This window comes from Channa argus, chromosome 15, assembly GCF_033026475.1.
Source record: "Channa argus isolate prfri chromosome 15, Channa argus male v1.0, whole genome shotgun sequence".
Lineage (NCBI taxonomy): Eukaryota > Metazoa > Chordata > Actinopteri > Anabantiformes > Channidae > Channa > Channa argus.
The window spans coordinates 16,105,109-16,393,466 of record NC_090211.1 but is presented as its reverse complement, the minus strand read 5'-3'; the positions used below and the strand labels follow the sequence as shown (position 1 = coordinate 16,393,466).

At 39.9% G+C, this 288,358-nt stretch overlaps 8 protein-coding genes across 19 annotated transcripts; 5 read left to right on the top strand and 3 right to left on the bottom strand.

Annotated features, from left to right (window-relative positions):
* Nucleotides 1–34,586: 34,586 nt before the first annotated feature.
* Nucleotides 34,587–45,747, top strand: sgsm3 (small G protein signaling modulator 3). 2 transcript variants are annotated; one of them, XM_067477391.1, is made up of 21 exons: nucleotides 34,587–34,692; nucleotides 37,804–37,889; nucleotides 38,021–38,106; nucleotides 38,321–38,381; nucleotides 38,717–38,928; nucleotides 39,073–39,180; nucleotides 39,406–39,549; nucleotides 39,704–39,899; nucleotides 39,996–40,141; nucleotides 40,438–40,671; nucleotides 41,558–41,740; nucleotides 41,823–41,978; nucleotides 42,087–42,141; nucleotides 42,241–42,290; nucleotides 42,440–42,592; nucleotides 42,677–42,747; nucleotides 43,055–43,103; nucleotides 43,448–43,533; nucleotides 43,610–43,732; nucleotides 43,836–43,896; nucleotides 44,686–45,747. In XM_067477391.1, exons 2-21 carry the CDS (start codon nucleotides 37,883–37,885, stop codon nucleotides 44,767–44,769), a joined length of 2,265 nt encoding a protein of 754 aa, XP_067333492.1. In that variant the 5' UTR covers nucleotides 34,587–34,692; nucleotides 37,804–37,882; the 3' UTR covers nucleotides 44,770–45,747. The 2 variants fall into 2 exon arrangements, with proteins under 2 accessions (XP_067333492.1, XP_067333491.1); XM_067477390.1 differs by having other exon boundaries at nucleotides 34,618–34,805.
* Nucleotides 45,748–45,883: 136 nt separating this feature from the next.
* gtpbp1 (GTP binding protein 1) lies at nucleotides 45,884–54,314 on the bottom strand. 2 transcript variants are annotated; one of them, XM_067477392.1, is made up of 14 exons: nucleotides 53,851–54,314; nucleotides 52,186–52,297; nucleotides 51,778–51,958; nucleotides 51,165–51,348; nucleotides 50,459–50,623; nucleotides 50,086–50,209; nucleotides 49,783–49,897; nucleotides 49,317–49,461; nucleotides 49,040–49,222; nucleotides 48,696–48,831; nucleotides 47,852–48,030; nucleotides 47,416–47,577; nucleotides 47,085–47,135; nucleotides 45,884–46,873 (listed from the first exon to the last, which is right to left on the bottom strand). In XM_067477392.1, exons 1-14 carry the CDS (start codon nucleotides 54,043–54,045, stop codon nucleotides 46,757–46,759), a joined length of 2,049 nt encoding a protein of 682 aa, XP_067333493.1. In that variant the 5' UTR covers nucleotides 54,046–54,314; the 3' UTR covers nucleotides 45,884–46,756. The 2 variants fall into 2 exon arrangements, with proteins under 2 accessions (XP_067333493.1, XP_067333494.1); XM_067477393.1 differs by lacking the exon at nucleotides 47,085–47,135.
* A 3,202-nt stretch (nucleotides 54,315–57,516) lies between these two features.
* On the top strand, nucleotides 57,517–61,405 carry lgals2a (lectin, galactoside-binding, soluble, 2a). The gene is made up of 4 exons (XM_067478264.1): nucleotides 57,517–57,674; nucleotides 59,746–59,825; nucleotides 60,135–60,306; nucleotides 60,791–61,405. The coding sequence occupies exons 1-4, from the start codon at nucleotides 57,666–57,668 to the stop codon at nucleotides 60,935–60,937; spliced, it is 408 nt and encodes a 135-aa protein (XP_067334365.1). The 5' UTR covers nucleotides 57,517–57,665; the 3' UTR covers nucleotides 60,938–61,405.
* Nucleotides 61,406–73,503: 12,098 nt separating this feature from the next.
* LOC137099670 (voltage-dependent T-type calcium channel subunit alpha-1I-like) lies at nucleotides 73,504–203,924 on the top strand. 7 transcript variants are annotated; one of them, XM_067476802.1, is made up of 38 exons: nucleotides 73,504–74,436; nucleotides 110,337–110,601; nucleotides 139,379–139,490; nucleotides 143,439–143,572; nucleotides 147,849–147,946; nucleotides 152,723–152,882; nucleotides 158,275–158,623; nucleotides 158,852–158,944; nucleotides 162,526–162,850; nucleotides 163,456–163,838; nucleotides 165,315–165,347; nucleotides 167,406–167,557; nucleotides 168,054–168,239; nucleotides 169,527–169,644; nucleotides 169,810–169,965; nucleotides 170,918–171,008; nucleotides 172,332–172,489; nucleotides 172,910–173,650; nucleotides 174,233–174,333; nucleotides 175,300–175,423; nucleotides 175,628–175,696; nucleotides 177,559–177,737; nucleotides 178,110–178,236; nucleotides 178,437–178,562; nucleotides 178,698–178,787; nucleotides 178,946–179,138; nucleotides 179,717–179,868; nucleotides 180,718–180,827; nucleotides 183,278–183,411; nucleotides 183,734–183,804; nucleotides 187,775–187,853; nucleotides 188,611–188,732; nucleotides 190,402–190,857; nucleotides 194,529–194,678; nucleotides 198,728–198,862; nucleotides 200,282–200,483; nucleotides 201,152–201,279; nucleotides 201,454–203,924. In XM_067476802.1, the coding sequence occupies exons 2-38, from the start codon at nucleotides 110,354–110,356 to the stop codon at nucleotides 202,180–202,182; spliced, it is 7,014 nt and encodes a 2,337-aa protein (XP_067332903.1). In that variant the 5' UTR covers nucleotides 73,504–74,436; nucleotides 110,337–110,353; the 3' UTR covers nucleotides 202,183–203,924. The 7 variants fall into 7 exon arrangements, with proteins under 7 accessions (XP_067332903.1, XP_067332902.1, XP_067332908.1 ...); XM_067476801.1 differs by having other exon boundaries at nucleotides 198,725–198,862; XM_067476807.1 differs by lacking the exon at nucleotides 165,315–165,347.
* Nucleotides 203,925–223,471: 19,547 nt separating this feature from the next.
* Nucleotides 223,472–229,774, bottom strand: luc7l3 (LUC7-like 3 pre-mRNA splicing factor). 2 transcript variants are annotated; one of them, XM_067476825.1, is made up of 11 exons: nucleotides 229,530–229,774; nucleotides 228,900–228,966; nucleotides 228,767–228,806; nucleotides 228,544–228,688; nucleotides 228,310–228,387; nucleotides 228,001–228,105; nucleotides 227,540–227,701; nucleotides 226,514–226,875; nucleotides 225,728–225,918; nucleotides 225,143–225,363; nucleotides 223,472–223,627 (listed from the first exon to the last, which is right to left on the bottom strand). In XM_067476825.1, exons 1-10 carry the CDS (start codon nucleotides 229,626–229,628, stop codon nucleotides 225,176–225,178), a joined length of 1,437 nt encoding a protein of 478 aa, XP_067332926.1. In that variant the 5' UTR covers nucleotides 229,629–229,774; the 3' UTR covers nucleotides 223,472–223,627; nucleotides 225,143–225,175. The 2 variants fall into 2 exon arrangements, with proteins under 2 accessions (XP_067332926.1, XP_067332925.1); XM_067476824.1 differs by having other exon boundaries at nucleotides 223,472–225,363.
* A 1,125-nt stretch (nucleotides 229,775–230,899) lies between these two features.
* On the top strand, nucleotides 230,900–238,604 carry ankrd40 (ankyrin repeat domain 40). 3 transcript variants are annotated; one of them, XM_067476828.1, is made up of 5 exons: nucleotides 230,900–231,449; nucleotides 232,163–232,311; nucleotides 232,560–233,204; nucleotides 234,052–234,299; nucleotides 236,061–236,200. In XM_067476828.1, exons 1-4 carry the CDS (start codon nucleotides 231,316–231,318, stop codon nucleotides 234,258–234,260), a joined length of 1,137 nt encoding a protein of 378 aa, XP_067332929.1. In that variant the 5' UTR covers nucleotides 230,900–231,315; the 3' UTR covers nucleotides 234,261–234,299; nucleotides 236,061–236,200. The 3 variants fall into 3 exon arrangements, with proteins under 3 accessions (XP_067332929.1, XP_067332928.1, XP_067332927.1); XM_067476827.1 differs by having other exon boundaries at nucleotides 234,052–234,304; XM_067476826.1 differs by having other exon boundaries at nucleotides 230,901–231,449; nucleotides 234,052–234,233; nucleotides 236,061–238,604.
* Nucleotides 238,605–242,712: 4,108 nt separating this feature from the next.
* Nucleotides 242,713–246,380, top strand: wfikkn2a (info WAP, follistatin/kazal, immunoglobulin, kunitz and netrin domain containing 2a). The gene is made up of 3 exons (XM_067476823.1): nucleotides 242,713–243,372; nucleotides 243,740–244,056; nucleotides 244,202–246,380. Exons 1-3 carry the CDS (start codon nucleotides 243,160–243,162, stop codon nucleotides 245,400–245,402), a joined length of 1,731 nt encoding a protein of 576 aa, XP_067332924.1. The 5' UTR covers nucleotides 242,713–243,159; the 3' UTR covers nucleotides 245,403–246,380.
* A 29,054-nt stretch (nucleotides 246,381–275,434) lies between these two features.
* Nucleotides 275,435–279,239, bottom strand: tob1a (transducer of ERBB2, 1a). Its single transcript, XM_067477446.1, has 2 exons — nucleotides 278,969–279,239; nucleotides 275,435–277,628 (listed from the first exon to the last, which is right to left on the bottom strand). Exon 2 carries the CDS (start codon nucleotides 277,404–277,406, stop codon nucleotides 276,387–276,389), a length of 1,020 nt encoding a protein of 339 aa, XP_067333547.1. The 5' UTR covers nucleotides 277,407–277,628; nucleotides 278,969–279,239; the 3' UTR covers nucleotides 275,435–276,386.
* Between the last annotated feature and the right edge of the window lie 9,119 nt (nucleotides 279,240–288,358).

Below are 288,358 nucleotides of genomic sequence, written 5' to 3'. Positions count from 1 at the left end.
CCAAAAGGGAAAGACGAAACAAAGATGATGGCAACAAATCTTGGCTTTTTGATTTCTTTAATTATTTGCTCCTGATACATTGACATTTTGTTTCCCTTTGCAATTTCTGTACAAAAGATCTCTTTCTATATTTGCAATAAATTTGTAATTAAAAATGAATAACAAGGTGTCTTTGATGAACTGGAATAGATGAGGCTAACATTGTACAAACTTTATTGTCTGCTAATGTCCAGTGTTAAAACACAGTATTCTTTAAACTGTCCTGTTATTCAATTTTCTATGCATTATGGTCTATAAAGCAGCCGGACTGTCTGTTCAAGAGATTAGTGGGATTTCAAATACCGACATACACACACACACCACTGGCAACTTGTACTCGGCATTAAAGCCTCTCAGACACAGAGGGAAAAAAATAAAATCTAAACTTGACGATTCAAAAAAACCAAAAAGTGGAACCATGGTTCCATAAAGGCAGAGTTTTAAGTCTAGTGTGCTCAAATGTTTCGCTGAACATAAAAATTTAATTAGGAGGATGACAAAGAACGGCAAGGGGAGTTTTCTGAACCTGAAGGCCTAGAGGAATCTGGGAATCTGGGCTTTGGCAATCAAAGTGCTGGTTGGACATGTTTAGAGAACACCTATCACTACCAGCTATTTGTGCAGAAATACGTGTATAAAGCCTACAGAGACAATAAAACGAATAACAATAGGAAATAGAAAAGGGACATCATGCCCGAAATCTAAACTATCATGTAAAATTCTAAAAATACATGTTAGGATTACAAATAGAAAGTGAAAAGGACACCCATCATGCTCAATTATACATTAAGCTAATTTTAGCATCAACTACACAAAATCATATTTTCCTAAATCCAGAAAAGCATAAAATCACAACATAATGAAGGGAAAAAAAATATCTACCCGGGGTTACCACTTTGCTCCAGGTGATGGCTTCTGGTGCACAGGCACAATGAATTAGATTATTCTGAATGCACAAACTCGCTCAGGCCTTTGAAAATAAGCCATCACCCCGGTCCTTGTTAAACTGCTGTCATGGCAAACGTTGCATCTCTCAACTAATTAGATAAGCACACACCTTTTTGTGTCTGATGTATTGTGTTTAATCTAAAATATGTGCCCGGGTATTATTTGTTGATTATGCCCCCGTCTGCCTTCTGCTTACCAAAATGACCTGTGGGAAATGGTGGACTATTCTGCAATGACCTGTTGTAACACGATCAATATTCTCCCATCCACGTTGCAGATTGTGGCATCAGCTCCACCAACATCACAGCACAAAATGGAAAAAGCATAATTACAAGGTGGTTGGGAGTGGAAGTTTGCTCTTAGGGGACCTGTTCCATAAGGACTAAACTGCTGAGTCGTGAGAGGCACTGTGTTCAGCAGACTTTGCCCTGTTCAAAGTGAATCCAGTGTGAAAAACAGCAGTAGGATGCTGAAACTCTGTAGTTCTATAATTAGAGCGAAAACTTTTCATATGCACTGCTACTGTATTCCATTAAGGCCAGTGACAAGGGCATTGGTAGAGATAAGCTAACTTGGATTAAGAGGACATCGACCAGTAGATAAATCGTCAATATCTGATTGGCACTGTGACCTCATCATATTTTTCCATTAGATTTGTTTTAACAATGCTACGATGATGATATATATTAATGTGATTGAACACAGTATTGAAAAACACAAACATTTTAGAAAAAGAAACAGCTTTTTAAGGCAGAGGTAACAAGTACTTTGTATTTAGTGTGACCTCCATTTGCACTTTTCATGTCTACTGTCTACTGTCTCTGGGCCAAAAAATAGGAATGGTAGATCAAAAAAACAGTCAAAAATGTGATGAGATGGTTCTCAGAGTTTCTTCCTTGAGATACAAAGAGAAGTCCAGCAAAGATGTCTCTCAGCATTTGGCAGCTTCATCTGGATGCCAAGTTGATCCCTTCACAGTTTAAAGAAGCTGGATCAAGATTGGCCTTTGTGGAAGGATGCCAGCCAAAAATCACTTTTTTCAGAAGGGAAAAAGGCTGAGAAGGTCATGAAGAGTGAAGATTAGTATTATACAGTGATGGATCAAAGTTTGACAGTTTCTGGTCCAATTGTTGACAATATTTGAGAAAGAGAGTTGGAGAGAGGTGGAAGGATGAGTGCCTGCAGCCTTCGGTTAAACATGGAGGAGGGATGTCATAGTTTGGAACAGGATTTCTTCCAATGGTGTGGATCGTAAATGCTGAAAAGTACAGACAGGTTTTAATTCTGATATGAATAACGTGTAAGGCCAAGGGAATTACCTGGACAGAGACACAAAAAGAGGAACATAAAAGACCTAAATCTAAAGAAGAACTCTGGGACGTTTTGTCTGATACACTAAAAATGAAAGTCAGGAAGAGTCACAGACTTTTTTCACTCTAAAGTAATTTTTTAAACAGTTCACACAAAGGCTGAATTAGAAGCTCACTGCCCGAACATTTTGTTTGCAAATTGTTCTCTCACAGAAAATTTAAACCATAGAACAAAAGCAAATTTTTCCCTTGAACAACACAACTTGTGATCAAACTAATCCTAGTCAGTCAATTTTAATCACCACACACCACAAAAAAAATAAATAAATAAATAAATACAACTATTAATGTCCAGGGGTGATTTCAGAGAGATAACAGACCTTGCTGCACTTAAAATGTGGTAATTACTTACTAAAAAAAATTGATTTCTTAGGTCATTCCTGTGTCCAGCTCTTTCTACAGAGAGTGGTGTCTGTATTTGACACGTAAGAAATACATTGAGCATCTAGACCAGTGCAATTCGAACACTCAAGCATTTGAACTGTATTTTTTAAAATGAAAAACAAGAAAAAAATCACATTAAATCAGAAACTATTTTTACTGTACTGCATCAGATTTCCTTCTTTTTCCATATTATTACAACACAATAAATCTAAACACTGTAAACACTACTGTGAAAATACAGAAAAATAGAAAGAAAGCACATGAAACCCATGGGTACAAATAAAGAGAAATTAAAGACTTCCACTTAGGCTTTTTCATTTCGATATGTTATGGATCACCCATTTGCCCTCACAATCACACACTCACACACCGATGGGGGGAGCTGCTATGCAGCTGGCCAACGCTCACTGGGAGAAACTAAATTGGGGCTCAGTGTCTTGCTCAAGGACAGTTCGACATGTGACCGGAGGAGCCGGGGATCGAAACCAATTGGTGGGCAACTGCTCTTCCTCCTGTGCCTCAGTCACCACCACAAGACTTTTGCTGTGCTAAGAAGGAGATGATGAAGATCAAGTGGATTCTAGTTTCATTAAACGCATCATAGCAATTCAAAATAACCCTAAGATATACAGTATGTGCCATTTTCATCTTTGACTTGATAAAAGTGGTAAGATGCTTTCAATAATGTTCTATACTGGATGTGCCCTTATGTGCTTATGTCAGCGCATTCTGCAAAAATGGCGCCGCTATACAGTATATTTTCTTGGGCATCTCTGAGTCGGTCTTTCCAAAGGCCTCTCGGAGCAGAAGGCTGCTTGCCCTACTTTTGCAACCTGACAGAGGTGAAATGATTAAAAATGAATAAACCACCATGGAAGCTGAATTTCTATCTAAGATTTCTGCTACTACATATGAAATTTTAAGTGACCAAAAAAGATCGACAGAAGTGTTCAGAATAAATTGCTGTTTGGAAATCACAGAAAACCAGCGGACACTGTTTAAGGCAGAGCTGTGTGTATGGTGATACAGTAAAAACAAGAGAACCATACTACATTCATAACTATGATACATTTGGGATGATTGATGATACTGACACTGCACAGAATACAAAAATCTTTTTGTCCAATCTGTTAATTGTGTCTGGCCACTGTGGTTACCAAACCGTCTTTGTTCCAAACTGAGAGTTGTCTTCCTTCTCTCTCATTCTTTCTTCTATTGTTTTGCTTTCTCCCTCTATCCTTTTCATCCTTAGCATGTCTTTTCATCATTCTCTCTTACCCTTGCTCTCCTGTTCTCCTCTCCCTCAGCAAACCCCAGTCTTTTTCACTGTTTATTGTTGTTTTAACCTCCCTGCTGAGTTGCGAAAGCCAAACTCAGCAGCTACAGAAATCTTTGATATTTCTATACATACATAACTCCAAACACTGTTAAGCTCCTTATCACCGGGGGGGTGGTGGAATAACCCTTGACTAAACATTCTCCATTTCATAAGTTGATCTTTCAGCAGTATGCATATGTGTTTGTTTCACACTCATCTCTCTTATTGTCTTTTCATCGTGCGTGTGCGCATTTAGGTAAACATGACACTGACATACAGAAATAAAAGATGTCACAAAGCAGATAGTCAAAGTAAATGCCGACAAAAAAGACAACAAAGATGACCTTAAAAAGTTTTATGGGAACTCCAAAGCTTTTATTGACCATAAAATGTGAGACTTACTATGATCTCCCTTTGAACTCTCTCTCTCTCTATCTATCTATCTATCTATATATATATCTCATACACACACACACAAAACACACTGCTGGGAGAAAGTGAAAGTAGCCTCTAAGTGCTATGTGTATCAGTGCAGCGTGAGTGTATTTATCAGAATGCTGTTACATTGTTATTATTACATTACATATTTGTGCACATGCTCCAGTTCCCCCTGCAGCTGTGAAATGTTCAAAGCTGTAGCATGTTAGATTTTACTGTTGAACCCAAAGGTAGAGCTTTCTCCAGCGGTTATTTGGGTCAGAGTTAGGTATCCAGGGTCACGCAATAAAAAGGATCCAACATGGAATGACAAAATTATGACTACAGTAAGAGCCCAAACCGCATTAGTACTCACTCAAAACCCTCTGCAAATACCTGCTTACTTCTGAAAGTTTTATGCATTACATGTGTAAACAAGGCATGAGGTGCAGTATGCACACACACACAAGAAAAATCAGCCAGCAGGAGAAACAAACATTTTTCAAAAAGAGACCCATTAATAATACACTTTCTCATTCCCTTGAAACCTTTTTTGTTTTTTAAGCCTTAAATTGTTACCTATGTTTGAAAAGAAAAATTGCAACTTGGCAACATTAATATTTTGCTCTCAATGCACTAAAGTGAAAGGAGAATATTAAATGAAAAGCGAGAAAAACAATCACCCTTTCTTTTGGCCAAAGTTGAATTTGTTGAGTAATTTGCAACACTCCTGCCCCTCAAAGGAAGCAGGCAAAATGCTGCATTGAAATGCTGATGTTTTCAGTGCAGAGCCTGAAACTTGATAACAGTAATAATGCTGACGTGCATGGAAAATAAATCTTGAGTGCAATTTAAAAAAAGGTGCAACAAATGTATGAATTAAATATTTCCTTGTAATTGATGATAGGAGATAAAATGTTTTTGCTATGTTTTGCCCTTGCAACTTTTAGTTTGAGAAAGCTGCCTAAGTTCTGAGGTGACAGCTGAGAGAGGAACATGTGTGAGGTCCTTGCTGCCAAGTTTACTACCTATGCCAGCAGTTTAAAACTGATAGGAAGTGTTCTCACTAAACTAAAACACTCACTGAAGATCCAGAGTGCTACTAAAGCTTTTTACTACTGCTCAAACATCCATCAAATGTCAGACACAGTACATGCAAACCAAGCTCCTTCAGAAGCCACTGAGAGTAAGGACACATTGACCTAGATGTGGCTGCAAACCTTAATGACTTATGCAAGAGCTTTGAGCATGTTTTCGAATGCAAAACTACAGGGTAGACCATCCATCAATGCATCCATTTGCAATACGGACTTATCCTTACAGTAGGCCAATGGGCAGTGAACTCAGTCCCAGCTGACATTGGGCAGGAGGTGCTGTAGACCCTAGATGGGTCATGAATAATGAGGCTACCATTAGCATAATCGTTGACACATGATGATTTAAATTATACATTTTCCCAGCGACATGCAGACCTGTGTGAAACTGTGTCCATTTAAGAATGAAAACTACAGTTTTATCCAAAATAAGCTGAAACTGACAGAGTGGTTGGGAGCCTTTTATGCTTTACTCCATGTTTAAGAATAGATATGCTGCTTTGAATTTTCACTGACCACAGACCTTTATGGTCTGTTTCACTTTCCATCTAATTCTTTGGTCCGCTATTTCTGAGCAAACTGCTCCAGTTCTCCCAGCTTCACATTTCAGCTCTGTCCATAGATGTTTAGGTGGATTGAGATCAGGACTCACAGCCGGCTACTGGCTACAGAATGGTTCAGTGTTTTCTTCTTTGCAGCTTTAGGATCTATGCTCTGTGTCATTGTTCTGTTGGAGGAGCCATGACCTGCAACTCTAACATTGGGCAGCATGTTTCACTCCAGAATGCCTTGATAACCTTCTGATTATATTGCACCCTGTGCAGATTCAAAGCACTCTGAGGAAAGAAACCACAAAACGTGACTGAGCCTCCTCCATTTTTCAAGATGGCCGTGGTGATGTTTCCTTTGACAGCTTCCTTTTTTTCTCATTGAACACATTGTGAAGTGACTTATAAATAAGCCTTTTTTTTTATCTCTGCCATGGCCCACAACTTGTAGTTCGTCAACATGTATTCCAACATACTCCGGTCAAGTTATTTTATTAGTTTGTCTTTTCTGAGCCCTCTTCTTTTTTTTTTTTTCATTTAGAAAGCAACCGGTGGTGCAACAAATTCAAAGAACACAAACACAGCATTGAAAGTGTTACTCAAAGTATTTCCCACCATATTCAGGAAATGTTTACTGTGGCAGAATGCAGCTTGTTGCACACAAGTGAGGTGAACGATGATGATATAAACTTCACCTGGGAAAAAAACCACATGCCGTGTTTTGAAGAAACAGTTTCACATTACATCACATTTGTGTGCAATTCTAAAATTCTACACAGTATTAATAATTTTTGGTTTTAAAAACCAGAAATCATACAGTATGTCTGTAAATGTTCTTCACTGATATTTTAACAACAAATAATGCACCTTTACATAAACACATCTGTTGAAATCTAAGATGAACAGTAGCTCGCTGTGATGTTCTTTCCATTTAACAAACAAGTACAGCAAAGTCAGCTATTGCTGGTAAGGATTTAAAAGCCTCCCCCTGCGCCATGTAATTACTGTGAATAGAATGTGTCATCCAAGCTCCCGCATTAAAAGCATGTCAGAAATCACCCTGCGTAGTTATAAAACTATTAACACTCATTCGAACGTCTCTTCATCCCTCCTTGTCACCTTCTTTCACTTTTTTAAACCTCCCCCATCCCTTAATCCGTTCTTATCTTTCTTTAGTTCATCACTCTTTGCATGGGTTTTTCTCATACATTCTACTGTTGAGTAAAGGGCTTGTGGCTAATACAATCCATTCGAAACTTCCCGGGTTTCCTTCTGTTTTTTAAACGTACAGAGCTCTATCAATGACTTTCAGGAATTAACTTGTTTCCTAAGATTTTTTTTGGTGTCCTTTTGTGAACGGTATCCAGAATCCAGTGTGACATGGTGGCAGCGTCGATCTATCTATCTATCTATCTACGAGGATCAGGAGTCAAACCACTGACCCCGTGGATTGTGGACAAATGCTGTATTTTAATTCCAAGAAAACAATCATTATACAGACCTTGCAGGAAACCACGATATTGCAATGTTAATCAAACCCTGTGAATTCTGCATGACTTTCAAATATTTTTCCAATCATGGAGACTTTTCTGTACGTTGACTTCAATTCTGCACCATCCCTGAACACCGCTCCAGAGATGCTGATGTGAGCTAGCATACTCACCTTTCCTAAACTAAAACATACTTACAAAGGCAAGTAGAAGTTTCACTTTTAACAGCAGGAGTGGAAATATCCCATTTCCAGGATATTGTACTTTTTACTGTTTATTTATTTGCGACCGTTGGGAGGTTGCTATGCAGGGAGGTTGGATGTCTGCAAAAGATTACTGCAAAAGACTATACAGGCAATTCCCTGATGTTCTGCAAGGAAGCAGGGGTAAAAAAAACATTGTGGTGGAAAGTCATCAATTGACAAACTGTTTCACCATTAAAACACACTTGGCTGAAGAATGGAGAATGGCTGAAACACAGGAGTAACAGTCGAGACAAATTACTGTGACAAAACATATTTTCAGATCTATTAGAAGTGCATAAGCATGATTAGTGGGGACAATAGTGTAGAATAAATCAATAAGTGAAGCCTGCTTGCCTGTCTGCAAAATTAAGTGTGTGTATATCACCGAGAACACTCAGAGCAGAGAGTAGAAAGAGAAGAAAGTGCATTTAAATTTGCAGGTTTTACTTGCTGGTGCAATTCCATCGTAAAGAAACTAACAACCATGCAACATGCATTGCAATTTTCTAAAAGAGCTTATTTGAAATTAGGCATTTAAGGGCTCAACAATCCCCTTTCAAAAATGTCAGCAAACTACTGAGGGGACTGAATATACTGTATATGAAATCTGAAAATGTTTGGTACACAGATAAAAATTGTACATGTTGTTTTTCTGTAGCAGTGGTTCTCAGTCCTGCCCCTCAAGACCCCTCCTCTGCTTGTGTTTCCACTATCAGTCATTTAAGAAGCTGGAAGACACCAATTTACTTTTTTTTTCTCACTATTATTATTATTTCAAATGCACACAGTCTAATATAGAAATAAAAATACATTTAAAGCGAAGTGTTCCACTAAAAATACCTGGGTAACAACCGCTGCTTCACATAATGGCAGCTTTCAAATTAAACCAGGAGCTTTAATTATACAGCTCTACATCACCTTGAAAATAATTGTCATGTTATTTTTATTGTAATTACCTGTTGTAAACATAGCGGAATTTTGCTGCTGCTGCTCATTGTAGTGCAACAGAGATCTAAACTGTGCAGTGTTCAAACACAAATATGTGAGGATATGGAGCTGACGTGTCGTAACAACATGAGAGAAATGAGCAACACTCATTCACATAACACCTACAGTAACCAATCAGGCTTATTAGTACCCTGCTGGAAGGGTCTTCTGCATTTTTAATGTGGAGTTAGCATTCAGGATTATGCCAGATGTTTTATTCAATGTGCTTAAATATAAATTACATCTGATAAATGTTAAATGTGTTTTTACCCCCCCCCCCTCCCCCCCCCCCCCCCTTGATTATGCAAGAGCAATGTGTCTGTGTTGTTTTTACTCCATTTGATTCAATTCAATGTGTATGCAAGTGTGCTCGGGATGATGTTTGTGTACGAAAGGATCAGAGATGGTTGAAACCGAATGTGTTAAGGCAAGGACAAGTTTACATGCTGTTTGTGACAGATTTCCACTACTACTGCCATAGTGTTAGCATTACAAGCCTGCATTAGTGGTCTCAGTCTTTCAGCAGTCTTCATTGTTAATAAGTGTCAGTGTAAATAATTAATAAAAAATTAAGAAATTATTACTGAGAAATTATTTAACAGCTTTCTTATTGTTAACCCCAAGTAGAAGAGATCACTAAGTCTCTTCACTGCCTTCCAATAGTATTTGGGAATCTGTCCACCACCTGCATTTATGTTAGCAATCAGGAGCAGACTAACACTCTACAGCAGCTTAATTCTCCAACTGGAGGAGCAACCCAGCATCCTGCTACATATGTCCGTGTTGCACACACCTTATAAACAGTTTTGTAATACTGCTGTTAGAGGCCAATGCACAAAATAACCTTCTACACGATTCGTGTTTGTGCGTGTTTGATTAGGTGTGTGAGTCAGGATGTGGAACACAAAGCAGATGAATGAAAAAAGGGGAACTACAGTATGATTCAGCATCCCCTGTGTGGGTGTTGAGTGTATGTGGCTGGAGACCTGTTCACCACTGGCTTCTGTGACATTATTGTCCTTCAGTGATTCATTGGAATCTGAGGCCAAATAACTGCAGTCACACTCTGTCAATGTCAACACACTCAGTTTATTATAGCCACAGAATATCAGCAAGCATATAAAAAACACTCAAACACAAACATATATCAGGGACTCAGGGCTGCTAAGTCAAGCATGGCGATGCCAGACCCCAGCTCAGCCTCTAAACAACCCAGACTTATAAACACCCAGCCCTAAGTAATCACCAACAGGCATTCACATACTGTACCCAGGAGCTTTGCTTGAAACCTTGTGTATGTTTAGCCAGTAGCAGCTGTTCTTGTCACAGCTCTGCACACAAAGGCCATTAGCAGAGACAGGCACGTACAGTAATTGTACCTGTGAGATTCTGAGCAAACAATGCAATCTCAGTGTTGATTCTCCGAACCAAGAAAACACTAGACTGATGCTACATACAGTAGCTTTACACCCTGATGCACAGAAAAAGCCCCTTGAACACTGGTCACAGCTGGTGTTATGCAGATATCTTAAATGACTGTCATATCAATCCCTTGGGCAAATTGTCATGCCATAATAGCATAAGACACATTACACATTACTTATTCCAAGCATGAGCAGGAAGCATTGATTCAAGGATTAGTCACTTTGCCATCAGGGAGCTGCGAGCAGTTACATAGCATATGAAAAGCAACCTTGGATTACAGATGGTGGTTAACCTAACTTTATATTTATAATGGTTTTGGGATCACTACAACATCACATCTTATGTTCTCCAAACTAGTAATATGTGGTATCAGTTATATCCTCCAAGGTGGTCCTTTGTTTCTCACGTAGACCTAGAAATAGTTAGGCTAACAACTGGTGAGATGATCATAGGGATATAATGATCATAACACTGTTAATCCCCCTTGTATAGAATAGTTAGGCATCCCTGGTGGTCTTGATCTTCTTCGGGATGGATGAAAGGGCAGCATAGAAAATGAGAGATAGATTGTGTTTGAGGCCTCCTCCTCTGTTGAAGGATTCCACATGGAGAATCATGTAGAATAAAGGGTATGGCAAGTATTGGATGAAAGTAGCCATCACTGAGCATATTAGCATTGCTCAATCTCCATGAGTCTATTTTTAAAAGTGTGTAGACTGTACGATGAGACACCCATATCATTTCTCAAAATTACAGCAACAGTCTTGTTTAAGCCACCTTGGTTGGATTATAATGCATCTCATGTTAGTTCATCTGCAAAAAACCTCAGCTGCTTTTAATCCTTTAAGATGCACCAAAATAACGGCCGAGTCTCTATCAACTATCTGCCAGCTCTAGAAATAATGTTCAGTCTTTAGTCAGTGACTTTTAACTCTGAGTGCCTTTGCCCACTAGTTGCTATTTCAAAATTATTGAAAAACACAGCACCTTTGACTTTACAGTTACAAGCAAACACTAAACTTTAAAGGAGAAAGAAGCAGCACTTCTGGGACGTAGATGTATGTGTAAATGTCCATCTGATTTCTCTTTAAAGCCTTTTTTTTTTTTTCGAGTGTGTTCACTTGTGGGCTCAACAAGCTTTACCAGAAATGGAAAACAATTTAAATTGAGAAACGAGTTGATTTGTCCTGTCGCAAAAAATAAAATTTGAAATGGAAATTTCGAATTTGCTTTGAGATCTATTCTCATATACTTCCTTTTGTTTTTCCTTCCTTAAAACACTGTCCATAACTTTTCATTTAGTCTTTTTTGGCTTTCTTTTTTACTTTGTTTTCATAATATCTTATATGCATTTTTTATATGTGCAATAAAGTAAACTAATACAGTCCCACCACACTAATACTGCACCATCCTCTGAGCTCATTTGGTGCTGTTCTGGGTTATTGTTCAGGGGACCATCCTCAATCTTAAAGGCTTCAGTTCATTAGTTTTATTATCCATGTGTGTTTTACAGTTGGTTTCGTTTTCTTTGTAGCTGCTTCAATCTATGCAATACATGTATCTTAATACACGGATGTACATGTAGATATGTAAGTCACCTGAGCTGTACTTCATATTTGATGCAATGTAATGAACACATGTAAACACCTACAGTATGTGGTGGATGTGCTTAAAAAAAAATATATTTTATCACATGCTATAAATCAAAGGTGTCATTTTTTGCAGTCAATGTGGGGTTTGAGTCTTTTGTTCAGCCAAATTCTCAATATGTGTCAAAATAACATATTGTACTTGGTTGGCAGAGATGTGCCGCTATAACAGGCTACTGTATGTTCACATTAACACAGATAAATTTAAAAAACAATAACTTCTCTCTCCATCTGTCTTTAGCTCCACCCACACTGTGCTGGAATTTTTCCCATCCTGCTCTACATAGAACATAGGTTGTGGCATTATTGAAAAACATTTTTTAAAAACCGTGTTGTGTTCAGGAACACATATACACAGAAATAGGAGCAGCAACTGTTGTGACTGTTGTTAAAAACATGGAATAAATACTGCAGTTGGAAAAAAAGAAATACTTCAAGACCCCAGATTTGTAACTGTGTTCATCATAAATATGTTTTTTCCTTAACTTAATATAAAAAAATAGCTTTATGAGAAAATATATACCTATTTTGTGTTAATCAAATTTATAATACCAATAGAAAAATAATTGAGGAACATATTCATTAATAAATTGTACATTATCCAGAGCGACAGATTTATAAAAAAAAAATGTTCTGCATTATTTTTTTTTTGCGACAATATATCCTGGAGAGTACATACATCCACATAAAGTTTCAAATACTAAAGTTACTTAAATTTCATATCCTACGTTTATATTCGGCATTTGTTTACATCATATGAGCTGACTAAATCACTCTTCCTCCTGTTGCATCGTGACTAACCTTTACCTCTCCCCCCCTGCCTAGAGAACTGACCTTCCCAGAAGGCTGTGCACCATCAGCCCACTGCCAGGGCTGTCATGCTCCACTTGGAGCTCATCACGCTACGGACCCCAGCTGACAAGCTGTCATGGCTGCAGACCTTGTTGTCCTTTTAATGGGACATGAAGGTGTTCACTAAACAGACATGTTTTCTGTCATGCAGAATCACACATAAAGTATCACAAGCTGCAGATTCATCCAGTGTTTGTGCCAGCTATGTCTGAGTATTTCTTTTTGCAAGTTCATTCTTTTGACACAGTTTTACCTTGAATAGAAAATATTAATCAAAAAAGAACAAGCTAAAAAAGAGTTTCTTTCATATAACTTGTTTTGAATTAAAACTACATTTGCAACAAATCCCATTTATTTGTCATTTATAACATGTTCCTTTTTCTTATTAGATTTCAAAAATATAACAAGCCACTGTTTCATGTAGCGTCTTGCAGTATTCTTCAGTCTCCAGCCTTGGTGGGTCATGTTAATACCCTGCCACTGGGAGTACACTTTGGATGGCTCAGTGGAGAACATCCTGTTCATTTTCCTGGTTTTAACTCCTCTGGTGTACCTCTTCAGGGCTGCGTGCCAATGCTTGGCAGTCTCCAAGGCCTCGGGTATGGACAGTTTGTTGTACTTCTTAGGTAGGTTGTACTTTTTCCTCATGTCTTTCTGCAATTCTGATAGTTGGCTTGCATCTGTTGCCTTCATCTTAACCTCCAACCTCCATTTCCATGGAGGACACTGCAATATATGGCTTATGTTAATCTTATAGCCCAGCATCTCAAGTATCTTAAGGATCACGGTTGCCTCGGTACATATCAGCTTGTTGGTGTCAGTGATGGTAGCTGGGATTGTTTGTAATGCTGCGATCACATCCTCTAGTAGACTTTCAGAAGGTACTTCACTTACTCTTGGTAACCGGCCAGAGAGGTTCTCTCTTACCCACAGTCTTCAATCTCAGGTTGCATTAAGTTCGTCCGTTGTTACTGGGGCTTGAAACTCATCATTCCCTGATTGTGGGGACGATGATGTAAACACAGCGGTACACTACATGGGTCTACCATACTAGGCACACACACACATATATGGGTTTCTATCAGGGAAGAGACATAAAATTTTCAAGGAGGAATAACCTCTCAGAGTGCCGACATAAATATTTAATGTGCTCTATTTCTCCATGCAAGGCCTCCAGTGTGTGTGCGCATGTGTGTGTACAGACTGTAATTACCTCGCTGTTGCAAGAACGCCAATAGAGGAAGAGTGGGAAGGGGAGTGAGCAAGAGGATGAAAGAGAGGGCAGAGTGAAGGGAAGAAAAAGTCAGACTACTCAGAAAAAAAACATGATTATGATAATTTACACTGTTGAAGGGGCATTGTAAAGGTTTCAACTCCCTTGCACTGTAATTAGGCAGAAGCACGTGCACCCGTGGGTGTACGTGCACACACTTCCACGCACACACTTGCACCCACACAACAACATAAAGCTGTCACATTTTCTAGCTGTCTACATATTTCACACAGCCTAGATGAAAATATGCGGATTATGAGCAGGCAAATGACAAACGATGGCCAACATGTAAAAAGCTGGTCAGTTTGAGTGCAGGGAGCATATTATCATGTTGAGCAGCAAGTGATTCCAGCCAAGAAAACATCTAAATGATCTTAGACACAATATACGTAGAGGTTTGGGGATTTTCAGGCAGTAGAGTATTAACCTGTTACAGTAATATGATTGAGTTTTTATTTCCTTTTGGTTCAGACACAATGTCAAACTGCTGACTGATGCTTGATTGTACCTTATTTCATCAGTATGACTTTCAAAATTGCATAAAAAATGCTTGTCAAATTAGTCCAACCGCAACTGATATATTACTTATCAGTAAAAATGCTGCTTGTCATATAGAAGAGAAGCTACAATAAAAGCAGTATTTTTCATGTTACATGTACCACAGCATTATTATTATATGTCGAAGCTGTTAGGTCAACATGTCAAAGTGAAAAGACAGAAACGTTGAATCATTCTGGATTATAATTTCACAACTGTCATAACCTGACAAAGATAATTCTCACTAGCAGTGGACTAAATCTGCTGACATGCACAGCTTAGTTTAAATCACTTACAGTAATAATCACATTACTCACCTTCCCCCTGTAAAATTGAGAGAATGTTTAGTGTTATTTTTATTTTATTTTTTCTGTTCTCAACATGCACTGCCTCTCTGAGTCCATCTGCTTGGATCAATAAGACAGTTAAAGTAGAAGGAATAGAAAATCAAGATGAATAGGAATAAGAAGAATAGCAATAACAAAGGACTTGAGAGAATGGACAAGATGTGGATGTTACATAACTCAATATTAACTCCTCTGTGTAATTCCTTCCACCCTCTTATCTCTCTCACTCTTTTACTTATCTTAAAATAGTATAAAAATATCTCGATGGACAATTCATCTCTAAAGTGGTCTCTCTACATGTATAAAAAGATGTTGGGGATATTGAAAAATGATATATAATATAAACACTGGTTTGTTCTTTTTTCCCCATGGTCACCAATGTATAGTTGAAATCTACAAATGTTAAAATGGGGTTTCGGCAGTGGTTATTTGCAACAGTTAATTCATACAGAGCAAATGTCAGGCTTCGCCTAAAGCAGCTGTTTAGTCACTGCTTTGCTAACTGATGCAAACTCACAGAGGAGAAGTCATCCAATGGTTTTTAAAGTTTGGAAGGGCCTGAGTGTTTGGGTTTGGCTGGAGAGCAAAAATCAGGCAGTGACATGGGAATAGCATACAGTTTCACTGCTACCATCTTGAAGCTACAAGATGCCAACAAAGTCAGGACCGATTTTCATATTAATAAACCGCAGTATTCCCGACTGCTCGACCACACCAGATGGTTGTTACTACTGTTATATTACATATGACAGGAGGAGTTGACAACTGGATCCTGGGAGCCAAACTGTCCCCAGTGTGACAGATACAAGCTAGAACAGAATGGAAATAAGAGTGGCATATATGAAACCCATTTTTTTCTAACTACACAGTCACATCACTGCAATTTTGCAGTAAGCGATAGCAAGCATGTAAACAACCTTCAAGGATGAGACACACAGTCATTGCACATCAGTTCATCCAAATGTCACGAATGAGGCAACCATATAAAGCACTGTGAGTTAAATTACCTGTTTCAAATGTTACCACGCCCTTCAATGCTGTTATCAGTTACCATCATTCCTGTACTGTGAATATGCTTCTGAAGAGGCAAACTGCTCCCATTAGGCCAGAGGGTGAATAGCATCAACACTGTCAAAGGAAGTGGCTATATCAAATACATGAACAATTCAGAATGTAGAACAATGACATCCTAACCTACTTCCTCTAAAGCTGAATTTAGTCTGGTGTAACTGTAACCAAACAATGGATATAAGTCAATTAATGCCTTGCAGCAAGTGATGCATTACTTTATAGGTGCCATATTCAGAGTACAGGGTCCTTCATGAAGAAAATTTTGCAAGTATTTATCCAAGCATTTAGCAACTCAGACAAACGAGAATGACAAAATAGCCAAACACAATGGCAGATGAGTAAGATGAACACTAATCCAACAAATGCATACATAGTCATCACTGTGTCACTTTAGCACTACTTTGTAAGATGTACCAGTTTGTAAGGTCATTGGTCAGTAGACAGCAGTGGTCAACAAGAACCAAATATAAGAACAAAATAAGAAGAACTTGAAATGGGAGCAGATTGAGGGCAGTAAATGAATGGAACCATGAAAAGAGGCAGAGAAGCTCTGTGTATTGGGCCAATTTTAGTCTGACCTCTGTTTCTTGATCGACGGCAAATGCTGAGAGGTATGTGAAGGCTGATGGTGTGAGGAGTGCATGGTGAGCACAGACCCCCTGGGTCTTCAGATATGATATATTAAGTCAAATGGATGTTACATCATGTCATACAAAAATGCGTGTGTTTTCAAAATTGCAACGCTTAGAATTTATAAACCCGTATATTACTGCAAATGCCCTAATATCCTATCAAGATTACACACACACACACACGTTATCAATTAAATGACCAGTACCAAAGCACCAATGGACTATGTGTATGGACAGATGATGAGCATTTAACATATTGCAGCTCTGCAAATTGCAAGCAAAACAAAAGTGTCCAAAGGCGCACAATCATGATGAGTGTTTGTCATGTGCCTACTGGGTCAAGATAGTTGACATCAACAAGGAGCTCTTATTTATAGTCCACGGTTTTACACGTGCAATATATAATACACACACACACACACACACACACACACACACACACACACATACAAACCGTGCAATGCAGGGCAGAAGGATCAGTCATGGACTCCCCAGAGCATGTCTGTGTTGTAGCGAATGCATTGCGACAGGGAACCTGACTCACCACAGCACCCGAGGGAGCTCAGACTCAGCGCGAGCCTATGCGGCCAACCGCCGGCAGCACCAAACCTCCCTTGGAAAAGGAAACAGCACCCAACACACAGTCATCCTACGACTGTCAGCGTCAATTACGGAGACTTTTTCAAATAATCTTTATGCTTGGATTCATCTTGCTGAACTGGAGCTGAATTGTCATCATCAGTTATGGTCTCAAGAGCCTGAGTGAAAGTGCTCCACAATCAGGCATAATTCCATGTTTAAGTGATGACACCAAATAAATGTTAGAATGTAGAATAAACAAAGATACTGTATACATTCGTAAACCACTCACCTTGGGATATACATCACATGGCCAAATATAAGTGCTTGTTTGGCCTGATGTAATAAGATCGGTGTTGCATATTAGGGGATATATGTTCTGTAGGCTTTTCAACTCTGTCCTGCGGCAGCCTAAGAAGGGATATTGACTAGGGTTAGGCCGAGCTCGCTGAGATGAATATTAACTTAGTGTTAGCTGCAGCTGAATATGTAGATGTTTCTGCGGAGCTGAGTCAGCACCAGAGCGGAAACCTTGGTGTATCTAGTTGCAGGTATAGTTCGATTCAACCTAATTTTAAAATGTGGGGCAGTTAACACAAGTATGTGTTATTGTAGCCTGTAATTAAATCATTTAACCCTTCAATCTCAATCTATGTTGTACATTGTTTAGAAAATAGAAACGATTCTCCTAATCCCCGTGGAAAGATAAAAGCGAAAAATTCTCAAACTGAAAAAGGGCATCTCGATTATTGGTAGTACATGAAAGGCCTTTTTCAGTTTTGTTAAACGACATATTGTATATTGTCCGCTTCCTGACGCTGAAACTACTAACAAACAAACGTACTTTATAAATTAGGAGATTCAAAGAGTTTGCTTGTCCATCTCTCTCAGCTTTTCAACAAGGGGTGTCATCAAGCAAAAAATGCTGAATGTCAAAAAAATCGAGCTTTTATACAATCAATCGATTTGTGGTACAAAATTCACTTTCACGGTGGACTGTTCAGTTGACAGCCTCCACTGATGTACAGTATAAAGGCACAATACAAGAGATCCTCTGACAAAGTAACAAAAGACACGGTAACAATTCTATACAGAATGGATCAATCCAGACAGAACAGTGCAGCAGAAAACTCTTATTCTGTTTAGCTCTTGTTCTCTCTTCCCGTCATCGTTCAGATCTCACACCTCTTAGGCTTTTTGTAAATCAGTGCTTTTCTTTTTTGAAAGCTATTTCATGTTCCTACCGTTACCCACTTTAGTTAGTATCTTCCTTCAATCGACTGGCCTCACTCAATCTTCCTACTTTTTTACTGTTTACATTTTTTTTATGTCACTTAGGGGATTTCTGTGCTTTGTGTTCTATCCCTTCTCATTGTATCTTCTCTTGCACATCTCTCCTTTTGTCTCTGTCAAGTTCTAGCAGTCAACAGCGAACAGGATTCAGGCCCCTAATTACACCCCAGAGGAGACGCCTCTTCTTTTATCCTCATCCTCTTGTCCCTGCCCTCCTTCTTCCATCTCTCTTCCATCATTTGCTCTTTTGCCTCACAGTGTCCATCTCCTGGCAGTTAACCCTGCATTTCTACAATTAGACCTCTCTTTTTCATGATCCATGTCATGATCCTATGCACATTCACTGTCCGTCCTTCCTTCTCTGTAAGTCATTAAGAATATAGTATCAAAATATGTATAGAAACATGTTCACTATCCAACTAACAAGTTCTCCAGACTAAACATACATTGGTTTCCTTAGTTAGTGCCCCTACGGTACTAGCACTGAGTCATTATAGATAATCAATTTTGATGTTGTCAAAGCATTTCACATAAACCCTCACTATAACAATAAAGGAAAAATTTAAGGCATCACCATAGTCAAAGGCTTTATCCTCCTCAGTGTTATTATAAAAATACGGCACCAATCCATCCAGATGTTTGGACATTTTACATGTTGTGAGAACAGTTTGACCTGCAGGGGATGCCACAAGAAAAGCCTGTGGATGACCAAACTTGAAAGGATTTATGCACCAGAGGTACAAGAATGTGTGTACAAATTTACATGTCAACATATTACAGTCATAAGATATTTCAATTTGGAACAAAGCAACAAGCCCTACTGACAGAAGCACGCTGCCTCACCCAGAGCTGTGTAACTAGCACGGAACGTAGATTCACAAAAATGATAGGACGAACCTTTAAGTATGTGCAATCTCAGGCTTGCTATTGCATTTCTTTGCTCTTGTTGAATTGTTGCCTGGTAATATTTTTGATCGCCGTAGATCAAAATTTTCTTTACTGATCTCTTTACTGATTAGGTCAAAGTTCACAGTCAACTCATTAACACTGATCCAAATCAGGATGCTGTTTGCTGTCATGAAGTGGCTGGGCAGCAGGAAGCCTGCCCTTGCAGATCACCATCCAACCAAAGGCAAAGGCTGATTATGATTCACTCAACAGGACCTATATTATGATCGGAACTAAACTACGTGGTTATTAAAACGGCCCCAAGCAAGCTCAGCAGCTCAAACTGTGATTGCTCCCAATGGACACAAGAGTTTGTGTCATCCTTTGACTAACTGAATTTGGAGGTCTCTTAATTGGCCTTTGATTTTGGTATAAATTATATATAAATATATACATTATATATTTATTAAATATGTATTGTACATATTAGATTATGTACAATACATAGTATATATTATCATATTGTACATTATTGTACAACACATGTAATTCCTCATTGTCAAAGCAAAGGTGAGTGTTAATTAATTAAGATGAAGATTCAAATTGTCAGTCATTCACGCCGCAAGTACACACATGAATGAGATTTTGATGCATTTGTTCGCGAGGTAAAGGAAGAGGGCATAAAATAAAAATGTCCCAAATAAGTACTGTACGTGTGCTATGAATAATCACAAAAACAGATTAAATGAAATAATTACTATACAAGATGAACATTAAATACATACATATATATATATATATATATATATATATATATATATATAGTAGTGAGCAGGAGATGAGCCCCAATATTCCACCTTCAACATTGTTATTGTACAGATAGTTAGTTACCTAATATAGATCCCTGATTTACTTTAATGGTCACTGTAGTCATCAAAGTTTTTAAGCAGTAGTTACAAGACAGTAATATTTTGTTAGGTCAGGTCAACACAATATATTTTAACATAAATATGATCAAAACTTTTAACCACTGTCAGATAAATCATTCCTGTAACTTATAGGACACACCATTAACAGCCTGGGATACTGTGAAGAAGAGGGTCGTGTTCTGTAAATGAAATACCCGAAATTAAACTACTATTTTTTTTTTTTCGATCTTTCTCTAAATCATACTGCTTCCGTGTTACATAACTCTGGCCTGTGGACCTAAAAAACAGTTGCAAGTCATTGGTACTTCTGCACAGCTAATCATTTGTGGGTTTATTTATTTTTATTTTTTTTTGTCTTTCTCCCTGTGGCAACTTCTTTTAGCATTTTGCTCTGTATTTAGCCTTACAGTAGCTGTTTAGGTGGCACCAGGCTTTGTTCGCCCCACGTAGAGTGTCAGCATCCCAGAAGTGGAACTGTACCACCAGCAGAGAAATATATATTGACTTTATTGTTTTCCGTCACAGTGTTTAGCTTTTCAAGAAGCCCTCTACTAATTCACTACTACTAATTACCTCAAGTTGAGCTTCTCACTTCTAATGTATTTTTATTGTTTCTTATATATTTTGGTAGATTATTTGTTAAAGACTTTCCAAAACTACTTTTTGAAAAAAAAAAATTCATTATATTTTTTGTTATATTTCAGATATTTTATTAGTTCTCAGTGTGGTTGCTTCAAGCATAATCATTTTGAGAAATAAAGTTTTTGTCACAACATCCATTAAGTAAACTTTTCCACAATATTATAATATAGAATATTAATGAGGATTAAATAAAAAGATTTTGCACTTCCTCTTGCTTCTACCACACACCAACCTCACCCAAACACTACCCAAACACCCAACCTCTCTTCGTATCCTAATAAAATATATATTTCCAACTTTATTACAGCACCACAACAGCAACAAGGCAGACTTGATCTGTGCAAAACATTTCAAAGGGATCTAGAGCTGGCAAGCCAGAAAAATGAATGTTGTGCACATGAATTATGGCATTATTCATATCCATGTCTTGCTGCTTCAGCACTCTTTTTGAAAGTGAAGCTAGCTAGTGACAGACAGCTTTAAATTTCATTACTTTGTAGCGAGTGCCAGCCTCTCACCAGGTCGATGACTCATGGTTAAAATGGATAAATCTAATATTTTCCAGTAGTATATGTGTGTATGTGTGTATGAAGCATATGGTTGTTTGAAATGCATGCATGAACATGAACATGTTTTAAGTATCTGTGTGTCTGTGCAGAGTGTGTGTGTGTGTGTGTGTGTGTGTGTGTGTGTGTTTGTGCCCCATGTTTCACTCTGTACACCATTCTCATTCTTTCTGTGCAGCAGGGAAGGGAGCCAGCGAAGCGTAGCACTGGAGAAGATGAGGACAGAAAGTGGGCAGATGGGGCCGGTGTGCGGGGGGAAAGGAGGTGAATGGAGGGATGAGCAGAGATTGAGAAAAATGCAGGAGAAGAGCACGGATGACTAGACAGACAGAAAGAGAAAGGATAGAGTGCAGCAGGCACGGACAAATGACTGGGAGAGAGAAGAAGGGCGACAGAGTGACACTTGTCTGCTTTCAGCAGACAAGACAGACTGTGACAGGATCAGCGCTGATGAAGATGGAGGCAAATGTGAGGATGACGAGTGGGATACGAAACCATTAGATGACTTATAGGATATGGTGGTGTCGGGAAGAACTGAGAGAAAAATTAACCAGTACACACAGAATCACACCATGCAATGTTCATGGTGTCTCACCAAAACTACCTTTCACAGTAACTGCTAACAATGTCAAAAGATTTTCAGGGAGGTCTCATGTAGAAGACAAGTTATTCAAAATGTCCAACGGCCCTGAACTGGAGAAGGCAAAAGGTTGAGCTGCCAGAAAGCAGATTGCAGTTCATATCATAAATGTGTTTATGCTTCACTGCAAAACGGAACATTTGTCCACTTCCCACTGTCCTTTATTAAAAATCAGTCAGAAACCGTCATCTTCTAATGTATATCAGTGCCCATCCTGCCGCTGCATGTGTGATTTCACAAACAAACATGCATTTCAGCATTTCAGCATAAATTGAGGAGAAGAAGAAGAGTGTCAGATGTTTTGCCACTGAGGTTTTCTAACCCCTGCAGGCTCCGTGCTCTAAAGTGCTCAGAAGGCGATGGACAACTGGGCAACACGCAGAGCCACAAATGTTTGTGGAATTTCACAAGCTGACATGATCTTCAAAAACCTTTTTTTGGTCAAGATGTGACCAAGGACTAAGATGTCAACTTAAAACAAACGATTGCAAAAGCCTTATGCCTTTAGTCTGCGAGTATTCGAGACGGCGTTTGATACTTTTCTATATACTTCAGTGTAAATGTATTTTTGCACGTGTGGTTGCACATTTGTACGCAAATGTCTTCATGTGTCATTTCATGTGTGTGCAGCATGTCAAAGTTATTTATTAAAATACAGGCTTTGAATATTTGATTTCTTGTCCCGGAGCTTCAAGCATGAGTGACGCGGAATGAGCATCTTAAATATTTGATCAGGCCCAGGTAGCACCTACTGATCACGCTCTGCCTCTGGCTGCAAAACAGGAACATGTGGCACTGGCAAGTTAGTCAAAACATATTGTGCTTGCGTCTAACTGTAATGAAATTAAGGTATTTTCTTCTTTATGCATAACAAAGCCTTTATTTAGATTGGTGGCTTATTCTACTGTCAAGAGTACATTAAATATAATCATTTCATAATTAAATTATATAATTATAATTATAATGTTATAAAGCACTTTATATTTGTGGGCAAATCTCAAAGTGCCACTCAAGCAGATTAAAAGCAGAATAAAACATAAAAAAACATATAAACCATAAATAAAAAAGTGAACAAAAGAAAGTAGCACTTGCATTAATAAGTCTTTAACTGTTTTTTGAAACAGTCAAAAGAGCCCTCAAGTTTTCAGGCAGGACGTACCAAAGCTGTGGAACGGCTGCTGGGAAACCTCAATCCCCCGTGGTGAGGAGTTTGGTCCTGGAGGAGCAGAAAGGGGAAGTATTTGTGTAGTGAAGGAGTCTTGTTGTAGATTGTGATGTGAGGAGTTCTTTAAGATATTGTGGGGCGTTTCCATGAAGGCACTGGTGGGTTAGCAGACAGAATTTGTATTCGATATGGGGGTGGATGGGGAGCCAGTGAAGTCTCCAGAGGACAGGAGTAATACTGATCATATTTCCGCAGCCTCATAAGGATCCTGGCAGCACTGTTTTGAATGTGTTGGGGTTTTTGAAGGCTCCTGCCAGAGATCCCAGTGACGAGTCTATTGCAATAGTCCAGTCTGGTGGAGATGTTTCTGAGATGGAAGAATGCAGTTTTACAGAGGCAGGTGGGGGTCAAATTATGAATACGGATTGACAGCAGTGACACAACTGTCAAAAAACGTCACGGAGTCACAGGAATTATGTGTCGAGCAGAAGATCGATCGCTTCCACACACTCAAAGTCCGTTCAATACAGGGGCACCAAGATGGTAGAGGAAGAGGCTTCGACTGACTATGTTACAGAAATTGAACGAAACCAGGTAAATAGTTTATATACATCACATTGTTGTATTATAAGTTTTTTATAGCACATGTTTTTTGGTGACAAGTCCACAGCAACAGGACTTGATAAAGTTATGATAAAGTTTAGACAGGTGTTAGGAATCACGGATAAGTGAATTTCAAGGTTGGCCACATTTGGATTGGGACTAGTTCCAATATGTTGTAAGTCAGGAGGTGTTTATTATTATCTGCATCCCCTGCTCTACCTGACCTGCAGAAAGATGGGTCCACTTCATGTTCTTCCAGTGCACATTAAGAGCTGCAAGAAGGAGAATGTAGACCACATCAGGTACACCTGCACAATCTAATGCAATTCACCTTCTGTAAAGGTCTGAAGTGCATCTGTCAGCCGAGGGAGAAACGCACAAAACATACACAGCGTCAGACAAATCCAGCAATAAAATCTTCCTCTAAGTTTTGATACACCTCCTAATTTTCCCTTTTCTCTAATCCATAAAAGCAAACATTTAGCATGATAATCTCCTCTATAGAAGCCTTTCTTCTTATAGTGACCTGATAAAACTCATGATCACGTAAACCTAGACAGGCTGAGTCTCTGTGTCCAACATGATGATGTCTGTAATCTCATTTAGCCACTTGTAGTCTCATTTAGAGCTGTCCATGGTGTACTCTGCCTTTTGTCCACTGACAGCCGGGATTGATTCAAACGTCCCCCGACAGTTACTGTAAGGTGAAGGATGATTTCATAACCAGACAACAGACATGTGCACCACAGCGAGCCTTTAATCGTGATCGTCATGACACTTCCGGAAAAAGTGAAAAATAAAACCTTTTTCCATCATTAGTTAGCATGCAGCATACACAGATCCATAATGGCTTGCTTTTCACTTTGAGAGAAAAGTGCTGCTCGAAAAGACACCAGTTACTTTTCAGGCATTCTCATTATTTGAGGGGGTGAAATGAAATAACATAAAAAGGGGACTTAACTCCAGCTCAGTATTGTCGCTAGACTCCAGTGGTTTAATTTCCCACTTTCCAGCCATGATGTAGAGTTGTATTCTATGTTACACTGTGGCATCACTGTTAGGTGTTGTTGCTGATGTAATGTCAAATGGCAACAGTGAAACTCTTTCGACTCTGTGTTAAATTCCTCTTGAACTTGAACTCTATAAACAATACAAGGGCTTCAAGTTCGTGTTTGTTTTACTAAGTAGAATATTCCTTTCAATGCAAATCACTAATGCTGTTCAGACAGTTTCTATGCCACCAATGATGGCATTGCGCTCATCAGTGGTATCACATAAACATGCCCATGTACTAACACAGATATACCATTGAATATGAATGTTCATGGTTTTCAAATCGCTATGGGTCTAGTTAGGGGGGTACATGCCTGCCCTGTCCTGATTATTTTCTCCAGATGACATCACCAGGAGGATTTTGTCAATTCAGATGATGTTAACTTGTTGCTTATATTACACAGACTGTAGTCTTGGTCAAGCTGCTCCTTTAGAACTTCTCAATATCTGAACTACTGATGATAAACGTTCTTCAGATGATGTCATCAGGAGCCGCTTTCAACTAGAAACAGAGAGATATTTTAATATTGAGAACACAGGGGCAAAGTTTAAAAGCATTAGTCTAAATTGTATGTAGACCGTAAAGTAAAACCATAGGGAGCGAGTCAAAAATTGTTGAAGTTGACCTTGAAGACACTTACTGTACTGTACCTTGTTTTCTGGTTGTCTTGAGCTTGTGCTAATATTTGAGTTTAGACCCACTCAGCCAGACAGTCGTGGAAAGCTGCAACACTTATAAGGCGATTTCATGACAATAAATTGTTTTTGGCTTCCTCACACACTTGCTACCCCCTAAATTGGTAAAGACTTCTCGCGTTAAAGGAATTTTAATTTTTTTTAAAGGCTCAAGAGGAATGAAGAAGAACGTTTTGTAGCATGCTACAAAGTTGAAAAGTTATTCATGTTAGTCTTTATGGTTTTAGTCATTGCATGACATCATAAATACATACTAACTAAAGAATAAGGGGCACTTTCCTTTCTCACATACTTCCATCTCCTTCTCTTTCCACTGCTTCTTCTTCTCCTATCTGTGAATATGATTTCTATCAATCTACCCCATCACTTTAATCAATAGACCAGACCTACATAAATAATAAATTGCAAAACCAACGTGGCAGACAACTAACACGACAAACAAATGTGCTAAAACAAAGTATAGTGAGGAAGTGGCAATATTACTTTTTCAATAAATTGCAAGCTGGAGTGTTCTTATTTATTTAAAAATGTCCAAGGAGATAAAGTCTCAAGTCAGAATTAACTTGACACCTAATCTCCAATGCTCTTACATCAAGATATTCAATTTCCACAGAGATGAATTTTTAATATTTTTATACTAAAAGAACTTGATGTATTCTGAAAATTGCCTATGTGGATGATAAAAAAGTGTGTGTGCATGCATTCAGATGGATTTATGGTGCAGTGCACATATTCACAATGCCCTAGAACAGATGTTGGTTCCCCAGGTTTGTGCTGAACCTGAATCTGCATATTAAACCGTAAGCTTACCTGTGCTTTTGTACATGATTGAGTGTTTTATACTTACAGCTGGAGTTATTGATGGCTCGGAGGCATTAACATTACTCCTCTGCATACCCACTGGGAAGTGTTTACTCGCAACAGGATTTAATGAATGTCTCACTGGTAACATTTCAGGGGGTAGTTGCATCCAAATTGCAGCCAACATTTTCGCTTAATGTTAACTATCATGATGTGAGAGTTTTTATGTTTCTTTTTGATGATGCTAGTGTTGTTATTCTTTATGCTGTTAGTGTTTAATTTCCATCAAGCGTAGCTGTGATCTCTGAGCTGTTGCTTGTGCTTTGTAGTAAAGGACAGTCAGGCAGGAGTTTTTTGTGTGATCTTTTACCCCCAAACAAGTGCCCAGCATCCCTTTTTTCTGAAGGTTGTGAACGTAGCTTTGCACCTGCAATCGATATGACACATATACAGTATATGACCATAACATCAGTGTAGGCCTATGATGTTTCTAACTTACATACTCCTCACTTCCTGACACACACACTCCATGTACATGTCTCGACAAAACACTTACTTTTTTTTATATTCATGCACAGACACAGAGACTCACCAGCATTTATCAGCAGCCAGAGTGTTGACAGAAAGTAAACAGCACTGTCTCTATCAGCCGAAGTGTATCGGTGCTACAGGGACTCTGCTCATTCCTATTATCAGTGATTACCACCACTGAGGCCTCGTAGCGACTCTTGACTTTTAACTGCACTAGCACCTCAAAATTACATTATGGTAATTACTGCTAAAGGTATTAACATTATATTTTCATTATGTATTGCTGTGTATTTAAAGTTCCACTCTTTAAGATTTACATGCCTCCACTAGAATAAATATAATACAGAATTCATATTAATTTTTAACATCCAAAGATACGAAGTGTTGCATTTCCTTTATGTTACAATGACCTTTTATATTAATTGAGGAGCAAGTTTTAGCTTAAAATGCTCTTTTTATGCTGGTGTCTGTAAACTGTTAATTATTCTAAGTAAATGTAATACACACTGGTCTCTTTTCAATAGTCTATGTAAATAAATGTTTTTTATGTTTTGTTTAATGGACAAGTTAAATGACAGGAATATTCATTATGTATCTAATCAACCAAGAGGGAGCATTTAGTGTCTTGTTTGCTATGATGCGATACACACTGCTTTTTGCTTATTCCAAAACTTATGTGAAGGAAACAGGTTTAACGAAACTTATATCTTAAAGAAGCCATAACTGATCTCTTATTTTAAAGTACCAGGTCATATTACCATACTTTGTCAGTGAAAGCCAAGGTTGGTTATTACCCAGATGACATACATTTTTAAGGGGTTAGAAAAGAACAGGGTTAGCTTGTGGGTTCTGCACAGTTTAACATTCTGCTGGTAACAGAAAGGTTGATGTAACTCTACAAGTCTGCTGCTTATATACTCACAGAGGACACAAACCAGTAAACCGGTGGTGGAAAGTTACAAAGTGCATTGTAATTGTACTGTATCTGTCTCTCTACTTTGACTTTTACTCCACTACATCTAAGAGCAAATACTGTATCTTCTCATTCCCATACATTGCTGATCAAAGTGGTATTACACGTTACTGTAGCTTAAGACATTTAATAATTCTTCATGTATTGCTTTAGTAAACCAATCAGCCAAGCCGGCAGACATTCTCCATTCCTGAGCAAGAGCAGGGCACCTGCATAATTGGTGCTAACACACCCAGGATGAACCCTAGAGAGGTCACAGAAAGACGCTGCTTCATAAACTCCAAAATGATATTTTCTGAACCACTAATCTCGCTCTCTGGCCTCCAAAGTACTCATAAAACGCTCCTAGTTTAGAGCCGACCTCTCTAATTTAGGAAAGACTCAAACTGCTGTTCCAAAATAGTTTTTAACATTTGCGTGCTTTAATTTGTACTCGCAAATGAGTGAAAAGCTTGTGCTGTGGAGCCCTGTATCTAGTGAAGCTCTGGCAAAAACAACATTTTAGAAGTAATATAGTCTAGTTTAACTCTGTTTTAGCATCCAGGCCTGCTTCAGATCATATGTTTAATTGCATTAAATTGATGCAGAATGTTCTGTTTTTTAAGAACACAGTAATTTGAAGGGATGACTTTATAGTTTATTATATAAAATAGTAATGCTTTGTCAGTGTCACTGCTATGTTTAAAACAGAAAAAAAACATGTGTTTAACTGTAAAGTGGTTCCTAATCCACCACTAGTACAACACCAGTTCTTTAATCATGAATATAGATGCATAAAAAAGTCACTTCACTTATGTTTACAGTATAGTGTTCACCTTTTGTTACCTGTTAATATAAATATCCTGTTGGCACTCTGTCACATTAAAAGCATTTACATTTAGTGATTTGGCATGTTTGCAGGATGATTGTGCTGACTAAAAGTAAAGGATGGCAGACAGGATAGACTTTTAGTTAATGATTAAATACCTGATACCTAATGAAGTTTCAAGAGACAGGAATATTGTGATAAATATTATAGTCTAGACGAGACACTGTGTGGGAGGTTTTTTCCGTTGATGTTCTCTTCCATTTATTCTGTTGCAGAAACTGCTTTTTGAGTTAACGTTACTCAAATCCAAATATTCTGAAAGATGACATTCATGGTTTTTGTGCATAAAAGTTTTTGTGCTTGTCAAGTCGGTTCATTTCTTTATTGCCTGATGTTGTCACAACATCAGACAGCATCAATGTGATAAAGAGACAAATATTCATAAGCGCCACCAACCAAAAAAGGGTGTAAATTATTTTAGTTGAGTCATCAGAAGCAGACAAAAATGGTAGATTTGTCTTTTATAGCTGCCTTATCACACACACCAAGACATGCATTGAGTAAGTTGAAGGGCGACTTCATCCATTCTTAACTTGCTCTCTATGGCTTTAGTTTAGGGTGTAAATATACATTTATGCTTTTAAAGTTCTCTCTGAATTCACTATAATAAAATACTCCTCTGCTTATAGGTTAAAAACTCCTCCAGATGACATCACCTGGAGGGGTTTTTCATCATTAGGAGTTCAGATGATGTCATCTGGGGGAGCTTTGGAAAAGGAGTTTGACCATAATTAGAAAGAATATAGTGTGAGCAACAAGATGACATAATCTGAACTGAAGCGTACTTTCAAGTGATGTCATCTGGAGGCATTTTTCAGCTAGAAGTAGAGTGTAATGGCGTTTATGTACATGTACTTTGAGTTCAAAATCAGTGAAGGCGTCCTTTAACTTACAACAACTTTATTGACAGATAATGTTTTGCTTGCATTTTCATAATCGCTCTGCTTTCTGCCTATTAGGACTTTATATCAAGCTCTCAGTACAAAATAAATGTGTGATTACTGCCATTATTGTCAATGCAGAAGAGTGTGTCCCTAAACCCATTATTATAATAATCCTGATATAAGTCAGCATACAGATCAAGGACACACATTTATCCTCTAGCCTGCACTTAGTGACAGTTATAAACCATCTACATGTTCACACACACACTCTCTCTCACACACACACACGCACACACACAGACACACACACATGCAATCACCATTCCAGGACCAAACCTGTTTGACATTGCTTGCTGTATAGTGTTTGACCCTGTCACTTTACTCCAGCATAAACCAAAGTCAGCACAAAGATCACATTGAAGGGGGTCGAAGGTTGAAGTGATGATAACAAAATCTATCTCAGACCACCTGCTGTTAAGGCCCAAACACACAGCTGTGCAGCTGATAGTTGAACTTAAGCACAACTTGCAGATATGAACTGAAATGGACATTATTTTCTAATGAAATGTTATGATGTCAAACAGCAGTTTAGCAGCAGTACATGGATGTTAGCTGAATGGTGGCAATAATAGTGGCTGAGCAGCAGCAGTGTGAAGCATAGAGCATACGCTCAGCGGTTTATGTGATTTACAATAGTAAAATGTGCTGTCTCATAAACCTGCTGCTTTGAATTGAAATGTACCTCTAATGCTTAGCTGAATGTGAAGTGTGCAGAGACAGTGAAAATGTAACAACTTCTCCACTAAGACACGTGACACCCTGTGTTTCCCATGATAGTTCAGGCAATGAATGATGTGAACCGGCTGTGTGATCAATCTCTAGTGCCAATGTACAAAAATGTGCAAGAAACCCTTGTCCAAACGCAGCAATACCCAAACATGAGACCGTCTCAATATTACAGTGTTATTTCACCACTAATCAGCAGCATGAAGGCATCATAATGCAACTGCCAAACAACAGCAGAAGAAAATAATCTGAACTGTGGCAAGAAGCAGTTTTACAATAATAACTGATTCTAATGGTGACAGTAAGGGGCTTTATTGAACCTCATTTTGCCTACTGTTTTGTGATATTACCAACTTTGTACAACCTTGAATGCTTTCATTTACCCAGCACTGCTGCAGGCCTCTCCTGAGAACTATAACTGGAGGATTGATACCACAGAATCACACACATGAGAAGAGTGTGTACAGTTACCTGCTCGTTTACAATGAATTTGATCCACTACGTGTTTACACATTTCTGGCAACTGTGGTTTCATCTGAACAGGCTCAAACAAATATGAACCGACTGTAAAAAAGTCAACAAGCGGCCTGTGGGTTATAAGCATTGTACTCTTGGTCATAAATACAAGAAGGGAGGGAAATTGTTTACATTTCTCCGAAGCTACAGCCTCCATTCATCTCATCTATCACTAGGATAATTAATGATTGGCCTCCCACCCAACAAATGGCCATAGCAGATGGACAAAACGAGGTGACATAATTGTTGAACAAACAGCATATTAATATCATGGCCTCTGACAAGAAATTAAGGAAATATTTCATTGTAGCCTATTTCCATTATTATATGCATGTTATAAAAAGTGCAAAGGACATTTACTATGGTTTGCAATGCAATGTCTACACTGCTACATAACTTTGAAGTATTACAATCGAGTGTTTGCTGTAATACAGCAGATGCTGCATAGCAGTTCAGCTTTATATTGCCAATTTTGTTTTCATGGCAATAACCTGCTGGCTGAGGAGTCTTGTAGCACTTTGTTAATGTAGAAATAAAAAGGTTTTATTGCAGTGATACATTAATGCAAGTCGTTTATATGCTACTGTGAAAATAACATCTACGATTTCTGCTGCGGCTTTATGATTAGAATCTGTCCCTCTTTAGCTCTCTAGTTTATGTCTCACATTGTAAATCCAGCTCCTGTGTACTTCCCATCATGCGGACCCTGTTGACCGTTGCATCCATCATCACACTCACCTCCTTTACATGACATCCTTTCCCAAAGGGTTGTGGATGGGTTTGTATGTGCGTTTTTGTGGCAGCTTGGCGCATTATTTCCCAAATGACTTGACCTCTATAAATGCGAGACAAGCGTAGACAGAGAAAAGGGAAAATGTAAGGTTTGCAATGAAATGCAAACATACAAACAGGACTGTCATTATTTATTCCTTTTATTTCTCATTGGATAATTGCCACTCCTTTTCTTTGCCCCACATGCTCCAATCCACACGGCGTATAGATTTAGAAAGACAGAGTCATAAATACAAAGAGCAGTCGGTCCCATCACAGCACCCAAGAGAAATGACTTGTTGTCGTAATGCGGGCACTCAGACCCCCTACCCTTTACCTTCAATTCTCCTTATCACAGGAAACACCCTCAGAGACAAGAGGGGAAGAGCTGCGTGAAAGCAACATGATCAAAGAAACCCAGCCTGGTTTAGCCTATTCAAGCCTTACATGGATATTGATTTAAATTACCCTAAAGGCAAAGGCGTTATCATGCAGGGTACATGAATCTGCAAGTGCTCTACATTGCTTAAAGGTTGCAATAGAGAGTATAGACATGAATGTATACGCATAATGAAAAAAAAAAAGTAACAAACATGTTTTCATATGCATCAGTGCATGTGTGCAAGTATGCGCACATGTGGGCATAGTACATTTACATTTACAATCTAATCTCCTCAAACGTGCCCCATATACGTGGTTACTTGTATACAGCCTGATATAATGCAACAGTGCCATCTTCTGTCCTGACGTAAAACTGCAAGACTGCAGCAAATTGATCTTGTGTGAATGAGTGCTTCTCTGTGTTTCTTGTCTTTTTTTTATCTATCTGGTGTTATAACCTGCTGATTCATCTGAATCAATGAAGTCTCTCATGCCTCCAATGAATGTGTCAATAATGTTTGTGTGTGCATGCAAGGTTTAAAAATGACTGAAAGCCACCCACACATTAAAGACAAACAATATATCCGAAAAATGCCTCTTTCAGCCCACATATTATCTCTTCCATCTACTTTCTCATTTTTGCTCCACTTCATTTTTGCTCCATTCCCTTTTGAGCTTCAGCACCACATGCACACTTTCTTTAAATCTTTTGCTCATTCTATATTTTTTTTCACTTACATTTCCCTTATCACAGCATCTTTTCCATGTCTCTTCAATGTACACTCCCACCCCTCTCTGTCTCTGTCTGTCTCCTCATTTCTCCCCAACACCCCCCCTCCGCTTCTCTCTGCCTCTGCCTGACGTCATAGCAACTGCAGTGTAGGACCTAGAGCTTCCTTGACAGTGCACATCATTCAATCAAAAATGACTAAGACAGCCAGACAGATGAGCAGAGGAGATTGAGTAAAACAGGGAAAAGAGATGCTAAAAAGGGACCTAACCACACCCACATTGCTGTGACATACAGGGTGGCTATCTGGCCACAAAGCTGTGGGCAAGCTTGACTTTAGGCTGCACCATTTTTAATGTTGTGAGTCACACTGGCATAGTGCAGCAAACTGAGCATGTAAGCAATGCAAGAGGGTTAAAAACACAGTGGCGTCATACTGATGTGTCAGAGGGAAGATGCAGAAGGGAAGGCGGAAAGATGAAGAAAGAGACTGAGGGAATGATACATAAAGTGAAAAAGTATTTAGAGAAAATTCATGCAAACCTTTTACTGAATGAGTTTCAGTGGCAAAGACAAAAAAGAACATGGGGAAGAACAGTGCAAGTGTAATAGGAAAAGACAAAGTCTGGAGGCTACAAAACTTATACTTTCATGTACGTGCACATATATACAGAATCTCATTTTTGAGAACAAGACATTAAAATCCAATCTCTCACTGTGCAAAATTTCAGCTCCAACTTCAAAGCACCAGCCTCTGTCACGCATGAATCTTCTAAGAGATAGGAGAATAGCTGATCATTTGGTTCTAATGTCCATTTTAGCCTGACTTACACTAAGTAACATGAGATAACGCAGGGTACTATCCCTGAAGGCCAGTTGCTAGTATATGAGCACACACACACGCAAATACAGAATCTTAGGTGGATAAATGTGGGCTGGTGGATGTGCAGAGATTGAGCATTGTGGGGGCTGCAATAATGAAAATGTAATGTAATTGTAATGTTAAGCTTCACTGCACTGAAGACACCTTGTGGTGGAGCAGTGTAAAAGCATTATAATAATAATAAAAAGAAACAATTTTGCACAAAGTCCATGGTCTGTCTCATAATAATTACATGACAATTTGTTTGCCGCACTTGGAAAAAAGTTTGCAGCTATATCTATTAGTATGGGTTAGATAATTTAATAATATAATCTTTATTTGGTTAAATTCACCCATATTAAGCAGAAAAGCAAATATTCCAATAAGCTATTTCTATGTGTGCTAACACAACAACCAACCAACACTGGAATTTAAGATAATAATAATAACAATAATAACTTTTCAGGCAGAACCTCTGAAAGAAAGTTTAAAGACCATAAAATAAAAGTCATCACCATAAACCTGTGTGCAAAGACTTTGTGGTAGTTTGTTAGGGTTATATATTCTTACAAAGATATAACTTGTAAACTTCAAAATTTCAATTACATTGGACTACGGCACAAACACAAGAAACTATCGTTAGCACAGACTCATATTCCAGTGACCAGTGTGGTGAAAAGGCGTGTGAGTCGTGACTGCCTGCAATGAATGAGGCAAAGCAAGAGAAAATTAATGAATGGAACAAATACACGTTGTGTGCCTACGTCATTTAGCTCCCTGCGGAAGGATATTTTCACTGAGACGTGTGGTTCCGGGATCTGGAACTACTCCTCAGGTTGGTTCATAGTCACTGAACGTAGGCACGGCGTAAGGATATATGAGAGCGACAATCGCTAGCAGGTGCACAAGGTAGGGAAATCGCAAATACTAGACGAATGATGCCATAGCAGTTGTGTTTTCAGCGACAGAAAGCACATCCTCTACAAACCATAACCGTGTGCCTTCATTACGATAATGTCACGGTAAGTTATGCGGGCAGGATGTCGCACACCCTTGTACGTGATTGTTAGCTAAACGCTAAGCGCACCGTAGCCCATATGGCTAACAGCTGATAACTCAGAGTGAATACATTACCCTACTCTCTACGACGGATGTTATGGGTTTTATAAATGTGTGGGGCTCTTTATCCATAGGGCACGTTTTATTCTGCAACGTTTATTAATTACTGTAAAAATGCATTTTGCAAACCTCTGGTGATTGAAAAAAAAAAGGTATCGCTAATTTATAGTGGTTTTCGTGCACTTGACGTCAGCTGGGGTTTGACGTAACCGTTTATTGACATTATGAATGCACATACACTTGGCTCACAAGTAACCTGAATACTTGAATAACTCATCAGTTGATATATCTTGGATACACTGACTAGATCAGTGGTGCAGTGTATATAAAATGACTGTGTTAGATCCTAAAACGTAACGTTTTCTAACCAGTGATACTAAATCCTGTTAAGTCACTTGTTGCTCTATGTAATCTGATGTCTTACAGGTTGCTGCAAATACAGCTGTGGCATAGTAGTAGCTCATCTTTAATCCAGAATTATCAAGAGCTGTTTTTTTTTTTAGCAGAAGTGCAAGTTGCTAAAAAGGCTCATTTCCCCTACTAACTATCTCTAAATCTCCTGAGAGGCAGTGAATTTGGCAGCGTTTTCAGAGTCTTTAAATGTCCCTGCTTTTGAGAAGTGACATACCAGTTCTCCACAGTGGCAGTTGCCTCTGTGTGTAACTGAGAATGTGTGTGACTGTGTGTGTGAAAGGGAGAGACGAAAATGCAGTCTGCCAAAAAAAAATGGACTGTCATTATTTAGCTAATACCAACTTGGCAGAGCACAAGAAAGTAATTCTGACATGCGTATGGGTGTATTCATGAAAAGGGAATTCTAGTCCCCATTGTTGTGGTTATGTGGTTACTATCAGGAACAACAGAGGTTGGTACAAGGGATGGGGGGGTTGGGCAGACTGACATGGCAACAAAAATAATTTATTAATAAAGTAATAAAGAGTGTTAATGTGGCACATGTGCTCACACACGTACTTGTCTGTAGAACAGGGTGTTGGTCTTTGTTGTTCTTGCAGCAGGGTGTTGGCCTTTTGTGCAAACACAGGTGAGTGCAACTGCAACTGCACCTGAACAGTGGAAAAGATCTTCTTGTGTTTGTAGGGAGATGGAAAGACTCCAGCCAGATAGTCTAATAAGTCATTAGAATTTGTTGGTTTTTCTCGTGGTGTTTCTGGGTGATTTATCCTGGGAAGTAAATAATTGTTAAAAGATTACAGTATCAGAAGTACTCGAATCCAAAAGGCATTAGGAACTGTTTTCCAGTAGGTTTTTATGAGTTAATAGGTATTTCTGTGCCATTTTAAGTACCTGACTTTTTTCTGTAAAAATTATACTTCATCATACCAGAATCCCCACACTCCAAAAAAGCAACATGCCCACATGTATGACAAACTGGAACCAGCGGTGTTTGGCTTTCTTCGTACTTAATTGATTTGTTGACTTCTCTCTTTCAGTGCCTCCTTTAGTGCATATTTTTGCAGTTTAGTTGACAATATTTGCCAGAGTTTACAGGAGGGGTTCTGTCATGTTGGGTTTTCTTGGCAGCTGATTAAACTGTTAGTGCTATTGTGAAGGAGTAGCTCCAAAATCCCAGTACTCCCCTGAGCTAAACATAGTGTTAGCCTGAAAGTACTTGGCCATCCTCCAAACCTCAAATTGATTTCTCATCTCTCATAAGTCCTAAATCCCTCTTCAGATGCCACAAGCCTACAGCTGGAATGAATCATTTTGGCAGGGTGTTTGCATGCTGGTGAGACTGTGTGTGGTTTATCAGTGCTTACCTTCTAAATACTGTCTCTACTCACTACTAAACACAGCATTTTCTCCTTTTTCTTTAATGATCTTTTTATTGTTTGAGTTTGAGGAAGTGAAAGAAATGGCATGGGTGTGCTCAGATGTTATTGTCAGGGACCCAGTACTGTAGAGGTGTCTCTTAATATGAAAATGAAGGCAAGATGGCACAGTGCTGTAGGTTTAAAGTATAATAAAAAAAAATCTCTTTAGATAGATATGAGAGCATTAAAAAAAATAATAATCATACTGGCACAAATTCACATGCATGGATGAGAAAGAAGCAAACTCCGAAGATGAAATGTCCAACAACACTAGCATATTGTCTAACAACTTTATTATGTAACTTTAATAGTCCCTGTTAAAGTCCACGAGGGCATTTAAAAAATATATATATAAAAATTGAAGACCATATCAGACAGTCAGAAACATTTACATGGGTATGCTGGTATATGGTCATAGGTTTTGCTCATCTTCTCAAGTTGGCAAAGAGGCAGGGGTGTGTCTAATAACTGACACAGGTGAGAATAGATTTTCCACTTTTATATTTTAAAGTTATTATTTTGGTTTAAATAAATGTGGGTGACTTTCTTTCTTATACCTAAATTCTATTCCAATCTCATTTACTATGTACTTTTAACAGACCCCAATGAGGGCCACAAGCCGAACCACATTGGTCTAATCATAAAGCTGCCGATCTGCAAATGTTGCTGAAGGTTTTATCTTTTCAACCTTCTGTACAGTAAAAGAAATTTCCAACAAAACTATTATATTTCCATATTTGTTATGGTTTTCTAGTTCAGTCCTAAAAGTACTTTCACAGAATATTTCTTAATTTTGCTTCAGGATGTGTACCTCATAAAAATAGAACACACACACACACACACACACACACATTATATGTGAGGTGCTTAGCCTCTGGTAAATACAGCAGTCATATTGCAATGAAAAGAGACGATGCACCTCTTTCTGTCGTCCTCTTCTTTCTCACTGACTTTAATGATTAATAAGTTCTGAATCTTGCTTAGAAGGGGCATTGCCTTGTTACAGATTGTCCACATTCTATGAATCGAACCACCAACCTTAAATCTCCTCGGCTTTTCCTTTCTACAGACTGGCCGCTATCTGACCTACTTTCCCTGGGTGACAGCAGCGTCTGCTTATAGAAGCCATTCATTCAACTACTCACAAAATGTCAGGTAAAGATTTGTATGAAATATTTTATTTTCATTAAATGCAAGTGCTAAGTTTGTAATAAAAAAAAAAAAATAATACATTTTAGATTTTCTGTTTTCCATTTTTTTAATATATTAATTTGCCACTGGATTAGGTACCTACACACCAGCCCCTGGTGGGCCGTTTTCTGCTCTCACCCCAAGCATGTGGCCCCAGGATATTTTGGCCAAGTACCATCAAGTAAGGATGTGACTTCTTTTGAAGTTAGTTTTGATTACAAGGAACAGACAATAGATATTTTTGAGCGAGAAAAAATTCTCTTGTAAACCTCGAAATGCCAAAGACAGCACAAGATAAGATTACAAGCATCACGTAAAGGCAAATAAACACCACAGGGGTTTTTCCTAATGTGACAATGTGGGATCTGCTTGAATGGAATTTGTTTGTCTTGCAGAAAGACTCTTCAGAACAGCCTCAACATTATGATGAGTTTGGTTTCAGAGTAGACACTGAAGGTAATGTCTTCATTCATATGAACACATGCAAACACTTCCCTCTTTTTTCTGTCTTAATATTTTGCCGTTCTGATAAAATCCCATGCTAACAATATAAAATGGAAATCTTTAAATCTTTATTCATTCAGAAACTTTTCGCCCTCATTCAACCCCTGGCTTCCTTTCATTTGCCTTCACTTTGAAAAATGTCTTCCTCTTCTTTAAAACCTGGTTATATTACTATTGTACTGTGCCACATCTTGCAATTTCCTAGTCAAGGAGGTTACATGATGCTTGCCTGTTTTAAATTTGCAAAGACAAGCAATACCCTGATAAATTACTATTCCTCCACCCAGATAATGGAGAATCTATGTCCTGGTTGGGCATAGAAGGCTCACCCCAGCGTGAAGACCCTCAGCAGCGACTGCGCTGGCAAGCCCACCTAGAATTCACCCACAACCACACGGTGGGTGACTTGACGTGGGAACTCATTGATCCTGTTCTTCCACGTTCTGACCGCCTCCGTGCTCTGGTCCTAGGCGGCATACCTCACAGCATGAGACCACAGGTAAGTAAACAGCCAAAGCAAATTAACTGGAATTGGACACATTGGGCTACTGGCAGACCATTTACCTTTAAAAGAGAGAAGTCAAATTAAATTCCAAAGTCACACAACAAGCCATAGTGTTTTTAATGATGTTATGTGTGTTAGATATGGATGCGTCTGTCTGGAGCACTGCAGAAGAAGAGGACCTCTGAGATATCCTACAAAGAAATCATCAAGAACAGCTCCAATGATGACACAGCCACAGCTAAACAGGTAAATTCCCCAGCTACTGTAGATTTTCATTTGGTAACAAACACAATCTCATTGCAGCTGCTTAAAGTAAAATAAAGAATTATTGACATAATATAGTAATAAAAAAACGTAAATTAAACACATTACTCATTTGCTGTACGTTTTTCTCTTCATCCCCTTTTCTTACCTTTTGTGAACGTTCATTGTAATGATGATGATGATGATGATGTTCTTTGTAAACCTCAGATAGAGAAGGACCTGTTACGGACAATGCCAACCAATGCATGTTTCAGCAGTCTCACCAGTGTGGGAGTCCCGAGGCTGAGACGAATACTGAAAGGCCTGGCCTGGCTCTATCCAGACATTGGGTACTGTCAGGGCACTGGCATGGTAAGATCACATGCATACAAAGTCAACGCGCTGTGTTTTTGCTGTAGAACTCCCCCTTTTGAACCGTTCTTGCAGTTTGCACTTTTTTCTCTCTTTGCCCACCTTTGTTTTTTTTATGATTTCTTCCCCACACATTTCTTAATTCTCCCCCCAGGTGGTCTCGTGTCTGCTGCTTTTTCTTGAGGAAGAGGATGTGTTATGGATGATGTGTGCCCTGATTGAAGACCTCCTTCCTCCATCCTACTTCTCCTCTACTCTTCTGGGAGTCCAAACAGACCAAAGGGTTCTCCGCCAGCTTATTGTTCAGTACCTCCCAGCCCTTGACCGTCTTCTGCAGGAGCATGATATAGGTTAAAAAAAACAAAACAAAACAAAAAAACTAGTAAACTGTGTACAAGCTGTCTATAGGATCTACCATGTAACCCTGTCCTCCTTTTTCCATTTAGAGTTATCATTGATCACCCTGCATTGGTTCCTGACATCATTTGCCAGTGTGGTGGACATCCGTTTGCTCCTTAGGATCTGGGACCTTCTCTTCTACCAAGGCTCATTGGTGCTCTTCCAGATTACACTGGGCATGCTCAAAATCAAGGTGTTTGCATTGCGTTACATTTTTCCAGAGTAGTGACACAATTTAGTTTGAGATGAGGCGCTTTCCAAAATGAAATAAATTGTTTCTGTCACTCAGTGTTTGCAGTCACCAATTAGATCAGAATTTCTATTTGTCAATGTTATATTGCAGCAATTTATGCTGACAGACAATGTAGACTATGGCTGCTAGAAACCAACTTACCACAAACTATACAACAGCTACTTTGTTGACATGAACTATATATGTTCATAAAACATATAACAATTATTCTTGTGAAATTTTCTCCCTGACTTAAGGAGGAGGAACTTGTATCATCCGAGAACTCTGCATCCATTTTTAATACTCTGTCAGACTTGCCATGCCAGCTAAGAGATGGGCCCGCTCTTCTTGGGGAGGCCATGAGGCTGGCAGGGACGCTGTCCCAGGAAACCTTGGAAGCCTGCCGACACAAGCACTTAGCCTACATCCTAAACGAACAGGCGCAGTTCAACAATGGAAACAACACAACACTCAACAGCAATCTAAACAAGGTCAGTCATTATAAAACATCAGCGTGCAAAGCAGGTTTTTCCCTGTATGGAAAATTACATGGCAGCTTCCTCTTTCAAATTTAGTGTATACAGAGCATTTATTTTGAGTTTTCTGACCACGTTTGACAGATATTCCTTTGCCGATGTTCAATATGATCTTATTTTTAGATTATTGCTGCAGATTACGATCATTGACGCTCGCTTTTCAACTTACCTGTCTTGTTTTAATTTAAATTATTCAATTCAGTTATTTAGGTGTGATGTAGTGTGTACAGTGTCTTCCATGAGTTGTTGTTTGTGTTTCTTTCATTTACTATTATACTGGGATGTACAAGTTTAATGAGACTTGAACTGAGAACTGCATTAAGTGGATCTTCTCCACAATTAAAGCTGTAATGCTGTGTCTTTTTAAAAAGTCGTAAAGTAATAAAGTGAATCTGATCTGCAAGTACTGAATCTGATGTGATTTACATAAGTTTTCCTTCTCTACTAAAACTTCTCTGACCCCTCCTGCTTGTTTTCCAACTAACTTAACACTACCTACTACTGATCACCTGAATAAGGGGTTTGAAGATAACCATTCCCTTCCAGTAATGCCCCAGTGCACTCATCTAAGATGGTATGTTACACCTTCTGATTGACTGAACAGTCAGCAATGGGTTGTGCATGGTTAGTTGGAAAACAAGCAGAGCAGGGGTCCTTGAGGACCAGGATTGAGAACCACTTTCCAAAAATATGTTTGTAAAAACAACTGGATAAATCTACATTTACAGTATAAGGGACACTACATGATTAAGTTGGTACCAACTCTGCCTCTTTGTAATCTACACATGATGTGTACCAAAAAATAAATAAACAAAATTTTTCCATGTTTCTCTATGTTCAGGTGGTGAGGAGACAGTCCCTGCGCAGGAAGTCGACCCTAAGCTCCCTGCTGTTTGGGGAGGATGAAGCAGAGGCCTTGAAGTCCAAGAACATTAAGCAGACAGAGCTGGTGGCTGCCTTGCGAGAGGCCATTGCCCGCATTGCAGATCACTTCCAGTGTTTGGACCCACGACACTCCAGCACTGTGAGTTAACACACTGTAGTGGGCTCAATCAACCGAAATACTAAACAGACTACATGGTTTAACTTCTCATTTTCATCTATAGGACCTGACTCCTGACTACTCTATGGAGAGCCACCAGCGAGATCATGAAAACTTCCTTGTTGTTTCCCGAAACCGGAGGAGACGGGCAAAGGCCTTGCTAGACTTTGAGCGACATGACGATGATGAACTGGGCTTCAGAAAAAATGACATCATCACTGTGAGTCACGATTTAAACAGAGACGCGCTCGAGCAAAACAGTACTTGTTGTTTTCCAGTACCTGTACCCTTTCTAATTCCTGTTGCACTGTATGTTTGTCTTACTCAGATCATCTCACAGAAAGATGAACATTGTTGGGTTGGGGAGCTCAATGGCCTCAGAGGTTTGAGCTTTTCTTTTGTATCAGTACCCACTGACACCTTCTGGATAAATGATTGGTGTCTGATCTCTCACAACTGTCTTTGTTGATACTTTGTAACAGGTTGGTTTCCAGCAAAGTTTGTGGAGATCTTAGATGAAAGAAGCAAAGAGGTAGATGTTATCTGTTTTTTGTTTTTTTTTATCTTAACCGGTCATTGTCCTTCCAGTATGCTGAATATTAATTTGTTTTATTTTTTTTGTTTGTTTTTATTTTTTTAAAAGCTTGACCCTAACCCTTCTGCTAATGTGTTTGTCCCCAGTACTCATTGGCAGGTGATGACGCTGTGACAGAGGCCGTGACAGAGCTGGCCAGGGGCAAACTGTGTCCAGCCCTGAAGGCCATTTTTCAACATGGCCTCAAGAAACAATCTATACTGGGAGGGCCCTGTCATCCTTGGTTATTTATAGAGGAGGTAAGGGAGCTTTATTTTAGCACACAGTTTTAAATCCAATTCAGCACAGGACTTTATCTATTCTGTTCTCTGGTTGTTTTTCAGGCGGCCAGTAGGGAGGTAGAAAGGGACTTCAACTCTGTCTACTCCAGACTCGTGTTGTGTAAAACATACAGGTAACACACACACATACACACTATCAGCATCGTCCCTTTTGCACTGCTAAACTCTGTTTTTATCCAAACATTTTATATGGAAGCGCTTTGCTCTCATTTTCAGTAAATAGGAACTGAAAATGAGAGCTGTTTACCTTCAGTTAAGAATACGCACAGGAAACTGAACCTTGTCTGCTTCACAAACTCTGTTGTGTTTTGGCAGAGAATGAGGAAGTCCACTTCTGATGTACACATCCGTTTTTTTCTTTAATGTTTTCAAGAGTTTTGCATTTTTAGGAAATGATTCATGGCTTTTGTATTTTTCCAGGCTAGATGAAGATGGGAAAGTACTAACACCAGAGGAGCTGCTATACAGAGTGAGTACAAAGATTATGGTGTATTGGCAAGTTGCGAATACATCACATGCAAGTTGTTAGTTTATCCAGCTTGATGTAAAAAAAAAACATAAGTTGAATGGCTACATTTTTTTACTGACAAAAGTAACTTTTGTTTAGTGACCTTTTTATTTCTGTGTTGCGTTAAAAGTAATTAAAGTTTAAATTGACAAAATGACATCATTCTGATGCCCTTTTTGGCCAGTTAGGAGTGATTTCCTACTCTGAGATGCTCAGTAAATGTGGGCTCTGGCCAAGTCTAAGTTTAGCCTGTGAAACACTGCTTAATAGGAAGTGCTTGAGCAACCCCTGTCTGCTGTTCACAGGCGGTGCAGTCAGTCAACATGAGCCACGACTCGGCACACACCCAGATGGATGTTAAGTTTCGTTCTCTTGTCTGCGTTGGCCTCAAGTAAGTTTTTCTTTCACACGCGCACACACAGGCCCACACACACATGCTGGCTCCTAATGTGTTTTTATCACTTTAGTGAACAGGTGCTGCACCTATGGTTGGAGGTGCTGTGTTCCAGCATGGCTGCTGTAGAGAAATGGTATCATCCGTGGTCATTCCTTCGCAGTCCTGGATGGGTACAAATCAAGTGTGAGCTCAGGTAGGAAACGGAGTGAATTAAACGGACCAGAAAAGTTAATTAACAGGGAAGTTCTGTTTTTATATTAACGTGATGAATAAACTGTTGTTTGTTGTTTTTTCAGGGTCCTTTCAAAATTTGCCTTCAGTCTCTCCCAAGATTGTGAGCTACCTGACAAGAAAGAGGTAGGCAAAACCCATCATCACAACATCCTCATAGTGTTAGTAATAAGTGCTCAACAAAATGGGAAAGTTATCGTGTTGCCTATGTTTTTATTTTTTTCCCACAAGCCCCTTTATTCCAAATGTCCATTAAGGTTCCAGTTGACTTGCCCTTCTCTCATGCCAATAGTGCCAAGTTATCCAAAATGCATATAACCTCCAAGCTTCTTTAAATGTAGTGTCTTTACAAGAAAAAAAATCTTATTGCAGCTTTTGTGTTTTGAAAATTGCATTGTTACATTTTGGTATATGGATTTGAAAAAGATTTAGTAGTTCAGCCTTTGTAGTCGGCAAGTCCCTCTATACAAGGACAACTTGTTATTCAGGGAAGAACAACTTTATTTTATATTGTTTCAGAATTCCACTATTCTGAAAGCTGAAGTTGTGGATGTGCTGGTTCAGCATCACCTCTTTAGTTGGGATCTCTAGGTAACATGTATAAGACTGTAGATTGAATAGTGTCATTAGTTACACTAGTTTACACTTTCTGCTGACTTGATGCATCCTATCAAAAATTGCCTGTCATAACTTTCTATCATTCAATGATGGTATTTCTCATTTACTTCTGACATTTAGCAATGCAGTAGATATGTTAGTGTCAATAGTCACAATAGGGAAAAAATCAGACACCAAGTAATGGATGCGATTTTCAAAGGGTCTGGGCTTCCCACCAAACCCAATCTCATTGTGTTGCCAGTGTCGTGTTCATTTTGTCATCCGGTAAAAGCTTTCCGTATGTCCTTTCTTTTCTAGGAGAACGAGCAGAGACCACTCAAGGAGGGAGTGCAGGACATGTTGGTGAAACACCACCTCTTCAGCTGGGACATTGATGGCTAGTCACTCAGGAAAAGTGGCAAAACCTACCCTGTCCTGTGCATCTGTGTATATTTAATGTCACTTCACCTTTTTCTTACAGACTGTCGATCACTTCTGTAGGTAGTGACTACTTCAAAGATTCTTTCGCATCACATTTCAGCATTCAACAGTGGTACCACGGTAATAATCACTCTGAAACCCTCACATTGTCATAAAGGTTTGACTGATTAGTATGAGCTCATGCATGTGTGCATTAAGGTGCATACTTTTTTTTTTTTTTTTTTTTTCCAAATCAAAACCCAGTATAGGAGATTTGACTTTGAAATACTCCTCTAGTACAGGATAGTCTGTACATATGGAAGGAGTGCGTTTTGTGCAGGAGTAAGATGCACAGTCCATTCTCTTGCATTGAATACAGTAAAAGCATCACCAGGTGATCACAACACAGGTTTTTTTTTGTCTTTTTTTTTTTTTTTTTAAACATAATCCTAAATTTCACAATACACAATTCCCAAATATTAAGACCAAAAAAGAACATTCCTAAAAGCGGAGCTGTAAATGTACAAATTATTTTTCAGAGGAATGCTTCTTACCTTAACATAATGAATTCCACAAATTATTTCTTGAAATAGTAACGTTGCACATGCCAAGCAAAGCCTTTTCAGATTGTGATACCTTAATAGTGGTAGTGACCAGTCTACATTTGTATGACATAATGTAAATGAAGCAGATAAACTGTTATAATCTACAGTAAATAAATGTTACATAAACATGTACAGTATTATCTTTCATGTCTAAATGTATCTATTGAGTTATAGGACTTCAGTGTTTTTGCTTCTCAATTTCCAATTGAAACAGGACTTTTATATTTATTCAGCTTGTACAGACCATCGCTTATTATGAGAGGTAAAATGAACAAAACCAGATTTATTAATATTTTAGAAAACACCAGAAACTAAACTTTTTAATTGCGTTAGCTGTACCTTTTGCCATGTGCAACCTAAATTAACTTTGTTTCTGGTTTACATTAGGAAACCTTAAACTGAATAGCCAAGAAAATCCAGCAAGCAGCTCCCAGTTTCCTTTTGCAACATGTGGACTTGATAAGACGGATTAGAAATACAGCACAAATGGAAATGTTCAGTAAAACCTGTTTATTAATGGTCAGTTGTTTTTAGCTGCAAAAAGTAAAATGCCACAACATGTTGACAGCAACAGGCCAAAAACGCATGGGGTACTAGAGTTACAAGTAGCACTACAAGTACTGCATGTATTGTAATCATGAGCAACTGTTCAGAGTGACAGGATTATATGATATTTGTTTGTACTACCACTATTTGGATGAGGTTTGTACATTACTGAAAGTGAAAGCATGATAGATACTAGTGAGTCTAAAAGCGCAGGTGAATGTGGGTGTCAAGATCTAAGACCATCCAAAAGTCTACGTTCTGCATGTGTGCTAAATAAATGACATAAAATCTAGCAGCTTATATTTTTCATATCCAGAATGTTTAATAGGTGCCCTCTGCTACATTCATTTGTGATTTGCATTCCAATTGGAGCAAAACTAACAGCTAATTTACATATGCAGTATAAATAGTACATGGGGAGACGTACTTATAGCTGCTCGTATTGGTGCCGGACGACTGTGACAGAGGGCTGAATTGTACATTTTATAGACACACATTAAATAAAATTAAATAAATAATCAATCCTGAGTGAGGCCAACCTCAAAAAATAAAATACAACCCCATTGTTTCCATTACTCAAATCATTCAAATTAGTAAAGGCATCTGACAGGAAAATGCATTAGGGTGTATGCCTTCTGGTTTAGGGATGTACCCCTTTTGTGTTCCCTTTTAAAAATAAAACTCTATTGGACCTGGTGTAAAAAGGCATGGAGTAATAAGAGTGTCTTCCTCCAAACAATGGTATTCTTGATGGTTCATGGAATGAAGACACTTGGTGGAGTGATAGCAGAGAGGAAGGTTTGCAAAGAACTAGAGGTTCAGCAGCCTCCTAGGCCTGATGAGGAGGGAGCTGCAGTGGAGTTGGTGCAGCTGTTCTGGCCTTTTCCTTTGTGCCTCTGGCCGCCCCTTCTTCTTCCACCACCGGCAGACTTTGGCTACAGAGGAGAGGTAATGGAAACACTTGAAGGTCAAACTTGGACATACTTTTAAAATTTTAAACAAATGCTTCAAATTCTATATTTGATAAATGTACCGAAAAGGGGGAAAAAAAACGATTACCAGGCTTTGAACTCAACCATCTTGCTTTGTAAAACATAATATTTACCATTAAGGTTTTCCACTAGGTTCTGAATTAACCCGTTTTACCTTGTTCTCTTTGTTGCCCTCCTTTATCTGAGGGTCTTCCTCTCCCTCTCCCTTAGGAAGCCGGTCAAGCAAGTAAGCAAAGCAGAGGGAAGAGTGTGAAGCAGTAACGTAGCATGGTAAAGTTAGTTTGAGATGAAATGAAGAAATCAAAGCAAGGTAAAAGTGGACAAGTAGTTACATGGGCCAAAAAAAAAGCAAGGGAAGAGAAAAGTTGGAAGAGAACAGGTATTTAGTGAACTGCGGGAAATCAAGAGGGACCAGAATACCACCAAAAAAAAAAGTCACCCAATACTACAGTAATTTACAATATTTGTGTTGACTTGACACTCACTGGTTGTGTCGCGTTTGGACCTGCTGTCTGTGCTATTGTTGCTGCGTCGTCGCTAGCTGCCATGGTTCCATCCTCTTTCCGGGGCGGTGCCTTTTTTGAAGACTGCATTTTAATTTGTGGAGGTTTGGAATTTGACGGCAAATTGTTGGTGGACTGCAACAGCTGCAAAGAATGCGAGTCAGTATGTGGGCAGGTACATGTTTCATTACAGCAGATGTTTTCCCCTGTACTTTCACTTACTTATAAATACCAATATAGAAGTAATGGCAAATATAAACTTTCCTGAGAAAAAAAAGCCTCCCCTTTCATAGGTTGTAAAATTTCCTTTAAGTATTACAGATATTTTCTTAAATCTTACAATATGATTCCATCTAATCAGGAGCCTGTTAGATTATGTGACATATTCATTTCTTCATCTTCCAAAAGTCTTTGCTACCTTAGTGATGGTCCCCACAGCTTTTGTGCGTCCCTCTCTGAACACCAGCCTTTGGTCACAGTGCAGATACTCGGGGGTCTTGATGAAGCGGAAGTGGACTGAGGCCTTGTCCCCTGTCCTTAAGCAGTCTCTGTTCATGGACAAGATGGTGGCTGTCTGCCTTATGCTTCCACAGTGAACTGAGTTGTGGTTAAAAAGAGGCAAAGACACCAAAAAGGAAATTAGCATATAAAAGCCTTTTCTAACATCTGATGTCTTTTCATATTGATTGAAAAGGAGGCTTTGCAGGTGTGTGTCCCCAACAGGGTGAGACAGATCAAACAGAAGCCCAGCTACACAACAGGGTAACGCCTCCACGAGCTTTGCAACAGGAAAGGTACTAAAAGCACATATCAGTACATAATACAGCATATATGCAGATTAAAAACTGCCTGGTTAGAGCTGACAATCTAAATAACATGCTCAAAACAGCAGAACCCAGACCTCCACAGTTGCCAGGGGTGAGTTTAAGCCAACAACTTTATAGTCCTGTAGGTACATGCATGTACTTAATGTCCATTATATGTTGGAGAAAGTGTCTACTAATGAGACCTTTTACCCACTGGTATTTTAAATTTAACTGCATACCTTGTGTACAACACTCGAGGAAATTCATTTATGCAAATGACCAAACTCTCCATTATTTGAGGAACATCTTTTAAGCCAGTTAACACAGAATTGTCATTAATTTAAAAAAAAAATGGCAGAAAGACACTCAAATATCCAATCATTAACATAAAGACACACACACACTCTTTCCCCAAATCATCCAAATATACAGTATGTGTGTGTTATTGTGACTCACCCATGGCCTGGTATCTCGGAGATATCGTGGTGGGATGATGTAGTACCAGAATCTCAGCTTCAAACTCCCAAGTTGCCTGTGGGCTCAGCCTTGGGGAGACCATCACCATGCCTTTCCTTATGGATGAACGCTTTATCTATAAAGAGTCACACCATGAGAAGATGACAGGAATATGTACATGAAAAAAAAAAGGCTAGATGTGACCATGCTTTTGACACAGAACCTTGGTCCCATATAAGGTTTTTGTTCAGAAAGCAGCAAGGACAAGAACTGACAAACAAAATAAACTATGATATACCGAACATTTCTAAATAGATACTGCAAAGAAAGACTTTCCTCTTCACCTTTTTAAGTGCAAATGAGGCAGTCTGGCCACCTCTAACCTCCTTCACAGGCATTCTCTTGCGGTGAATTGATTTGACAGCAATGGGGATAAAACTGCCCAGGGGGTCAGGCCCCAAAAGCATGGTATCATTCAGGCGTATGAGTCCACGTAAAGTAGTTCCTGATACCACTGTTCCCACTCCCTAAGATATAAAAAAAAAAACTGATGATTAAAGAGCATGATATCTCATGTTAAATGAATTTAGTGAGAAGAAAATATCAGCCGAGTGTATTTACCGGTACAGAGTAGGTGTCATCTATCTGAAACTCAGCAGGCTGGTCGTCTCGATAGGACGTCCTGGAGGAAAGCAGATTGAGAAACATCTTCAGCAGGTCCATGTTCTCTCCAGTCACATTGGAGATCTGAAAGATGGGACACATCCTGGGGGCAAACAACACACACAGGTAACAAAGCATGTTTAAACTACTCTAAATCTGGCCGGGACAAACTTCCACTTAAATGCCAAGCTGTGCAAGAGTAAGCAGTTTTTGTTTGGTTTTTTCATAAACATAATATAATGTACACTTAGTTAGTGCAAATTCTCTTTCATCAGCAGAAGAAACAAAATATTATTTAAAGACCAGATACTGGATTTTTACATATTAAACTTAATTACCTTAAGTCTTTATCAAGAGGGATTCTTTGTTTTACTGTTTTTGTCATATCCATTTAAGGGGATGCAAACTTTATCACTTGTAATACCTCTCAGAACTGAAGTTTGAAGCTGTGACAATGACATCATCCTTGTTTTGTACCAAGACAGGAATCTTCCTACAGCCAGGGGATTTGAGTAACCTCTGGAGCAGCTTCAGTGTCTCTGTTATAACCAAAGTAACACCACAACACACACATTCTCTTAATGAGCATAGCATCTTGATTTTTTTTTGGTAAAGTTTTGTGCGAAAAACGAACCTGAACAGCAAGCGTTAGACAAACATTCCACACATGTGGTATTGTATGATATGCAGAAAAGATAAATACAATGAAAGGAGTAAGAGAACTGACCTTGCAAGATATTTGCTGGGCACATGTCTATTTTGGTTACTACTACAAACACGGGGACGTTCAGCGCTAATGCCAGGCCCAGGTGCTCTTTGGTCATCCCAACAATACCTGCATTACTGCCCACCTGGAGGGGAAAGTTAGGAATATCATATCTGTACTGAATAATGGGGTCGTTTGTTTTGCTTGCTACAAAAAAAAAAAAACATCAAGTGTCCTATAGACTCCATCTGCAAAACGAGAAAATGGTATTTTCAACACTGCAGACATTTTATAATCAGGTAAGTATCACCCAAAGGTTTTGTCCAAAATTTAAATATTTTACCTCATAAAAAACATTTGAACCTGCAGCTGAAGAGATACACGTCCTTCTTACCATAAGCATACAGAAGTCAGGCAGATGTCCAGTCATCCCAAACACTGTGGTCTTGAGGTATTTCTCATGACCGGCCAGGTCAATGAAGGTAATCACCTTGGTGGACTTCTCACAGATTTTGGTCCAATCCAGGCTTCCTCCATGACTATCTGGTTTGTTAACCACCTAGTGACAGACAGTAAAGAGCGAAGTTATATCATCTACAACATTCATACTTTTCGCCCCTGTGTGTTGCTTACCAATAAGCAACAATTGTATCTTAACTGCTAAATGTTAAATTATGTTTGCAAAATTAAGCAAGTTGTCAATACCCAAATCTTCCAAAAACTGGTTTTAGTCAGTTTCTAGTAGAGGCTATAGGTACTATAGATTGTCGTACTCAAACCCAATGCTTGTGAAAAGGCCCTGCATAAAAGCAGCTGATGCCCAATTTATAAATCTGCTCCACATCGTTCAATAACAACTAAAATGTTGTCTATTAGACACTTAATATATTAGTTATTGTATTAATAGCACTAGTCTGTCACATCTTGAAGCACCATACAAACTCTTGACTTTTACAGGATACCACGTATAGATTTCCATTTCTTCTGCTCCTTCACCTCGAGGCCTCTCCACTTAATGTGAGAGAGCCACTATTTTAATTGTTTAACAATTACAACTGTTTCCAGAGTCAAGGCAGCATGTAGACCTCTCCACCCCTCACCTGTCCCTCCTGGTCAAACCCAAGGATATCGTTGCCAACACTGCTGGTCCTGCCACTCTCCATTTCATGCTTGTGTCTAAACAGCTTCTGACGGGCAAAGCCCCTGCCATTGTCCAGCTCGCCATGTGTTAACACTCCCAGAAGGGTACTCTTACCAGCATCCACATTACCCACAACTGCAACCCTATAAGATACAGGAGTAACAAAATATAATTTCATCTGTACTAGCACGTATATTTGATGTGTCATGAATAAAAAGGTAATTAATGTAGTTGAAACAGAAAGCTTTGCTCTTGATGGCCCAAAACAAGCAGGTTAAACTGTAAGGGGGTCATCGTTCTATAGGTAATATACTGGTGGCAATTCATCACCAAAAAATGCTGACTGTTGTTGTTCTTTAAATATCACCAACAACAGAAGTTACTCAAACTGTATTTATGTAATCATGATTCTATAATCATGACATCAAGACATTTTAGGTGCACAGCTGAAAATACGTCTTAAGAAAAACACATTACCTAACGTAAAACCATCACATTAGCTGTGGTTATTATAAGTAGAATCTATTACTTGACTGTAACTGTAAAACCAATTCTGATCTCTGACACCTCACCTGACCTCCAGGAAGTCCAGCTCACCCACACGCCGGCGGATCAGATAGTCATGTACAAAACCGGCAGCCTCGTTGCGCTCTCGTAGTAGAATAAGGTCGGTGTCCAGCTGCTCACACATAGATCGCACCGTGGCCACGGAGGCCTCCATATCTTTTTCATCCAGACCCCAGTCACCACCATCTACAACAGAGACATGGCAGAGGGAGGGGAACAAGAGATAAGAACATCCTTTAAAAAGAGAGTGCTATGACTCGTTATTATATGCCCTGGCACTGACTGACTGTAAAAACAGTTAAAGGGAAGACGAAACAGATTTCACACAGACAAACTTTGTAATTACTTAAAAAGGCTATAGAATGATGGGTTTGAGTTTTTCATTTTTCATGTGAATTTTGTGTGCGTCTCACCCGAGCCCATCCCAACCACGTAGATCGTTTCTCCACATCCCTCCTCCATTCTGTCCCGTAGCTGGCGTAGTAAGGAGTCATACTGCTCTCCGTTTGGACTAACAAGTGCCAGCTATTCAGTCCCAGGAAAGGGAGAGAGAGAATTTAAAAAGTGAAAATCGACTACAGTTTGCATCTACAGTCCAAGAAAATCTACCCTATGAGTTGCCATCATTAACGGCCACTATCGTTTCAAAAGTCTATGGTGATTACACAAGGTATCAGCGTTGATGAGTTTGCCCGGATTTTAGGATGAGAATCACTCGCAACATTTTTCCTTCAGTGCAGATGACCTAAATAAATAAGCCATTGCAGAAAGTAAACTCAGAGGGAATAGCAAGTTCAAAAGGTGTTCTCCAAATACAAACACAGCTGCCTCTCTTCCCATGAACCCATGAAACACCTCAAGGTTACATTTTCATATAATAGTATGATCCCTGCTATTTGCATCAGACTTAAAAAGCTTGATTATTCCCATTAGTACACAGCACGGTAAGACTGCTTCAGGGTGCTTATTAAGATGAAACTGGTATGACAAGAAAAAAAAATTATGTTAGTGTAATTTGTATCTAATTTTGTAGCACAACATGAAAAGTAGTTTTGGCAATATGCCCTTCAAATGGAACAAATTACTTGTTCTTCCTGTTTACTTAAAGGTTTTAAAAAGGTGGACCATTACATTAGGTCTACAATAATGGCCACAATATTCATGCAAATGGTATAGATGTACTCTTTGACATTTTAGATGTACCACGAGGAACAGCAAAGGGTAATCCCGTGGGTACTAAGAAATAAATTGATCGAGCAACAGCAGCATGTTGTGAAAAAATGTGCACAGTAATCACAGTGAATGCCATCGAATATTATATGTAGAATATGTTATAGTATTGATTTATTGATACACAGATACTGACACAAATTGACTGAACTAAGAGGACGTCCTCCCTGATGCAACTCAGTGCAATTGTAACTATTGTAATGTGTAATTTGAACCCTGAAACAGGTTTCAGACCTGATCTTCCTTTTGATCATAGCTGAGCTGTTGCTCATTGGTTCAGCAGGAACCCCCCCCCCCCCCCCCCCAAACAAACACATGATCTAGTTGCATTGTATTTCATCAGACTGTGTGTTTTAATGTTTAGGTTAAATCACCATGTTAAGTCAGTGTTTTGGTCTGTCTGACAACAGAGTCGTCTGTACTGCCTTGCCGTGGACAGTGACAGCATATTCAGATAATTATTAATTAGCTAGAGACAGGCTGTGGAGATATTTAGGGAAACCCAGTGTTATTTGCTTTGTTTACTAGGTTACTATAGCTAGTTTTAGCTTTAGGGTAATTTAAACGCGCTCATTAGCTCGGGTTACCGTTAGCCACAATTAGCATTTTTCGTTAACGTCAGCAAAAGCTAACGTTGAGCTGTCCCCCGAGACCACGGAGCTGGCCGCGCATACTGATGTTAAGTTATTCAGTAACTTTACTACGGGGCAGCATACGTTGTCAGGTTATCACATTACTAATTTAATTAATTACATTGTTTGTTTCATTCATGCATTCATTCATTACTAAGAGCTGCTAGCTAGGATTAGCTTCGCAGCGCTACTACATCCAGGGCCTGTTAGCAATACCTTGCTAGTAAAGTCAACGCCACGGTCCTCGGGCTCCCCATTGATCACGTCCCCGTCCTCGAAGCACTCTTCCCCGACGTCGTCCCCGCATCCTCCCTGGTCTGGAGCGAATATACTCGCGGGGATTAACGCATCAGCCAGCGGTATGGAGCCGGGGGCTATTCCTGGCTCATGCGAGGCTGCTATTGATGCCATTTCTCTGCCAGTTTTGCAGGAACAAATTTCAAGCTGCCACAATTGTTGTGATCACGACTGGCAACCAAACACGCAAGACACACTGGCAACTGTCTCCAGCCAGTAGCAAGCTCCACGCGAATACGTAAATTAGCCAATTACTAGTTAATTCATCCAGTACAAGTTACCTTAGCATGCAGTCATATGGTGGGAGATTTCGGTGGTGTTTGTTTACATGTAAGCCGTTTTAAACCAAATTGACACCTCATTCATAATAATAAGGAAGGTGTAAATAAACGGATGCACACGCCTACTTCCGCTCTGTTCACCAATAGTTACTGTGACGTTTTTAGCAACGGACCAATACCAGTGAGGGGGTGGTTCATATGATTACAAGGAGGACCGGTCCCTCACAGGTCAGCACAGCTGGCAGAATAGCAGGGAAAAAATGTTTGTGTAACGGCGTAATCGCAATGTAATACTCCTGTGCTGATGTAATGTTTGGAAAATGTACGTGTATTAGAAGTACAAGTATAACTTCAAACTATTTGCTCATGTTGAAGTAAAATAGTACATGCTCTAAAATTTACTGAAAGTACAAAAGTACAAGTACTCCATGGTGTGAAAAGCAGAAATGTTTGGTGCTTTTCCAAATATATTTCACAAATTCTCAGATAAAAAAATTTGCAAAGAAAAGTTATTGTAAATAATAAATAAAGCCTAAATTCGTTCCCAACAAAGTTCCTAAGCAAAGTTCAAGCTAAGCAAAATGTAAGCTATTATCATAGGACATTTGAAGAAATAATTTAATCTAAAAGATCAGGCCTTGTAAAAGAACAGAACCTCCCTATTCAAAGTGAGACCTGAAGTGGGCAGCATCCTACTACCCTTACAGCCCGAACAGTATTCAGGGCAGTTATGTCTTTAAAATTGATTTTTAGATCAGTTCAGTTCTCTATACATTAATGATGGGGATAAGGTTCAGGGTTTGTTCAGAATACATGGTCTGTACTGATTTAAAAAAATAACAACTGATTTATTTATTTAAAGAGGTCAGTTCTCATGTTCTGCAATGTTGCAGTTTTTACCTTGACCACTGGGGGATGTAAACACACATACAGTATGTTTCTGGTCTACAGTGAACTCCCTCCAGTTTGAGATTCAACTCTCAAACAGCAGATGTGCTAATAATTCCAGTCAAAATTCTTAAGACAAATAAGTCAAAAGAGACAGTGTTTCTCCTATTATGTCCACTGCAAAGGGTGTAAATGTGGACATTCACAAAGATACTTTTGTTGCCACAGTTGCCAAAACAGCATGAATATAATTACACAATGGCATCTATATAATAATTATCTGTATAAATATCTGTGTTATTGCCACCTAAACATGTGTTGTGGTAAGTGTGTGCGCATGTTGTTCCTTTATTTATTTGAGAGGTTTATGTTTTTTAGATCTGCTGACTGTCTTGAGACTAGCTCTTGGGCAGGAGGACAACAAACATTTCATAACTCTGTGGCCCACTGACATTCTGATGCAAGAACTTTCCCATGACAGGCCATGTTCTGTTGATGTATCTTCACAGATATATGACTTGTAGAGGAACCAACCTTTACTTGATACAATAAGGAATACACATCTCTGCCGAGGAGAAGGAGGAGGTGGGCATAGTTTAAGCTGCTGCCTGGAACATTAGAACATGCCAACTGTGTGAGGGAAGAACAAACCACATTCATTCAGAAGGAGCAGCTGAACCTATTGCCACTGCTGTGCAGTAGAAAACTAGTTGCATGTAAGTTATGTATTGCTAGTATCTAGGAAACACTTACATGTAATTATAAACACTTCCTTTACTCAGACACCTCCCACACTTCAGTGTTTTTTTTATAGATAACACAAACAAAACTGTTTCACCAAACAGAAAATTATTATCAACCTCAAATGTGCATATTTTCTTTGCATGGTCTTGTATTGCTATGTTTGTTAAACTATTTCATTTATAAACCATGACCACATTTCTTCCTTGTGAAGACATTTAGTCTGATCCTTATAAAGGTAAAGTCGAAAATACACAAATAATAACACATTCCATTAAATTGTTGAGTCTTTTGTCTGGCCCCAAATATTTTATCCATGCCATTTTATTTAGATCATTTTGAGTTACAGATCAGGCCAGTGACTTTGATACAGAAGGTGCTATGTGAGCATTTTGACCATCAGCTTAAGCAGCTGAAACACTGTCCCACAGGAAATCGAGGCATTGCACTACACACAGTCATCCATAAACCTGTAAGAGCTCAGTCAGTTTCTTGATCTGGTCAGAATCAACCACAGCCTCCCAGACACTGTTCAGAGAGCTGTACTGTTTACCTTCACTGTAAATTTCCTGCTTAAGAAGGGCCCAAAAGTTCTCAATAGGGTTTAAGTCAGGTGAAGAAGGGGACCATGTCATTAGTTTTTCATCTTTAAGGACTTTACTGGCCACAAAAACCTTTGAAAAATCTGTCTTCAGATATTTCTTGGCCCATTCTTGACATTTCAACCTATGTGTCCTGTTCAGAGGTGGTCGGGTTTCAGCCTTTCTTACCTTGGCCATGTCTCTGAGAACTGAACACCTTGTACTTCTTGACACTCCAGGTAGGTTGCAGTTGTGGAATATGGCAGAACTGGAGGATAATGGGTGTATATATATATATATATATATATATATATATATATATATATATATATATATATATATAAATATATATAGCTCATGTTTGTTAGTTTGATGCCGTCATGTCTGCATCAGTAATAATGAACAATTAAAAGCAACATAGTAAAATCATTGAGACATTCATCAGAACAGATAAATTATGAGTAATGGTCCTGGATAATAACAGATTTGCACTCAGAGTTAAGTAAAGCATAACAAGGGCAATTAATAACACTGGATATTTGTTAGCCAGATAATAATATGCTCTTTCTAGTGCTACACCGCAAGAGACGTCTAACGCAGCAATTACCTCAACACATTATCATTCCAATACACAAATGAAGAAAAAGTTTATAAAATTGCTGGCAGTGAGTCTGAGATTCCTACCATTCTTAACATTCAACTCACTTTCAACATTTCACTTTGGTCTATTTCCCTCCAATCTAAAGTTTATTTAAATCTGTAGTCAGGGTGATCACAAATGTTGCCATTTGACCTTACTGTAAATTATAAGCCATGCTCAGTTGTCAGCAGACTGCAGTTCTGCTAGCTGTGCTAAATATTTGGCAGTCGCCGTGGCAACACATGGCATTTCTATTTTTGTCTGACATGCTGACTTGTGCCCCTTCTCACAGTCAGACTCAACACCACCAGGTTACAATGTAGTAGTCTGATGTCAAGAAATAATCCACTGCTAATTATCTTCACTTCACCGAGGTTTGCAGTCACTTGGTAAACATTATATTAGTTATTTATGGTCTATAACTTCACTATAAATGTATTGGTCAAACTTCAGTAAGGGTCCGATTGTATTCGCTGTTTGAAGTGTCACTCCGGCTGAAGGACCCTCCCACACTGTATTTATTCTTCAAGCTGCAGAGAGGCAGGCCCTGTCTGCAGCGCTCACATTTCTTCTCAGCTCTACTCCTTGACCACATCTGCAAAAATGATGAAAGTAAGTATCGTTTCGACAGCAATATTACTGTCCTCATCTGTATTTTATGACTAAGGCAGATAAGAAGTGTTAGGTCACATTTTAAAAGTCACAGCTGGTTGACATCTGCCATCTGCAGTGCATATAACTGTAATTCAGGGTTTGAGTCTTCTGCCCTTGTGTATTAATCTTATTGCCTTTTATGGTTAAACGTTTCCTCACAGAGCACATTACATCGCACTTTAGTCATCTTTTAATGCAATTATTATTTTTCTCAATTGTGGAAAATGCATGAGTGAGTCAGCATTTGACTGCAACAATTTAGCTCCCCTTTAACAGGAATGTTCTTCCATGTCAGTGTAACAATGCCTTCTGTGTATCTCAATATCTAGACCTCAAGGAATTGTGGTTTTTCTGGACTCATAAACCTAGTTGATTATATACTAGCCCTGTATTATTCTGCGTTTTTTGCTTGGTCACGGGGGTAAACATGTATTAGTAAAGAGAGCAGGAGAGTGGGGGCAGAGGGCTTAAATGATATTAGAGAGCAAAATCAAATAAAGTCATCCAGTGGAGGCCAAAATAGATGCTACTGTGATTGTATGAAGTCAGCAGTGGTAGATTGTGGAGAATGTTCTTCGCATGTCAGAGTCAGCGCTTTGAGAAATTATTAGTTATTATTGTTATTAGAACATATTTCATCACTGTCAATGAGAAGTGTAATCAGTTGTTGGTGTAATATTGTAATTAGTGTAATAAATTATGTTTTGCACAATTTAGTTAGTGGTTTCCTTTAGACAGCGGTGAAATGCGGGATGTCGGTCAGCTCCAACCTCAGCCCATCCCTGCAAAGTTCAAGCCCCAGTGTGTTATAAACATGCAATTGAACAGTTGAACTCTGACATGTTAAAGAATTTTGCTCCCATGACTCTGTTATCTTCATTTGGTTTATAAAATACAGTTTCTTTTTTTTTTTTTGTTTAATTCTGCCATAATCATGGAACCACAAACAACGTGATATTATTTCTGTCTGTTACAATCTGAGGACTACAGTAGTTTACAGTACAGTATTCAGGAGAACGATAACAACAGAAACTGTCCCATTTTGCTCCAGTCACTGTGCAAATTGTCTGCTTGTGGTAATTATTCCAATCTTGAAGTACTAAACTAAAGTAAAATTCCTCTAATTGTTTATTTTTGTGTAATTTTTTTTTCATTCTGGTGGAAACTTTTAGTCTCTGGCTGACTTTATCTAACATTGTTAACATTAGGAAAAAAAATTTCCAGCAGCTGCAGCGATTTTTGCGCCTCGAGAGCTGCGATAAAATGCATTTGCTACCAAGTAGTCGTTACATTTGCAAAAGGGTTACGCTTTTTCATGAAAGGAATCTCTCCTCAACAAGATATTCATACATGACATTAAAACATATTGTATATGTCTGAACAAAAGATATATGACTGCAAAGTCCATGTGACTTTTTCTACCATGTCTGACTTAGATTTTCCAATGTCAACCTACTTCTCAGCAAAAATATGTTATAATTCCCAACGCACCGAACAGTAACCAAGTGTCTGGACCAAGTGAAAAATTGTTGGTCACAGTTGGTGATCTGTGTTTCACAACCAAAAAATAAATTGCTCAAGTCTAATTTCCTAATTGTGACACAGCCCAGGATTTCCCTGCCACATGTACAGTTACAACTGAGCAGTGGATTTCTGCTGTGCTTTGGCCTTTTTTTTTTTTTTTTGACTCTGTACTTGGCATCCACTTTTGCACTTAGGAAAAAACTGTTTAGTTTAACGGTCGTCCCCCATCATTTCTAACCTCAGCCGAATTAGGAACACAGAAAAGGGGCCACGGTACCGTAGGGCAGAAAAGAGTGGGGATTTGTGGACAAGCCATCAGTAGGAGTGTAATTGAAAACACATGTTTGGTAATTCCTGAGGATGAAAGCAGCACTGGAGAGTTGGCCGAGGCTACAGCTGGTGGAGGTTTCTGCCAGTGGCTGCAATAATAGTTGGATATAGCAAAATCCATTAGTAATACTACACAATAACCCACTGTATCACTGTCCTCTCTTTTTCTTCACAGGGTATGATCATAAAGCACATGTCCCTCAAGGTTGGGCAGACCCTGACCATCGTTGGAGTTGCCAAACCTGATGCTACAGAGTAAGTATTCATATTTGAAACCCCTCCTTGGTTTATTGTCTTGTTTAGGTGACACTAACATTATGACTTTATGTTTAGGATGATTGAGTACAACTATTGAAACTTGTACTTTTTTTCTATTTTTATTCATTTTCCTTTTTCTCTATGTCTCAGCTTGTTCGTTTACCCTGTAAAAAAAACGCGAGGTCCATTCTTTTACATAACCCTTGTTAACTTGTTTCAGTAATACTGCCGCTGAGTGTTTTGTCCACACGGTGTCACCTTGACCATTTCACGTGTAACAAAAGTCTTTGTTTCGTTGTGCTGCAGGTTTGCATTGAATATTGGCCCCGATGAGCAAGAGATTGCAATTCATATCAATGCTCGTTTTTCTGCCCATGGGGATGAGAATACAGTGGTTTGTAACTCCTACCAGGGAGGCAACTGGTGTGAGGAGTACCGTGAGGGTGGCTTTCCTTTCCAACAAGGAGAGGAGTTCAAGGTGAGAGGACGTCTGTGTTGGGTTTGTGTGTCTACATATTGTAGCCAAACATGTGTATCTGCTGTACTGCCATCTATCCTGTGTGCCTGCATTTCTTGTAGTGACCTCTGTTGGACAATGTGCATCACTGTACCTCTTGGTATATTGACCCTATTTATTGGAGCACCAGTTTAGTAATTTGCAGAGATTTGTGGGACCTTTATTATTTATTTTTTTGGGTGCTGAATTCAAAATGGTGGATGTAAGAAACATAATTTCTTTTTTACGTGTCACATAAAAATGACAAATAAAGAATCAAACATAAAACACCTTTATTAAGAGATAAGCTTTTTTTTTTCATATATTTAATATCTTTTTAATAATAAGTGTTGAGTTACATCCAGTCAAGGAGTGAGGTAAAACCGAATTTATTAACATATTTTGTCTCTCTCTCTCTCTCTCTCTCTCTCTCTCTCACTCTCTCTCTCTCTTTCCAACTGTACAGATCATCGTTGAATTAAGCCCTTCAGAATTCCTGGTGACTTTATCAGATGGCTCTAACATTCACTTCCCCAACCGCATAGGTTCGGAAAAGTACTCGTTCATCAACGTTGATGGGGATGCCCGCATCACAAGCATTAGCATTAAGTAAACCTCACAGGAATCAGTGCATTAAAAAACCCTTTTGTACTTCTCATTTTGTTCTGGCATCAGGTCACACGTTGCTCCATGCTTTCAATTTTCTGAATATATGTGGTAGAAGCTTGACATACTGGCCACTTATTATCATATTATGCAAGAATGAAACTTGTTGACATGTGTAGATGCAAAAAACCCTAGACAGAAAGCTGGATTGTTAAGACCATGTTATCTGGCTCTTACTGTAGTCTGCAGTGCTTCTCCTAAAAAGTGCCTAGTAAAATGTGATGCTCTTCAATGGTGCCTTAAAATGCTTCATTCCTTTGCTGTTCTCCCTCCCAGTCATTCCACATATGTAACTGCTGCCTGTCTGTAACATTTATTAAAGCTTGATCTTTAATGAAAAACTTACATGTACACTGGTTATGCATTAGGTCGCTAATGCAGACTGTTTGCAGTATTAAATTATTCTGATATGCTATGCCAGAAAATCTATTTATGTTTTGGCCATTTACATTCCTGTCACAATGACTCATTCAGTGGCTTATCCTTGAAGTATATACAGTAGTACAAATGTGTCCTTGTTTAGTTACACAAGCATACTGTTCTGGCTAAAAAAAAAAGCCCCTTCCATACCCAATAAAAACAATGTACACAGTCCAACATATTAAAACACTGGCTACTGATTTGAGACAATTAAGTAATAATAATAATTAATAATAATAATTAAGTAATAATTAATCAGCATAGCTAGTGACAAATTTGAAGTTAAATGTCCCACCTTTTTACAAATACTCAACTTTAGCTTGTGCAGGAGAAATATTTTGCTACAGAAGGAATGAGCTGATGGTGACTTGTACTAAACAATGTGTGACATTCAAAACAATTGTCTAGAAAACCTCAATTCAACTCCCGTTTTTTTTTTTCTGTAATTGTAATTGTAATTTGTAATTGTAACTATTTTTATTCAAACAAATTGGAAGTGCATTGTTATCCATGTTAACCAGTAGATGTCCCTGTTGCTACATTAATATAATATAAGAGAAGCTTAGGGGCAAAGAGTTGGGATCACAGGCTCATGGATGGATTACTGAATGGACCAGCTGAGCACAGGCCCAGGGGTCCAAGTGGTCAGGTGGCTCATAGGCCAGTTAGTGTTCATATTTCCTGTGGAAAGGTGCTCAGTTAGAAGACACAGATTACCACAAAAGATTCCTGAAAGAGGTGCAGACCAGCGACAACAGCAAAAAGCACAGAATGGCAAAAAATTGACCCAAGATGGCAAAAATCATACTCAAAATGACCAAACATTGTAAAAAATAATAACCAAAAATAAAACTAACAAACAACAAAACAACAACATCAACACAAACACATGTGCAATGAACAAAACTTGACAAGTTGATCCAAAGTAAAGGCTGAGGGGCCTTTCTCCTGCATGCACCCATAATGTCTGTGCACACACACTTACTTATTTTAACTTTAAATGAGCTGCACTTGATCACACAGCCCATAGTTGAATTGTGAAGTTACATCTTGAAAAAAAATGATCCAAATCTGCCAGCTGCATTGATCTTGTGCAGACCCATCAAATGTGTTTTACATGCTCACAGTGATACAGCGATGAGAACGTGTGTGTCTGATAGACTCGTGAGTATATTAACAGCCTAATCTGATGTAACAGAAGGCAACGCGTGTGAGGCTGATTTGAGAAGAGATGAACGGAATAGTAAAGCGGGGACACGTCTTTGTGTGCGAACAGTCTCCCATGGCTTGATCCTACTAAACAAACACGAATGGAATCGTGTTAGATGACCTTTCCTTTCTTTTATTTGTGATGACTTTATTAACAGCTGGGCAGCATGAGTTTGCTGAGGTGTGGTCAGCTTGACATTGTTTCTCTTGACATGCAGGTCCATACACTGCATGTGTGTATATGTGTGGAAAGCCAAGTAGCGGAGACGAAGGTGATCTCCCCGGAGGAGGGGAAGGAGCAGATTTTGTTGCCTTGATGGCCACACTTCAATTCCTCACGTCGGTTTCCTTGTCTTTCTGTCTCGACATTGCACTTTCCCCATCAATTACTGTTTCTGTTCTACTCCCCCCTCTTTCTGTCATTGTTTGGCTGCACGCCGTCCGTCTTCTCACATCCTAATTGGAAATAACCTATTTTAATACTTCCCCTCTTCATTAATTAATGGGAGACAACATCAATATCCTAGGCTCTATTGTTAGCGTCCTTAGCGCGTTTGTGTTTGTTCTACATCCACTTAGATAATGATAGTGTGGTTTAGAGACTGACCTCTAACCATGCATGGTTTACTGAATAGGCTTTGAAGGCACAGATCCAGGAGCCTGTAAGGTCAGGGGGCTCACGAGCCAGGGCCTCTGAATTTACTGTTTCATATTTCTTGTTTGAAACAGCTCGAATAAAAGACACGAAATGAGCAGAAACAAATGCACAATAATCAAAATGATCAAACACAAGGCAACAAAATGGTCTCAAAATGATAAATATCAGACACTAAATGTTTGAAAGGAAACACAGAATGGCCCCAAGACAGACGTTAAAGGTCAGAAAACCGACGATCATGGCCAAAAACACTCCTGAATGCCCAAAACAGGTATAAAACTCCCCAAACAAATGTAAACCACAGACCAAAAAAGAAAGTGGGTATTGTTCTGTTTATGTATACACATCAATCTAATGCAATAAAGTGATGCAAACCCAGTTGGCCAGTACCTACAGTATGTTTCAAGATCTGACAGAAATGTTACAAAGCCTGCATGTTGTTCAGACACGCTAATACATTTTCCTCTTTCTTAGACATTGTGACACCCCAGCTGTTCTACACACATCCAATCAATCACGTTGAAACATTTAATAACACAAACCCCCATGCTCATTGTAGACCCTGGAGCTACACACTCCTGCACATACAAATAAATGCACAAACTCATTTATGTAAATACATGCGATTTCAGCCAGCAGGCATCAGACATACGCTGTTGTCAGCTCTCTAAGTCCTTTTTATGTAATGAGCACTGCAGATCTTCCCTTCACCTGTTCCATGGCACAGGTGAAGGGAAGATCTGCATTTACCTACACACACACACACAAACACTATTCAGTGTGAAAATGTGCAGAAATGTGTGGAATGGAATGATTCACCTCAGCTTACATAAAACCTTTATCTATATTTAGCGTCAGCATGACTCCAGATTTCTGCACCAAAGCTATCAGCCACACAGTGAGATGTGCGTGGGCCCACCCTGAGCTGACTGCGGTCCTGGATTTATGTTCTGCATCCCTGCTTTACCTCAGGTCTGGTTATTTATTAGTAATATGATAATACGTAACCTCAAAAACCCTGTTGGGTTATGACATAATGCTGTTGTTATCTGGGGGAGTTTAGAAACAAATAGTTTCTATTTGTACAGAGTAGAAGCCGTGAAATAAAAAAGAAAGATGTAAAACATAACAGCTTTGCAGGAGAAAGCAGATGCTCAGAAGGGATTGTCCCTAAAGAGCACTGAAAACCAAACAGACCAAAAAGAAAAAAAAACAAAAAACAAACAAGCCAAACTCAAACAATCCACTAACAACATAAATGAGTCAGTTTAAGTATGAGTGTGTGCTCCGTGTGTGTGGATGGAACCCAACTGGGGGTAGTGGCGTAGTATATTGGGGACACAAAACATCCTCAGACACTAGTGTGTACAAAAGCTTGTTTCTAATATTACAATAAATTGTGAGGTGGATTGTTCCTTTGAGCGGTAAACTGTGGATACAGAGAAACAATATACACAAAAAAACAGTTCAATACAGCCCAACTTTGATCAGTTATTAAGGCAAAATTTTGAATGGAAAACATTTTTTCTATCTAGCAATGCGCTTAGTAATTATTAATTATTAATCAATTTATACTGTTTTGTGCAAATATGATGAAAATCATGGGATACAATTCAGTGGTTTATTAACTATGATCAATCTTTATCTCACTAGTAAACAAATACCTTCTGGAACTTTCATAGGGCTTTTGACAGTGGCCTTCACACAGAAATCTAAATAAATTTACTGGCTCTATGAACCAGTAAAATTAAAGAAACCTATGTACTTTTTAATACATTACTTTTTCATATTTCTCATTTCATCTCTGTGGATGTGAATGACATCTCTTCTATGCTCATAGTGTGACATGCTAATTAAAAGGTATGTCTAGTAAAGAATTACAGGCCCCTTCAATCACTGATCTGACTTTAACATATTCTTTGAACTACACCTTAAAACGCGCTTTGATTTTCAGAGAAGAACTGTGTAAAACGTGTGTCTACACATATCTACTGTAAATGGACCTGTTATACTCAGCTTTACAGGAATCTCACAGTGGATATTATACACTAATATGCTGTACATTAGTGGAGTTGTGTGCATAAAGGTTTTCACTGTCCTTGACTTGCCCTACGGTGGCAGTGGCTGTCACTGTGTGTGCGAAGTCATGTGCATGTGTAGCAGCACGGGTGACCTTTAATGTGGAGCAAGCCCTTCCAAACATTAAGTATTAGCTCCTATCCATGCTGCAAATATCGAGGTTATATTTGAAAGGTAATGTCATCACACCTGCAGAAACAGCTGAGTGAAACAGGTCCAGCAGACGCAGCATATTGTTCAAATGATGGATGTTTAGAATCATTGATCTCATGTTAGATTCACATAAAGACATAAATGAGCAAACTCTGTACCGGCATCCTCCCCCCTCCCAAAACAAATCACTATTATTGTATACAATACGTTTATCTAGATCTGCTCCCTTGTGCGACAGAGACAAAAAGCGAAGCAGACTATGCTCCTGTGATGCACAGTTAATCGAGCTGTAACCTCCAGCCACATTTGTAATGCACCTCACACACACTGTCAAAGTCACTCACCCTGTTTACTTGAGGTGTCTCATGGGTCGGGATAAACCTCATCACCATAACGCTAACAGATGCGGTCTGTCAACATGGCAGGTGTGATGCCAGTGATTTCAGATATCAGCTTAAAGCATGCAAACGTGAGGGTCACCGCTTTGATGATCCAGGCCAAACTGAGATTGACGTCTCGCATCACATCTTAAAACCAGTGTGTAAGATCTGATCTTTAAATTGCAGGGTGTAAGGGAATCTTTACACTTGCTTTTACGTGATGCGCGCGGAGCTGTCACTCTGCTGTAATCCCACAATTACATCACATCTTCTGAGTGTGTGACAGGAAGCACTGACCTGGCTGCTCAGCCAAATTATTGCAGGCTAACTTTGCATGCTTTACTGAGCATTTTAAATTTCTTCTTTCACCATTGATGACAAACCTTTCTTCATAAATATTACTGTTTCTCACAGCACAAGAATTATCTTCCAACTTATTGCCAAGTCACTTTGGATAAACATATTTGCTGGATGCCTACATTTTAAATTTAATTAAGGCAGACATTTCAAAATGTAAGTTATAGTTTTGGTTTTGCGTCAAGCATTCATTGCATTGCATTGATGCAGATTCATGTGCAGTCCGATGGGAACATAAATTCACCTCTAGCAAGCATGTAATGAGTCACATTCAGGCTAGCCCTTCATAATATAAATGCCAAGTCCACCCTAAAACGGAATTTGCATTTAATGTCCTCATAAACCTGGGCAGCATCATCATGATGCTACAATATATCCGTGAAGTAAACTTCCAATCCATTATAAGGTCCATCAAGCAACCATAAATATTGAACTAAGAGTTAAACGTCTGTGTAGATCCTCTGTCCTCCGGGTCACGGTTGTCCCAGAGTTCCTCTTTAGTAATTCCTCAATCTGGACAGAGAAGCCTGATGGCTTGAAAGGGGAGTAAAGGAGGCCGTCTACATTAAACTGGAATGACAGTCTCCCAGCAGAGAAGGTGACGCGTAAGCCACGACCCCCCTAAGCCACTGGACAGCCATCGGCCAGTTGGTTGTTGGTGAGCATCCGTCACCTTAACATTTGTCCCACACCATGGCTAGTAATTGGACCCCTGTTGGTGGCCTTTCAGCCAGTGCCGTCCGTGAGAGAGATCACTCCAATTGGTCGTTCAGCTTAGTGAATCGGTGCGTGAAAAGAGACCATGGTATTAACAACAGAGGCACAATTTGTAACTTCAGATGAGAAGAATTCTAGGTAAGAACTAACTATTAACTCTCAATAGTGAGTGAGAATGGGTTGAAAATAAGTAAATGCTACTATGTCCGCTGTTTTCTTCCTGTTCCTCTAGTTTCCTCTCAAGCACAGAACGTGCAGCACTACTTGCCTGTTGGCTTTCATCTTTGCGTGTGTACAGTATTCAGCAAGTCTTCATTGCCGCTAGTTCTTTAACGTCGTCTTGGTGTGTCGCAACCCTGAGATTTACCAGTGAATTAAAATGCAGTTCGCTTATCACCGTCGAAGCTGTTTCCTCGTCCATCACCCTCGGGTGACCCTACTGACGCACATGAACGGCAGGTGGAACAAAACCCCACTGGTGAGAAAGTGTCAAAGACTTAACCACGCAATAGAGTTTGTATGGCTGTTGAATGAAGGGTGAAATGTCTTCAAGAACATCAAGCAAATCCACTTATCCCTGAACAGCACCTTTGAAATGGGGAGTTAATTTTACTGAGTGCTTCTTTTATGCAAGTTCTCACTGTTCAATATCTTGTGGCCTTAACACCAAATAAGCTGAAGGCTAGGTTGTGGGAGTTCTATGATTCATATTTAAAATATGAAAAAAAAAAAAAAAAACAGGTTCATCTTGTTCTCAGAAATGAGGAATAAAAGATGATGCTTCAAAAACTTGTCTTTTCTTCAGACTTTGTGAGAGTTGAGCTGTCAAATGAAACATTGTTCTAAATGACAAAACACACTGATGGAGCTGACAAGAACCACATTGTGACTGTGGGTGTGTGACAGTGATAAAATAAGCATAAGGCATCACAAACGCTGTTGGGTTGGTAATCCAGATCCAGCACTTATGTTTGTTTGCTAAATATGGGGAAAGAATTGCAAATTGAATGTTCTTTGACGTCCGCTTCCCCCATCTGTCTGTTAAGTCCAATACTGGCTTGCTTTGTTGAGCAGCTTGTGCACACTGTCTTCCGCACTGTGTCCCGGTTGCTTTCAATAACAGTCAGTTTCAGCACTTTAGCATGAAAATAAGCCGCCATCTTTAACATATGAGTATTTAAGTGCCTGCATCTTTTCATATAGTACTTCCCCGAGCCCGTATTTCATCAGGAGATGTCTTTGTGCTTTACTTCTGACAGAATGGACATACACAGCTACATTTGTGGCTCCAGGTTGCCCCGAAGTCCTACATGATCCCAAGTTTTTATTCACAGTCTTTTCTATTCATGTCTCTTCTCTCTCCTCTGTGCTTTATCTGTTCCCCCCTTTCACCTTGACTCCTTCACACCTCTCTCTGAACTCATCTTACAGTATCCGCTCAGTTGCCTCTCACCGCCACCTTTCTCTCCCTTAGCCTCTATCTAAAAAAATTGCCCTTCATAATCTCTGTCTTTTTCTCCAGGTTTACTTACACTCACCCCTCAGGCAGGGTGAATCAGGTGTGACCACATCTCCAGTTCCAAGAACTGCCTGGGATGAGCATCTCACACACACACACACACACACACACGCACACAAACAAACTCATAAACTATATAACATACATTCCCCAGGTTTCCCTGACAGATATAGGTTTTTTTATATCTACATTCCTCATCCACTGTGCAATTGTCACCTTCCTATCTCTAAACGTGGGTGTGTGTCCACATGCATGTGTGTATGTGCCTGTTTGTTTGCATGTGAGGGAAGTGTTTCATGCCTCTGCATGTTTCAAATGCTGTCGATGTGTTCTGGACCCCCATATAGAGCAGTGTGTGCGTAGTGTACTGTGTGAAGTCAAGTCATCAGTACACAAACACACACGCACACACACACACACACACACACACACACACACACAAACACAGTATTACTAATATTACTTGCAAGAAAAATATGAATTGCATGACTAAGTGAACATAAGCTAGTGTGTGTTTTGTTAAGTGCATTTGAATCTTTACATCATTAAAATCAAAGCACCTGGTATTTGTTTTACCATACAGATGTTAGAGCCTCCATATGACTGTGACCTGCTTCATGTATTACAGGCGGTGGAGACAAGGCCCTTTGTTTCCTTTCTAATTTCTATCTCCCCCTTATCGTTTTCCCTTTCTTTTATTTTCATCGCCCAAATGCACCCCTGCCACTCTCCCACCTTTTCACACCTCCAGCTTCGAACCAGAGTGGCCTCCACTTGCCACTTTTCTTGCATGTCTCCCTCAACATTTGGATCAATAAAAGCCAGCTGTGTAATAGAATTAGCCCCTAATGGAAGTACAAACTAGCTTCGTATTTACTAAATCCCTCTCGGGGGATGGGGGGGCTCTGGTTAGTTAAAGAGCACTGACTGACTGTGAAATGAGACCATAGTCGAACACGTGTGCGCATGCTTCTCTTCTGAACGGCTGCATGTGTGTGTAGATGTCTATGCATGAAAAGAAGAGAGATACTGTAAATAGACTTTAAGTCTCATCACATTGGTTTAAATTCTTCAGCTGCTGTCTCAGAGTCGGGCAAATTGATTTTTCCACTAGTGATGAGTTTGACTGGGCACGGCAGGAGTAAGAGATTTCTGTGCTCGTGCGTGTCTCTAAATATGTGTTTTCTGTGTGCAAACATGTCAGATGTGTTCAAAACTTGTCTTTTTAAGTTTTAGAACATTTTGCATTAATACACCCATCGGGGGGGTTTGGAAAAGGCCAGTGCAGAAGCACCAATAAATAAATAGACACATGAAGAGGTTCATGCTCAGTTTACCAAACTGCATAATTAAAAGAAATGTTAATTCAACTATTCAGTAAAGAGCATTGATAACGATATACTGAACATAGCATATACACCATGTCACAACAGTACAAATATGACATGCTCCCCCTATACCAACAGTGACCTTTGACCGGCATTTACTTTACTCATTAGTGCACGTTTTGCCATAATTCCTATGATCAGTGCATCCTTTTCTTTGTGTAGTACTATTACTTTTGGACACGTTCCCCCACATTTTTCAAACCACCATTCCCAGAATCAGAGCTTTAAATGAAACATATCATGAAGATGATAAGCTTTGTGTTCATAGCACCTGATAGGAACCGGATAGGAAACCATTGAAAGGATGCAATTAGAAATATCGTTTAGTTTGTATGATTTTCGTTTGAAACAAAAAAAAAATGCTTGCTGCCAATGCACAAAACTAACAGCAGACAGCTAAGCAGACCATCCATCAGTCCACTGGGCTAAACACCGCAGTTGGAGCATAATGGAAGCAGAGTTGTTGTGGGAATTGCTTTTGCTGTGCCAGTGTCAGATTTGGCGTGTGGGGCTGTAAACGTTTTTTAAAGAATGAAGATTTCTTTTTCTTTATTGTTGTTTTATCCTTTTCTAAACTACCTTATCTCACCTCTTGTGTCCTCTGATTCTCCATCTTCTGCAGTCCACCCTTGTTTTCTAATCTTCACTTATTTGTTCGACCCTTTGAGGCTCCCATTTGAATAGCTCTGCACTTTTCCTGTCATTAACCACACATCATTTCTTTCTCTTTTACCTTTCTTTCCTCCGGACAGTCACTTTCTCCACTGGCTTTGAAAAGCAGAGTAGCATGACCCTCTTGTAAGGCTGCCTCTGTGTGGCCTAGACATGACTGATGTGAAAAACACCCATACACACTAACATTTGGGGGCCGAACCACTTGAGGGTGAACACATGTCTAGTCAACTGGGACTCTGAATGTTTTATAAGTACACGGGGGGCACAGGTCAGATTTCAGTGTGTGTGTGTGTGTGTGTGTATAAAGAGAAAGAACGTTTTTGTGTGTACTGATGAAACTTGTAAGAAAAGTTCATAACAAGAAAAAGTGCTCAGTGTAAAACATTGTAGGATGCAGCCATGTTTCAAGTCATGTCATAAACACAAGTTCTTAATGCTTTTGGCATTAATCACTTTACTCAAGACCCCCCCTTTAACTCTGCCTAGGGTGAGAACACATACTTTCATCCAATGACAAACACACATGCACAAGCCTTGGGATGCAGCCTATCTCCTATAAATTAACGTTTTACATAGTGGTTCCGTTTTGTTTTGTCCTACTACACATTAAAAACGTATCTAAAGAGAATGTTTGATATTACCACAACCTGCTTGTTTATCTGCATCGGACTTGGAATTCACTCTGCAGTCTTAGCCACAACTGCATATAGGTGCAATAAATGGTTTCAAAGAGGTCAGACACTATCTCTAAGCAAATGAGAGCAGAAGGGTTAATTTGTTCTAGTTGGGCAAATACTGGAGCAAATGTTGCATCAGTCTTCTGCACAACAGGTTACAAAGTTTGTAATAAAACAAAGCAGACCAAATATGCACACTGTAAAAAACTAACATTTCCCCAACAGTCCTCAAATAAAAAGCTGATTTTCACTTTGGCAGGTTGTAGTAAAACTCATGCACCAATGGTGATGTCCTGAAATGAAAAGAAGACGCCACCATATGACTCATGATGTCGTTCCGTTCATTTGATTCCATGTCATGTGTTATTGCACTGCTTTGTTCTGATGCCGCGCATTCTGACGCGAAGTGACTTGATGCGACGGGACCCGATGCGACTGCTGCGCGATGTGTCAGTTATCGACGAAATGTGCCGTGATGTTAAGCAATGCAACATAATGCCATGGTTCCTGTTCTCGGATTGTTTGGTGTGGTTGTTGTTTGCCTCTTCACCAAAAACGACCCAATTTCTATCAGATGAGCCAGTGTCATGGGTATTGTTTATAGCATCCAAACTAGTCAGAGAGACTAATTTAGTAGCTCTTTCTTTGTTATTAAGACACACGGGCTACCTTGCTTTGTTTCTTTGTTCTGCCTGCTAATTGCCTGACCCAAGCATTGTATTTCCTCATAAGTGCCAACCCAAAGCACAGAGTCAGCAATATACCCCCTCACTTCCAACTGGGCTCCCTAAACTTCAATTATTCACAACTTATGAATAACGCACTTTACTTGAAGCTGGCAAGTGGGGGTATTTTTGCACATGGCGCCTTGAATTATTTATAACTTTACAATGGCAAAACATACAATTTTCATGCCTCCAGCCTTTATCTTTTGCAGGGTATAAAAGTCCCATAATAAGTATTTTTATGTCAATACATGTAAAGGGCGTCTAAAACTAACCAGTATGCATAAGGGCAGTAGCTACTGTGGCTGTCTGGCCTGTCATCTGAAGGACAGTAGTCGTGTTTATACTGTGTGGATCAATGTTATTTCTAATCATTTTATTGCTGTCACTACCAATGGCTGAAATACGCTCAGAGAAAAGAATTAACAGAAGTAAAGCCTGTGCCAGAAGGTAACTTAGCAGTTCATCAGAAGTTGACCAGGCGCTTTGACCCTTCTGTCAAGGAGGTTAAAGCAAATAACTGGAGGGAACAAGAGAATAATGGCTTACGTCCATGTGAGTCTTTCCAAATGAGACGTTTCCAGCAGGCTGGGCAGTGGGTCGACGGTTAAATGTCCATGGTGCTCACAGCATAAAGATGACTGGAGTTAATAGGTTCTATACTCTGTGTGTGTGCGTGTGCGTGAGTGTGCGTGTGTGTGTGAAGTCTGCCACACGGCCCATCCCACCATCACCACTTGTAAATAAGATTTACTGTCCCAGCAGATTTTTCATCTGCATTAAGTCCTCCTGAGACGACTCCCCATCTCTCTCTCTCTCTCACCCTTTCTGTCGTTTTATCTCCCATCTCTTTCCTCCCTGCTGCTGCATTGTAGAGCCAACACAACATACAGTATGTTATCTATCACATGCCAGCGTATCGCCGCGCGGCGAGCAGCGCACTTTGTCCAGCGCACCCCTGCAGCCCCCGTGGCGCTTGAATCGAAGTTGTTGACGCGTGAACCTTTGACGTTCACGCTGCGATGGTGCGTTCGCTTGTCCGATCTCATGGAGACATGAAACGCTTAACTCGATTGTTCACCGTTGTGTGCTTGTGTAGTGTATTTGTGTATCAGTGTATGTGTGTGCGTGTGTGTGTCAGGCGTTACTCCTGTATCTTGCATCACAGCGCTGGTGTGAACTGGTCATTGTGGTGTAAGCAGTGCTCATCAAACATTAAATCCGCCATACATCATTTCCCTACTGATTTTCCCAATTGCACACACACCAACACACACGCACACGCACACTGAACGAGTCCAGCTTCTCTCCCCCACCGTCCTCTTGTCTAGTGGACATTCAGTTCAATTTAGGAAGTGATTCTCTGCAACAAGCACTTTGACATGGAGACTAAATAAAGGAGTGTGTTCCCTCTATAATCAGGAGCATGATCAGCATTGTTTTACTCTTCATTCAGCACATTATTGTTTCCCTGAGTCTGCCCCCCCACCTCTCGCTCTCTCTCTCTCCCTCTCTGTCTCTGTCTCTCTCCTTCACTCAGAAGTCTTAGCAGTGAAGCCAATCACAAGACGGGGCTCCGACGCGCTGGAGACAAATTAATAAGGCACATGGAAATGAGGGAATAGAAAATATCCACTTTTTCTAAACACCTTTGTGTTTTTTATCTATACATTTGCCCCGAGGGATCATTTGGTAAACCTTTGTGGGATATTTTTGACTGTATGAAGAGGCTGTCTGGACAGATGTGCCCCTCCACCGCGTATTCCACCGGGAAGAGAACCGGGCGATGATCTTATAGAATTTTTGTATTTTATCCTGCAGGTGATTAACTGTTGCACTGGTTTTAAAAGCAGACACGCCTTTTGGGGGGATACAACGTTTTGAAACGTTGAAATAGGTTTCGGAATGGTGTGAAGAAGAGGTGAGATGTTCTCCGTGCCAATGTTTGAGGGAACTGTGGAAAACGAGAAGCTTGGTTCCTCTGCTGATTGGAATTTTTTTTTTTTCCCAGTGTGCTCAGACAACGTGATCATGGTTTTAGAAAAGTGTTCCCAAATTCCTTTGCGCATACAGTTTGAAGTGGAACACAAATATTGATTGTCTTTGACATTCCTTAGCTCGAAATCGTGTGTCAGTAGTCCGCCAGATAAAAGTTATTTGCTCAGAAACACAGGGAGATTTGCCGTTTGATTCTCTTGGCGGCTTTCTCGGGAAATGTGAGCCCAGTGGAGACCAGCGCGCACCACACCGATTTGCCAAGGCTGCAACGCACAACCCAATTTTCCATCGGGGAGCCGGGCTTTTTACCGCTGCATCGCAACGACGTTCTCGCTTTTTCTCACCGAAATGCCTCCGTGTGCACCGATTCCATAGGTGGCCAGTGGACACGGACTCTCCATGGTGTTCACCGGCCAGGTGACTCAGAGACGGCGAAACCGCATCTGTTTTGTTCAGTAGATCCTGGACACACCTTTTTAATGTCAGTCAAGGTAAGTTTGGCCTATTTGTACTTCCAGCGTTTATCGCGCGTTTTTGTGGGACACACTTGGGCCCTTGATGTTACATGTTTTTTCTGGGAAAGCTGAGAAAATGCGCCTAAATGAGGCAGAGGTGTTGCGTTTTTATTAGACCTGTAGCCTCGTTCCCTCGACAAGTGATCATTTCTGTCATTTTTACCTTTAAATTCCTGCAAAGACAAAATAAATAAATAAATAATTGTCCTAATTTCATTGGCAATCTTAATGTTTAGGTGGATATCCTCTCCAGATCCGTACTGAGACTGAGTCTAGATTTCTACAGTACAATTGAAACAATATTTGACCAAATATCATTCCATTTAGATATTTTGTTCCTGCGCCCCTGCATTACCTTGATTATGTCCATTCTAAACGGACTATATGTAACCAAGATTTACTAATTTTGCCTCCATGGAAATTAATTTTGTTGACAGTAAACAGTCTGTGGAAATGCATTGTGATCTCAGTGTGTTGACGCTGTCCATGGTTCTGAGCGGTATTAGGCAGTGATGCACACAAAGTTATTGAGGGCCTCCTGAGTTACGTATGTCTAGTGGACAAATATAAAATTATTACATGCAGGCAAGACGCAGCAATAACAAAATGTTATGTTGGTGGTCTTTTCTGTTTTGTAATAGTTCAAAAATGTGCCTAGTTAAGACAGTGATGCAAACCTTTGATCAGACAGTGACCTCACTCAAGTCACTGCCCCCTCTTGTCTCGCTCTGTTGATGAACAAATGCTGCCATATAAACTGCCTTAGTGTGTCTAGATTAGAAAAAAAAGTGTTGTAGATCCAAGAACTGGCTACTTTTCCCATGCTTCCATGCAGACCTATGCAGTGTGTAAAGGGACATTTGTTATAGCTTATTTATCATGTAGGGTGACTGAGTCGATGTCCTGCACTTTCTGCTTGCTTGGAATGCAAGCTCACTCTCCAGCTGCACCCACTGTAAGTGACTCTGCATTAAAGTGCCATCTCAAAGTCTGAAACGTAGTAAAATTTGATTTCAGGCACGCGCACACACACACACACACAAACACACACACACACACACAGTTTCTCCCTGTACAGTTATAGTTAACAAGAATAGACCTTAGATCTGCCATTGCAAAATAAATCTTTTAGTCCTTGCTGGTCATCATGGCAGAAGTCCTGCTACTACTGAGGTCATCTTAAGGCCTTCCAATAACATAAGGACAATTTGCTCAAGTGGCAACTGGCTTTTGTTCTGAGCCAACTTTGACCCTTGGAACAAACATTTCGATTGATGCTTTTATTCAAAATCCAAAAAAGTGTCAGGATTAGGCAGAGTGTCTCAGTCCAAAATTATGTAGCTAAATGGATGAAATGATCCAGTCACACTGGTCTCTGTCGACTCTGAAAATGACTCACCACTTCACAAACAGTTTTAATATTCTATGTTAGATTATTAGAAATACAACATCTCTGGCATCAGTGATACCAGTAACAGTGTCTTCTTTTTAGAGGTGTCAGTGCTACTTTGTAGACGTTGAGTAATGCAGGATGAGCTTGTATCAACTCATCAGCTTGTGTAGGGCTCTTGATTAGGTCTTGTGCATTCTTGGCAGCCAGTGACAGTAAGTTTAATTCGCTGCTGCTGTTTAAAAAAAAAACCACAGCAGGGAACAATGCAAAATTACAATGAATTGAAGGAGCAACCAATAATGGTTGACCACCCTTTATAGGGGTCAGGGTGCACTTATGCCTTGTGCATTTACACGTATGCCCACTGAAGAGTATTTATATAAAAACAACACCTGCTCACGTGGAGTTTAATTTTTTTTGCTTTAACTCACACATAAAAACACACACAGATGTGAACACGCACACACACACACACACACACACATACAGGCCTGACCGACGTAAAATCTCGTATTATGGTTCACGGTAGGGGGGAGAGTGAGAGGGCTTATAGTTCTTTTGTAGCAGCAACTCACAATGTCCTGAAAGTAACAGGAGGTGGCACAAACACAGAGCAAAGGTTTGAATACAGAATACGAGATAGGATAACGGTGGAAAAGAAAGAAAGTGTCAGAGCAAAAGAAAGAAAAACGTGCCAAAATTGTTGGGAAAAATATGGGAAAGTGTGAACAAATAGAGAGAAGGAAAGACACAGAGCAGAGAAGATGAGGATGAAAAGGCACAGGAGGTGTAAAGATCAAGATACAGTAGATGTTGGGAGGACAGAGAGAAAGAGACACAGAGATGGAAGGGATGAAAATGACAAAGGGATACAGGGAGTGCGGGGAGGGGGACGGTGAGCAGGGTGGGAGTGGAACTGCAGAGAAAGCTGGTATTATTCAGTTAGGTGAAACGATCGGTTTATGCTTGACAACTGTGTGGTGAGGGCACCCACATACTGCGCCTTGAGAGCCTCCTGTGAAGGCCAGAGGAAGTGAGAGGCAGCGCGAGACAGACAGAGCGAGAGAGGCAGAGAGAGCAGGGAAGAGGTTCTGTGGCTCTCGACTGTCGATATTCTATGACAGAGAACAAAGACGGAGGGAAATGTGAGGGGCGGTGGGACGGACACCAGCAGGGAGAGTAAGGCACAGACGGCATAAAAACAAGGGCAGCAGAAGAAGAATGGCTGAAAGCAAAAAATGTGAAAGTGAGAAATGATTTGAGAAGAGATCTGCATCTTAATTATCTTATGGTGTGTAGCTAAGCCACAAAAAGGTTCTCAGTAGGAGAGCATCTGGCCCGCAAAGATTTTAGCACAAGCAAAAGTTTGAAACAATGTTGACTTTCTATCAGTCTGCTGGAGGAACGAGTAAAATAAAGCAGGTGGTCTTCAGTTGGGCTTCTCATATTCCTCTCTTTCTTCGTGTCTCTCTGGAAATGTGAGTCACAGAGAATGCCACCAGCATGCAAGGTTGTTGACTCATGTACACTCACCCACAGGCTCTGCTATTGTTTCATACTGAATTGTAGCCAAAGGTGTGTGTGTGTGTGTGTACATGACTGCGGATTGCAGAGAAAGAACTTTACATATTGGAAATTACAGAAGAACTACATGGGGTGACACAATAACGTCATAAGGGCATTTTATTTTACATGCGTGCAAAATCAAAACTGAAAATCCAGCTGCTCAAATGAGTCATTGCAAATTTTTCTACATCACCTAAATGGGGCAACAATGGCCACAAGTTTTCTGACTGTTCTAGACTGTTCAAAGTCTAAATGAATAATATACATGAACGCACTCATTATTACCACCTGCAAATATTTCATGAGGCCTGGTGCCTCCTAACAATTACGACAACATGTGCCAGAAGATGTTTGCAAAGAAGAACGGCAGTTGTAGGGCGACAGTCACCATGAGGCTTAGAATAAGCCTGGAAATGATGATGTTAAAACCGTTTACCACATCGTCTAGATGATGATTGCCTCACTCTGCCTCAGAATAAGTAGGGAGACCATGGCTGACGGTGGTTGTTGTAACACCTGTTGAAAAATAAATGTGGTATTTAATGTGGGTGAAAAAAGCTTTTACATTTATCTAATATCAAGTTTCTACAAACCCAATTCCAAAAAAGTTGGGAGGATGTGTAAACATAAATAAAAACAGAATGGAATGATTTGCAAATCTCATTAATCTATATTTTATTTACATCTCAAAAAAGTTGATGTTACACATTGATGTTAACCATTGAGTAGCTTCCTCTCTTCTTTTAAATAAATGTCTGTAAACGTCTGGGAAGTGAGGAAGCCAGTCGCTGGAGTTTAGGAAAGAAATGTTGTCCCAGTCTTGTCTGATGCAGGATTCTAGCTGCTCAACAGTCCTGGGCCTTTGTCGCCTGATTTTTTGTTTTATGATGCATCAAATGTGTTCTATTGGTGAAAGGTTTGGACTTCAGGCAGGCCAGTTCAGCACCTGGACTCTTCTCCTGCAAAGCCATGCTGTTGTAATTGATGTGGTTTAGCAATGTCTTGTTGAAATATGCAAGACCTCCCCTGAAAGAGACGTAGTCTGGATGGGAGCATATGTTGCTTTAAAACCTCTATGAACTTTTCAGTATTGATGGAACCTTTCCAGATGTATAAGCTGCCCACACCATAGGCACTAACGCAGCCCCCTACCATCAGAGATGCAGGCTTTTGAACTGTCTTCTGATAACCACCTGTATGGTCCTTTTCTCTTCAGTCTGCAGAAACCGTGGACTCCCTACATGGTCTCCAAAAAGAATTTTACATTTTTATTCATTTGACCACAGAAACGTTTTTCATTTAGCCTCAGACCTGATTAAATGAGCTTTGGCCCAAAGAACACGGCAGCGTTTCCGGATCCTGTTCACATATGGTTTCTTCTTTGCATAATACAGCTTTAACTTTCATTTGTGGATTGCACAGCAAACCCTGTTGACAGACAGAGATTTCTGGAAGTGTTCCCGTGCCCACGCAGTGATGTCCAGTAGACAATCATGAAAAGTTTTCTGAAATTTTTCCACAATTTCTTGGCACAGTCTGTTGCAGATTGGTGACCTCTGCCCACATTTACATTAAAGAGGCTCTGGCTCTCTGAAATCCTGCTTTTATTCCCAGTCATGTTACTGTTGCCAATTAACCTAATTAGTTGTCAAATGCTCCTCCATTTGTTTTTGATTTGCAGCAATTACTTTTCCACCCTTTTGTGTCCCCTCTTGCACCGTTTTTGAGATGGGTTGCCATCAAATTCAAAATGAGCTAATATTTTCAATGAAACGGTAAAATATCTTATTTTCAGCATCTGAAATGTCGTTTATGTTCTATTGTGAATAAAATATGCATTCATTTTTTGTTTACTCATTTTGCACATCCCCCCACCTTTTTTGGAATTAGGGTTGTTCATGCAGCTTCACATATGTTTTTGTGCCTGCAAAAGAGAAAAAATGTATATGTTAAAAACACACTGTATGAGTGATGAATTCTTGCAGTATCAGATTTCCTTTTTAAAGTTCACTTTTATGTCTTCTAAACTCTCCTCAAAACCAATTTTAAAGTGCTGTAAATGCACCATTTGTGTTTGTACGACAATTGAGTGTTTGGGTGGAGCGCTAAGTGCTGCTGCCTCACATCTAGACGATCTCTGACTCAAATCCACCGTCCAGCTGTGACCTTTCTGTGACTAGTTTGCATGCTGTCCTCGTGCCTGGATAGGGTCTCCTCTGGTTACTCTGGTTTCCTCCCACAGTCCAATCCCCGCTTTGTAATGCTAATTGGACTCTAATTTGCCCAAAAGGTGTGAATGGTCTCTCTAAATGTGTGGCCCTGCCTCTCGCCCCGTCAGGAAAAGCAGTTAGTGTAATAGATGTTTTTATATTAGCGACTATTTATACTGATAATTGGTGTTGAAATGCTCACAATCTCGTGTTTAGAATGATTGAGTTTGATGTGCAAAAATGTCTTTCTTCCACGACTCAACACCAGGCAGGAACTTGCTGTGAATGGCTATTTGAAAACCCTGGCTTTTATAGGGAAGGGGTGTTTATTAGAGAGAGTGTATGCTGTCCCTTCACAGGTGTTTGGCTGAATTTGGACCACAACGCCCCCAGAAGGCACCTCATTATGTTCTGTCGTCCCAGAAACATCCAAACTCACACCTGCTCTCCACATTAATGATTAGATTCACAGCTCTGACACAAAACCTCACACCAATCCAACAACACCATTTCTATCTGTTTCTAAACTTCCTTCACTTTTGACAATTGTACTGTAAACCTCTTCCCTATGACCATCATGTAGATCTGACCTTTCACCTTTAGTATTTTAGAATAACAAAGGGTGAATCTCATTGTATACAGCCCATTCTTGTGTAAACCAGTGATGTGCCAACCTCAAACCACACACCATTTGAAATATCTATATCAAATATTTGCCAGTCTCACATTAACAAACTCAAACATACATATTTTCCTCATGATCTCTCTTACACACACACACACAGACAGACAAGTTGTCCCCATGGTGTGCCTCTTCTGTAGCTGCTTTGTCACCTGTCAGGGCTGACACACTAAAGAGGGCCATCTCAGGGCCACTCTACCATCACTAAGTCCTTTTGATTTAAACCACATCCCGCAGTTCAACCTCGCTCCACTCACTGCTCACTGATGTGAACAAACGTCACCCCCGCCACGAAGATCTGTGACCTTTTAGAGTCAGAGTGGCATTTTCTTATCATTATTGTCTCGTGACATTCTGCATGGTTGATTGCATGATTAAGGGATTATTTAGTAATTGTGAGGCAAAATACTGTAGTGGAGTAATTTAGCTTTTCGATTTGTGGCAAAATGTTATCATCAGGCTAGTGATGATATGTTTCTTTTTCTCTCAAATTAGAACTTTGAAAAAATGGCTGGAATAACTCGCTTGTCACTTGAAAAGAAATTATTCAGAAAAGATGACTGACAGCAATAATTGTTGCACTTTCTGGCAATTTGTAAAAGTCCTTGGTTGATAAAACAGTAAAACTATAAAACCTGGATCACCTTCATTGAATGTAACACCAAATTATCTCTTCGTGAAAGCAGATACACAATTATAGACTTCCCACATGTAACTCAGATTTAGACATTCAATTATCAAGCATCTTCTGAAATTTTCTTTGGTAAATGGTTAAATCTAAGTTTACTTGGGGCACAGCTCAGTGATGCTTCTTCTCTGCAGGGCTTCTACATCCTAACAGAGAAAGAAATCATAGAAAACATTAAGTACATGACTTTATGCAACTCGGACCACTAAGCCACCAGGACTGCTGCCGAACAGTTATATAGAGACAGCTTTGAGTAAGCAAATTGGAGACACGGGGACACAGTCAGAGAAACATTTGACCGGATAATACGAGTTATTTTTGGAAAACAGCTTTCTGCTATATCAGTTTCCATCTTTTGTTCTCTTGCCCTACATGCAGACTAAAGAATCGCAGAGGCAGGAGCTTAACAAAGCAAAAGTCTGCATTTTGATCTTAAAGGTTGTAAGAAAAGGGAAAGTGACATTAAAGGCTGTCAGAAAACAAACGACTTGTTGACAGTATTATAACGGAGCTAAGATACTTCAAAGGGTCTGTAGTTAAATTAGAAAACATTGTTCAGGTCATTTTTAATAAGGAAAAAAGCCTGCCTGAATTAGGCCTTTTTGTGTGAACTAAATTCAAACAAACAGAGCAGTTTCTTTTACTTAACATTCCCAACAGAAGTATTTGATTGAAATCTTTGATTTCTGACCCGTCATGACACTTACGTCAACAGCCACCACTAAATAAATGAAAACATTTTGCAGTGAAATGAGCATAAGGCTGTCTTTAGATCAGAAATGATCATCCATGATAAGGCATGTGATTATATATATATATATATATATATATATATATATATATATATATATATATATATATATATATATATGTGTGTGTGTGTGTGTGTGTGTGTGTGTGTGTGTGTGTGTGTGTGTGTCTATCTGGGAATGGCACACACTCACACACACAAGTACATTCCACCATTTTCTCTGTCTCTCCAGTGTTTTCTGCTTGTAAATTAAAGGGATTAACATTGACTGTTGCCAGAGGGTTTGTTTTTGTGTGTGTGTGTGTGTGTGCGTGTGTGTGCGTGTGCGTGTGCGTGTGTTTGTGTGCAGATGAGAGAGACATCTAAGAGGAGGGGAGTACAAAGCAAACTTGCTTTTGGCTAGAAGCCCATTTGACTCTCCAATGTTTCCCCCCACTTACCTCTTACACTCATTAATTGCTCTGTTGGACTCACCTGATGTTCTCACCTGTGCATATTGTACCGACTAATAACCACACATTGCTTTCTTCCTTTACATAATCACGTTTGTACCTTCAAGGTCATTACTCATTCCCACCTTGGTAAAAAACATGATCCTCCTCATCATCCCCACTTTTGTCATCGCCATCATCACCATCATCATCTCACACACTGCCATCATCACATTCACCAGCAGCGTCAGCAGCATTAACTGCCATCATCATCACTGTAATTATCATTGCCATCATTATGAAATAAATCTAATCACAACCATCTCATCTCCTTTGTTCATCGCTTCCCCTAGGCTTTGGATACCAGCCAGAAGCAAAAGCTTGGCAATGTAAAATTATTTCTTCTCATTTCTCCTTCTGTTTCCCTGTCAGCCTGCACCAATCAGAGGAGCCTAAACATGCTTTTATTGACAAGAGAAGCCTGTCAAAAAAGTATAAATAGGCCATTATTCATGTTTTATATCTCACATGGACGTTTTGTCTACTTCTATAAAAGCCTGTACGCTGTGACCACTTTCTAATGGCAGAGGACACACACACACTGGAGGGCAAAAATACACGCATACACACATGAAACTGTGAGCTGCAGGGCTGTAAATGTCAGCCCTCACTCTGTCTATTTGTTGATAGATTTGATTGATCGTAGACTGTGTGTGTGTGTGTGTGTGTGTGTGTGTGTGTGTTTGTGTGTGTTTGTGTACTTGTGGGAGGGTGTCCATGTGCATAAATTACAGCTGCCCAAAAGTGTCAAAGTAATGCAACTACAGAGGCATAGAACTGAAATGCCTAGAGGTGTTCTGAGTCGTGCCTTTCAGCGGAATAGTGTGTAGATTGGCTATTGGATATATATTCTCTTTTATAAAGTGTGTCTCAAGACTGATCCCGATCCTCAGCTACCAATCACAGTATTTGGTGAAAGTATTTAGTGATCAGCAACTTGTCAGTTCACACAGATCATCGTCGCTCTCATCATGTTTCAATCCCCCTCCTTCTTCCGAAATGCCACATTGCCACATTGGTCATGAAATATGATTATTTGCTGGGGTCATACAATACGACATGTGACGTCAGCTGGAGAGGATGCTGATGGAGTTTGGACAGGAGCAGCCTGCAAATTTGAATGTGGGTGTCCTGACATTTTGAGGCCATAGGAAAAAGCATTATGTGATTCTGCATTAGATAAACATCCACATTGTTATAATTTTCCATGTGTGTGTGTGTGTGTGTGTGTGTGTGTGAGAGAGAGAGAGAAAGAAAGAGAGAGAAAAAGAGTGTATCCTGATTTTTCACTTCCATGCTTCCAGCATTCACATTATGTTATCTTGATATTTATTGCTATTATTTCTATTACTTGTTTTGTTTTGTTTTAATTTCCATGTTCCATATGATTTTTGGCACTTAACTACTTCAGCTTACTTTTAGGTAGAAACACTTTTCAAACTTTAAAATGTTCAGCTTATTACGGATGTGCTCTTCCATTAAGCTTTTTAATGTCTTTTATACTTTTTAAAATATTCAGCTTTTTTCAGCATTTTGTTCTCATTTAATTGAATGGACATACTTCAGCCAAGAGAGACTATTCAAACTTTCATCAAATCACAAGACTTTTAGCTCTCAGCCTTGTATTTTGCTTTTTAATAACTTCTATGGTTTTTGAATAATCGCAGTTTTAGTTTGAGGTACTTTTTGGTAATTTTTCAACTTCTCATTTAGTGTGTATTGCAGAATGTTGGCCCAGATATAGAGTAACTTCTAGTTTTAACTTTCATCAACATTTTCCTTTTTATTCTTCTTTTCTTCAGCCAACGTTCATCTTTCTTCAACAAATTAGGAATTTGTGATATACTTCAAATAAAGTATATTACTGTGTTGGCGCACACCTTCTGCTGCTCTCAGTATTTAAATTTTGTTAATAGAACTAATACTTTTTCACATTTTGGACATTCTGCGAGGCAAAGTCTGAGCCGTTTATAACCTGTTTTCAGCAAATGTGAGTGACTCAGCAGATTGAAAGCTGTCATTTCCATGGTAACGGACAGAGCTGAATCAGGTCATGTGATCAGCCTCAGAGCTGTTCCAAACACTTTACCTGACAGTTTTTCTCCCACATGATACACACACACATAAACATGAACACACTGGAAACACACTTTCAAAGTAAAAGCCTTTAGCATTAAAAAAAATAATGAACATTTAATGTATTTGTGGTGAAGTACCTACAGTGGACACACACAACCACACACACACACACACACACACACACACACACACACACACACACACACACACACACACACACAGAGGAAACATACTTCTAAAATAAAAGGCATTTTTAATTTACAGTTTGACTCCCTTACAGATTTCCACAGAGTTTTGCACTTTGTAAATGCATTTAGACAAAAATAATCCAATTTGTGTACGAGGTTAGATCAAATAATTCAGCACTGTGTATTTAAAGAAGTGTAGCCTAATGGTATTTTACAGAACAAACATAACTCTTTTTCAACTTGATTGGCTGTGGAACAAGTAGGCATAACAGAACAAACATAACGGTCATATTTCCGACAGTAAGTATTTAGTGTTTCTCCAGCGTTTGGTAAAAAGTATAATCTGACATCACAAAGCTAGATTGTGGGTTTCTCTGCCTTGTTTTTGGTTTACCTTTCTACTCTACATCTATCACTCCACTTATCTGATCTCTCTCTCTCTCTCCAATGCCAGCTGTGTATTCTGAGGACCAAAGCAGGAGCTGAAAGACATATAGAGCTATTGTGATGGTTGACGTTGATGACAGAACGGCTCCTTTGAGGCTGATTCATTAACCCTGGCCTCCTGCTACTGAACGCAAACACACACCAGCATTCAAAAGGAATTCACAAAGATCCACACACCCTTAAAATAAAATACACAAACAGCGTGTTATATACAGAAATACATTTGCATCATACTCAAATACACTGAATGCACCACTGTTATGAATATACATCCTGTCCTTCGCACATGCATCCACACGCACACACACACGTGCACACACACATACACACACAGAGACAAGACTCCACAGGTCCAGGCTTGTTGATCACAAGCTGGGACTGTGCTGCTCTAATAATTAATTTCTACACTGGCCTCCCTCACACGCCTCATTTACCAGTCAATCCCTTCTTTGTTTTATGAATTCTATTAAGTTGGCCCCTGTTCTGCCCAGACAAGCTGTGGGAAAAGATGAAATGGACGAGTGTTAGGGAAGCATTTTTGTGTTGTGCTGGAGTTGAGCTGCATATTAATTGTTCATAGATGGATGGGCCCTTATTGAGCTTAGCATGCTAAAATTTCTGCCTATGTGTGCAAACCCTCAAGTATGAGGGCAGACATGGAGAGATAGGAAATAAAGATGAGCACATCAAACTCCACATGTTGTTCTCTGAATAGCATGGCAGAGATTGACACTGACATCTTAGCCCTGAGCTTTCCTCAGGCCTAAAAGCTCTGGTGCACCTGAATTGAGCGAAACATTTTGGTGAAATTGGTTGATCAGCTGTGTGTGTTCAATACAGGGGGCGTGGTAAAGCCATGGCATAAGCAATCATGGCATGTATGGCAGAATGTATGCTTTAGGGACAGGCTAGTCAGCCACATCATGCCAGTGAATGGTAATTTATCAGTGTTTTCTAGCCCATAATTATGCTTTGGTAGGTCACCTACCACCAACTGCCATAGTTTTATGATGTGTGGGAAATCGGTCACATTCAATGATGTAATTCATAGTCAACAAAGTCTTTGTAGATAGGTGACAAAACACAGGGAATTAAGAAAGGAGGCACCACTTTGTATCAGTCCACACACACGTCCCCTTTAATAATGTAAAACATAGTTAATCAGTGTTTAGCCAGTGCTGTTTCTGTATTTTACCACACCCCACCGTCTTTCCCTAATCCTAATCTTCTTATTTCTGTGCCTAAAAATAACCATCAGCATGTGTTTTGCGGTGCCAAAACCAAATGATATTGCAGCCGACAGAGCAGGACTGGCCTATGGCTTATAGCTATGGTGCTAATAGCAATTAATCATGGCCACTGAATGGCATACTAAAATCTAAAGTGGGTGTTCAGGATAAACCTAATTTAAACGTCACCTTGATTTATGGTCTTAACTTACTCAGCTTGCTGAAATACAGTTACCACATTTGCACTAAAGTGGTCTTCTGCTGCTGCTCATTCAAATTTGAAAGTTGCAAATGGTTGGGTAATTGGTCCATCCGTTTGGATAATAGGCGCACTTTGTTTTTTAGATGAGAAGATTTCATATTTACTGTAAAGATTTTATATTTACTCCACAGATGGAGCAGCAGTAACGGTGGTCTAATCGAACTCCTGGGTTTGTGATAGTGACTTCTCTTCATTTGAGTAGCAGCGTGTGAAGACAGGATGACATTTAGGAAGGTTGCCCTGGTTTGGATCTAATTTCTAACAAATAAACAGTCCAATGAAAATTGCTCACAGCAAGGTCTGTGGATTATCCCGAGTAAGTGGAACATGATTTCTAGAAAAAAAAAAAAAGTTTCCTGCTGAATTTCTGACATGTCATTTTTCACCTGTGTTTTATTGGGTTAGCAGCAGATTTGGAAGCTTCAGAATTGTCTGCATAGAAAACTACAACTAGGCGTTTGTGTGATTTAAGAACTGGAAGTTGGGCTGACTGACTCTTTAAGGTCATGGAGGACAATGATATTACATAACCTGTGATATCTTGAGGAAATGAGAGAGTGAGAAAGCAAACTACTGCTGACACCTTGCTTGGCTGCAGCCTCTGTAAAGTGTATATTCCACTGGGAGTATGACCAGAGACCATCTGTCACTCGCTCACACACACACACACTGCAGGACCACCTAGAAGAATACAGAGTATCTGAGGATACAGACCGCAGATAGACAGATAGGTAAATAGATAGACACCAGTTGCTCGTTAAGTGCCACATAACCAGTTTCAATGCTGTTCCCTGCCACTGATATTACTCTCTAATTTTTATTATTAAGAACTGGAGCAAGCAATTAAGAAGGAGAGTTTCATCTGTTATGGATGCAGACATAAGCAGTGAACTAGACCATGAAAGCTCTCTATTTTTGACAACACTCATCATCCCTGGAGAGACAGCTAGCATCCTGGGGCTGTTCCCTACATACACGCGAGCACATACACTCACACATGTGGTTCGAAACCCTGGGGTGGAAGACTTTCGGTGGTTGTTGGAGGATATATAAATACACTACAATAGGTATGTCTGTAGGTGCGTTAGGAACGTTGCTAATCAAACGTTGTTTATCAAAGAGCTTCACCTGACTGGAGTCAGATTTTCATGTTTGTAATAAGGACTAGAGAGTGAGCAGAAGCACAACACAGAATACGATGCAGCACTAAAATGGTAGCAAACACAGAAACTATATTTAAGCTATAGTAAACACAGAAATACACACATTGCACCTACAGGGATGATACTGTGTGTAAGGAAATGGTGAAACTACACAGTTTTTTACATTTTGAAAATGTTTCAGGCCAGAAAGATGCCATATTTAGTTTCACACGCACACAAACAATCACAAAAGTCATCCTTGGAGTTGAGTAGCCTAATCTGACATGACTCATTTACCAAGTCAGGAAAACATAAGAAATGTAGCGTTATGCCAAATGCACTCTACATCATTCAGAGCTCCGAGCTGGAGTGGCCTTTGACATCCAGAAAGAAATATGTGTGTGGGTGCTTATGGTGATAAGGAGGGTTTAATGTGTTTTGACATAGGCCTTGGTCTAAAAAGATCTCTCCTAAGTGCACTGATATGTCACATCAACTTCTGATTTGATCTACAAAACTCGGATGCGTACCTTAATGCCCACCGGGCAAAGTGCTTAAAAAAGACACCAGTCACTTATTCTGTTGACATCTTCTTTTGCCTGACTCTGAATCCGTGTGTGTGTGTGTGTGTGTGTGTGTGTGTGTGTGTGTGTGTGTGTGTGTGAAAGTGGTTTCATCTGGAGATCCACTGAGTAATGAGATGGAGCAGAGAAGCATTAGTATTTTTAGCCCTGATAGCTTCACAAAAAAAAAAAAAAAACAGAGTGTTTTGTGAATAGCAAGTTCTCTCTCCTTCGCTGCCTTTTAGTCTGCGCTGCTTGTTAGGGGGAAAAAAACTGTGGAGGAGATGAGGATGTCGGAAGAATGACGGGAACAAAGGGGCAAACTTTAGAAGAAGAAAAAGAAAAAAAGAAGGAAGACTTTGAAATACACAACACACACACACACACACACACACACACACACACACACACACACACACACACACACACACACACACACACACATACACAGGATGAGAAAAGGAGAACCAGGGGAAAGAGAGGATGAATCGAACCCCAAGAACACTGTTGCTTCAAAGTTTTGCCGTGGGGAGTGATTTATAGGTCTGTACAGGCCTTGGCTGTGGATCATTGTGGCACCACTGAAAATCCAGATGGCGATGTTGTGCATTCAGACATTTATATACTGAATCTCTTCTCTATCTTACATATTTCACTGTCTGTTCCAAGGCTACAGTACATTTGCATCATTCAGTCTTTTTATATCACATCCTAAAGTACTTCTCACTTCATCAAACCCTTCCAATGACAGCCCCTCGTCTGATTTATAACCATTTCCCTCTTTGTCTGTGTTGCTTTGCTGGCAACAGGCAACTGGTTGCAGGTTATGGGAGTTTTGCAGTATGCGGTGTAATTTCAGCATCCAAGCCACGCGCTAATTTTTCAACAGACATAAAAGCGTACAGAAGAAAATCTACAAGAACAGACGAGCTGAGTGATGATTTTCTGTGTGGTTTGTCAACAGTCATTGTTCTCGGTCAGTTTTCAGTATGTTCGCGTTCAGATCCACAAGAAAAATCGGGGACACGTACATTTACTATTTTTAAAATGGCGACACTGTACCAATAGTGCACTGACATTTAAAGTAAGGAGAAGAACAAGCCAAAAGAATCCTAAAAGCGTGGCAGCAGAAAGGTGTGGTACAAGTTGCTGCAGGTGGAATGCGCTGTAGAAAGGCTGGTGAGAAACAGAAGCACAGAGTAGCAAAAAAAAAAATAATAATAATAATTTCTGTCATGGTACCTCTCCTCTGAAATAAAGCAACTTTATTTTTTTTAACCTTCCGGTGCTTATTGAAGAGCAAACCTAGCAAGATGCAAACACCTATCGCACCGACAGCAGCAGGTGAAAGGCAAAGGAGACAGAAGAAGATGGGATAGATTAGGAGAGTGAGAGGCCTCAGAACTGACACAGGTTGAGATGCAGAGGGGGGAGAGAAATGAGAGGGAAGACCTTTGAAGATCAGCAGGTGAATTATTGCTTTAGTAATTGCTTCGGGTTTTCATTGTGTGTTTGTGTATATGTATGTGTGTACACCCTGTGATTGCCTTTTCAATCTGAGGCACATAGCCATCTGTTTATGGCTGAATATCGGCTCCTACAACATGATGTAAATGCAAACCTAAGATTCCTATGAATAAATAATGTTTGTGTAGTAATAAAACTGAAATTGCAACCACTTGTCAGATTGAATAATTTAACCCGAAAAAAGACATTTACGGTGTTGCGTGTATGTTTGCAGCAGACAGTGGACCTTTCAGTATTTTCTCTAGTTCTGCACAAATGTGACCTAACACACGATCAGAGCCACAACAAGATGAAGGGAACACAAACAAATAAGACAACAATTTACATGTATTAATTATAGAAATTGATCCACTATTTATATGTGGGAAAATATGTGAAACCACCCACGATGTGATGCCCATTTGCAGTAATAACTTCAGCTGAGCTACAGTAGATTTATCAGACCTGAAAATCCGCTTCAAGAGATTTTAACCCATTCTCTCCTCATTGAACAACTTCAACTCTGAGATGATTGGTGAAACAGGCCTGTTGAGCTTTAAGGACCACATCTCTTCAGTCTCTACGGCATGCAGGTTTGCCCTCTACAACATCAGGAAGATCAGACCCTACCTCATGGAATATACAACCCAACTCATTCTACAGGCGCTGGTTTTATCTCGTCTTGATTACTGCAACGCTTTGTTAATGGGGTTACCGGTATCCACAATCAAACCCTTGTAGATGATCCAAAACACGGCAGCACGCCTCATTTTTACACACCACTCTTCAGATCTCGCATCAGGTTCAAAGCTCTGTCTCTTGCCTACAGAATGATCACCTCAACAGCTCCTGCGCACCCTCAACTCCCTCATTCAGGCCTACAATCCTTCCCGTCTGTGGCCGTCTGCCAACGAACAACGTCTGGTGGTCCCAGCACAGCACAGAAGACACCAAGCAAAACTCTTCAGCGCAATGATGCCACGATGGTGGAACGAGCTAATGAACCCTCCACGCTCAGCAAACTCAGCAAATATTCAAAAAACCGGTGAAAACAGAACTCTTCCACCTCTTCCTATGCACTTAAATCTATATTAAAAAAGAAAACTTCCTTTCTTCTCCTTCTCACACTTGCATCTCGTGAAATGTAAAGACTTTTCTGATAGGACTTTACTTTGATGTTTTTCTCCTTGACTTGGATTGTTGTACGTGACTAAATGTAAATGTAAATGCTGGCTGGTTTCTGCTTGGATTTGGGTTAGGGTCCCACGTATAACCCCAACCCTAATCTTTGTGTTTCTGGGCATTATCTTTGCTTCAATAATGACCACCTGCTGTTCTGGTCCCAAGGCAGCAAACTAGCCCAAAGTTATGACCCAGTACTACCACCACCGTGCATCACAGAGAAGGTTCTTGGGCTGGAGTGCAGCGTTATATGTTCACCAAACTTTTAAATCAAGCAAAAAGTCTCACCTTAGGTCTCATCTGTCCATATTCTTTAACAGCCTTCCGGAATATCCACATAGCCTTAAGCAGACTGTAGACAGGCAGCACTGCTCTTCCAAAGGGTTTTGTTCCTTGCAGCTCTGCCATGCACACTATTGTTGTTCACATTGATAATAACACGATAACACAAGTCACATTAACGCAGGGGAGATAATTCTAAGGGCTAACACTCTTTCAAACACCATTTTATGTGTCTGTTTTTCTTTGCATGTGCTACTGCCACCATGAGGGTTCATATGTCAAAGAGCAGTATGACATACTGTATAAGGGACTAATGTGGGCCTTTGGGAAACTTCAAAGGGTATTTTTCAGCCCTGGTTCTGTGGATGATTTGACACAGCCACACTGGCTTGTGTGTGTGAGCGTGTGCAATACGAGAATGTATTTTGACATTTATATGTTATTCTGCCCTTGTGTGTGCGGTTGTGCTCCGATCAAATCTACTTTGAAGTGAGGGCTCTTTGATCGAGACGTACAGTAATCAGCCATCTGAAAAGACGCTGTAGCCATCACTGGTAACACGTGTTGTCAACTGGTTGACAGAAGTTTATGGCTTTGGTTTACAAATTAGACCAGAGCATCAACACAGAAAAAACTCTGTATAAAGGCTTTAATCTTTATAATTCATATTAGCTTTATACTTCCTTACAATACACTATTTTTAAACTAATGTGGTTTGATGGAATCACTTCTCTGGACAGCTGCCGTCGTCAGATGGGGATTTTTAACTCATGTTTTAAATCTTTATTATTTTTTTATTTTTCTGCTGCCGCAGGATCCTATAACCGATTAAGGCTTAATATCCAGGGACACTATTCTGTGTCTTATTCTACATTCATACTCATATGTGGACACTATGCAAAAACCATGAAGTCAGGTTACATGCAAAGATGTCAAAAGATGGAAGTGAGATCTCAGACATCACGTGCATAGTTAGTCCACTTAGCTTGCATTTGGTCTTTGACAAATAGGCTGCATGATGAATTTGGTCTTCTGGGGGATTTCAATATTATGTAAAATTAAACTGCATACATTTAGTCTGACATTTATGTAAGGTCATTGCTCAACAGTTTTCTCTGCCAGGTCTGGGGTAATTGAATTTTGGATGCTGTTTTGCCTACAGCCATCCATGGATTACTTACAGGGTGTGCAGGGCACACGCCCACATGCCACAGACTTCCATGGGCCCTTAGTGCTTGGTGAGACAATATGCAGATGATGAATAATAAATGACACGTGTCTATGATAATGTGATGAGTGAGTCTGAGTTGAGTCCTGAATAGTCTTGGCTTGGTGTGAATTAATATTCTCAATATTTAGACTTTATTTGATCTTTTTCTAGCCATATCTGCATGTTGTTGATTTATCCAAAATGACTGGTTTGGTTGGAATAAATACATAGTAAGTGCTAGCAAAGGCTGAACATCCTGAAATGGAGGAACAGAAAAAAACCTTGATGCATGTTGTTAGGTTTTTCTTTGTACCTGTGTGTATTTGGGCTCTGAATCTTGACTTGAGTCTCTGCCTTGAAACTGAAGTACAGCTAATCACTTTAGTGTTTCCTGGTGGACAGCCCTAACGCATTTACCATCTCCTGAGGGAGCTGATGCCTGACAGTGTAACGGCCTCTCTGCTTACTGTCATAATAACCCTGCTGCTCTTTCTCTCTCTTTATTGACTTTAAATTATTCTCCCTCACTTCTGTTTAACTTCTTAAGAATTACAAACATATTTTCCTTAAACTCTTCTTCCTAGTTGACCGTCTTCTTTGATTCGCTCCTATCATTCTTTCTGCCCCTCTCTCCCTTATTGCTTCACGACATTTTCAGTTTCGTTCTTCATTTTGGCAACAGAAAGGAACAGGATACTAAATAATTATTGTGATGATTTCATGTAACAAAAAGTAATTGCTGGGTTAAAACTGACTAATACACAAAACTTAATAATATGGTAAAATGTAATTAAATAAAACTTAAAAAACTCTGTGCACTGTGAGCATTTGAACAGCTTTATTTAAATTAAATTAACTACAAAAACAACATTTTCATGATTAAATTATTTCCCTTCTTAATCTTTCTGTTTGTCGAAAAGATACTTAGTTCATTACCACTAGACGTTTATGGTTAATGATGGTCTGTTTCTCTGTCTCTTTATTGTTTGGTCAATTGGACAGCGATGAGCTGGGATAAAAGCGTGTTCAGCTCATCGACACTGTAGAAACACTCTGTGAATCTCACTTTGAGCCCCTTCTATTTGAATATCCACAGCAGCCTTCCTGTTACTGAAGTTATGTAACCCACATGCCTGCACGCACGCACGTGCACACACACACACACACACACACACACACGCAGCAAGTGGGACAAGGATGATTCATCTAAATGAGCACCTGAGCATGAAACAGCGTTGCTTACATCAAGGCTTGTGGCTTAGTAAAAGTTAGATGGCATTCTAAGTAGGAATAAAATAGATAAAAGTCAGGCATGACACATAATAACACCAGAAATTGCTCTGAAGGCAGCAGAGAAAACATTTAAAAAGTGCTGTGCTGTTTTGTGTGCTATACTCTAAGTGATGAATAGTAAATTCAAAATGGAGCAGTACTGAAGGACTAACAATTAAGGGATGCAGCATATTGTACTGATTTTTTTTTCTTATTATAACACATTAAAAACCTTATTACTAAAATAAAATGTATTTGGCTTGTTCCCCTCAAGCTTTAATAGATTAAATTAGATTGATCTTTATGCAAAGTACAGGTATAGAGGCAATAGTATGCAGTTAGCATCCAACCAGACGACTGCGTGTTTTAAATGGTTCTTCTTGATTATTGTCTTGAGTAAATATTAACCAACACTTGGAAAGAAGCACTTCTAAGTAAGTTTATTTATCAGTATGCATACAAGGTGTTCAACACAATTGCGTCAGATGGTCAGATGGAAGGTTCGCCCTGAACCCGACCTGGCCCCTGTTTTTTTTTAGCAGTAGGTGAAACCTACATGAACATGGGAAGAAGATGCAAACTCCACACAGAAAAGCCCCTGTCCAGTCCAGTCGCTATTGTTATTTGGGACTATTTTTGTACATTTGGTGAGAGTTTGGGGTCATGGTTTTTTTTTGTTTGTTTGTTTGTTTTTTACAACTGCGGGTAATTTGTCAATTTTAGGTAAGTTTGTGTTGCTGTTTTTTGTTAAATTTATGGCATTTTGTGACCATTTTAGTCATTTTTTCTTCACTTTTCTGCACATTCTCAATCATGTAGTGTCTATTTTTTAAATTTTCTTTTTGAGCCATTTTGTCCCTCTTTTAGATAGCGTTTGGTTATTAATTATTGTTTATTCAAGAATGTTTCATTCTTATTTTTGCATATTTAGATATTGTATGAACAGCAACTATAGACACTCTGACCTCTTGTGCACCTGGGCCTGTGGTTACATTAGGAGAAATAATGGTTATGAGAAATAATGTGCAACAAGACAGTGCAAAGATAATTAATTTGTGAATTAAGGATTTTTAAAGATTTTGTGATAACGTTCTGGGCAGTATTTGATTAACGACTGAATGACTACACATTTTAAAGAGAGCTGATTCAAGTAAACGTACAATTCGCCAGATTCCTAATTGAAAAGCAACATTTGTCAGATAAAGATGAATAGTAGCTTAAATGAGAGAAGGCAGAGAGAGAGAGAGAAAGAGATGAAATAAAATGAGGTGCAATGTAGAGACTGCTAAAGGCTGAGAAGGGGAAAACAAAACCAAGAGACACGTACAGTGATGATGATTTTTAGGCAGTGAGAAAGAGAGAAGCAGAGCAAATGTAAATTATTTAGTGCATGTGAATAATAGCATTTAAATGCCGAGTTGGGATTTGAGGGCAGATGGAGGGATTAAAGTCAATTTGTTGCTGACGGGACTACCTCACTTGTATCCCACCTGCGTGCCACATTAACACCCAATATGACCTCTCCAAAGGTAGACGACCACATCACGTCAACTCAAATTAAAGACCAGCCAAGCAAAACCAAAATGTTCTCCGAGTGGAAATGGTAGCATTTATGTAGAAGAGGGATTTTAGCATTTTGTTAAAGGTAAAAATGGGTTAGGGTTTTTCTTTTCCAACATTAATTCCAAAATGCAAATTAATCCTAAAAAGCGCCTTTACTTGCATTAGTTGTACTTTTCAAGGATAATTTGAGGAACAGTTTTTTTTTTTTTTTTTTTTTTTTTTTTTTCCTTTTTCCAGTTTGTGTAGTATTTGCTTGTACTGTTTCAGTATCAGTGTGCCTGCAGTGGGAAGAGACTGGAACATTGTTGCTGAATTGATAATAAAGAAACTCAAACTTCCAGGCTGCTTTAGGATAACAAAATGGAGTGAGGAAGACAATTAAATATTTAAGAATAACATAGAAAAATTGATTTTCCCACTGCAGCTTTGATCCCCTGTGGAGAGCTCCACATTTACTACACCACACACACTGTACACACACCTCTACACACACGAACACACGCATAAACACAAAGTACCACATGTGCACATGTGGTATTTTGGTGCACCCTAACCAACAGTGCTGATTCAATCTTTATTTTAATTTTTATTTTATTTAACCTTTATTATACCAGAAAAACCTCATTAAGATTAAAAACCTCTTTTTCAAAGTGTCCTGGCCACACAGTTCCAGCTCCGACATTCAATAAAACAAGCATTCAACCATTAAGTACAGAAAAGTTTAAAACGAGCTTACCAGCAATCATAAAACTGTAAAAGGGTTGGTCAGATAAAACATCTTTCAGTTAACAATCTCTTAAACATGTCCAATGAAACCAATTCGTTAAGTTTCAGATTTGTTTGCAACTATAGGCACAGCTTAAAACTTGCTTTTGCAACAAAATGGGAAACGTGTGAAATGTTTGGGTTTCACCACAGAAAGGCTTAAACTGAGGAACAGTAGCTTTGCTGTCTTCTTGTCACTTCTTTGTGTGCTGTGATTCAGTACATGTATGACAGAAGATTCATTCTGAACATTTGGACTCCTATAGTTTTCCAGCGCTGTCAAATGACACATCTTTTGGAAATGGCAAGTAATCACACATCGGTGACTGAAGATGATTAAGCATAGATTTACAGTTGATCAAACAACACTTTTTTGTACAGGAAAAAATAAAAAACACATTCATAGCCACAAGAACTATTTAAAATACAATTTGAACTGAGATTTAACAGAATACAAATGACAATCACAATAGGAACAAGACTATAAATGGCTTGACTTTCCACGAAACGGGTACACGCGCTTAACGTTTGCAGTCAATGACAGCAGGGATGCCTGAACAGGCTGATAAGACATGTGAGTAAAAAAACTGTGGGAGTAACATCGGTTAAAGAAACACCCTGTCTGTGTTAATGAGAGAATTTCATCTGCCAGGGACACCAGTTACTTTCTTTGCTTCAGTGGTCACTTTTACATTTTCAGTGAGAGAATGCATAAATGAATATAAAAACGTGAAAGTGGGTGAAAAATAGTTTTCAGTCTAGAAAGGTTTAATGATGTGAAGTTCAAAGTCGAGTGTACCCATTTAAACCCACCACATGCACTTTTAAATTATAGTTTAATTTGTCTGTAAGGTTTCAAAGAAGATGTCACTCATTTCTGGGGCCACTGATGTCCAGTCATTTACAAAATAGATCCATAATGAAATAAAATGGCTACATATTTTCATCACTCAAAAAATTTGTTGCTTTTTGTGCTTAGTGGTGAAAGCAGATGAAATCTACACATACACATTAATGATGAGGCATTGATGAAAATTAAGTCCCTAAATGTACAATACTATGCTGTGGAAGCCACAAAGGCCTAATAGTGTTGTGAGCGTTGCTTCGACATGCAGCAAAATATGACTGTTGCAATTAGTTCCAAATTAAAACTAAACTAAAATATGCTGAGTCCTGGTTGCCAGTGACAAAAACTGAACTTCGGTTCTTTTTTTCAGTTCCAAACGAAGAATTCATATCTACAAGGGTGTGGCTGCTTGTCAGGAGAACCTGCTTAGACAAAGCGCATCAATGCTACAGCATGTTCAATGGATTTGACACAATTTAGCATGTTAGGTCCCGCAACACTGGACTGTGAATTCTCATTCTGGAATTTCGTATAGGTTTCATTTATAGAAGCAAATCTCTTCAAATATTCGTTGTGAAATTCAAATAAATATTTCATGGTGGGAACTTGCCGTGTCTGATCCATAAGTAAATACATTAAATCAAATCCATCCAACAAGACAGAGGTTTACACACCGGCATGTGGAAATCAGCCTGACATGTATTTTGAAGTTCAAACAACTGACTGACTTGTTCAATAAATCTAAAATAACCAAACTAAAACTTACACAACAAACTTTTAATCAAGATCAATTTTAAGTGCGATAAAAGAACAAAGTGTAGATGTAATGACGTAAAATTTGAAGGCAACCCGCAACTTGCATCATTACATTGAAACAACAAGCTACAATTTACAGCGTGTGAGCAGAATACACAGTCAAAAGTGTGGCCTTACTAGCAGCACAGTGTCAAACTGAAAGGCTCTTACAGTCTCCCAGCCTCATTCAGGACTGGATATCCAACCAGATCCATCTTACAGAAACAATTTGTAAACGGCTCCATGCGTCACTTTAACGTGTGGGCAAACAAACTAAACACACTTGACAGTGCGACAGTTTACATATTTGAGATTAAGTACTGCAATGAAGTCAAACTACTACAGAATGACTTCAGACATAGAAACTCCGCATTTTCAAGTGGCCTGGTCACAGACCAGATCCTAATTAGTTATTATTTATATTAGTTACTGTTATTCTGACTGACAAGTTGTTCGGTAAAGAAGAATGGTTCAAAATTCCTCTTGAATGGTTTCTAAACTTAATCTGCATCAGAAAATGTTATTGCTGCCAAAGGGGGTTCAACCACTTATTAAATCCAAAACGTTTCTCATCCGTTCTGTGAATGTTTCATGGATATACGTCATAGACATAAGAAATGTAAGTGTTTGTACTATGTTATTAGCATGAGCACATTGTGTTGCATTGTGGTACATTACACAGATCAGAAAACTGAGTAATTTCAAAGCTCTCACCTACATTTCCTCACACTGTACATGCCTGGTTAATTGCTCTGCATGGGTAACAGATGCGACCTCAGTGTGAGACTTGTTTAAACATTTCTAAAATGACATGTGTGTATTTGTGCCCGTGTGTGTTTCCGTCTATTTATTTGCTTTTTTGTCTCTCACAGTTTCTTGATTTTGTAATTATGGGGTTCTACCTGGGTGGAGGGCAATTATGAGAAATTAAACAGGCAAAATGTGACATGTCATCTGGCAAAGTGTCACAGCAGCATATGGTTTGCATTCTGCTGCTTGGGTTTAAGGTATTATGCTCTTTTTTTTAATATACCATTACTCAAGTATAAATGTGAACCCACACACACACAGTGACACACACTGAACACATGCTGGGACCTTCTTATCTCCCCCCTTGTTTTCCTCTGGAGATGAGGCCAGTACTTGACACTTCATGGCCATTTTGTGCTCAGCTCAGTCTGACTCTCTTCTTGATTCGTCCCTCTCTTGCTCTCTCAGTGGAGGGTTTCCACTCAAAATGCAACGAAACAGGCGAACAAGAAGGTTACTGCATTTTAATGAAAGTCTCTCTCTCCTTGTTCTGTCCATTTTTTCTCCACTTGATCCCATATCGCTGTTTCATTTTCATTAATTTCACTGTTTTTTGCTCCTTCTGATCCCTTCTTTGTATTCATAGTTCAAAAGTAAGCTATTGTGCTGTTGGCCTGCTCTTCACTTCTTCCTTCTCTCCACCCCTCACTTTTCCATCCTTCCTGTCTCCTCCAGCTCTCTTCCATCCTCCCTCACATCTCCTTGTTCCCTCCTGACATGTGAGCATGCACTCATGTAGAGTCATAATCCTTTATCTTTACGAGTGGCCTTCTCTTCATGTAATGTGTGTGCACGCGTGTGTGTGTGTGTGTGTGTGTGTGTGTGTGTGTGTGTGTGTGTGTGTGTGTGTGTGTGTGTGTGTGTGTGTGTATATGGTCGAGAATGGGGGTGCAGGCGAGCTACAAATGCTCCAACAGCCATATTCAAATGTCATTTCACACTGCTAAGGGTGAAAAAACCTGACACAGCACTATGTGAGAAAAGGAAGAGTGAATGGGGGATGAGGGAAGGAGTGAAAGGAGGAATGTGAGAGACGGGAAGGAAATGATGGTAAAGACAGCGTTGAAAGTGGAGGAGGAGAGCGAGGGACACAGTGTGGGAGAGGAAGAGAATAATGGCTGTTGGCATTAAGCTACCTACAGTATGGCAAAAGGAGCAGAAATGGGAGAGTGACTAACGGGAACAAAGAACGAGTAGCACACAGCCATTTCTATAAAAAGACGGGGATGGGGAAAGAAGAGCGGACAAAAAAGGAGGGGTGAGAGAGCAGAATATCATCAGCATAGAGGAGGAAGGCGCATTTTGACGGCTTTCTCACCCTCAGCAAGAGTCATGTTTCTGTTGGAATCTCTTTTCTGGTTCCCAGATTACATTCCTATCTACCCCCTTTCATTTTTTATCCAGGTAAAGCTCTGTCCCCTTCCTTTTCTTCAAGCATCCACAGCCAGCCAGCCATCCTTCCCTCTTATACAATGTGCATGTTTATGCAAATGAAGTAATTAGGAAGCTGCTCGGCTTCCTCCGAGCTTTAAGGTTTGGGGAGAGGTGTGAAGACAGAAAAGACAGAAGAAGTGGACGGGGAAGGCGTTGTCAGAATGCTTAAGTGGATATATGTGTGGGTCGACGTTGCATTCCACACGCGTATATTATCACATACTCCCTTTAATATGTTCACCCATGTTCCTATCACTGATATTTCCTCACCCTTTGAGGTGCAGCCACAACTCTCCAGAAGCCCTTTTTCTCTTTTTCCCTTCTCCTTTGTCCTGCCTGACTGTCTGCTTTCTTTCTCTTCCTCATCCTCCTCAGCTCTCACATCTCCACACATCTCCCACTTTCTTGCTGTCACCCATGCTTGCAGCCCTCTAACTATGTTGTCCTTCTCTGTTTCTGTCTGTTCCGTCTCATTCACCTCACTCACCTCTCCCCAAGGTTTTATACCACTGTCCTCTTATTTTCCTTTTTTCTTCCTCCACATGATTCACATTCTTTTCCCTCACGACCCCCACCTCTGCCCTTTCGCAGACCCCTCTCTCCCTGTTTTTTCTCTGATTCAATCTCCGTTTCTTCCACAATTGGTCCCTTTGGCCTTTTCGTTTCAATCAGTCGTCTCCGTCTTTTGTCTTCCCCCTTTTCCACCTGTTGCCTGCAGCCCGATAGCTTTCAAATATCTGGCCACAAAGCATTCGCCTCCGTGCTTTTCCCTCCTGTAGCCTTTTTTCCTTTTTTTTTTTATGACAGCTGTGTCTGAATCTACTGTCACTAATGTGCTGTACACCAGCACAAAAACATTCATAGATACATCGCAGCATGCACACAATGTACTGGGACATACAGTGCACACTCAGACATGGACATACTTCATGTATGGTAGAAAAGAAAACATGCTTAATGAGACCTCTCATGCACACACAGTATGGACATGCACTCACTATGTGTACTGTCAAGGTGGTTCACATTCATGAGACTCTCCTCCTCAGGCTTTGTCCGCTCTATGTCTCTTCTCACTGTGCTTTCTCTGTCTCCTGCTTTCACTCCACACACACACACACACACACACACACACACACACACCTCAACTCATACTATCTCTCCCCGAGTTTTCAAACTTTGGATGAAAGTTTGATGTCAGGGCATGAAAGCAACGAGGAGAGAAATTTCTAAAAGGAGAGTAAGAGAGGGTGAAGAGACAGGGGGGGAAGAGATAAGGAGTGCTGACAGGTGTTCAGCTCAATGCTTTTTTGCTGCACAGAGAAGAAAGAGAGGAATGGATCTGTCATTACTTCTGCTCTTCCATCATTTCCCCTTCCCTCTACTTTCTGTTCATCTCCTCCCCATTTTGTTTTCCCGTGAAAAAGCCCGCAATAAACACAATTGACTTGAATCGACTTTGATCTTAAAGCAATAAAGCTTTTACTGTAGGGCTCTTTAAACAGAACACAACAAAACCGAACAGAATAGATTTACAGGCCCTTGCAAATAGTGATGTTGCCGGCTACATGGTAAACAAGTACGTATTAGTTCAACCTAAAGCTAACCTAAATGCCATGGCTTTAGTTTGGGGAGTACATGAATGATAATAAACTACCCTCCACCTTCTCTTTGTTTCTAGCTGCAAAGCTTCAGATGACTTCAGGACTCTGATAGCTCTGAATACAGAACTGTGGGATTAGACACAACAAAGTGATTCTAGGTAATTGTTAGTAAAGTAATAAAAATTATTGCAAGTCTGCAGCCAAGTTGTCCTTGTTTTAAGAGACATCCACTTTTCTAGTGACAAAATGCCCATTTAAGATTTGGGAGGCTGAATGTGTGACACTACAACCAAATCAGAAAGCATCATGAATGCAATCACACAGCCTCCCTTGTGTTTTCAATTAAGAAGAAAACTTCTTACCAATTAAGGGACACCTGCGACAATGATATCCCCCACTATCCTCATTAACGTTACATATAGCTATAGTCTGAGTGTGTGTACATGTGTGTGTGAATATTTGTGTGAAGCAGAGGAGAGGACATTAGATAACATTGTGGCAAAACACAGATCTGATGGAAGGCTGAATCTTTCACATACACACACACACACAAACACACACAGATGAAACAGGCATGCGGATAAACTGCACACGTACCGTACACCTGCAGCTGCACTCTGGCCCTAATATGAATTGATTGTCCTCAGTCCCTTTGCCTCTGCAAGTGTAGTCAGCAAAGAGTGGACAACTGCTTGATCTGGTTTGAAGCTGAAAACACACACATTTATAGACACGCACGCACACGCACACACACACAGTAGAACTAACAATAGTCTGCAGTAGATCCACTCACACATAAGCCTACAATATAAGATTGACCATTTAGTTTTTGGCACAGCTATGAGCTCTCTCTGTGCTGCACACACGGGCAGCCTGGGAGAAGTGTATGTCATTTATCAGGGTGAAAGAATGACAGCAAGAGGTTTAATAGTAAATTATTGGCAGCATTATTGGACCTCCCCTCCTTTGCCAATATAGATTTGTGTTGGGAGGCAGGGGGAGCCTGTTATAAATCACCCAATAACACCGAATTGTGTGCACACACACCTCCTCTAAGCACAGAGGCACGAAGCCCCCTCCCACGATATGCTACAATGACACTTGAACATACATCAGCACATCAGAAATTATAAAAAATGTGCTGACAACATGATTTTGATAGGAGTTGAGTTTTTCATATTTGGATCACCCATGGCGACACTGATGCCTTTCCTCTGTCATCTTTTACTATTATTATGAATCATGTGATTAATGGCATATTAATCAGCTGGAGGCAACACTGTTTAACGGTGTCCATTACTACATGCAAGGACACAGGGACCTGTGCCCAGATGATAATGAAAAGGCAAGCATTTGTATAATTACAGATACAGTGAGCAATCTGCACCATGGTGGCTGCAGAAATACAGCATTTTCTGTACATTACTTCCATTAGATTGTGCTTTTCCTCCTCAGCAAGACCTGTCATTTAGAAGAAGACTGCAGTGAGTTAAGTGTTGGTATAAATGGTTCTGGCTCTGTACTGACATCACAGGTCAGGTAAAGAATGACCAATGCATCAAGTGTAACTGTAGCTCAATAAAGCTGGTCACAGCAGACTACCCACTAGCCACATGCACCATGCTATGAAGCCCTGGTCTACACGTTGTTGTTGTGCTGTTTTAGGCCTCGTTACAATGCGAAGGATTGTGTTACCATGTCACAATATAAAGATCCACACAACAAAGCGCTCGTGCTGACTTTAAGACAATGATGCTCAACATCTACTCAAACTGTGCTAATGCTGTTAAAAGAGATTAGGCTGATGGGAGCACTGCGTTAGAGTAATCCACTGGCGGCTACTCTCTATGATTTCTGACACAGAGCTCAGTGTCCTCTGCATCACAGGTAAAGAAAGACAAAGTGATATAGGAGAGATTAATAAAGAACATGAGAAAGAGGTAGAAGGGATGAAGAAAAGAGGAAATAGGCTGAATATGGGATAAAAAAAGGCAGACCGTGTAGAAATTGTGATAGATTACTGTAAGAAACTCAGATGGAAACTAAAAATGTAAAATTCCAGAAGGGAAATTAAAGATTAAAAAAGAATCAAAGGAAATATTTCATCCAATCCTCAGATCAAAACGTTAATTGCTCTGAAGACCATTAACTATATTTGACCACTTGCAGTCGTCAGTTCTCTCTAAAACTTTAGTCAGCTGTGCTTTAGGAGGATGATATGTTTGATTTACTCTTAATGCATAAAAGTACGAAGACGCAATGACTGAAAAGCTTTTGAGGCAAACTTTTGAGTGATTTTGGTTCACCATCATTTGCACCAGACAGTGATTTAGACTGTATTAATTACTTCTAAGTTTTAATATAAGTCGAATTGTTTTGGGCACGTCAGTCAGTAAAAAACACGAGCTCAGTGAGTGATAGTCACAAAGAGTTGGGTGCAGATCCTAGTAGTAATGGTTACAGACTTTAAATACCAGCTTACAAACTGATGTACTTCTTAAATGTACAATATAATCACAAATGAGTATTACTTTTATTGGTTTCATTAACAGCATGCGTATTTATTTATTCATTTGCAACTTGTGATTTCCTAATAGACCAACCATGTAACATTTTCACACAGCATATATGGCTGTGCATAAGGGGTAAATCTGCCCACCTGGCTGGTTTGTGATCCATAACAAATGTCTGAACGAATGTGATATATTCTGCCGAATCAGGATAAAGCTGCTGGAAGCAGGAGATGGGTCTGACACCCATATGTCATCCACCTGCTGAAATACCTTTAAATATCTGGCTGAGGCTGCAGATTAACAACCCATGTCCCTGCAGTGGCTGTGGATATTTTAACCCATTTGAGGACAGAAATTTAATCCATCAAGTTTGTCACGAAACAGCAAATGTAACGAATGAATCATCGTGGTGTTGTTACTGTGGTATTGGCGATGCAGTATTTGCCTACTTTTGTAATGAACTGACAAGTCCTCTGTGTGTTGTTCAAAATTTGAAATGTTCGGCAGTATTAAGTTTGGTAGAGCAATACTTTGTGTGCCTAGAGCACTCTTTGTTTCCACCTTGTTATGTGAGGCTGAGTGCCACCAGCAGTCTGTAAAGTGACAGTTTCCATATGTTTTCTTTATTGTTATTCCACCAATGATGAATAAAGTGATTAATAAAAGGCTGCTGGAGAGCTTAGCTCTGCTCAGTTACAGTTCGTTTTGGTACTTCCCTAAAGACATCTACCTCATTTACCTTTTTAACGATTACCATATTATGTGTGGCTCATATTTACCACCAAAGCAACATTTGACACTTGTTTTCACACCTCATTTTTCCAGGTTAAATTGACCTCTGGTTTGTTTTTCCCCCTTGGTGTGATTCATTTGTGCAAGTCTAAACACAGCAGTTGCATATCGAGACCCTTTACTCAATTTGGTCTCAGTCCAGTCCCACATAAATGTTGGAGCAGCTAATTGGTGCTACGGATGCTGATCCGTGATCCTGGACAGACCAGCTACGAGCCTAGTTAACAGTACATCTTTTTTAAAAGTGTGAGGGGGTGTTGTGTGCTGGTGTCCTCAACATTCTGCTAGCAGCAGAGTTTTTGCTCTGTAAATTGCACAGATAATTACCACAACATGGACCGGACAATTCTTGTGTGACTTATCGTGTTGCATTTTGGTTCACCTCGATTTTTCCGTATGTGAAAGAAAACAAAACCACAGGGAAAAGGGACCAAATTTGCAAACTGGTTCTCTGATTCAGACATGATCTAACTGTAGGATCTTATTAGCTGAAGCACTGAAATGGCAAAGGGCTATGCACGCGACAACCTGACCCAAATGGTGTAGATACAGCATGCCCTGCACTTGTTATAAATATTATAGGTTTTCTGTAACGTTTGAGTGCTTTCTCCTGCTCAGCTCACCATCATTTGCACCGGACAGTGATTTAGACTGTATTAACTACTTCTAAGTAGAATAGCTGCAGTTTTATATAAGTGGAATTGTTTCGGGCACGTCAGTTAGTAAAAAACACGAGCTCAAACACTCAAACAAAGGACAAAGGTTAAGTCAGCACTCATTTACTTTTGCATAAAACTGACCACACTTACTTTTTCTGTAGTACAATTAAAGCACGTGGGTCCTTATTTTACAGTGATGCTGAAAGGGAAAAGTGAACAACTGAACAGGAAGGAATGATGCAATGATGCAGAGTTCAAAATTAATTATAAGATTAAACAGCAAGGAAATTATTCCTTCCTGCTGTCTTGCAACTTTTTTCAAAAGCCTTTTAGACCATGCAATATAGTTGTTTTTGTCATGATCAGAGGTCTAGTTAGATTGACATATGTAAATGGAACAATGGCTCTAAAGTACATGAGGTTTACTTAGCAAGGTAAAGACACAATGTGGAGTTACGTTCTCTGTTATGCAAGACTCTCATTTCTTAGACTTTAGAAGGCAATTTTACAGCGTTGTCAAAAAGCCAACCATCTTATTCAGTGTCAGCTCCCCCTGTCAGTGGCTAGTTTATAATACATTATACTCCCACGCTCAATGTATTGATAGTCTGAGTATCACATTAATGTGTTGTTTTGATCGCTCAGCATTCGGTGCCAAAACTGGTTTGTCTAAAGTCACTGAATGATGCATTGTCTAATGTAGATGACGAGCCAGGAAGTGTGTTTGTGTGTGTATGCTGTGAGAATGTGTGCGTAGTGTTATCCATGGGGTGTGTAGCCCAAGTTGTGCTCTCAAGGGATCCCTGCCCTGAAGTGAGTCTAATGGCCTTAGCTACTGTCTGTGTTTATATGGTCCAGTGGTGCATTATGTTTCATGCACACACACATCTGGGACAGCATCAATCTCCAGGGATCTGTCCCTGAGTTTCCTCATATGTTCAGTGCTCTTGCTCCTTTTTGAGCTCGCTCACGCGAGATGACGTGTGTGTGTGTGTGTGTGTGTGTATTTGGGTGTTCTCTAAATGACAACGTTGTGTTTCCTCCACTGTGTTTTGACACTTTGAGAGAAAGAATTTCAGAGACGTTAAGGCCGGGCATTGTGTAAAGTTGGTGTGACAGTCAGGTCCCTGGCTGTCTGTGAGTGCTGTGGGCTCAGCATTGTCCCAAATCACCTGACAGACAGAAGACAGATAAACACACATGCATAGAGTACATATCACACACACTCCTAAATCAGATTTGGGGAAGAAAAAGATGTCTTCTTTATAACTATTTAAATGTATAATGCAACCTTACAGAAATACCTCTTGATAACTTTTGGCTGTAGAAACTGAAGATTATGTGCTACAGTGTGTCAGATATGATATGACATGATATATGACATGATATGACTTCAATCATGGGATACTACAGCGGGATTCAGTTTTACAATTGTATCCCTTCATAGTATTGCAATTGTACAATTTTTTTACTTTTATATTTGCTACCTTGTTGTATAATATGCAGGTATTGTTCCATCGTATGAAAAATGTCTTACTCCAAAATATAATACAAGCTAAGAAATGTATGGATTTATATTCCCAAAGCATTTCATAGAGCCCATAGAGAAATAGTTAAATGCTGTGTATGATTATGTATCAGAACATTCATCAGTGAGTTTTACTAACATATCAAATATTTTAGCAAGTTACTTTACCAAATTCTGGCGACATTCACTTGGTTTGAGTGTCATCATGCCATTCAATGGGGAATTATTAGTTATAGTTAGGTTTGGCAGGTTACCTGTGAGCTGCAAAAAAGTAGCATCACCCAGACTTTGTTAGTTTAACCACATATCCAACTTCACATTCAAGCCTGGGCAGTCAATGGCATTTTATGACACATCTTTGCAGTAGTTTCTGCAGCCTGGAGATGCAAAAGGACCGATTTTAGCTTAAAGGCAGCACATACAGAGCTCAAACATCTTTGTTTGAAAGTACATTACAAGGGTGATCCATAATTGTCAATATACAGAGCACAGAAACTCACAGCATTTCTTATTTTAAGCCTCCAATGTTTTATGTTGAGCTCATTCAATGACTCACTGAGAATTTTAGTCATTACTTATATCCCTTGGGTATTATACATCAGATTTTTGATCTTAGTGTAAATACCCAGCAAAGACTGAAAGCACAGCTTTTCACTTTTTTATTCAAATTGGCAATGGGAGATGACTGAAATGAAGAATGTGTTTCCCAATCCCCTTATGGATCCACAGTATGTTTTCACTGTTGTTTTCCATCCAGCCTCTTTGTGTGTCTTTTTCAGACTGTCGCAGTGAGTGTGTGTGGGAGGGGGAAAGCAAGTTTTTCCATAGCTCGTCACAGCCTTTAGCTCATAGTGCAGCTAAATGGGTGACTGTATATCCGCTACCCCAATTAAGGGTGTTAATGTGTAAGAGTGTGAATGTGTTTGTGTGTATCTGTGGTGACATGGCAGCGAGTGTCTATTTCTCCCTAGCTCGCTCTCTATTTCTCTCAGTTTCTCTGTGTCACACATAATGATTCATCAGTCGTCGCCATTAAACACACACACACAAAAAAAAAACACACTGAGAGGAAGTTTATGCAACATGCAGAAATATTATGAAGAGAGTCAGAGTAAAGGAGCAGCAATGTCATGATGAAAAGAAGTTAGATGAATATAACGTGCAAAACATTTCAGAGTATAGTGATGCCACACACACACACACACACACACACACACACGACAGAGAGACGACGGACACATTGTTTTACACAGAACACACAGAGCACACCCCTTCCAATCGTTTCTGCAAAGCTGTCACCTGCTTAATTGCAGTCGCCGGTAATAGCTGCAGGGTTTCTCTAAGAAGCTTTGTCATGGGAAATAAAACACAGCAGAGTAAGAATAAACTTCCTGCCTCCACAGGAAGCTGCTGTTGCCATGGTGAACTAATTTAAAAGGCCAGTTATGGAAAGGCAAAATAGTGGCCTGGTGTAAGAGAAAGTATCTGTTTGTATGTAGCAGTGATAATAAATAAATACATGTAAAAATACCGCAAAATAAAGATGATTATACGCGGAGAAAGACAATGAGACTTTTGACTAATCAGTGTGCCATTGTGTTGGGTGTTTCTGATATCCCCACCCGGTTCAGCATCTTCTCAGAGGATTAACTCTGGAGCTGTGAGAGACAGAGGCTTCTAAATCAAAACAGCTTGTAATGAATAGCCTTTAATATTGTAACCCTATAAAAACAAAAGACCCCTGTCCCACTGGCACTTAAGCCTCCTGTAGGATTTAGTGCAAACACACGCTCATGCACAGATACATGCACATGAAAACTACACCTACGCATGCATGTGTCTGGTTATCTGTTCATGTTTTCAGCGCGGACACACATATGCACATATCTCATTAGTGATACTAAAGGTTAACACTCACACTTGATCATGCCGTAGTAATCCTGCATCCAAGCCTCAAGCATTATGTCATAGTATGTCATTCACTCTGTGTGTGTGTGTGTGTGTGTGTGTGTGTGTGTGTGTGCCCGTGTGAGCAAGACTGTATAAATGCCCAGCTTTGCACATGTCCAACCTTTGCTTGGCTCCTTGCCTCTTGCTCTCAGCCTCTTTTGGCTGCCAGTAAAAAACAATTAGACTACAAACTCCAATATGTTATTATACATTCACTTGGGCTCCAGTTGCCACTAGATGGCTTGCTACTATACCTGGCTCATGGTTTGATGTATGTGGAGGCTGAGCCAAGAACAAAAGTTTATTTTTCTCTTCTGTGGCAATGAGTCATGCCAACTCCATCATATCTGACAGTGGTGTAAGAAATAATCAGATGATTTACTTAAGTAAAAGTATCACCAAGACAGTGTGAAATACTCTGTTAGAAGTAAATGTGTCACATTAAAAATGTAATTTAAGTACAAACGTATTCCAGTAGTAATACTTTTAAAAGTAATAGTAACAAACCAATACTGTGTGATATTAGATAAATTATAACTACTACAGTTTAATGTGTCACTTTAATGTAACAAGGTTGTAACATGTTTAAATCTGATAATTAGAAATCTAATTACTTTACATCACTATACTGTTTTGTTTTTTTGATGGAATTTATTCACATTTGTCACAAAAATCTGAAAGGCTGTTAGATATTTACTCAAGTAAAGTGAAAATATATCTAAATCATAAACACTGTGAGTACAGTATTTAAGTAAATGTAATTAGTTACATTAAACCACTGGTATTCAGGCTTTTTATTGAAAATTTTATAAAACCATTCCATATGTATAAAGACATGTCCTGAAGTATATAAATTACAGCGTGGATCATGCAAAAACTAATACACATCGTGTGCATCTATGTGCTGTACAGTACTGTATGTGTATGTTTAGGTGCATTATATCATAAATAAAAGGAATCCAGTCGTCAATTAAGTGGTAGAAGTGGTAGGAAAGTCATTTCCTCTCCCAAAACACTATGATGCTGTTGAATGAATCGTAAATGAATGTGCAATGACTGTTGACACTGATTTACTCTGTGTTGTCACACTGCTCTGTGTGTGTTTGAATGTGAGAAGTGATTATTATCAGTAAGCAATGCAGTCTGTTATGCAGACAAGTAAGTTTATGATAAGAAAATGCTTGCAGAGCAGAGCGACAGCAAGAGACTATTAGGCTTTGGGGCTGGAAAACAACAGCCATCAAATATCTCTGAGCTGTGAGGTGATGTGATTTAGCAGTCTGTGGCCAGAAGCTGATTGTTCAATCAAACTTCCATGAAATAAGTGTGTTTGATTAATATTTTTTTGCTGCAGCATGCTAATTAAATCAAAAAGGAATTAGCCGTTATTAAACCTACTCTGCAGATCTGTAGTGTATCAACAAATGGGATCCTTTCATTCCTCTAATCCCACTGTCGACACATGTTGTCTTTCAGATCTTGTCTCGGTTGCCATGACAAGCGAGGAGTGTCCTGTGCCGCTGGGGAGCATTTCCTCAGCAGTGCCAGGGCAGAACGAGGAATACGGCTCGGAACACGCTGACGACATCATTGAGGAAGTGGGTCCAGGTGATGATGTCAGTATCGGCAGTGACCTAAGCACTCTCGTAGTGCCATTCCCAGAGCTGGCGCCCGTGGTCTTCTTCTGTCTTAAGCAGACCACCTGTCCTCGCAACTGGTGCATCCGGATGGTCTCCAGCCCATATCCTTTCATTCCCTGGTGGAACTGGCCCCTTCAGCCTTAACGAAAACTTTACCTTTGTCATTCTCCAACCCCAGTTGTTCATCTCTGCACATCAGTTCCGAGCGCTTGTTCTGTTTCCTTTATCTGTAACACTCAGCCTTTAGTCATTTTTTTATGTTCTATTAATCCTCTTCTTTAAATCCCTCCATCATTGCTCACCTCATCATGCAGCATTCAGTCCATCTCACCTCCACCATTTTCTTTCACCCCAATTTTGCTTTGTTTTTGACATTGTCTGTTTCTTTTGTGATACATTTTCATCCATCTTCACTCTGACCCCCCTCCTCCCATCCACTGTGACTCCTGTGTGTAGTGGATTTTCCACCACAGTACATCAGACTCCCCAGAATCTTCTCAAAGTAAGTATATTTGACATGCTTATGTGACTACAACTGCAGTGATCAGCACTGTGCTGCTTGAATAGTTGAACGTGCACATATGCATGTGTGGGTTTGTGTTTGTATGTGTGTGGTTTTAGCTCGTGCACAGAACGAGCAGTTGTTTGTTTGCTGATTGCGCTGACAGTGGCGCCCGGGACTGAGGATGATCCTTTCCCATTAGGTGCAGACAAAACCACACTGAGCTGGATGCCGCACTGCTGCAGGAATGCGTGCGCGTGTATGTCTACATGGAATAGGACTATAGCCCTATTTCCTCCCACTAGTAGGAGGAGGACTGCAGTGTCAGTAAGATGTTTCCTCTCAACACTTGACTTATTATTGTCATGTGTGAGGAATCGCAGACACTTCTAGGACAAACCAAGCTTTTCCTTCACTTTTATTATGCTGATTTTTCAGATTTTCTTTGCAGTTTCGATGAAAGACTGTTGTTGATATTGAACAGAAATGGGAGGCAAGGAAACATAGAAGTTGGGGCACAAGCTGTGTTAAATCCGTTTGGAAAGGTTTGCAAAGGTCTGAGTGGAGCTAAAAAGATAAATTTGTCTAATGAAACACTTGAGAAGCATTGAGGTGAATGTCTACAAAATGTCATCTAAATCATAGGGGTTTGATTTTATAATGGTGGCATTTGCAGTGAGGAGAGGCTAACATCATACTAATATGTCTGTACTACAGACATCTAATTGGTGGCCACATCAGGAAGACAAAAATAGAATGTAGCCAGTCAGACAAGAGAGGACCTTTCAGACTTTGATGTTTGAGAGGTGAAAAAAAGGTTTTAGTAGGATTTTACACTGTTTTCTAATGGCTGAGCTCTGTTACTCTCAGCTGGCCACAGGGTACAGACACACACACACACACACACACATTCCAAATCTTATTTTACATCACCTGATCTTCTATCTCAGCTCACTGGCTGCTGGACACCCATGGCTGAAACTGTAATCATGTTAAAACACAAACACACCGACACACACACATAACACACACACACACACACACCTCTGTGTTCAAGAGAGAGGAAATGTGCGATGAAAAATATTAAGTGAGAGTGAGAAAGGTAAAATAGAATGTGTGTAGGGGTTTGAGGGAAGATTGTAATTGCCATGGGTGAGGTGATTTTCCTCCGGTGGAATGAGCTAAAGAGCGAAGAAAACACACAAACACACACACACCTTAGTCATGGTGGTTAGCGAGGTGTTACTTTTGCCTACTGTGTCTGTGTTTGTATAGAAAGTTTTGAAGACGGCTGAAGTATGTGTGTGAGTGCAGTGTGTGTGGGGGATGGCCGTATTTTCAAAGGCCTCTGCTTGTGTACTTCTAGCAGGATGTGTGTGCGTGTGTGTGTGTGTGTGTGTGTGTGTGTGTGGGGGATTTAAACTGGAGCAGGAGGTTGGAGTTTGATGCTTGCCGCATTTAAAAGTAATGTGTGCCCGTCTGTGTGTATGCGTGTAATGATTGTACTAAAGTAGACTGTGCTGTATATAAAAATATTTTGGCTTCCTTATCTTCTTACTAAATGTTTTTCACAGATGATTCTAGCACCATATGCTGCAATAAAGTGATGGAGAGATGCGCCTCATTGAACCATCATCAAATAGTGTTTTGGTTGTGCTAATTGCAGTGAACATTGTCATGTTGTGTTGGTTGTTTTCCGATCTCTTTTCAGGTCAACAGTTTTGTCCACCACTCAGTAGCTGCGAAAAGCCTTTAGTGACACGCACACTTTCACACCTACACACACGCACACACACAAACACACGCACACACACGATGCTCTCCCACGCTTGCCTGCAGCAGAGCACCTGGAGCACCTCACTATATTGCACCCCACAGACTTCTTCTGCCTCTCCCTCTCTCTGCTGTGTACACATCATACAGCACAGACGAGTTCCAAACTTTTGTTGTTCTTCCCACAACATTCGCATTCCCACTAATATCAACACAGATATTTCATGTCATGTTTGCAATGTAATGTTACTTTTAATTGGCCAACTACTTTCCTACAGCAAGTTTAGTCAAGTGCCAAGTCCCCTATGATTTCATTTTCTCAATTCTCAATCTCTCCCTCTCTTCATTTCTTCCTCTCTGTCACTGCTCTGCTTCCTACTCTTCCTCCCTTTTCCACCTCTTCACTGCTCTCTCCTGGCGCTATGTTCCAAAATCTGTATTGGCACAAATGCACTTACAAGCATAAGTACAGAACGTCTGTATTCTATCCCATGACATGCCTTCAATTGTTCTATTTAGACATTTTATTCAGCTTAAGTGGAAGAAGAAGATACTGTGGCAGCTGTTATTGCAATTCTTTTGAGACTCATAGCAGATCAGATGTGTGTCCCAATACAGTCTAAATCACCTTTGATGGATTCATTATAGCTGGCTAAAAGACACAAATCTAAGCATACAGTCCTGTGCGTCCAGAGACTGACAGTCAGGCGGCGGGATATCCAGTCTTAACTGGGCTCTTCAAGGATATGTGGTTGTTCTCAGTGGCTCTTTCATCTTCTCAATGTGAAATTTTATCATTTTGAAGAATCTGAATGTCAGTGATTGGAGTTGTTTTGAAGTCCTTCCTCAGCTCAGTTCCTCATTTCCCTACGCGCTCCCCTACTGGACTACAGCGACTCCTCAGACAGGCTTCACCTGGTCATTGCACAGAATGGAATGAAACGAGGGTAATTCAAATTGTGTCTTAATTATATTGGGGAGATTAGCCGTCAATAACGTTTTGTTCTAGAAATTAAAATGTAGAACATGTCAGATCACTTACACGAACTACGTTCACTGTAACTTGACCTGTCAACAGTGGTAGAGCAGCAACAGTTTACTGACTTAGTTGAAGGTACAGAATATTAAACACAGTAGAAGAGAACACTGACCTCTTCTTTTAACATCAGTGTGGTCTGCTCCGTGTTGTTTCTTGCTTGGTGCTTCTACGGTTACTAGTTTCTGCTTGTTCCAGATATTTAATGGTGGTTTTGCCTAGTGGATAGCAGAAAGTGGAAGTGCTGGGTAATTACTTGCCGTATACAACATTTCACTGTGTGTGTGAGTTGTTTAGAAGCAAAACAGTGATTGATGTATGGCTCTCGGCACTGTCCTCTTTCTTTCCCCATCCAAACATCATTAGTATTGCCTGCACTTGACTGTGTTTCCTTTCTTCCTCCCCTCTGTCTTCCTGCTTTTTGCTAAAATTACCACTGTCTGTTCGCCCTCACGTGTTTTCCACCACTCTAGTCATCCTCTTCTCCCTCTGTCAATGCTGTGCCCCCCCCCACCCCACCCCCCCCCACCCCCCCCCCCCACCCCCACCCCCCAGTTCAGCTTGATGTAGGTAAGGATCCTTCTCTTCAAATTATCTCATTGTCTCCTCTTCCTCTCTGATTGGCTGCTGAGGTGTTCAAGCAGAGTGACCGGCCTCTGTGGCCCATGATTCTCTCCGGGTCCTGACAGCTTGTTATCTCCATGGTGACGGATGGCTGAGGCATTGCCGTACCCTAGTCTTAACTATTGCTGAGAAAGGAACACACACCTGGGACACATTGCCTTCTGTTTCTTACCTTTTTACCCTCTCTCTCAGTAGTTTTCTTATTGTTTTTCGTTCTCTTAACTTTTGCTTCTCGCCTTCCCGCTTTCTGTGGTTGTAGTTGGAAAAGTTGCTTTGGGGCTACAGGATAGATTTATGTCTTTTCTTTTGCAATGACACTTGCTGTGAGGTGTGCCACTTGATGGATGCTTGTGTGTGTAGATGCTGAATGCTTTTTCCACTTGTTTTGACAGATGTTTTATTAAAGAACATCAAACGCCTGCCTATAATTCACAGCGACACTCTGCGTCTTTGTGTCTTTCTTTTATCTTGTGCTTGTTCCCCTGTTTGTTTTCTGTCATTTCATCATGTCTTTTTTTTCTTGCTTTCTATTTTCTTCACATTCACAGATTCATTTTTCTTCTTGCATGCATCCCCCCTTCCCCCTAAGATGTCTCATCCTAAATTTCCATTTATGTCTTAATCTTCATTTATGTCTTAACCTTTTATTCTAGGGAAAGTCCCCTTTTTAAACGAGGTGCAAACATTAATGAGTCAAACCTCTGTTAAGTTATTACTATACTAATGCTTATGCTTTCAAAATAAAATCCCAGTGCTATTGTTAATACAAGTACCAATTCTGATTCCCACCCTCTCACCATTCTTTCTCACTTTGTCTTTCCCCTCCTCCGTCTGTGTTCTCCCTCTGGTCTAGTCTAAACTCCATTGATGGCTATAGAGTCTGCACAAGGAAGAGGAAATAAGAGGTGAAGAGAAGAAACAAAGTGAAGAGCTTTTAGTGACTTTATGAGTAGTGTAGTACCAGCCTCACACTCTGTGTGACCTCTTTTATGTGCATTATTATTTTACAGTAGTTGGATTGCACTAAGCATTTTCTTTTCTGCATTTAGCAATTGCAGACACAATTTTAAATGTTAAAGTTAAAGCCATTATATTATAATATATTATATTATTCCGTCATCTCAATTATGTTTATTCTGTTTTCTTGTACTCTAACTAATACCACACTTTCATGTAGCTAATGCAATGATTTTCCAAGAATCTCTGAATACTGATATTATTTAATGTGGGTTTAGCACAACTTTTTTTCATTATGCGGCAGCTCAGTTCACGCCTTCAGTGACATTCGGTGTATTTGTGAACAATCTCACAACAATTTGCAGTTCATGGATATAGTAAGTTAAAAACTGCTCCATCTGTGGCTTAGCTCAGTGACTATTTATATTTGCTAAATGTGCTATTTAGGCCCCAGTAAGTGTTGGTGTGTATGTATTTATTCTTCCCTTAGCATTGTTAACAACCCTAGCAATCCCCTACTTACACGTATAACTTTATTGCCCCTTATTTAACAGCAATTCAGTTGAAGCACAATGTTTTACAGTTCATTTATTTTTTGCCCATATTCTTGTATCAATCCAATTTCAGTTTGTATGTGTGCGTTATCACAGTCCACTGCTGTTAGATTATGGATTATGTAGACACTATTCTTGAATTGCAGCCATAATTGGGTTATGGATTAGTGTGGTGTTATATTCTTTGAAGAGAATTACAATCAGATGGTGGGCTGACATTGTCCACCTATTGCTTGGACACAGTGTTATGCCTTATGCTATATATTGCAGCACTTTAGACAGCAGTGCCTATTTGTCTGAACCCGGCAACAGCAGGGCAGATTGCTTTTGGATAAACCGCAAAGATAAATGTCAGAGGTGCACAAACTGAAAAGCACACACGGATACTCACAATCATACACAAACACATGCTTGCTTGCATGCACGTACGAATCAACAAATACATTTTTCTCTTTTTGTTTTCCAGCCGTCACCATCAGATTCATGCTGCCTTATTTTGAACTTGTTCATTTTTGTGTCGGCTAAAATCAGATGTATTGCTTTACACAAACTGGGACTCTTGAGAGAATTTAATAAGTCATTTAATGGCTCCATCACCGCTAACTGCAGGGTATATTTTATCCAAGTGAGTGCTTTGTAGTTTGTTATTTCTCATCTATTATCCACAAAGTGCTATATAAATTGTATGAGTCATTCTGCACTGCAGTGAGTCTATTCCTTGCTTCTGACCTTCCCAAAACTCTTCCGAACATATTTGAAATGTTCAAATACAGAAAATTAAAGGCACGTTAATGAAGAGGTTACTGTGAGCACAGCAATGAGATGCCAGTGACTGAATAGCTGCCTGGTCAAGTTAGGAAGAGAACATTGCAAGTTCCAGTTTAAAAAAAAAATAAATTCCTCAGTAAAAACAGAAATTGTGATTGTTGTTATAGGTTATTATGTCATGTGATAGTGGAAAAATGCAGTAGCAGGGCCTCTGGTGGGAGAACAACAATTTTGTTTTTCTCAAATGACCTTTCCTGTTTCCTCTTAATCTTTTATTGTGCTGTTTGGGCATTTTATCCTTGAACCTTCTCACTCTGATCAGTCTCTCTAAAGCCTTACTGCTGCTGATTTTAAATGTCTCCTACTGGTTTGTGCTCTGAATAAATGGCATACAGAGAGCAAGGCGTTTGGGTGTATTCGGGTGCACATACTGGATTTTGTGCATGTTTGTGTTTGCAAACATGTGGACGGGACATACGAAAATGCAGAAAGTGAATATTGTTAACCGGTTAAAACTATGCTTCACTAATAAGGAAATAAATTAGTCACAGGCTAGTACTTAGCCTCGAGTTAAAGATAGATCAGGTCTTACAATAAAATATGTAATAAGCACTCTGACTTGTATTTCACTTCATTTACTCTTTCAGAACAGAAAGGCAGCTTTATGTGGCATCGTCCTTGAAACAGAGGGATTTGAACAAAGGCAACAAATCCTTACATGTTATTAGTTAGCACAGGAATTGTTTGGTTATTACCAGAGGCAGCTGTGAAGACAACCACAGATAAGAAAAGCAATAATTATTCTACCCCAAATATTCTTGTCTTGTTACACTGGGAACCTAAACTGCCAGCAGACAAAATTATTAATAAATCAAATGTGACAGCTCATGGCCTGTACCTGTTTTGCAGAATACATTTAATGTTTTCCAAATACATATTTCTATGTTTTGCCCGAGACCAATGCAAACTCTAGTTGCATGCTTAAACACATAAGACACACACGTACATACACGTACATACACGTGTTCTTAATTACTAATAAAGGGAGATTAATCCTAAAGACTTTGGAGAGAAAGAAATGCCTCAAACCAACATTTGTAGAAATGTACTTTTTAAAGGGCCTAACTCTTGCAGACTGTTCTGGATGGAATGATGGTATTATAAACTTTAGGTGACTAAACAACCGCGCTCTTAATACATTATTTTAAACAACATAATGTTTTATAAAAATGTGAAAAGGAGAACAAGCGTCTATTATGAGCTCCGGGAACAGATCCAGTCCAATTTAGTGGGTTTGGAGGAAGTGCGAGGACAGTGTGAGTCACAAGGGATGTTTATGGATGTTCTGCTCTTTGATTGATCATCAGTATGTTTCAGCATGAACCATTGCTGTGCGAGCTTTGAGGTCTCCCCTTCCATAATGAATACTTATGAGCACATTAGTAGACCAAAAAAACTCATTACAATATCAAGGAGACCAACGGATCACATGCCCTTTTAGTGCCTTTGAGTAAAGTCTTTGTGAACTGGCAGTATGAGGCACGAGCGTCACATTGTGAATTCATGGGTTAAATTTATACCAAACTCAGATGAATCCCCAGCATCCGTACATGGTTGGGGGAAAATTGTGGAAACCTCACAGCATCTTTTAGATGGTCAAACGTAACAGCTTTGTTCAATAGAGCCTCAGTGAATAATTGGCATTCAGCCCACACAAAACTCCAGTACATCATTCACCTTCCCTTGGTTGTCATGTGTTATCTCATGTGTCCTGACCCTAGTTCACATGAATGGCATCCACTTCTCTAAAAGACCCCTATGGCTGTGGTATACACTGTAAATGTAAATAGCAATCCTTATCAGATTACCTGAGAAAGTTTACTAAGCACATTACCCTGGTATACACTAATTCAATTATTTTAGTAATTCTTACTCAAAAGTGTTGCATATAAGTGTATTAGTGTATATTAAATTGTTACTTTTCTCAATAATAATAAAAATAAAAAGGATAGTGATCTATTCATCGTCTGCCCCCCAGCCCAGATGCATTGAACTACTACTGAAAAAGGAAGCTACAGTTCTTCTTCCTTTGAGCTCATTTAGCTATAAAGTAGCTCCAGCAGATAGTCTTTGGTGTTTTATGTTAAATGAAGAACTAACTCTTTAAATTGAGAAAACTAAGAGACACCAAAAAACTACTGACTTAGGGTAGAGAATACACAGAATAGTTTATGCCAATTGGTTTCATACATACACTACATAGCACTAATTCTATTTGAAGAATTACTGCTATTTATTATTAAAAACTCCATTATGTTATGATGCCAACGATTAGTTTACTTTTGAAAAGCATGATTAGATTTGCGATTTAACGCATGCAATTCAAGCTGTCTGTGAAGATAAAAGTAGGAGGCTCAAAATCAAGCGGGGGTCAGAGTAGTTTCGTTATTTAAGGCCCCCCCAGAACATGGCAACATGGTAGGTAAAATAGGATGAGTTGTTTCTGTAAGCCCACCATTTTAAACTAATAAGACATGGTGAAAAAGCTTATTTTAAATTTCTGTTGGACTTAATTTTCTTTCCTCTTTAATTCAGAATGGAAATAGAGGCACTGAAGATGCTAAATGAAGTTATGCACTATTGATTTTAGGGGATTTTTTTTTTATGCAGTGTATGTAACACATCACATTAGCACTGGTTTAAATCTATATTATATAATATGTCAAAGTTGGCCAAGTGAGCAGTCCAGGTGCAAAAAATATGGAAAAAGACTACATGATGAGCAGGAAATTGTAAAATTAAAAAAAAAAAGGAGGGGAGAAAAAAGATGGAGCTGGTAGATGAGAAGGGGTAATTACTGTGCAGATATACAGAAATGGACATAGAGTTACTGACACACACAAAAGCAAGACGCTGAGTGAAGGACAGGCTTGTAACTTGCCTCTGAAAGACAGATAAAAGAGAAAGAGAAAAGATGGGGAAGAAACAGAAGGATGATAGCCCTCGGAGAGGCGGGCAATGAGAGAAGGGGAAGAAGAAGAAGATTGCTAGTTAGCACTTTTCTTGAAAAGGCAGAGTGTGAGAAGGAGACAGTGTGAGGAGAAGGGAGTAGAGGAGAAAGGCAGATAGTTAGCACAAAGGCAGAGTGAACTTTTGCCCAGTGCCTGTCAGGAGAGAGGACGACAGAGGATGGGTGGTGTGTGTGCATGCGTCATGTGTATGTGTGTATCCTTGCCTTCCCTTGACAGTGAGGAGGAACATGAAGTCTCTAATTGCTCTGGTGACTGCAACTTCAGACCTCTTCCACAGTGAAAGGGAGAGAGACAGCGAGTGGGAGGGAGGGAAGAGTAACACTGAGATCTGGACAAAAAAAGACACAAGGTTCTAGTAACAGGAAGAGGGACTAAATGGAGCTATAAATGAGCTGAACGCAGAAAGAACAGAAAAACAACAGAGACACTTTACACACAAGATCAAGTACCAAAGACTGTGGACGAGGCTGCTCTTCAAAGCCTCAAAACATCAGTGCCCCCAAAATAACTCATTCAAGACACAAAGCCCTCTTTCTACTCGGCTGTACGACTTATGACAAAGCAAAGACGGAAGTAAAGAGACAATTTTGACTGATAAAGATTGCAGCGTGAGTTGGCTGGAGTGGCTTGATGAGTCAACTACGCACTCTGTCTCCTAAAAATGAGGTTTCTGTGCATCTAACGTCATTACGTTTTTAGAAGAAACGGTGGATGATTAGGTTCTGAGGCACCTGTTTTGTTGAACAAATAAAGAGCTAAATTTAGTAACAGGAAATGAATTGCAAGGAGGGGGGGTGGATGTACAAGGCGCACGAGGACTATCGCTTCACATCAGGTTTGACTTCAGAGTGAAGTGAGGTTTAGGCAACAACAGGAATTCAGTTTATAGTCAGATTGTAAAAAATTGTGCTGTTGTTTACAAGCAAAACAAATCCTGTTGAATATGAAGTAATATTTCAGGTCCTCCTCATTCCCACGGTGTCAAAAAGTGCTGCTTCGTTCAGCCCTTTGGTCTAACGTGTTAATGCCAAGGGTCCCCCTTTAAAATTCATGTAATAGACACACAGGGCTCTTGGTCAAGTCCAGTGGAAACACTGGCATTTCAGTATTTGATGCCTAAAGCAACGATGTAGTATATAAAGTGAAAAGTCCCCACATCTCTGTCACTGTACGTACAGTAGGTCACCAAAGGACTTAAAAAGTGGTGAAATTTGACTCTGTGGGACGACGTGTTTTTTTATTTTGCTATTAGTTTACACTGTTGCTGTGAGTGTCAGGCATTAAAATCAAAGCCTGATAATGCTGTGGTCAAACTGGATGTTGTATTGCCAGATTAGTGACCTGCCAGTTACATTAATTGTCAACATCTCCTTAATATGAGGAGGACGTAACAGGAAACAATAATTTATTAATACTGTTTGCTGTACTGCAGTAAAGTTAGTTATTTCAACTTTACAGGAAGACCTCTTCCCAAAAGGCTAACTGTTCTGTGTTTATACAGATGTACATCACAGCCTTTACTACCTGACCCTTCTCCAACACTCTCCTCATGCCAAAGCCACGTGTTACTTCATTTGCCTCAGTTCAAGTTTTTTGTATTGTTGATTCGATGTTTATGTATGTTCATTAAGGAGGAATTTGTTCTCCCGGTAGAATCCTCATTACTGCTCAGAATCTTAAAAGCTTTGAGAGCAGGACTCTCTCTCTCTCACCAAAATAAGACTAAAGTGTGTTTGACAAGACTATGCCGCAATTAATTAACAGTGAAAAATGTCTAGAAGCTAACGGAAATGACATTCACCATATTAAAAACTTTGAGCATTTAAAAATTTACCTGTTCACACCATCTTCAAATTTCAAGCCAAATGTTCTGGTATGAGGACAGAAACTGGGAGAAGATGGAAAGAAGGAGAGGAGGGGTGACACTGAGTGAAAGAGGATGTGACTGTGGATAAGAGGGTGTGTCCGAGAAAAAAAGAGGTGAGAAAGAGAGGAAAGAGTTAGTGATCGCTTGGGACCTGCTGAAATGGCCCCGCTTTGTGTCACACAACACACACAACTCACGCTCACTTTCCTCAGACTAGTATATATACACCTAATCCTGGTTGTCAGATACATGTTGCACACACATGGATCATACTCAGCCTAAATCCTTCTCCAGTGTTTTTCCCCTGACTCTGTGTGTGTGTGTGTGTGTGTGTGTGTGTGTGTGTGTGTGTGTGTGCGCGTGGGTGGGTGGGTAGGTGGATGGGTGTTTGGGTGTTAATTGTCAGGGCAAAAGCTAAAACCCGTCCTAGGGCCAATGATAAAAGCTCAGTTCATGTGTGTGTGTGTGTGTGTGAAACCACGCAGATGTTTGGACATTAGACTGCTGATATCTTCAGTTCAAATGAGCCTTGGGGTTTCGGTCATTAAAGACCCGATTTAAACGTACAAACACACACGCACACACACACACAAACCTCTACAGCTTTTGATGTTCTCCCCAAGTAGCTGAGTTGGTATGTTTTTTCTGAAACTCTACAGACTGTCATGTAACTGAATCAGCGTCTGAGTCACTGACATAACTACAAGACATTCAAGTGATATCAGCTCAGAGAGGGACAAAGTCTTCAATGCAGTAGGCGGGAGGAAAAGGAACGGGAAGGGAAGCAAAGACTGAAACAAAGAAATGACACAATGATGTATAGAGGAGTGACACAACAAAGGGGGCGAGCAGAAGGCTCAATGAGGAGATGTGGCAGTGTACGTATGTAAAATGTGCCTCTCGGAGAGTGGAAAAAGGAAAAGAGCTTTTGAGGAAATTGCTGGAAAAATGTGAACTTTTGCACCCATTTGGTAAAAATCACTTGCTCAGCACAGGGCTGAGGTTGGAAATGTGGCAACGTGGAGCAGAGTGGGGGCTGGGTGGAGCAGAGTGGGCTCGTGATAACGCCAGCTTAATTTGTACATTGTTGCTTTAACCAAGTGGTTATTTTAAAAATCAGCCCATGACTTGAGCAAGCTGTTTTTTCTGTGTAAACATGGTACTATTAATATTTATTGCTGTTACTGATGAATAATAATGAGCTACTGCGTTGATGATAATGGCCTACTCAACTTTTATTGGCCATAATAAACTACATCTGTGGTTGCAATAACAACGGATGATACAGTGTGATAGACTCCATGTGTGCGGCCACTAAAGACATGGCTTGTTTTATTCCCTGCCCAGGCCAAGTTCGGACTAAGCAGAGTGAACTCCCTAGGACTGAGACTATTATAAGATATTTTTTTAATATGAAGACATGCATGCTGATTCCCTGTTCCGGGCCTCTAACATGACTTGGTTATGCAAAAAGCGAAAAATCAATTTTTTTGTCGTCGCAGTTTGGTTCAGCGGGTGACTCTGTAGCTATGTGTGCTTTCCGTGCAGAGACATGCACACAGCTTGTTACAGTACATCCCTCCAAACATTACTTTTCGTTTTCCCATCATTGGGACATACGCACAAATTGTCTTTGACTTTCTGAATACATACATTATCATCTCAACCTAAAGATGCTGAAATGAGATGATTCATCAGAACTTACCCAACAAACTTGCTGTCTTCAAGAAATGCCCAGAGTGCCATTCCTCTTGCAAATGAGTCTTGACAGGACAATTCTGTCCAATTTAGTCTCTTGGTGGGTGGCTGGGGGGGTTGAGAGAGGGAGGGTGTGTCCTTTTGGCCATTTTCCCAGTCAAACAAGTGTGAGCGGGAGTGCAAAGGCAGCCAGGGTCCTGAGAGAGCCAAGCACTGTTTAAATGATGTTATCACAACACATTTGTTTTGACTCTATCGGTTTCACTTAATGTCTCCTCTCACTTATGCTCCTCACCCTATTTCATGACTTTTTCCTCTCTGTATGTTACAATTAACATTTAACTGGCTGTTTATCTCACACATATCTGACATTATGTAGCACATATTTTTATTATTATGGGACAAACATAACACCATACAGACATCTCGAACTTACCTAACATATGTGACATCCATTACCTAGCAGTCAATGCTGTATTACTACAGTTCTTTGTATTCTCCCGAATCAAGTACCAGTGTATGAGCACCTGTTAAACCAGTCTCTGGTTGTTGGCTTTCCTATTTAATATCTGTGTCAGCGTGTGTGCAGAACTTGATATTAATTTGTATTTTCATAATCTTTCACAGTACATCTTTCTCTGTTTTGAGTTAGGGTTTACAATTTCAATGCTGCTTGCAGGGATTCTCTTATCTAAATTGGTCTGCTCTTCACATCAACTCCAGTTTTCTTCAATCCAAATTAACCATTTCACATTATCACCCTGTTTACATAGAGTTTTGATTTCTGATCTGAACCTGAATGTCTTATGTGACTTATCCCTTCCAATCACCAGCCTTTGCGTGTCTTCTCTGTGTCATTCTGTATTCATCTGAATTTGGTCTGCATTACAATTTATGTATAGGACGGGGTGGCTGTAGCCCCGTTGGTAAGGCAGTGGTCCACGGACCACAGGGTCAGTGGCTCGATCCCCGATCCCAGCTATGTGTCAAAGTGTCTCTGGGCGAGACACTGAACCCCCAAAAGCCCTGTTCCATCCCCAGCTGTGCAGTGCCAGTCCAAGCCAGGTAGCAGTTGGGGAGGGTTGCCTCAGGAAGGGCATCTGGTGTAAAAACTGTGTCGAATTAACATGTGGACAATGATCCGCTGGGGTGACCCTGAACTCACAGGATAAGCCGAAAAGACAATCATCACAATCTATGTATAGGCCTGTATTTTCAGAGGGAGCAAACAAACTAAGTCAAAGGTCAAACCCTTTTAATTGTGTGTGGCAGCTATGGTGTTGCTGAGAAACCGTGGTGCTGCTGAGAGATCGTTCACCCTGTCGAACCTATTTCCTTCCTAAGAATGCGGCCACTGTACAAATTGCATTTACACGTGGCTGGGATCCAATCACAGTGTAAGCCAGATGACCTTTAGGTGTAGTCTACTTGATCTGATAGTATTTGGATTGAGTCCGATGCTTTTATTTTGTGTGTGTGCCTTTACATAAATTTTCCACTATCCACACACAGGTGGCGTCATATTTCTCTAATTTTAAACATAATAAATAAATGAAACCAAAATATCCCGAACAACAATAACAGATTTAGTGAACTAAATTTGCATCCTCTCCACGTGTTATTAATAGGGACCTCATCTCTCTCTCCCTCTCCTCATCACATGGCCGGTTTTGTCACTTTATCCTCTTTTCCTCTAATGGAGTTAGTTCAGCTACCTGTAAGGCAAAGTAAGAGCATAACAGAAAAAAGGACAAAGCCAGAGTGTCACTAAGTCAGCAAATCAATGAGCAGATGTCCTTGTAGTTTGGGACACTGTACTGGGTGAGTGTAGTGTCCTACCTTTCCACTGATGACCATAATGTAACATGAAGGCATTTTAAGATGCGTCTCAGAAAGGTTGTTAGTATGACTGAAGTTTTATTGATGTATAAACTGGGGTAATATAGTGTATGGCACTCAGCATCAACATGAACAAACAGCAGTTCATTATCGATCACGTAAATGTAGTACAGTATGTACTATGTGCAATTGGCTGCTGTTACGTAAAAGTTGAAATATTTTGTGGATACCAGGGTATTTAAACACTTGTCTTGTCAGTGTATGAGAGTCTGCCTTAAATTAGAAAAGTCAATTCTGTTTGATTAGTTTTTATGTTACATACAGTAAACACAAGTCCTTTTTTTCTGAAGAGCGCTGCAGTGGGGGATCAGTGGCACAAGCACATCAATTCATTGACAGCAAGCTGGAAAAAAAATACTGTGACGATCTAGTCAAATAGGACAAAAGAGATCTTTGGTTTGTTTCTAAAATGTCATAAAATCAATCTACTGTTGCTACTCTTGCATCTCCTCACTTTTGCATGTGTGTATGTTCACATGAGTGCATATGAAGGGGTGTGTTTGTATGCCTTCTATTGAGATTGTGTCTGTCCTGCTGTGTGCGGTGTGTGCATATCTATGTGTGTGTTGGCACGCCCGCGCATGTGTGTGTGTGTGTGTGTGCGCTAGTGCATATTGTGCTTGCCCATACCTGAGCTTGCCAACCTGCAGAGATGTGATCCCACAGGGTGCAGTCCCTGCCAGTGCCTATTAATATCAATGGAACCAGTTAAGCTGCAATGACTGACCTTGGTTATGCCGTAGTTAACCATCGCGCCAATGTATCAGCATTACATTGCTATTTTTATTTTTTTTTTTAGTGGCTTGAAGGTGCTGCTCACTATTTTTTAAAGGTTCATATCTTTTTGCAAATGTAGCTTTAATCCAATTAAGAGCGGGACTATACCTCTTAGCTTTGCCATTTCTCCATATCATGCAAAACCTGAAATACTAATTATTGCTTTTCAAAATTTTGAATTGCGGTTGAGACATTCGTAGATACTGACACACACACAGACACACACACAGCTTGTCTCTCTGCTGTCCCCTCATAAAGTCTGACATCACCTCAAGGGAGGATTTAGCCCTACAACAGCCACTGAAGGATGAAAGTCCCTTAGAGAGGGAGGGAGAAAAAGAACGATAAAGCAATACCATGGTCAAAATTGCTGCTAATCACACAGATACAATGATGGGAGAAGGGGAAAGACATCCTAGTGGAGCTTCATCTTGGTGCAGCCTTTTTCCTTGATTTTGCAACTTCAAAATATTCTTTATAGTGGTTTTCTTTCTAATTTACAAAGCTGCATACTCACCCTGGAGAGCCTGGTACAGATAACTGCTCAACAACACCACTGCCCTGTCCAAGGGCACCTTGATGGCTGAGACATGGGAGGTTACTGTATCTTACATACATCTCCATTTTTTTAAAAACCTATTCTAAATACTTGCTGACAATTTGCCAATTTATACATTTTTGCCAATTTATAGTTGCTGTACCATATTATTATGTTTAACATGTGCTAATTTTGTTTCAGTCAGGATTCTGTGGAAATCAACTGCTACTATTAATCAAGCTACTTTACAAGTAGCTTGATTATTAGGCTCGTTAAAATCAGGTAACATTATACGGAATATTAATGAGTATAATGAGTATAAATAAAACTGTGAAAATGTTTGAAAGCTTCATGAACGTTGCAAGAAATTGCACTGAGCCAGTGCATTTGTTAAGCTAAGCAAATGAATAATGCAAACTAAACAACGGTTAAACATGCTTTTTGGGTCTTTTGGTTCAACAATGTTGTTATGTGGCCCCACAGAGAAGACAATGAACAGATTCAGGTACAATAAATATAATATGCCATGTAACGTCATGCTGTCTAATGCACTATAGGTTTGGCTGGGTAATGCTAGCAGCCTCTGGTTGAGGCTCATCATTCTGCTTTCTCTGCTGCTTAGTGCCCACTCTGACCTAACCAAGCATGAGTAAGAAGAAGGGCAGAGAGACGATATGGGGACAAATTACAAGCTTCCTGTTCCTCCTATGCATGTGTGTGTGCGTGTGATGAAAATGTGAGTTACTACAAATGTAAAGAGGGAGATGCTGTTGGAGAGACGTGTGTGTTTGAATAAAAGTGGAGCCGTGTGCGTTTTGTGCAGTAGTTTAACAGAGGTCTGAATATGTTTGTGCAGGCAAGTGTGTGTATCTGTGAGCGTGCGTGTGTGTGTGTGTGTGTGTGTGTGTGTGTGTGTGTGTGTGTGTGTGTGTGTGTGTGTGTCAGGTAGTAATTTATAAAGACAGGAACATTGGCTCTCCTGCTGTGCTGACATGCCTACAAGGGACTTACCACCAGTCTAAACATTCGCACACACTGCAGATAAAGGCAAACTTATTCCAACCAACTGCACCAGGCTAAAACTTTCTTGGCCAGTTAAAAAGTAAACTCAGACTTCCTTTAGCTAATCAAGCTTGCTCTTAATTTCAGTGTCCTAAATTTATACAAGCTTCACCTGAAGGTAGTGCTTCAGAATGGGGTGCTATGCATTATTGAGTTCCTTCTTCTGCTTCATTTCACTTTTGCAGCACATGTGAATTAATATTGTAGTAGTCTGATAAGGACAAAAAAAAAAAAAAATGAAGGACTGAGAGTGGAGCGAAGTAGAGAGAGTGAGTATGGTAGTTCACCCTCTGAGCCCTTCACCAAATAAAATGTTCCCAACAAAGTTAACTTGCAAACAAATAACAAAGGCAAGTCAGGGCAAAACCGTTTAGTGGGACGTGAACTTGCAGGTTCAGCGCACCCTGCAAGCTAACCACTGGCCCTGCACTCACTGCAACAGAATCAATCAGAATTTTCTGAAGTGAACCAACGGAGAAAAATGTAATAGAAAATTCTGGTTTATGGTGATAGCAGTGATGAGGAATTTGTGTGTGTGTGTGTTTGCGGGCAAGTACCTGCTTTCAACAGAACAAATCATTGTGTATTGAAAGAAGAAGAAAATAAGAAATAACATTTTGGACCCAAGGGAACAAACAAAGAATTGGTTTATTTTTAATAAGATTCAGGTTTGCAGTCTTAGAATCAAGAAAGTAATTTTATTTAATGAAAAGTTTGACAAAACAATTACAGACCCAAGCAAATCATTTTTGTGTCTTACATAGCCTAGATAATGCACGTTTACCTGTGAGCTTTAACTTTCACATAATAATGAGAATGAGAATGGGCTGGGCTGGCAGAAATACAAGGTCAAAGAAATAACAAGGGCAGAGAAAGTTTGTGTGTGTGTGTTTCTATAGGTGAAATTCAAATTTTGGTTTGAAACCACTGTATGATGGATTTTTCTACATTATGAGAACATCTCACAGCTTTAAACAGCTGTTTGAGGATTTTGGACAAGTTTGACAGTTTGGGGCGAGGTGCTACACAATGTCAGTGAATCTCCTTCCACCTAAACATGTGTTCGTTTGTACATAAAATCTTTCCTCTGTCAGCCTCACTTTTCATGGTGGCTGTGTCTTCTCACAAACTTCCACACAGGCATGAATATGCATCATTTCTTCTCAAAAACATGTAGAAACTCACCTCTGCATTGCCAAAGTTAGAGTTAACTTTATATTTTCACATGCATCTAGCAGACAAGGGGGGATCAGTCAGTCAATCATGTGAGCTGTCAGTTACTCTTCCTGACCCAGCATGAATTTTTTCTCATACTTGGTGGAACTGATTACTTTGGTGTTTTGGGGCAGGGAGAGGGGCTCTTATGAGCAGCAGCTGAGTGGACGATCTCTATCCAACTAAAACATAAGTCTTATGTTTGTGTCTATATAAGAAAAGTAAAATACATGCTCAAATTAACTATGAGCGCCCTTTATCACCTGTCTCATTTCACATCACATTGAGGAAAGATATGAAGATATGATCAAGGGCAGGGTGAGGTCTGTTATGGTAGTGAACATTTTAGGAGACAGGTTGTTTTTTATTTCACCCTGATAGAATTAAACTTTAATCTTGCAAAGCGAACAGTAGCAGTATTAGTAGCCATTTATTTTTGAAATGTACATTTCGTTTGTATTTTTTCGTGATAGCATTCATCAGTTGAGTGAGCAGTTATATTTTTACTTTTTAGCATCAGGACAAGAAAGTGTAAAAATGGAGTTAGAATCCATGTAATGTTGTGTTAGAGATGGAAATCGATGGAATTACACAAAACTCACTTGAGATCAAGAGAATCTGTTTATGTTTCACCCCTACGAGTATAGAATACAGAATAGAGAACAATAAATAGGGAAATTGCATGAGAGACAGAAAGAAAGACAGAAAGACCTGCACCTTTCTGCTGGAAAATTACCATCTCAAATAACTGGATCACAGCCTATTAATAATTCTTTCTGTTCTTAGTGTCTCTCGCCCTCTGTCTCACTCACTTTCACACTCACTCCCACTCTGTGTCGCCTCATTCATCTACCGTGCTACTCTCGGCTTGTTTGTTCTCCTTTCATGAAACACCTGTGAAGCTCAGGGATCCACTCGCCATGCCTGCAATTAGAAGCGCACACTCAGGGAGCCTAGCCAATCACGAGGAAATCGATTGGCAGAAATAAAAGACAGACAGAGAGAGAAGAGAAAATCTAAAAGTTCAGGCCGTAACCCTGTGGTGTGAAGAGTAGGCAGTGGAGCTTGTGTATAAATGAGGGAAATCTTTTATATATATATGAATAGTTATGTTTACAATCTATTTTGGAATTTGGCTATTGAATAAAGATTATGCTTGAATTGGAATTTTAACTCAAGAATTATGGCAAAACTTCTCTTAAATGTATTCCACTGTCTCGAATAACGTTACTCTGGGATCCAACTTGAATGAAACTCAGATCACACCGGAATTGTGCCTTAATCGCTGCTTTAACCAAGCCCTTCCATCATTTCCTTCTTATACCGAGCCCCTCAGTTCTATTTCTCCCTCTGTTGGTAACAAGGGATCATGTCAGCCCATTAGACCCCTGTTGAAATATGGATGAACAGATGAGAGAGATGAGGGCTTACAGTTCCCTTCTCAAACAGATCCTCTTCATCCCCATCTCCTTCGTCTGATCTCTGTTATCCTCACTCCCCTCTGTCAGTTCAGAGAGAGCAATGATGGTGTTGTTTGTGTACTCAAAGGAAAGCCTATGTATACTGTTCATGTGTCACAGGCATTCTCCCACTGAATTATCAAACATTTCTTTAATCTTCTATCAATAAAAAATATAGACTTTTCTTTCATCACATGTGGCAAATTACACAGTTAGCTCGATCACTATATATTTTAATATTTCTAGTTATCTGCGTTCATCCTGCCATACTGCATGATTACAGTTGCTGAAAGCACTAGTAAATTAATCACAGTTTTCTAAACTAAGAGCACAGATTATGAAACCATATGCACAGCTTTTCACGCTGAAAGAACGATTAGACGACCTTTTTTTAACTAGTGCTGTTATCACAATTGAACATGTTGAACAGATGGCAAATATGTATCTTCAACATTGCAGGTTTGTCAGTTTTGAAAAGTATGAATAATGTTTGCAATCTGTCCTCTTAAAATAAGCACCTGCAGCTCCCAGATAAATTGTTCGACCAGTCACTGTACATGACTGTGAACTTACTGGCTATCGGTTTCTGTTTGCATAGTATGCTAGTCCGTCCAGGCTATTGTTGACTTTTTTTTAAGTGGCTGTTGCCTAAAATAGCTGATTTTCCAGCAGCTTTGAAAAAGACTTTCTCTGCTCTCTATGTTGCAATGTATTGGGCCTTTATTAGAAAATTGGAAAGGTTTTCTATAATTGATTCAAAAATCAAAGGCACTATGTTCCAAGAGGTTTGTCATGCAAACATAATTTAGTGATTTATATCACACTACCATTACCACTTATCATGCTTATTCAACTTAACTCAATGTAATTCTTTCAGCGCCAGCAATAGACCGTGATTTGTCCCCATGTTTCATACATTTTCCAGGTGGCAGAGATGTGTTTGTTAATCGATTATTATATTTGTATGGCTGTACAATGCTGCATGCGGTGCAAACCCATCAGGGAATTGTCTAAGAAACTGAATTAGAAAGTAACACCACATGGGTCAAATCTGCAGAAAAGTTGCAGTAAGTTGAATAAGTGATAGGCCTTGTTGGAATCTGTATCAATTATTGCGAGGTGCTAATTTACAGGCTGTATAGGCCTTTTGTTGTCTTTTCAATGAACGCTAACGGCGATAAAGAAAAAATATACTTCTGATCTCTATATACTAGGGAGGGGCAGGCAGTGACCAAAGCTGCTCCTCTGACATTCACTTCCTGTCATAGTGACTGTAAGAAGGTGAAAAGTTGGTGGAGAGATCACAGAGCAGATGGCATCACCACATGTGACCAGTCTAGTTGCTGTAAAATACTGCGTTCAAATCTGGAGAATCTGGAAGCACACATGATTGTCATGATGCCTGACTCTTTATTTGCAAATGCAAGGATTTTACTTGTGACAAGACATAGGACACATTATGGACTGAGCGAAAGAGATAGAGAGTGAGACAGATGGCCGCAGGGCGGTTGAGAGCTGGTGACGATGGTCGCTTGTCACATCAGAGTCTGACTAGCCCCTGCAGATGTCAGCAGCATAGTCCTGTCATCACATATCTTTTTCTTCTCTGTCCTTCCTCCTGTTTCCAATAATCTGACCCGGTGTCGAATTCAAACTAATGACTTGTGAGAATACTGCGTACATGCCTCTATCAAGTGACCCAACAAAGTCTCCAGTCTGTATCTCCTTTCCCTTCTTTTCCCACCTTTCTCTTTTCTCCCTATGCATGGCCCTCTTCAAATTTCTTTGCTTGCTTCTTTTACCAACATCCTTTTTCACCCATGACTTGTCTCTATATTCTCAGTTTATATTGGTCTCCCTCTGCCAGTCTTTTAGTTTCCTCCTCTCCATCTCACTGACTCATGTCGTTCTTTCTCTATCGCTCTCTCCCTCACACATACACCAGCACAGAAAGTATTGGCTTATATTTCCCATGGTGTCTGCAATACATTCAGCTTCACTAGCGGCAGCAATGTACTGGAGCAAGGCACCTGCTGTGCTGAGCTGATATGAGAAGAAAGACAGATGCAAAGTCACACACACACATACACACACACACAAACACGCCATGAGCTTTCAAATGCTCCAATATGGATGAAATATATAAACATATTCCGTATGTAAATGCTGATTCTGTGCACAAGAAACTTACAATCGCTTACAATAAAAAAAAATGCACACAGTCGTCACACAAATAAACACATTCGTACACATGCATAAGAATGTTGACACGCACAGTTTGTGTAGTCTCAGTGGTTGAAGGCAACCCGTCTGCTCCCGTTGCCTTGGTTACAGGCCATAGGCTTGTCTGGAGAGGTGATCCAGGTCTCTGCCTGCCATGTTAAACTGTGTGGTTGGCACTACGTATGAGTGTGTCTCTGTATCTCTCCGTCATCATATATGCCTGTATGCAGCATCTGTGCACATAATATGGAATGCTGTGAAAGTGCACATGTGTTTCACTTGCCACAGTGCGAGAGAGCGCAAACAGTTATCAAATTATGTTAGGGGGAGTTGTCCACTCCCCTATTTTATATTGTTTTCATATTAGCTTTCATTTTAGTTTCCTATTAGCTTATTTTCTAGTCAAATACTTTCAAGAAGTGAAAAAACTTCATTCAAGTGAGTGCATTTGGGAGAATAAAGAGGTAGAGGAGCACCACTCTTTTTGAATTGAGTGAATGTATGTTTAAGTTCTGCATACTGTACCAGCTTAGTATCCCTCATGAAACAGTCTTATGCTTCAATGTAGCGTACCTTCAACAAGTTCACAGTAACAGATATGGAACCTGTTTGCTTATTTCTGCCGACTGCCAAGCTATAAAGTTTAAACTTACCTTGACTGTGTACCCTAGTTGTATATTAAAACAAACCAAAACACAGCATGTCTCTGTATTTCTAGGCATGTGGCCGACCTAGCAATATACCTTTACCCTGAACCGTATGCTTGCAGAAAGAGAAGCCGTGATGCTTATACATAATCATTCCGCATGTGTATTGTGACTGCTAATCTTCCATGTCGTTGTAAGATAAGGTAAAGTAACAAAATTTAAATATTACAACAATTAAATGAAATCGCTTAATGTTCTGAACATTTATCTCGCTTTGAAGACATGGGTAGTTGAATAAAAAAGAAAACGTGACTTGATAAGGACAAAATTTAATAAAAGCCAGCTGATTAAATGTTTTACTGTTTCACAACCCCACTACTTATCATCGTTCATCATGTCATTGATTTACATTTGCGCTGGTCCAAAAACAGTGGTGTACAATCGCAATTAACAATAATAGCAGTTCTTTGTCTTTGGGAATCACTCCAAATGGCACCGACTGGCTATCATTCATTTTAAACAGCTACAGGAATTAGTAGTAAAAGAACTGTTTTCTGTCCAGCCACATAAATAATGTTCTTTACTATCACAGATAGTGGCTTCACACACACTGTAGGCTGGAATCACATTTTTATTTAAAAAAGAAAAAGGTTACCACTTAAGTTCTGCTTTAATAAACCTGTTCTTTTATCGTCCCATGATATATGACATATATGACATATTTAAAAGCTGTTTTAGATGTATGATGTGACTGAGATAAGGCTGTCAGCTTTGGTCTTCCACATTACAGTGAACGCCTTAATTAAATGGGAGAGTACTGTTTGATGTTTGCTATGAAGGCAACCACACACGCTCATAATGCTACTGGCGATACTAATAACAGGTACCCTACCTTTAGACATACATGCAACACACACAGTACAGACATACAAATTGATTTTAATTACACATATATGTGTACATATTGCCTTTAGCAACATTTTAGAGAAATTATATTACTTTTCATTTTCCCCACCATTCTGGGAATATTAACTTTATGCTATGTATTTTGCACTGATTCCTCTTTAATTGCACTACATCACACTCATCTTGAAAAGCAAGGTTTTTAAATGCCGACCATTTTGTTTCCTTGGCATTGGAAGCTAAACGTGTGCTTCTTCAACATCGGAGAAAGTGATTCTATTAATTGCCTGACACACGCTTCTCCAAAAGCTCCTATATTTTGAGGAAGCCCTTATCTTAAAGACTTCTGTGCAACATTGTTATTGAGCAAAGGCGGATTATTAGTGCAAGTGAAATATGCAAAACTATAATCCTTCAAATTTCAAATACTGTTTTGAATGGGAGGAGTGGAAAGTGTGTAAAGCAGTCTCCTTAGCAAACTTTTTCTGCGGCTGGCAAAGTAAAAGTTACATTTGCTGAGACAAGCACAGTAGCACTTACAGACATATACTGCAGTTTGCTTGAGGCTTTTAAGGTGGTGGTTTACTTGTTATTCGGTGTTCTCCATTCTTTTGGCTTAAGAACTTTTGGCTCTCTCTAGTATACAAAGGGAGAACCTTTGTTAAGAACATCTTGAACTCTCCAATATAGCCTTCTGCCACTATTATTATTATTATTATTATTTTAGAATTAGAAATCATCATTGAGCTCATACAATATACATGTTTACATACATGTTACAATTAAATTCAGTCTCTGCATTTAACCCATTCCCCAATGGGGGCCACTGCAGGAGGTTGCCTGGAAAGGTAGTGCTAAGTGTCTTGCTCAAGGACACACCTGGTGGGGGGCTGAGATTTGATCCTGGAGACTTCTGCATCCCAGCCTGATGCTCTACCGATTGAAGTAGCAGGCAATTATTATGTAAACTCTAAGTTATTGCACACCTGTTGAGTATATTAAGTATTAAGAGGTGTATGATTTTTAGGTCCTTTTTTTCTCATTTGTATGTCTGCTACTGACTACACATCCTTCACATATAAAGAACTGGCACTGTGACGAATCAGCAGGAAATACCAAGGCACAAAAAAAGAGAGTTGGCAGACGTTTTAGAAGTGTTGTAGACAAATAGAGATGAAGGAACACAGCCAAGCAGCAAGAAGGTCAGACTGAGAAAGCCCATATGCAATCCACCCAGACTGACACATGGATGGACTCATTGATCACATTTTCCACAAGGTTCTAGGAAATTAAGTGGGGCATAAACTGGGATGAGAGCAGAGTGTGGTAAATGGGGAGATCCCTGGCAGTCTGCCTCACTACTTTATCAGGGAACGGCACCCAGACAGATGGAGTGACGGAGAGGGAAGCAGGGGCACGGCAGCAGTTACAAAAAAAACTAACAAAACAAAAGTTGGACAGTCTGATGCCAAGGACAATGGGCAGACACACTTCGCATCAGTTTGAACACTGGATGACCGGGACAATGCTCAGTTGTACTGATTGATCTTTCCTCAGGCACCTGGGATTTTTTTCAAGACAGTGAATTCAAAAATGCATCTAAGTAGATGGAACAGTGGATGTCAAAAAAAGAGATATGGAAGAGAACATGTGTCTTGTTTTTGTATGTTTTGCTTCATCTTTACAGGGACTACACATACGCGTGTGTCTGTGTGCGTGCATGTGTGTCTGTGTGTGTGTCATGGTTTGATGTGACTGGGAGAGGAGACAGGCACAGGCTTCAGTGTCACAGTGAGAAGCGGAATGTCATTTTGATTCACTCTGAATGAAACTGATCCCGAGGGTTTTCACAGGAACACGCGCACACACAAACATGCATACACACGCGAGCACTGAGAAGGGAAGCTCTGTCAAAAAGCCTCATTGTAAATTACAGAGATCTCATTTAGTTCTGAGTCATTCTCCTAACAAGTAAATACACACCTGCCCAGCCTGTTGTGTCTTGGTGTCCTTAAATATACTATTTTACAGTGAAATCAATCACACAAATGGGTTTTGTTTTTTCAATAATTTCATTTCACCCAACTTTTCTTTCTACTACATGGAGTAGTCATCCTTACACATAGCAGACAAAGATGTACATCCGTGTATTAATTCTTAATAATGATGTCAATGATAAATCTCTCTCACAGGCACATAGATTCTAAATTGTGCATTTGTTTATATATGTTTAAAAAATGCAAGATATGTCAGCCTGCATGCAAATGGTTATTTGTTTAGCACCTTATGAGGAATATCAGCTTTAAAACCACAGGCAGGAGTCAGCAACAGGACTAGGCGTACAGTCAAACTGGTTTATTAAATAAACTTACTTAGTGACAGAAACCCAGCATACGAATGAAAAACAAAACAGAAAACGCTCTCTACAAAGGTAGGAGGTGAATAACTTTCCAAACAATCTAGAAAAACAAAGCGCTCTAAAACTTCTGACATGTTTAGATGCTGCAGCAAGCAGGGAGACAGGATTTTCATGGGGACAAAATAAATAAGAAATGCACTCAGGTAATAAATTGGTTTTTGCACCGGAGCCCTCCATTTTCCCATTTTGATGATTAGAATAATTTGTTTTCCTAAAGACGCGTTTTCGTACTAAAGATATGGAAAATAAGGTCAAACTCTGGCTTCTTGGTTCCTTTTTTGTTGCTTGAATGCATCACAAAGGCAGACATAGGGACAAAAAGAAAATCAGCAACACAAAGTGAAGATCCTTAAATGTTTTGTCAAAAAAGGAGACAGTATGCTTCATAAAGTTGGAAATCCCCAAGTAGGAAAAAAAAAAGGATGAAAGAGGAGGGCAAGTGCCTGACGAAATCTGTACTGACGCAGAGGGACAAGCATAAAAATAGGTAGAGACATAGAAAAAAAGAAGAGGGAAAGGATGAAATAAGAATAAAGACAGAAAGGAGACCCTGTTCGCATCCTAAGAAGATTAGATGCTCAGGAGTGACGGAAGAGAGAAAGAAAATGTGATGTTAAAGAGAGAGAAAGATGAGAACTGAACCTTGCAGTCACATGGGAATGCTCTCTGTGTGGAAGCTCAAACATTATGTGTGTAAGTATCCCAATAGTAATACCTCCAAAAGAGCAATCAAATTAAATGTTGAAGCTCAATAACAGAATGTCTCATTTCCTTTCTCCTCAAAGCCTTCTCAGTGTCAGACTCCTTTAGCGTCATCCCAGCGTGATTAGGGAGTGACATGACCAGCCATCAGCTGTGTGTGAGTCAGCTGCATGATGCCTTATCTCCCTTCAGAGGGAAATGTTTGGGGTCAGCATGACCGGGAAACAGAACCCAAACCAGCTGTGATTCACTTCACATGGCAGCGCAGATGCTGCTGATACTGTAAACTTTGATAGGTCAAAGGTGAGGGGCCCATAGGAAAGGAGAGGTAAAGCTTTGCATGTAATGAAGGAGCCTGGAGGAATTGATGTTTTCACCTGCTGGTCTGAGAGGGACTGTATTTTAGACTTAGTTCAAAGCATGCACTGTTATCTGACATGTCTGACATGTCACTTGTCTCCTGTCTTCTGTTTGTCTAGCTAAGTTCCAAACAAGTATGCTTCCACACTTTTTATTTGCCTGTTTTTATTTACCACACCTCATGTGTGCAAACACATTGGATTGATTTTTCATTGCTTGTATGGATATAATGTGTCCCAAATAGTTTGCGTTTCATTTTGCTGGAAGAGCGAAATTATCCACCGTTTGCTCTTTCACACGTGGTAATAAACCAAGGCTGAGAAAAAACAGTGATAGTTGGGAAAAGGGGGACGAGGTGACAGCTGGGAAAATTGAAATGATATTGAGAGAGAGGAGCTACGGAAAAAAACACTGTGACCCAAAGGGGGTTAGACCCTTATATCAAACAAGAGGTGTTGCTTGGAGGAAGACACCATAAAGAAAAAAAATAGAGTCTTAATAAAAATATTTCACTCTGCACACCTTTCTGAAGTCCTCATTTTGCGGTTACCCCAGAGAGAGGTGCTAAAGTGGTAGCAGAGAGGAGCTTCTTGGGCGGGATGATGACACACACCAATTAATGGAGAACATGCCGTGCATCTATCAGAGTGCAAAACGGTCCATGTTTGTCTATTCGTCTGTGTTCTGTGCATGAGGGGTATTGACCAAGTCACACAATGCCTTTGTGTGTGTGTGTTTGTGTGTGTGTGTGTGTGTTGCAAGCTTGAGATTTAAGATGTTTGAGCTGCATAAAATTTGGCTCATGTCAAAATGTATTTTAAAAAGTGCTTCTGGAATCAAATTAAAAATGAGCCTATATTTAAAAAAACAATCACATTTCACATCTAATATATAAGTTATTATTTACAATTAAATATAGTTTTTGATGATTTGCTAATCATGTTAGTTACATTTAACACTCCGTTCAGTTAACACACTCAGCGCTGTTACATTCTAACACCACCCACTGGTGCTATGCGGGAACTAAAACAAACGCACCCCTGAACCTGACCTAAGTGAACGTGGTACGTGAGACGGAGGACTTTAGCGTCATGTTAATGACACTCTGGAACGAAGTTAAATTCTCTGTATAATAAATTATAAGAATATGAAGAAAATAGGAAGAAATTAGTAAATTAGCTGATATGTTATTAGAGCGATTTAGCCGTTCAGTTTAGCTACGTTAGCTCGATGCTAGCAGGTTTAGCCCCATACCAAACCATAGCATGGTGTTACGGTAGGCGGTTCTTATTATTTTTTAACGACCACTAATATATACATTTAAAATGGTGCCTCCCAGATAAAAAAAAACAACAACAAAAAAACAGCGTTTGGAAATTTCCTGAGTGAATGTAAAGATGGGGAAGGACGAAAGGTGCAACCCAGAATGCAGGAGAGAGGACTAACATGGAAAAAGTAATGAAGGGCTGATTCGAGGCTTAGATAAAACAACAAGTGATCCAGAGCCGCCACAGGTGTAAGGTAACAGAGAGACATCTTTAAACCGACTGCAAGTTATTGGTGGTTATGCAACAGAGATTATGCAACACCTAAAGCTAGTTATATTTAGTTGTTTTCTTATGCTGTTTGAGGGTTTGGTTACATCTGTAGACTTTGAATTATGCAAACTGTGTGCAGATTCTGTGCTACTTTGACAATTTTACCACTGCAAAGTCAAACCATTTATATTGCCTTTGATTAGCAAGTCTGGGTTAAGGTAGCGTGTACATATCTTATAGTATTGCATTCTTGATTGAAACGTATACAATGTGTGTACGGTTGTGCATTTCTGCTATGCTCCTTAATCCCAGTCCCGTTAATACGTGGTTCGAGAGGATTAGCATCATGGTCATCCTACTCAACTGCGTGACACTGGGCATGTACCAACCCTGTGAGAACATCGACTGCACCTCAGACCGCTGCCAGATACTGCAGGTGAGAGAGAGACCCCTTGTGTGGGTGTTTGTGTGTGTCTTACAATACCATGTAAGGGATGAAGAAATGATACAAAACCATCAGATGTTGGAAAGAAGCTCAGAGCAGCTCACCACTCATCTAGTCATTGTTCCTTAAGGTGTGATGCAGAAACGCTGCAGTTCAAACATCTCCCTTGTTAAACATTTAGATTTTCTTCTGCTCTTTAAACAGGAAATTGGGCCTTAGTTTGTTGTTGTATATTGCAGAGTCGTGGAGCTGCTTGTGACTTTGTCACTTTGTGGTGAGTACAAGCTGGTACAATTATGGTAAGACAAATCACTCTGTCTTAATTATCTTTTGGTCAAAACTAAGCACTTACCTCTGTTCAATTAAGAGGAGTTTTAATGTGATTTCCCTGTTTTTTTCTTCTTCAAAAATTCTAATATTTCTGTTTTTCTAAGCTGTTTGAGTTCAAGATTCTTGAATCTTGGGCTGATGTGGGTTCTGTGTTACTGTCTAATTTGCCAACTGACTGAGGACTCAGTATGTATTTGTATCAGATTGCAAAACTTTTTTTTATTATTCAGCAGCCCTAATTTCAGTTCTAATGTCCACTGACATTAAAAATCTGTCTACAGTCATTTGTGTGAGGTTTTTGTTGTTTGTTTGTGCCATTGTTGTGTTGACCAGTTTTATTACCATATCTCACTTGCATACAGCACATTACAGTACATTATAAGTTCCAATAAATCCCCACAGACTACACTGTAATTGGTTTATCTTGTTGAATTTTCTTTTTGCTGCACATACATTTTGATTGCTTATGTTTTAAAACTGTGCAACACATCTTGCTTTACTATCTCTCTTCATGCAGTACCTCATCTTTTACAATCTTTATCTTTCTGTGCGTTCCAATTCTCCCATCCTACACACGTGTTTCCTCATCCTTCATCACGTGTGTTTCTCACAAATCTCACATAATGATCTAGATTGCCTCAAGATAAGTCGAGATATCTGTTTGCATGGGTTAATTTGGGATTCTTAATGAGGCAGAGAACTTGACCAGACAACAGGAGTGGTGTGGGGCAGGAGAATGGAGAGCCACAGGGTCAATGGTCAATATAAAAAAATACAGTTCAGTTCTGAGATCACCTGATTGTATGACACTGGCATTAAAAATAACTTTTCAAATAAACCCAGTCAGTTCCTGCACTGAAAAGTAGGAGGTCAAATATAAAGCTCTAGTCAGTTCTTTGCAGATTTGTGGTGCTACAGTGCTGTGAAAATGATATGTAACCCCCTCCTGATTTCTTCTCAAATTTGGTAAGTTATTTGCCTTAAGTAGACTTGGACAGGGCTCATTATACCTTCAGATCAGCACCTGTTCAACCTTTTTAAATGAACTTTATATGTTCACAGCACTGACTTCATCATTTCTTTGCCTGTCCCACAGAGTGTGAAATTTGCCCCTTAGGTCCTTGTGGTTTTATACACTGATAAATCTCACTCAAGTCACTCCTTCCAAAATAAAGTAGAGCACACACTCAGTAGATTGTTTTATCGTGAATGGTACCATTATGGTCCCGATGATCTACTTACCACCCTCCCCTCCTGCTAAATAAGCTGCACAATGACAGCTTATGAAGTAGCTTCCATACCAGCTTCTATTTCAAATCATGAAAGGGCCCATCACAAGACAGCGTCAATCTCTTTACAAATCATGTTGACGATGAAACCTGATAGGCTGACTGAAAAAGGAAGCTGGTGGCAGTGACAAATAACTATGATGAATTCATTCCCCTTTCACTCAGAGCAGAGCGCAACAGAGATCTGACTGTTGCAGCCAATGTAATATTACACGTGAAGCATGCAGGCTGCATTATTTATCAAAACATCATTTAACCAGTATGTGAGCCTGATCTTCTCATCTTTCCCTTTGCATGCTACCAGCTCAGTATAGGGAATACATTTGAAGTGTAGCTTGTGGTACATTTGCGTGAATGAGTGAGCAGGGATGAGACACGTATTTGTGTGTATACACAAAGCCATACTGAGATAAGAGCAAAAAAACAAATTATTTATAGTTGTGTTCACACACCCACATGTGAGTTACACCATCCTACCTCTGTATTTACTACAGAGATTTAGATCCCTATAAATCATAAGTAGAAAAGTCTGTCCTATTTTATTTATTTATTTATATTTTTTACTATTTCAAACTCGGACAGAACATCCCATACTTTCTTCAGTGCTGCATATGAATAATTCAAAATAAAATTCATACACAATTGATCTTATTTACTGTGGTCTATAGGTACAGTGAAAACAAAATTTAGAAATTGTCCAACAGAACTAAATGAGGAAAAAAAAACTGGGTGGATGTTGCTCCTTCTCAAATGGAGCATGTATCATTATTTATTTATTTATTTATTTTCTGTAGTCTGCTGTGGGTTAAGTTTGTAGTTTTTCACGTAACTTCTACTTGAAACCCCAAAAGGTGTGAAACTGCCACCTGATTTGTTGAATACATGACATACCCACTGTGTCTGCAACAGCATTCACCTGGAAAGACCTTGTGATGTTCAAAAACTTTAACAATCTTAGTACAGTATTTATATTTTCAGCGAAATATCTTTCTTCAGCCTGCCAACTGAAGATTGTGTTTGATTTTATTTATTAGTCTAAAAGTTTAATGTTGCATTGAGACTTCCAGCTGGCTTCAACTATTACCTTCTTTGTAGAACTTTAAGAAACAATTTAGATGTGTGAGAATTCTTTCAGAAAAAAGTTCCAACTCTTTATTTCAGACTTGGTCAGCAAATCAGGCCCTTTTCAAGCCTCCCACTGTAGCTTTGACATTAAACAGCAGCAACAGAGTACTTCTGTTTTTGGAAGAGTAGCAGTTTACGTGCGGTTGTTCAATTGATATTAAAATTAAGAGGGATGGATTACAGTTTTGAAACAATCAAAAACTAACTTATCCCCAGTGACCTACTAGTGAGCAGTCATGCAGCCTCAGCTTATTTGTATTTTAATGCCCTGGAATTCTCTGTGGCAAGAGGTAGCAGCTTCAGTTATATGTTGTAGGAATATGTAAAATGCAGGAAACACAGTTATGTAGCCTAGAGCAAAGCACTGGGAAAGAGTTTTTGTTCTGTAAACACAATATGAGCTTTATCTAGTGATCTGAACATGGTAATGCAAGCAATACATAGCGAGGATATGGGCTCATCTTTCTATCTCACTCTCCAGTCTCCTCTCACTGCTACCTTCTTCTATAGTGATTCTTATATTGTAGTATGGGCTGCTTCTCATTAAGCATCATGTGTTTTCTGTGTGCTGTTATATTGGAACAGTTGCATCTTTGCAGACCGCACTGAGACATTTTGGCTTTTAAAAGCTGTACAAATGTTGACAGAAGATTTGGCTCAGTACTTTTATTGTCTCTACTAGAGAGCACACACAAACACAATGAGAGCACATGAGTGTTCAACATCTCATATTAGCTTATAGTATGTGGTATTTCAAAGGGCAGTTAGAAAATAATTAATTTGACAGGTATTGTGTGTTTTAGGAGGATTTTGCTAAAGAGTGTGAATCTGCCACAGTTGATGTTGGATGTTAAAGTGGTCATTGAAAGGGGAAAAAATTAAGGCCATGTATTGTTTTGAGGTGTCTGGATATGTTCCACTTCAGACCAAACAAAAATCTCTTCGAGCTTAAGAGATGGCACACAGTGTCATTTATTTATTTGTCTTTTTTTGTGATGCTACATGCTGTATTTTTTTAAATACAGGTAATTTGTCCACGCCTGAGAGGAGGAGTACTCCTCAATTAGATAGAAATTGAGAAAGAAGAAGGAGCTTCGACCCCATATTGAGCTAATTGGATACTAATTTCCTAAGCATGTGAGAGAGAACGTGCTTTGAATTTTTCTAAACTTAATCTTCCTCTCTTTTCTTGTAGGCTTTTGATGCATTTATATACATCTTCTTTGCATTGGAGATGGTTGTAAAGATGGTGGCACTTGGGATCTTCGGCCGCCGCTGTTACCTGGGAGACACCTGGAACAGGCTGGACTTCTTTATCGTCATGACTGGGTAAGTGGTAATCTTTATCATAATGTCAGCATCGATTCTACTTCTGGTATAATTTTTATGTAATGTCGTTTAGAACAGATTTATATGGGGGAAGTGCTTTAGCAGCATGTCATTTTTAATTCAAGGCCTCTTTAAGACTATTAGATGCACTAATACAGTGCCTATAGTGGGTCTTTAGGAAATCTGGAACTTGATTGCTCTGAATGTTGCACACTGACACTATTACTCTGAACCTGTCCTGACTACTCCTTGCAGTGTATCTGACAATTAGCTTATTGATTTTCTAAGCCATACTAAGGTTGATAAACCTGTCAATTGTTGTTAAATGCAACATGAATTTCGGTCACTCCAAGATGTTTTCACGCTAACTTTCAGAATGTCAGTGTAGCACTTATGTTGCAGTATGACAGGTCACCAATGACAGGTGTCACATGAATGAGTAACCTTCAAATCTGTGTGACCATGTAACTCCTAGTTTGTTTCTAATGCATCAATGTGAACATCTAAAGGTAAAAAGCTGAGGGAACTAAGCTGAGGGAACTATGCCACTATTTCAGTAAAGTTTATCCAGTTAAAGTCTATGTCTTTTCATCCAAATGTTTATCAAATGACACTAAACCTGAAATTGTTAAAACAATAATTTCCAAATGGCACGGAAAATAATTTTTTTACATGCAACTTTGCATTTTTATATATTGTTATGCCAAGTTGAAGTCAAAACAGTACCAAAGCACACCCATGAAGAATATTCTTAGTTGAATAAAGCTGTAGTGATGCCTTATCGGAGACATAACTACTTTCTATAGGGTATGTGATCTGATGCAATGGTGCTTTGTTCTATGTTTAATATATTTAAAAGTAAATATTAGGAAATAAAAGCTCATATATATCCTATATACAAATGTCTTTTTAGTACAGCAAACACAAATTAATTGGCCTTGTCGTTCCAGTACTTTTGATTGTATTGTGTTGCGTAAGTGTAACGTGTTCTTGCAAAGTGTCCATGACACTAGCTGTTACCACAGGAAACAGACACACACACACACACACTCTAGATGCATGCATTTGTACAAAAACAAAAGCAAACACACCTGCTCCAACACCTGTCGTGAATGAAAGGAAATGAGAGGCTCAGACATGGGTGATAAAGCAAGTGTGTGTGTGTGAGTGAGTGAGTGAGTGAGAGAGTGAGAGAGAGAGAGAGAGAGAGAGAGAGAGGGGGAAAAGAGAGAGAAAGAAGATGGATTGGAGGAGTGGCTGGTATAATAGCAAACAAAGAAAGGTAGAGCTACAGACTTACCAGGGAAGGTGGAGGAACATTTATCTTCATTTGAGCGGAATCAGTTTATCCCTAGTGGATGCTCGTAGTGTGTGTGTGTGTGTGTGTGTGTGTGTGTGTGTGTGTGTGTGTGTGTGTGTGTGTGCGTGTGTGTGGCGCCAAGTTACCCACACACATTACAGATTTGTCACTTTGTTCCTTTTGAGTTTGTTTAATCTGTGTACATGTGCATCTCTGTTTGTACATGCATTTATGTGAATGCCTTGATCTTAGTTTTTCTCTTAGCTGCATCCATTAGATTAGTGTCTAGGCTAATTGCAGAGGGCAGTGCCAGCCTTGCCAGGCCAAATCACAGCCGACAGTCTGCTGTAAGCTTCATGTCTGTTACCCCAAGGCAATGGCTTGCTCTCTTACCCTTCTCGTCCCACTGTCTTTCTTTTTTATTGCTTGGATGAACATTTTCCCCCTTCAGACCCCTTATAGAACAGCCTTTCACCCAGACAGTCTGTAGGGGGTTTCATGCTTTTGCTCCATCACCCTGCCACAGATTTTTGTCATATTTTGTATGCTGCAGATTTTATTTTAGCTTTAATCCACTACACTGAGACTTATTTTGTCTAGCCTGGCTGATATCTGCAGTAATATTGGAAAAAAATCACAGTATGTGTATTAGAGTGCATCTGCTGAGGTTTGTTATCTAGGGATGAAGCTTGACCCTTTTTACAGAAAGTCAGTCTTGTCTTCCATATTTTTTTTGATGCATGCCTTTACAAAATGTACCAAGTCAAGGAAATAATAAAAGACTTTGTCCCACTGAGAAAGAAGGACTGATGTTTGCATATACTAAGCATTTTATACCAACATAGCTACACTTGATGTTGTACTGCAAGATCTGATATTTTGGCTGTATAAAGTATGTTGTTTGTGTTGTTGTTTAATATGTTCAGTATCAAGTACTTGCAATTTGACATTTATGTCCATTGTCAACACATCCTCCTTATTGTAAACAGAAAATGTAATTGCATTGCATTTACATTCCCCACAAATCGTATTCATATTTGGAGATTAGTTATATACAGACTTCATTTATAGGAGTCCTGGTTCCATTCAGACACGTCTGTGATCTTGTGTTTTCTGTTTCATTTTATATGCTGCCCTTTCTGTCCTCGAGATTCAATTGGACAACTAATAAAAACGTGTCTGGGCTAATCTGTGGAACTGCTAAGGCTTTTGTAGGTGTCATCTTTCAGGTTTATCACTTTCCCTATATATCTAGCAACATTAAAAACATCAAGTGTTTGTGCCTTTTGAGCTCGCTGAGAGGGGAACGTTTATTTTTTTATTGTTTCACAACTTCCTTTTTGACATTTTATCCTTCCGTTCAGTCTCAGAGAAGCCCACGTGAAATCATTAGAGCTAGCACAGATACTGTTATGTGTGAGGTGGGTAATAATAACACTACACCCAGCCAGAAAAGCCTGGCCCCAGAACACCTGTTATTCTCTTCTCTATTACTGTGACATTTTCATCAAGTTGCTGTGTAGCGTTTCTTAACTTTTGTCTACACCAGGAAGAGACAATTGGCCTACAGTGTGCCTCTACACATGAATTTCTTTTAAAATGTGGGAGAGTAAGGACAGAAGAGCATTTGACATCGAAGCGTGATTGAGCGCACCCACAAATGTGTTTATTTATGGGTATTTAAAGACATAACTTTTTAGAAGAGGTGCTCTTTAAACCTCTTGTGACCCAGAGTTACTGAACACCAGTGCCAGCAGTGCAGAGATGTTGGCTTCTAAGTTTTTGAACTAGTCTCTCAATTCTAAACAACTGATAATTTCAGTTCATTCTGTTTGTTTAGTTAGAGTTTTCATAACTATTGTAACATAATAATGAAAACTATCTTGGCAAAGTGTGATGGAGCCTAGTAGTTTATAGCGGCAAAGCAGAGTATGGAGAGTGAGGTCTGCACAGAGCAAAGCGGATCTCTTGCACTAACTTAAGTTGCATACTGTAGCTCTAACGATTTCACTACTAGATGAATACATTGTTAATGTTTAGAAAAACTGTACAGCAAATCAAACCCCTATTGCTGCAAGTAATCCCACTCAAATGTGAAATGGTGTGCTACCCTCTTGATGACTCTCTGCTCTGGTGAAGTGCAAATGGAAACAGTTTCCCTGCGGGATCAATAAAGTATCACATTATTGTAAATGACATGGTCCATAAGTTTATCTGTGTGAGAGACAGTGAGCTTGGCTTGTTTTGACAAACCCTGTGGATGTGCTTTGGGTTGTATTAGTTTGTGGTGGTGCTGCTGTTGGTATCATGCTGTCCCGATGCTGTTGAAGCCCTGGGCTCATCAATTTTATGCACACACTTGTACGAACACACTTAGCAGCTATTACACAATGTAAACCGCTTGGACATATATGCATACACACAGTGGTATTAATGGGGTTTATTACACATATACCGTAAAACTCACTCACTAACTTGAACTGTCCTTATTTAGATAATCAGAATGCATATGGTACGCTCAAATTTTCACACCCTGCTTTTACACTCTCGTACACACCTGGCAAACTGCAGCCGTTCTCTTGTGAAAGTGGTTTGGGTTCGGGGGCACAAACAGCTTAGCCATGCTCTGGAAATGACTTGCTAACAGATGCCAGGCTCTGACTGAGCCACAACATCCTGCAGGCAGCACTAAGTAAAGAATAAGTCCCTCATTTTTTTTTTTGCCGCTCTCTTTTCACCTATCTCTTCTGTTATTCTTTTCTTTTAATGCTTTGTCACTTTGTCCCCACTCCACTTTCTCCAGAGGTAACACTGCAGGGCAGTACATTTTTCATGGTGTTGAGGTGTGTTTAGCTCTTGAAGAGGAAAGGTTAAACCATGCAAAAAAAAAAAAAACTGTGAAATTGAATCAAGAGCTTAATGCTCTCATCCAGGTGGAGCCATGGTAATCACTTTTTGTCTTTTTTGTTTATGCAGGATGGTAGAGTACTCTCTGGATTTGCAGAATATCAACTTGTCAGCCATTCGGACAGTGCGGGTCCTTCGGCCACTCAAAGCCATCAATAGAGTGCCAAGTGAGAAAATTAAAAAAAAAATTTTGTGTGTGTGTGTATGTTTGTGGCTACAAATCAAATCTGTAATTATGCTTGCATAGTATTATGTAGCAAATTATGTGTGTGTTTGTGCTTGTAGTTTGTCTTTGTGTCTATGCACATTTGTCAAAATAATTATAATACAAATTCATCTGCATGAAAATACATGTATATGTATTCTTTCTCCAGCTTTTTTGTGCATCTTAATGCCACCTGTTCCCCATGGGGATCATTAAACATTCTAAATGCTCTTATGCTAAATCACACAAAATGTTCAGTCAAAGCTTTATTAGATTTACAAACCATCCATTACTGCTGCTTCACTGATCATTCCGTGACCAAAAAGCTATTTCTGTAATACAAAACTCAGTTCTTGACCAAACATTCGAACTCCTATTGATTTCTTTGCTCTGCTATGACAACAGCCAGCTCTTAATCATTTTAAGCACCAGTTAGCCCACCCAAGCTGTGTTTAGACTGGTCTCATCTCAAAGTTCAAGCATTTAAGTGATTATTAATTATTTGCTAATTCTTATTTTAGTTAATGAAGTTACAAATTTGTAATACAAAAATTGGTTTCCTTAAAGCTCGTTCTGACAGCAGGTTTAGAAATGTGGAAATACATATTCACTGCTAGTGTTCCTTTCAATAGGACAATAAATAAAACGGCACAGACTCCAACTGTGACTGTTGTGTGAAAGTAAATCTCACTTAACCAAATACGAATTCCTACTTATTGTTGATTTAATAACAGAATTATTAAGTTATTCATTTACTATTGAAAATGTCTCGTAATTATATAAAAAAAGAAAGAAACGTTATGCTTTTTGCTTAGATGATTTGGCATAATGGTACAATACAGTGGAATGAGACAGAAATGCCCTCATAGATGCATTTGAGAAGAACTGCAGAGCAATTATTAAGGTCCATTTCAAAAAGCCATTATAAAATTGCCCTTCTCTACCGTGTGGAAAAGTTTGGCTTCCAATTTTACTGTACAATACTCAGGACTTTATTAACTAAGCCTTAATTGACTTGTTAGAACTTGTAAGGCAGGTCAAGAGATGTCATCAGGAATTGTCAGCTGAAGACTGTGAAGGTAATTGATGCCTGGAAAGGACGAAGGCTATACGAAAGTACCAAAGCTCTTTAACCTTGAAATTTCCTTTGTCCAAAGTGTCATTAAGAAATTACATTAAGAAAGCAGTTAAGGGGAACTGTAGAACCCAAGAAAAATTCTGGAAGACTAAGAAGTCTCAGATAAAAGTGCATGTCCACTGTGGCTAGAGCCAAAACAAAGCCCTCACAGAGGAGCTGTGGGAAAGATCTAGGACACCGATTGACTGAATAGCACTGTTTACACAAAGAGGGTCTTCCATCAGAAAAACCCTTACCTGTGACCTTAAGCTGTTTGGCCTAAATCTCCAAAGCTGTGTTTGGAGACAAAAAACGAGCCGCATGTGATAAAAGGAATCCTTAGCCAACTGGTATGCATGTGGGTGGATTTATTATTCTTTGGGATGTTTGGCAGCAAGTGGCACAGAAAACAGTGTATAGATAGGGGGAGGAATGGATTCCACTAAATGTCAACAAATGCTGAATCCAAATGTCATACAATCAGTCAAGAATCTGAAATTGGAAGGACAATGGCTTCTACAATATCACAGAAATCCAAAGCAAAATTCAAACTTCAACATGAACACCTCCAAGACACACAAGCTAAAGCTTTTGGGATGACCCTTTTCTGACTTACCGTAAACATTATTGATAATTTGTGGGTACATCTAGCATGTTATGTGTGCAACAGAGCCTAAAATGTCTCAGAGCATGAAGTGAATAACGTTTTTCATATTGTCCACAGAGCTTCAGCAACACTTAAAATTAAGATATGTGCACAAAAATTACAGCAGTTCCTTTATCTTTGGAAAAATTTTACAATTTGTGCCTACCTCATAAGCGCCCAATCATGGCTGATTCTTCGCATTTAGAGTAATTACCTGAAAAAGTGTCCTGTGCAGAACTGATTTCCACTTTTCACACATTCCGAAGGACCTCTCAGGTGGAGACATTAGTGATTAGTAGATATTGTGCGCAGTACTGTGTGTAGAGTATTTCAAGGACGTGTACAGATTGTAAACAAATCTGCTTTTCTGGAAAATGTTATAAATCATAGCCTAAATGTCCACATACATACTGTAATTTTTTTTACCATATGCAGAGTGGATGCAGAAGATGCATGCATATGTGCTTTTATTTAAGATATGTGTGCATGTGCCTACTCATACTTTATTTTGCTTGTATAATGCATTTTTAGTTGTCTGTGTTTGCGTAATGTCTGCATGCTGGCATTGCTAACATTGTTATCACTAAGCTACATGTGATGCTTGTGTGGTAGCCTGATTCCATCCTCTATCTATGACACGAGTATAGGTGAGGAAGAATAAGGATAAAGCTATTTGTTGCTTGTTTTGTTGGACCACTGCTTTGCCCCCAGATACACAGGGAGCATGGGCACATTCTGACCCCTCGCACACCTCAATTTGTAACCCTCCAAAAAATGGCAGATAATAGCCTGTGTGATTTGTGCGCGAGAGCCCGCTGATGTGTTAGACTAGACCTTATGATGAAATTGGTGTGAGATAGAGGGAGTGGGAAAGACAACAAACACTAAAAAAGAGGAGTGAGAAAAGAGGACGGCCCTGGTCTTTAGTGAGTAGCACAGGAATGTAGCTGTAAATGTGTTTTTTACTGTGGTGCATAGGGAGGCATCCATCTTTATCTGCGAACAGCAGGAGCTGGCAAACTGGTACAGTCACCAGGTGGGAGATGGAGTCAGGTGGAGATGGAGAGAATGAGGAAAAATGAGGCAACTCAGAAAAGGCTGAGAAGAAGACTGATCTGTGTGATACCATATTGTTTTTGGCTTACTTTTTCTTTGCTTTTCTTCTTTTAATATTTTTGGCTTTCTATTATTCTTTATTTTGCCTTTCTTATTTTGGCACACCCCCAGGCGCCGTCTCATTCTCATTCTCCCCAACTCTCCCTTTATCCATCTCTACCTCTCTTCACCCAATTAGGTCTTATGGAACAGTGGCCTAATGACAAGGACCCTAGGGAACAAACACATTTAGACTCGCCTCCAGCTGCCACCATAAGACACATACACACCAACAACTCCACTGCTCTCCATTTAATACCAGTTGACGAGACAATTTATGTAGTGGAGCTAGCAGGAGCACGCTCACCTAGAGAAAAAAATCTTTCTTCTGGATGCTTGAAATAAAACTTCCTAAAATTCCACAATTTGTATTTGATAATTTCTCCAAGAAAGATTAGATGCACACAATAATGTCATGGAATTCTGTCCATGACACATCTCTACAATCAACTTGGATCCATAAAATAGAGCAAGAGTTTAGCAAATGATGCAAATTGTAGTTTCATCAGAAATGACTTTCAAACTATTAACCATCAATTCATTCTACATAAGATACACACTGAATGCTGAATTCATAAATGAGCCTCCACATTTCAGCTAATGCTCCTAATGACATTTAGTTACTACTCAAGATTTAGTAAAATTCAAAAGAGTGTGATAAGAGAGAGCTTTTTAAGGTTTATCATATTTTGTTTAACTGCCAGCTTTTGTGTTTTGCATGATTTTGCATTTGCTCAGTGTGAACTACAGGTGTTTTGTATTTCTATAAATATTGTCTGCTTGTGTGTAAATCTTCATAATTACCCTCACACTCTCTTCCTCATCATCTGTCACTCTCTCAGCTTCTCTCCTGTCATTCAGTCTCTTAGTTTAAATGAACTGTTGTGTTTTATGACACATTGTTACGTTGTTGTTCACAAATCTCAGTATGACTCAAAATCACAAATGCAAACATACATCAGATAAGTAGAGATATACACACATTCAGCCACGCTTACAGTAACATCAGAGCACACACACCTCTCAGGTGTCAGGATGGGGTTGCTGTGATCTCATCAGTCGGTATCACCTCTCGCTTTTATTAGTCCAATCAGCTGTCATTATGTTCTGCTAATCACTATCTCAATATGTCATCACTGCAGGGTGGGCCCATCCACGGGGGATGAGGTCATCATTATACGACAGGGGACTCGCTTGTATTTCTGCAATTAGGTTTCATCTAATCATGAATGAGATCTCATGTAGCCTAATTATGCTTCTTTGTTCATGGGGTGGACTGTAGTTAGTAAATGTGATTGTGTGTGGTTGTGTTTGTGATATTCTAATTTCTGAAGCTCCTAATCTATTTTTGTTTAACATAACTAATTTGTCTCCTAGTATTCTCCAATGTGGCTTTCTCTCTGTTTTCTGTGTGTCCATGGTGTCTAATCAGCAAATTGATACAAAATAATTTTTGTAGTTTTAGAATTTAGCTTTAAGTCAGTTTTGTGGCTTAAAACCTTGTTTTATTTCAGTTTTGGTTAAATTGGAAAATATTGAGATTGATGACACAAATCTTTAATACTTGAACAATGCAAATGCCACATGCCAAATGCCAATGCCTAGTGTCAGTGGCAAGACAAGAAAACACCTCCTGGACTGAAAATCAATTACAGACAACATAATCTAGACATAAATCCTACTTTCTTCAAAACAAATTCCAAAGAGCAATTGATTAGTTTATACATGCAATTTCTAGAAGTCATTTGCAAATAGTAAATGCCTTTTTTAATCAATAGTTTAAACCTTTGATAATCTTTTTGACATTTTAAATTACACAGGTATGCGCATCCTGGTGAACTTGCTGCTAGATACTCTCCCCATGCTGGGCAATGTGTTGCTGCTTTGCTTCTTCGTCTTCTTCATATTCGGCATCATTGGCGTGCAGCTGTGGGCGGGGCTACTGAGGAACCGCTGCTACTTGGAGGAGAATTTCACCCTGTGAGTTCATTGTGTTTTGTCAGTGTTTGTTTTTTCGGTTTTGTCTGATCGAAGAGGGTGATGCCAATATTAATCAGGCTGCTTTTTATGATCTTTGTCAAAGTTGATCTTGTGCTATTTCGTGAGTAATAGCTTTCTTTTAGTCACAATCTGTAGAAGTTGACCTTGTGCAGCGTCTTTCCCCGCCTCTGATTAGTCACTGGAAAACCAATGTCCACAGATGGTTTTTGTGCCAAGTCTGAAATGCATTAGACACAAACCAAGCCAAAAGTTAGAAACAGCATTGTTCAAAAGTAATTTTATACCCTTACCTTTCTAACCTCATGTAATCAGCCTTATTTAGAAATCACATGCATAATATCTTTTCTTGTAGTGATCAATGGGTAACTGACTTTTGTTCCATTTGTGATAGTTGTGTTCACCTTTTTCACATTGAGGGTTCCCAGGGGGGGGAATTGCTTTGCCAGTAACAAGACAAAGCAATTTCCCCCCTGGGGTTAATGTGGTTAATTGAATGTTGACTGCTAAATCTACTTGTTTGGCCTCTATTTTCAATGTGCTCTGTGCATTTCTACCTATTTCTATGTCCTTTATACAAAGCAGGAGCGTTATTAGATTCCAGCTGTATGTGTCCATGCTCATGACCCTACATGACGTCACAAACTGTATCTGTGCTATTTACCAGTGCTCAGGAGGTTTTGATTTCTGTTTTATGCTTACACATGCCTGCTGTTGTGTATTTTGTAATATTTATAAAGTCCTGTATACTACTCTCTTTGCAGTGTCTCTAATATGCTGACACAGTGTTTACCAATGGCCAAATGAAAGGCAACACGCGTCTACTTGGTAACACTGACCTGCTTGCTTCATCCTCCCATTAAACTTGACAGCTGACATTTACAGTAAAAACTTCCACAATAATCACTGTATGAGGTTACATTAACCAATAAGTTTTACATTTATCTTCACTGGGCTAAAGGTTGATCTAGTGATAAACAGGACCAACTGAGGACTCCACTTTAAGCAAAAAGATATCTGGAGAACACGTAGAAAATTACAATTTTAGTTCAGCTTTAGGAAATAATTTTCCTCCACCATGCTGACTGATACACACTTAACGCCCACACATTTGCCGATTAATGCAGCAACTGATTTTTAGTGTGTTGCTTATTATTTAGGTATTATTTTAGCATAACATTTAAAGCATTCTGTTAACATATTATGCAAGTTAGTCAGGGTGCTTGAGTGGCTAATTAGAAAGGTCCTACTGAGTTAGCACTTGAGGGCTATTATGCTAAATGAAGGGCTAATGTTAGCTCTCTGAGAGGTTATAATGGAGTGGGCTAAGTGTGGCAGTCAAGTGCAGCATTCACTTTACCATTTTACACCCTCCCTCTTCTGATCTTTACCTTTCTTTTCATTAGTTTTTTATGCCTTATTGTTTTTTTGTTTTTTTTACCAAGTCCCCTATTAGCCTGTCTGGCTCCCTAAATTACATAGCTCAGTTTCCATGCAGGTGTAAAGCCAGAACATTCATGTTGCTCTGTTTTTCCTACTTGGTCTCCCTTTCTATATCAAATATTTTATTGTATTGTGTGTTTGTTTCTGCCGTCCTTTTTTCAAAGTCTTTCCATTGCAACTGCCCCAGAGTCTCACTTAATAACATTGTTGGAAACTGTTTCTTTTCTCTGCTGCTCTGTAGCCTTGATCCTTCCCTCTGTTTCGCTCTGCTTTGGCAGGTGTGTTCTCAGCGTGATGCCAGGTTTTGTTGTGCCATGCTGTGCAATGCCAAGTCACTGGCAGGGGGGCAACAGCCTTCATTCATGCTCGACTACTCTGACAGAAACTGCTTTTCTCACTCTTTTTTTTTCTTTTTTTTCTTTCTCTCTTCTTTTAGGTCTTCATTCCTCCACTTTAGCACCATAAAGGACTAATTTGAATGTGACTGACCTTTCTCGAAAGTCTTACCTTTATGTTTGTCTCTGTTGTCAGTCACTTGTGTGCCCCATCAAATTACATAAAATCTACTGCACAAAAAGTCAGTGAAAGCAGTGTGTTTCAGCTCATACCTGAAATGTTTTTGGCCCAAAAAAATCAGTGCATGGTTTCTAAGCTATTCTCAAGGGTAAGCGTAGCGGGTAGCCTCATATAGCCACTGTTACTTTTAATCCTGGAATTAGTGTGCATGTGTGTGAGGTTTGCGGTTGATGTAAAAGGAGAAATTCTTCTGCCATGTGTTTCAGCACTGTAGATAACATTGGTTATCATTAAGATTATTAAAGGTGAGAGGGAAAGGAGATGATTGAGAATTTGGTCATAGAGACAATCAGGATAACTTCTGCAATTAAAATGAACAATCCTCATACAGACACTGAAACTAACAATGAACTGACTGCTTACATTTCTAGTCACTGACATATTTCTTCAATCCAAACTGAATGTTCAAGAAATATGTACAGTAGTTGAGGAAAAGCAAGAGTGAGACGTTGTAAAATAACCTCTGTGAAAAGTTATACTGATTCTTAACCGTGCCAATTTGAAGGAAGAAACATGGCACCCATTGGTGCAGTGTGTCTGGCTAATGTGTTTATATTAGTTTTGGGGAAAAGAACAAAGGTCTGCACCACAGGCAAAGAATCCCCACTGCAGATTGACAGACACTAAACATGAGTATTGATAAAAATATGGCTAATTTAGACAAAGACTGAGAGATGAAGAAGAATTATATGTTGGCTAATGTGAAAGAAAACTGAAAAAGAGAGCATGAGAAAGGAAAAAATAGGAAAAACTAAAAATTAAAGCTACATACAAATGCATAATGGGTCAGCAAGAGTTTTTTTTCAGTATCAGGGTATCTGGGAGAGTAAAACAACTATAAATGTGTGTGTTCAGTAATGGGTCTGCTGGTAGACAGGGTATATTTTTGTCTTCCTGTTTATCTCAAAAGTACTTTTCCATTACCATCCATTTGTATTCCCTTATTTTCACTACCAATATATTATTAAATGAATATACTCTCATGTCACTCAAGGAGGCAAAGAGCTTTGAATCTCTCTCTTTGTGTGTGTGTCGATAGATAGATGGATCAAAGATGGGCCTTCTGCATCCCAACCCAATGCTCTACCACTGAGCCACTAGGCCCCCTTAAAGATGGGTGGATGGATGGTTAATATATACTCATAATGCCCCCCTCTCAACACAATGGTAGCTCAATTTGCCCTTAAAAAAACCACAGCGAAAGATACGTTTAGGTCACCAGGTGGACTTGAAGGGATGGACCTTCAAAATTAAGTGACATGGCAGACATCTCAGAATATTATGAAGTGTCTCAAATGTCCAAATTATTTAGATTTGTGTATCACAGCTACATGTCATTAAGTTTAGTGGGAATCAGCCAAAGAAACTACTTTATTATGAGGGGCAGTTACGGAGATTGAATTGAGTTAATTGAAGGCGCGTGTATTTGTGTAATAGGTGTACGGACTTTAATTAGTTTTTCTGCTGATTTCATGCTAAGGCACACACACATTAACACACAACCAGAGAATTTTACATAGACTTTTCACATGACTGATTAAACAATCTGTTGTCAGGTGCTGTACATACTCATCTCTAATGATGCGCTTGTCAGTTGGTTAGTTAGCTCAGTAAATACTGTATTATTTTTTGCTGTTTCATTTGCCTTAGCCTACATTATACAACTATTTCTGTATCACCTCATCCTACATATTTCCTGATGTCTACCTGGGGGAGGTAACAGTTGGATTTTTCTCAGAATAAGAACACAATGATTACAGTTGTATTCATTAGAAGACACAGTGTGCCATCACTGGACAGCTCCCTACCAGTGACCTCTAAAATCCTACAATTCTGAACACATCGCATCTCTGAGATATATGTATGATTTTCCCTAACCATCACAGTGCCAGTCACAATAAATCCACATGTTCAGGAGAGCAGTCAAGACAGCAGTGTGAAGGTTCCCCTGTTTCAAATGGCAGAATAACTTCTAATTATTGTTGCAGTTCTTTGTCTCTTGTTTGAGTAGCCCTGGGAGAAAATTAAAGATGGGGGTTTAAATATAAATGGAACAAGACACGTCACATAATGCACCGATGGTTGTTGGTGGTTTTACAGCGGATATATTGTTTCTTCCCAAGGGTCTGCTGCGTGATTTTGCCTGTGGTTCAATTTTCTGGTGGATCTACTCTTTTGTGGGATTTGTCACTCAATAGACTGTAGACTGGACTTGTCATGGCTGCTTTTCTGACGAATGTGGCTTGCTAAGCCCTGGGAGTTATACGTAAAGTTTGAGAAATTTTCCAGATTTTGACAATCCTGACTTGTGTCATTATGTAGTCTCTGGGTAAGCAGGAAAGCATTGAAATGATATCGACAGTTACACAATAAATACCCATTTTCTTTAAATTAATTGGAAATTGTTATGAAAAGGTCAGAGTAGAGCACCTGATTAGCTATGGGCAGCGAGCGAGTACACGAACACATCTTTGTTGACAAGTTTACGTCAAACACATAGTTATCTCTATGGGCCAGAATCTTTTGCACAACACAGCACAACAGCAAGATGACAGGATCATAGTTTGCATATACAGGACAAAGCCTGATACATATATTGGTATGGTGGTTATTGAAATGCCATTTGACCTAATGATATTCTATGAAAACCTTTAATGTTGGATCTAGTGATTTTCCTCTTCGACAATTTGACATACTGTTCTTTTAAGTAATCAAAATTAATTAGTAAAGTACTATATATGATTGAGTGTGATACCATCGAAGCCCCCTGTTTACCACACCTGTCAGGATGCTTCTGCTCCTTGATGGCTTCGGGAGATTTTTGTTAGTTCACTGTCAGGTCAGGCTTTTTTCACTTAGACACACGTAAGGGTTACCACTCCATACAGGTTATTTGTTTGCATTTCTAAGAGTGTATATACTGTGTACCTCAAGGCTAAAATTGTGTTTACACCATGCGTGAGACAGAGAAGATAAGAGAGAGCATCTATCTTATATATATATATATAGAGAGAGAGAGAGAGAGACAGAGAAAGAGAGACAGAGACAGAGAGAGCATATAGTCCCTCCACATGCAGGACACTTTGTTGTCAAAATTGACCTGCTTGGTGAGTAAGGAAATATAAATGATGATTTGTCTCATAGGCTTGGTTGAGTACATGTGGGAATATACAGTGACTGTGTCATATTATGTGTCTCCAGTTTTCTTCTTTTTCTCTCTTTTGAAAATCTGCCATTGATTGAAATCATTATGAAATTCCTCAGCAGAAGAAACACAGTATGGTAGAAACCATTACATATGCAAATTCTATAACATAACAAACTAATTTTCTTTTTCACCTTGCCTCCACCCCAGCTCTTCAGGTATGACCCTGCCACCTCCGTACTATCAGCCGGAGGAGGATGATGAACGCCCCTTTATCTGTTCCCTGCCATCTGATAACGGCATCATGGCATGTTCTGATGTGCCGGCAAGGCGGGAAGGAGGCCGCACGTGTTGCCTGGACAGAGAGGATGCTCTCCACAGACAGGCTCTGGGCCTGAGTCCTGAGCCATTGGCAAATAGCAGTGGTGCAGGGGAAGCAGTGGGTCTGTGTATTAACTGGAACCAGTATTACACTCGTTGCCACACAGGGAATACTAACCCCCACAAAGGTGCCATCAACTTTGACAATATTGTCTATGCCTGGATCGTGATTTTTCAGGTATGTTCCATTTGAGTGTGAAGACTTGAGTGTGGAAACGTTGGACTGTGATTTCAACAATATTGGTTGTTTTTAAGGCTGAGGATTTTCATTATATAGTTGTTTTTGAACATTGTTTGGTGATTGAACTGTTTATATATTGTTTTTCTCAGTTATTTATGGATTATACTTTTGCCTCCCAGATTTGTTGATGCTGTAAAGATTAACACTCTAAATCTTTCCTCCTAGGTGATTACTCTGGAGGGCTGGGTGGAGATTATGTACTATGTAATGGATGCCCACTCCTTCTATAACTTCATCTATTTCATCTTACTCATCATTGTAAGTGACATTTATTACGTTATAAGAATACAAAATTTTACAGTTGACACATCAAGTGTGCCCTATGTTTGATGGTGAAATCAAGGTGTAACTGCAGTTCTACACTGGAGCTGAAATTCCCTTGAAAGATTTCCAAGTATATTGGCCAGAAAAATTGAATTAACCCCTTGCCTGCACAAAAAAAAAAAGAGAACTCAGAAGACTTGTGATCAAGAAATCATTTGCACAAAGCTGGGAAGGGTTAAAAGTAATTTTAAAAAGTTTAGATATTAATCAGTCCACAGTTAGCCAAAACAGTCTGTAAATGAGATGAAGCACAGCATAGAATACTCAATGAGGTGGAGAAAACCACCAGAGTAACAGCTAAAGGCTTTAAGTTTATAAGTGTGGGCGACTGTGGCACAGGAAGGTAAAGCGGTTGTCTACCAATCTCACAGTTGTTGGTTCAATCCCCGGCTCCTCCGGTCACATGTCGAAGTGTCCTTGAGCAAGACACTGAACCCCAACTTAGTTGCTCCCGGTGAGTGTTGGCCAGCTGCATAGCAGCTCCCCCATCGGTGTATGAGTGTGTGTGTGATTGTGAGTGTGAATGGGTAAAAAAGAAGCAGTGTAAAGCGCTTTGAGTGCCAATAGGTAGAAAAGCGCTATATAAGTGCAGACCATTTACCAATTAGTGGAGCTGGTATAATTCACGAGTCCATGTTCAAATCATGATAAAAGGTTCCAGAATTCATGGTGTCTATGAACTATTAGATTAGCTTTTTGCAGTACTAGAGGGTAGCACAATGAATGCTGTTAAATTTTGAATTTATATGCTATTGGCTGTCTGTAAAGTTGCATTTAGTCATTCTGTGTAGCAGAATAGATATTCCAGATGTTGCACTTTCCCATCAGCAGGTGAACACAATAAGAATTAGACAAACAAGGTTTTGTAATGCACCAGAGGACGCAAAAGGGGGTAAGAGAGGAAAACTACAAATTATGGTCACAAGTACAAATTCCAAGTTTTGCACTACACTATAATAGGAGGTAACAAATGTAACAGAGCAAGATTGCCAAATAGTTTTTAACCAACCACTTTATTCTCACAACATTGACCTCGTTTGGCTAAGGTGATTTTGGATATTGTGACTAAAGATGTAAATTCCATCCCGTCTTTGTCAGATCTGATCTAAGACCGACATTTCCTGAATAAACACCTTCCTGTAGCCAAAGATAACTGACATAGTGTCATATTACAGCGTAATCACTTTTGCCTGGGGTTTGCTACTCCGCAGATCACAATCTAATGTTATGCCCTGTATGACAGTTAGAGTATCCTGTAGAGGACAAATAAAATTGAACAGGTGATAATCCTCACATCTACATACTATACAGCTGCTGCAGTGAGAAACTGGGCCTGAAAAACAAGTTCATGTGCTTTTAACTTCAATATAGCTTTGCACCTTGCAAAATACCTGACAACTACAGTACAATCATATTGCTCCCTTTGCAGTACAGGATTGATTGACATGTCCCCTTCAAGCTTCCTTGCAAGGCTCATGTCTGTTTGGCAACTTGTAGCAAGAGGTCCTAAGGGATGCCTTGTAAGTGTTGCCAACACTATCAGAGGTTTTGGGTCAGGCAGTTTGATGGGCCCCTTAGGTGCTGTTGAAACAGTTAGGGTCACCCTGACTCTTTCATTCTTTCCCTTTGTAGTCCTTTTTTTTCTCCTTTACATGTCTAATTCTTTCTCTGTGTGTAAGTGTGTGTGTTGTGTTGTTATTAGTCTGCAGTGCCCTGTTCTTTAAAGCATGCTAGTTGATCCCATAAGTGTGTGTTCTGAGACATAAAGCACTGAGAAAAAGAGAAGTTTGACCTCCTCAGTGTCAAACATAGTCTCATCTCTATCTGTTTGATACTTGATATATTGTCAAGTGTCCAATTTTAGCATCTATATGGGTGTCACATAGAACAATGAGTAAATGGATTAAACTGTCTGAGACTTAAGTGCTACCAAAAGGGTAGTTATTAGGAGCTCGTGTGTGTGTGTGTGTGTTTGTATGTGTGTGTATGTATGTGTATGTATTCCAGAGAGAAGAGAATACACATGAATTGATGTGACAGGTACTGCATAGAAGCACATGCAAGCAAACACTCAAGCAATAAGTTGTAAGCTAAGCCTGTCATTTTAATTTGTGTGTCTGACTATGTGATCACACGTTTGGTGTGTGTGTGTGCGTGCGTGCATTTGCCTGCATGCATAATGCAGGGATCATCTGAGTGTGTGATATTGGGCTGCCCTCTCTGTTTATGCGCAAAGCTGTCTACTGATCAGAATCACAGAATAGAAACACACAGATGCAAGCCTGGAGGGAAATCAAAGACCCCACACCTGCAGACCTGCTTTGACCCACGGGCCACAGATGGGCATCTCTCCTCCCTATCTCTACACGCACATGCACAGGACTCCCATCTACGTTTCGTGTCTCCTTCTCCTGCTTTGAGTCTGGAGTCTCCTAATTTTAATTCCTCCCAACCTCTCTGCTCCTGCCTTCACCTTGCCCTGCATCTTTGATCACTGCGGATGAAAGTCTATAGGTGGAAGGTCATTAAGTTTGGATTTTTATATCTGTGTACACTCTATTGCGTGTTTGGCCTTGTAGGTGTATATAAGGCTCTCTGTGTGTTCTCAAAATGTGTGTGAGACATGTTCAGTTTTCTAATGAACCAAACTGAGACTGCTACAAGCTGCTATATCCATTTCTCAATCTAGTTTTTCCGCTGTTCAGTATTAGCCAATATTGATGTGATCATTGTTCTGTAACCAGCTCTGAGTAGTCCAATAAAAGCCATTTAAACAGTCATGAAGTGATCCCATTACTGCCACTAAAAGGGTCAGCTAACATGTGCCATTCACAATGCACTCTGCAACTACCCTCCTAGCCTTCACTTTCACTCGGTGAAAGAAAAAAAGCTGAAGCTATTTTTTGAAAACATTAAAAAATAGACTGATAGGTACAAAAGGATACTGAGCTGGAGTATGAATGGAAGGAAACGATGAGAGGAGGATATCCAGATGCTGAACTGCTGTGCTTTGGGCATGTGTTGGCTCTGTCTGTCTGCTCCAATCATGCTGGGTTTGGTGGAAAGCCAGCCCTTGAAGACCTTTAGCATGTGTGATAACATTTCTACCGGGGGATTGGCACACGTTATTAAAATTTGTAAGTGTGTGAGCTTGATGAAAAGAAACAAATCTGTATTTACCATGGAATGTTACAGTTCTTTAAGTATTCATGTTTTTAAATCTGTTCTGACCCCAGGCTGATTATTTAAATAAGATATTTGGTGCATATTGTTTTATTTAAGATTGTTTTTTAAAATCTAGATTTCTGCACTAACTTCCTATTCCCTTTCCATTCCACAGAACAGTTCATTCTTTGGGCTAAATATGTGTCAGAAGCTAATCTGATTCCCTGTAGTTCCCTGTAGCATTTTCCATTGGTTGCACTGACTTTATCTTATCTTGACTTATCTTAACCCTCCAGCTTTAATATCCAAACATAGTCTAACTTTCTGTTTGGTATTCCACATTTATGCAGATTGGTTCATTCTTCATGATCAACCTGTGCCTGGTGGTTATTGCCACCCAGTTTTCAGAGACCAAACAGCGCGAACACCAACTGATGCAGGAACAAAGGGCACAGTGCCTGTCCTCTTCCACCCTGGCCAGCATGGCTGAGCCGGGAGATTGTTATGAGGAGATCTTCCAGCTCATCTGTCACGTCCTTCGCAAGGCTAAGAGGAGATCAGCAGCTCTGTACTACACGCTGAGGGGCAAGCCCCCGCCTGCTGGTGGAGGCAGGGGTAACAGGCGTGGTGGAGGGAACGTCAACGTAGAGCGCCATCATTCGAGGCACCCAAGATGTGAGTGAAAAGTTCTTCCTTAACACGTTACGTAACACTATGATTTCATTTTAGCCAGCATGTGAAACTGCGTGACAACAGGACTTGAATATATTTCATTGAAAAAAAACCAGCTGAATACTGGATGATAAAAATAAAATATCTGCCAACAAATACTGCTGCATTCAAACAAATACCTTTTTAAGATGATTTACTTTTAGCACAGTAAGGTCCATACTGTACATTTTCTTTCTATTTTCTTTCTATTTACCTGTTTATTGTTTTAATCCTCTTTCATAGTTTGAGTCAGAAATTCTAATATAATAATAATAAAGGTACTTTTGCAGCAATTGTGAATACTCCCAATCCTTTATATTCTACTATAAAAATAATTTCTCAATCTGAAAAGTGCGTGGTCCAAGTTCGACGGTTGAGTTTTGTCAACTGGACTTCAGCCAGGCTGAAGGAGCTGCTTGGATGAGTGGCAAGACATTTCAAATCAAGAAGGAACAAGTCCAGTTGACATGACTCAACTTTTGGATAACCACACCTGGATGACTGAGAACCTTCACAGACATATTGCATAGTCCATAGACTCGTCTCTTTTCTGTTCCATCTCGTTTTAGCATCACAATGCCCACACCAAAGCAAACAAGACCATAACTCTGAGCCACTATCCAACTCTGTTACTTTGTCTGTACCTCAAAATCCCGAGGATTGCCCTGTTTGTGCATTATCACTGAAAGTGGGGTCAAGGGCTGTGGGAGACTCAGGGGAGGAAGATGAGGAGGATTCTGTGAATCAGACAGGCAAGGAGGAGAACCACTTAGAGGAGAGGGCAGAGGGAGAAAGGAAGAGGAGAAGGACCTGCTTTGGACATTGCAAGGACATTTGGAAGGGTATAAGGAGGAAACTTTGGGGCATTGTGGAGAGCAAGTACTTCAGCAGGGGTATAATGATCGCTATTCTCATCAACACCATCAGTATGGGCATTGAGCATCATAATCAGGTAAGATTTTATGATTAACGCTAAATTTATTTGTCCATAAATATTGTTACAACATTGTGTATTTCATGATAAAAGAAGGATCTTTATTAGAACTTGTATGACTAGTTTTTACAACTGCTCTCATTTGCTGCCTTATTTTGCTGATGGTGCTCTTTGCTGCAAACTCAACACTTCTTCCAGCGATTTCACATAAAGGCACACTGATGATTCAGAATTTATATAAATAAATAATTTCATTGGCATCAGGTTAATATCTACCAAAAAAGCAAATAATTCAATGCCATTAAGTAATCAAAAAGTAAGAACGGTATTTCTGTAAAAACAGGGGAAATTGTTGTTTTGTTGATGTAAATTTTATTATGAAAATATGCACTAATGTTTTTCCAATTTTAGTTCCAGGTGTTTATTGGGGACTGGTTTTATAGAAAATATTTTTTAAACTGGTAAATATAATGATGTTGCCCTTAAATACTTTTCTGAAATACTCCAGTGTCAGTAGTGTGTTAGTGTAATAATTTCTTGCTCCACTTCACTCGACAAATCACCACAGCCTCAGCAGATAAACCACTATCACTGATGATGAAGCATTGCTGCTAGAAATATCATAATAGCAGATGACAAACAGAATGATGAGTGTGGGAGTGGAGCATCACTGCCATGCCGTTCCCTGACAGAGGTGTAAACATTTAGCCTAGCGGTAGACAAAACCGAGTTGGCTTTTAACATTGGCCAGGCTCCTCAGAGGCAGACAAGGCAGGTGTCTGAGAGGCCTGCCAGGAGCATGCACACAAACGCACACATTCGCTTTACACATCCATTTGCGTCCCGTGTGTGTGCACATAAACACGCAACAGGAACACATGCAGGCACATACACTCACAAGCTGTTACATAAAACAGCCTTTTTTCCCTCCATTTCTCTCTCTAAGCTCATGCCATTCTGTTATGTCGGCACTTTTTTTTTTTTTCAATCTTTCACTTATACCCTCTCCCTTGCTAATTTTCCACCTCTCTCCCTTTTTTTTCCCTCCATAAATCCCTATGAGCCGCTTTCCCTTACATGTTTCCCCACTGGTTCCTTTGTTGCTGACTGTCTTCCTTCCTTCTGCCTTGCTGCCTTACCCCAAGTGTCTCAACTACTCTGACTTCCTTTTACCTCCCTCTGTCCCCCCCAATCCACCCACTCACTCTTTGACAGCATACAGAGTAGTTGCTTTCTCTCATCTCTGAATACTCTAAAAATAAACGTGGGTTGTGGGAGGGTGGGGGTTTGGGGGGTTGGGGAGCTGAGTGTGAGGGAAACAGGGAGGTAGATGTCTGTTACACAGCAGTTTTAAGCTCAGTTCCCTGTGTGATTCTGTGTGTGAGTGAGCATGCATGTGTGTTTTCAAAATAGGTGTGTATGCAGACATGCACATACATATTTTTATGCACATTCTCACAGAGGCTGTATCTGTCTGTCTTTCTCTTTCTACAGTTTCTACTGGCTGACACAGAAGCAGTGAAACAAGTGTGTGTTTTTGCTTTGCAGTAGAAAAGTCTTATCTTTTTATTCTTGAACGGGAAAAGTGAAGCTGATGTACTTCACCCCCACAAACTGACTAACCTAAGAGTTGCCATACATGCGAATGTTTACATCAAACAAGGCATAAGGTTCTGTGTTAGCATGTCCTTGATTGTCTGTGATTTCCTTCCTATTTATTTTTGCATTATTACTCAATAGTTCCCTTTGTATGTTTAAACGTGATACATTTTATTTTTCCTTTAATATTATACAGTATTTCTTATCTCTGGACATCTTAGTGTTGAAAGAAAATTGATTCTTTGAAATTCAGGCTTGGAAGTTGTAACCCATTCATTCATATTTCAGCAACTTTGACTGAGGCCGCATTTCAAGAGAGAAATAGAGAGGATATTGGCATGGTTGGATAAAAGAAATATGAAATATTATATAGAAGATTGATAATAAAAGCAAGGCTGGAAAATAACAAGGTCGAATGCAACAATTGAAATACGAGGGGAAACCTGGTCAGGGAATGAGAAGTAATGGGAGAAGAGGAGGGAAAGCAGAGAGAAGGGAGAAACCAAGGAGAGAATGATGATGTTTTGTCGGAGTTTAACCGGGATGTCAAGGCATGTGACGGTTCTGTCGATAGCAATAAATCTCATTCTGTGTTTGACTAGTGAGGGGATTCTGGATATACAGTGGGTCAAGGTTAAAACTAAATGTGAGGGGATAAACCTTGTTTGTGTCTGGGAATTTGTGTATATTTATTTCTACATTCCCAATTTTTTTAATACAACTCACCTAGAAGCTAATGCTACTGTCAGGACATTTTAACCTTTAAGTGATGGTGAATAATGTAATTATTTAAACCATTCTCTAGTCCTCGTATTGGTCCGTCTTGGTCCAAGCTAAGATGAGTCTCGGTAGAGGTTTTTCAGACTTAATCATGGGATTTAGTTCTTCTCCACTCCACCACTTTCTATTCTCCATTCTTACACTTCCTAATAGTTAATCAAGTATTTTTTCCTCCTCCACTTTTCTCCCTGATGTTATAATCTACTCCCGAACAATTCCCTCTGGTTTTTCCTCTTTTCCTTTTACTGCGGCCAGCTTTTTCCTGTCCCTCCTCTGATCGATGCGTTATTGATCGATAAGAGATGAGTCTGCCTGATAACGACACTTTGAAAGAGAAAGGAAAAATGATGGGAAAACTAGGATGTAGATAGATTGGGAGAAAAAGCGGATTAGAGCATGGTGGGGCCTGAATGTGCTTTTCTCTGACATGGTTTCCTAACTTTGGCAGGGCTAGCTGGCTATTTCACTGCTGGCTTTGAAACAGAAATTCACAGGGGGTATCAGAAAAAGCATCTGATCTATGCCATGCATAACACACACACATTTACTCACACACACAAAATATATTGTGCACAAGTACATACAAATGGAAATGAACCCAAGATTGACTTGGGCATGTGGGTGTGTGTTTGAGTCTTGTGTGTGCTGTTTGTATATGTATGTGTTCCTTTGCCAATTTTAAATGCCATGCTCTCCTAATCTACCAGCATTTGATACTATGCACTGCACAGACAGTACACACTTCACAACATTCGAGTCCATTCTGTTATTAATGCTTGTTTTATTATTCTGCTTAAACAGCTGTGCTTAAAAAAAAGGTTTTTATTCTCATCGCTTTCTCTCTGTTGTTGCTTGACTAAGATAAGGTATGTTTTAATTTTATTTGTCAGGTAATGAAGAATTCTCTTTTCAAGTAACTGACAGTTTGAGTGACAGCATTTTCAACACAGGCGGTGAAATGTAATGGCCACACAATTGTCTTCTTCACAGTGGCTCCTGCATCTTTTGTTGCAGCAGCTGTGATTGCAAATCAGTGGTTTGATATCAACTATGTTTTTATCTCTGTCTGTACCTGCCACTGCTGTTTTTAACTTAGAATGGTTGCTACTTGAACCCCTTTTATCTTTTGGCCTTCTACTCTTTGTGCCACTTGGAATAAATCCATTTACTTCTTTTACTTAATTTTTTTTTATGTTTTCCAACTAGCCTGAGGAACTAACCAATGTGCTGGAGATCTGCAACATTGTCTTTACCAGCATGTTCACACTGGAGATGATCCTAAAGCTGACTGCTTTTGGCTTCTTTGAGTACCTGAGGAATCCCTATAACATCTTTGATGGCATCATTGTTATCATCAGGTCTGCATTCTGCACACTGATAAAGTCATTGGTGTAACCTCATTAATAAGAAAAAATATTTAAGTAGTCTACATTGTTTTATAAATGTAAAAAATAATGAAAAAGCCCCATTAGAATTTCCGAGAGTTCAGTACGGCATAGAAGTTTTCATGCTTTTGGCGTATTCCCAATAGAGCTTAGGACATAACACAGTACACAAACTGGTAATATAAACGAACTGTCTAGTACCATGGGGATGTAAAATGCATTAGTATAGTTCACAACAGCAATATGAATGATATGGAATTTCTGTTTCTTACAAATGTGCAGTAGTATGTTCTATTTTGTGTAATGGGGTGATTTATTTTTGATCTTTATCTCTCTACATTTCTCTCTCTCTCTCTCAATTTACACTTCTTACTTATAACTTCTCCACATCCTCTAACATCCTCACTTTCCTCTCTATCTCACTACATATACACTTGTACACATTCCTACTATTTGACGCCCACCCTAGCGTGTGTGAGATCATTGGCCAGGCAGACGGTGGCCTGTCAGTGCTAAGGACTTTCAGGCTACTGAGGGTCATTAAGTTGGTGAGGTTCATGCCTGCCCTGAGGCGGCAGCTGGTGGTGCTGATGAAGACAATGGACAACGTGGCCACTTTCTGTATGCTACTCATGCTCTTCATTTTCATCTTCAGGTAATAGAGGGCGTAGCGGCATGCATTTATTGAGAATAAATACAAATGCAAGACACAGCAAGTGAGGAAATGTGTAAATAAAAATGTGTGTAGAGTAGGAGAACAGAAACAAGCTCAAATCTGTGCGTACAATATCTCTTTTATTTGTGCAATGTACAGTTTGCAGTACGTGGGCTGAGCAGTTCTGTGCCTCTTAACAGATTGTTTTGTTGTCATTTCGAACCCTTTGATTACAGAAATGACAGAGTCAGCAGATTAAGACAAAATTTAGTATATGAGCACGGTGCAGGCAGCCAAACCTAAAGTCTGAACACAGCTTGTGCAAAATATTAGGATTAACTCCAATAACTGAGTATTGCAATTCTACCCCAGGCTGTGTTTCAGCTGTCAAGGTTTTTCCTTTTGACCTGCCTCCTCCTTCAGAGTCACTTTCACCATGAACTTTACCAAGTACCATGACTTGTGTGTCAGTCAGCAATATATGTGGCTTGATTTTAAACTTCCTTTAAATTAGCTTGACTAGCCCAAAGCAAAAAAATAACAAATAACAGCAAACCTTAGTGACATATACATATCTCAACGTTCAACAATGCAGTAATAAACTGATTTAATTTAAAATGTACATATTAGGTTTAGCTGTTTAAATGGTTAGTAGTACATTAGCAGTACATATTTAGTACATATTTTTAGTTTGCGTCAGTTGAGTACAGAATCATGTGACCAACCCTACTCTAAAATATAATGTGAATTTTTATCAGAAATGTCGCCTGCATTACACGAAACAATTAAAGATGCAATGCAGCATCTACATTGTACATAGACGAATAGTGTAATGCACATGCTGAATACTGTAATCTTCAGTACCATTATCAGTCAGCCTAATCTCTTTTCTTGTTAACCTCACTCAAACACACAAGTAAACCCCTGCACTTTTCCATTCCACCTCTATGGGCCTTATCCCAAAATAGGTATTAACAATATAACATATATAATATCACAATAGTAAATATTATTAAGTATTAGTATGGTATTAACAGAATTGTTGTAATTTAAATAATTTATTCTAATTATTGGAACCATTATTATTTATTACTTACTATGGCTTTCTTATCTTTTATTTTTACTAATTTAATGAAAATTCTGTTATTTTATATGTTCATGATTTGTAATTTTTCACATTGCGCTCATGTTTCATAAGTGTAGATCCTATTGCATATATGCAGTATAGTTTTAGTCTTAAATAGCATGTACAGCTGATTGTTTTTTCTTCTTTTTATTCCCCCACAGTATCCTTGGAATGCACATTTTTGGATGTAAATTCAGTCTAAAGACGGAGGCAGGAGACACAGTGCCTGACAGGAAGAACTTTGACTCCCTGCTTTGGGCCATTGTCACTGTCTTCCAGGTACAGGCATTTTAAACATACACAGATATCCACAAGGTTTGACTATAGGGGGTTGCACAATACATGTGATCGTGAAAGTGTGCAGTACCTATTTATTCTACCATGTTGACTGTACCAATTTACCATATGTGTACACTCAGGCTCTTGTCTGTATATTTCTTGTAGATCCTGACTCAGGAGGACTGGAACATGGTGCTGTACAATGGCATGGCCTCCACCTCACCTTGTGCTGCCCTCTACTTTGTGGCCCTTATGACATTTGGAAACTATGTGCTGTTTAATTTACTGGTTGCTATCTTGGTTGAGGGATTCCAAGCTGAGGTAGGACATTTGCTTTAAGGTCTTTGACAGTATCCATTTGCAAAAAACAAATTAACAAACCAGAAGCAGGCCAGCCGACCATGCCCAGTGTTACTGATGATCTTGATGAAAGTCTTTAAATGCAATGTAGGCTTAAAGCCTATTTTAGTTATTTCATTTAGTCATATTAATCAGTGACTTGGTTATGATGTCTTTTATTTGTTTTATTTAATCTATATTTGTACTATATTATTATACTTGCATGTTGAGAAAACAGCTGTCACCAGCTTTGTTGTTTGTAGGTACTGTGGTCACAGGTGTTGTTCTCTTCTGTCATGAGATCATTGGAAACGTCTGTTTGATGTTAACTCAGGAGAGAAACGAGGTGTCGCGGGTAATCCGGGATTGAGTTAACATGCACTGTAGTAACCTGGCTGCTGGAAATTTGTGTACACAGACTTATTATAGAAGTGTTGCTCACAGATTATAGATTTATAGTCACAAAAGAAGCTGCTTTCTGACTTCTTTTTTCTGTGTTTGTGTGTCTCACAGTAGTGACAGCAGTCCTGCACAAAACAAACTTTCAAAAATAAATGTGGTGGACTTTAGATTTAGTTGAGCGTTGAGTGGAGTTTGATTTAAAACATATAGGCATTGCTCCCTGTTGTGCTTCATTTTGCTGGTTTTCCTGTCTACAGTAAAAAAGACATTAGAAATATTGTTATGCCCGGGAAATCAGTGTTCTGCAGGACAAATCTATCAGAAGAAATTAGATATAGACACCAAAGCTGTCTGTCACTCCATGTTGCAGCGGAACGTGTGAGCAAGTGAGGCAGGTCATTAATAATAATTAGTACAAATTTATAAGTCTTTCAACACTCTGCTTCTGACAAAACCTTCTCCGCTTATGTCTTATGCTTGTCCCACTTGGCTCTCTCTCTTACCCTTTATATTGTTTCTCTCCCCAAAACAGGGTGATGCAAACCGCTCTTACTCAGATGATGACAGATCCTCTTGTAATTTTGAGGACAGTGATAAGCAGAAAGACAATCTGCATCTGTCAGGTATAAAAGGCCCCTGTACAGCATTTTTGTCTAATAATTTATTTTTCTTTTGATGTTTGAAATGACAGGATCGTTTTCTTTGCATAGAATAGTAGATACAATATTGATGTGTACTTTGAGCTTTACATCCGCAATGATTTAAAGCTTTCTACATTTAAATAAAGATGTTAACTTTAATATTCTTATAAAATTGTGCATTCACAGATTAAAACAACTTTTTATTCTTAACATAATATTTATTGCACAGTAAGCTTATTTAATTATCTACGGGTTTTAATATCAAACTAAAATACAAAGAAATCTCTGTTCACAAAGCCAAAAAACAATATCGAATGGTCATGACTTTTGGAAGGTCAGTGCCTTGGCTCTGGAACAAACCTTTGTGGGGTGCTCCATTAACAAATGTAAGTTAAAACTACACCGGGCAAATAAACAACCATATATAAACAAGGTTCAAAAACACAGCCGTCTTCTCTAAGCCTGTGAATTGGAAATTGTTATTGGAAATCATGGATGGTGCATCGTTCATATTAAAGAGCAGAGAGCTCATCTGACTTGTTATCAGCGCACAGTCAGCATTTGTGATGCGTAGGGGGTGTATTACTGATCACAGCAGGAGTGACATTTTCATCTGTGAAGGCAACTGTAATACTGCATGATCCTGTTTATATAGGTTTTGGAGCAACATATGCTGCCATCTAAATTACACACAAACCACACTCGTCCCAGCTTTCCTGGAAATGGGGTTTGTACATCTGATTTGCGACATGCAACTAGTCTTGTAACAATTTGGGACTCCAGAAAAGTATCAGGTGATTCATTATGCTTCAGGCATCAAACTTTTTCCTGATTTACAAACATTGCTAAGGATCTTTGTCCGCTATAAAATATAATTTGAATAAACTTCGAACAATGCATTCCTGATATACAGTAACTTCTCCCTCTAATCTTGTCCAGTCTTCTCCCTGTAGGCACAGCAAAAGTGAAACATGAACTTACCAAAAGACAGCCGATCCATCATGCAGTATAGCATTTAGCAGCACGTTAGGGCCTCTGATTATGTTTGTTTACCATTTTCCTTAACCTAAATGTACCTTTTTTTTTTTTTTTTTCCCATCCGCCTCCTTAGGCTTGTCATAACATTGTATTTTGGACATTTATGATGAGATGATGCACAAAATATTAAACTAATTTTATGTTAAGGCAAAAGAAGTAAAACTGTGTTGTTTTATTGTATTTCTCACTCTTATATCTTAACTCTCCTCTTCCTTACCGTGGTTATTCCCTCCATACAATTGCCTCTTCATTCCTTCTTTACTACAGACCCAAAGATCTGTACGCTGACCCCCAATGGGCACCTGGATTTGTCCCCACTGTCTGCTGGTTTGTTTCCAGGAGAGAGGACCTTGACCTTGGCTCTTGGGTCTAGAAAGAACAGTGTTATTTCTCTTGGCAGGGCCAATCTGGAGCAGAGAGCTGTGGTAAGTGGAATGACTCTAACGAGCGAGAGAGAGGCAGAAAGAGACAGACTGATAATTTTGTTTTTATGTGAATTTTCTCTTCTCTTTGAATTTGTGTTGAATTAAGCCTGTTATAGATAATGATAAAATTGCAATAAATCAGAGGCTTATCAAAAGTTTTCATTATCTTATTAATTTAAGTGACAATAATATGCAATGGAAAATTTGCATTTCTCACCTCAACTATTTGATTAACTAATTAAATATTGTGGCAATTATTTAAGAAGTGAATTTAAAATGTGACTGCTCTCACATAAATATTTCCACCTTTATGTGGTTAGTAGACCATGATTCCTTGCTGTTCTTTAGCATAAAACTAAAGCAGATCTGGATTAAACATGGCTCAGAGTTACAGCTTATACAGAAACCTATATCTCCCAGTATCTAGGTCGTGGTTATCACAACTGGGGACGTCCACTGGCTCCCCAGCCTCAGGCCTTGTGGGCCCGTCGTTCAAGCTGGAACAGCCTGGGAGGAGGCCACCCCTGCTCCTCATCATCTCCCTCTGGTAGTCCCGCCTTCACCCCCACTACTGCAAGGCCATTCCATGGCTATGGCCTTGGAGGCCTGGGAGGGGTAGTTGGGGGAAGTCTACGTATTCGGGGTCCACGTGCCTGTTCATCGCCACACCACCACCTCCACTATGTTCACCCGGATGAAGAGGAGTCTCTTCTCTCTCCTCCTACAGTTCCTCCTCAGTCTCTTCAGTTTCCCCATCCTGTTCTTCCAGGTCCTTTTGTACCAAGGAGGGACCGCAGAGCTCTATCACTAGAGCTGCCTCACTTGCTTCAGGTCCCTGGAAGCCAGCACCCTACATCACTGCCACACCACCCACCGCCCCCTGTGACTCTTCATGCGCACCACAGAAAGAAGAGCTTCTCTGGGGGCATGGTAATTAGTGGAGGTGGTGACAGTGGACTTGACAGTCTGGGTCGCTTTGGAGGGGCACACCAAGACTGTAACGGGAAGACTCCCATGTCACAGCTTCTTCTGCCTCCTCCTAGACAACAGACTGAGCAATCTGGGGAGAGGAACCCTCAGAGTCAGCTGATGGCTGAGGTCTTTCCTCAGGTTAACGCACGCAGCAAGGACCGGGAGGACCTGGATGATGATATTGAATATGTAGGTTACTAATTTGTGTTTGGGAGGGAGAGAAATAAGCAGTAATAGCATTAGAAAAACTAAGTGAGTAAGTGAAGTAAGGTTATACAATCAGGCATGTTTGATGCAGATACACTTCCCTAAGATAGAATGTAACAGCATCTAAAGAGAAGGAATTAACACAAAAAGCCTTGTGAGTCCTCAATAACCAAACCATTAGCCTTTGTGTTAAAGTACAAGATTTTACACATGCAATAATCTCCTGTTCTCTTGTGTAGGATTTTCAAGTGCTTTGGATAAAGCCTGCACTCCCTATCACCTGGGCCTCATGGGAGCCCCATTGTTTTCATTGTAAACAAGTCTGTGTACAAGAGAAACAAGGTTAATTAGAAAGGACTATTTAGACAGCAGGGGAGAGAGCTATACAGATGGTAATGCTGGAGGATGCTCCGAGTTGTTGCTATAGAGGTGTTTCACTTTAGTAAATAATTTAAATAATGGGGTCTAAACAGGCAGTTTCCCTTTGCCTTTGCACTTCTTGTGTGTATTTATCTGCTTGTGTGTGCATGCAGTGATGTGTGTTAATATGTGTATTTGTTGCAGAGCTTGTGCTTCCGCCTCCAAAAGATGTTGGAAGCGTATAGGCCAGATTGGTGTGAGACCAGAGAGGATTGGTCTGTGTTCTTGTTCTCCCCACAGAACAAGTAAGTGTCTGTTATCCCTTGCTCTACTTTTTCCTTTTTCCTCAAATCAGTTTTGCCCAGTGCATTTAGTGCCTGAGTGATTGTCTATTCAGCAATGTGTTGATTCAAAATGTGTGCGGTTTCAATATCGGCTGGCTGCACCGGACGTTTCTCACAAAAACAATATCAAGGATGGGTGGCGAGGTCTTACTCATTAATAGGAAGGTTGCCAAGCTTCCACTGGGAAGGACTACATCTCAGTATTGATCCCTACTTGAAAATAACAAAGGGATATTTTCTATCCTCTCTCCTCCTGTTTGAGAGCAACAGACATGCCTTAGGGGTAAATTTAAAACAGTGCAATTACAGTACAGGGCAATTCATTACTTTCTGCATGAACTTGTAGCGATGTTGTGTGACAACTTGCAGAAGAAGGCTTTTCATAGACACAAGTGAGTCAAAAGTCTCAATGTTTGTTCCAGAATTCATTCTGTTTCTTTCCATCTTTTCCAATAAACACTGCAGTGGAGAGATTTAAATGCTTTTTGGCAGTATACAGTGTCACATGTTAAGTTTTCAAACACATATTGAGTATTTGTTTGTCTCATCTCTTTCTGCCTTTCTCTCTCATCCTGTCACTCTCTGTCTCTTTCTCGTCCTCCCTCTCCATGTCTTTTTTTTTGTCTCTTGCATCTCTTGGTTCTGTTCTCCCAAAAAAAGCAGTGGACTCATGAGTTTGGTGAGAGAGTCGTTAATGAAATTTGTTTTGAGTTATTAGCGTTATTAGAGTTATTAGTTATTTAAACGGGATGAATGAGGCAGATGTGTGGAAGTTCCCATGCACTGTCAAGGATCTATTCTCATTAAATGGAAAGTTCTCGCTTCAGTATTGTTTTCCAGCTTATTTTGATCTTATAACAGTGGCAATGCTTATTTAAATGTCTTTTTGCTTAAACCAATTCCAGCTTCTCTCTCATCTTACTTCAGGTTCAGACAGATTTGCCAGTCCATCATAGCCCATAAGCTGTTTGACTATGTGGTGTTGGCCTTCATCTTCTCCAACTGCATCACAGTAGCCCTGGAAAGGCCAAAGATACTACAGGGCAGCTTGGTATGTCTGTTTAAAGTGTGTAGAAGCAACAGCTTCTATCTGTAATTTTTGTGTGGCATCTTTTGTTTTCTCCAAGGCTGAATTAAATTTTATTATCTAAAAGGTGCAGTAAGTAAGTTTTTACTACCCCTAATTTCCCCATCTCCTCACATCTTTCCAACTCTGAAATCTCTCTCCCCCCGGCCCTCTTGTTTGTCTCTCCAGGAAAGAGTCTTTCTCACCATCTCCAACTACATTTTTACTGCCATCTTTGTGGGCGAGATGACACTCAAGGTAACATTTTACAACCTGTCTCTCCATTACTGCCAGTGGGACTTGAGTATAGTGTATCAGGCACTACATAGAGGAGCCTTTTTTTCTGACTCCTCTTGTGTCTCTCTGTTTTTTCTCTGTTACTGAATTGACTTTGCCCTAACCCAGCCCCTTCCTCTCTCCCCTTCATTCTTGGCAATTTCCATATCCCTTCGGAGAATAGAGCAATTAAGCAGTTTCATTAATTAGTGGCTAGTCATCTCTTATGGATGCGGTGCATGTCCAGGGATCCTCCACACTCTGTCTCCTCCTGTGTTTCCTCTCTGATATTGACTGCTTCCTTTCCACTCAGGTTCCCGTTTTCCTTAGGTTCTCTATATTTTGCCATTTGGCAGGTGCTCTTATCCAAAATGACTTGCAAGTGTGGTACAAGGCAAACAAATACCTACTGTAAGTTAGGGAGAAGCGTTTGAGAGTAAAGCGCAGTGAGAAGAATTGTTTCACGTTTATGTTTCAACATAATCCACTGTTTCAGTCACCATTGTTTTGTTTGTAGAACACCACACAAAAAAATCACCACAGTGGCAAAGAAACGCCGCCGCCAGCAATTATGAACGCTTTTGCCACAGCCTAGGCCACATGTATACTCTAGAGGGTAGGCTTGCAAGCAGAGCCATGAATTGAACTCTGGTTAGCTTGTCCCACCTTTGTGGGACCACAGAGGTAAAAAGCTTTGTAGCTTTTGCTGTGTGGCTATGTGACTATTAGGCATCATTTGTTGGTAGAGATTTGTTCTCTGTGTTTCCAATAATCCTATCTGTTTTTTGTTTTTTTTACAATATCATTCTTACTTGCTTCTCTACCATGCCTTTCTTAATTTTTTTCTCGCTTTGGTCCCTCTGCCATTGTCTCTGTATTCTTTACTCTGGCGCAAGTGGGCCATCAATTATGTACTCCAACAATCAATTATTAACCAACCACAGACCGTCAAGCACCCACAGACTTGTCAGACCGCTGGTTGAACCATACTTGTCCCCCTCTGTGTCTCTGTCTGTCTGAGCCTTGTGTACATCCAAGATGTATGCTTGTGTATTTGTTCGTGTAGGCATCATATCTCAGTAGGACTCTCTAAATTATATTCCAGTTATTGTATAGAGGGCTATTTCCCTTTCTATTTCTCAACGTAAAAGTATTTAAAGATTGCACATAGACATATAATCACTTTAATCAACATCATATACCCAAAATGCATTTCAAATGATTTTACATTCAGTTTTTTTTTCAGCAGAGAGGTCAATAAATACTTTGGCTTTTTGGCCTGAGACATTTTCCACACATTGATCTTTGAAAAATCTTGGCATGTTTGGATTTAGATTCCCACAGTTTAGCTGAAGCCTGGCAAACATCTTCAAATGTCAGTGTCACATTGTTTTTAGCACGTGCTGTACTCCCACCGGTGTTTCGCCCAACACTGAATCCAGCTGTGTGCATGTGTATTACAATGTCTGCACAACAACCATCCCCCAGTGTTGATCTCCCAGCAGTGTTTGGGCCTGTATGTCAGCGTGTGTGTATGTGTGTGTTTGTGGCTGTGTGACATGCCTTGTTAGTCTGACACTAACAAGACATGTTACACACAGCCTGTTGTCATATATCTACAGATGACTTTTTGTTTATCTCTTTTTCATGTCTTTCTGCTCTTTTGTTTTCATCTTGTATCATTGTTTATTGTTTTCATCTTTTATCATTGTTTGAATTTTTCCACATTTTATTTTATAGAGCTGGTTGAGAAACTGATTGTTTACTAATTGTTTTAAAGTCACCGAGTGGCTCATGCGTATTTAATTATGCTGCTTCAGCTTTTTTTCCCCTCTTTCCTTCAGGTGGTTTCTATGGGTCTGTATATAGGTGAACAGGCTTATCTCCGAAGCAGCTGGAACATTCTGGATGGCTTCCTGGTATTTGTGTCTTTGATTGACATTGTAGTGTCCATGGCGGGTGGGGCCAAGATCCTGGGTGTGCTTAGAGTACTCAGACTGCTCAGGACACTGCGCCCCCTTAGGTATGAACACAGCACTGCAGGGCTTTTTTTGGTCATATGCATGTATATATGTTTTTGCTGTTAACAACTAATCGAAAACATTTTCAGTTATATGGTCTTCAATTTTGCTTCTGGCCATTGAGTATGTAGTAAATATTATATTTCACCAGGTACATGGAAAACTTTAAAACAGACACATGCATGCAACATGTTTTCCAATTTTTATGAAAGCAACATCAGCAATGTTAGGTCGCAACAGGTCCCTGAAATCCTGGAGGGACTGGTAGACGGTAACACATAATACATATGATGCAGCCACTAAATGCCCATTGGAAGAGAGGTATTTATACATAATATGTATGTTTTTTTTAACTCCCTCTACCTCCCTCCCAGAGTGATTAGCAGAGCTCCAGGTCTGAAGCTGGTCGTGGAGACTCTCATAACTTCTCTCAAACCTATTGGCAACATTGTCCTCATCTGCTGTGCTTTCTTCATTATCTTTGGCATTCTTGGGGTACAGGTAGGAAACAAGTAAAATAGCCTTCTGTGACCTTCCTGTGTTGCACATTTTTTTGCTTACACTGTTAACATTATCCGCTGTTTGAATATTTAATGGGCTTGTTATTTAATTCAGTGATTTCAGGGATTCATCCTTATTTCTCTTTTTTATATAAGTATTCAGACTGCAAAATATCTGTGTCCTTATACTTGCACTGACAGCTGTTCAAAGGCAAGTTCTTCTACTGCTTTGGCCCTGATGTCAAAAACATCACTAACAAGTCAGACTGTCTGCAAGCCAACTACAAGTGGGTCCACCATAAGTACAACTTTGACAACCTAGGACAGGTTAGTTTCTGTTACGTTTGTGTAACAGCAAACAGTAAAACAAACTTGGTGAACAAATATTAAACTCTTCATTTTTCATGAAGAAAATATTTCTTACAAATACTTTTTTCTTTTTTTTTGTCTACTATTGTCCAGGCTCTGATGTCCCTGTTTGTACTCGCCTCCAAAGATGGCTGGGTCAACATCATGTATCATGGTCTGGATGCTGTAGGTGTGGACCAACAGGTATTCACATTACAGCTGTAGCTGTACATTTTTTCTGAAGAAAAATAAATATTAAATGTAAATCCTACTTTCTTTTAGCTGGCTAACATTTTTTCCCCTTTCCTCTCATTGTTTAATATCAAATGACATTATGAACAAAAACTTCTGTTCAATCCTAGCCGGTGACCAACAACAACCCATGGATGCTGCTGTATTTCATCTCCTTCCTCCTCATTGTCAGCTTCTTCGTACTCAACATGTTTGTTGGCGTAGTAGTAGAGAACTTTCACAAGTGCCGCCAGCACCAGGAAGTGGAGGAGGCCAAGAGACGTGAGGAGAAGCGTCAGAGGCGCATGGAAAAGAAGAGGAGGAGTAAGAGAGAGGACTATGAGGAGAGGAGGATAGAGTATGAAAGAGAGATAGAGAGAGAGAATAAAAAAGGCACATGAACAGTTGAAGCAGCAGACAGGAGGAGGACAGAATGGAGGGATCTAGTAAGAGAGAAGAGGCAGGAAGAGTTTTATTTTGACTGGGTAAGATCAGATGAAAAATTATCATGTTTATTGTAAAAACTAAAACCACAGTGATATGAAACACACTGTGCCTCAAATCAGTGGCTTCAGTATTTCAGGCTACTCTTGTTGTTACTGTGACAAATGACAAGAATATTTTTTGTTATAGCCATAATCAACACTGAAAAACATGTGTGCTGCAGAAACAGACAGAGGTTGGAATAGAGACAGACAATAATAAATATACCAACATCAAGTTGGTGATATGCTCTTACATTTGAGATCGTTCTCTGTTGATTATGATGAGAGCTTTTAAATGTTCTTTTTCAAAAAGTTTAGTGTGGAGCAGGGTGGCCTTGACTGGAAAAAAAAATATTTTTAATTAATTAATTAATTAGTTATTTAAAAGCTTCATTTAATATATTTTTGTACCAACAGAAGCCCACAAGCTCCCCTACTATGCCAGCTATGGCCACATGCGCCTGATGATCCACACACTGTGCACAAACCACTACCTGGACCTCATCATCACCTTTATTATCTGCATCAATGTCATCACAATGTCCCTAGAGCACTTCAATCAACCTCATGTAAGAAGAAATGTTAATGTTATAAATTATGTAATAATGAACATAATACAGTTGTGTATTGGGGTTACTCTAAATGAATGCAAGTATTTAGATCTCATGCCCTTCATGCATTTATTTTTCTACAAAATAAGGACAAAGCCAGACATCCATAGTGTCACACTATTAGAATGTCAAATTTTTGCAGTTGCTTTTTCCACTACCGTAATCTGGAAAGCTTTTTTTTTTTTTTTTTTTTCTGCCACTTACAAGTCCACCATCATGCCTTTCCAGTACCTAAAATCACTGCAAAGGAGCTATGGTTGCACTGCTGATTCCATGTGAACAGCAGTCAGAGTGGTGTTGGCTGTACAGCACACGTATCTGTCCATCCATGTGTGATGAAGGGTGTTTAAAAGCTTGATAGTGATTTTGTGAGGGAGAGAAAGGTGATTATCCTTGAGATAAGATGCACATCTGACCTTTAAAATGGGGCTACCTTTCTCAAAGTGACTGAGCATCAGATAAATATCATGGGTCTTGGCTGTATTTGTCAGCTGTTGGTCCTGACATTTGCCAGCCTCCTACTTGTTAGAAGCTGCAGCTCTATTTTTGAAAGGAAAACAACAAATAGTCTCTCCAGTATGCGGAAGTTGGACTTGAAATTAAAACATGCTTGCCTCTGGAATACTTGAATACTCTACAAATAGAATTTGGCTTAAAAATATGCTTGTCAGGATGCCATGAATGGAGGATGCTGTGTTTTTGCCTCTGGCATGCTTGATTTTATTCTACAAACAATGGGCTCCACAGATTCTTCCCCATACACTATCGCATATACGTGCCACCTGTTTTTCCTCTCTCTTTTTCCAGTCTCTGGATCTTGCCCTGAAGTATTGCAACTATTTCTTCACCTCCACTTTTGTGCTAGAAGCAGTACTCAAACTCATCGCCTTCGGCTTTCGTCGCTTCTTCAAAGACAGGTACAATCTGTGTTTATATCCTGTGTGTTGTAGACTGTAATTGTGTCTGAGAGTGTTTTTCCTGTCTGAATGTATGTGTCTTTATTTGTGGCACTATGTACATTTGTGGAATTGGTGTCTGCTGTCCAGAAGTAGCTTGTTATGTACCAGAGGGGAAAGCAATAATTTTTTTGCGGCCTATTTAGTGCCCAACCTAAAAACACAAGCATCGTTTGGATTATGTACTGAAAAATAAGCTTTATATTTTATTTTTTTGTCTATGAACCTTACCATTTCATTTTATGTTATAGTCTATTCAGCAAAGTGAAAACATATTTGATGTGAAGAAATTGAATATGAAAGCGACTATCAAAGCTCTAGGCCATGAAATAACATATTATTAATAGTGGCACAATAAACACTTACTGAGTTACAAATGCATAGCTGTACACATTCACATTTTGCTTTGATCATTATAAATGAAATTGTGTATAATATTTCAAACAATATAGAGGATTATGGTATTTATAAATATGTGAGGTGGCTTTAAGGTGTTGTGTTAATTATTACGTTGACTTAACCATGCCAAATCCACATGGATTTGGAATGACTGATATGCAAATGGATGCAACTATGGATGCAACTATGGATGTTATGAAAATCATCACTCGTTATCAGTTCTGTTACAGAAAACAGAAAATACCAAATAGTTTCATGTTTTCTTTATAGTAATAACCTTCTTTGGCGGCTAACAAATTATTCTTTTGTTCTGTTAGTGCTTCATGTTATCCCGAATTTCAAGTGTAATCCATGTAATCCATTTGTTTGTAATAACAATTTTATTTTGTATCTTCTGGGTATGATAGCCGAATGATGAAGAAAGTTTTCATTGTATTCATTTACTGTGTAAACTAAATATAATACATAACCGTCATTCTGCTTTACAAAGCCTAAATGTTTAACATTTCTCCACTTGTAATGCTGGTGCACTTTTCATTTGTCCATCTTACTGTAAAAACCTTTTATGATCTCCACAGGAAACCCATCTCAGCACTGCTCTGTTCATTCCCACATTCAATCCCCTTGAGCTCAGGCTAATTGATTTGTCACTCACCTAAATGTTCGCGATGATAAGACAGATTTTATATTCTTATATGGGGTGAATAATTAAAGGAAGAAACATGTTTGGGAGCTCATATTATATTGATGGTAGTTTAATGTCATTGACCTCTTTTAGTTAGTGAAGTGAAAGAGTGGAGAGAAAGTCGATTTTAAAAAAATGCTTTCCGTGAGACAAGTGGCAGAGACACACACAAGGAACAGACTGATAATATGTAGGATGGGAAGTGATGAAATAAGAAAGAGATGGGTGGATATAGAAAGAATTTCTCACACCATTATCAGCTGGCACTTGGTCTCTTTTTATGTAGTGTCAGCAACAGCGGTTAGAAGTCTTTTTGCATACTTTGATTTATAGGCTGGGGGGTCACCTCTAGAACTGGGTCAGTGGAATAGCAGGTAAAGCACAAACCCTCTTCTACAGTACGTCTGCCTCCAAGAGAACTGTAGATTGCTGTAGATTATTTTTGTATGTGCTTGTAAATGTGCATGTGTGACAAGCCATGAAAGTCTTTTATTTAATTTGTGGATGAGTAACGTGTATATTTTGAGAGCTATGTTTTTTGTGTCATTTTTGTTTCATTGACTAAAGAACAAGACTTTGTAAGTATGAAGAAAGGCAGCTGCCATCGCCTGCCTCAGAAAAACACAATGTGCATGGGGATAGAGAGTCACGTTGTCATCAGCATTCCCATTTCCAAGAACTGGGATAAATACACTTTCGGTTCTAAATCTTTTATGTGACATTTAGCATATCCCATAAAAAGTCACTTAATTTTGACTTTACAAAAAGGGTGTGTATTTACTGACAATCATCCAACAAGTCAGAAGACGGCTAAAAACTGCAATACTAATAAATTACATGAACTTAAAATGAATAAACATTGCAGGAAGCTGACTTGTCATCTGACTTGCTCTCAAGTCAAAGACACAGTGACTATCATGGCTTCCGATTCTACCATTCTCTACCCTATTCATCTCATTTGGCAATGTGTTTTCCATCTGTCTTCAAGAGAAGAGTAATTGTCTGAATAACATTTTGCTGCTCATCATAGGTTTCTCAGAGCTTTTTAATCTTAGGCACTATAGCACCACTTTTAGAATTATGTAGATCTTGAATAAGAGTAATGTGTTGGATGTGCTAATGAGCTAGTACATACATCTTTATATACTAAGCACTATTTATATACTAAGCAATATATATACAGCACTATAAACGGTGTATTATACAAACAATTGTGTATAGTGACTTACAGAAGGAAACAAGTGTGTCATCTTTTTTTTCTCTGTTTTTGCCTACAAAATTGTCAGAATGCCTCTGCTTTTTGTGTGTGTGTGCACCTATGTGCTAGGTGGAACCAGCTGGACCTGGCCATTGTGCTCCTGTCAGTGATGGGCATCACCTTGGAAGAGATTGAGATCAGTGCTGCGCTGCCCATCAACCCCACCATAATCAGGATCATGAGAGTGCTGAGGATAGCACGAGGTACATATACTGAATAAGTGTAAAATGTCTATACACACAGTCACCCCTGTCCCAATCAAACTTGATTGGTTGTGCTAGTGTGTTAAAAATGTAACTGCTGAAACTGTAAACAGCTATTACACATCATATAGCTTTAGCATAGTGGCTAATGCGTAAAGCAGTGTTTTTGTGCACGCGTTTGTGTTACATACGCTGTAAATTAAGAACTGACCTTTCCACAGTTTAATGTTTCCCATTTAGCCTGTAATTGAACCTGGGGGATTTCACTTTAAATGGCTCTGCTAAAACACACTCTCTGGTTTTCTCACGCATACACTCACAGTGCTGAAGCTGCTAAAGATGGCAACAGGAATGAGAGCCCTGCTGGATACAGTGGTCCAAGCCCTGCCTCAGGTACATACTCATACTCATATTTTTCCTTCCTTTTACTCACAAAAATAGATTTCACACTGCCAGAAAGAATTGGTTTGTCTCAGTCATTAGTGGTATAAACCCCATACCTCCACCCCTCTTCTCTTTCCCTGGTAGCCTGCAAGCAAATGTAATAGATGACTCTCTCGTGCCACAAACTTTAGACTAGCGCGACTATGCACACGCAGTCACTCACAAGCTGTGTCTTATTTTAACTTTCAACACCATGGAGAGTTCCCAGACTCCCATTGAGACCACACTGTGCTAGAAACAGTGGTGGCTTCTTAAACCAGTCTGTAGTTCATTTGGTGGTGAACTATCCACAGAGTCAGACAGTTTCCAGTGCGCTGAAAGTTCAAGTCTCTAGAAAATGCAGAATGCGTTAGTATTTGCTCAATATTCTAACCTGGATGCAGTATTCAACTGCGAAATACTAAAAAAACTTAGAAAACTTAGAAATAATACAGCAAGTAATGACACCTATATTAACTTATATTTAGTGTAACCAGCGCGATAAAAACAGTTTTTTTTTTTTTTTTGTACTGTTGGCTGATATGATATGATTTTATTTTATTTTTTTAATTGTCTTTACACCTATCAGGCATAACATTTTAACCACCTGTGCAATTTAATGCCATCCAATATAGTGGCTCTGCCAAGATTTCTACTTTTACAAGGTTATAATTTCTCAGTGTTTAGGTCAAAACAAGGTGATAATTATACTGTGTGTTTATTATTGAGGTGGGTAGTGGAATTTTGCTGGAGTGCAGAGGTGGTTCTAATGTTTTGGCCCCCTTTATTTAAAATGTGGCCAATATGCCAATATATGTAAAATTCCACTATTCCTTTACAGAAAGGCTGCCATGATCTGGCCTTTTAGCTCTATTCCTTTCCTGGACTTTTATTTTGTAACCTTTTCTCCACCTTCCTTTTCCCAGTCCTTTCTACGAGCTTCACCTTTTGTTATCCGTCATTATTGTTTACACCTGTTCCCCTCACTATTTAGACCCAGCTTTCCCCACCATTCCCTGCCTGATCTTCGTTTCACTCCCTGATTATCCACCTAGCTTGTGATATACCTGACATGTGTCATTTGCAATCCTGACTTCTGTGACTTGGACTCTGTTTCCCAACTACTTTTGGTCTGAGGTTTGGTCGTTTTCTTAATCTGTTCCCTAGTCGTTGTCGTAGTGTTCATTTAAGGTTTGTGGTGCATCTCTGTTTGTATTCTAGATTTGGTCTGTTTCTTATACTGTTCCTTCGCCGTTTTACAAGTGTTAATTTAGGTTTATGGTGTATCGCTCTGTAGTCAGTGTTTGGTCTGTTTTTGCATCCTTAGTTATTTTTTTTCTAGTGTTTTCTTCTAGTTCAGTTGGGTTTGTAGTCTGTTTAATTTTCTTGTTCAGTGTTTTGTTACCTGCCATGTGTTTTTTTTTTTCTCCATATCCTCCTCTTAGGAGTGATTTTTGTTAATTTTGTTAAAATGAGTTTTTTTGTAGGTTTTTTTGTTTTTGTTTTTTTTTTCTCAATAAACTGCTTTCTTAATTCTTAATTTACTCCCTCTCACCGTCTCTTTACTTGGGTCCGCTTTAATACAAAACAGTAACAAACGCAGGTGTTGAGACAGTGTAGGTGCAAAGACGGGTGTAGAACCTAATTTATGGATGTGCAGGCTCACAGACAGGCACATAAAGAGTGTAACCCGTTGACCATCAAAAGTAATATTAAGCAAACAGAGGGAAATGGGTGGTGTGGTGAAAAGAGGGCAGGCAGAGGTGAGGGAGAACACATTCCTTGTCTTACTTTTATATTGATCCCCCTCTCATTAACACCAAGACCTTTGCTCTATCCCAAGGGCATCAGGCGAGGTAATTAAAACTGGGGCTAATTGAACAGTTCCAGGAGGTCTCTCTGTTGATGGGGGTGTGTGCATATTAAGGTATGGAAAGAGTGAGAGCAAAAGTGTTACACTTGGCAAGAGATCTAACCTGAGATATTATGCTATATTTCAAAAATGAAAATGAAATGGAGCACTGCCAGATTTTCTTCATTACATCACACTGGATGTTGAGGACAGTATTGCCATTTTGACAAGGGCTTCATGATACATCTTAACAAAGGAACAGACAACTAAACTGCTGGGTATAATAAGGCAGGGAATATGAATAATGTGAATAATTATGATACGCAGAAACCGATCTCTGCCGGGATTATCATTTATTAAGTAAAGTAAATGCTTCACAAGGTCCACAAGCAGTTATATCTAATAGACCATGACAGGACATGGAGATCTAATGAGGGATCCATACATTTACACTAAAGACACTAAAGACAGGAGGAAGCTTTAATAGCTTGTTGACACTTTAAGAGAAATGCATTTGTTCAAGTCTTCTAAGACACAGCAAGAAAAAGTCATTTTACCCACAAGTGTTCTCATTATTCTCTTCCCCCCCAACTGCTACAACACACCAATCACCACCACAAATGGCCTATGTAATGCTGGTACTTGAATTAAACCAGTTTTATATCTTCCCTGAGAAACCTGAAGAATTGCTTGTGGCAGATGTGTTCAAGAAAGGCGTCCTCGTGAAGGAACTTAAAAAAAAAAACTTAATAAGAAATGTTCTGTTGGTTCTTTGTCTCCAAATTAAAAAAAAAAAAAAGATTTTTTTACAACTGAGTCTTTGGTAAATGGAGCAAAAAAAATGTTCAAACAAAAACTAAGTTTTCATCTAGTACAGGCTGAGTTATACAGTGCATTTTCATTGAATACAACATTCAGTCGATCCTAGTAAAAACTTGTCATTCTCATAGGTGAATTCATCACTGTTCTGGATCCCACATAGACTTAGGCCATAATGAAGTACGGATTGTTATGTACCCAAGGCGTTAGACTTGGGGCAAACCCCAATACTCACTAACTATAGTTATGAAAGCGCTCCAAGTCACTGGTCGCATGGCAATTTTCCTCATTACTTTCGGTCTGAAGGGACTCATCAGGCAATGCTTTGTGTAATGGGGCATATTTCCCTGCACCAAAAGTAAATTTTAATATTTTTATAATGTACATTCCACTATATTCACGCACTTACATTCTCTTTTCCACTAACTGCTGCAGCTGTAATACTGAAGAGGGCCTGCTTAACATGAATATAGAGGAAAAGATGACTCATATCGGATTATGTTTAATATCGAAAATTGCTGTAGTTCCTTTTTAACAAGGGACACAAAAGCAATAGTATTTGAATCCTGAAAGTTAGAAGAGGTGCTTTTATTGTGTGCAAAAATGTGGAATCTCATCATAGTCCACATTAATCTAACTTAAATTCAGACATTGTCATACTTGGATGATTCTTCCAGTACAACTTGGTATCTTTATAGCCCTGCAGGCTCCATTTTCAATTTCAGTCATAAACTTTGCTTTGTCAATTTTCCTTAGCCTGATCTCTGCCAAATAAACAGCAGCTGAGGTGATCTAAACCTCACATGGAATATAATTATAATCATATTTGTCAGTACATTTTCTTTTTCTCATTGGAGCAGTGTTAAAAAAGTGCCACAGACGCTGAATATTCGGCTGGGTTTCGTATGCCTGTAAGATTTTACTTTACCCTCTTACCATACACCATCATCAACACTCATTACTCAGTGTACTGTGTTTCCCACAGATATTTTCAATACCAGTGTTCAACAAAAAGCATATAGTTTTTCTCCAAAGCGCCGTATATATTGGAAATATATTTAATTTGAAACATCATATGAGCAGCATTTAGAAATCGTGAAACTTTCTCATGTGTAGCCATCAAATGCACACAGTGGTTTACTATTGTGTAGCTACATACATGATGTCGTACCCGTTGTTTAGACCAGTTTGTTGTAACGGGTACTTTTTCTGTGACATGCATGGTTAATAGGATTTCCTGTTTTGTGTCTCTGTCTGGATGTCTTGCAGGTGGGTAACCTGGGCCTGCTCTTCATGCTGCTGTTTTTCATCTACGCCGCCTTAGGAGTAGAGCTTTTCGGAGAACTTGGTGAGTGACGTGTCAAAAAATTCAGTTATAATACAGTCTTATAGTACAAAGGATTTACATCACATAAAACTGTTTTTCAGCCACTTGCAATTTACATGACTTATAGGAGCATATGTAGGCTTTTGGAGTTGTTAAACTCGAATTTCTTATTTCATGATCCAAGATAATTAACATAAAATAACAATTTAAACACACATTTAAGCACGAGGATGTGTTAAAGTTATTATGAAAATCTTATCTCTAAAGAATCCACCCCCTCTACAATATTCCAATACAAAACACAGCCTCATTGAAGTTGGAAGATATATCTTCCAAAATGTCGCATTTCTCTTGTGTGCTGCAGCTGTAACCAGTGGCAACATTGCTTCCCATTAGAGTTTGGCAGCAGGAAGAATTAGTGGCAAATACAAGTGACTCTTTGCTTGAGGCCATTCCAGAGATTACAGCATCATGGGATATAAGTTAAAAGATGAATGGTGTGATTGGTCACATTGCTACTATTTGATAACTATGTGTGTCTACACCTAATTTGTTTGGACAATGGTGGAGAAAGTTTACTGGCAGAAATAGTGCATGTTTCTGTAGTTTTTGAAGGCAACAGCATGCTGTGGGCAGGGATGACAGGTTTCTTCTTTCCTTATTTCTGGTCTCTCCTGCACCATTTCTGTATCAATTTCTCTGTACTCTCACCTCTTTCTTATCTGTGACCTGATAATGTCTTGTCTTCCTCCATCCGCTCCCTTACTTTTATCCTCAGTTTGCAATGAAGACTACCCTTGTGAAGGTATGAGTCGTCACGCGACCTTTGAAAACTTTGGCATGGCCTTCCTTACCTTGTTTCAAGTGTCCACGGGTGACAACTGGAATGGCATTATGAAGGTACAAAGTTACATCCATCTGGACACTCATTAATTTAGGATGCATTCATGTTATACCAGATTTTTTAGGTAGAGCTCCTATATTTTGGTGTAAAACATAGTGCACATCGTCTGAAACAGTGCACAGGTACTAAACAACTGTAGTACAAATTAATAATGCATTATAAAAGAAAGAAAAACTCGGAATTGAGAAAAGACTGAAGACGTGTAAGAGACAAGAGGCAGACTCTTTTTCTTTCAGACAATTTCTCACATCCATCCTATCTTCCACTCTACTGATGTTTACTGATGAAAAGGAAATGTGCTTGCTCAGCACCAGGAGCACAGATTTCCTTATTGATGGGCAGGGGATTGACTGTGCCTCAATGCACGCCCACACACACAAACACACACAAACAAACATAAAGCACCAGTTTCCCCTCTGAACACACATCAGCAACGCCCAGCAGCAATCACCACTCCTTCGCACACCTAGGCTGCGAGGGGAATAGAGATTATGCTGGAGCGTGTCGGTGTGGACCATTAAACACACGTCGAATACTGGCAGTGTGGATGGTAGTGGGCCATAAAGCAAGCCAGCTGGTCACAGATGCTACCTCCCAGAATAAATCTCTGTCATTTGAACCGTCAAATTATTACCTGGGCTGTGAAAGAGGTAGACCTGGATTGGTTTAGTGAGAACAGGTGAGGCAGAGTATTAATTAGCTATGCAGTGATGGTAGGGAACAGAGACATAATGAGAGAAGGGAAGATAAGTAAGAGAGCAGTGGGGTGAAAAGGAGACAGAAGTGAACAGTAATAAGATGGAGGATGAGAGGGAGGGAAAGGAGTTAAAAGTACTGACCAATAATTATGCTTTCTTCTCTCTAGAGGCAAGCTTACAGCAAAAAAGGAGAGGTGTAGAGTAGCATGAGTGAGAAAAAGGACATTTAGATCCTGGAAGAACAAAAATATGTAAAAAAAATAAATATGATGGAAAGGAGATAAAGCAGAAAAAAGAGAGATTGTGTGAAGCACCACAGTGTGTAAATGTCATGCTAAATTAGATAGAAAAGACCAGCGTCAGCTCAGAGGGCTAAAGTTGTTATGTGTGGATGAGATATGTGTACTTCCTCCAGAAAACACTTGTCACTTTTGCTCTTCTTTGACTGAACTCCACTGCATGGTAACCAGGGAATAATGTTCCACTAGGCAAAAAAACACTGCTGTTGTTTTGCAGTGAAGCAAAACAATTAAGCGCATAATGATTATGCAAGTTGCAGTGAATGCAAAAAGCCTTGTTAACATGAGTCAGATGTATTCTGCTACTATCTAAAATGTACTATGTCTTTTATGTGAAATCCAACTTTGATGCGGTGGAGGTTTGGCTAAGCTTGCAGCTATTTAAGAAATCATTGAATAGTAATTTCTACCAATGTCAAATTAGTTAAAAAGGGATTTCTTTAAGTAATAAAAACTGTACACAATTACTAGTACCATATTCAAATTCCAATCAAAACAGATATGTAGGGATATTTTATATTTGTTAGGGTGCTCTTATAATTTACTCCATATCCTGTATCCATGCAAAACTTTATCTAGAAAACTTGCTACTTGCTACTTGGTACACCTCCTCTCCGATCTAACCATCCATGTCCTAATTTTGTCATCCTCTGCCCATGTGATGCCAGGATACATTGCGGGAGTGCCCACCAGACCACAACACTGATGTGGACTATGCCTGCAATCCAAGCCTTCAGTTTATCTCGCCCATGTACTTTGTCTCCTTCGTGCTCACCGCCCAGTTCGTGCTCATCAACGTGGTGGTGGCTGTGCTGATGAAGCACCTGGACGACTCCAACAAGGAGGCCCAAGAGGAGGCGGAGATGGATGCAGAAATTGAGCTGGAGCTGGCCCAGGGCACCCTCTGTTGCATGGGCGCCCCCGGTTGCGGGGGTGGTGGGGTGGAGAAAGGACTAGCTGCTCCTGGATCAAGGCCTGGAGGCACAGCAGGAGGGAAGGACAGAGGAGGTACCAGAGGAGAGAAGGGGGAGAGTCTAAGGAAGATGCGACACACAGCTGTCACTGCGCACCAAGGACCGTACAACTCACAGGACTCCAGCCGGACTCTGTACTCACCAGCACAAGTGAGTTTGTTTACTTCTGTGTGTGTGTGAGACAGTGAGAGAGTGTGTAGGAGTATATTCTTATGTTTGTTGTTCTATAGTGGAAACGGTCTGTTCTGTATAATTGGCATTTGAGTGGGAGGGTGCGTGCATTTTTGTGTCTGCAAGTAAGGATGTCTCCAGCCAGCCTGCCGAATCAAGATTATTATGGTAGTTTATAGAAAAAAATACATTCATTCAGATCTGTTTCTGACCTGTTTTTTATTGTATCTCAGATGAAAGTCAGCATTAAAGTGGAAACTGTGTTCCCTTAAACCCGAGGAACCTCTGTGAAACTGCTCAAACTCAACTTTTAAGCAAGTAAATGGTTGAGTGATGTTAACAGTGGCCAGCAGTTTCTATTAACATTAGTCTGCACCACCGAATAATTCAAGAAAATAAATGTTTGACTTATGTCAATTTTAGCTTTGTTTTGCAGGTGTCGCATGCTGCTGTTGGTTGGATGCTACAAGTGAGCTACTGTAATTTGTCCGAAATCAATATAATAAGTACATTCTGCAGCGTCAACTAAGACACACCTCTCTCAACAAACAATATTCAAAACGATATATGATGCTATACAATAGTGTATAATATGCACTGCCATTTAGGGATGTAGTTGTCAGCCATATCTAAACATGTATAATTTAATCCGTGTAAGGTACCTTAGGATTAGAATATGAGGTAAACAAAAACAGTATTACTAGAGAATTCTTGGATTAGGAGACATCCCTACTTGTAAGTATTCTTTCTATATCTTTGCTGTCTATCAGTTTGCTTCTCTTTACACAGTGCATTAGTTCATGCAGAGAAAATTACAGATTTGACGCACAAGCTGGAAGACTACAAAGGAAGTAAACAATATGGCTGTAATTTTTTTTATAGCTTTTGAATAGTGCTGACATGGAAGAGACAATCATTACTTTATTTTCCTTTTGAGAAATTGAGTGACAGCCACATAGTGTGATTGCACTCAGTCATCTCTTTGTATAATGGGTTTCTACTATTGTTCTTTTTTTACAGCTTTTTTATTTATGAGCAGGGGAGGGCAGGAAAGGTTAGATTTTTACACAAAGAGAGGGAAGAAAGGAAGATACAAAAGGCTGTATCTTGATGGTAACATTGCCCCAGTGAAACTGTGTTAAAAAAAAATCCATGAAGATGAATTAATTTATATATTGTGGAATTAAGGGTTTTGTCTACAACTACCTAAATGACAGATGACAGTGAAAACAAGGCCATACATTTGTATTTTCAAAGTATGTCTTCTTTCACTGTAGGTCTCAGCAAGTTTGTGTATCAGCAGGGACATAAGCGAAATCTTACTCACTTACTCAATTAAGATGTTTTTATTTAAGCCTTATTAACCTTTCTGTGCTCACATGGAGTTTGCAAATGTGCACAGGTTTAATTTTTGAGATGAAAATTTTTCTAACTACACGCGTGAGAATAGAAGGTCTCTCATTTCTACTCACAGTCTGACAGCCGAGACACACACTTTCATTATTTATGACACCGTTAATGATAGTCTGAGATATCCACGCAGAAACACGAATAACGGTGACTCATCAGCTCCCATGAAGAGCCTCACCTTTACAGAACTAAACTTGGCTGCATGGAGCCATTTTTAGCTTAATGTTGGCTGACAAAGGAACTTAATGCAGACCAGGAAAAACACCCTGGCAGCAGCCTTTCTTTCTGTCTCTATCTCGATCTCCCTCACTCTCATTCTGTGACTCTCAAGTGATGCAATAAGAAATCTAGCAGACTAATGTAACTTATTCAAAGCACAGGTCCTTAGTTTGTGCGTGTGCGTGTGTGTGTGTGTGTGTGTGTGCGTGCGTGCGTGCACTTGTGTACCCATGTCACAGTGGACCTCCACATTGTTACACAACATTATATTTTAAATCATGCTGAAATCATGTGTAAAACCCTTTGGTGAAGTTATTTTACACACTGTAACATTCTGCTTTATATGTGAGACTTTTCCACACTGTCACAATATTACCAGTATATTTTGCAATAAATAGAAATAGTTTCATTTTTTTTTGTTTTTTTTTATTGTTATTATTATTTAGAGCAAGGCGAGTTTTATGATGTGGGCGAGATATTATACAGAGATAAGAGTTCAGGAAAAATTGCAGTTATGCATACATCTATGTATTTTAAGTGGCATTAAACAGTACAAAAGTCATTTTGACTGTATAGTGAAATATATTAAATGGTAAAGAATATTGTAGAAGGGCTGGAGGAGACACTGTAGGAAGTCGACACGTGGGGAGAGAGGAAAGATAGTAGCTGAGCCAGTGACAGTGAGATAGAAGCAGTAATTAATTTCTTCTCTCTCTCAACTTCCATTCCCTGTAGATGGGCACTATTGTTGTCCACTAATACATTTATTAATGGAGGCCAGCACATAGGCCACCACAGTCAATCAAACATTATTTTTATATCAAGCTCTCCACCTACACAGAATAAACTGTCTTGAGACTGTCTATGAGAGTATGAAAGAAAGAGAGAGTTTTTTTTCTCTTGTACATATTAAAAAATCTGAATGAGCTTGGTATATTTATGCTGGGATTACAGTAACCTGTTTCTTGAATTTGTAGCCCCCTCATTTTCAGAACGTGGGCCATGAGTGATTGCAATATAACAGTGCGAGTCAGAAATGTGTGTTTGCATAACAGATCTAAGTATAGTCCCATAAGCGGTGTTGAAGAAATGTGCTAAGAAAAAAAGGCTTGTGTGGGGATTGAAGAGGAGTGACCTTGTTTCACAGTATCTTTTGGGATATATATGCCGATGTAATACAGTTATTTTGGCTGTTATAAATGTGCTACAGGCACAATACATCCATTTCATTGTGAAATACAGTGCTCTGCCAAGAAACACAGAAATCATTTTTAAAGTAGTTGCCTTTTTCTGTTAGTAGTTTCCTCTTTTTGTTAGATTGGTTTTCCCAGAAACCAATCTGGCAGATGAAATTCAAGCAAGGAGGGATCATTTGAGTCACAGAAAAAGCTCTGACTGATTCAGTTTAAATTGCTTTAAACCTAATAATACCCAGAGCACAAAGCAAATGCTTAAATCTTAAATTGTTTCAACAAGGTATTGAACAGACTAATTGAGGTGATATATCAAATATAATTGCACCGCTCTCAGTGCTCAAGGCTTTGATAGTAAAATTATGTGTTACTTGGCTAATGAGGGTTTGGAGTCATATTATTGAGTAGCTCATTTTTTTTTTTTTTTTTCTCAAAAGATTACAGTGGTCAGCCCTAAAGGCCAACAAATATATTTCTACATTATTTGTAACACTGGGAAAGTGTTTCAAATGCCCGTTTTAATTTTTGTGGCAGCATTTGATAAATTAAAGCTCATATAATATAAAGTCTACATATGTGTGGTTGAATATGTACATGTGTGATGTGGTGCATTTATGTGTGAGTACGTAAGAAAGTGTAAAAGCATACCTGCGTTGTGCACATGAGCATTTTTATAACCCTTACGATGGTGTATGCGTTTCCCTGCGTGTTCTTTGTCCTCGCATGTCCGCATGTGCATATGTTTGCGCCTGCGTGCAATACTGGTCTGCCGGCCTGCGTCCCGTGTGTATGTGTCCGTGTGTGTATGTGTGTGCGTATGTGTTCCAGGAGAGCCAGTGGCTGGACAGCGTATCTCTACTGATCAAGGATACATTAGAGGGAGAGATGCTGATGATCGACAACCTCTCCGGCTCTGTCTTCCACCACTACTCCTCTCCTTCACCCGTCTGCAAAGACTGCAAGGGCCACCCACCAGAGGTACCACCCTGAACACACATGAGCGCACATATATGTACACTATACACGCACATGCCAAATAAGGTTAGTAATCCTAGATATTAAATTAAATTTCAAATGGAAGTAAAGGCATCTAATTTTGTTGAAATATTTGCCTGACTATCCATAGCACTATGCAGTATGAATGTATACGGTATAGATTGGTTCATACATATCTGACAGGATTAATGACAGGCTGTACCTAATGGACTTTACAACACCAACCTGGGGATCAGTATTTAGAAAACCTTTAGGAAACCACACCTATTAATGACAGAACATTTCCTTAGTAATAAAAAAAAAATATTCTCTGAAAGTAAGAAAGCTATTTATGATGACACAACTTCATTGCCTATTTAACAACCTAGACTGGAGTCATAAAGTAAATCTAGCAGCAAATCTAGTGATGTTTGGGTAAAAGAGAGACACAGAGAAATCAGCACTTTCCTCTGCTCGCTGTTACTGCAGTGAGAGAGAGAATGCAGCCCCTTACAACAGCCACATTAAAATAGAATCTAATGTGTATTTTTATATGCCATTGTGGACATTCGGGTTAGGGCAGGGCCAATCTCCTTAATTCTGGTGGAGATAATCTTAAAGGTTTAGTTAATTCTCTATATTGAGTTCACACAAAGTTCAACACATCTGAAATGTGCTAATGCAATTAAACAATCTGCTTCTTAAGATCAGATCTTTTGGAACATTTGTTTTACAGCATACAAATATAGATGAGTATTGTCTATATTGTTGTTTATTTAGTATAAACCAAAATTACTAAACAACTATTAGAACTGCTCCTCTTAACTGCATCCTATTTATAAGTTTGTGGCTGATTTGAATCTGAAATACTGCAGCATGATTCAGTTTTGAAGCTTTATTCTTATTACTATTTTGTGTATTTAGCATTTAGTCCACACTGATTCCTGACTGGATTTTTTTTAAAATCCTGTAATAAGAAATGTGCATTAGCAATTGTAAAAGATAACACTTTTAGTCCTGTGGCTGTACATAATACCAAATACAGACAAATGCACACTCAAACAACACACTCACAACCATGGACATACACACACACATGCAACTATGATGTTTGGGTTTAGATTGCATGCATGTAGATGTAGGAGGACACAAATGGGCACATGCATTTGCTTGTACTTTCATAAACACAGGGCTTCATTCATCAGACAGAGCAGTCTGAATGGAAAGTGCTTTACAAATTGTGTCAAAAACCAGGCTATTATGTTGTAGCAATGGGAATTTTAGCCCTTTATTAAATACTAGATAATATCTACTTTCCATATGTGTAGATTAATGAGGCCCTCTGCATGCATACACACATTCAACCATTCCTGGTATGCATGCATGCACGCACACACCAACATTCTCCTTTACTTGTGCTTGCATTTTGGGGTATTTGGTGCACAGAAGACCCTGCATAAAACACATGCTCACAAACACATTGTCCTGTGCCAGTGTTGTCCATCACAATGACAAAGTGCAGCGGGTCAGCTCAAAAGAAGCAATAACTGGGCTCTACACCTCCTCACCTGTCAGTCTTGCTTTCTGCCTGTCTGCAGATGCTGTCAAACCATCAATCTTCTCTTTCTCTTTTACATACTACTTCTCTCCATCTGTCCATCTGCTCTTCTGGCTATCGGTCTATGTATTTCTGATTTACTGTATCTGATCCAGTGTTGTTCTCTTTCCGGTGATGTTTAACCATTTGACTTGTACACAGTGTGTTTGTTTGTGTGTAAGAGCTTGTGTGATTGTCTGCTATATTCAGACAGATGAGTCTTTTACTGCTGAGAGTTGGGTACAGTGTTGTCGTGTTTGAAGAAAAGGGAATGCACAGCAGTTCACTAGGGAGCAGTGTGTGTGTGACACTGGAAATATTCCTCATGTAACAGACTAATAAGGACATGGGCTCATCCACAGTTTCTGCAGAGAAGACACAATCCTAAAGCAAACATAAACGTTCTACAACATCATTCCTACTGATACTGTTTTTAGAAGGGAGTCATCTTAAAAAGCAGCATCAGCATTTCGTAAGTTCTTCGGAAAGTGCAGTCTTTCAAGCTGCCCTGAAAAGGCAGAGGCTTAACCATACATTCATGAAGGTGATAATGTTTAGTTTGGTTGAACTTTGTGGTCTTTTTGTACATGTAGTTTTTGGTATTGTTATATTGCATTGTGTTATACTGTGCTTGTGTTATATTGTCCATTAACACCAATGTCGCTAGGCTAATTAGCAAACACTTCTCTTTATAATACACTACACTTACAGTTACATACACTACCCATATCCTCCAAAACAACTGTACAAACTGCTGACTCAACACCTCTCTAAAACAAGCCACACAATCTATTTCTCTTATTGCCTGGAAGGCATTAAGAGGAGACTGAATAAAATTATGCCTCACAGAAGTCTGGCCTAAGTGGACAATTGTTCCTTCTTGCCTCAGCCCTTGTTAGTGGTAACTTCAATATCTCTACTGCCTTGGAAGCAACAGTATAGCAGCTCTTACTGTACCAATTGTGCTGTTGTTCCATTGTTTGTGGAGGCACAGCCAAGATTAAATGAAGAGAGAGGCTGTAGTTTCCATTACCTGCCAATACCAACTGCTGACTGATGATACCAACTACTTACAACCCACCTCTGAGACACAGAGCAAGTCAGTGGATATAGTGTGGTCATGTATTAGCACATTAGTGATGACGTATAACTGGAGAAAAAAAGTATTTCTTTAATTTAAATAGGTGCATTGCTTTCCTTATCGCTTGCTTTCTTGCCTTGCCTCACCTCACCTCACCCTTTCTCTCGCTGTCTCTCCTCGGGGGCTTGGGTAATGGTACTCCTGCATATCAGTCATGAATCTTTTGCTATGACCCACTTTGTCTTTCACACTTAAAAGCGTGTCAATATAGTATATTGCTACCAGGCTTCAATCCACTGGATTCCACTTGGCCATTTTCAAATACCCTTTTAATTTCCCCTTCTCTGAGTATTTATTGCTCTGTCTCTTCAAAAAATGCTGCTCGAGTGCATCATTGCATCCCCAGAACCCTGAAATTCCACTCCAACTCACTGTGTGCAGTATGACTGGAAACTGTGCACAAAATAAAAAGTGAGTCCTATAGAAGAGTGTCAGCCAAGAAGCTTGAGCTCACAGGAGGCTCATAAAGTGATGATTTAAACCAATTCAATAGCCATTTGGGTTCTGCTACCTGCAGTCCTGATGAATCAAACTTGGCTGGAGTCACAAATGAGAGGGAGAAGGACTGACAATTATTCTGTTTGGTAATGTTGTCACTCTAGACAAACTGTATTGGTGTGATAGTACAACAAGCACTACTGTACATAAAGCAACAGCATTTTATTGTACAGTTGTGCTTGAAAACACACAGTTGGTAATAGGGGCAGAATTATAAGGTTCTGGTGCCACAAATCCACTTCTGATGTCTACAAAAGGATTTGTTCTTTCTTTCTTGAATACAGATGTACAAAAACATTCACTCCTATACCTACTGCATAGATCCTGCTTTGCCGCTCATTCAGCCTCTCTTCATTCTTTATTTTTGCACTGGCAAACATTTGTTCAGTTGATGATGACAAAGCAGTGTTATTACTTCTTGAAATCTCTCACCCTGTTCTCTTTACAGAGAGGTGCCACGGTATTATGGCCACTTTGAATTGTCAACATCTGGTGAAGCATATCGAAGCTTGGTGGAGGTTTTACTTGTCTGTATAGCACGTTTGCCTGTAAGAGATAATGTAGAAACAAACTAATGATGTGAGAGGTCTTCAAAACAGACTCATTTTATAACATTTATGGATATAAATATAAATATGTGAGGCACAGAATTTATGGTTGCTATGAGCCCTAGAGTAAATCACAGATTGGTAAATTAAGCAATGATGAGGCCATGCTCTAATAATTCCAAAACATTTCAGAATGTTTGTAGCCGGTGCCAATTTGGTTTCCTATATTTTTGTGACATCAGTAACTGAGGTAAATTTATCACAGCAGATCAAGATGGCAGAAATTGAGCAAGCATCACTGAAATCAGAGCAACTGTCAGACAAGTCCTCATCTCCTGCCCTGCCGGATGACCTCAGCCTGGATGAGCATACTGCGTATCAGCTCCTCGTGCAAGAGGGCAAGGTTGGTATGAGCAGATTGAGGTGGGAATGGGAAAACACCTAGCAGGACTTGTTTTCTGTACAGCTGTACAAGACAATGTGTGGAGATTTTTGTTTTGTTATTTTGTTAAAATCAAGCTGTTACAAAATGTAGTCCTCAGAAATTCATCTGATCAAACAGAATTCCAACCCTACCACACACTCATAATGGTTAACTTCTAATATGCCCACAACTCTGTACTTGACAAGCTGTGTACCAACACTTTATTCCTGTCCCCCAGGAGGGTAAGTACAAATGATGGAAGAGCCTCACTGATGACTTTTCCTATTCATTCCAGGAAGCACAAAACCCACGACCAGTAAAAAAACCTTCTTTTATGGCTATGCCTTAGGTTGTCTTGTAAATTACAGATGTTTCCATAGGTTCCAGAGGCACTTTTATCTGTTTCACTGTATATCAGTGGTAACCATCTTGTCATTGAAGGAAACACAATGTCTATCCACCTAGACTTCTCATGAATAAATCTTTCCACCAGGCTCTCCCTAGTTACTGGGTGACTCTCATGTCTCCCTCTCTTGCACCCACTCACCCCCCTGTCGACTTTTATCTTTCAGGTTTCCCCTTTCTCACTGTTACCCCTCTGGTAATTGCACACCTTCTGTGCACCTCCCGCTAGCTGCTCTATCTTCATCTCTTATCGTCAGTCCTTACTAGATAGTCCCCTCTGTAATGGGCTAATGCTCCTTGGTTCTGGATAGCCAGATAAGCCTGCAGTCACCAAGCCTGACTGCAAATCAGCTCATTATAGGATGGAAAAAGAGAGGGAAACAGAAGGAGAATGAGAGTAAGAGAGAAGATGAGAAAGGATCAGACATTAGGATTTATTTGTCAAAAATGGAACCAAAAAAAAGTAAGTGAGTGAAGGTGGCTTTAGGCATGTGTACCGAGGCTGGATGTGGTTTTGTATAGGTGTCGGTGGCTGGCTGTGTGATAGGGGGCTGTTACACTAAATGACTCAGAGAAACCGTACAAACGAAACATAGAAAAGAGTACCCTACACCACACACATACACCACAGTGCATCAACATGCACAAATGATTTGCTACTCCCTACATGATGGCAATTAAAATGTAGCAGATTTAGTAGGATCCTACACACCTGAACTCCTGCTTTAACCTGCCACCTGCTTCCTGCTTGCAGCTGTTGCAGCAATGATACACTTTTACAAATTTGTAGGTAAACATTTGTTGTTATAATATGTGTCTGTATAATATGTCACTTACATGACACCAGCGGGATATTTTGGTTCATAATCAGTTCTCACTCTCACACACTTGCTTTTTAAATTCGAGGAAAATCCGTACACTGACAGATTTATCTTGGCTGTATATTTAATGGAAACGAGTGTCTTCAGTGTCACGTTAACGCTTCTCTTCCAGGGAAGTTACAGCAGTGAGTCCCAAAGCTCAGAGGAAGCTGAATGTCGAGAAAGCCACCAGACTCATACTGTGGTTCAGACCCAGGTGCAGGGGCTGAGTCAGCACTGCAGGCTCCTCTCTGGTGTTGAGGTGGAGACCAAACTACATGAGATGGACATGCAAATGCACCAACCACACATGTGCTTACCTCACTGCATCCCTGGTGAGTAAATCCACATACGCTAAATACGTTCATACCCGATTCATATGTGTTCATAACATACCTATTTCAATTAGTATTTTCACCTAAAAACAAGTTAAATTCTAATTAAATTAATTATTATAATGAGGTTGGGACAATGTATGCCAAAGTGTTGGGTCAAATTTAATCAGAATGACCCGAATTAAACAAACTTGTTAAGCAAGAGCAATATTAATAGGCATATTTAAGAAAGGTACATTTTAAAGCATGAGCCAATATAAAAATGTAATTCAGATCTGTAGTACACATCAAAAAATCCATATATATATATATATATATATATATATATATATATATATAAAATAAAATGTCATCTCAAAGGAGACAGTTAATGCTTCTACTCAACCTGCAGAACAACAACAGGCCCCTTCAGTTGGAAGCATTAAAAAAGCACCTGTGAAGACTGGAACAGAGATTCAGAGTGTTTGGACTGCTACTAAATTGTCACTTCAGATTAATATAGAATATTTGGTGTATACCCCACTGCGGGAATATAATCTGTTAAAACAATACATGGAACAAAACATGACTTGATGCCAGGATAGAAGTAAAAAGAAGAAGCAAAGAACGAGGGGCAAGTGGCACTTCTCCCTTTTTCCATCTTCCTGAAGAGTTCTCTCACATTGCAGGACAAACTATCCCAGCACCTTCCCGCAGTAGGAGCCTAAGGTTGACAAGGAGCCTTAGACTGACCTCACCGCCATCCTGGGTGTCTCTCCACTCCCCCAGAGCTCATAGAGGGAAGCTCAGTACGCAGGTAGGGTGGAGAAGGTCACTGACAATAAATGATTTATATAGTTTGTATAATTTTGATCATTTATATTTACGGCTTTATATTTACAACTTTTTTATAAGCGATGCATTACAAATATAAATTGTCTCTACATAAGGTCCTTTGCTAATAAAAAATAAATTTCTTTCTCCTCTTCAGTACCCATCCCACAGTGACTCATCCCTTGCTACAGGCAGCTCTGAAGGTAGCCTTCAGACCACCGTGGAGGAAGGACTTAGCTTCAGTGTTTCTCCTCCACAGAAGTCGTCATTGCCGGCAGCTTCCTTACCAGCGGAAGTGTGCCCAATCCCCCTGCCTGAGGACAACACTACCCTTTCCTCCCCGGTCCACACCCTGAGACCAAGGCTGACTGCCTCATCAGCTCTAACTCTGCAGGCCATCAGGGGCCACCAGCGAAGTCAGAGCAGTGGGCGAGGTAGCACCAGCCCGGGCTACACCCGTGATGACTCAATAGACCCATCAGATGAGGATCTAGGTATAGGCATCGGATCATCTATTGGTGGTTGTGGTTCCAGCCAAGCGGGCAACAGTGAACACTTGTCGGAGACAATGAGCAGCTTGTCGCTGACATCGCTGCTGTCGCCCAGCTCTCTGGTGTACCCAGGAGGAGCAGTGAAGAAGTGCAACAGCACAGGCAGCTTGGACCAAGGGGGGATGCTGCTTTCATCTCGGGGCAGGGAGGGACCTGGGGAGATTCTGGGCCTAGAGCTTATGGATCCCCAGGGTTTCCTGGCCAACCCCTGGACAGGGGTATTAGTTGATACACGAAGAGGAGAAGGGCGGCGGGAAATAGAAGATGGAGAAAAAATATTTAAAGTGAAGAGCTCAAGCCAAACAACAGTAGGGCCTTGTCGGAAAAACAGATGAAACTTACTGTTTCCTCTTCCTCTGTCTCTCCATTCCTTGGATCTAAACCCATTACTGCCCTCTCATTCTCTCTGCCTCCATCAGTGAGAGAGAGGGTTAATGACACATGATGTCCTGTACTCCAAAACCAAACCCTCATCTTGCTCCCACAGACCCTTTCTCTACACTTGTGACAATCCCATGTCCTATTTTGTGCTACCTAGGGGAGTGGTCTTGGTTATGGTCTACTGGTGAGGAAGTTGCCCGCAGAGCTGAATATCACTCGTCATAGCATAGTGGTTCTACCTGCAGAGGTTGTTCTTCTCACACTCGAAGACCAGGGGGCCCTTTGATATTGAGCAGAGTCTAACTCTTTAATTCAAAGACCCTAGGAAGATTTTTTTTTTGGCTCTGGTTCACGGAGGTTGAAGATTCAAAAATAGAAGTACCCAAACCGAAATGGCTAACCACGCCAACAGAAGCTGTTTTGATTTGTTTTCTGTTTCGGAGGCAGTGCAGCAAGTAAGTGGGCAGAGGCTCAGGGATGGCAGAATATAATATAAAGCGGAAGGAAGAGTGCGAAAGGAAAAGGCAGGTCATTTGTTTGGCTGGGAAAGCAGAAAGCGGATCTAATGTCCATCTGTTCTGGCAGACGGAAACAACAGGTCTTACTCCGGCACAGAACCTTCTGCTGAGATCAGAGCAAAATGCGAGGTGGAGGACAGTTCAAGAGTGTGTGCTCATATTGTCTTTGTGTGAGAGCACTGCCTCAGGTATCCAAGGCATGAATTAATCATTTTCATCACTTCACCATACCTCTGTATTTTTGAATCAGGAGGTAAGTATAAATATTGACAAAGCTTTGTGCATCTGTCAACTCGGGTCTTGAGTGACAGTGGAAAATGAAAAGAAATCGACAGATTGAGGAGGCATAACAGTGCACGGAGTGATTCGTGAAATTGGTTATTTTTCTTTCTATCTCCAGCATCTCTCACTCACCCAAACATAAAGTAATGATTCTGAAAAAGAGCTAGGTTGGAAGGAGCTTTACAAAACCCACAGAAGAAACAATTATGCGTTTGCGTGCGTGTGAGAGGAAGCCTTGTGTGCACCAAAAATGTTAAACAACTACTAAAGTGAGACTTACAGCACATTCCTCTTGACACCACGTCCTCTGACCGTGCTTAAGAATTTAAGCGGAATGGACAAAACTACAAGAGTTGCGTGGGACCCTTGACTGCATGATGGAATTGCATTTAACCAAGATTTTTTATCTATAAACAGAAGTGTATCAAGATGTCAATGTTGGGTGATAACAATGTGATTTTTATTCCACTATTTTTGTAGAAAAGAGAATAGGCACGTGCAAGTGTTACCATTACTTTGTTCTTACTTCATTTAACCCATACAGTCTCTTTGACTCGTTGTCTAGGACTTTTTGTCTGCCAGTGGCTTCCAGTTTTATAACATTTTTTTAGGGTGTGGACAGTGTCTAAAACAACAAAGCAAAAAATTTCTAACTAACTTTGTGCGCTAAAAGGATTGTTCCCTCCAGCACATTCCTCTTTGGGAACATTGGTTCCTCGTGGATTGTTTTTTTTTTTTCCAGATGTTGGAGTGCCAGAGGACAACCAGAGATGGGAACAGCCATATTCAGTCAGCGCTTGAAGATCGCTCTAGCTCATACACATTCCTTGCTGCACACGGGGAACTTTAATTGCTTTTTAGCCTCCTATGATTAAAAAAAAAAAAAAAAAAAAAAACCTGAAGAGCGTAAACCATTTCTACGAAAGCTTTAATTTGAGTTACACCACAACATATCGACTATGGACACATTAGTGTTCCTTAAGCATGGTTCTGGGATTGCAATACAGTATGCTTATTCTTGAAATCACACCCTGATGCACTCATCCTCTCTTCCTCATCCCTTCACACATACAGTATGTTGTAGCAACCCTTTCACACACCATATCTTGATATCAAAAGCTGACACTGTAACAATGAACAAAACTTTGCATCTTGTAATACAAATTGATTTTGGCTTTGGCCTATTGCTTAATTATTCCATACAAAAATGGATGATGCCCATCTTAATTAGCTTGATTACTAGAGGTAGACTGTTGTATCCTTAGTGTTTTGATCATTACCTTACTTTTTTAATTTCTGAAAAAGAATGAGGTGATGGTAGAAAATCTGAGAGTTGGACTTTTTTTATCATGCAAAATCACTGACTATGTTTTATCACATGTCATTGGTTATTAATGAGTGAGCAAAGATTTGTTTGTGTGTGTGTGTGCGTTCGTGCTTGAGGGCACGCATGTTTGTGGCTTCAGGTGAAGTCGTTACTTTTCCTGAAGTAGCCTGTTTGTCGGCCTGGATACCTGAGATTAAAAGTTGAAGAAGGAAAAAAGGAAGCAACCAAGGGCTGTTTTCACTTCAAACGTATATCCTCCTGAGACAAATCCTTGTGTCAGTGAATATGGCATCAAAGGTTAAAGCCTGACTACACAGCAATAAATGTTCTATGTGTATGCCCTGAGTAAATGATGTCAATGTGATTTTTATCTCCTCAGAATACAGCAGTAATAAAGCTAATAAATCTTTTTTCCTAATTATTTTAACTAACCATCAATCAGAAGGCAGCGCTGCCCTCTCACAGACCAATCATTGGAGAGAAGGGCTGTAATTGGATGATGTGAACAAATTAGATTAACAAAATCAGGTTGGGGGTAATAAAGACTGGAAAAAAAAAACTGTAAATGTCTGGTCAGACTAATAGTACTCAAGTTGTCTCATTTACCCACGCACACTATTCTAATTCTTGTCTCAAATTTTTTATTTTTTTATTTTTTTTATTGCAATACATTAGCTCAGGATAAGCACACATTTTTTTTTCAACATTTTGTTTGGAGACTTGTAAAGATGCATTTTTTGCTTGGGTTCTTAGCGCTTGGAGCAATTCACATCCAATCACACTGTCTCTCTAGTTTAGCTTCATGTAGAGTCTGAACACATTTTAAGTGTGTGCGCTATACATATGTACATCTCTTTGTATTTTAAACAGCATGCGTGCATTGCTGCCAGTGACCATGATTATATCAATGGTATGCATTTTATAAAATTGTACAATTATGTGATTGTACAATATTACTTTTTTGGACAACTAAAAACTGCTGTTCGTTCTTTATAAATGTCATTTACATTTAAATAAAAAAAAAGCTTGAGTCACGTTAGTTTGAAGCAGGGTAGAGGAAGCCATAGACAGGACAGGGACACAAATGGAAAGAAGGGTACAGAGTTGTTGACATGGGCAGCTGGACAGAGTAAAACTAAGAGACAGTGGGAGAGGCTGAGGTAGTGAGACGCTGCCGGAGCGAGAGACTTCTCCAGACAGCTTGTCATCAGACAGCCTTGCCCAGCGGAGCTGCCAGTGCGGGAGAGCACATTAGACATGCACGCTGAACTCTGAGGTGTTGTTTACCTCACACCCCCAACCAGCCAGCCCTCCACCTCATCTAACCTCTCAAATACAGCCTTCCCTGCAGGCCCCTGTCCTTCAAATGTCACTGCAGGAAGCTAGAGGTGTGCGTTGTGAGCAGTAAGCATGCATTAGTCTGCATGCGAGTGTGTGTGTGTGTTGATGCAAGCGTAAACGAGGATGTTTGAGCAGCTTTGTCATTGCATCATTTATCTGCAAGCTCCTTAAAAGAAGTGTACTGTTTAATTTTCCTTCCATCACCTGAAGAGTCCTAGTTCCCTCTTACAACATAAGCTTCAAAGGTCAAAGGACTCTGGGGTCTTGTGTGCTAATTAGTGGGAGAAAAGAGCAACAACACATGTTGTCTTCACTTTTTATTTTGAATATTCTCTTGCTATGTACTTCTACGCTGTCATCGAAACTTCACCTAATCTTCTAAACGTGTAGTGTGCTGTTACTGGTCTCCTTACTCACATTTGTACTTTTTATTTTTCAGCTTTTTGTGAATTACAGTTAATGAGAAAATTGTAAAAAAAAACAATTTCCCTTTAAGTTTCTTCTTCCGATTAGCTTCATGGATCATTATACTTTGGTTTAGAAATGTAATTTGAACAGGTCTGGATCCTTTTAACTTCCCTTTCCCTTTACATCAGCTTCCTCACAATTTTTATACTTTTTGAGTTTTAGCAATTTTGATTTCAGGCAGTTTTAAGTGAGTTATCAGCTTCTTTTTGTTTGTATTGTGGGATGTCGGGCTCAGCTAAAGTGTGTGACCTTACGCACAGTCAAAGCTCTCGGGTTCAACTTTTTTGTCTCTTTTCAGTCAGCTTTCATTTTTCATAAAGCAGTACATTAAAATGTAAAATGGTGGTGTAAATAAAATGTTTTGATGGGTGTTGTCAACAGTGGACACAGTGGTGTCTAAAAGTCCCATTATAACCGACGTCCAGAAATTCTCCAAATCACCATATAACCTTCATTTTATCATAAAGGATATCACCGTATTCATTGAAGCCTCCAGACACTGTTTCAATGTATCGTTGGCCGAGAGGCAGCGTAGACCCCAGGCAGGTTGCCAGTCTATATCAGGGCCAACACAGAGAGACATAGAGAGACAACCATTCACACCTACAGGCAATTTAGAGTCGATCATCGAATTTGACTTGCTTTTTTTTTCCTTCTTCCCTCACCTGTTCAAATTAAACAGCCGATTTTTAAGTCTCTTCTAATTTCTGTTCTAATTAATGATTAAGTTTTTCTGAGAGCAAAACACAAAGTGCCCAAAGATATCGATGTCCCTTGCGTACAAGATAAAACGTCTTCACCTCACCTAGAAACCGGTTGTGTCCCATCTATAAAATGTACAAAATAACATTAGTTTTACACCTATATGAGGTGGCTGCTAAAGCTTGCTCACTTTTTCATACACCTAAACCTAAAAAAAAAAAAAAAAATGCTCCTCAAACATCAGCCAAGGCTGTGTGAATTTAGATGCGTTAAGACAAGCTGCTGAGAACACATTTCTCATATTTCATGTCTATGTGAGGTCAAAGACAAATCAAGAGAAATGTCAGGTTGTTAAAGGAAATCCTACCCAAAAGTTCTGTCAAACATGTCTGATAAACAACATCAAACAGATGTGTTTCATTATTGTGTTTGTCTCGCACAAGAGGGAGCACAACCTAAAAATGTCTTCTGTAAATGTGTTCCTTTTTCTGCTTTTTGGCTTTTCCTGGGGGACGTGTGGAGCGTTTTATTCAGAAAGTGACTCCATTAGGAGCTTAATTTAAGACTCCGTCACCTAATGAGTCACTTAAACCAGCCGAGCATCTTTGATGTTTGAGAGGTGACCTAAGTGCTGCTTCCAGCTGGAAACATGGACCAAAAAAGTAGTATCAAGCTGCTATCAATTGGAGAGAACACATTCAGAGAAAACAAGGTGAAGGCTCAGTGAGTATTATGGGAATTTCTGCCAAAGATATGCTGCAGAGCTTCACCTGGAAAAGGATGATACCTAGTTTTAGGGGGGAGTTGTAAGAGTGAATATGTTAACTCTTCTTTCCTCATTCTGTGTCTGTCTCTATTTAATCGGTCTGTGAAGCCGACCCAAACCTGAGTCTTTCCTCACACACCAAGGCCATGTGTGGAAACCCGTTCCTGTCAGCCATCAAGGCTAAACGCCCAGGAAGTTGTCCAGGCCCATCGGCTGTATCAGCCCCCAGGGGGGCAGCCAGACAAAGGCAAGTTGTAAAGGTGGGCACAACAGAGGCATGAATGAGGTGCCACTGTGAGCTGACTACATAGGATCAGGGGAAATGGCTGTCAATGTCCCAACAATATTCAAACTTTCTGAGACGTTGTTATTCTCAGTCTTTCCTATTTTTTCCTTCATTCTTTAGATTTTTTTTCCTGTCTTCTACAAAAAACAAAAAAAAAAAACTATTTATTTCATCAATTAAGCCAATGCAGTAATTTGAATAAGCAACTAATCTTCCACATGATTCGAACATTAGTGTTTGTAATGTATAATAATATGGTAGCACACCCCCCTTATAGCGAACAATGTGAAAATGCAGCAAAGCGTTAGAGGATCAGAGCTAATAGTTTAAGCTTATCCCTTCTCAAATTGACCACCTCCCCCGCGGTCTCCCTTTTCCCCAATTCATCCGCTCCACCTCTGCAACATATAAAGTCATTAGCTGAAAAAGAGACGCCGTGACAGCTAAAACCAGGTGATTGGGAGTAACGCTGACACTGCTTGTTTCAGCCTCACTGCACTTTCATTATGCTGGATGATTGACTGGTTTTGTCAGCACCTGGCCTGCTGTTTTGTAAGATAACAGTAAAAAATAATACGGTAACACTTTTGAGAGACTTGTTTATGCTTGCAAAGATTTATTCGAAGTGAGCTCCTGCAGTTCAGTCATGCTGAATGCTGGACTCTTTATTTATTTATTTATTTATTTATTTGAAATTCTGGTTCAAGCTGTCACATCTCTGGCTTGTTTGAATTTAGAACTCTGCAATTTTCTTTAACACAACAACAGTTTTGAACATTGGCAAACCTCCCTAAGAAGACATGAAATCCTTTTCTTACATTTACTGCCAAACACTGAATAAATAAAAGCGTCGGGAAGGTAAATAAAAGTCAGTGACTTCTGTTTCACCTTAAAAAAAAGAGGTGAAAAAACAAAAAGCCTATGGTAGCTATAATCCTATATTTTGTATTTTTATGATGATGTTGCAAATAAAATATGTGAATAAAACTAAAAACTAAATATAACAAAGAGTGAATAGGTGAACAGAACAAAGCTTCACATCAACAATAAAGTTTCCCTGTAACTGCTGGATATATGAATAAGGACCAAAAAGTTTTCACATTTGCAAAAAATATAATCACCTAATAAACTATTTTGATTTTTGTCCTTAATAATTACTATAATTTGTGTAAGGTGTAGGACCTCTATTTGTAGTGGAGTAATACATTAGCTGCATTATCCAGCCACAGCATGCAGACTGGTTCTCCAAATATTCACTTTAAATGTCTACAAAGCAGAAAGCATTAGGACAAAGAAAAAAATAGATCATAACTTCTTACTAAAAGATACATACAGATGCAGATACAGATATTGTCTCATGCCACTTTGCTGAATCTGTGGTGTTTGCTCCGCTGAGAACAAAGTTTATATGTTGTCTTCCAAATCAGTACGCATACAGAGCAACAAAGACTGCAGTTTGTTATTCATAATGTATTTGATATTCAGTTGGACCTTTAACTATGGCAACCTTGTAAAATCTCTGTGCACTTCAAAGCATTGTACATGAAAGTCAGTCTATATCAAAGATTGGCAGTGCACAGACAGGAGGGCTCCTGGCTTTAGCGTTAAATTTCTACTTATCTCAGCATGTTATGGTGCTGTAAATATGGAAAACTCCAGAGATGGTTCAATCAATATACATTTACCCATTTTATGTCAGTTGTTGAAAATTAACAACCTGAGTCAAGATATTTCAAATGTGTCAGAGGTGCTGTGTGGATTTGATGGTGAAGTGTATGAATTTAATGCTTGTTGCATCTTAAGAAGCTGGGTCTTGGAGTTAAGAGCTTTTGGCTGTAGCCCTCACAAGTGCCCAGGGAGACTAAGAATAAGAAGCACAACATTGCTCCCAACTCTGACATACACTGAAATTCCCATTATGCAAGACACAAGGTTGTAGTGAAGGGCAAACTATGCAGACACTCACGAATTTCAAAGTTTACAATTTTGCCTGAATATTCCTTAAATGGAGTCAAGTCTTTTCCGTGTTTAATCAGAAACAGAACTGCACTCAAAAGACATGAACGTTACCCGAGCCCTCAGAGTCTTGTAAGACTGCTCTCAGTGTCCTTGAAGGTATTTATGAAGCATGAAACAAAATATTGCCGTTTTATATAATTATTACCAGTGCTCACCTAAACCTGCTGTATTCAGCATGTCATCAAAGATGAGGGGATTATGAATTCATTTAACAATTCTCTTGATCTTTTGGGCTTTTGATCTGCTTTATTCTTAAAGTTTATCTACAGAGTTTTCTCTCCATTTGTTTTTTAACTGGTCAGACATGGCAGCTTTGCAGATTTTCCCTGTGAAGCCCTTTGTGACTGGATTTCAATTAGAATATGTTAATGCAGAGTACAGAGGGCAAGAGAGTTAAACAAAGAGAACAAGGGGGAGAGAGAACGAGGCAAAACCCGAAAAAACAAGAACATCTTAATCCTGGCTGTTACACTAAAATCAGGGCTGTGTGACCTTGTTGGTTTTATAATAAGCCTTGAAATGGTCTACAGCATAGGACACATTGATAATGACTGCTATTCTCAACTTAGAGCATAAATATGTGGCTATTCAAGCTTTTTACACTAATATTGAAACCCAAGATGCTGTATCAGTTTTAGGACAATGCCGTGCAAGATTTCACGTTTCCTGCATTTACTGTACATATGTAAATGTACTTTGGATGTAAAACATTGAGACTATGAAGTGAAATACAACAGTGGAGTTTTTTATGCATATGTTTTTATTTTTAGTAACACTTTACACCTAGGTAGTAACAAGGAAATATGATGGGAATTACTAAAATAATAGCACCGCCCGTCCACATCAGCGGATGGGTCTCTTTTAAAAGGGTGTGTCTGGGTTTTGACAGGTCATGTGAGATGTGCCACCGGACCAGAGGGAGCAAGCAACGCGTAAACGAAGAGCACAAGATTTTATCTGTTAATTGATGGAGCGCAGTGTTAATGAGCCATCATGTTATGTGTCTTGATCACTACAGGTATTAAAATATGTGTTTGTAGCTTTTTATAAATATTTAGTATTATTAATATTAAATCTAATATGAAAATAATCCTGTCACATTGTTATTACTGAAATATTACCCCCCTTGCCTAGATATTCACCCACTATTACCCTGTAGTTATTATTAAGCAGTAAAGTACTACTTTTCTTTTCTTTTCTTTTTTTTTTTTTGTTCAAGTGCTGCACGTGCATATTGCCTCTCTAGACACCCGTGGATTTCTTCAGTGTGTGTCTACAGTACATTGATGTGTTTCTGTGTGAAACTCATTAAACAGCCACCTCCCTCTCCAGGTTCATGTGAGGAGAGATCCTGTGAGCTTTTGTCTCTCATCTCCACCATCTCATATTTATCACTACAATTAGGCGCTCTGCTGAGCGTGTAGACCCACACTGGGCGAGCATTTCTCCTCCACTGGACAGCCTGTCTCCGCTGTTTACCTGAAAGAGCCTGCTGTGTGCTTGCACATGAGAGACAAAAAAAAAAAAAAAATAAGGAAGTGGCTGCCATCTTTGCTGCAAATGGAGTTCTGAGCAACCGTTGATTGTCAAGAAGCCACCCGGGCTTCCTTTGTAGCAAATGTTGTCTTTTGTCCTCGCTGAGCCTGTGTCTGTGCTTGTATACAGTGACGGTATCGCTGACAGACAGAGCAAGCTGAGACAGCAAGAAAAAGAGAAAGAAAGAGAGGGAAGAAGACGGAGGCAGAGATACATTGCTGTGGACAAAACAATGCAAGGAACAGGTTGGAAGATGAATGGGCTTGAACCAAAATGGAGAAGCTGGTCAAAAAGGGCCAAAAACATTCAAAAAAGGGTCGTTAAAAACAGGGTTAAGCAGAGTGTGCTGCTTTGCCGTATTACAAAGTCCACTGGCAGATGGAAAAAAAGTGTCCATATTTAGCTTTTGAACACACAGTATGTTGTGTAACCACAGGATCCCAGGAAGTGAAACTAAAGCCAACACTTCATAAACAGGATGTATTCATATTGAAATACACTCTGCTCTGTCCACACAGACAAAGGAAGGGTGAGACGTAAGGGTATGGAGGGTAATAAAATAAGTGCAGGGAGGACGTATGAGGTGAGACACTGATGTCCTTATGGATCAATTCTATCGTTTTAATCATTTACCAAACACGGTTAGTTTGGCTTTTTGCTTAGAGAACATCCACGGTATTTAAACCCTTGCAATGAATCAGGTGTTTAAACAAGGCAAATGGTCCTGAGTTTGCTTGTTGTAGTCATTTATCCATAATTAGCTTCCAGTGAAAGTGCACAGACCAACTTCTAACTGCTGCACTATTCGATCACCACTATTAACTTACAACCAGTAATTGAGTCACCTCTACACACAATCATCTATGATTTCTGATGCTATTTTCCTGAGGCAGTGTGTGTATCTTCGTGAACATGCACGATGTGGACTGGTCCTCTATGTCCTCTGGTCAGATATAGTCTTTGACAGCTTTCAGGAGTTAATCCACTCCAGTTAAAAAGCTGATGACACACTCAAATCAAATGTAGTCAGCACACAATGCGGCTTGTGGTTGTGTGCTATTTAGACTTGTAGCCCAAAACGAAGAGGCAGCTGCATTAGTGGCTGCGTAACACTTTTGATGTCTGTGGCTTTGATGCCTATGTGTAGGGAATAGAGACGAGATGAGGGCAGATACTAATGGGTAACAAGAGGAGAAAAAAAAGGGGGGGGTGAAGCTGATGCAAAAATGCTTCAAGGAGATGAATTTATTAAATGATTGGTATAGAAGCTGGATGGAGATTTTGACATGAGCCTGGAGGGTGTCTTTTTCACGTCTTTTTCAGTAATAGTCACATTGCTACGACGGCTCTCTTGTTCAATTAAGTATGAGGAGCAATTAGAGGGCTGCATTAGGAGCGTGTTAGAGACACAGAAGGAAGCAAGACCGACTACGGCTTGATAGATGTTGAGAAAAAGCGGTTTTACCTCAGTCGCCTGACTCTTGGTGGTGCAGGTGCACAGAAAAATGACCTGAGTGTGATCAAGGGGGACGTTAAAGGACAGAAGTCTAAATTTGGTGTGGAGTGGACATGAGGAGCTGGAATACAGAGAACAAGAGACAAATAAAGAGACCGGGTTTCACTGAGTACAGGGTTTACTTCCTGACCTGGACTTAAGTGGCACTGCTTTGACAGCTCTTCGATTTAGTTTTTCCTGTTCTGTTCCAAAAAGGAAGGCAAAAGATTATCGGTGAAATGAAACGTTCAGCTGAGTTTGATACTCTATTCTTACTGTGCACCATTACTGGAATATTATTATGAGTTTGTGACACCCTCAAGCCATCATCTGACTAAGAATTAAGTGTGGATCATGGTGTAGACCAGAGAGAGTTACAATCAGACCTTGATAGACATGAACCATAGAAACCCAGCGCTGGTGTGAACCTTTTTCCTCGCACCAATCTCTATGTAATGATGACCTAAATATCCCAAAACTAGTAAAAGTAGAGCCCTGTGGACAGTCATTCACTGAACCGGATTTGATGAAATATTGAAATAATAAATATATGTTTTGACAGAAGAAAAACAGCTGTGAGTTTCAGTTATGATCTCTCATTGTTAGGCATAATAACAAGAAGCAATTCGAAGAAAACCTTGTCATAAGAAATTAGAGGCAGAGCGTTAGCTGGCCAAATTGATCTGAAAAACATTGTGACTGCGGGTAATTACTTGTTTCATATTGTTTATTTATTGCCACAATATGATGTTGATGGACTTAAACTACAGCGGAGCAAACGTGACTGCTGGCAGGGACAATAAACAAGACCCTCTCAAAATGTGCAACTGCTACAAAGAGACAATAAAGCCAGCTTTACTTCAATTTAAATTCATTACGCTGCAAATAAAATCCAATTTGGCCTCCTAAATGGGTTTATTCTTATTTTGGCGAGGCACGTTGGGTGAACACTTGTTTGCTGGACAGGTATTTTATTAGTCGCACGGTCTCCAGTGACACCTTGGGCTAATTTCTGGTGGTTTATTAGTTTTACCTGGGCTGGAAATGTGTAGCGTGACCCTGTTCTGCACTCTCTGGGGGATGCAGTTTGTCACAGATCTGTTGCTCCTGTGCATGTATCCTCTCTGTTTTGTGGCAGATGTTCTCTCTACTGCACATATGGCAGGCAGTCAAAAAAATGTCCACTCGCTGTTTGCTGCTCTGGACGCACAAGGGTTAATGTTGGCAATGAGTAGGTAGCATTGTCTAGTATCATTTTCCATCTGTTGGTCCCTATGCACTAGACATATAGGAGTTGCAGTAAACCAGGGTATGTTGCAAGCTTGCATGCGTGACAATCTCTGTGATCGTTATCTGATGCTGTGTTTGGAAATGAGTATATGGCCCTTTGATTCCAGGGACAGGAACAAACGGCCTAATAATTATCTCCTCCTTTCCAAGCCCAGATCGCCTGTCCAGCAGTTCACCTCTCACCTGGGCCGTGTGATCTCATTACCTTCACAAGCTTTTGGGCTGTATGATTTTGGGGTCGGGGATTATTCTGTACTGTCGGTGCACTGGAGAAACCTAGTATAGTCCTGCAGTCTCTGCAGGCTGGGATGTAAAGTCACTACACACTCTGTGCATGTGTGTGTGTGTGTGTGAGTGCGTGCGCTTCTGGGAGGTAATCAACTGAACCTGAAAGAAAGGTTTCAGATCAGACATCAGGAGTTTTTAGATCATAACACGACTCACTGCCTTTCAAAACCGTCTCAAACCCCTGTGATTAGTCTGACGTGATGGGTTTATGCTGATATTTAACATATTGATATTATGGATTTTCCTCTAGTGCCAAAAGTGCCATCAAATGCCAACTATTCCTTTTAGCTTAACTACAAACTTTGCTGGCTTTCAAACACAGACTAAACCCGAGGAGATATTGAGAATTAGCTTAAACCCGAACCAACACATGGACAAAATGCCTGTGTATGTCTGTGCTTGTGTACAGAGCTGTCAAGTGAACCTGCTCCTCTTTGTGAGGTGAGTCTGCAATGCATTTTCCATTTCAGTACACATCAGTGCAAACGTCAGTACTCATCGACTTCACCTCAAAGACACAGACACACACATTTGGACACAACAGAGTAGCGGCTCACATCAATGAGCCCATATACTCCATGATATGCATATACTGCATGAACCAATAGCACTCGTGCAGCATGTAATTCTTCTGTGCACGTGTGTGTAAGCACTGTGTTGTTTGAACTTGTTCTCCCTCTGCTGTCTCTCTTTGTGTTCATGCTACATACCAACAAGCTGCATGATGTGTGGACTAATAGCAGAGCCAACTAACTGATGCAAATGAGTTGTGTTTCATTTAGCTACAGCCACACGAGAATAGATGAGTAATTTACAAATTAATCGGAAAACACAGTACAGAGCACACTGCATACTTAGTGAACACACCAAACTGTACAGCAATCTACTACTTTATTGCTATTTTCCTCTCCCCCCTGCCGCTAATTCCCCCCTTAGCTTTTCTCTGAGATGGTGTGCATCGAATTTTTACAGCCTCTCCTCCACACTTTCCTGCCTCGCTGTGTCTCTCTCCTGCCCTTTCATCCTTTGCATTAGTGCCGCGGTGTCATTCACAGGGACAGTGGGAAGGGGACAGAGTAAATCAGCCAGGAGGAGGTCGGCCTTGCTCAGTGTCCGGCGTCACCTGTAATATCCTTCCTGGGAACGAGTGTGTCTCTCATTTGCATGATTACATAGCGTCCGCCAGACAGCCAGCGCTTTATTACTCACTGCTAACACACACAGGATCATTACAGCCTCACACACACACACACACGCGCACACATGCATGCTGGTTTGAACACCCACACTGAGACACACAAATACTGTAAATCAGAGTAATGTCTTTTGACACTGCAGCTGAGCAGTAGCAAGGATGATGACACACCCAAGAACACGCTCACATACAGTGTCTCACTGGTTTCAGAAGGGACATACAAACTTAGGGACCTAAATATAAATATATTGATATTGTAGAAGCTTTGAGCCCCCCATTAGCATAAGAGCCTTGTGTGTGTGTGTGTGTATCTGAACTCCCTCTCCCTGTTGTTCTTAAGACCGGGGCGCTCATGTGTGGGGTATTAAACTGTAGGGAGAGCCCACCTTTGCGAGGGCAGCACGGATCAATTACTGCTACGCACATTTATTGCACAGAAAGCAAAATGGGCTATAGGGGACTGACTTCCCAGGAATTTGAGGATCATGGGAGATTTATACCTTTAGGTTTCACAGTGCCAAACATGTGGGGGTAATGTAGACAACATTATCATGATCGTTCCGGTGAGTGCACCCAATTACCGGACGAGCAAACAGCAGCACTAAGAGGTGGGTCGGTGCAATTCAAATACTCTTTGTGATTTGAAAATGATGCGAGGTGCATTCTGAGATTCAGAAAGGTGTTCAGAAGTTCATCCCATTACCTCCACATCTGTTTGTTTGCATACAACTGTCCCACGTGTGCGCATGCTGCTCGAGCGCTTGCCTTCGACGATTGCAGGCTCGTTCTTTGAAATCACCAAGGAGCAGACTGTGTTTCACTCTGCTTCTATTCAAGCAGCTGTTCCACTTTGAAGTCCGACACAAGGCCTTTTATCTTGTAATCTTGTTATTTCATTGTGTTCCCCTGTGCAATGCCGTGCAATATCCCAAAGGGTGCAACAAATACCCAGGGCCCTCTTTCACATCCATAACACTGCTGACAATGGCTGCAGCTGAGTTCATTTTATGTTTGAATTAGAACGGAGGGGAATTTCCAGTTGACCACATACTGTAATGATGAGCCTAATTAATCGGATACATAATTTATAGGATGAGTGTGCTGTGAAAGAGAAAGGATGTCTTAGACAGAAATCAGGTCTGCGCTGTCAGCATTTTTCCTGGACACGAGAACACACTTGAATTGACATCGTAATGTAAAAAATACAGCTTTGAAAAAGTATTCAAAACCTGTTCAGTACTGTCAATTTGTTTCAAATAAGATGGAAAAAATAGCCGATTCCATACGTATTTACACCGTTTAAAGTCACCTGAATCAACAGTCACATGAATCTGGTGGGTCCAGTTACCGGTGAATCCTCTCCACAACTACACCTGTGAAAAGCAAAAGTCAACACAAGAGAAGTCACTGAATATCTTCTGGAGTACATTTAAATAAGTTATTAAGATACAAATAGAAATGTGGTATCTGACTAGAACAGAGCATCTTCAAAAACAGTGAGAGCATGACTCCTGAAAAACTGACAAAAAGCTTCAACAGCTGAGCAGCTGACTGTACATATAGGCTATATTCTGCCTGGGGTCTTGACAAGTTGGAGCTTAATAAGAGAGTGGCAAAGACCAAAAAATGCCATTTTAAATCTCACCTAGATTTCACAGGACAGGCTGAAGTCAACTGGAGGAAGCTCGTTTCGTCTGATGAGACCGGAATTGAGCAAAGCTGAGGTTTATGGTCGTCCAACTAGCTGTGCAAATAAGATGCTCACTCAAAGCTGATTGCAACCTGTCCCCACAGGATCAAAGCTGTAACTGCAGCCGAATATGTTTCTGCTTTGACATAATTTAATTACATTACATAATTTTTATAATGATGTTTTGTTAAAAAAAATTCCAAACTACATTGACCGTAGTTTCATATTGAAAACTACTGTAAATTACTTGAAAAATACAAATGATCAGATACAGTATAACATTATGACCACCAGCCTAATATTGAGTATGTCCCCCTTTTGCCGCCACAACAGCTCCGACCCAGGGAGGCATGGAATCCACTACACCTCGGAAGTTATGATGTGGTATCTAGCACCGAGTCGTCAGTAACAGATCCTTGAAGTCTACTTCAACGTTACCCGTTCCCATAGTGCATCCCGGTGCCATTTGTTCCCCAGCTAAGCAACACTCCTGGTCATCCACATGATGTTAAAGAAAATACTGGATCCCACTACAGGGGCCAGCCTTCATTCCCCATGTGCATCAGTGAGCCTTGGCCACCAATGAAGCTGTTGTGGAGATGCGCTGGCCCGGTCGTCTCGCCATCACAGTTTGGCCCTTGTCAGAGTTGCTCAAATCATTACACTTGCCCCTGTTTTCAACTCCCAAGACTTAAAACTTCAGGAAGAAAATGTTCACTATTGCCTAATAAATCCCACCCAGTGTTATTCACTTCACCTGTCAGTGCTCATAATGTTATGTAATGTTATGATTAGTGTAGGCGCCCCAAACCCATAAATGCTGATTTTTTTTTATTTCATGAGATTTTTATTGAACAAAGAAAATCCCTCTTAATGCATCAACTGATCAGTCACTTTGTATTGTCAAATCCATAATTATTCACTAAACTCTTATGTCCTAACTATTAGGAACCTTGATTTAGGACAGCCCATGGTTGGCAATTAACCAAAGAGTTTTACAGAATCTGTCGAGAAGACATGGAATCCTAAGGACATCTCCATCCTCTCTGAACCCTCATAAGCAGAGACACTACTCTGATTATGGCACAATTTAGCTGAAAACATTCAGTGAATAAATCTTGGTGTACTGGAGAAGAGATGTGAGACATGTTATAAATCGTTGATATACTGACATCTACTTAAAATATCCTGTGAGTACCCCTTACTTTGTACAAGCACCAGTAATAATAAAAAAAAAATCTGCTGTATAGAGAATAGTTGGCTCTGTAACACACCCAAGTGAGATCGATGATTCTTCCACATTGGTGAAAATTGAATGGACATGAGGGCAATCAACAGTTCAGTGCTTCAATAGTAAAAAAAATGAGAGAACAATGATCACTTGTGACTGACAAAGATTTTTTTTAAAAAGCATTAGTGGTTAAGCTTGTAATGAGCAGGCTTTGGATGCAGCTGTCTGAGATCAATAACTAAATATACGGGATGTTAATAGTTCTCTAATGATGCTAAGCTCATCACTAGGCTGAAAAGTCACCCGTGTTGATCACGCTGCTCAAATGAAGCCCACATTACTTTGTCACCTTTGTTATCTTTACATAGCCGAGAGACACTAACACGGTCAATAAACACACCAGCGTTGTGTATTGATGCTCTTTTTTTTCCTTGGCTCACACTATTCAGCCAGACTAATTGTACTCTGTTCTGCTCCAGCTCTTCTCCAGGTTGTTTTTTTCCCCCAGCTGTATGGGAAGACATGAAGGCTGGTGTCTGAGCTCTGTGAGCTTTTTTTCATTACACCTGGTGCATATTTCCCTGAGAGATGCGGTCATTAGTTGTTATGGTACAAATTAGGTAGGGTCAGCTTGAGCCATTGCCATGGAAACAGGGTTACACCAGGGGATGATTTGGTTTCCCTGTGTATCTGGTGTGAGACAGTGAGAATGTTCTTTATGGATGGGAGTGGAAACAGACATTGCCTGCATATCTGACCCAGCAACTTAGCAAAACACTGTCTTTTTTTAGATTGCTATACAATATGTTGTATGGAAATATCCTGTAATGGCTGCACTTGTGATAGAAGCCATTTCTTCTAAATATATTTGCTCCAAGCTCATCTCTGTCTACATGCACAAATAATTCACCTGCTAAAATGAATGCAAGTCATTCTGCAGAAAAATGTCTCCCTGCTGCTTTTTGTCTTTTATCCTCTTGTCATTTTCGGTCCAACTATTCCTTTATGAGCCCTCAGAGAAGGAAACAGCACAGGGGACATGATTGTCCTCACTCCAACACCCACAAAAGGGCTTTGATGCTCAGGTGGAAGAACTGAAAACTCTCACTGGCTTCCACCCTGTTTTCTGGCTCTGGGTGGCTCAGCTAGGGCCAGAACTGTAAAAGCTGCAGGGGGGTGTGAGGGGGTAAAAAAGGAAAAAGAATGAAGAGTACATGAAGGGGGGAGTTAGTCAGAGAGAGAGAGAGAGCGAAAGCTGCTGGGCTGTTACTCGTCGAGTCAGAGCCCAATCCTGTGGTGGAGCCATCTGCTGAGGGAAAGAGAGAGACAGAGTGCAGTGCAAACACTAACGCATGATCCGCTCTGCTTCCATTCCTGTGACTGAGAGTTTAGATTTGACAACATGCGGGTAAAAACGCAACGCAATATTACGCACGGAACTCGTTTTCGACCACTAGGTGGTTTTGTGGTCACTTGAAGCTTTCACACACATATCAGTCTTTGGATTCAGAAGGTTTTAGAGCTTTGACGTGTCACCGCGGTTCGTCTTTCCATCACTTAATTTGAAGAATCAGAAATTTATGACACTAGTGCCATCGCCGGACATAATCAAAAAGACACAGTGCAGCCTTCTGAATATCATATAGTGTACATAAGTAACATATAATAAAGTTTACATGGGTTTGGTCTGATTTCTGTTGAATAAAACATTTCCACCAGTATAAAAACACAATACTGCAGTGTAAGTATTTCTGCAGCACCAGTCTGCAGTCTGGGACGGTATCTGGTATCACTGCATAACCCTGTAATAATATGAAAAACCCTAAGACAGAATATTAGTGTTACAGCTGTACAAGCAGCATCCAATAAGCACTAGCTCAGCACGAATGGCAGATGTCTTTAGGGGAAATTATATTCCCCTACCAGAACATGACTGGCAGCTGACATAAGCTGTGAGTGTGTGCGGCTGTGTTGATCATTAATCAGGCAGCAAGCCGACAGCACTGATGAATTGCCTTCTCCACTGCATAATCTACATGCTGCTTTCCCTTTCGACCTTCGCTTCAGACTGAGTGAGTGTGAAAGAGTAACAGTAGAGAAAGAAGACAATCTATCTCCATTATCTGCTTTCACCCCGGTTGTTTAGCGTCACATCAGACTGACACCCACCCCCCACCCCCACCCCGTTTCCTGCTCTATCCCTTTTTCATTCCCCTTGTCTTTTCAGCTGTCTTCCTGTTATTGCTTCCCACTGATTTTCCACAAGCTGCAACTGTTACCCTGGAGAAATAATGCTTTTCTAATGACATGTACAGACTGTGTGTTGCAGTGGTAATGGGATGTTAACGTTGACTGTTCCACTTTTTAAAACCAGTTTCCATTCTCAAGGTTTATTCTCTGCTCCTGCATAAATGAGCATGCAAATAGGATACATTATGTCAGGAAATACTGTATCTGCACTGTTGTACACACTGTGTAGTTTGGTCTTTTGGTCAAAAATAGGTACATACTGCCTCCTACTGCCCAGTAATACACAATAACATTCATGCAGTATATTCATACTTAAAAAAAAATAGCGTAAGAAAGTACACATCTCCAATTTGACACAAACCAAACACCAAATTCACTTATTAATTTCCATCTGCAACCTGTATCCAACTCCTAATCATGCATATCCACTGCTGCCTGGTGCCAGTCTCCCTAAATGAGCACCGTGTTTGGCTCTGAAGCCGGATCCCCGGCTCCATGGGTCATTGTTACATATTTTAGATTCACTTCCAGAATGTAACTGACCATCTGATGCCCACCTGCTACTTTGGTATTTGGGGACAAACAGAGAAGAGAGGGTGCATGATTTTCACAGCCAGTACAGTACGCCTGGGGCCAAGCGGCTGAAAGAGGTGAGACCAGAGAGAGGGGGGGGGAGAGCAGCGGTCACATCTGGACCGCACAACCCTGCTTGATTGTCCAAGTAAAGTGTCATTTATGGCTTATTTGCTTGTGAGGTACAAACACCCAGGTATTTGAAAAAAAAAAAGAAAAAAAAAACACTGATTAACCTCCATTCTACGAAAAAGTGTTATTTCCCGATTCGACAAAGGGAATAGTGCAGATAATGAAAAATGTGCCAAACGACAAGAAGCAGTTTTCTTTTCAAGGTGCAGATGAAAATGTGACCAAATACCGCAGGGACCGTTTCCCGTTTTTCTTTCTGACTGACCTGGATGCTCAGCAGCTCTTATTTATACTCAACGACGAACTCAAACGTGTACACTTGTCTCTTTGTAAGGGTCAATATCAAGAAATAATGTTCAGACACGTGGGCAGAGTAATGAAATATTAATGAAAAAGTTATTTGCTTACATCGGATTTCTGTTACTCAGGTGTACTGACAGGAAAATCCGTATTTGTAGTCATTAGTAAGGTACCCACTGCTCCTCCAGCTTCTGATTGAATGAACACAGTTTTTCCCTGTAACCAGCAGTAAGTAGTGAAGATATCTGGGAAATGAGCAGGGCTGCAGCCCTGAAGGAGCATGTGAATTTACAGTGAGTCACAATGTGTTAACTGTTGTGGGACGACGGTGCCATCTTGCGAGTCATGAGCTCAGCCTGCTGCATTGGTTAGTCGGTTACCCACCTGCCTTAGTTTGGCTAAAAAGTTCTTTAAATCCTTCAAATGATATGGAGACCGCAAAGTTAAACACATTCCACTAAGCACCAATGGAAGCAGCAATGCCACAACACGGTAGCGCTTGGCAGGACGACACAAAAGTCCAAACAGACTCCATCTCACCCAAGGAAACGCAGGGCATCTATGACACCATCACATTCTCCATCGTCCAACTAGAACGGTCCTGCAAGAGCCAGCCAGGTATACGAGTAACTTTCCCCTTACTGATGGACATGGACAACCAAGAAAGCCACAAAACAATAAACATATAAAGAAATAATTGAAAATATATTACTTTCATTTAATCAATGGTATCTTTATATTTTTATAACAGATAAAAGGTGAGCAACAGTAGATTGCAATTCATCGAAAAAGTTACTGAATGGCCTGCAAGGCGGACAATACTGACAAATAATACTTAAATCACTGACAAATGACAACACAAGCAAACTTCTCATTTTATTAAAATATATATAAAAATATGGAACAGGTATATCATCTTTTAGGGGAGTTTCAATTTTTTTTTACTCAGCAAGATTCATCAGTTGTAAAGGCCATCATTTTTATGTGCTATGATCTTAAAAAAACAAAAAAAACCAAACACTGACAAGTTTTAAACTTTTATTCAAGACAACATGGGCATTAAAAGCAGAGCAAAATTAACGAATATTCACTCTTCAAAATCTTTTAATCAAAGTTAAATCAGTATATTTTACAGTAAGGGGACAAGAGCAATCAATGTGAGCTCTAAGTGGAGGAGAAATGAGACACACCCAGTCATGGGTCTAACATTGTACATACTCTTTCAACTGACTTTTAGCAGGAAAAAAAAAAAGGAGGTCAGGAAGTGAAGTGGAAGCTGACAAACCAAAACAAACCACAAACAGGATTTTTATTTCAGTTTTTCTAAATGTCAAGAAACAAGGAGGATGTGTAATGATTTTCAAAAACAAACAAACAAAAGAAAAAAATAAAACAAAATCCCGTACTGTATGTCTTTTCTACTTTTGGCATTTAAAAGTGATGTTTGCCTGACATCTAGACCAAGAAATGTATCAGATGAACCACAACTACCCTTATCCAGCCAGAAGAATGACAGCTAATGGAACATGAAATGTGTTTGGTTTTTTCATCTCCTTGTTGTTGTTTTTTTTTTTTTTTTTTTTTTTTTTTTTTTAAATAAGCCACTACACATTTGTGGTTCACCTTGTTTTTAAGCAGCGAAGAGTCAGGTTCAGGGTAAGGATGGGTGCGCTCTTCCACTTCTTCCTCCACCAGATATCTCAGCTTCCCCTGTCGAGCAAAAATGTTCACAAAATCTGATGTTAGCAAGGGTCCAAGAACACGAGCTTGTAGCAACAACTGCTGCTACAGGAGCAACAGTAGACAAATATATATCCCCTTCGTATCTAATGCACAGATAGTATTCTGTCTTGGCTGCATTTGGCCAGAATAATCATTTTAAATCATGTCAGTAATTTTTAAACTGACTAAAAGTTTGCAACACTTTAAGGGTGGTCACAACTTGAGATGTAAATTTGTGAAAAAGCTTATTGATACTCCCTTTGCCAATGTGAAAATGCACTTGCACTTTTAAGCAAATTCAGTTTCCTATTAAAAGAGAAACAACATCCTTCTAAATGAGCACATGCAATTACACATTATGAGAAAATGCATCAGTGCCAAGTTCAGCAGTTGGTAAAAGGTATATCAATCAGGCTCCGATTTCATTTCCAAACGTATCTGACATTTTTATCATATCACTTTTCCCCGCAAAAGTTAAATAGAAGAAACAAACAAAAATATACACAATCAAATTTTCAAGCTCATGTTCTGGAGAACTGCAAAATTGTTTTTCTGACAGGCAACAGCATTCAGAAATGGATGTGGGTAGAGAAAGGAGTACCTGGGGTGAGTACCTGCACAGTTTGACAGTCAGAGAGTATCCTTGATTTTTAATTTGCCCTTTTCTCATGTGGTCTCGCTCACAACACCAACGCTGTGTGAGGTATGGAAGTCAGCTGCAATTCATTTGATAAACCCTACCCTCCAGTTAGTTAGTTACGTTAAGCCCCCGGTGCTATAACACCCCCCAAACACACACTGCATGGCATTATCAAGCACATTAAGCTGGACAACAAATCCATGGCAATTGAAAGAAATCGCTTTCTTTTCACATACACCTTGGACGAAGGCTAAAAGTATGTCTATATGTTTGCATATAAAATAAAAAAAAACCTATTACAAATTATTACATATATATATATATATACAAACATGTAGACAGTGGCTGAATACTCTCTCTATATGGAGTGTAATATCTCAATAAATATTACATTTCCCTTAATCAAAGTAGGAAACATAAAATAAACAAAAACAGATAAACAAAGGCAGGAACTTTTGACTGGATGGGTTAATGGTGTTTTCTGCCATTTTGTCCACAAAGACAAATATGCATCTATAAGGATCAAAAACCGATACAAAACGAGGGGTACCTCCGGGCATGTTTGCTCAGGGCTACACTGGCCTTTCCCTCTTGGCTTTGTGTGAATGTTTTCTACCTTCTTCTCATTCATCGGGCCTAGGCCTTCATCTTCAGTGCATTTTTATGATGCACTAATCAAAAACAGGATAAAAATATATGCATACAGTACATCATAGACAAAATCAAAGGCATCCAACTGAACGTAAACAGGGTGGTAGAGGGATGCGAAAGGGTGGGCAGGAAAGATGGGAAAGGGAGAGGGAGGGGGAGGGTGGTAGGTTGGGTTGAGAGCCAGGGGGGAGCGAGGAGGAGGACGCACTTACCTGAGCCTGATCTGAGGTCCTATCAGATCAGTTTTAATTGGACTGAGTGTCACCTTCAGATTGGAGGAGCTCTTGCTGGCCGTTAAGTAGAGGGGAGGAGGCAGAGGCAGCCACCTCTGTCTCCATCTGTTCCACTTCTGACGAAGCCTTGATGGCAGATGCATCACCGTCAGAGTGCTTGTCTTTTTTAGAGCTGCTCCTCTCCTCTGCTGTTTTACGGTCTAACAAAACACAATGTGGATCAATCAAAAGTTTCTGCATAGTTGACAACTGTAAATAATAATGTTGCTGGCATGATAAAATCTGCTATGTATGGAAGGCCTGGTGGCTCCATGGCTAACACATCAGAAGTCCAGCCTGTGCACCAGGTGTGTCCTTGAGCAAGACACTTCGAGCTAGCTCCCCGCTTCCACCTGTGGCTGCTTACCGCCTCCCCCCAGATGAAGAGTTAAATGCAGAAATTTCATTGTAACATGTGAACGTGCTCAATGATGACAATAAACGTCCTATATTCTATTCATTGTCTGCAGTCAAAAAACTCTAGTCTACATCTAATACAAACAAAACGCGTCTCCAGGTGCTCACCTTTGTCTTTTGAGGACCGCTCTCTATCCCTGTCTCTGTCCTTCTCCCGGTCCTTGCTGCGACTGCGGTGGCGGTGAGATTTGCGCTCCGAGCTGCGTGACCTCTTCCTGTCACGACTGCGGGAGCGACGCTTTCTGTCAGTGCGTTCACGGCTTCGCTTCCTCTCTCTTTCTCTGTCTCTGTCCCGACTCCTACAGAAAAAAGAAAATAAATTAAGTGAAAAACATTTATTCAGAAAAAAAAATGCTCTGATGTATTGGTACATGTATGGTCAAGTGATGCACAAACAACAGTGGACGATGCTTCTGCTAGTTTTGACAAGTGACGTTCTAAGAGCATTCATTATTTTATTTGGCACAATCAGGAAGCTAAATGTCCAAAATAATTTCAGTGTTTGTAGTGAGAGCAAGTGAGTTCTAAATAAAAACAAATGGTCAACAAAGAAAATGCAAATAAGTAAAAGGCCAACCTGTCAGTACCATGTTAGCAATAACAAAGTACTCCTGTGTTCTTTCTTTAGACTAGCTGTGAGTGTAGGCAAAGAAAATAGGATTTTAGCATCCAGTTACACTTGCTGTTTTTCTAAGCATATGCGTAGACAATTATATCGTAATTTTTCACATACTTTCTATTGAAGTTTGTGTCTGATGGATTTAAAAGTTTATCCACTAGGGGGAAGACTTGGGCCGACTGACAATCCATATCAATTCTGAGTAGACATACGCATAATTAACACCAATTAAAAACAATTATGTGGCCAATGTGGTTGAGGACAGCTAGCCATACCTGCTGCGTTTGCGTTCCCTTTCCCTGTCCTTGTCCCGGCTCCTGGACCTCCGGCGATCACGGGATCTGCTCCTCTTCCTGTCTGATGCTCGACTGGAGTGGCGGCTGTTAGAGTGACTTCGGCGTGCTCTCCTCTCCCTTTCCCTGTCTCTCTCTCTGTCCCGTTCTCTGTCTCTCTCCCGTTCACGTTCTCTCTCTCGTTCCCTCTCCTTCTCACGTTCTTTCTCCCGCTCCTTCTCCTTCTCTTCCTCCTCTTTGCGCTTTTTCTCCCTTTCTTCCCTCTCTCGTTCACGGTCTTCTCTATCCCTCCTGACCACTGGGTTTTCACCTTGGGGGTCTTCTGAGCGGCGACGTAGTTTCTCCTATGAATAAAAAAAAAATAAAATAAAGAGCTCTCATGTGAATTCTGTTGTTTAGAGCACTTTTAACCATAACAGCTGCTAAGCAGGTGGGATAGCTACACCTTACAAATTTAGTTTGTCGATTAATCTATTGATTATTTTTTTGATTAATCTATCCTATATATTTTCACTAAAATCTTTTTTATTTTTCAATGAATATTTAAAATAACATAATTAGGGGTGGGGCCACACATCAACAGAACCAATTACAAAAATATGTCGATTTACCAAAAAAGGGGCATCGGCGCGTTGCAAGTTGGGCTAGAAATTAACAATACACATTCGTACGTGGGGCAATACTAAAGTAAAAACTGAACTGTTTACTGAGGAAATGTAGAGTGCTCCACTTCCTTTAACATAAACGGAACAAGCTCGTGCTTCAATTATATTGTGGAGAGAGTTCAGTCTTAAGTGGTAATCCGCGTTTTACAGACTAATAAACTTTAACAACCAAATCCACACACTGTGAATGCACTACCCCTAGATATCTATTCACTTTGTTACATAGTGGAGAAACTGCCATAATCTTTTACTTTATGTGCTGTGCACCAAAGCTCCACTAACCTAAACTACACAACTCACACATGCTGACCTCCTATGTAGCTATTCCTTATGATCCTGTTACCTTAAGCTCCTCTACAGTGGATTTGATCTTGGCGTAACCCATGTGCTGCTTGCCCATCAAGTGGTCATCCACTCTGGACTGCGCATCGCCCACAATGAGGAAGGCCCCACAAACCTCACACACCTCCATCTGTTTCTCCTGAGCTGCAAAGCTCTCAATTGTCTGGATTTAAAAAAAAAAAAAAAAAAAGAGAAAAATAAAAAAGGAAGAAGAAGCACAGACACGGCATTAAAAAAAACAACAACGGTGTAGTGACAACCTATTTCCGACTCATGCATATGTGCTTGAAAATCAGGAAATACATGTCAGTGAATATGGTAGAATCCTTACAGTCTATTCTTAGCATGGCTTGAATCACTTCTGAAACATTAACGCATATGTTGGTCGATAGATGGTGTTGGATCAATAGCACCTTCTCTCTTAACAGTGTCTGTAGGCTGATAACTCTGCTATTGACTCACCGAGGGGGTGGAGCTGAGCAGTTCTCGCTCTTCTTTCAGCTGCTCTACCAGTTTCATCATTCCCTGGGCCTCCTCCACTCTACCCTCCGACCCAAGTTCCTCAATCTGAGTGAAGACGGAATAATCAAATTAGCCATCACACAATGAAGGATATTAACAGTGACAACTGGATTTCCGTGGGAAACAGTAGTTTGATACAATTTTAGTAATTGTATAGAATATGTTAATAGATAACAAAGCATATCTTCCATGTTGGCAATTAAAATTTGCACAAATCGACACTACTTATTTTAACAGAATATTACATACCTGTACAACTAGGTCTTCAATTTTCTCTGTTAGGACCTGAACTTTTTCCTCATTCTTTCCCGATGGCCCTGGGCCTTGCTACAATAAACACAAAAAAATATTACACAAACTCCACACACTTTTTATACAGGAGACGAGATTTCTATTTTACTCACTTAAAATTATTTATATTAATAACTTTTTACTACCTCATTGCTGTGCAAATCATATGAATCTCAAAGCAAAAGCACAAACCCCTGCATTCTGCTGAGCCTGGGAAAGGGCAAGGCGGGCATGTCCCCTGCGAATGCGCCTCTCCACTTCTGCTAGGAGCGACTGCAGGTACCGCAGGAAGTCTCGCTCATATCCCTCCTTCATGAACCTCGAGCTCTTCTCATACCTGCACAAGTTGGAGAAGAAACAGGTCAGACATTTGTAAAAGAAACATAAAATGCTTATAAATCAAAATTTCACTTACATTTTTCTGAGATTTTCATCGTGGATTTTCTCACAAGGGCCTGAAAAGAGAAAGATGTTTTTTTTTTCTTCTCATAACAAACAGCTGCTGTTATATTAAAATAGTCAAATATATCATCATGTTCTTCACCTACCCAAGTCAGACCGGGTGTTTGTGAACAGCTCGGCTGGACAGAACCCACACAGATAATATCGACAGACCTTATTGTAGAAAATAAAATATACATTTAAAATACATTTACAAACTGGAAAAAAAAATCTGTCTCCTAGCTTTAAAAAGGTTAAATCGTTGTCAGCATTAAGTTAACATAACTTTTATTATTTGATAAAAACGTGCCTCGCTGTTGTACAAACAGTCTCTAAAGCGGATCATACACTAATTTGTTTTTTGATACCCAATATCATACGCTGGCATCGAACATACAAACCAGAGCACAGTGTAACGTAAACTTCAAATCTAATGATAGCAGCTCGACGGTAAAACAGAAACGCTTGAATGCTAAAGGTAACCTCACAAGCCTCATCGTGAGCCAACTAAGTATCATTAGCATTAGCAAACTCTTGTGCGGATTGTGCCACCACGCGTGTTGAGACAATACTTAAAATGTGAACTTAAACATTCGCGTTGATGCCAAAATCTTAAAAAATGGCTTGCTTACTTGAACTACCACATCCCACGCGCCATACACTACTCATTTAAGCATGAATCGTTATGTTAGCTTGCCAAGCTAGCTACACATATGATAGCTAGGATGCTAACTTACGCTTTCATCGTCCCATCGTACGTTGGATCGCTTCTCATTAGGAGCCAAGTTCCTATCTCGGCCCATTAACTCATCCAGTAGCTGGGCTGCTGAAAGCATTTTGGCTAAAAGAATGTAGCCGTGATTTAATACACTACGATCTCTCCTGGTGGCTCACTTTACACCATCTATTGTGCGCCAAGTACTTCTAATCAAAATGGCAGACCCTGTTAACAACGCCCGTGCATGGGTCAACTGCAAACAGTGCAGCACCAGTGCCTTCGACCTCTGAGCCGGAAATGCAAGCTAAACCCTGGCGTTTTGGCCGTTAGGTTTTGATCAAAGATATAGCTGATTTGTTTGCGAAGAATACAGTTTCTAACAGGAAATACGAAATAGCCGCATTTCACAGCCGGTAAAACCCGAATCTAACAGAAACGGTTAACGTGTTGCCCAGTTGGTTATGATTTGGCCGTTTTATTCCGAATATTTTTACCGGAAGAAATCCAGTAGTTTCGCGTCTCCCGTTTCATGTCGATGCTTAGTAACAACTACAGTTTCCTAGACTACGCATACCGATATAAAGCCTACGGTTTGGAAATACAGTGATGTCTAAAATTGTTGGACGAGGCTAATTTATTAGTGTTTGTACACAAAACTGTTGGATTAAGAATTGGTGATATCCAACTGATATCTAACTTTTTAGAATTTCCCCTTGGAATTAATAAAGTATCTATCTGTCATCAAACTATCTGATGTCTTCAGTATTCAGCAAAAACAAATGATGAAAAACAACGATTCCAACCCTTTTGCAGATAACCAAGGGTAGCCTAAGACAGTTCTCAATAGATAGCCTTACTTACTTACAATTGTGAATAAATATGTGCAACATTAGTTCACATAAATATATGATTTCAAAATACAATCAAAACTGTATGTAAGAATGACAATATGTTGTTTTTAACAAGTTTTCTGCTGTGTGGATCATTTTCTTCAACATCTAAGCCGATATAATATTACACTTCCTGTAAATACTTTCAAAATAAACCCCCAAAGTGGCAAACCTGTAGTAACAATCAGTATTGAAAATTACTACTTTGGATGTAGTTCTTTTCATTATTGATATTGTCAGAGAGAGTGCTCCACATTATTGTCTTCTAATCCCCTTATGTTTGTTAATTAATGTAGTCTGCCCTACAAGATGTAAAATTGTCTGTCTCTCAAAAAGAAAAGAAGAAGACAGCGTAGACCCTATTAGTCATGGTTGTCACTTAATGATAATTCCTGGACTGGATAATGTAGGTAATGTAATTTTAAATCAAGTTAAGTGTGATTAGTAATCAAAGCGGAACTAATGCCCGTGCTCTCTGTTGTTACATCTAATAATGTTCCCCGATGAGGCGGTGGTGTTTTGAGGGCTGCCTGCTGACGGAGCTCTGACACCACTAATAGATTGTATGAGTGAAACGTTACTGACTGCCGGCAGTGGTATTTTATATAAGAACGTGAATTAACAACTGAAATAAATGGCAAGGAAGGAACCTGTTTTATAAATACTACATGAACCGGCCATCTCCACGAAATTCCATTAGCCGAATCGATTTGTTGCTACTTTGCTAGAACGCCACCAAGCTAGCTAGTAGGTAAGATTAGCCGAGTGGCTAACAGCGAGCAGGAATATTTTTAGTGGTCTAGTTTGCCCTCCGTAGGAACCCGTCTAGTTTAGCGGTGCATTTTGTCAACTTCGTCCGAAAGCATTTGTTATATCCTATGGTTTCACAAAGCTAGTTGTATGTAAGTTATCAAAATGTCCACCACTTCGTTGGATAAGGAATTACAGGAGCGACTTAGAGAGGCGTCTGCCATCGGGGATATTGACGAAGTGCGGACATTAGTGGAGAGTGGAGTGAATGTCAATTCACAGAACGAAATAAATGGATGGTAAGTCTTTGATTGCATGGTTCACTTCGCGAGGCGACAGCTGTTGGCTTGCTTTGCGGATATATAATGATTCTGTTTTCGACAGAAGTTCACTGCAGTCGTTCTAGCTAAATGCCCTGACACAGGGCATTAAAAAGGTGTGAGTGGTGTTATCGTATTAGACAGAGCGGGCATGTCAGAGTCAATACCTGGTTCTTCTTATTGGACACTTTTAAACAGCATCTACATGTTGTCAGTATTAGTAGTAAGTAAGTAAGTAAGTAGTAAGTATTTTGGTTCGATTCAAAAACACTTTATTCGACTGCCGATTAAAGGAAAATCGCGGGTGAATTGTCATTTCTCACCTGCAGTACTAAATCTGCACTGACAAGCATGTTGTCATTGCCCTAGTTGGTTAGTTCACTGACTTAATCATGCTATTACCATTATAAACTATCTTGACACGTTGCTGCATTTCTGTTTGTCCATAAATAATGTAGTTTAGATCATGGGAACGTGGATCTTGAGAGTCTGAGGTTATAATAGCCCCACTAGCATTGTTCACTTTGTGATAATCTGTTACTTCGTAGTTCAGTATAAAACCTATTTCATGCATGTAAATGCTAATTTTAAATGATCTCAAAATGGGTTATTTTGTAATTTTTGGGTCAATTTATCACATGTTGCACTGGTTTGGTCCATTAAACAATGTTGTCTGTCTATGATCCTCTCAGGACCTGCCTGCATTGGGCATGCAAGAGGAACCATAAGCACATAGTGTCCTATTTACTAAGTTGTGGAGCAGACAAAGAAGTCCTCACGGCAAAGGATGAACTGGCCTCACAACTCACATCCAAACCAGAGATAAAACAACTGTTAGGAGGTAAACTACTAATCATTTGCCTTCTTTTGTTCACACAATTTCATGGCTTTAGTTACTGCTATGTGACAAGCTAAAAATATAGGCCATGTAATACTTTGACGTGTGATTTATGGGTTACAGTTTTGGGTGTTTATGGTGCAAAAGCTATGTACAGCTTTTAGAGGTAAAATCTGTCCAGGTTATTGTTTTTAATGTTCATTGGAGAAATACTGCTAATCTCCTTTTTTTTTTTTTCTCTATTACCGCAGTTGAGGTGGAGGAAGTGCTTGAAGTCAAGGAGCCTGAGTTACCAATCATCCCAAACTACCTGTCCAACCCCCCCTTCATGTACTCGAAATTGGATAAGAAGTCAGAGATCATTCTGGAACAGCACCTTACACAGAATGGTTCTGGAGAACATGCTGAGGACACACACAGTGATTCACCCTCCCTTTCCCCAATCCATGAGCCTCAGAAATCACAAAACCTTATCTCTGAAGACACCACACCTCCCCCAAACCACGCCACCCACAGCCAAGCCCCGGCTAGGGAATTCATTCCTGTGCCTGAGCAAAACGGTGCGTCACCCAGCCTGACTTCATCCCACAACCATGGTATTGTTAACTGCGCAGTGCCCATGGACGTGTCAGTTGAGCCTCACCTTGTCAATCATACTGACTACTCGCACGTGGTGGCTCACAATGGGACTATGTGTTCTCCCCCGCTGGCCTCACCCAGCCCCAGCTTGGCTAGCAGCAGCGGGAGCCAGGTTCAAGCTCCAGTGGCCAATGCTAACCCAACTATGAGCAGGCAGCAATCTATCCCCCAACAGCTGAGCTACAGCCAGGCCAGTGGGCCAATGCCAGCTTTCCAGCCTTTCTTTTTCACTAGCACCTTCCCAGTCAATGTGCAAGGTGAGAGAAAAGTCATGTTTTACGGTTTCTAACCCGCTGTCTAAACATAGAGACTAGTTTATCACTACTTAAGAGTTTAAAGTTGTAAGAATAATTTACTATTTCGGGAAAAAACAATTTTTCTTCTTGGATTTGGATGACAAGGTTTAAATGTAACCGAGCATAAATACTTTAAACCAAGTTCAACAGGTAGCCTGGTTAAGGTACAAACATCTCCCCACAATTATTTTAAAATAATTAAAATTAAAAGCATTATAGAGTTTTTGTTAAAATATACAAAAACAGAAAAAAACATGAGTTTTGGTTGTGATGAGTTAAAACTTTTTCTTGACTGGTCATATACACTTAGTGGCAGTCATTTCATTGTTGTGAGGTTGCCAAGCAACCACTGAATACACCTGTAATTTTCTGCACGTGATTTAAAATCCCCATAGGAGTCATGGTCATTACAGGCAGGAGATGTCCTGCAGCTCTTAATCATACTGAAAGTCTGAACAGTTGTGTCTTTAAGTTGTCGTTTAAGTGGTTCCTGGTTTTTCCTTGAGTTGCCCAAGAGGGGCAAAGTCAAGATAATATTATCAATTGCATGTGTGCTTGCAGCCAACTTATTACACCAGATAAGGTTGTTGGCAAAAGTGGACTCGCTCAGTATGATGACAGAACTGTCAACGTAGCAGAAAGGTGGTTACACAAAAGATGATAAAGGATACATGCTTTTGTCATCTTGTATAAAGTAAAAAGCATGTCATTCATAAAAGTAAAACCTGTATAATTAAATCAGCAATCTTTTTAAAACCTTCAATATCTTTTATTAATAAAGAGATATTACCCTTGTCCTTTTTTCTAGAGTTGGTGCTGAAAGTACGTATCCAGAATCCCAATGCACGGGAGAATGACTTTATTGAGGTGGAGCTTGACCGTCAAGAACTCACCTATCGCTCTCTGCTGAGGGTCTGTTGTCGTGAGTTGGACATCAGCGCTGAGCACGTGGAAAAGATTCGCAAGCTGCCAAACACTATGTTGAGGAAGGTATGGGAAAGAGGCAGCATACTGTGAAAAAGTATCCAGCTTCATGAGAAAACGGGGAAACATATAGTATGGTATATTTCAGTATTTTACTAATTTAATGCATAAATGGAACCAAAAATGCTAAGGCCATAATGGCAAAGTATAGTATATTACCTCCACTTTTGTTAATTGAAATTTTGGGGTGGCAAAGATTTGTTGTGTTGAGAATGACAGCTTTGGTTACAAACCGTGAGTCTTGTAGCAACTTTGAGTATGGAAACACATTATGTCTGCATCACATATCTCACCTTTCTATTTCTAAGGATATTATTCCTACGGTCTGTCACCAAAACAAATTCAGGAAAGACTTAAAACTGTGTGTCCTGCTACCATTAAAAAAAAAAAAAATTCATATTGCATGAGCAAAACAAATGCTCTTGGTAGGAGAAGTCTACAGATACTGTATATATCACGTGTTCTACATTCTTGTAATTATTTTAACACTGAAACAAATTTAAAATAGGCCTATTGTAAGCTATAGTAGAACCTGGTGATGTCGACCAACATTAAAACAAACAATGCTCATTAATTTGCTTTTACATTTACAAAAGTTGTTTAATTATTCATAAATATCTTCTAATCTGTGTAGCCAAATTTGCCAATATGCAAATATGCAGGGTAAAAACAACGAATGTCTGGCTGACTGACTCAAAGGAGACATGATGCCTATTTACACCCACAAAACATTATGGGAACTGTTCTTCCAAAACCAAGAACATGATAAGCTGCAAAATAGAAAAATGGTAATAAAATTGCGAAAAAGAGCCATTAAATTGAACTTTATTATGAAAAATATTTTGATATTAAAGTAGATGTGCAGTGTCAAACCATTACTTAAACAATGATGCTTAAAATGATTGATGTAAGTAATGTGTTTTTGAACACCTAATGTCTTCCTCTGTGTGTCCATCGGTCTCTGCCTCCTCCTCTGTTTGAGTCATGGTTACACACTGCAAGTCACTGCCCATGATTCTCTAATAGGTTGTTTGTGACTCAATTTACCTTCCCACTGAAACTTTCCCTACCCCTTGTGTACACTGTACTTTTGTCATTACCAACTTCGTCTGACAAGTAATGACAGTGAAGTACCTGGTTAGGTTGAAAATGTTGTCGATTGTAGAATAGAAGCTTTTTTAAAAAGGCAGAGGTTAGTAAGTACTCTTAAGTAGTCTTTCATTTGTTTCTATTTAGGGTGCATTCAGAAGGTTTTTTGCTATGTTACTGGCTTATTGTAAAATTGATCACATTCATTATTTCAAAATTCTACAAACAATACCACATAATCTTTGCATATTTATTAAAAATAAAAAACAAAAAAAATCACATTTACATAAGCATTCATGTCCTTTGCCATGACACTCAAAATTGAGCTCTGGTGCGTCCTGTTTCCACTGATCATCCTTGGGATGTTTTCTACAACTTGATTGGAGTCCACCTGTGGGAATTTAGTTGATTGGACATGGACATTTGGAAAAGCATACACCTGTCTCTATAAGGTCCCACAGTTAACCGTGACTGTCAGAACAAAAAAACAATTGTCTGTCAGGAATTGTCTGTACACTTCCGAGACAGGATTGTATTGAGGCACAGATCTGGGGAAGGGTACAGAAAAATGCTGCAACATAAAAAAAAATTGGGAAAAAGTTAACCACTGGGAATTTTTTCTGGATGCACTTTATACAGCAACATAATTATGCATTTGGTAAATTTGAATTTTGCTTGGTGTAATAATAATCTTTTCATGTAGATTTGTTAATAATTGACATATCTCATACCTTTCCTGTCCAGGACAAGGATGTGGCTCGCCTGCAGGACTTCCAGGAGTTGGAGATTGTGTTGGAGAAAGCAGAAGGCCTGTCTCTTTTCTCTGGCACTGGGGGCCTAACGGATAGACCCTGCTACAACATGAAGGCCTCCCGACTTACCTACTAGAGTTGCCATGGGGCCCGAGGTTTTCTGCTAATGATGGGCTTCTGTAGCTACTCACAAGCATCCATTAACTAGTTGCCTGCCCAGGTCCCTTGTTACAGCTTTGTTTGGCTTTGGTGTTTTGCCAATTTTATTTCCTGGGATTTGTTTTATGAAGTTCTGTAGCTATTGTACTCCCCCCGTCCTCCTCTGGCCCTCCTGCTGCTTTAGTGTACCCAACCAGTTCTAAGTGATTACTGATGCATGGTGTCCTCGAATATGTGCGAACATTTTTGGGTCCCTCTCGCCTCTCTTGATCTCTTTCTCTCCTTTCATTGCACTTTGTGCCAAGGCTCCACACGGACAAAAGAGGGGGGGGGGCACTCTGGCTTGTCTTCCTTATGGACAGGACTTGAATGGGATTCTGCAATAGCCTTATATGGACACATCTCTGCAATGACTGAACTCACAGAGGAGAATGCTCTGATAAAACCAAGAGCAGGGGACGACAGGAAGGATTTATGTAACTCTTACTGATAACATCATCATTAGTCCACAGAACAGTACAAGTGGACGTGCACATGGCAACTTGGATTTCTAGCAAACTGACAGAGTGTTATCAGATATTCTAGCTGGCGTACACGCTTTGAAACTGTACATGTTGTAGGCCTAAACCTTAGTGTCTTTCTTGCAGAGGGCATCTATTACTGATGTAATTCTGAAGGTTGAGATAATCTTACACTTGAGATTTACTAAAGCCTACTTTAAACTAATAGTACATTCATTTGCTGGCCACACATACAGTTTGCTTTAATGTATATCCGCACAGTGATGGATACATTGGAGTAGGAATACTATGTTCCCTACATGTTTAAATCATTCATTTTTACACTGGAAAAAGAATAATTAGTTTAGTTTAAATGTGTCATTTTTCATGTACCTTCGGACATTTGTTTTGTAGACGTAACGTGCAGCAACTTGAAGCAGGACTCAGTTTATTTTCTACAATGCATCAACACTTCTGCTTTGCAGGGTGCATTACTCAGTTTAGCCAGAATAACACTTTAACTGTCAACTGTGACGTATTCATTACATTTTTCTTTCTCTTAGGTTGATTGTTACTAATAAAGAGAGACCATGCATAGCTCTTTTCAGTAATGATGCTTGAGGTCCACAAAGGTTGTGTATGTGGCTTTCATAGGTTAAACATCTGTTGAATATTTTCAGTTGCTGTCTATTGTTTAACCGTGTTTAGCATAAAAACCAAATACAACTTTAACCAGCAAAGATACTACCTGCAGAACAAACGTATTACTGCTTTGAGAAAGTATGCAGCCCTGTTAGATTTTTGTTTTTTTCCCCAAGCGAACAGGACAGAAACAAGATGGTTGTGTCATTTAGTGCTTGCTTGTTCCTTGAGCATTCATTAATTTTATTATTATTACTTAATGTATCTCTGTTGAAGTGTCACCTCAGTTTGAACTGAAAGCAACAAAAAAAAAAACATAAATATTTCTGGCTTCTATGTGGTTGTTAAGGCCACTCTACTGCTGATACACAGTTTAATTCTGTCAGTGTTAAGTCTTATAAATTAATACTGACTGCACAGTAATCAACACTAATGACAGAAAAACTTTCTTATGCTGTTTACTGAAAATGTAACTATACCATGACCGGTAAAGAGGCAGAGCCATGTTGTGTTGGTTGGAAAAATAGTTTATGCTGCTTTTATCAACACATATTCCTTTAATTCCCATTGCTGGGTCTCAGATTTTTAAACAGTACAGTACGCAGCCACTGCACAAACTATAATCAGAAAGTCTTACCCAGTGGTAAATGTTTACTGTTCAAATGTATACCTGAAGCTCTTACTGTATTTGTATGTTTTATGTATTTTTTTTTTTTTTATTCATTTGAATTTCTTTCTTTCTTTTTTTTATACCAGTTAGGCCTGTTGTGTTTGTGTCAAAAAGTTTACTATAGGACAAGCAGGAGTTCAACAATGGGAGAAAGTACTGATGCTGTTGGTGAAGGCAAGTGCAATGTGTGTGTATGGGGGGGGGGGGGCTTAGTTCATGTTACCAAGTATGTCAAGTTAGTGGTGCCACACATTTAAGGCAGAGGGATGGTTGGGAAACTTTGTGTGAGTGATGGCTGCACGTTTGAAATCGGCTTTTAAAGGATCTTTTATGAGTCTGTGGGAAGCAAATGACTAACAATGTATTTGTTGGGTTGCGTATTGTTCTAGAAAAAAGAAGCAGAATACAGTTTGACTTAACCTATGCATTCAGAGTCGGATATTTTTATATACAGTACATCCTGTGTACTTGTAGAAATAATCTTAGGCACTGTTGAAGATTTTTTTTTTGTTTTTTTTCCGTTCTGGAGACCTGTATCTGTTCTTTGATAAAGCATGGTGAATTACTCGATCTCCTCCCTCCTTTTCTCTCACACTGGGTTAGTGTTTTAAAGCTCATGTCCACCTGCATAATTACAGTCATTTAGACATTAGCACTTTTAATAAGCATTTTAACTTTCACTCTGAGAGAATGGGCCAGTTATTTGTATTGTGTGGCTTCTATTGCAGATCATCTTATTAGGATTTTTTTTTTTTTTTTAAATAGGTTTCAGCCGTGGGCCACTAGAGGGAGCAGAACAGTAAATATTGGCATTAGATGAGGCACAAGCTGTTGTACTGGTGGTTATGCCACTTAATAAGTTATTAACTTAGTGAGTTATTAACTATATCTATATAGATATATAGTTTATATCGTTTAGTTTTTTCTGCTTTAATTAATTCCGTTCAATCTAAATCACACCATGAGCTTGAAAATGCACCTTTACAATTCCAGATCTTCAGAGTGAGCTAACACAAGCCTCCAACTGCCAGGTTGCAGTTCAAGGTTTGATATAAATTATTGGATCTACTGGGTGAAACAAGGACGTTTAACTGTGGCGACTGTGGCGCAGGAAGGTAGAGCGGTTGTCCACCAATCTCACAGTTGTTGGTTCAATCCCCGGCTCCTCCGGTCACATGTCGAAGTGTCCTTGAGCAAGACACTGAACCCCAACTTAGTTGCTCCCGGTGAGTGTTGGCCAGCTGCATAGCAGTTCCCCCATCGGTGTATGAATGTGTGTGATTGTGAGTGTGATTTGGTAAATAAGAAGCAGTGTAAAGCGCTTTGAGTGCCAATAGGTAGAAAAGCGCTATATAAGAGCAGACCATTTAACTTCGAATAAATTCAATAACGATCGCCTGTCTATGACTACTAAAAGATGAACTTCAGAGTTGTACATGTGTGCTCATAAATGGTACATTGTGTGATTTGGGATAAAAAGATTTTTTTTTTTTTTTTTTTTTTTTTTTTTTTTTTTTTTTGGTCAATGATTTTATTATTAAACAACAGAAAACATCAGTATCGACTAGAAGACATTCAAGCAAATGTTGGACTTGTGTTAAGTTTGACAATAACAATAGGTGAACTTCTCAAGATGGAATTTGGCTGCTAGTGAAGAAATATTTAACAGCAACCTCAGTTTTATCCTGAGACGTGCAACCTCCATATATATTCTGAGGAGAAGTACAATTAATATTATCTAATATCAAACTCTTATCTACTTATCAGGTATATTATTATTATTATTATACTAATAAAAGAATGTTTGGACCTATTTTAATGCTCAGTATTGTTGTTCCGTCCAGCTGTAGTTTTTATCTTTGTCCTGTTTTTTCACTTTTGACCTGCGAGCTAGGGTTGTACATTCTGTTTTTAACTTAACATGACAGTTTGTTATGTTCCCTCTCTGATTTAAAGAACATAAACACCACCTATGTTATGCTCATACAGACACACTCGTGTATCTGTGAAATACTGAACCTCTTCAGTAAAATAATTACAATAGTGTTCATGTGGTGAGCAGATGTTCAGACACAGAGGCAGTTTGAAGAGTGCGAATATTACATAATCTGTGCAGAACAGTGCTGAGAAAACCTTGTGTGGATGTGCAATCTAAATATAGAGACAAAGAAGCTTATGACTATCGGGATATATTGCATACATTTTATTAGACATCCATGCACTAGGCTGCCTTTCTAGTGAGTGGCATGTTTCGTTGTGTGTCTAGACTTAGGCTGAGGAATTAGCTTAGCCTCCCGCTGTGGCTGGACGTGTCGCACTCCTTTGTGCAGGATTTAAACACTCATAATGAGCTTAGCATGAACAACTGTAACACCTTCATTGTTTTAAAACGGCTTCCCAGGTTTCATACAGCGGGAGGGGAACCGACGTGGTCAAAAAGCCCTTATGAGCATTTTGGGGATGGTGGCAGAACGTGAGGTTTCGTGGCTTTGCCTTAGTCCATGTGCTTGGATTGTTGTCCTTGATGCAATTAGTGCATGTCTCTGGCAAACGCAAAGGTGCAAAGCAAATATACTGCAGAGCCCCACGGAGATTATTGCTGCAGTTGTTGATACTGTAGATGTTATCCATAAAAGCAGTGGAATGACTCTATTGACTAATTTTGAGTTTGAATAAAGTCACAGTTTGTATCAACACATTACGTGAGTGATTTATCCTTCAGTAGTAATGTTTGGCAAAGCTTATCTGATTGATTTGGAAGAAAAGAAAATATACCCACAATCCTACAAATGTAGTGGGTCAGTTTTGTTTTTCCTAGACAAATGTAGAAGTGCATATAGAGTGTGCTGAGTGACTGAAGGACCCAATGAGTGTTATGCATATTGGGAAATACACTGATTTTCTTTTTGGTGGAGAGAGAGCGATTTAAGACTGCAGAGCTCAGCCTCGTATGCTTTGCTGAGCAGAAAGACAAGGACAACTTGCTTGGCTGGCACATTTCAAGCTCACAAATCAACAGGTTACTTTACTATTTTTTAGGAGCGGTAACTTCTGGGGTTGCCTGGCCCCCTATACTAGGAACATGTGCTGCATATTACATGAGATTGTGACCTGTTTATTAAAATTTCTTACATTTAATACACATGCCCAGCCATGAGTGTCAGGAAGGTTTCACTCATTATGAAATACTGTTATCACTCCAATAAATATCCCCGCAACACATTTCAACTTACGTATTAGTGTAAAATACCTGGTTGTACACATAAAATGGTTAGTTATCCTCGGTTTCTCAGAGAATGAGAGTGCAAATTCAAGGGGCCATATCCAGAAGCATTAGCATGACAGTTTAGCCACAAATGTCCAAACTGCAGGACAACTGTAGTTGATTATCAGTGGGCACATCAGATGAGTTGCAAAGTTGTTTGGAACTGGGCACATGGGGACGGGCTCACAGAGAAGTTCAAAGTCAAGGTCTGTTGGCAGACAATACACATGCTGAAGGCAGATTGTGTGCTGAGGTGCCCTGTGTGGGGTCCTCTGGCCTTATTCGATATGTGTTATGCCCCAAAAGCCCCATGTAGGCTATGCTGGGAATGCAGGATCCTGAGAGAGGGGGGGTAGGTTAGGGTTGGAGGCCCGGAGGGGGGAGAGCGGGTGAGCAGACACTGAAAACAGAGTAATTGAGAGCATGCACATATATGTGAGTGTGTGTGTGTGTGTGTAGGAGCAATGACATGATCATCTGTATTTTAATTTCCTTTGAGGAAATCTTTTTTGTTTACCATATTCATTACTTGTACTTTTCATGTGGATGCAGGTTTTCTGAATCTTACCTATGTTTTCACAGACAGCGGATCAAACGGAGAATGTAGGGTTCAGCCTAGAGAGCACTGGGCCTCTTTGGGCTCAGCATGTGCTCAGCTTGGAAAGCAGAGTCCATAACATCTCTCACACACACACACACAGTCTTATGACTTTAATGCAACACTTTTAGCTTTTAGGCAGTGTAACATTTTGGTCACAACTGTATCTTTCTCTTTTCCTGTTTGTGTTCATCGCTAAAAACGACCACCAGCCAGTTTGTTTTGTTTTGAAACCCCTTGTTCTACAGCACTTCCTGGAACTGGCTGTTGGAGAATAAACCGTTTTTTCACAGCTGGTTTCGAGTTGTCCGTAGAACTTGTAAATATTGTGAAAGTCTGATGGGTCATGAGCCCAATATTATTTCCCCTGTACATTGCAGTGCGCCCTGAATAGCTTCCCATCTGTGCCATGATCACGCTAACAATATTCACATGAAAATGCTCTGAAGAGTATTTGTTGTGCATATTCAGAACATCACAGATATCACAGCGTGGCGCCATCTTCTGGAGACATTTTAATTAGTTAGAGATTCTTTTAGAAATAACTTTCTTCAATCTGTGTAAAAGGACAGTTTATTATTTTAAAACACAGTAGGCAAAGCATAATATGAAATACCACACAATAACCATTAAATAATAAAATAAAAAAAGAATCGATGACTAAACAAATGCAAATGAATAGCTTTTTATGGTCTATTTACTATAATATACCTGCACAACTAGGTATTTAAACGTGTAACTGCACAGTTCCTAAAAGTACACTTTTGCTGAATATCATTGTGCTTTGCGCCGCCTTTGCAAACTAAGGGTTAAGGCATCCAGCGCTTTACGCACAGGTGTCACGCCAGTCCTCTACGAAGCAGCGCCTGCAAACTGGAGCTGAACTTTAAGAACTTTTTTTTTTTCCTTCTTTAATTAAGTCGATCGTAACTGTAACTCAGCTGGGATTTGCTGGCCGGGACTAGACGGGCCACTGTAATTCATGTTGTTGGATCTTGACTGGCCCCGCACACCGCCGCACTAATCTCTTGCTGCTATTAAACGTGGAGCGACCAACCTGGAGAGCTCCTCCACATCGAGACCGGTTCCACACGCTCCGGTTTTGTGCTGGATCCGTTTCCAGAGCTCAGAGAATTAATTGCGCGACAGATTAGAGACTTTTTTTTTCACATCTTCAAGCTCCTTTTTCACTCACTTGCCTCTCGTTGGAGTCGTTTTCTTCCAGACCTTTGGTGTCTGTTCTGTTACGCGCCGGACATGTGGTGGATGCTGTTCCCCAGATGGATTTGGTTTCTTCTGGGACACTGTTATACGATGCTACTTTTTCTGGACAGTTGCCGTGTGACAGCAATGCCCATGTCTGTGGCAAAACTGGTGTACTCTCACGCAGGTCTGTGCCCGAATGACCTGAACCCCAACCTGTGGGTGGATGCTATGAGCACCTGCATGCGCGAGTGTGAAACTGACCAGGTGAGTTCTGCTGCTGTTGACTCAAGTGTATGTCTCTGTAAATACATACATATGACTGAAATTGCTTTAGAAGACTAGTAATCCACCTTTCCTCCGAGAGTTGATGAAATTATAGTGTTAAGAAAAAGTCATGAATTGGGCTTTTCAGTTTGATATAAGAATAATAAAATATTAATTTAGCCCACAAGTTAAATCTCCATTTTACCCTCCTGCATTCTGTTAAAACCAGAAATGTTCCTATTAAGAATATTAAAAGTGGAGTCTAGTGCTTTCTGCTGACCACATACAGCTCAAACATGCATGTTAAAAACCCTTCGATTTAATGCTGGTACGTGGTGCAAAAGTTTGGTTTCTGTTCCAACTTTAGGACTGTGAGATGTTCGAGAAGTGCTGCCCTAATGTATGTGGTAACAGGAGCTGTGTGGCAGCACGCTACATAGGTGTCAAGGGCAACAAGGGCCCCATTGGAATGCCAAAGGGGGCCACCTGCGACAAGTTCATGTGCTCCCAACAAGGGTCCGAGTGTGACATCTGGGACGGCCAGCCTGTTTGTAAGTGCCGAGACCGCTGCGAGAGGGAACCCCATTTCACATGTGCCTCTGATGGAATGACGTATTATAACAAGTGCTACATGGATGCAGAGGCCTGCTCCAAGGGTATCTCTATCTCTGAGGTCACCTGCAGGTAACATGTTAAGTATTTTAGAAAACTTCTTTTTGTTTCTGTGAGATGAGGTATAATTACTTTGGTTCGTGTTCTCAACAAACAATGTGCGAGTATAGCCTGTCCTGGCTCTGATTAATTTCTTTCCTGATCAAACTACTTACAGGTACCACCTGACATGGCCGAACACCAGCCCAATCCCTGCAGAAACCACCCTACATCCAACCACGGCTCTCCAGACCACCCTTCCAGCTGATATCCAGCTGCCCACTATACACAGCGGCCCTACCCAACAGGCTGTGTTTGTTGGAGAGACAGCCAGCTTCCTGTGCGAGGTGTCTGGGAAGCCTAGTCCAGAAGTCACCTGGGAGAAACAGCTCAAGGGTAAAGAGAACACCGTTATGAGACCAAATCACGTCAGAGGGAACCTGGTGGTCACCAACATCGGCCAGCTGGTCATTTACAATGCACAGCTTCAGGATGCGGGCATCTATACATGCACAGCCAAAAATATTGGGGGAAGTGTGTCGTCACACTTTCCATTAGTGGTAATCCAAAAAGAAGTAAAAGGAAAGAGTGCAGAGGGGAATAGTACCAACATGCCTTTTCCAGCTGAAGAGTGCCTTAAGAGCCCAGACACAGATGACTGTGGAGAAGAGAGCATGAGCTGGTACTATGAACCAAAGAGGAACAATTGCTTCACGTTCACCTACAGTCAGTGCAATAAAAACCAGAACCATTTTGATACCTACGAAGCCTGCATGCTGTCATGTGGCGGTGAGCTAGCAGCTCCCTGTAGCCTACCGAGCCTCCAAGGTCCTTGCAAGGCCTATGAGCCCCGCTGGGCGTACAGCAGCAGCCTCAAAAAGTGCCAGTCCTTTGTCTACGGAGGCTGCGGTGGCAACGAAAACAACTTTGAGTCCAAGGAGGCCTGTGAAGAGATGTGCCCTTTTCCAAAGTACAACAATTGTAAGATGTGTAAACCTCAAGGCAAGATGGTCACCAGCTTTTGCCGGAGCGACTTTGTCATCCTGGGGCGTGTGACGGAGCTGACAGAGGAGCAAGAGTCAGGCCATGCTTTGGTGACAGTGGAGGAGATCCTGAAGGATGAGAAGATGGGCCTGAGGTTCTTTGGCAAAGAGCCTCTGGAGGTGACTCTCCTGAACATGGACTGGAACTGCCCCTGCCCCAATATCACCGTAGCCGACGGACAGCTCATTATCATGGGAGATGTTCACAACGGGATGGCCATCCTGCAGCCCGACAGCTTCGTGGGCTCGCCCAGCACCCGCAGAATCAGGAAGCTTCGCGAGCTTGTTCAGAAGAAAACCTGCGATTTCCTAAAACACTTCCCTGCCACCCAGTAGAGTCTTTTACAGTCTCACATGCATTGAAAGTATTTTTTTTTTGTTTTCGCATTCCAACATCCAGTGACCTCATCAGTCTGACTGACTGCCAGTAAACACAAATTTAGGAACGTCTTCATAATATTGGAGCATCTGTTGCTCATTTCAGAGGTTTTTATTTACGTGTTTCGTTATTCTCAGTAAGTCTTAAATATCTCTTAATCATTGCTTATAATAATTGTTGTTGTCAGTTGTTCCCTGTCCTGATTTCTTCACAGATGTCCCCATATTTTTAAGTAAGAATCGAGCTTAGACTGTTTTGCTGTCAACACCTGGTACACAGTTTGGAAAAGGCAAGTAGAATAGCAATAGTCACAAGCATGTACTCTGTACAAAGTATTTAATCTGCTGTGTTTAATGACATTATATTTTTTCTCTTGCATACACTAATATCATTTTTTACTGATAGGTTTTATATAATTGGATCATTTGCCTTATGTTTTGTGGAACCTGTCCTGAGCCCTTGAGCTCACAATAATGCAATGTGAAGCCTCAGTGTATCTGCCAGAATCAAATAAGCTCTTTGTTTCCATTTTGTGTGGAATCGATTTTGATAAGCTTTAATTTACAATGCAGAATACGTACATGTACCTCTTTACTCATATTTATTATAGGGCTATGGCCATGTTTATTAAAACTTTTATGGAATATTGGCATAATGAAAGAAATAAAGATGATTTAGACAATATTAGTTGTCTCAATAATGCTTTTCTGTTCGCTGTGCTAAAGACAAACTACTCAACACGCTCTCAGCTTATCAAAAAAGTCACGCGGGCGGTAGATGCAGTCCTCTGTAGCTGACATCCGACCGTCCATGTTTTCCCCCCTCCACTTGTAGGACCTAGTCTGGCATTAAAATTTGAAGCAGGTCACATTCCAGCCCAGCTGTGGTCGCCTGCGGAGCTGCGTGTTGTGTTGTGTCTGGGTCTGGGGCCCTCGCATAGCACACACCCCACCGGCCATCTATTGGCCTTGTGCGGCCCCTTTCATGTTCAAGAGGCCGGTGTGAAGGGGAAGAGGGGAAGGATGTTGGCTGATCGTCTCTCTCTTTCCTTCACTCCGTCGGACACATCTGTGTCAAAGGGGCACAATAGACAAAAGAGGTTGGAATGAAAAAAAGATTTAAAAAGTCAAGAAGGAATAAGGGAATGACTTGGATGCCTGGTATGCCTGAAATGAACCAAGCGTAGAGCTTATCTTCATAGATTTTCATTCAGAGTTTCTGGTTGGCGTGAAAGAAATTAATAAACTGAAAAGAAACGACTCAATAAACACAAGTACTGTGGGATACCTAAGGAAGACCACCAGGACATACAGGAAACAAAGCATAAGGAGCCAACTAATCACAGGTTTAGTGTTTTTTCCCTTCCCCCCCTGCCCTTATATCCCCTTCTTTAACCCCATTCCTCAGCCCTCCTCTTCAACTGTCCGCCTGACAGCCAGCCAGCAGGCTGTGGGCGGCGACCTCTGACCCTGCTAATGAAAAAGAGGCCACCAAGGAAAAGGCCACTTTCATTAGAGCTGCTGACATGTGTTAAGTGACTGGCTGAGCTCCAGACCAGTTCCACACAGCCCCCCTTGATGCCCTACACATCACAGCCGGCTGCTCATTTCAGTATCAACTTCACGTAGAGACCACCAGCCAGACAGACCAGAATAATAAGCCAGACAGCCGCAGGTACAAAAGGCAGGGGTGGGGGGTGTTCAATGCCCTCAGTGACACAGTATCAAGGAAATAGTTGATGGTGCTCAGGAGGGATGGTCAGCTTTCAAGTCTGTCTTTCAGGATATGAAATACACAAAAGCCCTCAAATCTATTTTGGACCATTTTATTTATTTTGTTTCTGAATTTCAAGACAGCATACAACAAGACAAACGTATATTCTGTCAATCGATACTGATGCACTGTGTGTGTGTGTGTGTGTGTGGCATTGGCCTGAAGAAAGAGCAAAGAATAAATTAAGACATAAAAAAAGATAAAGAGATATCCAAAGAGAATGGAACAGAGGGACCATGCTCCACTCTACATGCAGATAAGATGTTCTGTGTACATGTTACATACAGTAAGTACTAATAAATGTTTTTAGATCCTGTAGGAAGAATGACAAAATGTCAAAACAAATCTTAGCACTCAGACTTTTTAGAAGTTGTGTCGTAATTGTTTTTGTTTTATTTGGCTTGATTAAGTACCGGGACTGTTTGTAGGACTGAACATGAAAAGAAAAAAGGAAACTACATTTCTGGTTGTTGTGCAGTGATTGATGATGTCCACTGGGTGGCAGAACAGTACTTAACAAAGTTGGTGACTAGAGAGAGATTACAAGGGAACGAGAATACACCAAACACAACGTTCCTCTTAACAAGTGATTTACAAGTATTAGAGTTCACAACTAATAATTAATTATTATTTCTAAAACAATATTCTGCATATGAAGTACAAAAAACATTTTGAACGCAGTTGCATGTTTCAGAAAAGATGTAGACATGAAGGTCACTATCTCATATAAATACAGTGAGTAAAAGACTGCACGAAAGACTCAAGAAAATCATATCTTAATATTTGCAGCTTGAAGAATATACAAAAGTGTATAAGTAGTTAAAGGGATGATTGTGTGTAGTGGACAGTGTGCAGTGCTCAAAGTATATTTTCTTACAGTTTCTTGGAAACTGTACACACACACACACACACACGCACAGTCATTTGCCCTGTGAATACCTCCACAAGCAGTCAGCCAGATGGCCTGGTAAATTGTGCCCGGGATGTGTGCGAGCACTTGATGTGTGCAACTACACACACACACACAGATGCAGTCACACAGTGTCAACAGCAGCTCTCCAGAGCACAGCTGGTCTGTGTGCCGAGTTAGAATAAAAGTTTCCCAGATGGGAAAAGAGGGAGAGGGACGGAAAGACAAAGCCATAAATTATAAATATAAAATGTGAAATACCAGTACACTATATTCACATTCTATTAACCCATGCATGAATGCACACACACACACACACACACACACACAAGCAAACACAAAAGCAGTGAATTAATGATGTTGGCACTTGGTGAGCATTAGAAGGTTTACACTAACGTACAAGCTTGACTTACTATCAGTTTATTGTAGTTCTCATGTAGTTGATTATTTCAGACAGGTGAAGGAGGGTGAAAGCTGAAAACAAGGTCTGAGCGGTCAACAACATGGCAATGTGTGAAAGACAAGAAGAGGAAATGGACAAAGTGCGGAGCAGAGGAGAGACAAATCAAGAGAAAAACTGAATGTTGGAATGAAAACAGATAAAAAAGGGGGGAAGGGGTCAGGAAAGGTAAATAGACTGCAAAAAAAGGAAGAGAGTACACAGAAAGGACATGAAAGGGGATGAGACGAGTGAATGATCAGGCAGAAAGGTCAACGTAGCATATGGAGGGTGTAAATTGTCCAGAACATAAAACTGCTGTTGTCGACTCCGGGGGATACTTTTCCCCCCTTTTCTTTCTGCTTTCTAAAAATAGCTCCAGCTCAATGTAGGACACTGTTACCTCGCACATCTCTTTGCTGTAACCAAATCTAGTTTGATACGTATAGAAAAATTCAAATGCAGCATATTGACATGGATTTAAGCAACTGACAAGGAGATCAGTGCAGCAATAAAGCACAAAAAAAAAAAAAGGTACACATATATATGATTTTTATGTGTGTGTGTTTGTGTGTGTGTTTTGGTGCATACACACATGCATACACTTACTGTGACGCATAAAAAACAGTGTGCATGAAATTAAACATTGCATTGGAACTACTTTCCCTAAAATATACCTGAGCCATTCAGTTGGTAAATTTAGACTAGAAGCAGTGCATGCAGGGAGACTGCAAAACGAGATGTCACTCTGCCAGCCTGGTTTTGATTCATGCCACACACTCACTGATGCACACATTTAGAAATTAATTTAGAAATATAATGCAAAGTGGAAAGTGTTAGTGTGTGTGGCCTGCATGTGCAACTTGGTGAGCTGAGAGAAACAAGCAGATATATAGATTTTCATTACAATCTAAGCTTCTTAAATGAGGATGATCAAGAGACAAAGAATATAAATATGAATGAAACTGACAACAGAGACAGTAAAAAAGGCAGTGTGTGTGTGTGTGTGTGTGTGTGTGTGTGTGTGTGTGTGTGTGTGTGTGTGTGTGTGTGTGTGTGAGAGGGCATTATGGGGTTAACGGGAGATGCCTGGGACAAAATGTTCCAATCCCAAACTTTGGGACTCACATTGTTTCACATCTGGGACGAGGACAGTCTTCTTAACATGAGACAGCAACATGGCAGAGCATATCAGCTGGATTTCATAAGGGATAATATTTGTCAATCTGTATTGTCTTTAACTAGACGTAAAAAAAATAAATAAATAAATCAAGTCCTCTGAGAGAAGAAGGAAAGGAAACGTGAAATGTCAGTGCCTCCTCTGTGAGTGTTGTAAAATGAGAGCGATAATGTGGAATCGACCTTCTCACCTCGAAAGGTTCAGTATTAGAGAGGATTGCAAATGAGCTAATAACGACATTCCTCAACAGCTTATGCTGGTTAACACGAAAACATACACACATTACAACACTCACTATTACAATCACTTTATTTGCCAAAAGTCATCGTGGGCCCTCGGGCATCACGTGAGCTGCAGTTCTGAATGTGGCCAGTGAGACAAAAAACAAACAAACCAAGGCCTTTGCAGCTCTGTTCCTGGAGGCTCAACACACAAACACACACACACACACACACAATGGCACTTGTTGTCCTGTCCCTGCTCCGGTCCATCACACAAATATGTCATATGTGCTTACAGACACACATACTGTACGGTAGTAAGGTCCAGCAGAGGAGCCCAAAGTCCTGCTGCAGTTGCTGCAGTCATCCAGCTGTAGTGCTCAGGATATTGCAGCTGAGCTGTGCTCTCAGTACTGGGTTCACATCTTCGCCTGGATGAATAAGCTTCTTGTCAATAGTCTCATCAAGTGTTTGGTTGCACAGACAAACATCCCAGTGTGCATCCCACATCTGTTTGTTTATTGTTTCAGTTTTTAGTAATTCTTAGCTTCAGCGCCTTGAAACAATACTATTATTCAATAATTATAATGTTGGTCATTTTTCTATTTTTTGATGGCCATGTTTTGGTAATATCTCACCACAAAAGTCTAAACTATACTTATTTTAATATGTCGCCTTATAATAAGAAACTAAAACTATAACAGAAATTGTTTGTAAAATTGATTGTTCAAATCTCCAGCTTTTACATATTTCCATATTAATTAACACTGTCCACCATAGGTTGTATTGTCCTTATATCTGATCTTTAAGTTCTCAGGCAACATGTGTCCCCTTGTGTCCCCTTTTTGTTCCCTTGCTTGTACAAGGGAACAAAATTGTAACTGTTATTTGTTCAATGGAGTAATGAACAAAAACAACACCGTGGACAAAAATATCTCTGTAAACCCTGAACCCCCAGCAATTGCAAAGCTTATCGTGTCGCTCAAAGTTATTGTTAACTCTGCTGAAATTACTGTCAATACTGTGCTATTAGTAATGCAAATGTCATAGCTCATGTTACAAGTGTCAACACTAGATGGCGCATGCAGTCGTATTGGAAGCATCAGGTTGGTTGGCCAGGACTTTGCTAACATTGTATTTCAAAGTCACAGCGGACACTTAACATGCTGTGAGATACAAACAGTCTTTAAACCCTCACAGTTTAATTTACAGTTGGCCAAATAAAAATATCATTCATTAGCCGCCGGGGTCTGTTTGTTGTTGTTCATGCAGAAAATATACCAGGTCTTTCTTCACTGCCACAGACCAGATGTCTACGGAGCCTCTGTAAATAGCCTTTTTTCTGCTTATAGTGTCCCCCGCCACCCTTGCTGTGGTACCGGAGGGGCCAATGGATGCAAATCTTTGCTGAAATGCTGTAGAGCTGTACAGACGCTGGAGGGAGTGCCAGACTACTAACAACCACAATGAGTGATCCACAGGGATGTTTCATGTCTGAGCTTTTCCTGAGAGGTCAGTTTAAATGTTTTCCTTAATACGGACAAGCACAGATTGAAGCATTTGTGATGCTGAATGAGCAAACTTGAAGGACGCTTATTACTTTAATGACATGAGAAGGATGCAAGAAACATATCCTTTGTTTAATTCTGTTCTTAAATGTCCACTTCATCACTTCTTCCTGATTGTTATCATTATAGCCTTTGCAGCATGTGACTAATGTTGGCACTTACGTAAGAGGTCGCTCACTGAGACCCTACTTTAGCACAGGGTGGCCACAGGGCAGCTGAGAAATGCGCACATCAGATAGTTTCCTTTGAAAGTCATAGCCTCATGAAGACCTTTCCACAAATAGAGTTAATGCGTAGAGTACAGTTAATCTTAAACATACATTACTTTAATCAGATTTTATACTGACAATTTTTCACATGTGACTTGTTGATCATAAAGAGCCCTACAAGGTTTTCATGTTACATTGGGACAAGTTTACAGTGAACATGGAGCTACATGCAGAAAATGTTAAGTCCTTTCAAACATATAATAGAACATAAGACTGACCCTATTTCAAGAGAAGAATTATGTAATTGTTCAGGTCTTGAAACAGAGGAAAACGTCTAGGCCTTTCAGACTGAAGACGCAGTCTAACTATTTTAGGACTGCAGTCGGGTTCTCCACAGTATGTGCGTCTCTTCTGTGTGAGAGCGTATGAATATTAATCAATGCTTTTATCATTTGTTATGGAAAGGCACCCGCTGTGGGTTTGAATGGCAGGAAAAGCATAAACCTGTTTTTTTCCTTTGCACCATTACCATATGAGTCAAACACATTTCTCGCAGAAAGAGAACAGAAGATGTCCTCAGCTGCACCACTTGTTTAAACATAAAAGCTGCTGTGTGGACGGGAGGCTGGGCTGCACAGGGGTGAATAATTTGGGCTTTCAGATTTTTGCAGAGAGGGGATGATTAGTAACCAACAGGTAAAAAGCAAGACAAATTATTTTTTTTACAGATGGATGTTTGTGAAGCAGGACTGTCTGTGGGTGTGTGTTTACTGTTGTTTACTTAACATCTATGTGAGGTGGCTGATAGGTAAACGCCACTAAGTCGGCTGCAACTGAAATCCTCACGTGCAGATCACATCTAATCAAGGCTTGTGTGCTTGTGCACTTCTGTGTGTGTGTGTGTGTGTGTGTGTGTGCGCGCGGGCATTTGTGTGAGGCAGATCCCATGACGTCATGCTTACATCTTGAACAGCTTACAGGTGTCAGTGTGTAGCAAACATCCAAATCACATGGTGCTTGACCTCTGACCTCTGCTGCACCCTGGAAGTGTGTGTGTGTTTGTGTGTGTTCAGGTAAGAGAAAGTGAGACACCCAGCCCATCCTGACAACCACAAGACATGGAAAGAAAACTAAAGAGAATATAAAAACAGATTGAATAAAACAATAAGCCAAGACAAATAGAATATGTGATTTTTTTTTTACCACTGCAAGATGAAGCAGCGCTGACAGTTGCTAATGTTGTCCCATAGTGGACATCATCTGCCAAATCACTATTAATGGGGCTGCTTAAACAGACCACAGGAGGCCAGAGGGAAATCACATTGAAAGTTTGCCCGGGGATGTCAGCACTCCTTATCTGTTGCTATGACAACTGGACATCTTGATGAAGTGGAGTGAAAAAGTTGTATAATCCATAAACGCATGAGTAATATTGAAGCAGTTATAAACAATGACCATCACAACCTCCTATTTCTTAACCTGTCAAGCACGACTTCATGAATGTCATTTCCTTGTTGTTCTCATTCTCTCATGCTCTTATAAATACATCCAATCACAGCCATGTTTACCACGGCCTAATCATTCACTTCAGTAAAGCTTTAGTTTACAGATTCAGCATTTTCCAGATAATTTCCTGCAAGCGTTTCTGGCATTTAGTTGTTCATTTTCAGGAAATCTGCCACAAACTACATATGTGATTGAGAGGGGAGTCATTAATAACCAGCTTTTGGATTTATGTTTTAATAAGAAACTCTTAGCCAGACAAGTGAAAATAGCCCCTAAACAGACATGGATATCGAGGTTCCAAGAAAGACTAAGCATGATTATTTTGCTAAGAGATTTCTTTACACGACGTGTGTCCTTTGTTACAGGCAAAACCTGATAGCAGCTACCTTTTAGAAAAGTATGAGGACATTTTCCAGGGAACTACCTGGAATATATGGGACCTGTAAAGTGTTACCTTTACTTTGACAAAATTGTCATCCTGGCAGAAATAACCTTCCATTCGAGGACTGTTGTGTGCTACATAAACGACCATGAAACCATCTCTTATGTACCAGGCGTGCTCTACAATCCAGCCTAACATGGATTCATTTGATTGTCGTGTATTGTGACTCATTACCTCATATAAAAGCAGATCACACCTTTGGCTCCCACACTTTAAAAAATGTGTGCGTGTCAATCCCTTGGTATTGCCAGGTAATACTGAAGGATTTTGTCCTCAATGATGCCTGAAACATTCTCCTGTTTGGCGTTTGTTGTATATCATATCTTTTCTAATGTCTGCTCAGAGCCTGAATCATCTTCCTGAGCAGCCATTAGTTCCCACCTCCTGCTATAGTCCACTTTGACGTGCAAAAACAACGGTGCTTAAGCGTTGCTGTATATTTTTCTTGGGTGTGTGATTTGTATTTGTGTATAGCACTTATGGGTGCACAGCAGCAGATGGCATGTGCTGTCATCTGCTGGAGCTTCTACATCTCAGCGTGTCAAACAAACACATACTAGCACATGCAAATGCACACACACATGGGGAATCTATGGTTGTCTTGGTTATTGCCATTGGACAGAAATTAGCTAAAAATATTGTAGCACTTTTACTGCTAGTAGCTAAGCAGTTACAACACTGAAAGCATCTAGTGTATGTCTGCATATTTTATATGTAACTTAAAACTATGCAACATATTCTGCTTTTATGGATGTGCTTCTGTAATTCTGCTTTCACCTAATTATAGCAGGAATATTCTTGTACTTTTTCCAGCCATTTGTGTGTAAGGCTGTAGTGACAGGTGCAGGGTGTCTTATTGGGTTCATGAGTCAGTCTGTCTGTCTGTCACACTGTTTTCAAAGTGGAAAAATGGGGTGGGGGGGCTCAGGGGGGTGTAACCTTTTTAACTACACTGCCTTCATTTGATGGTTCTTATGTAATAGAAAAAAACATACACAGATGCTTGAGGAAATATATGCACACACCCTACACACCCCACTCACGTAGAACAAACACACAAATGCACATCTCCCGGGCTCCTCCGCCCCCTCATTCACCTGTGAGACAGACTTGAAAAACACACACTTTTACAAAAACTCACACGTTATTGTGGATTGTTGCTCTGGTGCTGCTTTCAGTCCACCCCCACAGCACCAGGATTAATTGCGACACACACCAGTGAATCCATGAAATCGTGGCAGCCTTGCTGGACTATTTGCAGTTGCTGCTGTAAGTTTAGCATATGGGTTGCATATAGATTATGACATATATGTTGTATATAGATCAACAATAAACAACAGTGAAATCAATGATGGCTGACACAAGCCATGTCACATTATGTCGAGTTAAAAGATAATCTAGATTCCAGAAGACGGAGAAACAAAGTATCTTTCAGGCGCAGCAATAGCTGATTAGGCGGCACTTTTACCTAATCGGTACGAGTTGTTACGAGTTAAAAACCTCTCTCTCTCTTCCTGCCCCTCTGCCACACATCCATTGTAATGCAGCACAGGGCACTCCACACATGGCCTTGACAAAGGCTTCTTGTACTCTAGTAGACCTTGGGCTGGGAGCAAAAATCTGTGACCTCACTCATTGCTTTCATTGCATGGCCAGAAACACACAAACACGTATATACTCCTGAGGGAAAGCACACGGAGGTGGATGCCTCGAGGGAAAAAGAAGGCATCCGCTGAGATATAATAAAGTTCTATTTACAAACATGAGCTCACGGCCACCAAGACACACACACACACACACACACACATGAGCTCACTGTGCCCAGCTTTTCACAATGCTAATGGCCTTGGTGCTATGGAAGCACAGAGCAATAAACACAATGCCAGCCCACACAGCGTGTGAGTGAGTAGACTCTGAATAGCTCTGTGCATGTGTGTGTGTTTGCAAAGGAGTTTCCAAGTTTCTAGAAAAGGCCATGTTTCAATATGGTTTTGTGGGGACCTGGCTCAACTGCAAACTCACTGTGCCTCACTGCAAATGATTCTGTCTTTGTATTTATTTGTTGTATCGCCTACTGTAGTGAGCTATGATCATCTAATAAAATGTCTTTCACTACATAAACAAATTGGTCCACATAAAAATGCCTCAGCTGCTGTGTGATAGATTACTGCTTGTTCATATAATGCCTCCCTTATAATTTTGACTTTAATAGTTTACATTTTTATAAATAAATGGTTTTATTATATCTTACCTACTGAGCTAATATTCAGTCTTGAGGTTACTTTGTGTTTAGTCCAAATTAGCCTTTATTTAATACAAATATTTAAAGTACCAAACTTATGGTCTGGTCAACGAAGATGTATTTTAGTTTTTAGTCTCTATTGATGAACATTTCCATGTCAAAAACAAAACTCTTACTCTTCTTCCATCTCTATATTGGCAAACAAAATGATCCATTACTGCCACGATTAGGTGGTGGGTGTACATTAGCTAACTGTCTAGGTGACTCATTAGATTAATTGATTCCTCTCCGCATATCTTCTGGTTTCTCTACAATTATCAAATTAGAAACATGATGGCAACCTGTGTTTTCACTGCAGAAAATTTCATTCAAGCTTTGTTTACAACTGGGAAATTATGTTTCAAACTGTGTTTCAGTTTATCCAGACTGGTGTAGACATGACTTTAGTTGCCAGACACCACATCCACTGCCCATATAGTGACATGTAAAGCAGCTGTGCTGGCAACTGTTAGTGTAATAAGCAGAGAGGAGAACACAACAGGACCTCAGCAGTATTGCCACACTGGATCTGTGTGTGTGTGAGAGAGAGAGAGAGAAAGAGAGCGAGAGAAGCAGAGCCTGCTGAGCCAGGTCTCTCATTATGTGGGATGTAATCTGAGCTTTCGGGCCCTGGACCGGCCCTCTGACTGCACTGAATGGGGGTCGAGCACCGGCCCCAACTGTCTTTCCTGTGCTTTCACTCTGCTTAGCTCGGCAACTCTGATTATAAAGTGAGAGGATGGGGTGGGGGAGTAGTGGGGGTTTGGGTGGACCTGGGGTGGTGAAGGTTAGGGTTGGCGACCTCCAGTTTTTTGGGTTGTCTGAGCCTGTCATGCTGAGCTAGATAATTAAGTGAGATAGAGTTTGCAATTAGTGGTCTTATCTGCATATGCAGCACAAAAACACAGAAAAATTCTGAGTGTAAAACTATATTCAATATTCATTCCAGTTATACGTTTCTATTAATTATTTCTGTCATTAGGGATACATTTCAATGAAATCACTACTACAACATGTTCACTTTTATTTTATAATATATATATATATATTTATTTATTTTGTGTGTGTGTGTGTGTGTGTGTGTGTGTGTGTGTGTGTGTGTGTGTGTGTGTGTGTGTGTGTGTGTGTGTGTGTGTGTGTGTGTGTGTGTAATACTGAAGTCAACCTACCACAGCACAAGAGCACAGATAACCTTGGGTCACCTCAGACTAAATGACCGCTTCTGCAGCACAGAGATGATTAATGCCCACCTTCGGTATCTCATGCACAAGCACGTTCCAAGTTATGTTTAGGGTATGTGTTGTAAAAGTGGCAACCTTGTCCCACAGAGCTAATGAGGCCTATAGTGACCAGCGTCCCATGGCTCTGTCTGTACCTGATACCGGGGCATTAGCTAAATACAGTATACACCATCCATTTCTGTACATATCCATCATGGACTGGGGTTTTACATTTAACTCATAACCACTCTTTAAACACTAAAATCAACTGACTGATCCATATTTTTAAAAAGAACACCATCTTTCATGCCAATGCAAAGTTTTGCCTAACAAAACCCTTTTAATTGCTGGAAAAGAAAAGGTGAAAAACTCATAAGGTGACCCTTTTTTTCTCAGTAGCAAAAGTGGGTCTCTCAAAAGTGGGAATATGGAATGAGTGCAGCGATAGGCTGTGTGTTTTTGTGTGAAATGCCATACGTATGTGAGTTTCCCCCAGGGGGGCTCTCTGCCTACCTTTATCTGCTCCTGTGTTTACTTTCCATCGGTTGTAATTGGAGGAGTGACTCAGTTTGGTGCTCTCTGGGGAGCAAATTATTAATTTGTAGCCACTTCCACCAGACTGCAGTTCCAGGAGAAAACAGATGCAAAAAGAGGAAAGTAAAAGACTTTGGGCAAGTTTGTGAGTATTGCATTGTTATATAGATCATTTTACTTTTTTCATAGCAATTGCTAAAATAAGACCTTATATGCAGTCTAATAGGAATATTCCTTCGATCTTTTCAGCTCTCTTGTCTTCAGCTGCTTTCCTCCCTTGTTCTGTATTCTACCTTTGTGTCTGAGCGTGTGCACTAGAGTGAGGAGGGTGGCAGTTGGCAGCCCACAGCGTTTGAGAGTCAGCTGAATCATTTGGCACAGCATGTCATTTGAGAAAGAGGCAGAAGGCAAGAAAGTGGTGAGGCTCATGACAGAGGCCACAGAGTGAATAGTGGCTAAGTGGGGGAGGTGGTGAAATATGTGTTGTCAAAAATCTGATGGGTGTAGCAGGTGCTAGTATTGAGTCACTAACTACTCTTGAGAAACAAGGTTATTAGAAGACATTATGGATAAGGCCAGATGCTTAAGATCTCATGTACATGCTGCCGGCCCATAATTTGATTTTTACATTTTAGATGTGTATGTATTACTTTTCTCCAAAACACAGTTGTTAAAATAAAACCAAAATATTTGCCTATACTGCTATGTTTAGGGTTTAGGCACAAAACAGAAAAAAAAAAATACAAAGGGGAGCTGCTGCATTCTGCCAATTGTCCACAGACTAAAAAGGAGGACTTAACCACACCGTTAAGACTAAACCCAATGAGTGACAAGAACATATATTTGAGCCTCAAATTTTATTGTTTTGATAATGAAAATGTTATTGTTTGACACAAAGAAGTTAAAAATATACACTTGTGCAGAAGACCTTTAGGACTGGGGTTATACAAACCCATTATTTCTGACAAGTTAATTACACTACAAACCCATGTCCATCCTCCCCCTCTGACGTGCAAAAGCCACACTAAGCAAACAAAGAACTAGTCCTGATGAAAGCTGACTAACATCCCTTCACGTTGCCTTCTGGCAGAAAAGGGGCACTTGAACGGTGTCGCACACAGGCAGCATCCGGGTGGGGTTACATGAGGCTATATTCGCACCAGGAATATTCTGAAAGTGTGGTAAACAAAACTCATTCATCGCTTTGTCTTGTTTGCCCCATAAGCTTTAATACAGTGCTGCTGTTGGCTCCTATAGTACAACCTTTAACTCCCTACCAATCCTGTCAGTACTTTGAGAAATGCAATTACTACTGTACATGCTGTATACTTTATACTGATTTTAAATGCATTGCACCAGTATCGGCTAATAGTTTACATTTGCTCTATAGCCCCATCATACAATATTGAAACCCCATCTAAAAAAACACTTTTTGGCGTCGTCTATGCCACCAAGACTACAGCTATTTTTGTATGCATCATGTTCAATGTCTGAATGAGGAAATCACTCCACAGCGTGCCAACGGTCCATCCATTTATAGAGGGAACGCACAAGATGGGACTGCAGTTGTCCAAGCTACAAATGATGTCATGTCATAGAGAGCTGGCTTCTCCTGAATCAGTCACTGATCACTTGGCCTTTATTTTCTTCATTCTAGATGGACACGTCAGAAACCAAGACAAAATCAACTATGCCACCTGGGGCTTTTGCACCCCAGGAGATGAGCACTGCAATACAAGAGATAACCCAGCTATTACTAACTGTAGGATACAAATAGGGCAAATACAGGCTGTAGAATTTTCAAAAAGGGACTGAAAATTATAGCTGAAAAGAAAAAGAAAATTACAAAAACTATCTTAAAAGAATTTTATTAAAGAAAACCAGGTTAAAAGTAACAACTATATATTCTATAAATCCAACTTACTGTTGAGTTACGTTTGACTCTAGAGACTAAAATCAAAGTCAAGTGGGCGAAAGCCATTGACATGGAAATGTCATTACCGGCAACTCACCTTTGTCCCAGTATCTCGAACCACAGCAAACCGTGGGGACCTCCCCAACAGTGGCCAGCCTTCCCAGGGCACTGGCACACGGGCTCCCTACATAAAACAAAGAAGAAATGGCTTCAAATGCACATGTATTGTACATGCAATGCATTAGCAGATGCATCCACATAAATGTCTTTCGACAAAAAAACCCCCAAAAACCCACAATTCAGTCACATTGTAACACTGAAGAGGAGGTCTAGAACAGAGCACAAAGCAGGAGCAAAAAGAACCCCGTCCTAACAGGTGCCTTAAATAGCCTTCTTTGATTATGAGGCAGGGAGGAGTAAACTAGCAGGAAAGGGCTATGTTCAAAAGGAATACGGTGTCCACAGAGGAATTTCGTACAGTTCTCTCAGCTGTTTTTCTTTTAAAGAGTAAAACACCACCACAAAGTGCAAAATAATATATATGTGTCCAAAGAAAAAAGTGCTTGGTATACAGAAAAGGCAGCTTTACAAATACGGAAAGCCAAATACTGTACTGTTGAACCAATATGAGACAACACGCCCCAAGAATAAATATTATTAATATACAGAGAAAGATAGACATTGATCTTGCACTAAGAAAGAGACTGATATTGCTGCTTAAAAATCCATTATCCCGCCTGGCCCAGTACAAGCACTATTCCCCTTACAGGGTGTTGTGGGTGAAGAAGGCAAAAGATTGATGTTGCACCGATGAGATTAACTACTAATCAGGTATTGCACCAAGTAATGACCTGATATATGCTGCATGCTGAAACAGAACTTAAGGCTGCTATAGGGCTTTTTCGGTTGTGGGTAAACATTGTTGTGCGTTTGCCTAGATGAGTAATGTACTTTCTTGGGAATAAAGCCACATTAGAAACCTTGTTAAGTATATTTGTCACCAGCAAGCAGATGCAGTACTCAGATTAGAACAAAATATATGTATATGATAAATGTGATGGGATGGATCAGCTTTCTTCTGTTCATTATCTATTACAATATTATGATGCCATTCAGGCATGATGATACTACAGTTTGTTTTGTTATTGGCACCAATTTTACATTAAACTTGCTATAAAGTAATGATAATAGAAACTTTTTGAGGCCATCTTTCTTCATGATCATCTGCCAAACATGGGGTCAATTAAATTTATAGACAATTATTCCACACTACCAGACATGGTTTACATGCATATACAGACACATGTTTTTATTTATTTATGTTGTTGTTGTTGTTGTTTTTGGCCTTTTCACTTGCATAAAGCTGATTTTACCCAACAGCCCACATTCAACATCCTAGGTGATGGTTTCTACTGTATTTACATTTAATGCTTTGGATTTCAACCCAACAACTCTGGACTTATCCTGATCACGGAGGAGGGCCAAAGAGAAGAAGAATGGACACACAACCGGATAGAGATTTTATATGTTTGTGTGTTTGTGTGTGTGGGCGCGTGTGTGTAAGCACCTTTTCACATTGTTCACTGACGATTAGAAAAATTCAGAGCGAGCCAAACCTTGTCCTGTATCTTTTAAAACCTTAAGCCAGTGTTTCACCCTCTCTGACAATACGATAGCTGGTGATTTGTGTGCTACTATCTTTAGTGGAGCACCGGCTCTGCTGACCTATCAGCAACGGGAAAGGGAGACCTGAACTGGGTGGTGAGAAGGTGGCCGTGGTAGAGCTTTAGTGTGTGTGGATGGTCTCAGATGAGCTTGACCTGCTTTTTAGGAGAATGTTGTGCAATAGCTTGTGAAATCTGTCGGAGACATGTAGGTTTGCTTTCTCAAAGATCAGCAGTAGTCCCAGCTTACGCTTTCAACATGGTTTTGGGAAGAGGAGATCGGGTGATGACTCATATTACACATTTTAACCAATAAGGTAAAACGGGCACATGCTTCCCTATTTTCCACATATACAAATACAGAGTCTCATTGGAATGAAAGTTGTTTGCATGACTGGATCAAGCAAACTAAACAAATTAAAAACTTTATTTAGTATAGTTAGAAAAACACACTGCATTATTTAACATAGTAGAACAAGACTTAGACAAGACTGGGAACAGTGCAATATAGAGTGAAATGACAAAAAGGTTGAGCCAGCCTCTTTTTATCTGTTCTGTTATCTGTTCTCTCGATAAAACTGTCAGAAACCTGTCTTCTCACATTAGGAACAGTGTTGTTGACTCATGTCTTTATTCTTAGCGTGGCAGCATCAGATGTCCTCTTAGTATAGTTTGGCTGGTACACTGTCTATTTCAGTCCTCCTCTATGGACGAACATACTGTTAGTGGGAAGGAGGTGAGGGGTGAGGGAGAACAAGAGAGCAAGGGTCGAAAAGCAGCATCAAGCCACATCGAGAAACCAAGTTGTGGGTTTGAAATGCTTTGACACCTCTGTGGGAGGGGACAGTACATCCACTGTTAGTGGATCGAAAGCAGGGGCGTTATGGAGTTTAAGTGAAGTTTAAGTGAGCAGAGAAAAAAGTGACTGAAGTCATGACTCGTATCAGGGTCATTAATGTAGAAATTGATAAACTATTGATTTTGAAATGTTTATGAACTGAAAAAAATTACCTGAAGAAAATGTAAAACAAAGTAGTGACGATCGCTGAAAAACTAACAAAGGAAAAAAATTAATTATTTGTTTTAGAATTTGTGTTTTTAAATTTAAGATGGCTGTCAAAATTCTGTACAGCTATAGCCTCCAAGGTTTAGATGACAATATAGTGCATCTGGGTTTACATTTGTGTCCTATCAACTGAGGGAACAAAGTCAATATATCGGAGAAGCCTTTTATGGGACCTTTTTAGTTTTAATTGGAAAAGTGGGCGCGGACACTGTGCAACAATCAAATCTCACGTAACAACATCTGTGTCAGAGAAATCCTGTGGAAATTCATCCTCAAACTCACCACTAAAGGAAACACACTGTCCAAAGATGAAAGTGCAGAGAGAAAAAGCAATAACGCTGACATCAGCAACACGTCCTGCAAGCATCAGGCCCCGACACAGTGACTGTGGATGACTAAAGAAATGACAAAACGCATTCATCAAAGTATTCAAACACAAGCTTTTAAAAAAGTTTCTGCAGCATTTGACCAGAAATTCATAACCCACACATTCATCAATGCCCTGATTTCTGAAATTATAACTCACAGCATCAGTCTGTTGATGATGTGAGGTGCAATGCTGTGAGATGCAAAATGTAATTATGAAACCTGTAATCAAATGTCCAGTCATTTTATCATATTGTTTGGTATTTTGCATAAACTGGCAAGAAAAAAATGGCTTAAATCTTTAATCAAAGTCCTGCCTTTCATATTTATTAAGAGGCTTTGACTGTCTAAAGAAAAAGGATTTGTACACCTTAGTGAAATATTGTCCTGAAATGTCAATCTTCATGATCTGAAGATTAGGTTTTACATCACACTGGCCCTTAATGACCTTTATGCTAAAATTGTCTATAATAAATGAAAACAATAATACGTCCATGAAAAAACTGAGTGTATGAAGCAGGGTTACAGGGGTTATCACTGCACTGTATCTTGTCTGGACACAGTCACTTCTTGGAGTCCATCTGTCACCCTGAGGTTATCAGGTGACTGTTCCTTTAATGAATGTGGTATTTTGAGGGGGAAAGTTAGTCCGACATAAGATAACATACTGTCGTCCCAAACAGAGATAAGCAGAAAAACATTACTTTTAAATGACAGTAACATCACTTTATTGTAAAAAAAAATCACACTGACAAAAAAGTGCCAATAACTAATACATTTAAAACGAAAATCTGTTTTTGTTGGCAGGATCCGAACCACAAAGGTGCAGCCCCTCTGGATTGATAGTCTACTGCCTCAGCCACTTGGACTCAACACCATTTATGATCAAGATTTATATTCTCAAGTCAAATTCTCTGATCCATACCGACTCCAATCAATATCCTTTTGTGAATGAGGGCCGGAGGCTCTCAAACCTCATTAGAACAAATAGATTAACTCAGGAAGCCTCGCACAGTCTCACATTTGGCTGGTGACTCCCGTGTAACAGGCTTTTGCCGTTTGTTGTAACTAGCCGCTGACATAGTGAAAAGCTGGTTTGTTTTGTTGCAGATGCCCTCTGGTAGCCCAACCTCCATTTGACTCTTTTCCCTTTCAACAGCTATGTGAGACGTCAACTTGAAATATTAACTTGTCGCTGAGATTCCAAGCAATGATGGAAATAAAAAGTTCAAGCCGAGTTTCGAGCATGTGATGGCAATTCACACAGCTTCTACTAGTGGAGCCGGAGCTGGGTATCAGTTAGTGCTAATCTTCGTCTCGTGTCTCTCCATATATATGGAGTTTAATGTCAATTTTGGATCGTTCCAAACCTTTAACAATCCATTTAGCATTTGAGTTACATTTGATAACAACATTCTTTAGAAGAAATGCATTTTAAGCATATCTCTTCCTGCACAGGCTCTCAAAATTGAGGTAAGTGGAGTGATTCTGTTCTGGGAAGATGCATCACTCTCATAATTTATGAGCACGATCTACCTTTTTCAGAGCAGTGCCTGTGTCTCAAGGGAGGCATCTTAAATAGATGATGTTATCATTTTGGGTTTCGTAAAGAGAAGCTTTATCCTATGCCCAAATAAGTTTATTCTAACAAAACTGTTACGCGAGATCTAGAAAATAGAAATATGAACACAGTTTCATGGTATAAAAACATTTTATTTTGGTGTGAGTCATGTGTGTATATTATAGTTACAGGCAGTAAACTGTATTGCTTTGTTCATAAGGAAATTGAAGGGGAAAAGGTAATATAATGAAAATGTTTTGATCTTTTTAACCTTAAAACTTTTATCTTTAAGTTCTGCTCTCTCTCTCTATTGAATACTCACACACACACAAACACACACACACACACACACACAAGCACAAAGGCACATGCACAAACAAATAGCATATAATCAGTGTCTGCTGCTTCCTGTGGAGGAGAAGGCAGTTTCAAAATGATGATCTTTATGTTGTGGTTCACTGAAAGCCTGTGGTCTCAGTCTTACTTTGCATACGTTTCTATTTTTTGAGTGTGTGCATGTTTGCGTGCATGTGTGTGCGTGTGTGTGTGTGTGTGTGTGTGTGTCTCAGAATGAACCCGACCATTACCATGTCTATTGTGTGCGGCTGTCAAGCCACCATGAATATGGCTGGTGCGTCGATTGCAGGGTGGGAAGAAACATCCAACAGCTTATGGCTTAAAGACAACATTATATTTTCATCTATGACTTGACAACATTTACACTCGGGAAGTCCGGACTAAAAAAGAGATGAAAAGGTTCTACACTGCAGAGTCTGAAGTGAGTCATCCTGCGTGATCTTATTTGTCATCTGCCACATTGCCATTATCACCGTCATGGCCGCTGTCGTCATAGCATCATTACTCTATAACCACAACCAGTTGTTCAACTCATTTGTTCGGACCCTTTTTTTCTTCTTTCCTTGAAGCTACCTGGAGTAGTGAACCCCACAGGGTATATATATGCTAATAACAGCTTTTCCCCTGAGACAGCCAAACCATTGGCTTCAATACAGACTGCCTTCTTGCTGGGGACTTACTGGCTTACTTGCTGTCTCAGACTCGCAAACCTGTCACAAGGTGTCACAGGGCTACGCTTTCAAATGTCAGCCCACACTTACCTGTCTGCTGTTTGCGTATGGAGGGCACTTTTCGCGTGGAAGATTGTGCGAGAGTGCATGTGTGAGTAAGGCAGAGGTCATTGGGGACAGCGCTGTGCTGTGACGGAGGTAATGAGTGTTGTTTGTGCTGTGATGTGTGCATTCAAAACTGAGGTGGTGTCAGAATTGAGGGTGTGTATTTTGCTGAGAAGCAAATAGATTATGCACGACTACTGGAGCATTTTATTAAATTAAATAAATGAAATGTGAATTAAGGTAGGAATGTGGGTAAAAATATTAACAATAATAACCATGCCATAAACCCCTTACTGTAACGTTACCTCATCCCCAAATGGCCTTAAAGACATAATTAAATGCTGTCAATCTGGAAGTTAGGGGATTTTCAAACTTATAGTTCATTTGCTCTGGTCCAAATCAGTGGATCAGGTTGTAAACTTGTTTTCTCTATTGTTCAGTTTTCTTTCCACACATAGTAAAATCCATATGAATCAAAATGCATCACTACAAGTCACACATTACTTAAAAACAGGAGAAATTCTCATTCTGGTTAATATTCCTCTGTGTGAAAACGTAATTATTAAGTAATACACAAAGCAGAGCTCTGCCAGCAGAATGGAGAATGCACCTCGGCCAAACATCTTGAAGCCACAACACGGCTTCACACTTTGTAAGGAACGAGTTGTCAACAAAAATTCCTTATAAGGGCCCAGAATTCATTTGGGACTGGACTGAGACCCTCTTCAGTAAAGGGTCTCAGTGCAGTTGTTTTAGTCCACACCCACGTGCGAGGGCTGTGTTCAGACCTGCCCAAACAAACCCCACTGAGCAGGCAAACGAAGACACGTTTCAGTTAGACTCTGAAAGGATGAAAATACTTATATTTAAAAGAGAATTTGTGAAGTATCCAGGATGAATAATTCAGCTGTAATAAATGGCGTTTTGACTCCTATTTGGTTATTTCACACACATGACGCTATAGACACAACAACTACATTCAACAGAGCAAAAAAAGTAAATTTTTAAAGGTACTGCAAAGCTTGTCTTGAAGAATTTCAGTTAACTTGTGCATGGTGATGCATATTTTCTTCATCACTTTCTGTCTATATTTGGTATATGATCAAAGTCATTTTTCTGCCAAAGCTGTGATTTTTTTCTCTATTCATACTCTCTCTCTCTGGCTTCCTGCTGCTCTGCCCATCACTCTTCCCCGTTTCAGTCTCTCTTCCTCTATCCCACCCTCTGTTCTCTCATTTCTCCATCCATCCATGTCTCTGCAACCTCTCCATCATGTCACCAGTTTATTCTCTCTTTTCTACCTCTAACTTTCCATCTTTCCTCCCTTCCATCTGCTTCCTCCCTCCCTCCACCCCCCATTCTCAGCTAGCTGGCCAGCCTGCTGACGTCTGCAGCAGCAGTGTAACATGGCCAAGAACTGCTTTAAATCAAACTGATTTCTACTGAAATGCACACACATGTGCACATATGTGAGCTGAGATTTGTGCAAAGCATAGGTAAACCCTGCCAAACAGTGTATCAATACAAACTCATCACCTAACTGATCACCTAATTGTATGTGAGAGAAAAAAGAGAAAAGACATATAGTTGTATAGATGTGGAACTGCATGTTTATCAATTAATCGTTTGGTACCCGATTTGATCAATCTCCTCGTTTGAAGCAATAATAAGAAGCATACGGTATATGGTAGAGCATAAGCCGTCCATTTGTTGCAGGGTCAGTGTTTCAATTCCCGCCTTTTACCCTTTAACATGTCAAACTGGGAACATTAACAAAAGTATTTCTATTACAAACCATATGCTTCCAAATTTGCATATCATCAAAAACTCTGTAGATTTCTGTCTGTATTTCCAAATATAGACAACACGTTATGACAATAATGGTTTCTAAAATAGGCTCATACTTGAGGGATTCTACTCACCTAGAGCTTTTTCATAAAGTCTGGAAACTGGCCCGTAGGTTGGCTCGAGCTTCAATAGATAGAAGAGAGCTAAGTGTTCCATATTACATTTTTTACTCACTCATCTAACCCCGTCTCAACCCAAAATGCTGTGTTACCTGACCCACATTGTGCAATATGACCAACACAAATAAATCCCACTGCATATATACAGCTTAATTACAGTGATTTAGAAAACATCACAGCCTCAACTGTGCGGTGTCTCCACTTTTATGTCTTATCATCTGTGGGCATTTTTTTTTAACACATTACAGGACCCACTTGGTGAGAGTGTAATGCACTAAATAGATTCGTTCAGTCAGGTCTGTGCTCCCTCAAGTGAGACCTACAGCTCACATTTCACTGAAATGGAACGACGTGACCTGGCAGAACCCCTCTGCAGCTTCTCCACTTCCATTTCCTTCTCATTTGGCTGCTGCCGGCCATCAGAAAACTCACAACACTGCCAGTAATCCTTGGCGATGGCTGACAGCACAGCAGGCACTATATCACACCATGGGATTGACGTTTTATAGGCCTACTGTGGACTGTTATCTGCCTGAGGGAAGGGGACAGGGATGAAGTATAAATCAGGACTGAAATGCAACTACTGTAAGCTACTCCACAGCACCACGTAGAGAGGAGGTTGTCTGTAGTGTTTGCTTCTTCAAACAAACATTCCCCATCTTGCGGAGGAGTGTGTGTTGATTTACTAACTGCTACAAAAGTGCAATGCCACAGTGCTCCTGATTTTGACTCCTTTGAAGCAAACCCAGCATTTAGTGTAAATAACTTGATAAGTGCACTTGTTTTTCTTTACCTCTTTTACCTCCCTAATCATTTAATCCTCCTTAAGATCAAAGTCTTTCTTTCCTCCTTCCTTCTGCACAAGGTGCCGGTGTGGCTCATTTCAGTGCTGCGCCAGAGTTGTGCCAGGGGCAAAGAGAGACAGATCTGCCTTATGACCTTCCAATTAATCCAAAAGATCTTTGTTTCTACCCCTCGTTAGTACTGTCATGTTCAGGACAGACACAGGCAGAGTTTTGCAAAAAGGAACATAAAACATACTTAGAAATGATGGAGGGCAGACGCGTGAAGTTCACTGCTTGTGATGATATTGTTAATGCAATTTGTGGTAGATGAAATTATATTCTATACCTGCGTGCAGGTGCCAACATGCCTAAACAGGAGGCAACAGAATGCACTGATGTTTAAGCTGCTGGCTCATAAACCAAGAGCCGAGGTGACAGTATAATTATGTTACATCACCAGCAAAAGAATAATGTTTGTTATACTCCAGCTTATTGATAGTGGTAGTTATTTCACTAGAAATTACCTGTTTGGAGTAAAGGGATTTCTTCTGTATTAAAATCCACATTGCACTCAGAAGTAGGCATGTGGCTGAAAGTAAAGGAAGCCATTTAGTTTTGTTGCAATTAATACAGCGGCTTTCATTGCACATCTCAGCGCAGCACTGGTCAAAAATGTAATGATATGATTTGCTGTGTTTGTAAAAGTCTCATATTTATATTTCAAGGTCCTTTCCCATCCTTTCATCTGTCATTGAGTCACAGGCTCAGTGAAAACCCGGTATAAAAAACAAATTTTGATAAAGGATGAAAGGTTATTAGTCCATCAAACAAACGTTCACAGCGGAAAGGCACATTTCTTCCTAACAAAATGTTCATTTTAATGTTTATTTACTTTTATTTTAATAAAATCATTATGTAAAAATTGGGATGACCAATGACCAAAGCCAGGGTATGTTTTACCATCGGAGATATATAGTGTGTAGCCCTTAAAGCTTCATGACATGATGAAAACAACACAGAAACAAACCTGCTGTATCTGCACTGCACTGTGCTGCCATATGAACCATTGAGCTGTTACATTGAGTTTTTCATCTATAGACAGTAGGGAAATCATTGTGACACTCTGTAGGTCTGTTGTAGTTTTGTGTTTACTTTCTGCTGCTTCCCAGCATTGTTTTTTTATTATTTCTTTTTCTTTTCTACAAACTGTGGTCCACGCCGCTGACTCAGTTCCACACAGTGCGTTGGGCTCGGTCCACGTGTGCTCTACTGTCTGAGACAGAGACAGGAAGAGAGAATGGGAGAGTCTGTGAGAGAACGAGACTTTAAGTGATAGAAGACCCCCTCCACCCTAACCCTTTTATTCCTCTATCTAATCTTAATTCAGCGCTGACGTTCTTATGCAACGCCACCCACTGAGGACCTATCAGCACCTCCCACACACACAAACAAACAAACACACTCAGTTGGCCTACACATGAGGAGCAGCTTCGAGCATCTTTGTTCTGTGTGGGAGTGGAGTGACATCATTTAGTCCACCTGTGTTTTGTGTACAAAACAGCATCAATACAGTGCAGTTGGCATCAGATATGGTACTCAACTAAAATGCAAACCCCAAAACCAAAACCCAAACTGACTCCACTGATTAAGACTCATTCCGCAGCCAGCAGCGGGTTATGTTAGCATAAAGATTTAGTAATTTTCTCTCAAAATCTGCCCACCACCCCTTCTAAAGATGCGTAATTACCACATTATAGCTTGACTATTTAAAGCTCCCTCCCCCATTAAGAGATGGAAAACACGGTTGGGGTCGTCTGAACTACCTTGCATAACCCGATCCCCCTGCGACCTGACTCCAGATAAGCACCGGAAAACACAATAGATACAACTTCAAAGGTGATTAATGAAAATAAAACAAAGTGTCCCACTCTCCTGTTGTGTGGGCACATGTTAAAGAAATTGAAACAGGGGAAAACAGTGAAATGTGTGTTTAGGCCTGCATGTGAGAGTCCCGAACATCCTTATTAGTGGGATGGTTGAAATTCCAGAGTCCTGAGTCAGGCAGCGCTGTTCCAGCTGTGGAGACATTTCCTGGTGATGTCCAAACAGGTTCACTTAGGCAAGAGAGGCCCAGCAAACTCAACCCTCAACTGCATCGTAAAGAACTGAAAGAAAACTTCCTACTTCGATGCATTTGCTTGCCTAAATTATTCCTTACAATCACACGTGCCATTTTCCACTCCAAGTAAAATTAACCTACACTTGCCTCTTCTTTGCAGCTCAAAACACAGACTTTTTTTATGAGGACGTCTCAAGGGCTTGGACACAGAAGTGTTCATTCATGTTCATAACTGCCCTGCACCGCTGCCAGAAAATGCTACAGTGATGGCTTTATCTCGACATGTTTTCACTTCCTCTCCCGCTGATCCATATGAGTGTGAGCCGTGCCTGCCGCCAATTCCGTCCTCACACATTTTAAACAGACAGGAAAAGGTTTCTTTGACAGCTGGAGAATACATGAGCCCTTTTGACAAAATATCTTAGCCCTGCCCAGACAGATATGTAAGGCGTATGTCTCATGACTGCAAGTTAGAATCTGCATGGCGAGTCCTCACCAGGTTCTTGTCTTTATTATATGTAAATGCTGTTCGGGAAAGTGTTCAAAGCAAACTGAGATGTACGTCAGGGAAATCCAGCCTGACTCTTAGTAGACAGTGTTTAAAAAGCAATAGCTATTTTTTTCTTAACAACAGAAAAGCCATGTAGTGACCCATAGGCTGTAGATGATAAGGAATAAGTGGTTGTGGAGAGAGGTTTTTTTTCAATATTAACATGTTCTTAGGGAGGACTAGTCTCTAGCTTAAGGTAGTTTTCTGTTATTCCGGTGAACTTATGCACCAATTATCACTTTTCATAATATGCATACCTCCCATGTAAACTATCCACAAGGCCAAACAGATATATTGTACCTTTAGTGTACGATGACTGGCCGAGATCTTCATCATGACCACCACTGTCTAAATTAATGCTGCAATTTGAGAGAAGACAGAGAAGATTCCCTGGTTACTGCTTCAGTTCTGATGTTCAAAGGTAAATGTATTTGCGTGCATGATTTTCCTATCTAGTCTTTCCCAACATGCCCTGGCATATCTCCTCTCCTCTCTCCTGGCTACATATGAGACTGAGACACCAGAGGAGTCCTTTGTTGTTATAATGTCCCCCTCTCTTTCCTTCTCACTTCAACACACACATACACACACTAGGAAGTGATGGATGGCAGGTGTCCGTCCTCCAAACTTTCCTTTTACTCTGTACTCCTCACCATCACCACCAGTGCAACAGATCTGCAGATTGAACAACACCGATTAATCTCCACTTGACATGATGAGGCTGATTCATGTCTCATGGACACTGCATGAAGTGGCCAAATTCCTCACAACTACAGAGCCAAGTTGGAAGCTACAGGGTTATCTGCATAGACTTGTGAAGGATTTTAACATGTTCCCTTTATCTAAAAATAAGTATGATCCCCGACAAGAGGCACATTCAAGACAAAGTAGTGCAGCAAAAGTTCTAGGCCATTCATGCTGGTTTACTTGCATTTTTCTATGCAAAACATAGCATGGCCTGACATTCTTATCACCGATCAACCAGTGGACGTAGGATAAGAAATAAATACAGCTAAAAACACTTGACAGAAAGCCTATAGTCAGCATAGTCACTATTGATGACAACTTTGGCAGTTAGGTTTCTGTTCCCACCCCATCATGGGGAGCCAGTGGCAGGTATGGGAGTGGCATGAGAGACTGCACTGGAAACGAGCCAAGTACGTCACCCCGGGAGGTGTGGAGAAAGAGTTGAGGCCCACGACAGCGTGTTTGTCTTTGGTTTGCTTCTGCTGATAAGAGCAGCTGCAGTTTAAAGGGCTGGGCACACGAGTGTCTGCTGGGGATATCTACAGTGTACAATACAAAACCAGACAACTCCCACTATGCATCAAATTATAAAAAGAGTTAACAGTGTGCATGTGTGCGTGTGCACGTGCTCACAAGAATCATCAGGCGTGCAAAGCCTCTCTAAAGAATACACAATGCTGCACGTATCATCTAGATGCTATGAAAAAACAATCTCTTATAAGATTCACGTGAATACATGTAATTTCCCAAAGATGCAGACTTTGACCTTTGTAAAACTGAGAAAAGGCTTTGTTTGAATTAGCACAAGGCAGTCGACAGCTACAGGGTGTATTAGCAATGCAAAAGAAGGCCGTGTAGTTGTATGGTTGTAAACTGTTCCTTGTCTGCCTACCAGCAACAGCTCGTGTGTTTTAAATGGGTGTGTGAGCAACTGTTTAAAGCAACTGTGTCAATACCCTTGATACTCACTTAACAAATGTTGTTCGCCTCATTGACGTGTGCTAGAGGCAGGAAGTTTATGTCTAATTTCTCCTACTCACTGCACACGTCTACTTTAAAACATTATTTTTTGTCCTGCTCTAAATAACCTTTGAGTGCAGATTAAATAGATTCTTCTAGGTCTGTTTGAGATCCCCAACTTCCACTGTGAGATACAGATAGGGTGCGGTGAAGTAATGTTAACAGAAAAGCACAATTCCCTCCAGCTTATAATCGCTCAATCAGCTCCAGCATGCTTCCAGAAATAGATGGGGTGAGGGGCTGGACTAAAGCAAGCGACTGAAAAGACATTAACTATTTTTTTGCTGTGGGGGGTGACATTACCATAAGGCCTGTCGTTCGGCTGGGACCACAATCTGAGCTGAGCTCCACCTGTTTTTATGACAGGTGAAGGGGAAACTGGGATGGTGAGGGTTGGCCTTGGCGTGGGATTAGTATCAATGCTGGTGCGGGCAGTGTTTCACTCTCACTCTCTTCTCTTAGCCACAGTGCTCGATGCGTTTCCTTCTTCTCTTCTTCAAGCTTCTGTCCCTCTCAGTTTGCTATTGTGATTTAACTTTAAACTTTCTCCTACCAGGATTTTGTCCAAGTAATGCCAAAAATATTGGGAGTAATTACATTACAATTGCTAAGTAAACGATGTGACAACGGTTGCTACATTTAAAAACATAAATAAAAAAGCACCATACCAGTAAAACATGCTAAAATCCATCCCATGTATGTGGTTTCCAGACACAGGTCAAGGCTGCATTTGCGGGAGAAAGTGATTTCAAGGCTGGTTGGTGGTGGCTAACGATGACCGTGATGTTCTCTGATGATTTACACATTAAAAGCAGAAATGAATTCTTTATTTGATGGGATGTCTTATAAGGTTATATTATCATGATAAAAACCACTACACCATCCATTACAATATCACCTACTGACTATATTTCACATATAGTGTAATTTTCCCAGTTTGAAAACTATGGTGCTTTTGCGGAAGTAAAGTTTCACTTTAAGGTTAAACTTTGTAACTTAGCTAGAAATATAACAGTCTTTGTTTACAAGTCTTTGATTCCTGTTATCTCCTTTCTGTGTGGAAGTGCAGGAAATCACTTAACTCTTCTTGATTCTGGTCCTGTGTATAACGGTGCAGCCTGGATAACATGTCAACTACACTTGCTTAGTTAGTCACAGTGCAGAGTTGCCAATGTGTTGTCAGTATAACAAATGTGTTTGGTTAGGACAAGAGTGCAAAAAGATATTTCAACCCATCAAAGATATTTTCAGAATAACACGTTCCAAATAAACATCCACCCAGATGATCACGCACAAACACTGTGCCACAGACCGACATAAACAAACACACTCCCACCAGACTCTGTAACGCTCACAGTATCAGCAGCTGAGATAAACCCACACATGCACTGAACTTTACACAGCCCATCAAGCCCAAAGTGTATCAGGGGAAACACAGGCAGACAAGTGATGATGAGCGGCCCCAGGGGCACCGGGATATGCCAGCAGGACCAGAGTGGTTTTAGTCAGCCAGTGAGGGCATGATACAGTCCAACAACCTCTCATAGGTAGCAACAGCAGTAACACCACTGAGTTCAATACCAATGCCCGGACATTGCTCGTCCAGAAAACGTGTTTTTAATCAGCAAAAATAAATACAGATTGACTTGAAATTGACACCAAGCCCAACAAGTACTGCGGCTGTTGCCAAATGATGTCTCCAAACATGGGTTTATTATGTTGTTTTCACAAAATGTCTCCATTTAATACATGAATAGAATAATCACTGTAAGTATTTAGTTTTATATGTTGGGAAAACATTGGACAAGCAATGGGGTTTGAACATGGGTTAGTAGACTTCACGTGAAACATCAAGAGTGCAATAGAAGATGGCTCTAAAATGTACTTTTTCCAAAGCCGTATTACAAACCAACATGTAACCTGTATTAAACAAGTACGGCTAGTTATTCATTAACAGGCCACATTCTTGAGGACACTGGGTGAAATGTAACTGACCAGCTGATATTGAGCTACACACTCCTGAACACGTTTTAATATGCGTTGCCAGTACTGCATGATATGTTTTATTACTACACTTGATAAGTGACCCTGCTGACTCCCTAAAAGGGGCGGGGGTGGTTGTTTTGGTCTCCCCTCTACATGGAGGTCTGATTGTAGAGCTATGTTAAACTGCTCACCCCATACAGTCAGATGGACTAATGAGGCAGAGAGAGTTATCAAATGTGTAGGTACAGTAGGGGGTCTGCATTTTCAGAGAGGGGTTCTCTCTACATGTGTCTAGCTGCACTAAAAGGTTTCAGTCCTTTATGTGATTTTAACCTCTGACATTTCTTGGTTTATTAGCCTGTTAGCTAACACCCACATCAGGCTTTAGTTGAGGTCATTCAGGCTTCACACCAGGATCCATATGTGTAATGTAACATAGCCTGCACAGTGTGTGCAAATGTTACTGAGGGCTGAGGGGAAGTTTGGGCACATATCCGTCTCTGAAATATACCACGATATGTAACATATCATCTCATGTGGCATTTATACTTCATACAGTTAACTAATGTGGCTTAATAAAAACTGTGATCTCTCAGCTAAAAGCATTATTTCTATTGTAAATGAACAGTAGGAATGGATGGATTAAGTTCCAAACAGGTGAACTAAAATTAATGTGGGCGTATTTGGGAAAAACCTGATTCTGCACACATCAGGACAGAATACTGGACTTGTCCAGACATGTTAAGAGCCTAAATTAGTCCTGTATGAACCAAGGGAACCAGAAAACACCAAACTGAACACCAAAACACCAAACTGAACAAATGTCATTATTTTCAAACTTTTTAATACAAACTTAATAAACTATCAGTCCCTCTTAACATGTAAGACACTGACTCAGAATACGTTGTTATACCGTTTGTTTTTATCAAGTATTGCACAATGTAGGTACAAAATTAATATACGATTACATTTTGTCCATAATATAGCAAAAATCTTTAAACTCTTAACAGAAAATACAACTCTTATGTTTTTCAAAAAAGCAAATATTCTTAATTCCCACCACTACGGAATATTCTGTACACAATCTTTAGAATAGTCAATGTTTTTTTAAGATGGATTCATTTTATAATTTCAATAAAAAAAAAAAACATAAAGTTGCTGCAGCCATCACAGATCACTGGAGTAGTAAAAAGATATAAATGCAATACCATGTCGTAGAAACAATAGATACTCTGATATTTTACAAACTCTGTACTAAATTAAATTATACAATTAGAAAAAAGACCAGGAAATCCCACTTATTTATGCCAATCTCCTGAAAAATTGGCGGTGTCCAGTTCTGTTTAAATACTGAAAGAGGCCATGACTTGTGGTGGTGTTTTGTTTGTTTTTTTCTCTTTTTTTTTTATATCTTAAAACAGTCACTTAAAAAAAATATTTTGTGCTTGGTTGGCAAAAGAAATAACAATGATGCATGTTGAAGTTTAGGTAACCAAGCTTGGACATCTTGTACTACAAGCTTCATTGTTTAAGGAAAATAAAAAGGTACAACTCAAGGGGGCAAAGTAATTCACCCTCGGGCTCATGCTCTTAGACTCGTAACTCTGATCTTACAGCTGACAAGTCTTTTTTTCCTTTTATCGTTGACATTCTGTTCTTGTTTACACTTTTTTTTGTATTCATTTTTCAAAATGTGCATTTATGTTTGTTTCCCACCTAACACATTATCTCTGGTCGTTTCTGTGTGAAGTAGTAGCTTAAGTAGTACCTTTACATGTACTAGTTGGCCATAACTGGCTGGAATTGCTGGTTAGAATACTGCATGTTGTTCAAGCTGAAATTCAAGCCATCCATAAGGGACTTGTCGTTAAGGCCACCATAGGCCGCAAACATGTCAAAGGCATTGCTGTACTGCAGCGGGCTGAGGCTGAGCGAGCTGTCCCCAGGAAAGAGAGCACTCTGGCTGCCCTGGCCCTGCAGGCTGGGGAACACAAACTCCTTGGCATTGGGGGACAGGGCTGAGGGCTTCTGGTGCTGCTGCTGTGCTCCAAGGCCCAACCCGTACAGAGAGTGCATGGAGGTGGAGATGGCTTTCTGTTTTAGGAGACTGTTCACATTCAGGCCCAGATTGGTGGGAGAGGTACGTGCCACCTTGTTCCCAGCACCACTGCCACCATTGTTGTTGCGTCCGCTGCTTTTCATCTTAGTGGAGCCAAACTTGGTGGCAGCGAAAGTGGCTGTTGTGAAGGTTAAAGGCTGCGTGGAGCGGGGCATAAAAGTGGGGCTGACTGCTGCCGAGTGGCCAAAAGGAGGAGAGGGTGAGCTGGAGCCAGGAGAGGGCCCATTCACAGGCTCGTTGATGGGCATGAAAACCTGTGCGTCAGGATTGAAACTGTTCTTTATCTCCTTGTCCAGATCAAGCCCCCCACTACAAGCTCCGCTTTCGTTGCTGTCATCAACATACAATACTTTGACAGGCCCCTTCTCCCCAATTTGATAGGACACCTCAAAAGGGTCAATCCACACGCTGAGGTCCTGGGGCAGGTTGTTACGGACATCCTCGATGTCCAGCCCGCTCTCTTTGGCTGCCTTCTCCACCACAGGGTCCACCTTCTCCCCCACGTGGAGGCATCTGAATCCTGAGCCCTTGTATGGCTTGTCTGGGTACCAGTGTCCTTCATATTTCTGCTTCAGTTGTCGTTCCAGCTCCTCACCAAAGATGTTGACGCGCCGCCTTGGCAGCTTGTTGTACAGGTATGAGATGATGAAGTTGAGAGCTACTTGGATTTCAAGCTGCATAGCTAACTGCTGATGTTTACCAGGTGCGTGGAGATGAGGTGAGTCTGACCTTGAATGTGTCCACTGAGTCTGCTTTGTTTATCCGTGGTTGGCAACACAGATGCTCTCCAGGCAGGATGGCAAAAGCAACGCAAACTTGGATAAAACAGGTTCAAAAGCAAAAGTGCTGGTAATGTAGAAGTGGTGTCCTTCCACTGGGTGTGTGACTTTATTCTGCAACAACTGATAGAAGAAAAGGACCTTTTAATATTTCATTTAGAGATGTTGACACAAATCCATATCATAAAGTGTTAAGGTGGTTCATTACTTAATTTTAATTCATAATTGCAGCTCAAACTGCTCTGATATACTGTACTAAACGTCACACAACAGACAGCCAGAACAAAATCTCACGGCAACCACTGGATCGAAGATATCAAGACAGACCCATTTGACCTGCGGATCACGTTTTATGTCTTGTTTATTTGATACTGAATAGTGAACCTGTGTTTAGGTAAATACCAAAAAGTAGGTACTGGACACATTAACCTCGCATTAGGACTCGACATCCTGTTACATAATAGACTACTGGTTAGTCTCCTTTTAGCAGGACACAGGAAAACTAACGCGGGTTGTTGCATTTAACTGAGGAGAACGGTGAACCATACGAGAAGAAATGCTTTGTCAGTGATGGCTAATGGGAGGATCAGGTGAAGAACAAATTATTTGGGCAAAATTCAAGGCTGACAATGATGTTACAGGGGCTGGATATATGCACACAGCACCAGTGATTAGTCGGAGCACTTCCTAGATCAACCCCAATGTCGAAATAAGACTTAAAGCAGTATGGTTACACCCTTACGTTTAGCAATTTTACACAGAGATGGAGAAATACTTGAAACTTAATTTTAAAGACTACATTACTACTGGCACCGCCTTTTGTAAAAAGCTGTACTGAAGGACACGGGGTGAAAAAAAATCCTAAAAGCTTATTAGCTAAAATATCATAGAAAAGCTGTGGCTGCAGGAAAACCACAAAATGCTCGTTGTTTTGTGTAGCTGAAGCACTCCGTGAAGCCCCCACCACCACCACCCAGGAGCCTATAGGAGACTCATGACAGTTGCGAAAGGGCTACAGGTCTTAATTCACCGTATCGCTTTTATAAAGTGGAATATTGTTGCAATTTCACTGAAACGGCCTTAATATAATACTGATAACAGGCGACCAGCAACGTAAATTGAAGACATAATAAAAGTCGCCTACTACGTTGGAGGCTACCGCGGAAATATACGAGCACACACGACGCCTTTCGAGTCTCTGTGGGGATATTGTTAGGCTCTTTATTGGACTGAGGCACAGAAAAATATACATACTACACATTTGTATAGCACACAATCGTCTGCACACACACACTATCTCTCTGTCTCTCACACACACACCCCTCCCTAACTTCGTGGACTGACGCAGCAAATCAGCTTAGTAAGTATGAACAGAGCTACAAATACGACAGCAAGCGACATAAAAACAATAAGGTTAAAATATATCACAAGTAACAGAATTGCTCGAGCTGAAAAATACTTACTTTTTTGTAAAAAATAAAGATTCTCAGTAGTTCTGAAGTACCGTTAGTTAGTGCAAATAGAAAAAAAAAGTATAAATACTTTCTTCACATAGAATATATTATCAACAATACAAAAAAGTATTCCAGTACATGGAGATTTCGGAGGATTGGCGTTTACGGTTCGCTTCAGTTTCTGTTTTTTAGGATTATTTTGCGTTTTTTTCTCCTCTTTCAGCAGGCTTGCAGAGCAGCTCCCTCCCACTCAGGAGTTCGCAACTTCGTCCCCTTATGATACAGCGTTGCCTTTATTTATAGCTTTCCTCCGCCGTGGGCACGAGGGGGGCGGTGATGCGGCTTCAGAGGTCAAAACAATTCGGGCTTCCGCCATTGGCCCGACGTGTGAGTCCCGCCCTCCGAAGGGAGCCAGAGTCGTGCTCTCATTGGCCGATCTTCGCTGTCAATCGGAGATATATGATTCTGTGAAATCGGAGAGACGCCTGTGATGAGCGTTTGCGTCAGAGATAACCTAGGTCTGATTTGACAGCAAAAGGCAAAAGTAATTCTGTTAAGACGATATATATATAAATTATATAAAGAGATATCATGCTTTTGTTTGAGCTGTCTTGAAATAAATATTTATGTTAGATACTGACTACATCACAATTATTAAGCGACACATCCTATAGGCTAACAGTTTATTTGTGTGTTATTAAGTGATACACATGGATGGCTGCCCTTTAATGCATTTCTTTGTCTAAACTGCGCAGTATAATATAATTTAAATCAATTTTTTCAAAAACAAAAAACAAAATGCAGCAGTGATGAATGTATATTGCCTGAGAGGAGATTCCCTACAGCGGAACAATACAGCTGGCAGCAGTGTGGGTGGTGCTCAATGCTGTCTAGAAAACACAGGCGCTGATTGGTCGAAAACGGGGCAGGAGCTCTCCGGTGAATGGTGTGCTCGTATCCAAGGTGCTGATGTAGGCTGCGCACGTCATTGCTCGGCTGAACGCACGCTGTTGCCAAATTTAAAGAGCACCGACACACATATAGGTATATGTTTATGAAATGAAGTAACTGCTGCACAATGTCAGTGCAACTTTCAATATTGTATGAAAAACAAGGCGTTTCTTCTTAAATGAAACCATTAATCACAATATATAATAGATTAAGCTGGTTAATTGCCTCAGAGAAAAATCCTAATTATATTTCTTTGCACAGACAACTGCTGGCATCAGCTAGATAGATAGATACACAGATAGATAGATAGATAGATAGATAGATAGATAGATAGATAGATAGATACACAGATAGATAGATTAAATATGAAACAGAGTAGACCAAAACACAAAGAACCTTCATTTTGTCGTCTCAACAGCTGCTTGTAATGTAAAAGGCAAAGTGCTGGTGTGTATCTGCCTGCTGACAGTGTGAACTTTTAGACATTCTTCAAGCACTTAGGTTTTCCACGTAACAGTCATGTGCTTGTTATGAGCTGTAAATGTGTGCGAAAGGGCTCCCATGGAAAGTGCTGTGAGGATCAAATGCAGGAGACAGCCCTGCGTCCAGTCGAGGCAGTATAGAGGAGAGATTATTTTGTTTGACATTGCCCCATGGATTCAGATACACACAGAGTGGAAGTGGGTGGGAGAGTAAGTTGGCTGCCAAAAACACTGACTTCCCAAGGTCTGGCAAGGCCTTATGGGTTGTTTTTAATGTAAACAGCTCAGTGTAATCTAAAGTCACATGTCCTCTAGAACCAAAGCCATGTAGACATTCTTTGTTAGTTTACAGTTGTTAGGGTTCTTATGTTTTTGTTTTCTTGTAGCATGTAAATAGTGTGTGCATTCGCTTGTCACCTGACAGAGGAAGGGCAGCAGCCATAATGAGGCCTGTTAAGACTGCTATATTGTCTTAGGGTGTAATCCTCTAATGAATCCTCCACTCACTGCTCTTTCTGTCACTTGTGCTTTTGAAGGAACACCCTAAGATCTCTAATCCCCGACTCAGTCTTCAGTCAGGGTCTGTGATTAGACTGCAGGAGTGAGAAAGTGGGTAGAGGGAGAAAAATCATTTGTTTTTCATTTAAGGTGTTTTATGCAAATCAGACTCATGAGGTGTTAGCTGAGCTGTTTCGCGGCTTGCTTTCTCTGGAGCAATGCAACAGCAGTCACACAGCCTTTGACTGTGAATTTAATAAGTAGGTCTCTCCTGATTTATACTAACCCGTTGACATTAATTAGTCCAATTAAGTAAAAGTCATATTGCACAGGCAGCATTTGTCACAAGACCTTAACCTAACATCTCTCCAAATGCAACAAACTTGATGACGGTGTGACAACAGAAGAAAAGAAGAGGCTGTCCTCTTTTGTCGGGCTGACAGGACCATATATAGAATTATCCTTATCAGCAGATGTGTGACGGGGCATAATAGACAGCCTCCACTTTTCTCTGAATCAGTCACTGGCATAAAGCAAAACGTTGGCAGAGACAAATGCAGAATAACGTTTATTGAGAAATGATGAATAGAAATCATATCAGCATTTGAGGCTTGTGATTAGAGAAATAATTGCTTCATGATGTTTATACATGCAGTGTTAAGCAGCAGTGACACATAAACAAAAGGAGGGCAACTGACACACCAGTAGAAGAGATTTCTCACACACTACTGCTTCCATTTCTGCTTCCCCTTCTCCCTTCCCTTTTATCCTCTGCTCACCCGCTTGCCCTCCCTCTTCCTAGCTCAGACGGAGAGCCTTTGACGTCACTGGTTGTTATTACTTAACACAACTCCGCAGAACGCCTTGGGCTCCTCGTAATAGACAGATGCTTTGCTCTCCCTTTGAAGAGTAAATAAGGCAGCAGGTGAGACATGCAGCAAAGGAAAACTGAGAAAGGGAGAGGGATACTGTGAGTGCAACACTGGCAACGAGATAGGGACCTTTTTTGTAGTTTGTCAACTGAAAGATCAGTAGATATGTAGCAATTTTAAAAGTGCAATTTGCTATCAAGAAAGGAAAAAGACTCTCACCTAGATCATCTAATCGAAGATGATTAAACAATAATTAAACTATTAATATTTTGGTTCTTCTGCTGCAGTTGCTAAAAGATAGGTGAATAAATGTACTAAAAATATCAGTAATATTACATAGATTCTACATTTAATGGATACAGGGATCTAAGTTGATATCCTTGACAAATCCAATCTGCCCTGTGCAATGAACACAGGATGAAAAGACTAATTAGCTTAGTAAGGCTGCAGATATTGATTAAATGAGGAAAGTGGTAGACTGCAGTTGGCTAATCTCTGTTGGCATGGTAGCAAGACAATGCAACACAATACCTAGAATTCATCGTCATCATTTCGTTCTAGCAGCTAAAGCTGCACTGATGCTTTAGGCATAAGGATAGTCAGCGTGCCTCATTCCATTCCATCTAAAATGTGCTTGATCTTTTCTGTAACCTTCAAATGACTCATTTATTTTGTCACTAAAACATGCAACGGCCACTCGGGTGTACAGTTCTCATTAACTAAATTTCATGAGTGGCTGAGCTTTTAAACCAACATTTTATGGTGTTATCAGGGAATGACAAATTGTACATTTTCTTTACTCTGGAACAGACTGTGAGCTGTGGCTGCCCATTAAACATCGTGCAACAGTGGCCTGCACAGTCACACGGCATACACACACACACACACATACACACACACACACACACAGAGGATTTACATGGCACAGTTTATGTAAATACAGAGGTTATGTTATCAGTTGTCATGACAGCACATTTTCTCCTGCACAGTCGCCTTTCCTAACCCACCAAGGTTTTTTCCATAATTCATCCAATGGCAGCCCACTCGGGCAACATCAATAGATCAATTTGCCATCTGCAGGGAGAAAAGCAAGTCTGAAATGCACAAGAGCATCCTAATATAATAAACTCCAAGCTGCGTAAAATGACTCATTACTGATCTACGGTCAGTCTTAGAAACATAATATGCAGGAATATGGTTATAATCATTTTGCATCTTCTTTCATTCTGCTATTTCTGAAAAGGCATTTTAAATTTGTGTGATAGCTTGTTTGTCACTTCAAAATTTAGTTTGGCTTTAATCAGTTACTCCCAGCTGTATGGTGATTCGTGCATTCTGGGACTTCTGCAAAGGCACACACACACACACACACACACACACACACACACACACACACACACACACACACACACACACACACACACACACACACACACACACACACACACAAATGAATGGGTCAGTACAACTCAGCTGCACTATCCCAAGCGCTCAGCACTCTATGTTCTCATGAATAGTTACGTCACGTGATTTCTTTTTAAAGCAAATTCTCTTCACCCTGCATAGTTGTTGTGATTTTTTTCCCTCCCCCATCCACCACAATTACGACTTTAAAGGCAGAAAACAGGAGGGAGGAAGTCAATATAATGGCTCCGTATGTGCTCTGTATGTGCTCAGTTGACGGAGTGGTATCTCCTGTGCCTCAAGGACATGGAGAATCAATCCAGTAATGAGATAGCTGATGGAAAGATAGGAGAAAGGTGCCAAACCTTTTTGATTCATCTGTGGCTGTGACAAGGCACCATTTTATGGGATGTTGTGCCCTACATTATGTTGATTGCTTAGCATTTTTAATTCTGGACTCTACTCACTCCACAGTCACTCATGACTTATTAATGCAGGTTCTGCCAATAATTTCACAAAACAGTACCCCACATTGTGTACAGAATCTGACTGACGATGTGAGGTCCTCTGTGTGGTCTTGTACATGTTCCACATCCTCTGAATGAGAGTTAAACAGCAGGAAAGTCAGGTAAACAGAGAGTTTATAGTAGACCTTCTGCTGACAGTAGGAACTTAGACCCCTACCGACAGTATAAAAACGAAGCTAGTTAAATGCTGTGTATTTAATAAAGGCATGGAACAAGACGTCTAACATTTTTTTGTATTTTCAAAACAAAGACAAAAAGCTAAATCTTTATGAATTACACCAATTCTCAGCTACAATATGCTACTTAAATAAGCAGTAGCATAAAACATGAGATCAATTCACCGTGCTCAGCCAAGCTCTACCTCTCCCTGCTCTTCTGCTTCACTCTTTACACTCTGCCATGCACAGCCCTTTAGGTGGTCGCCTTTATAAATATTACAAAAAACAAGACTGCTGCAAAACCTACAATTAAAAAAGAAATTGCTAAAATTCTCAGGTGGTCAGAAAATTTGCACGGCCACTGCCCATCGGTGAGTGTGTATCACAGGAAGCAACGCTCCACATTAATATGTTTTGTAGCATATTTCTACTTAAGAAAAAAAAGTCAAAACAAGGAGTGGTCTTGGCAGATCCCTTTTCCTGCAGATCTCATTTCATCTGTAAGAGGTCTTATTGCATTTAAAAATATTCAGACTGCTCTTGAGTACGGTCAGGACAGATTGTGTCCCACCTGGCCACCATGCTCAGTATGCAGATACATCACATTTTTGTCAGCTAGGACCTGAGCTTACACTCAAAACAGGAAAGACCACTATCTGATCTTGGCTTCTGTCTCTTCAGCTTCTATAAACATTTCTGTCATGTATGAACAAACACATTGTCAGTCCTTCATTGTGGGCCATGGGCTAATTTACACTGACATAAACTTGTGGCCAAATGCGTCCTTGACCACCTCCAAATGTGGTTGAGGAATTTGTTGCATCTCAGCGGGGACATTAACACCTGTATATAGCACTGCTACTTGTGATTGGATCAATCAAGATGCAATTTAGGGCTTAGAAGGACTTTCTGAGGTGTTGGAGAAGTAATAGTCTCCAGTGTAGTGGTGGAACGAAGTGATAATGCAGAACTGTTAAGTGACAGCTGCAAGGATATGAAAGAGGAAGAAAAAACAGTTGTGTCCTGAGGAACCGAGGTTGACCCCCCATGGGCATATGATGAGCAAGAAAAATATGTGATGAGCAACAGCGGGTTTGGAATCAAGGCAAAAAAAAAGCAGAAAAATAATAACTAAAGATCATTTTATATTAATTTTGTTCATTGGTCTGAAAAAAATTAGTTTTATTTTTAAAAAGCAAAGTCAGCAAAATCGAGACCTTGCGCCTACAGTAGAGCTAATGACACTTCAGGTGGTTTGGAAGAGGTGGCTGCAAAGTCTGATGCTCTAATCATAATTCAGATTAGAACTGATCCTGGAAAGACCCAGCATGCAATTAGGATTCACAGGGAGAAATTAAAAAGTAAACAGCAGGGGCTCATTCTTGTATGCCAAGAAGTGTGCCTGATAGATGAGGGGCGAGATAGAGCAAGACAACAGAGGAGGAGGACAGAGGATGAAAGAAAGAAAGGAAGAAAAAACAATCCCACTGTTGTGTTTAATAAAGGGAGACAGGGAGGCTATTCTGTATTCATGGCTGTGGAAAAATACTTTGTTGAATCTGTGTATTCATCCCCCACAAACAGCAACATGTCTTACATTCCCTGAATATCTAATCACACCCATCTGTGGGAACCATATGTGTGTAGGTCTATTTCAGACGCGCGCGCGTGAATAATCGATCAAGATGACGCTGTCACGCACCAGCACACATTTCATCTACCTTCAAATGAGATTTTATCATTTAAACACATTCATAAACCACTCATATTATCTCTAAATGTTCTGGTTTTGCTTCTCCCGTAAGATTATTCAACTTGTTATCATCCAACACTGTACAACCAGCAAAATAGATCTTGTAGCCCGCCTCTCGCTGTCTTAATTTAAATATGGAGGTGGAATCGGTTTGATGAAATATTGTACTGTATATGGCTAAAATGGCATTCCATTTAGTGTGATATGCAAATTTTATCCCACTTCAGAGGAGTACACGTTATGGCTAACAAGCCCCCTTAACGTGTGTGTGTGCTGCATTACATCTCCTTTCCTTTCCTTATGTTGTTTGATGACGCACAGCACTGAATTATTTACCACCCTAATCAAGTGCTGATCCAAGAATAACAGCACTTTTTAGTGTAAACAGACCGCCTTTTAGAGGAAATGATTTTTATTCACCGTTGATGAGATATTACTACCTCTTCTGATGCGGCTATTTGAGGCCTAGAACACTGTGCAATAAATAGATGTGCACAAACAGGATGGGAAAAACACCCAGTAGAAAAGCTTTTAAGTAGCATCTCTTATTAGGAATAAGCGTATGCATTAATCCCATTAACTTGCATCTAAATGAAACATTGTTTTATCATTTTATCTACGCACAGATAAGAGCTATTTTGCTCATGTTTCACAGCTACATCCACATCATCAACCCGCTGACTGATAGCCAGCCCCTGATTTCCCTGTTGCTTTGGCTCTGGGCCTGAACCAGAATTACATTGCTACAGAACCGTCTGCCTTTGCGTTACCCTGATGTCATCAGAAACAGCTGCTCTCCCGTCTCAAAAATATAAGATAACACAACGTCCTACAGCCAGACTGGCCACAATGCATCTCTTGGTTTCATTGTGTGTTGTGATAAGGAGAGCTACTTTAGCATGTTGGAATCACTCTGAGCAGAGTGCATCACATATAGTGATCCTTCTTTTAGCTGTAAATCAGCCAGCATTGCTTCAAGAAGAAATCTTGGTGGTGAAATAAATGTTTTGTTGTTGTTTTTTTTTTTTTTGTGCCATGACAGAAGCAGAGTTCAAAACGTTTTGTTCACTGTATGTCATATACAACCAATTCATCAGATTAAGAAATAAATTATTAATATTTCTTTCCTGGAAGTGTTATACTTGTAGTGGATAATTGTAGTTTTGGGTATACGGCTCTCTACAAGTCTTAATCTTGGGCCTGGGTCTTAAAAATTTTTTGCCGTTTGTTGCAGTTGCAGCAGAGGCAGTGTATCACATCCACAGTCCATAAATTCTGCTGGTCTGCTGTCGTGTTTCCTGACATCCTCCTCTCTTGGCTCAGCACAGCAGGTGTGTAAGTAGGTTTGTGTCTAAAGTGGAAGGTTTATGGTAAATCTCCTGCTGTCTTATCAATGAGTCACAAAAACACATTAAAACATGCCCAAAGACACACACACACACATGCACATTGGTATCAGTGTCTGACTCAGCTGCTGTACCTGTTTTGGAAACAGCAGGCAGTGGCTAATGCATAACCTAAAATGAGTACATCATATTAACCTTTCCTTTATTTAGCTTCTGTCCTGTGGAGTCAACGAGGTGAACCGAGATCAGATGGCAAACTGACTGACCCTGAATGATAATCAGAATTCAGGCAAATAGAGTTAGATTGAATTAGACAGCAGCTTGGATGTGTGTGGATGTTTAAATTTCATATGAGGGTGATGCAGTGGGTGCAGAAATTGCAGTTGTTTCCACAGAATCTACACCGTTGGAATGGAAAGGAAGTTGGACTGATTCTTTTTCAGACACATTCCCCTTTTTGGCTTTTGTTTGAATTTGGTTAGAATACATTTACATTGAGTCATTTAGCAGACGCTTTTATCCAAAGCGACTTATAAGTGAAGTACAAGGCAAGCAAAAATCCCACTGTCAAGCAAAGCTCCCGCCCGAAAACACCCTTGCACAACTCTCAGCCCCCTCCAAAAAGGAAGCAAAAAGTTTGCTGAAATTCACTTCCCAGACCAAAGGTGGTGCCTTCATCACTGATTCAGTTATAAATGCCCTTTCATCCCAAGTAAACACATTTGGTGACAGCCACGTAGTGATTCTTGTCCTGATCTTTGCTCTATTACCTACACACACTCACTAATTTTATTTTGCCATAGAGGTGCCAGACAGGATATGATTGAATTACTACGACTACTACTACTACTACTATGAAGAAGGTGGGAGGAATTATGTAAGCACATGATTAAAGTCTTGGTTTCTGAGATAATTATGCAAAGTCAAATGAAGTTGATTCTAGGAACAATGGTGTCAAAGTGTTTGAACTTTAATGATCTATTCCAAGGCAGTTATCATTGCACTCACTTTTGTCTTTGAAGCAATACATACCAGAGCACCTCAAAAACACGCAAATATTACGTATATCGCTTTTTGTATATTATTTTAAATTATATTTACCCTTTAGTTTAGGATTATTTAATTTCCCCCATTCTTGGATATGTGAAAGAACAATGCTGCGCACAAACCTCCAAAGTAGCATCGCAAGAGCTCAATCTCAATTCAAGTCAACATCCTTCAGCTCAGGTCAGACATGTAAAAGCAGCTCTAAACTACCTCGACCAGGTAAATAGGTACTCAGCATGACAAGATAGTGGATGTGGGGAAACGGTGTGAAATGAATAGAATCAAAGGGGTAAATCATCAAGTTATTGTGTGCAGCTCTCAAATTGTGTGTTATTTATTTCAGTTGAGTCTGCATGTCTGA

Bases quoted from the DNA above. Each gene is read 5' to 3' on its own strand.
- gtpbp1 (XM_067477392.1), bottom strand. From the start codon at position 54,045: ATGGCATCAATAGCAGCCTCGCATGAGCCAGGAATAGCCCCCGGCTCC. The intron at 49,462-49,782 runs GTATTACAAGTG...GTTTGCCCCCAG, and splicing joins TCAAACTTCAGTTCTGAGAG to GATGTGTCCCATCTTTCAGA. The intron at 48,031-48,695 runs GTGAGTCACAAT...ACCACAACTCAG, and splicing joins TCCGAGATACCAGGCCATGG to TTCACTGTGGAAGCATAAGG.
- LOC137099670 (XM_067476801.1), top strand. From the start codon at position 110,354: ATGACAAGCGAGGAGTGTCCTGTGCCGCTGGGGAGCATTTCCTCAGCA. The intron at 147,947-152,722 runs GTGAGAAAATTA...TAAATTACACAG, and splicing joins AGCCATCAATAGAGTGCCAA to GTATGCGCATCCTGGTGAAC. The intron at 152,883-158,274 runs GTGAGTTCATTG...CCTCCACCCCAG, and splicing joins TTGGAGGAGAATTTCACCCT to CTCTTCAGGTATGACCCTGC.
- luc7l3 (XM_067476824.1), bottom strand. From the start codon at position 229,628: ATGCTTTCAGCAGCCCAGCTACTGGATGAGTTAATGGGCCGAGATAGG. The intron at 228,967-229,529 runs GTAAGTTAGCAT...TTCTACAATAAG, and splicing joins TACGATGGGACGATGAAAGC to GTCTGTCGATATTATCTGTG. The intron at 228,106-228,309 runs GTATGTAATATT...GTCTTCACTCAG, and splicing joins TTGAAGACCTAGTTGTACAG to ATTGAGGAACTTGGGTCGGA.
- wfikkn2a (XM_067476823.1), top strand. From the start codon at position 243,160: ATGTGGTGGATGCTGTTCCCCAGATGGATTTGGTTTCTTCTGGGACAC. The intron at 243,373-243,739 runs GTGAGTTCTGCT...TTCCAACTTTAG, and splicing joins GCGAGTGTGAAACTGACCAG to GACTGTGAGATGTTCGAGAA. The intron at 244,057-244,201 runs GTAACATGTTAA...AACTACTTACAG, and splicing joins ATCTCTGAGGTCACCTGCAG to GTACCACCTGACATGGCCGA.
- ankrd40 (XM_067476826.1), top strand. From the start codon at position 231,316: ATGTCCACCACTTCGTTGGATAAGGAATTACAGGAGCGACTTAGAGAG. The intron at 233,205-234,051 runs GTGAGAGAAAAG...CCTTTTTTCTAG, and splicing joins CTTCCCAGTCAATGTGCAAG to AGTTGGTGCTGAAAGTACGT. The intron at 234,234-236,060 runs GTATGGGAAAGA...TTTCCTGTCCAG, and splicing joins CAAACACTATGTTGAGGAAG to GACAAGGATGTGGCTCGCCT.
- sgsm3 (XM_067477391.1), top strand. The intron at 40,672-41,557 runs GTCAGTCATTAT...CTCTATGTTCAG, and splicing joins TCAACAGCAATCTAAACAAG to GTGGTGAGGAGACAGTCCCT. The intron at 43,897-44,685 runs GTAGGCAAAACC...TTTCTTTTCTAG, and splicing joins AGCTACCTGACAAGAAAGAG to GAGAACGAGCAGAGACCACT.
- lgals2a (XM_067478264.1), top strand. The intron at 59,826-60,134 runs GTAAGTATTCAT...GTTGTGCTGCAG, and splicing joins GCCAAACCTGATGCTACAGA to GTTTGCATTGAATATTGGCC. The intron at 60,307-60,790 runs GTGAGAGGACGT...CCAACTGTACAG, and splicing joins AACAAGGAGAGGAGTTCAAG to ATCATCGTTGAATTAAGCCC.
- tob1a (XM_067477446.1), bottom strand. From the start codon at position 277,406: ATGCAGCTTGAAATCCAAGTAGCTCTCAACTTCATCATCTCATACCTG.